The sequence below is a fragment of the Podarcis melisellensis genome (assembly GCF_964234715.1).
Source record: "Podarcis melisellensis genome assembly, chromosome: 6".
Lineage (NCBI taxonomy): Eukaryota > Metazoa > Chordata > Lepidosauria > Squamata > Lacertidae > Podarcis > Podarcis melisellensis.
In genome coordinates, this window is record NC_138538.1 from 68,823,086 (window position 1) to 69,051,605 (window position 228,520).

Here is a 228,520-nt window from a genome sequence, read left to right on the forward strand (position 1 = left end):
CTACCTTTTCAATAATCTCTGAAGTATTTGGGTACAGCCACAATTATATATATATTGTGATAAATGTGCATGCATTTTGTGATAAATGTGCATGCATTTCGTGTACTAGACTAGCCCCCCTAAAACATGAGTGGCCTTGAACAACCAGATGTGTCCCAAGCTTATCAGATTTAGAGATTTGAGCTGCAAAAATCCAGAGGATCTATTTTTATACGAGAAGTTACCAGCTATTTTTAGCATAATGTAGCTATCTCTGCCGCCTGCCCCTGCCCCCCACGCCAGGGCAGTGAGGAGGGACTGGCTGGCTCACCAAACACTAGTTTCCTTAGTGTATTTTGCAAAATAAGCTACCAAGGGCCCTACAAAAATGAGCTGGAAGGTTCAGCCTAGGTGAACAAACTCGGGGCCTCCATCTGAACCATATGGTGGAGGCAGGGTTAGACCAATAAACTTGTACTTGACAATGTTCCATCTGTCAGCATTCAAATATGAAAGGTGGACAGAGACAGATGGAGGCAGATAACAAGAGGCCACAGTTCAGTAGTCTCTGTCAAATGCATCTCTCTCTATTCACGAGTAAGGAATATGGGGTGGCTGCACTTAAGGACTGAAGAACAAAAATGCCTGCAAACAAAAACTTCACTATTGTTGGAATTATTGCACTGCAAAACGCTTCCACACCAAAAAAAGAGCATTTTTAAAAAAGTTTATAAAAAGCACGCGCACCCCTTAAACTGCAACTTTAAGAATGATCACATGAACCATTCATTTGCACTGTTGCATAAACCCAGACAAACCTGCCGAAGATGCCAAACACAGATTAGCTCTGCTGGCCTGTTTGCACCATGCTGACCTCAAACCCCCACCTCCCGCACTCCATGCCTGCCTGCTGCAGTAGTAAATCAGCCGGATGGAAGGCAGGTAAATGATATGGGTTCACCAAGATATCCACTACTGGCTGACCTAGAATCTTCTCTTGAAAAACTGAAAATCCTAGACTCATCTGTTAGAAGAAGATGTTCATCTTCTTTCCTAAAGCAAGCAAGCTGTAATCCTTGCATTTATTGTTGTTTGTCTGCAATCTGAATCCTAATCCTATTCTTTATGGGGGACGACGACTATGCCTGATTGCAATATGTACATAGAGTGGATCCTATTATATAAACTGTTACATAATATAACAAGGGAACAGCTTACACAAACATATATCACCAGTTTAGGTGGCTTGAACAATGGACAGAAAGCTGAAATTTGGTACAGGTTTGGGGCTCTTTTGCATTCACACACTTAACCAGCTACGGACTGGGGGTGGGTGGGGGATTGCACTACCAGTCAGCAATGTATTTATGCTGGTAAAATGTAAGCTGTATTAACCAGGGTGGAATCCAGGCATTCCTCTGTTCTTAATAAGAGCAGAAAACATTTGCATGCATGGCACTGAAGTGAGCAAAAACCATCAAGTGGGTCATCATCACAGTTATTAATTTCCACACATCTAATTTGTAAATCATGCTGGCACACAATCTACCTCTAAGCAGGGATGTGCTGAAGCCATTAATTTAAAACAGATTTGAAGCCATTTAATACAGGCTCTCAGATTGCATTTCAATTTAACAAATGCATCATTAAATTGTTTCCTGACAGATGATGAATTCCCATTTGGGAGACACAAGTTTTCACATAATTTTTTTATCATTTGTGCTTGTTGAAACAAGCACAGCTTTCTTTCAGTTCTAAAATAATGTGTATGGAAAACATGCATCTCTCCCAAATGGCCGCAAACAATTGCTACGAAGAAAACAGATATAAATACATCTGACGTGGTGGACTTAATATTAGGCTTTCTTAAAACTAAAGTTTTTTGTTGTAATATAACAAAAACTAGTGGCCAAAATGCCAAGACGACATGAAGTCTTGAAATTTGCTAACAGAATTACATTCAGTCACTGCTCATACATTACTGAGTTCCACAGCCTGTTCTATGGATGGGAGAACAACCATGAACTTCCTGTCATGCAAGGCAAAGGCCAGGGGTAGTGGCACAGCAGCCATTTGGGCATCTGCCAAGCCTTGCTCTCCTAAAGAGGGCCAGTTTCCAACCCCTAGAGCTATCCCCCTTCCATGCTTACCCTGAGCATGCCAGCAACAACAAAGGTGAGTTGCCTTGAACTCTCCCTGTAGGCCAGTGGTGAGGAACCTGTGACCGTCTAGATGTTGTCAAGACTACAATTCCCATCATCCACAGCCAGCTTCATCAGCAGGGATGCTGGGAGCTGGAGTCCAGCAACATCTGGAAGACCACAGTTTCTGCACCCCTGCTTATAGGCAGGTGTACAGGTCAGGCCCAGTGGGAAAGTGAAAGTGAATGGCAGGTGGGCACAGAAGTTCAAGGGGGGGCAGTGAGTGCATCCCCCATCACCCTTGGAAATGGTCTGGATGAGAAGAATTTGCATGTACAGTCATATGCACAATGGCCTAATTTGTGTGATTATTCCCCCTCTAACAGATATGTTGCAGCAGGGAGGTGGGGGGACGACGACAATGACAATAGAGTCCTTGTGTGCTTGTAGCTCATTAGGCCTCTGGGAAATTGATCAAATTACTCAACAACATGATGTTCTGGCTCGAGATACAATGTGGATAGAGTAGAATTTTACTCATTTTCTGTTGGGAATTTGTATGTTCAAAAGCTGTTGGAAAGCTGAACATTCTGATGGCATGTCTACGTGTGCTAAAAGGGCATTGTGATTTTCACAACGCGACAAAGTAGGCTACTTCCATTCTCATTATGCAAAGGGCAAGCATGAAAAGCGCAAAGCCCATTATTGAGCTAGGATCTCTCTCTGGCTCAATTCCAATCATCTATCCACTGAGACATGAAGGCTTCGTTTGTACATCCATGTTCATTGCTAGACAACTGCAACACCAGTGGCTTTCCTGCGTGAATGAGACCCAAAACTACGAAACAAGGTTTTGCTACTTATTCTGACGTACAAAAACTAAAGAGTTTTCCAGTGTTGAAGTTCTCATTTATCTAAAACTAGTCAGAGGAACAACACAAATGCAGAAGATCAGAAGCAAGCAGATCAGACAGGCAATGAGTTTTCAAAGGTAGAAATGGTAAGTTGCCTCTGGGAAGACGTTTGGAAGGAAACAATACTGTACTCCATCTCTAGGAGTGTATCCCAGAGGACCAAGATGGCAACAGAGAAGAAGGCCATAACATTAGGAGCACTTTCACACTGTAAACTTCAATGACCAGGCAGGTCTATTATAGGAGACATAACTTTCAGCTGAACTCATTCCATAAAAAGCAAAATATTAAACATGGCTTGGTAGCAAACGGCAAAACACATGCTATAACAATGCAACAATTCAGCCAGTGAGCTGGAAACAAATCTGTTTCTGATAAACTACCTCTGTCTGGGAAGAAATAGCACTGACGTTGCCACTCATATTCTTGCATGAGATTAGGCCTTCATCCTCCCTCTCAGTTGCTGAGCGCATTGAACGACTAGCCCTGAAAAATATGAAGGAAAACTTATATTCACAACCACAGCAGATTCTGTGTGGGCAAATACATTTTCAAGGTATTATGTGGAATCAGAAATGCATCCAACTTATCTTCAAATAATGGCAACCGGGGCTTTTTCCAGCCGGAACTCGCTGGAATTCTGTTGCGGCACCTCTCAGGTGAGCACCATTGTCATTCTAAGAGAATGAGGAAGTTGTTCATGGTGAGTTCCTGCACCTCTTTTCCTAGAAAAATTGCACTGATGGCAACCTTTTACAAAATGCAACCCATTTTTATTCTTAATCCAGATTTTATTCAGAATTAACATTTATATTTTTAAAAATAATCCACTTCCTGTACATATATACTTTTAAAAAAATACATCAGCTTATCAATAAATGCTTCAGGTTAAAATTTCCAAACAGTACCGTTGTTATTTAATTGCAATAACTGTATTGTGTACTGAGACACTAACTATAATAAATTAATAAAAAGGACACTGGATAAAAAGTGGAGATATTTAGGAAAAAACGTGGCAAAAAATTCGTGCACCAAATTTGTGCATCCTATTGTAAATAAATAATAACAATAACAACAACAGTAGCCAGACAAAATATAGGAGGGAAACAAACAAGTTAAAATAGCATTTACACAAGGTCCATAGGCCAAGAGAGCGGCCGCTAACATAATACAGAAGAAAATGAAATCTTACAGTGTGTCATGAGTTTGCAAGATCCAAAGCACTATTTAAGAAACCTTTGCTGTCTTATATTTTTTAAAGCATTTCCATTTAAGAACTTACTCATCTGCATTATTATTAATGCAGCCTTTTTTAATGAGGCAATTGGTTGTATAATTTTTATTGCTCGGGTCTTATTGCTAGACAGTGGACAGAAGTTGAGTTTTCATTTATATATTTGCATAAGACTTGCATTTGCTTTGGTTAACTACTAAGATAGCCAACATCCGAGGACAAGTTTAATAAACGTTTTGTCACATTTACCCTTCTAAGGGAAGGGCTGAGGAGGTGTCAATAATATTCACTTAAGACAACTGGCAAGATAAACAGTAAATTGATAGTCTCATTTAATACTTATTTAATATTTCTGGTATGAGAGCAAATACTAAGAACTTCAAAATGCATTCAGGACCTAGATATATTATTTTTAAAAGGCACTTTCTCAATTCACATGTCAACCTTTAAAAATAGGATGGACTTTTTTGGGGAGGGCACTACAGCCATTTTAGCATCTACTAAGCTTTCAGAACATCTAAAATATCCCATTTGAATCAATATGACTACTCTCCTCCTTTTTAAAAAAAACAAAAAACAGGCCATAATTCCTGATCACTGCATTTGTAGTCACGAGGACTACAGCTTCATAAACATGGTTCAGCATAGGGATCTGCACTCTTGAATTATGTTTGCTACTTGAGGCTGAACCAGAAATCATGTTCAGTCTTTAAATCCATCCCAATTTAAGTCTCATGGAGTTTTGTGTGTGTGTGTCTGTGTGTGTGTGTGTGTGTGTGTGTGTGTGTGTGCGCGCGCATCTAACTTATTCTGAACATTTGCCTTTAACAGAGCCTATACTGCTCTGTCCATCGTTTGCATCTGGCTGAACTTTGGAAAGGGTTACAGGGATGTGTATTTGGGGGGCAATGTGCATTTCAAACAATAATGCATATTTGTGAGCCACCACAGTGTGAAATTTGGACTCTGGGAAACAATCGTTCCCATTCCCAAAGCCTCTCTAGAAACTCTTAAAAACGTGGAAATTGCACGATGCGACAAGCACACATTATCTGGGAAAGTTACGCACTTGTATGTCTGAGTTACACACTTGTATGCGACACACATTCCTTTTAGAAGTTGTGTTCATATTTAAATCTAAAACGGCCCTTTCCTGAAGTACCGATGATTACAAAGGGTTTGAGACAGGCAGCAATTGCTCTTCATAATGTCTCATAGAACTTGCCCTGCAAGGCTCTCGTTTCTTGACTTGCGGCGAGGGAAAGGGAAGGCTGGACAGGGAAGAGGAGGAACGCAGTGTCCTCTTATTTCCGACAAGCCAAGTATGCTGCCTGTAGATGCATAATGCATGCGTCTTGCAGGAGGAGGCAGGATCTCCTATGCTATGTTCTAAAGCAGGGATGGGGAACCTTCCACCTGCAGCTTGAATTTAATCTGGCTCCTTCCTGCTTATCAGCTGGAACAGCTTAGCAGGGGGGAACAGAGGGAAGACAGGGAGGGCTATGGTGAACTCCCCATGCTCAAGCACTGTACCCCACATGGAGTAGATCAAGCCCAATGCTTTTTAATATATGTATATAAATATGTACAAAACAAAAAAAGTTAGAAAAATATTTAATTTCTTTTCACTTTTAAATAATTGCTGGAAAGTGTTAATGCAGGAATACATTAATATTTGCACATTTAAACGTTTTCATATATAGCTATATAGGTATATATAAAAAGCTTTTTTTTTATAGCAGCCTTTGCATTGCAAGTGAATAAGGTGTCAAAATATGGTAGAAAAAAAATGATCTACCTACAGTTTGCGCTGCAAATTATCAGGTAAGCAGCAATGTTAATCCTCCCTTTCTGGGAAAACATCTGTACCAGGGCTAAAGTTTCAGGAACAAATGAGTGCTGTTCCTGTTGTAACGTAGACAGAGATGGTGCCTTGCGTACCTTGCATAAATTGTCCAGACTTCCTAAGTGCATAGTACCTTGAAAGGGAAACGGAAATTCTGCAATCATCTCATGAAAAGTAACGTACCATTTTAAACCCAGAAGGGCCAACCCGAAACCATCCTCAACAGAGAAGAAGGAAGGGGTAGGAAAATTACAACAAAGCAATAAACAGATTGTGTAATGTGAATGCACTAAGCCCACGGTGGATCAAAATTGCTGCACGATGCAATGGAAATAACAGCACTGCACCCGTCTCTCTTTTGGGGAAGAAACAGGGGGTGGGGGGGAAGAGACAGCAAAAAAAGAGAGAGGAGGTATTGCAGGGGGAAATTACTTATCAGTAACTGATGTTGAGCTTGTTTTTATTGAGTTCCCGTTCCAGGTTTCCTATCAGAGTATCAATGCTTTCCTGCAGATCTTTGAGGTTTACTCTGTGGTTCCCTGCAGAGTCCATGGCTTGCACCGTCAAATAGGCCTGAAAAGTGTGTTCTTTGGACATGCAATGGGGCCGTTCAGCGAGCTTCTCCGAGCCATCCACTCTGCCACCGTCATCGCCACTTTCGGCATCTTCCGAAGGAACATCATCATAGTCTGCTTCGTTCAGGGCCTCCTTGGGGCTGACAAAGTAGCTCTCCCCACAGCCACTCCAGTCTCCGGCATAGCGGTTGCTTGAAGGGCTATCCAGTCTGGCTGGCCGGGACCTGAGGATGCCTGACATCTCAGTACTGCTCAAGTTCAACATCTGAGGCCGCTGCTTCTTAGGTCTCAAGTAATTCAACGACGACTGCTGCTCAGACAATGCAGATTCCTTGACGGCTGAATGTTGCACTAAGACAAACAGCAGTTTTAAGACATGTCAGCTGAACGGTGTATATGACAAGAAACCAACAGTGTTAACATTTGCATTATTTCTCTCTATTTATCTACAATTGGGACATGCATGTATGCATGCACACTTAACAGCCAAAACATTCTACTACTGGGGTAGTGGAGCTAGCTAGTAATCCTATATTAGGAGGGGGAAGCCTGGGAGAAAACGTTCCATCTCAAAACTATCATGCCTTAGTCCACCTGCAACCGCAGGAGTCTGTTAAATTTTCTAAGCGCCTCAATGAACTCTGCAAGTTAATCACAAACCCGCAAACGCAACGCAGTTCAAGTGAGGGCTGGGCTTTCATCTGCCATCCACATTCAGCTGGGTAAGACAAAAGCAAGGCCCGGCAAGTGTTAAAACAGCTTGCAAATATAGCCACCACTCTAGAAAGCTGACCATTTTGGATCCAAGTGTGTGCAAAGCCAGCCGAAGCTTTTCAAAGGTTTCTTTCCCCCCCACCTCTAAGCAGCCATATACTCCAGCTCAGAGACAGTGGTGGGGAATACATGCAACACACATCTGACAATTTTTGTTACCTGAACTCATGGATCTACACCCCAAGAAACTAAGTCTCCTCTGGTTACCGGCTCCCTATGGTTAAATAGTACAAATGTTTTATTGACAGCTGACAGCTGAATATTTCAACTGTAAAATATCTTTATCCCATGGTGCTTCTACCATCATGCCATTTTTGTTCAATTTTAGCTGTTTGCTGGCTGCAATATGGAACATGAAAGGGGCATAATTCCTCCCCCAAATGCTTAAATACTTGCTAAGGTTAGGGCTGGGCGATATATCGTCCAAAACTGAAGTCCATATCGTGATATTGGTTTCATAATCGGTAATTATAATGTGTGTGCGCACGTGTGCTATACAAAAATCATGATGTAGGGAAAACATGAAGCCAGCCAATGTCTCTACATAGCTCCATCCTTATTTCACACATCATGATATGTTGGTATATTGCGAGGTTTAGCTGTTGATACATAATGCAATGTTGAAAACCAGGTATCGCCCTTGCGTGGCTAAGGATGAGGGAGAAGGAAAGGCTATCAACAGAGAACTATGGGGGAAATGTAGGTTGTCATGATCCAGAAGTAACTGAGGGGACCTGGTAGCAGTGCTTGAATTTGGGACTGGGGTGAGGGGGAAAGGGGGCCTGTCGTCACCACATTTTGTGACAGGGGACGACTTCCCGTCTTCTGTATTTAGAAGTCTACAGGAGTGGGGCACCGTGATTTGGAGAAAACTGATGAAAGTCTGGGGTGGGCCTTGTGGATTTCATGAGAGGCCTCCGCTACCTTTCCCCTCACAGTTCAAGCGCTGAGTAGGATAGACTAATCCAAGTCTGAGGAAACATCTTATTTAGGCATGAAGATGGAAGATAACTGGGCTAAGAAAAAGGGAAGGATAGGATCATGCATGGCATGGCGGAAATATGAAAGGGGAAAGGGAGAGAGTTAGATCTTGTTATGCTTTGACAGTTTGATAGACAGAAGGGGTCTTCTTGCATTTCATAATTTAAAACTACAGTTTAAGCCTCTCAGATATGATTCTTGCTAATATGGGAAAGGATGCGGACGTTAACGTGACAGAACATTCTAGCAAGCGTAGGTTTGGCAACTATATTACAGAAAGCCAGTGTTTTTGAACTAGTTTTTCCAACCGTGCAAACTCCCCATCCGACATCCCACGCTAAAAAAAGAAGACAAATGAACACACAGGGGCCATCTCCCCATAGATACAATACATGGCCAGACAGTCCAAAGGTCTTTGCATCAGTGGCGTGCCATGAAATTTTTTGTACAGGAAGAGTTAGGGCCAGAGGTGCCAGCTTGCCAGGGCGATGGGGTGACGTCACACACATGACGTCTTGATGTCCTAATGTCACACACATGGGCATCGTGTCTTCCTCCCTAAGCTGGACAGAAGCTTCCTGGGCTTTGGGAAGGAGGTGATAGGGCTATGACAGGATGCTGGAGTCCTCCTGCCTGTTTCCCAAAGCTGGGAATTAAAAAACAAACAAACCCCACAATAAGGCGGCAATTCTGCAAAAGCTGCTCCTTCAGCCATATGACTTAGTGGAGTCAAAGCAGAGTGATGTTGGCAGTTGTGTTCATTGTGCTCTGCAAACAGCAGAATGGTCTCTGCCAGAGCATTCCGTATTGTCTGCAGAATCAAGTTACCAACCAAGGAGCCTTTTCAGACGATTTCCAGATGGTCTAATTCAGACACAGTTCAGGCCTATAGTTGGTCAAGCTGAAGGGCTTGACTAGGAGATGGAGGACTTTAGTGAGGAAAGCAACAAGGGACTGAAAAATCTGTAGTAGTTTTCTGGATTGGGGCATGGAGAGGATCCCTCCTCCCTTCAAGTTCTCTGAAGATGAATATTCTCTGTGCCTCTCGTATTTTTGAGGGAAATGGTGAGTCTAGCTACCCTTCCAAGAAAAAAAGAGAGAGAAAATGTTTCCACTGATGAAATATTGATGTTGACTTGTGTTGAAAGTACTCGTTCCTTGGCTTTGAAAGACAAGGTCAGATTCTTTGCAGGGTCACCAGATTACAAGAGCACACTGCTGTGATCCTCAGCCATGTAAGTCACTGAAAAACACCACAGAAGTCACCACCAAGAAAGTACAACCGTAGAGGTCAAAAGTAAAAAAGCAGGACATGTTACCTGCACAAAAATGGGGAATAGGAGAGTCTCTCTTTTTTAAAAAAAGTAAAAATTGCAGACACAGCATTTGCAGTAGTATGTAAAGAGTCAAATCCTGCACACTACAAGCTGGGAGCCCCTGCAAAAGCAAGCCTTATTGGTGGGGATACGTCTTGTTATTAGTCTTTAACAATTCAGCTTTTTTTCTTTAAGAAACCGGGAGTGGGGAGAACCCTCCACAGCAACAAAAGCTCTTCTGTTTAGGCTTTGCTCTCTTAAGGCAAAAGGGTCATGTGTTAAACCTTAAGTGCCAGCGTTGTTGAGCTTTCCTACTGAACAAGGAGCATGTGTTTTCCATTTAAAAATTTTAAAAAACCATGAGGAGCACAAACATGGTTATCTAGTTTTTCAAATCCACTGGAGGCGTAATCTCTGAGAGCCCAAGCTCTGGCTTTTGGCTCCTTCGTTGGAACAGAGCTCACTCCACAATGTTTAATTAAATTCTTGAAGAGCCGAAATACGCTGTACAGTATCATGCCTCTACAAGGAGTTTTTGCAATCCTCTTGTTTGTGCCATGGTTAGCTTCCTTGACAATAATCACACACAAAAAATTTTTTTATAGCAAAGCAAGTCTCCATACATTCTGTATGTTTATAACTCCGACATTCAAATCAGAGATTCATAAATCCTAGGCAACCAGCCATAGCCCTCATTTCCTGGGCAAACATGAAGATTTGTCCAATTACCGAGACTATCTCAGCTTCCACTGACAGCACGGCCACATCATGGTTGCAACAAACAGACCTTGAAAAGCAAGGCTGCGAGTTATAGCTAGTATTATACATATGACCACCAGAAGATGCTGTTGCTTAGGAGCAGACACATTACTCTGAAGGCACTTTCTTCTTTCAGCCTGGCCTGCCACAGCAGTTCGGGGAGTAGCTGCCTTGAGAGGTTTCCGTTGTACCCGTTGTGGGAAAGGTGGTGAACGAACTTGTACAGCAACTAGGGCGTTGCAGAAGCTCTCACTGGCAAGGAAAGACAAAAGCAAGAGCACCAAGGAGCAGGGACCCATTTGGGGGGGGGGGATGCTCCTTGCACTTATAGAGCAGCAAACAGAATAGCTCAGGGGACAGCCTCAACAATGGTATTTCGTGGCACGTGGACAGCAAGTGAGTGCTTCTAAATGTTTGGGTTCAGTTAAATATTTTTGTCTTCATTGCATTTGTGCAATATCTCTTCTGCTCCCAATTCAGCAAAATTTAATTGCAGATCTGCACTGCATCCTGCTTGCTGGACTCACAGAATTGTAGAGTGGAAACGGACCCTGATGATCAACTAAGTCCAACCCCCCCGCAATGCAGGAATAAGCAGCTGTCCCATATGGGAATCAAACCTGAAACCTTGGCGTTATCAGCATCACCCTCTAACCAACTGAGAATGTTAGCACACAACTCCAGACAGCTACGTTGCTATGCACTGGGTGGACCAACAGGTGGATGAAGAATATACCACATTACTGCACAGATTGGAAATGGAGATATTGTTGCTACATAAACACTGGAAGGCCATAAATATCCATTTCTAAGGGTGGGCTGGGCTTTCAGTACATTACCAATCGACAACCTGTAGCACAGTGAAGCTAGGGTTCTGCCCTGAATACCCAATCTTTCCTACCATCAGGGTTTGATGGTAGAAACAGGAATGGTAGAAGATGGAAACAATTTCTAAATGTGGTGTAGGCACCCAAAGGGCAGTTGAAGCAGACTTGCCCCATCTACTCTATGGTCCGTATCAGCAACCAGACTGGAACCAGTGGGTAGCACAAGGGAACCCTCCATCTCCTTAGGGAAGCTTCAGATGACTCATCTGATCTGGCAAACCTATCGCAAAATGAGTTTCACTTGATCACAGCTGACCTTAACAGCTGTCATTAACCAGTGTTAGGATCAAGCCTTCTTAAGTGTGGCTCATTCAAAACTACAAAAAGGCAAACAATCGAAAACACACTTATGCAGAAAATGACAGTCCTCCCTGTACACAGCCTTTCACAGCCTTACCTACTTAATCTGCTGCGATCATCAGCTTTATTCCTGACTACTGAAGCAGTTCTGCTTGAAATGGGATTAAGAGCTTGATATCAAATATTTCTGGCTCCGGAAAGCATTCTGGAAATATTCCTAAGGCGTAAGTTATTTGCTGAGGCACCAGTAATCGGCAATGGAGAAAAATACTGAGAGTGTGTGTCTTTTGCTGCAACCACCAGAACTATATGGTGATGATGAGCATTCTGAAATATCACAAGCAAACTCTGGATTCATACCTAAAATGGCATTTTTTTGCTATGCTATACATTGGGGGTGGGCGGGGGGAAGGAACACTTCAACATTCATATTCTATTTATCCACTTCCTTTCCTCTAGTTGGCATGCCAAAAAATAAAATAACCACCACCAATTTTTATTTAAACCCGTTTGCATCACCTTTCTCAAATAAACTCAAGAATAATATACAATAAATAAGTGAATATATAAAAATAAAGGTTAGAACATTTCAACTTCCCCATAACACAGTTACTGACCTTAAGGTGGCCATTCTCAAGCAAAGGAACTTCACGTGGGAAACTCCAGCTTGACGCCTGCTGAATTGCAACTTATCAAGAAGTTTGGTCCTATCACCAGCCTGAATCAAGGTAACTCCACTATAGGTGTGATCAGCTTATTCATGCCTGGATTGTGTATTTGTGTTACCATCAACACTGCTTTGTGAATGGTCCTTGTTACGACGTTACATACATTTAGACTTTAATGTAATTGTCACACTATGTAATTTGTGATTTTCATTTGCCCCTGACCTCATTGCTTGCAACACTGTTTCCTCCTCTACAACAGGTGTGTGTGTGTCTGTGTGTACACATACATATATACACACATATATGTACCTAAAACTGCCCATTTAGGGTAATGCTTCATGCATCAGATGAAGTGGCCCCTACTCTGCAAAAGCTAAGCCATAATAAATGTGCTAAGACACTCTGGTTTGTTTGATTTTTTGCAGCAACAGACTAAGACTGCAATCCAAATCTGTCACGGCTGCGGCTACCGAGGCCCTGCAGGCTGCATTAGGCTTGACGCTGGCCAGTGTCAGCCCTGAGAGCAGCCTGGGCTCTAGCGGGGTTGGCTCAACACTGCCCTGCCCTTGAAATGCCCCATTTGAGGGCTATCCACTGGGCAAACCAGTGGGGAACCAGCTGAGTTGGCAGAAGTGAGCCTAGGAATGCCTCACTCCTAAGCCCAGCGTAGGGGGTTTGGATTACAGTCCAACACAGCTCCTCCTCTGCAAATAAAGAGTTAAATTACTTCCAGATATGCTCCTCTAAGACTTTTACCTGGCCACAGCTGGAGGAGGTAATGCAAAACCTCTATGTGTTTTTTGAAATCCAAGGCACTGGCAAGCTCTTCTGAATCTGTGAAAACTCTGTTGTTGTGATTGGTGGTTTCCTGCCGCTGGCTCAGTAACACAGGCCCAAAACACACAGCTAAGTTCTGGCATGTCATTCTGTTTACTTCATGGTACGAAGCCACCAATTTCAGATGGTCCAACAGCATCCTTAGAGTAGCCTAAGAATAAAATAAAAATGGGGTGGGAAATAATTTGAGTTAGTTAGCTTCAGGGTGGTGGGGGGGAGAGAGGGTTTTTGTTTTGTTTCTAATCCTCTTGAAGAATCGGGCCTTTTCACATAGCCACAATATCGTCATTTATGCATGATGCCAACAGTCAAGAGAAGATAACCTTTCGATAGTACCTTTTTGTGTGCCACGTAGAAGGGCGCAGATAACTGGTGTTTTCGCAGCTGCTCTGTGTTCTGTAATTCCTTCTCCAGGAAAAATTTGCCAAAGAGCCCTAAGCTGCAGTCCTAAGCACACTTGCTTGGAAATAAGCCTAGCTGAAAACAGTGGGATTTGCTTCCACATAAACATAGAATTGTGCTTCATCACATACTTGGGTGCATAATCAGTCACAGATGGGCCATTTTAGTTACAGTTTAAAAAATCTTTAGTATGTTTTATGCTCACACTGGGTCCTCCCCCCGCTCTTTGGAAGAATTATAAAACACATTCGGTCTCAAAGTGAAGCTTTAGCTATCAAGGAACTGTTTTATTGGCACAGCAGCCCATAGGATCAAGGGCAGAATTATAACCATAATGCCAGCACAGAAATTCCATCTTCCATCCATAAACAGCCCTGCAGCTAGACTGCAGGGGGCTCTTTGCCTCAGCACTTGGCTCTTCAGCAGTGGGCATCACGACAGCAAAAACCAGAGCAATGAATCTACCACAGCATGCATGGTTTCCTTCTGCAGGTGTGTCCTTTTCTCCAGCTGGTACCATCACATAATTTTCTCTTACGCCAACAACAGCAACATGTGAGAGTTCCACCACGGAACTCACCTAGCCAGTATCCCTCCAGGATGTTGTGGGACTACAATTCCCATCATCCTTTCTGTCAGGGTGGGTGTCAGCGATAACTCACACGGTGGCAGTAAATTTAACTTTCTTCATTCAAGGAAACAAGCTCAGGAGGCCAGGCCTAGTGAGCACAACAACACTTCCTGGTAGATCTTGCCCCAATGTGGCAGTTGCAAGGACTGAAAGTCCACATCTTCCCCCAGCTCCCTAATTCGCCTCTCCCCCCCCCCCCCAGTTTTCCCCCAGGCAATCTGAGGCTCTGTCATCTTGTGTGTCTTTGCTCTACCCTCTTCATACTTCTTTGGGTTATGGGAGACCAGAAAGGAGGTGAGGTGGTTGCAGCAGGAGGGTGGGCTTCAGCACCAGCTTGCCTCATCTCTGCCTCTTGGATAAGGAAAGGGTAAGATGCCGGAGGAAAACAAATATTATTTTTAAAAATAAAGCTTTGGGATTAAGTAACTCAATGTAGAAAAAAAAGTCGCCCCTGTCTAGCTGCCCGAGTATAAAATGGCGCAGCTGGTTCCCTTCACTGGGAAGGTTAGAATGCCCACATGCCTTGGCTGTATGTGAAATTAATTAAGCAGCAGTCTTTCGTTAGAGGTACTTGAAAATTACAGTGGCCCAGGGATAGTCAACACGTGGCAGCTTAGCAAGTCAATAAAATCATTGTCTCCTGATATATTCAGAACAGGCACACGCATTATTGTTGACTGTCGGTTAAACATTCACAGTGTTTGGGCTTTGCTCAAAATCAATGGGCCTTTCCATCAGCATTGCTGAACGATCTCGCCTTTCGTTTATTTTCAGTCACTCACAGACGTCGCACCATCTCATTCATAAACAAAATGCAGCACTTTACTGTTTTTAAATTACTATTTGAAAGCAACCACACAGCGCTTGCCAAGGCTGCTTTTAACAGCATGGGGATCTAAAAGGGGCCATGCATGCCTAAGAGAGAACTGTTGGGAGATTTGCTTTTTTATTTTCCACTGTGGAAGACAAAGCCACTGTTCAGTCCCCCCCACCCCAGTTTCTCTCTTTGGTAGTGGGAACTGTGTAGAAAATAAACAAATAATTAAAAGCAGAGCTGTAGCTGCAGGTGTTGTTTGCTGCCATGTACATATGTTCTTTCTTTGGCTCCCAGGCCCTCTGTTTACATGGGAATGTTCTGTTGAGATGGAGCATTAAGTTGCTGTGCTTAGCAGATGATTTTAAACATCTGCGGTCTAAAGTTCGCTTTGCTCACTACCGGGAGCATGGCGACAGTAGCAGAACACAAACCTTCTTGCAGGACACTTGCAATCTACCGTATTTTTCGCCCTATAGGATGTACTTTTTCCCGTCCAAAAATGAAGGGGAAATGTGTGTGCATCCTATGGGGCGAATGTAGACTTCAGGAAGCTATCCGCCGGGCTCCCAAGGCTTGCAGACAGCAGCCTGCAGCCCGAAACCCAGGGAGAGCAGCGGGGCGCACCCTGCGCTTCAGGCAGATATCTGCAAGCCTGGGCTACCAAGGCTTGCGGAAAGCAGCCTGTTCTGGGGGCTGGGGAAGCTCGGGCTTCCCCCGCCCCCAGCCCCGCAAGCTCCGGGAGCGATGGTAAGGTTGCGCAACTTCGCCTTTGCTCCCGGACCCCCAGCCCCGAGGCTAAAAACGAAGCCAGGACATCCCGCTCGCTGTCATGGCTTCTTTGCTCTTTGGGGCTCGGAGGGGGGGAAATAATTTTTTTCTTAATTCCCCCCCCCCAAAAAAAATAAGTGCGCCCTATGGGCCAGTGCACCCTATAGGGCAAAAAATACGGTATATTATCTAGATACCAAGTCTGCAGGTTAGTTTCCTAACACACTCTCACATCCATCTCTAGCACACACACACCAGGCAAACAAGGCAAACAAGAAGCATTATCAGAGTTCATGGATCTATTTGAGAAGGATTTCCACACTGGAAATGGTAGGTCTATGAGAATAGTGGTCTCTTTAACACTCTTAACCCAGCACCCTTTAAAAACTAAGGTTCTGATCATTCTATTCACTGTGGTGGAATTAAATTTCACACAGTTTAATTTCAGATTTACAGGCATCTCTCCCCATGCAGTCTAGAGAAATATGGTTGTCATGATTTCAGACTGGATGCTATTATTTAATATTATTTAGGTTCTGTATGCCCTGGTCCTTAGGGTGGATATATTATTGAATTTTCTGTTATAGTTTAGCAATCTCTGTGGTTCCATAATAATTTGAAAGCTAATAAAAATATTTCAAAAACAAAAAACCTAAGTTCCCCATAATTCTTTGGGAGACGTCTTGACTGTTTAAAGTAGCACGTTTACTGCTTTAAATTTATAGCGCAGAGGGAGCCACACAGAGAAAAACGACTTCAGAACTACATAGTCAACTGGACCACATTCTACCTCAGCAAACATCATGCCACTCTCAGCCTGGTTGCTAAGCAACAACTCCACCTATTCCCCTCTTGACTAGCTGACTTTAATACCAATAAAATTAAACCTTTAATTTGTACATGGAATGATCTCTGCTGTTGCACCTCCAGCAATGCCAACATAAATCTGGACAGAATGTCAGCTAACACTATTTAGCATCATGGACACCCAGCAATGCAAAGACAAAAACAGCTTAATATTCCCATGAATAAGAATGGGTTCACTAGACTGATCTAACTACCCGCTTAGCAATATTTTCAGACGCCCCTGTTGTATGATTCATGTAGTCCAACATCTTATGGAAGAGCCCATTTGTCTCAGGTCATGACGCAATCCGTTTTCTTTAAAACGGATTTGGAATTTAATATGCCATCTACAACAGACCAGTAAACGATACTTACCTTCTCCACTTCCGGAAGGCAATCCAAGAGAGCCACGGTATGCTCAGAATCACCAGGGTTATTATCACATCCATTCGCTGTCATTTTCAAGGGCTTTTTCACCATGGCATCTAACACAGCTTCGTAGAGTTGTTTGGTTATCAAGGGGGAAGGCAGCTCTCTTAAATAGTCCTTGAGAACACCTTCAGAAGAGATGCAGACAAGGTGCAATGAACAAACTGCAACGACAGACGCCAGCAGGCACCTCCCTGCACACACTGTGAGCACATGTACAAAGCACAAGGGTACCACTCCCAGAGCATCCCAGGACCTCAATACATGTATGTATGAGCATTTATCCCAAAGCATGTATGCATAAGCACATGTGTTACAAATGGCCCATTTTGCATATTATAAAATCCTGCAAATAATTCCAGTTCTCCGATTTTTAAACCTTTCCTCACGAATTCTGTATTCAATGTTTGCTAATGGATGGATGGCCAAAAAGAAAATAGTATCTAATAATTAAATAATACGGGGAAGCTGTCACAACACGATAATGCTTTCCATTTCAACGTCAGATGAGTTATGCCATATAGAATTCCAATAATCTTAGAACTGGGCATTCAGGGTAGAATGCAATGACTGGGACATTTTCCTTTTCTGCATATTCTGTTTTCCTATTTTGCTTTATCCTCTTTGATAGTGCAATACTCTTATGGAGCATGGGAGATACCTTATACTGAGTCCATGTCCTTAGTGTTGTCTACAATGATTGGCAGTGGCTCCCTAGAGGACATTCCTAGCCCTAGTGAGGGATGCCACTGACTGAACTCGGCGATTTCTCCATGCAAAGCCAATGTTCTATCCCCTGAGCTATGGCCCTTTCAAGACTACCATTCACCATATCAGGAAATCTTGTAGTACCAGTTCTTGAATAGCGGCAGAAGAAAAAGTACTGTTAACTTTACCATTGTAATGCTATTCAAAGCCCAGAACTGGCGCTCACACAAAAAAACCACACCCTAGGGAGAGAAATCTTTACAGCCTGAAGCAGCTGCTCAAACCTAAAGCAGCAAAATGAGGATCAGCCGGGCTGAAGGGAAGAAAATTAAGCTTGCGTTTAGAACTTTTTACACTGTGGTTGGGTCTATACCCACAGCAGAACAAGGTGGCAGAATGGATTATATCATGCTTCAAGCTAGAAGCATGCTGCTTTTAACCACTCCTCTACTGAACTCCACCACCCCCTAAAAAACCCAAACACATACCTCCATGGAAATATGAAAGTAAATCATTGAGGAGAAGAGTTCTAGTCTACCTTTTTGCCTATTGTGCTGATCAGCTTGAAGCAAGCTCTCAACACATTGGAGCATTCAAAAATTTAATCCCCTCGTTTCTAGCAACCTCTGGTCTGAAATGACACCATCGATTCTACTGCCTCGTCCTGTTGCATCTGTAGACTGGACCTATGATGCCATCTTCCACAGGAGTGTGGAATGTGTTGTGGTTGTGGAAGAGAAACTGCATCTAGGAGCCAGCAAACATTTCACCCGCAAACCAAAAATAGCGGGGTTTGGGGTTTGTTTGTTTGTTTGTTTTAGCAACTTCTGAATTCCTCTGCTACAATTTAGAACAGTTTGTTATCTATAGGTCTCTTTACTCTTGTTAGTCAAGTGTATAGAGTTTTAAATGTGGTGATGAGTGCTACAGGGCTGTGCACTGCGGTTGCCATAGCTTCTGCAGCAGGGACCTTTCACTATGTACATCACACAGCTTCCACATGTTCGACTGCTCCCCACTGAGTACGCTTTGGCAGACACAGTGGAGGCAGGAGAAGCCATGCAATACTGGAAAAAGAGATAAGCAATCAACCCTACCCTTGCCCTCTCTTCACATAAGTAACATGCCAAACACCAGCAATATTCTATCACACTAGGTTTTCCCCTTTCCAATGCAAAGCCACTACAGGAAACGTAGGAAGATGAGCGCAAATGCAAATTTCAATGTAACAGGTACTTGTGCAAAAATAAATCCTGATGTCAAACACATAGCATCACATCCGTGTGCAAGAGTATTTCATACTAGCAGAAATACCTGGCATTACAAGAGTAATTTCATACTAGGAGAAATACCTGGCATCACTTGAATTTTTAATTTTATTTTAAAAAAGAATCAGTGCAGTTTTAAAATCAGTAGTTAAAATCAGCACACTTTTGAAAAGTTCAGTCTGCCATCTTGCTTGAAAATGGTGTCCAAAGATACCAAAAATAAAATAAAATGCTCCTTTAACTCAGGAACCAGCCAGCATGCAAAATCTGGTTGTGGTATCTTGAGTTGTGTCCAAATGCCAAGTGAACAGAAGAAGACAAACAACTTTCCGAGATAGATAGTGAGATCTCAGACACTTTGTATAGTTTGCTTTGTAGATCATGTAACGTTATTCATTTCAGGCCCCAACATTTTGCTTTGAGAAACTAAAATAAAGCAGTCAAGTTAAAACAAACTGCATCCCCAACACAAAATTCTGCAACCATACAAGCTTTAAAACTACTGCCTCCCCTTTTTAGGAATACCCCAAATGGCAACCAAGGCATTTGTTTTATGCTACCAAGTATCTAGGCTCAGAAATCCAAACACCTAACTTTATAAACTCTTAAAATGGCAGCTCAGTTGTTTTAATTGGGAGGTGGGGCGAATGCAGTGGTGCACGAGACCTTTTTTGTATTGTTCATAACTCATGGCCCAACTAGGCAAGCACAGCCTGCTCTTCAATAAATAGCACCATTTAATGTAGAATGAAAACAAAGAGAACTGAAAATAGGAAGCCGAGATACCAGTTTAAGTATCTGCCAAATAAAGGCCTTGCTAATCCTCGAACCATGACAGAAATACCACTGCTGAGTGTTCCTTAACAAAGCAAGACTTGTTGCAAGGCTCAGTGTGCCTACCACAAATCCTGCCCTATGACCCAACTGTAATGTGAACTGTGTTAATTGAAGACTTTGTTAAGAGCAAAAATCCTTAAGAGTAAAGTGAGGGATTCTATTCTCACTCTTTGTTTGGGGAAGGGGGGGCGCGCTGCTGAAAAAGCCCTAAAGACTACATAATTTTGATGTCAAGGAATATTGGAACCAGCCAGAATGTAAAGGCTAATTGTTTAATCACAACATGACACTAAAGAGCTCTTTATGAATTCCACAGCTCCTAAGTGGCCCATCTGACGCAAGAGTCTTCAAACCTTGCTAGTAGGTGAGGAGGGTTTGATGGTTACTGTACTTTGCAAGCCAAAGGGATGCATTTCACACAATTATTTCAAGTCTAGGTAGGCCTAAATTTACAACCTCGACAAGCAGTGGAACCAAATAGACAGAAGCTGGTCTGTGTAAATCATGGTTTGGGAATATAGTGAAACAGGGTGGGGTGGGGATATCAAATTCTGTCACCAGAATGGTTAAAAAAAAAAAGGTTTTGCAAACAGCTCATATGCAACTGATAGGAAAGGAATCTGTCCTGTATTTTAAACACATTCAGTTACAGAGGCACCACTTGCAATGTCTATTCATAGCATCAGCATTGAGCTATGCAACAGAGTAACCTGGCATTTCCTTCTCAAAACACTTTCTCCTGCTTAATTCCTGAACAGAATAACTTGTGAGCCCTCTGACCCACATCCCCTTTCCAAATCCTTTCACTAGCTGAGCTCTGTAAGAGACGGCAGTTATTTTTATGGAGGTGCCTCTCCTGACAGCTGCGTTTTTCTTGATACACCACTGTCCACACAGAACTAATTTAGGCAGCAAGCAGAAAACACATAGCTCCCCCAATCCACCTCATTAATTTCCCATTTTTCTGACCCACTGAACTGTTAAGTGTATGACATGCTTTACTCCAAGATGAGAATTCACATGGCTGGAAGCAGAAATGATGCGGCAATGTCAGAAACCAACCAGGATCCAAATCCAGCAGAACACATTATTCTAAATCACATGTGCATTTAATTGCTTGCCAGCCAGAGGAGCATTCCTCAGTTGAGGTTTAATAATTAAATGCACATTCCTTGACCAACTGCAGTTTTCAAAGTAAAACAGTGCCTTTTAGAGTCTTAGGGACACCCCACAGTTAATAAAAAAGTGGGAATGGGGGGAGCAGCATTGAATACGAATCAGCTTTTAAAAGAACTACGATTTATGCTGAGGTTTCAACAAAATATTTTTAACAAGAACAATGTGTTTTATTATACACATGTACACATCAGCCTCAAAATAATAAATGCTAAGGACTAAAACCGTCCTCAACCCCAGCAGTGAAATTGCACCCATTTCACTGATACACCGTCTGCACCATCCACATCAGTAAATACATATCTTCTAAAAACAGAATTTGGTATTTGGAGGTAGCACCCAAATAGTCATACCCTTCAAAGCTGTAGGACAAGTTTCTAGCCCTCACAGTTGCAAATGCCTATAAAGTGCCTGCTGAAAGTTAATACAGTGGTACCTCGGGTTAAGAACTTAATTCGTTCTGGAGGTCCGTTCTTAACCTGAAACTGTTCTTAACCTGAAGCACCACTTTAGCTAATGGGGCCTCCCCGCTGCCGCCATGCCACTGCTACACAATTTCTGTTCTCATCCTGAAGCAAAGTTCTTAAACCGAGGAAATATTTCTGGGTTAGCGGAGTCTGTAACCTGAAGCGTATGTAACCTGAAGTGTATGTAACCCGAGGTACCAGTGTAACTCCATGGAGAGTTGAATTCTCCTGACCTTTGAAGGAGTCACAAGATGAGCTTTAATGAAAAGTATGAACCTCTGTTGCGTTTCCCTGGTTACCACTAGCCCTTTTGGTTCCTACTACCTTTCTAACACAATGAACACCTCCCATTTCTATGTCTCTCCTTCCCTTTCTCTTTACCACAGTGGTCTACAACTTCTGGTTGGCCAAACCTTCTGCCAACCCTCCCACCAGCGTCAGCAGGGAGAGTATGCTGCTGGCAAAAGAACTACACGGGCGACTTTGTGCCCAAGTGCTTCTCCCCTGGGCAGGACAGCCTCAACCCAACTCTGCAGTTTCGACGCTGGGAGGAATCTGGTTCCTTGCCAGAGGGCAGTGCTGCCCTTGCCGTGGCAAAGCAAAAACGGCTGAAACCTGCTTCGTTGTATCTGATCTTGTCCGAAAACAAACAAACCTTTCAAAAACCCGAGTCCACCAGCACTCTTCTTCTGAGAAGGGGATTCTGGTTTTGCTTAAGAAGCATCCGGTTTGGATTTCTGTTACAGCGTATACAGACGGCCATTATTGCTCTCATCTATTGAAACAAATAGCACGGCCTTATCTGAAGCGTTGCAGGGCTTACGAGTTAAAACGCATGCTGGCATGCAGCACTGTGCGTACTGTCAAGCTGGCGGCCTGGCTAGCCCACAGTGCTGCCTGTTTTGGCTGGCAACACTCTCTAAGGTCTCAGGGAGCATATTTCCCCAGCCCTGCTCCTTTTAACTGGATATGCCAGGTACCCCAAACCTGTAGACATCTGCATGCAGACAGCATTGTCTTTACCCATTGAGTTATTATTTCTCTTTGTTTCTGCTGAGCTCCCAGGTAATTTCAACAGGTGCTGCTGAGGCTCATTTAGGCTTTTGACTAACGACGAGAGCTAAAAAAATGTCCTGTTTTGTTGTTTTTTTAAGTGAAAGCTAGGATTCTTATGAACTCAATAACAACCCACACATCTTACCATCCTTGCATTGGGCTTTAAAGACTAACCATTCAGCAGTCACACACTCAACTTGATCCAGGCATTATTGGAATTTGTCATTAGCTGGGGAACAGTGGTTTTTTTTGTTTTGTTTCTTTAAAAAGGGCTGCCACCAAAATGAAGGATACAGGCACTGCAATGTTTGCTGGAGAGTTGAAGTACAATCGTACCTTAGTTCTTGAACAGAATAACCATTTGAAAACTAAGGCACGGCTTCCGATTAGCTGCAGGAGCGTCCTGCAGCCAATTGGAAGCCACAGCAGGCATTCGGCTTCTGAAAACGGTTCAAAACTAGAACACTCACTTCCAGGTTTCAATCGTTTGGGAGCTGATTTGTTCGGGAGCCAAGGCATTTGAGATCTAAAGTATGACTGCAACTGGAATTTTCACCAATGCTCAAAAACAAAACCACATTTAAATGTAATATATAATCATGCTATGGATGCTAGCCTAGATGGCTATTTTAAAAGAAGCATTAAAACAGGGGTGGGGAACCTGTGGACCCCACCCCAGATGCTGTTGGACTACAACTTCCATCATCTCCGACCACTGTTCATGCATTCCACGTTTTAGACAGATTAATGCAGGATAGGTCTATGAGCAGCTGTTTGCCATGATTGCTAAACGAAACCTCCATGTTACAAGGTAGTGTACCTCTGTATACTAGATACTGGGGAAACACAACAGGCAAGACCTACTGATTTCTTGCCCTCCTTGCAAGCTTCTGAGACCTCTCTGCCTGACTTATGTTGGGAAACAGAATGCTAGACTAGATGGGACTATTGACCTGAGTCTTCTATGTTCTCATTACTGCACAGTGCTACAAAGCCTAGCCTGTGCACACAAATGAAAGCAGAGCAGCCGCAGCAGCTCAAATCAAGAGAGACAAGATTGAAAGAGACATTCTATTCTCAAAACGGCTGTAATTCAGATGGCGTTGCTTGAAACTGTCCATCCCACAGGAAATTCCACACTTGAGGCTCACTGTCATCCAAGATGGAAAAGGAGCACAAAGAGGAATTTTCCATCATGAGCATTTTTATTCAGCTGAGGGGAAAGCTTAATCAGAGATTTCAAGAGATGAATCAAGACAGTCCAAGCAAGGTATTCAGATTCATCTACACCAGAGAAGATGCTCAGAATTGCTATATTTTATTTCATAAATTTTTGCTGAACTAATAATGGACAGGTGCAGCACTGCCTAGACTCAGAACACAATTTAGACAAACAGGCCCTAGTAAGCACACACTTTGAACCTTGTGGGGCTAACACTTGGAGGTTGAACTGAAGTAGCAAGATGATGTGTGAGGAAAGGGTTAAGGGCTCATTCTCTCCCCCTCACTTCTCTGACCTAAATTCCCCTCCAGTTTGCTCTTTTAGACAAGACTGTTAACAGGCACCAGCATGCAATGTGCAGTTAATACCCCCCAAGATAAGCAATTTCGATGTCATAAAAGTTGTCCTTGTTGCTAAATCCTAAAGCAGCTCTAAAATCTCCTCCAGTATTCCCATGGCTTTGTGACCCCTGAGAACTACCTGGGGAGGACAATTCCAGCAGCAAAATAAGTCAAAATATATAAATTTTGTTCCACCCTAAGCCAAACTTGGGTGGCGCTGTGGGTTAAACCACAGAGCCTAGGGCTTGCCGATCAGAAGGTCGGCGGTTCGAATCCCCGCAATGGGGTGAGCTCCCGTTGCTCGATCCCTGCTCCTGCCAACATAGCAGTTCGAAAGCACGTCAAAGTGCGAGTAGATAAATAGGTACCGCTCCGGCAGGAAGGTAAACGGCGTTTCCGTGTGCTGCTCTGGTTCGCCAGAAGCGGCTTAGTCATGCTGGCCACATGACCTGGAATCTGTATGCCGGCTCCCTCGGCCAATAAAGCGAGATGAGCGCCGCAACTCCAGAGTCGGTCACGACTGGACCTAATGGTCAGGGGTCCCTTTACCTTTACCTGTAAGCCAAACTTGCAGGACAATCTGAGCAATTCTCTGTTTGATACTACATTTTTGGAAGCCGAACATCCGACACAGCTTCCGCGGCTTCCGATTGAGCGCAGAAAGCACCTGCAGCCAATCAGAAGCCACGCTTTGGTTTCCGAATGGTTCTGGGAGTTGAACAAACTTCTGGAACGGATTAAGTTTGACAACCAAGGTACCACTGTAATGATATCTATGGCTCCACTTGTAGAGTACCAAAATGAAAATAATTTTCACATTGACATTGACAGACATTTTAAGCATATTCTTCCTTTAATTAAAAAATATCAAGGTTTTTCATTTTCTTTACCTGTTATCACATTTATATCTGGGTACTGGGTTTCACAGAGGGTAACCGCTTTGCTATCCTTCTCAAATGCCTCACGGAGCTCTTTCTTGACGGCTGCTGAGCCACATAAACGGTACAGGCCTACAACCTAGAAGCAAAATCATAACCTTACAACATGGCACAGGTTTGCCACCTAAGGAATACTAAGGTTGTAAGTTAAATACCAAGCACAAACACAGTTTTCAGTAAGCCCAGTAGAAGCATCAAGATATTCATGCAAGACCCCCAAAGGTGCTGAGAGACATGCAGATTGTATCACTGGCACGCAGTACTAGTTTTTCGCCAGAATATTCTATGGAGTTCTCTGCCAGAGATATAACGAAATAAATTAATATTGCTGGCATCCATCTGTCTCAGGAGACAATGGAGGAGTGTGCCTTGGGGGTGGAGTCAAACTGTTGGAAGCCTGGAAACTAATATCAGGTGATAAAATAAGCTGAAACTGAGAATTACAAAGGACATCAGTTTGCTTCTTTGGAGGCAATGATAGTCAGCCAGTAGGCAAAATCGTCTTTAGGCTATACGTGGCAAAGTTGTTTAGAAAATTGTCCCAAAGGCTCTTTTATTAGGAACCCATAAAAGGCTTAATAAATAAGCCACAGGGAGAGAAATCTCTCTCTCTCTCTCCACTCTTGGAAATTCAATAATCCCATTATGACCAGAGGACGCAATAACCTCTGATAGGAATTACATGCTCTCAGCTTATCATGTGATGACTGTAATTCCCATAAAAGCAATAAAACATTTAAACTTGACCTGTGAGGAATCTATCCATCAAAACTGCTTAATACAACGTCATCTTCCACACTGGGACAGTAAAAACTAGCTGTTTTGTTTGTTCAGTTTTGTTTAGATTAGCACAAAAAAACCCCCAATTAATTTCACTACCACCATATTCCAGGTTTGGAAGTTCCTGAGGCCAGAGGAAACTTGGACCCACAATAGATTTGTTGGTGTTCCAGAAGGCACAGACTGCTTTTATCCCTCCACTTCTTGTATCATACAAACACATCATGTCTCCATGACTGCAAAGAGCAGGAGAAAGCAGCCTTCATCCCACTGCAATGCAGGTGTACTACCCCAAACTAAAGAAGTGAAGGATATGGTGAAACCAACAAAGGCAACATTATTTATAGCAAAAGTAAATAAATAAGGGTAAAGCTCTAAGCAGCAAAAATTAAATGCAGAAGAATGCAGTGGTTGTTATTTTTAATTAACTCTACCTGGCAGCCTCTTTTTTCAATCTCTATAATGCACTTCTTCATCAACAGGGGCACCATCAAGCCTACGTTTTCCTTCTCCACAACCTTCCGAGCATCTACTCCAAACATTACTGGTTCTCTTTCTCCATCTAGTCCATTGAGAGAATTCTCCCACTGCTCCAGGAGGGTCAGCTTGACATAAATAATACCTCGGGGCTCCAGCTTTACTGCCAACTGATGAGTCTTTGTCACCCGGAAAAGAGCAGGGAGGACCACCGTCCCATGGCAGCAGACCCGGTTTTTCCTCGGTGTGGGCTCCCAACTGAAGACCACCAATTTCAAATGCTGGGCGTTCTCTATTTCTATGTTGAAAGTGTGATCCATGTCCAGAAAGGTCGTCCTGCACGTCAGCAAGGCAGTCCTCGCTTTGTTTACCGAATCTACCTGAATGGCGCAGAAGACGTCTCTGGAGTCCATCCTTGGCGGTTTCAGGTCCTCCGCGCCATAGAAATGGATGCTCATGAGTCCAGATATGTACTGGGAACATTTAGGTTGGTCGGAGAAACTGTAGTGCCTGAAAGCGTCAATGTCTATTTCCGCCTTACTACCGTTGCTGCTTGGGAATGCTTCCTTTCCTCCTTTCCCAGCCCGGCTTTCGAGGCCGTGCTTCCCTGATTTTGTTATAAGCTCAGGAGAGTCTCCGTCGCTGAGGTAGCCCCCTTTGCTGGAGGATTTCGAATTGCCACTGCTTTTCTTTTTGTAGTTGTGCTGAGAGGACACGCTGCTGTCAAGATGGTACCGGCTTATGACATTCCTGCTAGCAGCTGCCGTGATGTTCCTGGAAGAAGGTAGCAACCCGTGACCTATGACCTGGCAGTTATTCTTAAGCAATGAAGGATTGTCCGTGCTACTATGGCTTGAATTTCCCTTGACACTCAGCTTCCTGCTCAGCTCTGGCAATTTTTTCATTTTCATGGAAAGTTTCCTCACCGTTCTTGGGGATTTTATTTTGTCAGGGAAGGACCAGTTTATCGAACCACCTTTCTTCAGAGGGTTAGGACTCGGAGGAGAACCTTCTGTCGCTCCCATCTCGGACTTGCTTGCAGACAAGATCCCAGGACCTTTGCAGGGGTGGGGAAAAGAAGAAAGGGACATATTAAAAATGAAGGGAAAGGATACTTTAATTTAATAAGCTACTAATTTGCCAGGACCTGAAAAAGATATGTGTGGTATTATTCAGGACAACGCAGAGCATCAGATGCACCTACAACATGCTCTGACCTATGGACTGTACTTTTCTGCCTTGTTCTGCCAAAAGCAGCACCACACAAGGAACCTGCCCCATCCTTCCCTTAAGAATCTGCCTAGGAACAATTAACTGATCCCTGCCTGGTTATGTACTGTTCTGTCTCTCTGCATTGCCTTCTCAGACTTGTTAATTCAGAGACTCCTGAATGCAACTGCTCTGTGCAACCAAGTCATTTGGGGGGGGGGAGACTCCTGTGCCTTGTCTGCAGGTCAAGCCACTAGAAAAGAATGGAAAATTATAGGGGACCTAACTTTGCTCTAGAACTTGCATCTTTTTAACAGCTGCATCCTGTTTCAGTGTAATTTGCCCCCTCTTGTCAAACAACCATGTCCCCCTCTGCTTCTGATGGGCAGGGTGGAGATGGAATGCTTTTGGAAGTCTTTTAACAGTTCTAACTTGCCTTGCTTCCTCAAGCCCCAAAGTGCCCTCTTCCTTTCTTGCACAATGCCCCTTTCGGTGTGTCATGGAAAGCTGCTGGCTCTCAGGTGATAGCCACCTAGGAATTAAGAAAGCATCCAGTGGATTCAGCAAAGGATTACCAGCTTGCATGCTGATCCAGGATGACTGTTCTTTTTTTAAAAAAATAATAAATTATCATAGCCAGGAGAAGAAAAACTGAGCATTAATCAGAAGCCCTGCATCCCGTGGTTGCATGAGGGCATCATAACAAATTAAGCTTTATTATGGTAAGCCTAGGTGAGTCTCGAGGAGGAGAGCGGAAGCTCTGGCTTCTGTTTTGACTAACTACAGGGTTTGGAGAAATGTGACCTCTAAACTGTGGTTAATCTTAACTATGGTTTGCTGAAATAGGCCAGCTTCCTAACACCTAATTTCTCCAGTAAAATTATTTTTATCTGCCTTGGCTTTTCCAGATGATCTGTTTATTGAGGGTTCATCCTGATTTGTTTGCAGAAAGATTACCGGTAAATGATCAGCATTTACATTTTTTCCCAAGGAGCCTGGAAAACGTTGCAATGAAGCAAAAGTTATTCCACACTTTCCATTGCATTTTCATTCACTTTCCATATCAGAAAGAGTCCTACCTTTTAAGGAAGCAGTTTCGTTGCACAAGCAGCTTCCAAATCAGCTTTGATTTCACAAGCTGAATTTGCCAGTATATGATTGAATCCAATCAGAAAATAGCAAAGAACCTGCAAGTTCTCTTATTTACTATTGTACTTCACTATGATATCTGCTCATGTTTAGCAGTCTGTAAGTTTTCCAAATAAATAAGATAAACCATGCATATTTTTTGTTGGGTCCTGACAAAACAAGCTGTAGTTAATGAAAAACAAAAGCACCTGCTCTCCTTGTGAGTTACAGTTTAGAGCAAAGTCTCAATTGGCAAAGCATGGTTTGAGATCAGCCAGCAAACTAGAATCCAAAACCATAGAATATGTTTCAGCTAACCATAGTTGTTATGCTACCTCTAGAAGCTCTTGCACCGAGAAACAAGACTGCTGATGAGATGAAAAGTAAAAGCAGGCATGTATCTCTAAAAAAGTTGGCCCGTATGCTGGGAACTCAAACAACCATCTGGAATCTAACCACTCTCTCTAAACAGAGAGAAAAACAGTGGCTTTATTTCGATTTTCTCTCTTTGGATTTACAGAGCTATATCAAAAACATAATTCACATTTTCATCATTCACAACAACTGGCGAATTCACAGAACTGGTCATAATTCATAGGAACTGGTCAGGTGAGATTCTAGAATATATTACTGTCTTTCTGACAGTTTCTCTTTAGCAGCATCTGCTACCAACTGCTTCCTAATTTTTGTTATCAGAGCAGACTCTACTGAGGCTGCGACTTCACAAGAAGCTGTTAACAAGACAGTTGCTCCACTACAAAGTTATTTCATCTGGATGTTTTGGACCAGCAGCTATTGAGTGTACAAGTGATTATGTTACAAAGAACCCTACCACCACTGCCCCAATCCAAAAATCCCATACACCTAAGAAGCCAGCATACTTCCAAAACTAACAAAATTCTCTCCTGAGCCTTTCATAGACCAACAGGTTAACAAATGCCTATTTGTCTAATTTTAGCAATGACCATATTTTGGACAGAATAAGAATTGAAGATTCAATAACATTAGCATTGCCCAAGAACCTACTCTCATGCCAAGAGAGACTCAGGTGAAATATTATTCCGTTTATCCTTTTACTTATGATGTATAGCGGCTGCTCACTCCAGGACACATGCAAAGGTCATTAGAAAGCAGTTAGGTTAGGATAACAAGAAGAGTTTTCTTAGTTTCCTAGTCTATGCAAAAGGAACCAGACTGAACCTCTAGGCCATCACTTCCTAACCTACAATGAGAAGAGGGACTGAGGAAGTACTTCCATCAGTCACAGCAGCAAAAAGTTCAAATAGTCACACTGCATTCTCACTTCCGGTGATAAAAATTCCTGCTTCAAGGAAAAATAAAATGAATTCTTAAACAACACTATAATACAAAATGATTTCCTCCCTCCCTTTTTTATTTTAAAAAAATACGCACCAAGTATTTCTACTAGTAACTATGTACTGTACATCTTTACTGCACTTTGCCTAGAAATACCAAATCTGTTGACTAATCACACAGGACAAAGCAAGCATGATTCTTCAATACCCATGCCACGTTTCATGCTAGAAAATGAAGCTCAACAAGTTAAAGTTCATCAAAATCCTTCAGGAAGCTGAATAACTCTCTTCCCAGATACAAATTCACAAGGAGCTTCATTTTTTAAAAAAAAGACAAAAAAAAAAGTTAAAAGAATACAATGCTGCACAAAGTCTGTTTTCCAAACGCCTCAATGAATCTTCTTGTTTCTCCCAGTTGCTACGCTTCTGTTGAAGCTGTTTCCTTGCAGGGAACAGACTATTTCTAGCACGCCTGCTGTGCTTTTCTGGCAAGCAGCTCGCAAGAAATGCGGTGTTTGATAAAACCGGACAAAGGCTTCCCTTGTACTGCAAATCGCAGCGTAGTCCCACTGGTGGCCTGCTCTGGAGCCTTCTATAGTAATCAGTGCCATGCTTTTGCCTGCTAACATCAATCTTCCCTTTCTGTCAGAAGCCTCTGGCAAAGGCTTAGGAAAGCCAGCCAAGATATTAGAAAACTTTCCTCGGCTCCATTACAGCTGAGAAGTCAATCTTAACGTTCTTGACGTTTTCCCGTCTAACTTCCGGTGGCTTCAGTCCTTTTCTCTCCCCTCACCCAAATTTGTTAGAGTGACAAATGACGTCGAAAGGGCAGCACTGGAATTCTTCTTGGCAGCGTGGCATCCATTTATTACAGATGTAGATGCCAGAGACATCTCTGTTGCTAAGCCGTCTAAGTTGCTTATACCTTTTCCATATGGTATCCATGAGGAGGTTCAGGCCTTCTCTATTTTTAAAATCAATACTACCGTATTTTTCGCTCTGTAGGACGCACCCGACCATAGGACGCACCTTGTTTTAGAGGGGGAGAACAAGGGAAAAAAATCTCCCCCTCTCTGCTCAGCGCCCCTTCAGCGAAGTGGTAGAAGAAACGGAGCCCCTTCCTTCGGTGCGCACCGACCCCTCTCACTCTCCAGGCTTCAGTGAAAGCAACGTGAAGCCTCGGAAGCACAGAGGGAGCGCTCCCTGTGAGCTTCGGGGGCTTCGCGTTCCTATCGCTGAAGCCAAGGAGCCTGCATTCGCTCCATAGGACGCACACACATTTCCCCTTAATTTCTGGAGGGGAAAAAGTGCGTCCTATAGAGCAAAGAAATACGGTATATCTATTGTTACAGGCACTGGGTGCCTGGCATGCATGTATGACATCACATGGCGGGAGGAGACCGCAAGGCCCGCTGCAGCCACAGGGATGCTCTGCAGAGCCTATCGCAGGCTATGGAATATTGAGGGGCCCCAGCCCACTCCTTGAAAATTTAAGGGGTGCCCTCAGCCTCTCCCAAGATGGCGCCCCTGTCTATCTTACTGCGCACACAGGGTCTAGAGCAGAGCTTACCAATCTTTTCATGTTGGTGACACACTTTTTAGACATGCATCATTTCATGACACAGTAATTCAGTTCTACTAGCAAACCCGGAGATTAAACTTACCCCTTTCCAGCCCCGGGAGGAGCAAGGGGAACATTTGTGTGACACATTGCAGCCAAAACATTAACGTGTCATGCCACACAGTTTGGAAAGCTCCAGTCTAGAGCGTTTGGTATTTTGTTTTACATTGCTAAATTTTACTTTCATTACTGGCATTTAGCCAGTGACCCTCTGCCTATCTGTGCCTTCCCCATTTTATGGTAAAACCTCGCTAAATTATTGCAAAACCTCGCTAAAAGTAGAATATGTACGCAGGTGAAGGGGAACAGAACAGTGATCAGATGATATGTGAATGTGCAAAAGTCTGAACAGAAACACACGAAGGTATTTCTCGCATGAGTCGTAAACTATATAACTGTTCCAAAGTCAATCTAATTCTGCTTTGAAGGCATGACTGCTGTTTTGCTTGAAACAAATGCAGAATGTAGCTTCAGTACAGGCTGGAATAGCGCTCCCTCAATGGAAACTCTACACATGTGCCTCAAGCCACTAGTCTCCCATCCTCCTGAAGCAGCAGCTATTTTAAAATGGCTATCACCTCACAAGGATGACTATCTCCAGCTGCTCAGGAAAGAATGAGGTTAAGGAGGGACACCTGCTGTCAGCCAAGGAAAATGGGGAAGGAAAGGGTGGATGCAGGAAAATATCCAGGGGGAGGGAAACCCATCCCCTACAAGAAGCCTTGGTTGGCACAATCCAATCCCCCAGTCCTTCAGAGAACAAGTTCTGCTCCCAGAGTCTCTCAACCAACACCCCCTCTATTGTAGAACAAATATTTTGCATTTGCTGTATATTGTCCTTTATGCACACTGCTCTCTGAAAGTGAGAATGGAATTATCAAGGAGTATTATATAATGGGGGCTGCGGGTGACGCTGTGGGTTAAACCACAGAGCCTAGGACTTGCCGATCAGAAGCTTGATGGTTCGAATCCCCGCGACGGGGTGAGCTCCCGTTGCTCGGTCCCTGCTCCTGGCAACCTAGCAGTTCAAAAGCACATCAAAGTGCAAGTAGATAAATAGGTACCGCTTTATAGCGGGAAGGTAAACGGCATTTCCGTGCGCTGCTCTGGTTCGCCAGAAGCGGCTTAGTCATGCTGGCCACATGACCCGGAAGCTGTACGCCGGCTCCCTCGGCCAATAAAGTGAGATGAGCATCGCAACCCCAGGGTCGGTCACGACTGAACCTAATGGTCAGGGGTCCCTTTACCTTTATTACATAATAAAGAATTCACCTATGCAGTTCCCAGTGGGACAAACAGAAATACCGCTGTGATCTTTGCCACATCCCATTTTCTTGCCAAGTGCATTATCAGATATTTGTAATGAAAAGCAAGCGCTTGAAAAAAAACCAAAGTCTTACAATAAGTCAGCTTTGGTGGTTTTTTTGCCATCATAAATACGTGTGCAGACACTCAAAACAAGTAACTGAGAAAGAAAAGGCATCTTTTGCGGTCAGTTTAAATTCATCATCTTGGCACAGAGGTGTCTGCAAGCTTTTCAATATGGCGCCTGGAGTGGAGGTGGGGAACTACACAAGATTATCAACTGCCTTCTGCAGATAACACAAAAAGTGAAGATAGCCACGTTGGCCCGTGAGCTTGTGTTACCTAGTTTTTAAAAAGTTATAGAGCTTCTGCAATAAAGCAATTAAATGCACAGCCGCACACCCACTTCTTTCAAAGCTAGAGACCAACGAGCATCACATGGGAATCACTGTACTTCATAAAGTCAGATCTCATCTCATCTACTCAATCGAAGTCTATTTAATCCATCAAGTCAATCCTAATTAAATCAACATGTACACAACTCTGCTCAGACGCAGAAAGGCTGACTCAAATTAACCCCAGAAGTCAATACTCAAGAGTCCTCAACGTGCTCCCCCGCCACCAGTTATACTAAACGGATACAGCTATTGTCTTGGACCAAACACTGTCATTTGGTCTAATGCAAACTGGCTATATAAAATTGTGATCAAAAGCACCAGCCTTCTGTTTTGGAAGGAAGTCTGCAGGGATATTTATCTTTCTCCTCCCACAGCTACACATTCATACAGAAAGCCTTACCAACTCTGAAGCTGAAGTTCTTATATAAAAGGCAACGCATTACGGTAAAAACTGAAAGCTTTTTTATCTAAATATGGACTACTCGGCTGCAGGATGGAATGCAAATAATGTTCCTTTCAGTACCTCCTGAACTAAAAATACTGCTCTCCCTTTTTTATGATTTGAGGAAGTCTTAAGGATGCTAGGTATAATTCAGTAAACATTATCTCGGAAAACCTCAGCAGCAAACACTATAGTTAAGATGGAAATAGCAATAGAGAGACACTTATTTTCAGAAAGCTTGCAATTGTCTAAAAAAGAGATTTCCTCTATGGCAGGCAGGCAGGCAGTTTAGGATTGCTGTTTTTTCTTATGAGAGTCCTGCTGCTTAATTCTGGAATGGTTAAAAAAAAACACCAGCATAGCACATACAGGAGAATTCTGTACCAAGAAAATAAGACAGTAAAATGCGAGTGACTTAGAAAGCATGATGAGTATTAAACAATGTGATGCTTACTGAGAAAGCCAACTCATGCAGCCTTTCTGCGGTCATGCAGTTCAAGACTTCTGTTTCAGTAGCCCTTCAGGAGGGATGGTTCTGTTGCCAGGTTTGGATATATACATGCAGAGTTGGAAGAGAAAGTTGCTTTCTTTGTAAAGGGGCAGCAGTATGTCATCTGCCTCTCACTGGTTTTAAAAGTCAGGGAGAAGAGTTGAATGAAAAATGGACAAAGCACAACTGTCGCTGTGAACAGCACAACCATGCCAAGTTCACCCTTCTGCACTGGCTAGTAAAAGTTATCCCATGTCCTAACAACATCACGTTTTGTGTTTTTTCCCATCGGCAACAGTCAGCAATGTGCAGCAATGGCAGGAAAGATAAGTTCCCCTACGTTGTTGCAAAGCTTGATATTGAGTGTCGTGTTTGATGGCAGCCCTATCTTGATTTGCAGGAAAGTAACAATAAAAATCATACTTAGTGCAAATCAGAACCTGGAAAGATATTAAAGACATTTATTAGTAAGTCCCCTTGAAGAAGCACTACACAAAATTCCGTTTGCATGCAACGGTTAAGCTGTTTAGTCTCCATTATGGGCAACAAGGATGATTAGATGATATTCCAGATCTGCTAAAAGGTATTCTGGGAAATATAGCAATCATATCTGTTGTGCTGTTATGGAAACAGGTCAATTATAGACAAGGAAAGTATTTCAAAATCAATACTCAGCATAAAAACTATACATAAGCTGGCATCTGCCCCACCCCAAAGGATATCCCTTTTGGGGGCGGGGAAAATATTTAGAAAATCACTAGGCAGAAGACAGTAACAATCAGCTATGATTGAAAGCCATGAAGACATTTACATCCCACTTCAGAGTAACTGCATGTGCTACTCAGTACTACACATTCATACAAACAAATTGATTTGCCCTGCTGCCCTTTATGTGACAATTTTGTCTGGAGGAGCTGTCATTTCAGCTTTGACTGAAATTAACTGTAGACACCTTAACAGGATTAAAAGAATCACTAAGTACTCCTTAGCAATAAAGCCAATTACGTAACAGCAGGGACTCTCTTCATCAGTTATTGCATTCAATGTGATTACTATTCAATGGACACAGAGGCAAGGCTGCATTCATTAACTCAATACACAAGGAACAGTATAGGATAAATTTGCAATCAATTTCACCAGGGTTCATTATAGGCACCACAATCATGAACCAATCTTGATTTAGTTAAGCAACAAATTTTCCCCAGTGAGTTGAAAACCTCTATATAATTTCCCTTAATTCAAAAACAAACTTTAATCTATCAGAAGTCCTCTATATAATTTCCCTTAATTCAAAAACAAACTTTAATCTATCAGAAGTCCTCTGCCAATACTCGTGGGAGCTATGTATGTATTAAGAAATTGATCCATGAAACATGGCATAAAATGCATGTAGATATCCTACAGCGGTCATATTTACACCTTACCAGCTTGCAAATAAAGTATATATTATGATGAACTCGGTAGAAGCCACAAAAAATAGCTAGTATGTCTCAAGAAAAGCATAACTCTGATGATGTAGAAATTAAAAACACACACAAAATGGAATCCGCCCCCCTCTTCGCTTCTTGTTTTCTATTTTTGTTTTTTAAAAACAACCCTGAGAAGCAAAGCCAATTTAGAAACAATGTTAGGCGTATCCCTATAGACAGCACTATTAAGAAAAATGTTCAATAAGTTGTAATGAGCAATTTGTGTTATATAGTTTGTTCTAAGAACTGAACAAAAATTAAAATGTCAGTTCTACGCAAACAAAAATCAACGGCAGATCATATATATATATATCTAATTCCCAATCATGGCTGAAAATAGTGTTTCTGCAAACCTACTAGAAGAATGATTGGGAGAGATGTTTCTACATGAGCAAATGAAAGTTTCAGAATTCGTTACAGAAGAAACCCAAAGTAGGCCTAGTGAAACTAAAGCTTTCTAAAAGAGTAAGTCTGGTTAAAAAAATCAGTTCATTTCTGAATGAAGATGCATTGATCAAGCTGTATGAGTGAATTAATGCTTACGTAAGACTTGAACTTCCAGAAAAATGGGGCTTTCAGCTTACCCCAAAATGATAGCTAGTACCACCTTATGAAATGTAATATTTAACAACATCGCTGTAGGTTAAATGTTTGCACTCCTCTTACCTCCCAAAGTACCTTTTAATGTAGGGCTATCTTCCACTGCAAACCCAGTCTGAATACTGCACGTAGGCTTTTGCTTCTGTACTTGCAAATGTTCCATGGAATGTACAGCATCTACTTCATTAATTTCCCTGGGCAGAGTGTTTCCGACACAGTCTAGGACGTGTGCGAGGCCTTCGTTAGGCCTTACGACTTTAACCAAGTCATTCCCAGAAGGCACCTTGCAATTAATGGCTTGAGGGTCCAAATGGTCAGCATTACAACCAGGGAAATTGGGCTCATCGTCTTCAGGGATAGGGTTGTACCATATTTCTCCTTCATCATCTGCATCGTTATCATCCCCAAAATCTAAAGTACAGTTTCGCCGTGCCAAAGAGCTTGCCCCATTCTCAACAGCTCGTACGCAACCAATTCTTCTTTTAGGGCTTTCATGCCCTAGAAGTTTGGGGAAAAGGTGAGGCATCTTCGGCTCAAGCAATGGGCTGGGCGATTTCTGTCTCTGGTGCGTTTCTCTTGAAATTTTCTTATACGAGTTTCCTTTTTCCAAACTGGGCACCCTTGGAGAACTTTGATGTAGCCAGTTACGTTTCTTGGACACGGTGATGCTGGCAATCCGAGGCCTGCACTCAGCAACTTCGGTGGATTTGAAGTTCTTAAGTTCTCTTCTGCTCACCGATGGTATGTACACTGTTTCAATCAAATCTGTAAAGGACGGGGAGGAGGGAAACAGAGAGAGCCAATTGAAATTGGGGAGTGGGGTGGTCTACAGCAGCACATTGCAAGTGTCCAGAAAGCCTGAAAAAAGCTTCTGTTTCAGCCCAAAACATCTGGAGGGCACCAGGTTGGCAAAGGATGACATAAAGGTAAAGCTCTGATGGAAACAGAACTCCCTTGATTTTACTTTCCCCCCTTTTCTAAATCAAAAAACTACACAAACTCTGTAGCTATACATTATACACACATTATATCCATATACAGGCATAGCTCAGCATACAGGCATTCTACACAGTTTCAATATACAACAGGGATGGCGGACGGGGAGGGGGAGGCTGTATACTTCGATGGCTAAATATTCAAATATGACCAGATGCACAGATCCGACAGCAATAAAAGTCTTGAAGTAACTACAAATGGTAGGACAGTCGTGTCTGAACATGCATCACATTCCAAGTGTGCAGACACAGCAAGAAAAGGATCTACCCCACCCCCACCCCAATATCAGACACTGCTTGATAAACATTAAGTTAGGGAGCATGTTATAATGTAGCTATCATGGCCCACCAAGGGACCAGATTCTTGACTAGTTTAGATTCTTTCATCCTTCTGGGACTTGGCTTGGGCTACCATCATGGCCTCCCAATAGTCCATATGCTAAACAAATACTCACTAGGAAAATCCTGTAATTTTACTAGAACATGGAAGCGGGGTTTAAGAAAAGTTTCGCTGTGTTACTGTCTCCTATGGAACAAATTAACATTTAAAGTTTAGGCAAAAAAAAAAATTGTACAAATGAAGCCATTAGGCAGAACATTTCCCATCAGCCAATCAAACTCGGGGTTATGACCAAAAACAGAACAGAACTTGACTTCATTTAACTTTACCCATGCCTCCATACAACCTATTCAAGCAGACAGGATTCATTCTACCTATTTTTAAAAACGCAAATGGGTAAGTTCTTTGTTAAAATACTGCTACTAATAATAATCACTCGCTATGTTGGTTTATATATTTTGTTATTACTCAAAATCTGAAAGGCTAAAGTCCGCCCCTGTATGGGGCAAGAAGCATTCTTACATCTCAACCCAAATTTCTGGAATAAGTCTTTTTCTTTTCCTGTGACTACTCAAGTCTGTACAATTAACAGGCACCTTGTAATTATGTGCATTTTTACCTTCCCATGTCTGTATAACAATACACAGAATGTAGTACCATTGTGCAACCAATACTTAGAATGCTCTGGCTAATTATATTTTTCTGAAGCAGTGTTTTGCAATAAATCTAGGAGGATTTAGAGCAATGAAACTTTAAACCAGGCATAATCCTAAAACAGAACTTAAAACAAAACTGGGGAGGGGAAAGGCACCCTCGAAAAGCATTTTCCACTGAAGCTATTCCACACACACTTATGTGGAAAAGTTAAAACATGAAATAAACTGTATTAAAAAGCAACTGCTTCTTTCAGTTAAGATTAGAGACCACACACTGTTAAAGAGGAGTATTTGAATAAATAAGTTATTAACGTTTAATTTACAAGCTGGTTCATTCATTATAAAAAGCACCGATACCTGCTAATGCAAGTGACTATTTCACACAAGCACTGTTAACACTAAAGTAGACATCCTGGAGCTTTGTTAAATGTCCTGGCTTTCCTGCAAGATCTAGACTGATCACAGCCATGGCTGTGGGAGAATGGGCCACTTGAGGGTACTGGGGGCCAGTTGCCATGAGATGCCCCTGGGGGCAACATTTGCAGAGGAGGAGAATCCCTTCTCTTTAACTACCCCGTAGAAATGAGAATTTTGACAGGAGCACTTGCTGAAATTCCCTTTCCTGTGCAGTCTGTTTCTTTACAACTGAGTACCTTAGCAAGATACACATCTCTGTGTTTGTAGGACGATGAAGCAATTCACAAGTGTCCACCCTATATTAAAAGGGCAAGTTTTCCCTCCTCCATTAGGGACAAGTTAGGAAAGCTAACAGCCCTCCGGAGAGCAAATTCTCAACACATAACTCATATCCATAGCTACTCAACATTAATCACACATGTACAAACTAGACCTAAGGCTATGTCTAGTTTACAAAAACAGCAGAAGCAAGTTTAACAAGGGCAAAGCACCACAGCGATCCTGTAGATTTATTGCAGCAATCCTAATTAGAAGTTATTTAAGATGGGGGGCAGGGGGTGCTAAAATGCAATGACAAAACATATTCAAACCCTGTGTAGTCTTTGAATTGTGTGATCTTATTACCTGGAAGTAAATCCCACTGAACACCATGGGGCTTGCTTACGAGGAAGAATGCCTCGGTCTACACCAGAGGTTCCCAAACTTATTTGACCTACTGGCCCCTTTTCAGGAAAAAAACAAAACAAAACATTACCCAGCACCCCCCAGAAAATCTACCTTCTTTACAGAAAGGTGCAGTGACAAATTTGTGTTCTTTTATGTATCTATATTTCTACCTATGTTCTACAACATAGTAAATAAAGATGTAGTTGTAAACAGCAGATGAAACATGTAGTTTTTCAAAATTTTCTTCTCTTCATGCTTCCACTGCCCCCTTATTTTTATTCAATGCCCCATCCCAATTGCACCCGAGGTTACTACCGCCCCCATCATTCCAGTGCCTCCCCCCAGGGGGCGGTATCACCCACTTTGAGAAGCGTTGGCCTACACTGACATACAGAATTTGTCTGTTTTGGAAATACTTTCAATCAGCTGTGCACACACTGTACCTTTAGAGTACATGCAAAATGCATTCCTTTCCTCAAGAAATTCTGGGCACTGCTGTTTAAGAATTGCTAGAAATTGCATCTCTGTGAGGAATAAACTATAGTGCCCAGAATTACTGTGAGTGAAAGAATGTGCTTTAAAGACATAGCAGGTACACAGGTCTTTCTTTAACTGTCACAGAATGTGGTCAGTGGTGTGCTAAGTACTGATTTTGTGTGTGTGACCTGGGCACTGTGGAGGGTGCCTTTGATTTAGTACAGAAGACAACAGCTGATTTAAGGTGGGTGCCATCTTCCCTCATACTAGCATCTTTAATATTTGTCTCTCCCTGCAGTTTTGTCTTGACGAACTAGATAAGGTAATACAGTATAGGATTTATTGAGTTGTACTGTTTCTTGGATGTTAAGCAGAGAGCGATACAGCAGAAAATGGTCCAGAACAACACAGAGGGCCAAAGACAGGTTTAACAGGTGGAAAGGACTGTATCTCCCCTTAGGATAAACCAATCAAAACTACTAAGCTACCCATTTAAATTAGAAAGCTCTTTGATTAAACATTTCTAAAATCTTCTAAATAAATAACTCAATGGGGCTGCTCTAAGCATGACTCAATTTGGATCCAACCCAATGTTCTGATGAACTTGAAGTATTTCACAAAGGAAACTTACTATAGGCTTGCCCAGAAAAAGATAATTAAGCACTTTCCAAGTATTTATCATCACCATCATCATCATCACTACTATTACTATTATTCGAATCTGTAGCTTCTCATTTCTACATACAATACTGGACTATCCACAATAATGTGGACTTTATAGAGAAATTAAACACCAAGGGACCTAGAAACTGAAAGCTTACTTCATATACGGGTACTTTAATAAGTGAGCTATTAACACGGTTTAGCAACACGTTGCGAGATTAATGTATAAAAGGGAGGCATTTTTCTGGAAGCATCCATGTTGATTTGCCAACCCTTCTGGGAATGTTTCACCCCCTCAGGGCCAATAGAAATAAATGAGGTAGTGGTGCTTGACCAGATAACATTAACATGTTCCTCCCCACCCCAATGTGCTTCCCCCCCACTCCCCCCCTCTGTTTTTGTTTTGTCACTAGAATTGTGAGGTGTACTGTACTTGTGAACCTGCCATTGGGCAGAGATTTCAGGGGTGGGAGGAAGTTAATAAGTGTTGCACGTCCATTTCACGCAGAGGTTACAATTTAAAACAGTAACTGGGGCGGAGAGAGACAAATTGCTGGGGGGGGGGGGCGGGGAGAAATAGTTCCAGACTAAGGATGACTTTTCACACTGTATTCACAGCAGGGGAAGTGCTACTGGGAAACTCTCTGCTCTGCAACTTGGGGTAAAATGAGGACTGTTTCCGAGGCAGCTCCTCCCCATCGGATTTAGAGTAGCACTGTTCCAGGTAGGGTCCTCCTCAAGGCTTTCTTACACCAGAGAAAGGGGTTGCACTGCTGCACCAGGCTCAAATGCTGCCAATGTGGCAAGTCCTCAATATTTCAATTCTTCTCCCAGCCTAAAATAAAATAAGCTCCCTGCACATGAAAAACAGCATGCAAGGGTAAATGGAAACTCTCTCCTTGCTATGCCAGCTTTCCACCTGCAGCAATATTTGATGCGGAAAAGCCCTCCCCACAACTTACCTTTGGAGAAATCGAAGCTCAGAAGCATTACGCCTTTCCTCCCCTCCCCCCTTAATTAATATTTTAATGGCAGAATACAACAGAGCCAAAGGCAAGATTTTTAAAGTTTTGCTGAATTTGAATGGGGGAGATCTATGCAACTGCTTAACTCTCCCAATGAAATGAGATGTAAATAAGCTTTAAAAAAATTCCAGCTTGCACACTGGAATAAGGAGAAGTTATGGTTACTGTACAGTATTTCTTCCTATTCTACATGTACTCTCCTTTCCTTTAACTAACCTACTTGTCCTGGTCTGCAAACACAAGTGACCTCATTTTTGTGCGTGTGTGTGTTTTCCCTTCATGTGAATCCCACACACTACTTGCAAATTAGTATTTGGCAGGCAAACTTTACGAAAGCCTTGTCTCTTTCTCAACACTCTGCATGCCTGTTATGGCAAACTTGCTATTTTTATGCAATACTGCAGAGAGTAAGTCAACAAGCTTCACATGCCGTAAGCATTAGTTGTATACTCCATCCAGCCCAGAAATTGAGACTATTTTGCCTTTAGCAGAATGCAACAGAGCAGGTGAGGCTTGGAGTAGGCCTGCTCCTTAATTAAAATAAACAAAAGGCAAGTCTCCTGCACCTGAAAGCAATTCAGCCAAGTGAAGCTTTTCCCAAATGCAAGGGTGCAAGGGTGAGGCAAACTGCACTGAAGTGTTTTCTTTCTATCAAGCAGCTGTTAAAAGCACTGTCCATAAAATAAAATAAAATAAAAAGCACAGAGCAACTTTTGGGAGGCTTCCAAACCCCCAACCATGGGAAAGTGAGGAGGGGGGAAGTGGTCACAAAAATCATTACCTGTCAGCAAGATTCTTTGGTCTGAAGGGGATCCTAGGCCCTTTCCACCTTGACCCCTCAAGGGGGCAGGAGGCGGCGTTGCCGGCCCCTCTTCTCTGCCCAGAGGTGGCCCGCAGGTCCTGGATGTTTTTGCGGGAGACGAAGACGACGAAGCGCCCGCTGGCTCGCTGCGGCCTTTCATGCCCAGGGAGAGGAGGCGTCCTTTGTACATCCATTTCTGCAGCTTCCGGACCGTCACGGCGGGAGGCTTGAAGGGGCCGCCGTGGGTGCCTGCCGGAGGGCGCACGTGGCTTCTGCCGCCGCCCCCCTCCGCCGCCGGGTCCGCGGCGCCCTTCAGCGCCACCGCCTCGCCCAGGGCGGCGCACAGCTCCGAGCCCAGCAAGCGGCCCAAGTCGTCCCGCGGCAGCGCCGACGGATGTTCCTCGCAAGCGCTCCGGCTGCCGGGGCTTTGCTCGCAGCTGCTGTGGCCGGAGCAGCCGGCGGCAGCAGCTGCGAGGCCGCCGCAGCCTAGTCCCCGCCTGGCGCCCGGCCGCTGCAGCAGGTGGCCCCGGGGCGAGGGGCCGAGCGCGCCGTCGCTGCTGCACCTCCGCAAGGGCGGCGGTCTGGCGGGCGGCTGGGCAGCGGGGAGGCTCTCCCAGCTCTTGCTGATGCCCCGGCGCCAGGCGGGGGCCCTGCCGGAGCCTTGGGAGCCGGAATCGGGCGCTCGCGACGGCGGGGACCCGTCCCCGCACGGGAAAGACCAGCTTGAGGCATCGTGGCTCCTCCCAGCCGAGGAGAAGGGCAGCGGGGAGCGGGCCCTGACGACGGGGCTAGCCGGGGGCAGGTCGTGCATGGCGTGGATCAGCAGGTAATAAGCCTCCTGCAGCTGGCTGCGAAGCCGGCCCGCGCTCTCTTGTGCCTTGGAGTGGCCGCCGCTGCCAAGGGCCACGCTGCCGTCGGCGTTCCCCTGCGCCCGGCACGCCAATTTGGGGCAGCTCCAGCCGGGCAGGCTGTGGTTGTCGTAATAGTCCTCTTCCTCGCTCCCGCCGCCCCGCTCCAGCGCAGAGCCCGAGTCCTCCCCCCGGGGGAAAAACGACGACGACGAGAAGCAGAGCTCGGCCGCCGGCGGGGGCGCACGGAGCCCCGGCGGGCTCGGCGGAGGCAGCTGCCGCGTCCCTTCCACGCGGTTCTTCGGCGGGCAAAGGCGGGCTCCGGGGGATTCTTCCTCAGGCGCCGCTGCCGCCTTCCCCCGCCGGGACCAAGCCTCCGGCTCCTCCAGGTGGGGCGCGAAGACCCCGCCGCTGCCGAGCGCGCACGGCGCCCCGTTTCCCGGGCGCGCCAGATTCTGCTGGGCTCGGCTTCGAAGGGCGCCGCCTCCGCTGGGGTGCCCGGCGGCTTCCCCCGCCGCCCCTCGCTGCGCCCGCCTGCCCCGCAGCTTGGAGAGGGTCCTGCGCAGAGGGTCAGCCATGCCTGGCGCTGGTCGTCGCCTCTCTCCGCCTGGGGGCTAGTTGCTGGGCGCCGCCGCCGCCGCCGCTGCGCGCAAGGGTCCCCCTGAGGGAGACGGCGAGCGCGGCAGCCCGGAGCCCGGCTGGCAGGAGCGCCCCATGGTCCCCGCTCTCTCTCGCGCGCGCGTCCCGCTCTCTCTTCTTTCGCTGCTGCTGCTCACTACATATTTGGCATAGCTGAGCGGGGTGAGAGGGCGCCCTGCAATGCGCATGCCTTGCTGCCAGCAGCTGGGCTGAGCGCTCTCGCAGGAGCCTCGCGCACACGGCCTCGCGCCGCCGCCGCCGCCTCCTCGTTCCAGCCCCGAGGCTGCACAGGCTGGGATAGGACGTCGGAGAACAACAGGAGAGGAGAAGTTTTTTTTTTTTCTTTAACCCCGCGCACCTCCTCCCCTCCCCACGCGCAGGGGCGGGGCGAGCGCCGCTCCCTCTCGCCTCCTTCGCCTGGAAATTAACCCTTTAACTGGCCCCTCTAAGGCACCTACTTTGCGCGAGCCTCAGTGAGCCTACCTTGGGCAGGGAATTGGGCTTAGCCGCGAGGCTGCTTCGCTTTCTTCTCCCTTTTTCTGGGGAGGCTCCTCTGCCTTTGATTGCTTGAGCCCAAGGCAGTGGTTCTCAAAGGGTGAAGGAGATGATGGCAAGTGGCTCAGGAAGATTCAAAGACAATCCAAAAACATTTAAACGTTTCAGTATAGCATAGCATAGCAATAATTGGGGTGGGGTGGGGAGAGATATACAACCACAATCTCCAAGCCTTTCTTCAAAGAGCATTGGCTATTTTTCTGCAGTTCTCCACTACATGCTGTTGTGAACAGCGATTTTCAACTCTGACAGATAGGAAAGATCAGAAAAGATAAAGGCTTCTTTGTGTTGATGAGAAGAGTTTGTCTGTCTCAAATTATACCTAATACAAATGAGATTACGCTGCAAAAGCAAGCTCACACCTTGCACTGAGTTTGCATACATACTTATGGTACATAGGCAAGCGGCTCATTTATGATTATATTTTGGGAATGGTTACTGTTCTTATGTGGCTGTACTTTCTGAATGTCATAAAGTAGTTGTGTTCTGTGTTATAAATCAAGCCCTGCCAGGAGTTGTTGTTTTTTCTTCAGTGTGTTTCTTATCAATAAAACAAGTTTCGTGTGGCAAGAGCAAATTTTTATTCCGAACATGTGGCCCAGAGAAAATAGTTTGAGAACCCCTGGTCTAGGGAAAAGCACCCCTTTCACCTACCTGCCCCAACCATGCCATCTAGATGGAGGCAAAAGGTGGAGCCGGTTTAGGGTCTCCACAGGTTCATGTGGGGCAAAGGGAAACAGATCTGCCATGACTCCATGTACAAGATCCTACTTTTACTTACTGGAAAGTTGATGAGAAGTTATGACCACTCATTTGAAGGGCTCTAATTCATGGAAGGCAAGGCTGCCAGCAGCTGCTAAGCACCATGGCTATTTGCTGGGAAACACGGGTGCGGAGAGAACCGTCAAGCTCAAGTCCTGCTTGCAGACTTCCCGTGGGCATCCTGTCTGCCGCCGCTGTTAGCCCTTGGCCTGATCCAGCAAGTTTCTTCTGTTCTTATGCCTCAGCTCCTCCATCTGCACAATGAAAATAAATGGGTCTGCTTGCAGGGTTGTTGTAAAAATAAACTCAGTGTAAGATTTTTAAACATTTTCCAGGTTTGCAAGCGTGTTGGAGGACGGCCCAGCAACAGGTAATACGGCAACTTTGGTATTACCGGTATCGGGCGTTGCATCGGCATATTATTACGCAGACAGATAGCTCCCTCGTTTCCCCACACAAAAGGTCCTTCACTGCTGTTGAGGGGAGTAAATCCTCCCTCCACTTGAGGGCAGCAAGCCAGCCTAGGAGGCACAGGAAAGACCACACGGGGGGGGGGGGGGTGAACACCCAACTCTCCCCAGCCTCAGTATGTGAGGAACACTGGGCATTGTGGTCCAAGAACACCTGGAGGGGGACAGGTTAGGGACCCCTGTGAAGTCCAACATCTCATCAGTTCTCTCCACCCTTCAGCATCTTTTGCCTTTGCATCACTTTGACTAACAGGCCCTGGTGCCTTCTCTTTGGAGAGGTTCGTATTCAGCAAACATGGCTTCTCCTCCAGGCAGAGGCTGGATTTCTCCCTGCCATATGGTCAGGCAAGCGAAGGCATTCAAGTGCTTTGGAAGATGAGAAAAAAGGGAGAGAAATTATCATGGGATTCTAGCTGCAAGGATTTATGATTCTAGCAGCAAGGATTTTGTATGTGAAGTACTGGAAAAAGAAATAGGTATCCCCATCTGAGGGGAACAGTCTATTAAAAAAGTTAGGAACTGGCAACTTTTAAATAAAATCGCCTGGATCCTTTGGGTCTGATGCGAAAAGAAAAGAGATAGATCTGAGCAAGAACGGAAAACGTTTAAACAATTTTGGAATAAGCAGGCAGAGCGAGCACAGGATTACTTATAATCCTTTTGCAATTACATGAGAAAATTATATGCAATTCACTAACGTATGTTCTCCTTTTTTCTTTTCTCTGGATTATAACAGCAATTATTGTTATTTAAAATGCACTTTTATTCTGGTGTATCCATGCAAATGGCAGCTATTCTTTGGGTGCCTGTTTGTTTCTCTTTCATTTAAAGTAATATATGGAAGCCCTAGTTTGATTTAGAAGTCACACTCATTGCCATGTTTTAGAGCCAATCTACCCTTGGGGCAGCGGTCTTGTTTAATTTTTTCCTAATCGATTGCAACTTGCAGTGTTCCTTTTCGGAGCCAACACCATGGAAAAGCCCTCAAATGTCTCTGCACTGCAGTCTCCGCAATGGAGCGCTACACTTACCTGCAGTTTCAATGTGACCCTTTAAAAGAAGGGAACAGTTGGACAAAATAGGCACTGTTTGGGGATGACAACCACTCCCGCCCATTTGCCACCAGCGCCCCCTTTTTTTGGCATTGCAGTGCCACCTGGCAGGCAGGAGCAGCTTTGGGGGCCAGCTGTTGTCTCCTGACCCTGATAAGGTTAGGCAAGGACACTGCCCTGTCACACTGCGTCCCCAGGGGCTGGAATCCTCTCTGCCAAAGGGAAATTGCAAGCTAAGGTCAAAGACTTACTTAGTCTGCAACTTGTCCCAGGAGCTGGAGAAATAGATGAGTTGCCATTTTCTGCTCAACATCGGGAATTTTGAAAGCCCCTAGAATAGAAGCGAGTTGCCGTTTTGATCAATCGTTAAGTACTACTGTATTAAGAAGTAAGGCAAAATTGTGTTATCTTTTCCCTCCTTATTTCGGAAATTTCTCAGAGAGGGAACGACAGAGCTGATGCTGTCCAGAGTGGTATTTCAAGTGTCCAAGAATGGACTAATCTTATTGTAGATTGGTATTATAACTGGGCTGTTTGTTAGAGAATAAAAACAATTACTTAGGGCATGGAAATCAATGTGGTTTTTATAAAAAATTCTTCCTTCTGTCACATAACATTCCTTAAATTAACACATGGTGAGCAATATCCATAATGACCATTAAGCACATTGGATTACATCTACTTATGACTTTGGCTGTATATGCACTATATTTTAAAGCACATTTAAAACACGTAACCTGGGAATCCTGGGACCCGTAGCTTGTTAAAAGTTCTGGGAATTGTGGCTCGCTTTCCAGATTCTTTGGAGGAAGTTGTGTTTTTAAATGCGCCTGCAGCCCTACTCTTTCAAATCAATTGACTTAATTTACTTAAATCCATTGATCTGAATGCATCAGCACTGGGTATGGCTAATGTTGAGCATCGCCTGTTACGGTTTTGTTTAAAACTCATAATAATGTTTAAATGTGATAAATAACTATGTAATATACTTGTGGGCATTTTCTATTGATTATTTCTTTTTCTTGTATCCAGTATTTCTCAACAAACATTGCAGAAAAACACAATGAAGCAACAGGGGTTAGTGGAGCTGCGGAGAGTATTTTTCCCTTGTTTGCTTTTGTGTGAGGATAGGGAAGAAGAAGAGAGAAGTGCAACAGCTGGTCTCGTATAACAGAAGAAAACGTGCTGTGGAATTGGTCACAAAGTGGTTTTTGAAGAAGAGCCTTTTGAACCGCTGATCTTAAAAATTCTGACAGTGTTCTCCCACTAACACAACTTCATCTTGGGAGCTTGTTTGATTGAAGACATTGAAATAGGGATGCCAGATGTCCCTTGTTGAAAATGACTAGCCTTTATGCAAGCCCTTTTGTTGCAGAATACACTCTATCTTCCCAGAACTCCCTGCAGCACACTGATTTACCATCAGCTGGTAGAAACGTTTTATGTAATCCAAGGCCTCGGCTGAATGGTAAATGGTGCCAAGGGACCAGTTTGTGTCACCAGGGGTCATCATTTCATTCACATGCCCATTTTTGAGACTGAAGTATCCTTCAGTATTCATATTGCAAAACGACCCTGTAAATATATCCCCAACTAATCCAAAGACGCAGACCTAAACATAAAAGTACAACACAGTGTACATTTTCTCAAAATAAGTATCAGAAGTATTCCATCTACCGGATAAATGCTGACTTCCTTACTGAAACCAGTATGTTTCTTTAAAAGAAAAAAATCCAAGCCATTTTTTTGATAAGCCAAAAAGATGGTTGATCTTTCCCTGGGACAAATAATGGCTTCAACCTATCTTTCCCTTGACATTTGAAGGAAAACACTGCTCTGAGTCTTTGTTTTCTTTCACAACAGGGATAGCCTGGATGGGATGGGGAAAATAATTAGAATCTTATTAACCTAATAATGTATCTTTGAAACAGGGCTGAAAAATATTCAGTATGGTGATGGCATATGCCAATGGATGAATTATGGATTCACTCATAAGGAGATGATAACACACCTTGCTTTCATGTAGGGTGACAATGTACTGTATCCTACTTTACAGAGGACAGCAGTTTATGTGAAGGCTGTCTAGTCCAAGTCCACTTTAGCTATATGTTTTAAAAAAACAACGGAAGGGAGAAAAGAGGCCCTGAAGTTGCTCGTCAAAGGTTAGTGCTTAGACAGTAGATGTTGGCAAACCATGTCAGCATTTACTCTGACATTTTGGTAACAGGAATGTCAAAGCAGTGACATATTGAAAATTAATGTTGCTTACTTGTGAATGGTTCCGTTCTTTTGTGACTTGGTGTTAGGGTGCCCCCGTGGGGTGAAAGAAAGGCTTATCAATGTAACACAACATTAACAAAAATACGGCATATTGGAAAAAAGGTAGCACAGATCAAAAGGGTTTCACAAGCCAGGATGTAGCCCAGAACCTGTTTTCAGTGGTGGGACTGGAATACTTGATACAGCAACAAAGAAAAAAGTGCCTCTAAGCAAATAAAAAATATTTGCCATTCACATCTGAATAGCTACGATCAGTGTTTTAGTTTTCGGTGTGGTGTTAGTTGAGGCAACTGCACAAAGTGGGATCAAGGAGAAAGGCGGATCCAATACACAATAACTATTTTATAACTAGGGCAGGAAACAGCGTGGTATCTTGCTTTGCATAGCCAGAGCTTTCAACATGAGCTGGAGTCCAGCCTTGGAATACACGGCGCAAAACCAAGGAGGACCCGAGAGCATTATTTATCTGTCATTCAATGTCTTGCCTGCCTTCACCAGAATTTCACAGGGTGGGTTACAACAATTTTTAAATACAATATTAAAATCAGTGGCTGGAATTCAGTGCCACACCATGACAGATGTTCCATCTGCACAAGCACAGCAGCTTGCCAGACAAAGTGATCTGTTCTGCACACTGTTCTGGGGTTCTCCTGATATCCCCCACCTCAGAGCAGACATATGGCACATTCCTTCACTTAACTGAAGACAGTGGGAACAAATGACATGTTACTTCTTTTGCATCACTAAAGCATCAAGATATCACTTTACGATGATTTGGCATTAAACAAAATTTGAAAACCTTGTTGTGCAACCAATAGTCAATTGCTACCCAATAGATAGCAACAAATGATTATTAAGAAATGATCCCATTGCAATAAAATGGAACTCCCCAGTAAGTTTGTTCAGCTATGGACTTTTTACATGGGCACAGGACAACAAGTGGTAACTTCAGTTTGCAAGCACAGCTTAATTTATAGGAGCATGATCCAAACACAAGCATGTTTAAGTCCCTTTGATTCTAGGTGGAGAGTTCTGCAATCCTATACACCTGCCTGAGACGGAGAGCAAGTTTCATTGAATTCAGTGCAATTTACTTCTGAGTAGACAGGATTCCTTTGTGTAGCCTATGTTTATGAACTTTCATAAGATCGCTCTGAGACTTAGCAGATTGTTTCCAGCAAACTGGTGACCGCAGAAAACAATTAAAAAAAATCACTACCCTATATTTGCAAATAAATTTATTTTTTTAAAAAAAATCAGATCCCATTGAGGTCCTGTGTTGAAGCCAAGTATTCTAGAACTGTGTTGGTGTTTTCTTGTACAGGTACTGTAAAAATTAGGCTTCCAACAGCAATCTAGAAAATAATGCTTGCCCATTCTGAAATTCATCTCTGGACCTTGTGTTTTGATTCACTCATCGTTACATTAAAATAATGCTGCTAAATGCCTCAGTACAGATTCAATCACATACTTGTCTCATAAGATGCAAGTAAGATTTCAGTCCCTGCTCGCTTGCATTTTTTGGGCGCCTCAGCTATCAGATATGGCACCAACGAAGTGAGAATATTAATGACTGCCATAGGCCTGAAATTCAAGACGCTTGTAATGATAAAAGTCTTCGGCAAAGCACAACTCCGTGGCAAAGGAAGAACAACAAAAAGCTCACACGCAAACTGGTTTAAGTCTCTTGATCCATTGGCTGTGCTTCATTCCCAGCTGTAGGAATTACTCCAGCGTAAGTGGTTTTAAGTCCCGCAGCTGATATTGAACTGAAAGCAAGGACACCTGCCTGAGGGCTAATTTCGATTGAGGTAAGGAAAAATTAAAGTGGCTTGTTCAAGACGGCTGGCAAACAACTCTGAGTGACCTTGCTTCTCCTTTTCCAGAGTCAATTCTGTCTCAGCATATCCCTTTATGCAAACTGAGCCTTTTTGAACTGGTGCACAACAACGAAATTTCAATGACACTGGTGTTCTGCTCTGTTTTTAAATTGATCTTGATTTTAAAATCACCCGTTGTGCTTTACTCAGCTATCTACAGCATATTACATTTAAAATAAAAATAGAAATTCTGCATACTATTAACAATGCCCCTGTATTTGCTGACCAGATTATAGTCAATATTAAATGGCCTTGGGACAAAAAGAGCAGGTCGTTGAAGGTTGATTCTCATATCTACTCAACCAGGTATGTGCGCTTGGCCGGCTGCCGATTCTTAGCTGCAGTTTTGCTTTTTAAGGTTTTCGCCCGTGCTGTTGCATTTAACCCAGAGTAGGGACATAGGAAGCTGCTTGAAAGCTGGTTGGGATGGAGAAGAGTCCTGCCTGAAACCCTGAAGAGCTAGCTTAGTATTATGTGCATCAGGAGTGGAGGACATTTTTTAGCCCACAGGTTGGCGCTGTGGGTTAAACCACAGAGCCTAGGACTTGCCGATCAGAAGGTTGGCGGTTCGAATCCTCATGACGGGGTGAGCTCCCATTGCTAGGTCCCTGCTCCTGCCAACCTAGCAGTTCGAAAGCATGTCAAAGTGCAAGTAAATAAATAGGTACCGCTCTGGCGGGAAGGTAAAAAGCGTTTCTGTGCTCTGGTTTGCCAGAAGCGGCTTAGTCATCCTGGCCACATGACCCAGAAGCTGTACGCTGGCTCCCTCGGCCAATAAAGTGAGATAAGTGCCACAACCCCAGAGTCGGCCACAACTGGACCTAATGGTCAGGGGTCCCCTTTACCTATCCTTCCAGGAATTGCATTCCAGTGATGGGCAGAGCCGACAGAAAAAGTGGGTGGGACCAAAACAGGAAGGACTGGAGGTGGCACGCATAGAGCAAACACCCCATGTACCCCCACTTTTTATATATACAGTGGATGCTCGGGTTGTGAACGTGATCCATGCAGGATGCACATTCGCAACCCACAGCGTTCACAACCTGCAGCGGCGCATCTGTGCACGCGTGGGTTGCAATTAGGCAATTTCGGTGGGTCCGTAACCCGTAAAAACGCAACCTGAAGCATCTGTAGCCCAAGGTTTGGCTGTATATATATAAAAAGTACCAAGGAGCTTGTACACCAGCAGTGACTGTGGATGCATACAAGGCTCTCTTGACTTCTCAGATTACCTTACTGAGCAATTTGGAATATGTTTATTCAGAAATAGGTCTTACTAGGTGCAATGGCCTTTATTCCAACATTAGCATTTTCAGCCCGGTAGCACTGGTGTCATTTAGGCTTGCCTGTCTCCAAATCATCATCATCAGTTTTTATTGGTCAGCCAAATACAGGTTATAGCAAGCAAGCAAGCAAACAAACAAAAACAAACAGGTCTCAAAAACATAGCATATGTAGTTTAAAACATACATAATACACATCACAGAAATACACAAATAATAGAAAACTCAAGGCCCAAGAAAGGATTCTTGGGCTTTCCTGAATTGAGAGGCTGTGTTAAACATAACCAGTCTGTTTGAGGTATTACCACCATACCTTTTAAAAAATAGATTGATTTTAGTGGGAGCTGCTGCAACAAAATGTCGCAGTGCAGAGTGCTCCTAGGTTCCAGCCAACTATGGCCTTTTCTACCCTGCTCCCCCTTGTTTTCTGCACTCACTCCTAAGAGTCAGCCAGCCAGCCTTCCATGGCCACTGAGCATGCAGAGTCCTCATTAGGATGTACTTGGGGTCCCTCCGGCCATGTTTTTCCTTTTCAAGTTTTGTGTAATTCTGGAGGGAGGGGGTTTCCCAAACCTATTGTGTGTGGATGGTGGTGCCATTTTGACTACATAAGGATAGGAACTTCAAGAGTGGATTCATTCTTAGGCTGCATATACACCATATGTTGAAAGCACATTATTTCCTCAACAGAATCCTGGGAGCTGTTGTTTGTTAAGTGTGCTGTAGCTTCTAGCTCTGTGAGGAGCAAACTACAATTCCCAGAACTCTTCTCTCTGTGTGTGTGTGTGTGTGTGTGTTGGGGTGGGTGGGTAACATGCTTCCAATGTGCTTTAAATGTATGGTGTATGTGCAGCCTTAGTATAAACTAGTTGGCAGACCACAACACAATATTGCAGTATATTCCTGCCATAGGGAGGAGTCTTACCTGAGCCTGTGGTTGGGAGCGGGGGATTAGCATCAAGGACAGGAGGCCCCTGCTCTAACTTGGATGTTAAGCCGTGTACAAAATGTATTTTTTATTTTATTTTTAAGGTTTTGACCGGTTAAAAGAGCAAGCAGTTTGCACGCAAGTCAACAGAGCCTGAGGTTTCAGCATGCAGCCTGAGGAGGCAATTTAAGTAACCTGACCTTTGCTGCAACCTGAGAGGTGTGGGGTGTTTTTTGACTGGGAATCCAAATCAGCCTCAGCTCCACCTCTGACCTGCAGCGTTAACAGTGGAGCGCAGTTGCCTGGCTAGTGGAAGCTACTTGCGGCACAGGCCTCCAGCCTGCCACAGGAGTGTAACAATGAACTGCCCTGCTGGATTAATGCACACTGGCTCAACCTGCAGCATGGGGATAAAAAAACAGTGGACAGCATTGCCAGATTTTTGGATTCTCCTAGTTTTCTGCCCAACCGGCATCAGGGTACTGCAGAGTAACACTGCCAGGGTATTGTAAAGCACTCAGCATCTGCCCTGCAGTATTCAGTGTGAGCTACACGGTTCAGTGTGGATAATGAAGTGTATTTGCTTTGAAATGTACACTAGTAAGGTTCAAAAAAAAAAGAAATAACATTAAATAATCAGTGAGTTCGAAAAAGCAGGATTTTTACCCCTTTTGCTGCTACCTTAAGTTTTCGTTTAGTTTTGATTTATGAGGGGATGGGGAATACACACTGGGGCCCAATCCGGGGTACATCAATTTCTCAATTGATTTGTATAGACAGTTTTCGTTTCCATCCCTCGGGACATTTGAAAACAACTTTTCACTGTGAGCCAAGAAACGATCTATCAGTAGAGATGGAGAGGGGGGTCATTCCACACTTTCTATCATCACCTCTTCTTTCTTCCGACCATCCCAGTCACTTCATTCTATTCCCACTTCAACCCAGATACCAGCTTTCCCCCCCTACAGACATTATATTTATCCGTATTGAGATGTTTTAGGATTCTAGCCCCAATTTATACTTATCACACTAATCAACTGAGCTCTCCAGGCTTAGTTCTGTTTAATAAACAAAAAAGTAATTCAAAGCTGAACAAGAGAATGTAGCTATGGCGGCGAGAGCATCGCCTGAAGCATTTATACCACCAAAAACCATATGTTGCTCTCTGTTTAGGTTAATGAGAAGGCTTATACTGCGGTATGAGCCAGAACAAGTCGTCGCCATCATCATCACCATGTTTCCAATCCCCCCCCCTTAAAAAAAAAGTTTGTAAAAGTTGTACAAAAGACTGTGGATTTTTCTTCGCAGTTTTATACGAGAGCTTGAAGGGGGAACCATTTCTGTGGCTGTATGTATTTCGTCATTTGCTAATTAGGGAGTATATTCATGAGCTGCATATGGGCAGTTTCAGTAATATACATCGAAAGGCTGTAAAGCCAACAGAAAGAGAGGAAGAGGCAGAGAGAGAGAGAGAGAGAGAGAGAGAGAGAGAGAGAGAGAAGTAAAAAGCTAGCAAGCAAGCAAAGTCCAAAGCTTAAACTCAGACTGCCTGGAGGCATATGGAATTCTACGTCTGTTTACTCTGCCATGCAATTAAACAAATGAAATATTTCACATATGAGTCACAGCTATGTTAGACATACACATAGTGGTTTTAAAGCGGGGGGGGGGGGAGTATTTCTTTACTGAAACCAGAATGGGTGGGGGGAACCCTTTATGAGCACATAAGTTCATTGCTTGCATATGCAACGCCAGTGCTTCTGTGCCACAGCAAAGGGCTGGAAAAGCATTTTAGGTATCAGAGTATAAATAGTTGCACAGAAAGTCTTTTGTGTGTGCAGCAGGGTAGCTTCTAAGAACAGATAGCCATTTGTATTGTACCCTTTTAGGGAGTTCACAGCTCTTCAAATACATTATCTCGGCTCTCTTTACAACAGCCCTGCCAGTAGGCCAATGTTATCACCTCCGTATCACAGAAGAGAAGCTACGAATGATAAAACATTTTGCTGCCAATACAGCCACCTTCTGAAGTGATGGCACAGTTGAGATTTGCACTGGGGCTTCAGAGTAGGGTTAAAAGAAGACAGTGCTGACTTTATTAGTTTATGGCACGTGGCTCATTTGCTCAAACCTTTGAGGGGTTTGCTAAGGCTAGGTCTCTGCTACTGAGTTGCCAAATCCAACACCGGAGAGTGTTCATGTGCTTTTGAAAGCTGCATTTAAAGGAAAAGACTGAACAGGGAAGCTTCTCCCATCAAAGGGCTGCAGTGCTTTGCAAAGCAGCACCTGTCAGAAGTCTCCTCTTTGCAACCATTAAAAGCAATTGAGCTCCTGCTTCTTTTACTGAACCCCGTTGCCCTAACACATGGCAATCAACTACCGGCAATTAAAGAGTTTCTGCCTAAGCAGCTCTCAATCATAGAAATAAAAGAGTCACAATAGAACCACGCACACACACATTTCCCTTCCAACATTTCTTGGATGAAAATAGGGACATCCTATTAAACAACAACCATCACAACAACAATGGTGTTATTATTCATACCCCGTCCATGTGACTGGGTTGTCCCAGCCACTCTGGGCAGCTTCCAACATATATAAAAACAAAATGAAACATGAAATATTAAAAATTTCCCATACAGGGCTGCCTTTGGATGTCTTTGAAAGGTTGTATAGTTAATTATCTCCTTGGGGGTTGAAAAACCCTCCAACATTTCTCTGGTAGAAATAGGGATATCCTAAGGACATTCCGGGATCAAATCAGAAACCGGGGCGTCTTCTGTAAATCTGGGACTGCCCCTGGAAAATAGGACATTTGGAGGGTCTGCATGAAAAGCGTGAAGCAACAGCATTAAGATTTTCCATCCTGGATAAATATATTTAGCTGACTCTGTTGTATACATGCAATCAGGTCTGCGAAGCGTTCTGTACCCCCCGCCCCACTCTAACCTCACAGTAAGCCTGGTCTTCCGATGGTGATTGCTGTTGAGAATTTTTAGAGGTCAAAGATATTCAAAATATTTGCATTCCTCCGATGGATAAAAGCACTGGTTTATTCTAATCTCTGCTCTAATAGTTTGATTTCCCAGACATCTCTCTTGGCATAATCTTTCCCATTCATTCCTAAAGCACTGGCAACATTTCAATAATTTTGGGGGTGGGGTGGGGAGGCAGGAAAATACCACATATGCACTAATCTCTGTTTATAAACTCATATGCCGTTTGGAAGATTAGGGTTGGAGTCCAGAAACCGCAAGCTCACAAACGGTCCACTTTGCCTCGCTGCTGAATAGCTTGTTTCAGGCTTGCAACAGCTGGAATATTTTTAGAACGTCTATTAATACTAACAATTAAAACCCATTTCTTAAGTTTTTCAAAAAAGCAGTTCTCCCTTTCTGCCAAAGATGGAAACAGATGGGTTAGGAAACGCTGATGGTCGTTTTTGAAAAATGGTTTGTCATCTGTGATCTGGAGTGCATATGGTTGCTTCTAGTGCTGTTTAACCCTTCAGCAGGCAGTGTATAATGCTGAACACAAACACTGTTCCACTGTATTGCCATTTGAGGTGAAGCATTGTGGGTGCAAGAGATGTCCTGATCCCAAAACTGGCCTCTACGTTTGCCGACCACATCACCTTGCGGAGCATAAGAATGGGAAGGCTGGTCTTAAAAAAAAAAAATGCAATTACAGTGGTACCTCAGGTTAAGAACTTAATTCATTCTGGTGGTCATTCCTTAACCTGAAACTGTTCTTAACCTGAGGTACCACTTTAGCTAATGGGGCCTCCTGCTGCCGCTGCACGATTTCTGTTCTCTTCCTGAAGCAAAGTTCTTAACCCGAGGTATTATTTCTGGGTTAGCGGAGTCTGTAACCTGAAGCATCTGTAACCTGAGGTACCACTGTAGAGGATAGCATTACGGAAGGAAATCCCAAATGGAATCTGGGCGATACTTGTGACCTGAAGCCACAAAAGGAAAAGAATGTCACATAGGCCACTGTGGCACAAAACCTGATTTTTATTTTTATTTTTACTAAGGGTTGTCCCAGCTGCCTTTTTGTTTAGGAAGTTCAAAAAAACTTGCTGGGATGGAACGCAGGTAAGAGCAGAGGCATGATACAAGAGAAATCAGAAGCTGCCTGGTTCTCCAAGAATGAGGGAGTGTTCCTAACACATCAGGTGTGTGTGTGTGTATTGGGCATCAGGTTTGAGAATTCCTGCAGTTTACAGAGCCGTAAGAAAAATACAGAACTCATTATATGATGTATATTGGGATATATCAGGCTCCCTCAACCTCAACCCTCCAGATGTTCTGGGACTACAACTCCCATGATCCCTACCTAGCAGGACCAGTGGTCAGGGATGATGGGAATTGTAGTCTCAAAACATCTGGCGGTCAGATGTGGAGGAAGCCTGGGATATATGATATATTATGAGAATATAACTCATTATATGATGTATAATGAAATTAAAAAGATGTTCAAGCTGATGATTCCCAAGAAACCCAAAGCTTTTCTTTTAGGAATTATAGATAACGATGTAGTAAAAAAATTGGTTAATTTATTCATGTATATAATGACAGTGGCATGAATACTGTATGCCCAAAGAAAGGTGGACGGAGAAGTTGCAACAAAGGAAGACTGGCTTTTGACAAGGATGGAGTTCGCGGAACTGGCAAGGTTAACAGCAGAGACCAAAATGATGAAAAATTCCTTGAGGACTAGAGACCTTTTATTGTGCATTTAAAGAACTACTATGGTGAGATGGGACCATAGAGGGACGCGGGTGGCGCTGTGGGTAAAACCTCAGCGCCTGGGACTTGCCGATCGTATGGTCGGCGGTTCGAATCCCCGCGGCGGGGTGAGCTCCCGTCGTTCGGTCCCAGCTCCTGCCCACCTAGCAGTTCGAAAGCACCCTTAAGTGCAAGTAGATAAATAGGTACCGCTTTATAGCGGGAAGGTAAACGGCGTTCCGTGTGCTGCGCTGGCTCACCAGATGCAGCTTGTCACGCTGGCCACGTGACCCGGAAGTGTCTGCGGACAGCGCTGATGAGTGCACAACCCTAGAGTCTGTCAAGACTGGCCCTTACGGGCAGGGGTACCTTTACCTTTTATGGTGAGATGAAAACACGAGCAGGATTTGAAATATGAGCAATAGTGTGAATTATTAAGACAATTTGGTTAAATAGTATATGTGAAATATGCAGCATTCAAGGGTAATAAATATGGAAAGGGAGGATGGGAAGTCAATTGATAATGTAATTTACAGTCTATGTTAAAAAAAAGGGGGGGGGAGACAAAGAAAATACAGAACTTATTCCACGCTTGCCAGTTCTTGGGTTAACAACTCTAAACACGTTGTTCTAAGCATATTCCAGTTGTGTCACATGGTTATTGAACAGGCTGAACTGTGCGATAAAAGAGGCAATCCCTACATTGCAAGTCTTTCTGACTTGATGTTGTTGCATATTTGTGTGATGGATAGGTCCCTGTTTGGGCACCTATTAGCAGGTCAAAGCCTGCAGGCCTTGAAAGGAAGAATCTTGGGAGACACACACAGACACACACAACTGTCTTAGGCAGCTGTAACCTGCCGGGCCTGTTTGGTAGCTTCCCTCCTCCTAACTGTTAGAGCAAGCAGAGAAAACTCCCCAGGAGAAGCCAACCACCTATGTCAACAACAAAAATCCCTGAAATAGTAAGTGTGGCTTTCGAAAACCTTTAAGCAACTGCTGGTTATTTATTTTTATTTTTTAAATGGCATATGTTCTAGGCAAATCCCTGCGGTGGTTTGAGGGGAAATGATATTGATAAACCATATCCCCCACCCCAAATGATTTGCTTTCAGCTGAAGAACACTCAGAGCAAGGAAACCATTTTATTTTTTTACAACTGACTCAGGCATGGTTTTCCAAGAATAAGGTTGCTCCTGCAACGATCTTTGGATAAACACATTACGCAAACGGATTCCCTAACAAGCCACACTCTCTTTTATCAGCCTGAGATTTGCTGATAAGAAGAAAGTGGTAAAGATAAATTTATTCTGCATAGAAATGTCCATTATGGGACATAGTCAGGCATTTTACAGGGCTTCAGGTAAAATGCAACATGCACACTGGCTCCTATTGCCATGTGAGCTGGTCTTTGAGAGTAATAAATTATCTATCTATCTATCTATCTATCTATCTATCTATCTATCTGGCTGGCTCCTACTGCCAAAGGTTATATCATCCCTGCCCTAAAGGCAGAATCCAGCCTTCAGCAACCCAGTGTTACACCATACAATATGCCCCATTGCCATGATAGAGATGGGGTGGGTGGGAATCAATCATTAAACCCATCAAACTGCAGCATGCCAGAATCCAAAGAAAACCAGCGCTGTCTCATGCCAGAGAAGTAACACAATGCAATTCAAGGAGCAGTTCAGTTAGCCACATGCTCTAAGAGAAGATAACAAGGGGATGGGTTTTTTTGTCACCCAAGCCAACCAGGGGAAGATGCCTTTATTATCCGACATTGTGATGAGTGTGGAGCGAAACTCTTCTGTGCCACAGAGAATCTTCTAGAGCAGCCTTCTCCAACCTGGGATCTTACAGATGTTTGGGGCTACAACTCACGACCACCAGCCTTAGCTGTGCTACGTGAGACGGACGGCAGTCGTAGTTGAAAAAAAGATCTGAAGAGTGTGAGGTTGGGGAAGGTGGCCTTAGAACAAATATTTTGAGGGCCTCTTGCATTCTACAACGTCCATATCTCATCTCAGAGGCTCTCTCAACCTCTTACTGCCAGAGATAAGAGGTAAACCAAACTAATACTAAGATGTTAACAGGGGGAGAAGAATCCTTCTTCATATCAGGGAGACACCGATGAAAATGGAACCATAGTCATCACCTGTCCCAGTTCTGTATATATTGACGGCCATGTGGCTCTCTGCTTCTGTGACATCACCACTGTTCAGAAACCTCTTCCTATTCTCCATCTGAAGCTTATGAATGGACGGCTTGAAGTTACCATTTCCCATACCAATGTTCTTCATTAACACTGAGTGTTCTCTCCACTCTACTGAGTTTACAGAGTGCCGTCATGACCCTCTCTTTCTAATCAAACCCACTTGTTCCGTGCAAATACTTTATTTCAAGCATTGCCCTCCGTGTTCCACACCGTGATTCTGAAATAACCAAGAACAATCCAATACACCTTCCAGGCTCTTGAGAGGTGAGCAAATGCTATGGTCTTTTCTGTGCAATAAATGCTGATTTGTTGTTGTTGTTGTTTAGTCGTGTCCGACTCTTCGTGACCCCATGGACCAGAGCACGCCAGGCACTCCTGTCTTCCACTGGTCAAACTCATGCTGGTAGCTTCGAGAACACTGTCCAACCATAGAATCATAGAGTTGGAAGAGACCACAAGGGCCACCGAGTCCAACCCCCTGCCAAGCAGGAAACACCATCAGAGCACTCCTGACATATGGTTGTCAAGCCTCTGCTTAAAGACCTCCAAAGAAGGAGACTCCACCACACTCCTTGGCAGCAAATTCCACTGTCGAACAGCTCTTACTGTCAGGAAGTTCTTCCTAATGTTTAGGTGGAATCTTCTTTCTTGTAGTTTGGATCCATTGCTCCGTGTCCGCTTCTCTGGAGCAGCAGAAAACAACCTTTCTCCCCCCTCTATGTGACATCCTTTTATATATTTGAACATGGCTATCATATCACCCCTTAACCTCCTCTTCTCCAGGCTAAACATGCCCAGCTCCCTTAGACGTTCCTCATAAGGCATCATCTCCATCGTTTCCATCTCGTTCTCTGTCGTCCCCTTCTCCTTGTGCCCTCAATCTTTCCCAACAATAGGGTCTTTTCCAGGGAGTCTTCTCTTCTCATGAGGTGGCCAAAGTATTGGAGCCTCAGCTTCAGGATCTGTCCTTCCAGTGAGCACTCAGGGCTGATTTCCTTAAGAATGGATACGTTTGATCTTCTTGCAGTCCATGGGACTCTCAAGACTCTCCTCCAGCACCATCATTCAAAAGCATCAATTCTTCGGTGATCAGCCTTCTTTATGGTCCAGCTCTCACTTCCATACATCACTACTGAGACAAATATGCAAAAATGCAGCGACACAGAAGTGTGGCTTAAGAGCATGATGTCCTGGTTATAATATTAATCCCAAGATTAATTACACAAAGAAAAGACAGAAGCATGTAACAATAGTAAAAGTCACCTCCCAACAACTCTCAGCACCCTTGGCAAACTACAGTTCCCAGGATTCTTTGGGGGTAGCCTGCTTAAAGTGGTAGGATAGGTATTTAGATGTTTAGTGATGGGGGCCACACAGTTTTACTGTTTCTTCTTGAGGTGGGGAATCTCTCTTCCACAAAGGGGCAGGCAAGTGGTCAGCGGGGGGTACAAAGCCAGAACTCATTCACATATACATACGTGTGTCATGCCTCATTCTCTGACTCTCTCTAAACGCCCGCCCCCCCCCCTTAGAGTACACAAACAGCTGCAGAAAAACTCAGCGAGGCTTCAAGTGGAGAGTTCACCTACACTAAACATACACATGGTATTTCCTGTTTATCTTCTTTCTGGCCCACAGAGAGACTTGCAATTTTTCAATTCCCCAAATCCCACTAGCTTCCACTGTCTGGGTGAGGACTATCAGTCAAGTGAGAGGAGTGGAAGTTCTTTCCTCCCCTTGTATCCCAGTTCCCTCAACTTTTGATACTTCTCCCAAATTCCTTTCCCTCAGACCTCCCACCACAGACAGAAGACGTCTATAACTGCTTTCGGCTAAGTTTATCTTGTTCCAAGACTGCTCAAATAGCCCGACAGGGAATGCTTTGCGAGGGCAGTAGAAAGGGAACAAAAAGAGGCAGCGACTTGTTCATACTCTCTCCCTCAGGGCAGACACAGAGGGGACCATCATTACCATACTGTAATCACAGTGAAGTCTCTATATGTTGAGAAATGTGGAAAAGCGGTGCTGGAATCTAACGCAGAACACATAGCCTTGTGCTGATTGACAAAACCAAATGGACCCTTCGAGTTTTCTTGACGAATGCTGAAAAACAATTATCTCAACCTAGTGAGGACCTTTATGGGTCTTTATCTTTAAACTCAACTTGGACTCGGCAGCCCTTTAAACAGGGGACTGTCCTCTGTAAAATAGGACACATGGACACCCCAGCAGTTAGTAGAGAGCCAGGAGGGGAAATAGAATTGAACACAGGAAAAAGGCTCAACACATCCCAATTTAGTTTTAAATGTAGATTCTGACTGCCATCATCATTCATGCTTTCGTTTGCATGTATAACGTCATTCATATATATATATATGAGAGACAGCTTGGGCAACCAAATAAGTAATTGCCTGAATGAGAATATCCTTATGGATTTGTCAAGACACAGCATCCACTTCCCCATAAAGAATGAATCCAAGTTCTGTATGATAAAATATCTGTAGTATTCCCTGTAAGTTGCCCTCGGACAAAAAATAAAACAGTACAGTATTAAGGGTCTTTTTATTGCCTGGAGTAAAAAAAGAGTCCCCTTGGAGGAACAGCAAGCTACCGTAAGTGGAAGAGACTTGCAGATTTCCAAAACGGATAGACCACAGTCCATTTGCATAAAAATTAAGTCACTTCCAGCTGTCCTCCTCTTCGGTGGTGCAGGTGCAGACTCAGCATGCAGCCGCCTTTGATGAGCTCAACCAATGGCAATGGAGGTTTTCAAGGACTGGGAACTGTAAACTCTCCCAACAAAAATCAAACCAGGGCACCATGTGAAGAGTCATGTTTCTCAGATACAGAAAACAGTTTCGAAGCATCTGTGAGTCAAAGGAATTCCTGTGGCTGTGCACCTAGAGCACTGTTTGGGTGTGGACGCTTCATGTTTGAACCGCTGTTCACTTTGTGGCCTCGTCTCTCAGCCTAACCTACCCCTGAAGACCTTCAACTTGTCTGGGTGGCGCACTGGTGGCCAGTGCAGTTCTTTCGGCAGTGGCGTTGCACATTGTTCAAAGGACCACCGCTTCTGCGATCTCATTGCACCCTTCTGCACTGGCTGCAGCTTCCAGATCAGCCATAAGGAGAGTCACACACAGTGTCCTGGGTGGAGGTAGCTGAGCAGTTCTGCCCTAGAAAACTCCCAGCATGATCGCTATCCGCACACACCTGACTTCTGCAGGTTCTTAGGCTGTCCTGCACGCTGTACCAGATGCTGTCCTAGATGCTGGGATCGCAAGCCATGTCACTGTACCAGCCGCTGCAGCTGGTAACATTTGGCTTGTGGATGAGGCCGGACCATCTCAGGACGAGAGTATCTTGTGAGACCCAGGTAGTAGGATGTAGTTGGGAGCACGTGACCAGAAAACCAAGGACCACCCAGCATCAAAAACCAATTCCGCAGCTGGCACCTGGTGCAATGACAGCGGAAAAGTGACTCGTCATGTTTTAAAAAGGAAATAATATGTACTAGGACACAGGATATGGTTCAGCCCAAACCTCAACGTCCAGTAATCAAACCATGGTTATAATCAGATCGCCTCCTCTCTGCCATTTAATGAAATCATCAACAACATTGCTGAAATTTTAACGGTTGCATTTTCGTTGTGTTTACAAGCCGTCAAACAGCGAGAGAGGTGCAGAATAAAAATGCTCAGTCAATGAATGGATTTCTTTAGTCCTGGCTTGTTTACATGAACCTCAGTACCTAAACCCCATATGACTCAAATAACCTGATTACAATTAACTGCTAGTTTTATGGACTTTAAAAGGAAACAGACCGGCTTAAATCTAAATCTAGTTCATGGTTCAGGAACACGCAAAGATTTATCTAACATTCCACAGTTGCTTCCTGGGACATCTGGTGGTAAGACATTTGCCCGGGGGGGGGGGCGGGGGCGGGGGTGAACTGCTTTGGTTAACCTTTGGCCTTTTAAGTCGCAACACAGAGGCAATTTCTCTCACGCACATTTCTTCACATCCAGTGAGGCAATTTTACTCCAGGGTGAGAGAACCAGAATGTGCCAAGTGAACATGCACATCGGAGGCACTGAAGAGGGGTGGTGCAGGAAATGCCCAGAAGAACAAAATTTGGAGCAAATATTTTGAAACAGCATAACAACCCCGAATTAAAAGCTATCCACAAATAGAATGTACATTTCTATCTGGTATTTGCTCCACTTCAAACTTTGGATGCTCCAGTTGCACAAATAGTTTGTGCAGGACAAATTGTCAAGAATGATGCTTTGTGTGTGTGCCTCTTCTTTCCCCCAGTGTTGGTTTTATGAGCACCCAGCTGTGCCCTGACACTAAATAGAAGATGTAAATAAGGAGTTCAGGTCTGAAGCCCCAAAACACCATTTTCAACCTCCACAAGTAGCCATAACTTAAGGCTGACATGCCTATTTAAACATATTTATTGGGTGAAGAAATACAAACACAGCCGCTTGAGACACACAAAAGCCATTTCAAGCAACTGGCTAGAGCAAACAAAAAAACCGGAACGTTGCAAAGACCGTTAAGCAGAAACAAAGCTCCAGGTCAGAGGGAGCACAGATTCAAGACAGCAGGTGTGCAACCTTCAACAAGGAGTTAGTTGAGTGGAAAGTTATTTTCCTCCCCTCAGTCAAAACAAATTCCTGCCCTATTAAAAGCACCGCTTCAAATGGAAAAACATCAATTTAGCACCTCCTAGTGGACTTTCAAGGAAATGCAGAATAAAAACTTTGTTTTCCTGGCCAAACTATTGATGATGATGATGATGATAACAACCACCCACCCTTCATCCAAAGATCCCAGAGCATATGATAGCAATTTAAAATGCAACATTAAAAAAAAGTTCCAAACAACTTAAACTCATGAAAATAGGGTGGGTCCTCAATACATACCTCTCAGGGCCAGGTAAGTGGTACATCTTCAGCATTTGACCAAAACTGCATAGTGAAGTTGCTAGACCGACTTCTGTGGGGAAACAGTTCTACAACTTAGGGGCTGCTTTTATTAGTCGCTTTTTTCAGAAAGGTTTGCTTATTCAGTTCTCATATTTAATTGGGTGACTTGGTCTGCAGCTTGCATTGTGATAACTCAAAGAGGATGATGCTTCAACACGCTACAATACATACCGCAGTCAGAACTGCAACAGGGAACAAGGGCTGAGGCCTCTGCCTTTCGCCAAGTGGCTTATTTAGCTCAGAAAGTTAAAGGTAAGGTAAAGGAACCCTGGACAGTTAAGACCAGCCAAATCTGTCTATGGGGTGTGGCACTTGTCTCTGCTTTCAGGCCGAGGGAGCCGGCGTTAGTCCACAGACAGTTTTTCCAGGTCTAAACTGCTTCTGGCACAACGGGACACCATGACGAGTGCCAGAGCGCACGGAAACACCATTTACCTTCCCGCCACAGTGGTACCTATTCATCTACTTGTGCTGGTGTGCTTTCCAACTACTAGGTTGGCAGGAGCTGGGACAAAGCAATGGGAGCTCACTCCGTAGCAGGGATTCGAAGCACCAACCTTACGATCTGCAATCCCAAGAGGCTCAGTGGTTTAGACCATGGCACCACCCTCGTCCCCATAGAATTGTCTGCTACTCAGAAGGAGAAAAGCTCTCCAGGGCTTCAGATAGATTTCTCTGTTGGTTGTACCTGGAGATGCTGAGGACTGAACCTGGGACCTTTGGTAGGCAACTTTTGTCCAGAGCCTCCTTTTCGTGTCCGTGAGGGGAGAGGTGTCTGCTTTCCAAGCTGATTGGTGATTCTCATTTGACGCCTGAAAGCACACAAGGATCTGGGTTATTTACTACACTCATTGTTCTCCGAGAACACAGACTGCTCCAGGAGAACATCTGCCACTTGCAAACATACTGAGCACAAGCAGTCAGCACTTTTTTGTGTAGGCGAAAGCTCCCAAGTTAGCTCTTAAAAGTCAGACCCACTTTTATCTATCCTTTTAGCCAGAGCATATGCTGCATGAATAAGCAGCACCTCTGAAGACAGGCACCCAATTAGCATTTCTTCTTATTCCTGGATACCAGATGGAGGAGCAATTGTGGGTTCATCCTAACAAATGCTTGCAAGAAACTGCAACTCAAGTGAATAATTTTAAAGTGTTAAAGTGTCATAGGTACTAAGCAATAACCAAAAATAAAATAAAAATATTCAGAGCTTGCAGCTAAGTCTCTTGAAAAGACAAACTGGAGGAACAGTTTCCTGTCACTTTTTCTTCAAACCAAGGCCACAAGAGTAGAACATGGGCAGAAATGGCTTTCTGTTGGATCAGGGCCATCTCCTTGTCAATCTCCTGATGCCGTATGACACCAGGAGGTTTTTATTTCAATCCGAAGCAGACAAAGCTTGAATGGAAATGAACTCAAGTGCCAGATTGGAAAGGTGGTGACTTCAAGCCATGGCTGCCAAAGAAGACTATTTCCTTTTGAATTCAGCTTCACCATAGCTTTACCTATTCCACACCTGAGATCAGGTGATGAGACAGGTAGGTGTGGCTTGGCTAAAACAGCCTCGTGAGCCAAATGTGGAGGCCTAGCGGCTCTCACAAGGCCTGCAAAACTAGAGGTTCTCCACCACTGTACTACAAAGTATTATTTTTTATTCACTTTATCATCTTGTGTTTAAAAAAAATCCTTTAAAATCTAAATGACTGAGAGATGACAGAAATCTAAATACAAAAGGGTCATTGTTTTTTTAATGGTCCCTACACTACTCAGGATAAAGTGTAACTATTGTCTGATTCATATAATCTGCCTCACTTTCCTCGCAGTTCTCAGAAAAAAATATGCAGACATGTTATAAAAAAATTTGCTGCTGCTGCTGCAGAGATGCTTGATGGCTCTCAAAAGCTTGCAACACCATTTAAGGCAACTAGTTGGTTAAATTCAAAGAAAGCAAGGCGGGGCTAGACTTACAATTAGGCAGAGTGAGGCAACAGAGTTTGAGATAGCAAATGTCAGATATTTTGGAACACTGTGTGTTTGTCAAACATTCTGCTGTTTTCTTGCTTGCATCCCAACAATGTCTTCTTGTAGACAAAGTCCTTTTCTGAGTCTGAGGAAGAAAAGTCAGATGGCACATCTATGGTGGTAAAAACTAAAAACAGCAAGAAAAGTACAACTCACCAGGTGGCGGGGACATGGCGAAATCCTATTAAAACATATACAAAGCTTTGTGTGACTCAACACAGATATTCTTGATTTATAGGAAATTATGGAGTTTTTTATTATGTGCATTTTTGTCAGTTTTGGAGTAAGGATACCAGATACACTTCCAAACATATAGTTTTATTTCAGTGACCTATTTACATATTTTACATACATTTCAAAATAGCATCACTATCATCACCACAATACATTGCTGAAAACTTCACCCCTTTAAAATGTCATTTCTTGATTTTAGAAACAAATATCTTCTACCCCAATGGTAGTTCAGTAAACAATTCTCACATTTTTTTTCAGTTTCATGAATGAACAGAACACTCTGAAATTCCATAGCTCGCACAAATATTTACCACAATATTCTAAAAGGTTGTGTTTTAATTAAAAGGGTTCTAACTGAAACATTGTGGGTTTATAGACATGACATCTAAAACAATACCAATCAATGCATTCTGTAATTTCCTGTATAATAATAGAGTCCATAAATGTGCTGTATGGTTGGCAATGCCTTTTGTTCCCTGGTCCAGTGGTGAAATCAAGGTTCAGCAGATGCTCTACGTGTTCAAGAACAACATTGTCAGCAGTCAAACTTTTGTTCAATTCATCACTGCTTCTTTTTTCTCATCTGCTCCTCAGGGTCTAGCTTGCGTTTCTTAAACGATGCGGGTTCATCTTTTTCATCATCTTCAAATAAAAAAGTATTTATAAATGCAAATATATGCATAAGATGGAGGTTTTTAAAGCCCCATTTACAAAAGCTTGGCTTCAATTCATCTGGCATAATGTGTCCACTTCTTGGCAACACACTTTGGAAGAAGGATATACAGTGGTACCTCGGGTTAAGTACTTAATTCGTTCCGGAGGTCCATACTTAACCTGAAACTGTTCTTAACCTGAAGCACCACTTTAGCTAATGGGGCCTCCTGCTGCCGCTGCGCCGCCGGAGCACGATTTCTGTTCTCATCCGGAAGCAGAGTTCTTAACCTGAAGCAATATTTCTGTAACCTGAAGCGTATGTAACCCGAGGTACCACTGTAGAATGGTTCAGAAGGTGGCAACAAAAATTATCAGGAGTATAGAAAAAAGTCCTATAAGGAAAGGTTGAGTGAAGGAATTTTATATTTTTAACCTGGGAAAAAATTGAGGAGGGACTTGATATTCCTTGAAGTGTGTGTTTTCTGTAGGATTACATCCAATGGGCTTAACTTACAGGAAAGTATATAGTTGAACATCAAGTGGGTATTAATGGTAAGAGCAGTTCAACAATTTTTAAAAACGAAGTGTTTGGTACAGGGACGATTGTGCTGGCACATCTCTGTGGCCAGTAACGGCCTACAGTCTAGTAGTTTCTACTTGTGAGCATCACCCATTAAGCATGGGGTAGAATGAAGGTACATTTTTATATATTAAACATTCTAGTCAAAGCTTGCATCTTTAATAGGAATAGAAGTCAAACAAAAAGCACACACGGAAACAAGGGTCCAAAAGAAATCTAAAATAGCAAGTTAAAACATTTATTAGAAGCAGCAATATCCTCCAGTGATTGAAGCGATGAAAAACTCAGAGTTAGTATCAGAATATTCAGAGATTGTCCTGAAGAAGAAACTACTTAAAATACCTCAGAACATGACACACACCTTCATTATCAAAACAGAAAGTCCCGCGCATTAGTAAAATCCAACAGACAAAAGTGGCTTTGATCGTTAGGAAAGCGAAGGAGGAAGAAGAGGAATAGATATTATACAGTGGTACCTCGGGTTAACAACTTAATTCTTTCTGGAGGTCCATTCTTAACCTGAAACTGTTCTTAACCTGAAGCACCACTTTAGCTAATGGGCCCTCCCGCTGCTGCTGCACCCCTGCTGTTCTCATCCTGAAGCAAAGTTCTTAACCCGAGGTACTATTTCTGGGTGAGCGGAGTCTGTAACCTGAAGCATATGTAACCCGAGGTACCACTGTAGTTTGAAAATACACGAAGATACAGCCTTGCTGATGCTAAGCAAGTCTGGATCTGCTGCCTTGTGACTACCTGGAAACCACATGTATGCCATCTTGGATTCCATGATAATAGAAGAAAAGTTGGACATAAACATAATGAAAATGAATGTCTTGCACTCCCCCACCCTGTTTTTTCCTGCACTATTCAATCCCCATCTTGAGAGGGAGATGCAAAGATTCTGTTATAGGTAAGCATCCAAAAACAGGAAGTGCCTTGTACTTCCTGTGCCCCCGCATTCCATGACAAACAACCCAAACTACTTCCAGGTGTAAAATTGTAACGGGAAAACGATGCTACTTTTACTATTATATCGCAGAAAAAGCCACGGGATGTACTGCTGGCTAAAAGTATGCCTGGATTCAAAAATATACTACACAAATTGGCATTGATGGAAGCATCTAACTGGCACGGGGGAGATTTAAATCAAATTATTTATATACAAAGGGTTACCTGATTCCTTGTGCTCTTGCTCCTCTTCTGCTGGTAAGAAGTTAACTTTGTTTGGATTCCTTGGAGCATCATCACCATTATCTTCATACATATTGGACCACTTGATTGCCATATCGAGCTCAGGAGGTGGCGGCGGCTTTGTTTCTTTGACACTATAAGTTTCAGGGGGTGGCACAGCATGTGTCGTCCATGCCTTGAACTCCTTTGGAGGCTGTTTGGGGAAAACACATTGGATTAAAATACTGTGCTGTCAGAAGACCAAGTGTAGGGACGACGTATCTTGTAATACATTTTAAAGGTATAGGTGCAATCATGGGCACAAGCTGTTTTGCTCTCACATCTGAAAATATACCCAACATCTAATGAATGAGCAGTATCACTGATGAATGAATAAAGCAGCAACATAGTATCATCAATGCCACAGCCGTTTAGAAATCCAAATGGTTTAAGCAAATAAGCCAAGCCACTCATTACAAGGATAAATGGAGGAGGAATACAACAAGTAACCCTGATCTAGGAGAAAGACTCCATCTTCATCCCAAATAGGATAAATAAGTTCCATATTTTGGATACAAACAAGAAAGCAAACCCCACTGACCACGGAGTTCCATATCTTTAATGCTAGGCTTTAAAGCAGCCTCTGGCTCTAGGGAAGGTTTGGGGACCTGAAGCTCTCCAGATGTTCTTCGGTGTCAACTCCAACCAGCTCCAGACACCATGGCTAATGGTCAGGGATGATGGGAGCTGGGGTCCAATGCATCTGGAGGGCCACAGAATCCCCATCCCTTCCCCTAGAAGGATGGAAGGACCAACACAGGATTTTCATTTTAAAAATTAATTATTTTTATAATTATTTATAAAAAATTCAAATATTTAACACTGAGAAGTTGTAAAGAGAAAAGTGCTGCTGAGGAAGTTGTAAAGAGAAAAGTGCTGCTATTGCCATAGGCCGGACCTTCAATGACAGACCTTTCAGTACCAGAATATCTAGATCTGTGGTTCCCAACATGCGGCACACGCCCCACAGGGGGGCAATTTGATTTTAAAGGGGGGAAATTCGGGACTCAGTTAAACCAAGTTAATGGCCTTTTAGGCTTCCTCCACATGAATAGGAGTTCACTTTTTGAATAATAAGAATTACTGTATATGTCACAGGTTTTCAGAGATGTTTAGGTGGGGCATGGCCAAAAAAAGGTTGGGAACTACTGACCTAGATGCTATTTTTATGCGTAGCCATCAATTATGCATAGCCATTGATTATAATGTTAACACCACACACAACTTTTCAGCATTCCATATGCACCTGAAACTCAGGATAACACATATCCGATGAAGCAAACAAACACTTAAAACAGATTTGTGTGTGTGTATATGTGTGTATATGCCCTAGGTGGGGCCTGAAAGTCTCAAATACCCTCTCCAGCCAGGGTCTCCAATAGCCCTAAACCAACCTTTTTAGGCCACAAGCCACCCCAATAAAATAAATTTAGGACACAAGAAACGCAAATATAGATTGCCAGGGGCACACACAGCCGGAAAAGCTACAGGCCCCAGCAGCGAGGCACACTTCGGAGCCAACTCCTAATGGCCAAAGTCCCTTCAGCCACCCCAATAAAATATGTGCCCCCCCCCTCCCAAGTTGCCATTCAAATAGTATGCGTGTGTGCCATGTCTTGTGGTCGGTTATTAGGGGGGCTTACCTGCTCCCCCAAAAAACATTTTATTTAACCCTGGATGCACATCATGTGTGTATCCCTCCCGTATGCAACTCCGCCCTTTAGGAATATATGATGTTAGGTCTTCCCAGCGTGGTCCTCCCCTCGTCGCCCGGCTCTTGCTGCTGCAGGAGAGCGACCCCCAGCCCCCCGCTTCTTCGCCACCCACCTCCTCGGGAGCTCGCAGGACCCGGCTCTCCCAGTCGATCTCCTTGTGCAGCGGGTTATAGAGGAAGGCCGGCCGGTGGACGCTGCGGAAGAGCTCGTCGGGCCCGGGCAAGCGCGGCCTGCCCTCGGGGCTCCCCCTCGGCAGAGGAGGCGGCCCTTTGGCCTCCCCGCCGCGGCCCGAGCCGGGCCCCTCCTCGCCTTCCGAGTCCGAGCCCGCGCTGTCCGAGCTGTCGTCGCTGGCCCCGTAAGCGGCGAAAAAGCCCAGCGGGTCCTTCCCTTCCGCAGCTGCCATGGCGGGGGACCGGTGCGGCAGAAACACCCGCCCGCGGAAACGGAGGCGCGAGGAGAGGGAGGTTCCGGGGAAGGGGGGGTCAAAACACCACCCCTCGCCCTCTCAGGCCTGGGAAAGGAAAGAGAGGGGGCGGCCGAACTCAAGCTGCCACCTCGGCTGGGAAAGAACTCTCCTCCTCTCTGCTGCTGCCTCATTTGGGGGAAATATATACAGTGTATATACCCAGTGTTAACATATAACTTGTGCTGAGGTCGATGGGCGCTCTCACGCCCAAGTGAACGTGTAAGGAATTGCAGACCCTCCAAGTGTTCCTATTTTCCAGGGGCATCCCTGATTCAGAGCAGCTGTCCCGGTTTCTGAATTGATATACTTTTCCTTAGGATGTCCCTACCTTTACCTTGGAGAAATGTTGGAGGGGATGGAATAGGACCTCCCTATTGTCATTGGAGAAATGTTGGAGGGGATGGAGTTTATGCGACTCCCCCCCCCCCCCCAGCAGTCTGAAGGCAATCCTGTATAGGCAAGTTGTTGTTTTTAATGTTTTTATATATGTTGGAAGCTGCCCAGAGTAGCTGGGGCAACCCAGTAAGATGTGTGGGGCATAAATAGTAAAATAATCATTATGGAAAGGAATTTCCCTATTTTCATCGGTGAAATGTTGGAGGGTATGGGATTGTAGTCTAGTCACATCCACACATTTAAAGTACATGGGCCCCCCTCCCCCAAATCCTGGGAACTTTAGTTTGTTAAAGGCTCTAGGAATTGTTGCTGACTGTGGAGTGAAATAAGAGTTCCCGGGATTTTTTGGTGGCCGGGAACCAGGTGCTTTAAATGCATCCTTTATGGGCTGATGTTAATATGTGTTGAATTATTCGAAGTAGTTCTACTGGGCAGTGAAGTTGAGGATGCAATGGCAGAGGAGAAAGTGAGTTGCTTTGCCTGTGACTGCTACACAATAGGCATGGTAACATGCTCAAAGGCATGTTCACTCACCTTTGTAAAAGGACTTGTCATGGGCATAGCCGGGGGGGGGGGGGGAGTGGGGGCAGCTGCCCCCCCAAATCAATAAAAATCAGTAGCCGAGTGTGATGGGACGATGAGCTGCTTGTGCGTAAAATGCAAGTCCCTCAGAGTTTGATCAGGCTTTCAAACCTCTGCCTGTGACGGAGCCCCTCCAGCATGGCTGCGTCAATCACTAGTAGAATCCGAAAGTGGCTGCTTTCGGAAACGTTTCCAACATAAAAGCTCCTTAACGGAAACACGTCGTCTGGCCTCTCGGCGTGACAGTTTCCGTCGAGGTGTGGGTGTCCCTATAGGAGGTCCTGAGACCTCCCCACTGGTTTCGCTTGAAGCGTCTCTGAGCCATCCCTCCGACTCACTTTCCCTTGGAGTTCTTGCTCGCCCTCTACTGGTTCCCTCTTCCGCTGCTACTGCTCTCTCACCCTCAGTGAGCCTTTGCGCCTCCGGCGCTTTAGATGTCAGTTCCCTGACATCCACCTCCCCTCCAGGGCCCCCTTCACCCCCTCCCGTCTCCTCTCCTACTGGCGGTGAGGAGGTAAAACCCTTGAAAGAACCTCCCTCATCTTCCGACGTCGCGAACACTTCCTTCCACTTGTTGCTGTTCCTACTCTCTAGGTACTCTTCGTCATCAGAGTCCACTCCCTCTTCCAACTCCGACTCCGCGAACCCTTCCATTTCCTCTTCCTCATCGGTGGTGCCGAAATACTCCCTCCTAAACCTTGCTATCGGCTGAGGTTTCCTCGGGAACCTTTGATGGAACGTTTCTGTTAAAACCTCGTCATTGACTTCCTGCGCACTTACCCAGGTGTTTTCTGACTCCGGTTCCCCTTCCCACGCCACTAAATACTCCACCTGATTTCCCTTCCACCTGGAATCGAGGATTTCCGCTACATGGTTGCGGCGTTCCCTCTCTTCCAAGGCTGGTCCCCTGACGTGCTCCCCTTCACCTCCTCCCCTGTATGGTGACAGTAACGACCTGTGGAACACTGGGTGCAATTTCATGTGATTGGGTAATCGGAGTTTGAAAGCTACCGGGTTGACCTGCTGAATCACCTCCAAGGGTCCCAATCTTCTGGGCCTCAGTTTCTTACAACCCCCTTTGAACGGCAACCCTTGGGTTGACAACCACACTTGATCCCCCACCCTTATGGTTTCACCTTCCCTTCTGTTCTTGTCTGCCTGCTTCTTATATTGTGCCTTAGCCCTTTCTAAGTTGAGCTGGAGCTGCTGATGGATGGCTTCCATCTCTTCTACAAAATGTTCAGCCGCTGGGACGCTCCATCTCTCCCCTCCTTCCCCTGGAAATGCCCTGGGGTGACACCCGTAATTAGCCAAAAAGGGACTCATCCCTGTGGACACATTCTCCGCATTATTGTAGGCAAATTCTGCCAACGCCAACTTTTCGACCCAATCGTTCTCTCTGTCATTGACATAACACCTAAGATATTGTTGAAGAATGCCATTTGCCCTTTCCGCCTGCCCGTTGGTTTCAGGGTGCCGGGCAGTTGAAAAATTGACTTCCACGTGTAACAAGCTCATGAGCTTCCTCCAGAACCTGGAAGTAAATTGTTTGCCTCGATCTGAGATCACCCTCGAGGGAGCCCCGTGCAACCTAAAGATATGTTCCACAAACAACTTCGCCGTTTCTTCCGCTGCGACTGCATGTGAGCATGCTACAAAGTGGCACATCTTAGTTAACAGGTCTACTACTACCATGATGGCTGATTTCCCCTTGGACCTTGGCAGATCCGTCATAAAATCTATTGATATCGCTTCCCAAGGCCGTTCTGGTGTGGGTAAAGGTTCTAATAACCCTGCCGGCGCCCTTCTTTCCCCTTTGGCTCGCTGACATTGGTCACACCCTCTTACATACTCCCTTACATCTTCCCTCACCTTAGGCCACCAAAATTCCCTGGTAACCAACCACATGGTCTTGTGTTGCCCAAAATGTCCCGCCGTGGGGCTATCATGCAACTGCTTGAGTACTCTCCCCCTCAATTCACCTTCGGGTATATACAGTGCCCCTTTGTAATACAATGCCCCATTTCTTTCCTCAAAACCTCCGGGGCTCTCGCCCTCCCCCCTGAGACCTCTGAGCTTATCCTGGGCATATTCATCATTTTCCGTTTCCTCCACCAGTTCTCGTTGCCCCACCATCGCCGCCCCACACACCCAGCGGTCCTCCGGGATGACATGTCTCTCTTCGATCACCCCCTCCCCTTCCCAATATTCTGGTTTGCGTGAGAGCGCGTCCGCCCTGACGTTTTCTGGGCCTGGCACATAACAAATCTCAAAGTTAAATTTGGAGAATTCCTGTGCCCATCTCACTTGTCGTTGGTTGAGCACTCGAGCTGTTCTCCAATACTCTAAATTTTTGTGGTCGGTGCACACTTGCACCTTGTGTTGTGCCCCAATTAATAAATGTCTCCACCTCCGGAATGCTTCGTGAATGGCAAGTAGTTCCCTGTCATACACCGTGTAATTCCTCTCGGACTTATTCAGCTTCCGCGAGAAGAAGGCACACGGTCTCCACTCCGACGCACTCCTCCCCGGTTGAAGAAGGACCGCCCCTACCGCCCGGTCGGATGCATCTGTTTCCACTCTCATGGGTTTTCGTAAATCCACATGCAGAAGTTGTTCTTCCGAGGCGAAAGCCCTTTTCAGTTCTTCAAAGGCTCGATCCGCCTCTGCCGTCCAAACAAATTTCTTCTTGCTGCTGAGACAGTCGGTGATGGGCGCCGTCAAGTGGGCAAAGTTCTTGATGAACTTCCGATAAAAGTTCCCAAATCCCAAGAATCTTTGCACGTCCTTCTTGGTCTTCGGTGTCTTCCATTCCAGTACCGCTTGGACCTTGCCTGGATCCATGGCCAATCCCTTGTCTGACAAGCGGTACCCCAGGAATTCCACCTCCTTGGTATGAAACTGGCACTTCTCCAGTTTCACCCACAGCTGGTTGGCTTGCAGCCTGCCCAACACTTCTCGAACGTCCCTCACATGCTGTTCCTCATTTTCCGAATACACCAACACGTCGTCTAAAAAGGCCACACAATTCTTGTAGAGCAAAGGTCCCAGAACGTGGTTTATAAAAGCTTGAAAACACGCGGAGCCCCCTTGTAGACCGAAGGGCATAACGAGGTATTCAAAGGCTCCCAACGGGGTAAACATGGTGGTCTTCCATTCATCTCCCTTCCTTATGCGTATCAGATTGTACGCCCCCCGCAGGTCCAGTTTTGTAAAAATCTTTCCCTTCCTTACTCTGGTCAAAATGTCATCAATTCGGGGCATAGGGAAAGCCAGGGGCTCCGACACTGCATTGAGGGCCCTGAAGTCACACACCAGTCTCGGTTTGTCTGTGTTCTTTTTGTCCACAAAGAACACTGGGCTGCCCCCCACCGCTCGGGACTCTCTGATGAAACCTCGCTTCAAGTTTTTGTCAATGAACTCCCTCAGCTCCTGCATCTCCCTGTCTGACATGGCGTACAGCTTGCCTACTGGGAGTTGGGCCCCTGGGAGTAGGTTGATTTGACAGTCAAAGGGTCTATGCGGTGGCAGTTTGTCTGCTTCCCTTTCGCTGAATACGTTGCTCAGATCTGCGTATTGCGGGGGCACCTTCCCTTTGTCCATCACTTCCATCCCCGCTAGGGTGACTCTGTCTCCTCCCGAAACCTTCCCCTCCTTGCAGTGTTCTAGGCAATGCGCTGACCCAAAGGAGACCACCCTCTGATGCCAGCCCACTAGCGGATCGTGTAGCGCCAGCCAGCTCATCCCCAAAATGATGGGCGCTCCTCCCAGGATGGCCACATTAAACGCTATCTGTTCGGTGTGCCTTGCCACTCTCATTATCATCGGGACAGTCTGTTGGCTAACTTCTCCCCCCAACAGCTCTCTGCCGTCAATCGTAGTCACCTGCAAGGGGTTACTTAAAGGGATAGTCTGTATCTGGTGCTCAGCTGCAAACTCCTTACTCATGAAATTACAGGAGCTGCCTGAATCCAAAAGCGCCTTGACCTTTAGTGGGTGTCCGTTTGGCAGTTCTAGTAACACCTCTATCACTAAAGCGGGTCTGGGGGGTTCTGGCATGGGCACTTTCATTGCTCTTTGGCCTGGCTGCTGTGCCCCAACGGTGGCAGCCAGGCGTTGGCTTTTACTTGCTCCTTGCCTTCCTCTTCCTTTCCCCCAACAGCTCCTGCCATCCCTTGCCATTCCTTTCTTTGTGGGCAAACTCTGGCAAAGTGCCCTGGCTGTTGGCAGAGATAACATCTCTTGGCGCTCTTTCCCTCCTTTTTCCGCCCTTCACTGGGATTTGAAACTGCGCGCGCCCGCGCTGTTCCAACTTCCATCGGCTCTGCCGGCGGGAAAGGTGGCTCTGGAATGTCTGGAATGCGGAACTCCCTCCAACGGTCTCCTTTCCCTTCCCGCTTTTCCATAGCCCTCGCCTCCTGGCGCGCTCCTATGGCCAGCGCAGATTTGGTTAACTGGTCCATAGACTCCGCCCTGGGGCCCCGGGAAAGCTCATCTTTGACGGTTGAAGAAAGCCCCTCTTCGAAAAGCATTTGGATGGGCTCCGCCGATAGGTCCCACCCCAATTTGTGAATCAACATGGTAAATTCAGTCCAGTACTCACGGACAGATCTGCTTCCTTGCTGGCAAGCCATTAACTGCCTTCGCACCACCCCCTGCTCAATATCGCTGGAAAACATCAGGTCCATGGCACGAAAAAACTTCCTCGTGTCCTTTAAGATCTCATTATTCGCTGCCATCAGGGGTCTAACCCAATCTTTCGCCCCGGATTCGAGATGGCCAATCACATACGCCACTCGCGATTCCTCATCGGGGAAGTCATCAAACTGCAAGTTTAGAGCGTATTGCATCTCTGTTCTAAAGGCATGATAGTTCCTGGGATCCCCCCCGAATTTCTGCACCAATCCTGGCACCTTTCTGGCGAGCGGGGTGGTTTTCTCCTTTCCCTTTTCTGCATCCTGAGCCCTCCTCTCCTCAAGCCTCGCCGTTTGCAGCGCCAACTGGATCTCCAACGCCCTGTACCTTTCTTCCAGGCTTGGACCTCCTCCAGCTGCTCCTGCTTCCCCGGTTCCGGCTGGATTGCTCATGATGCTTCTCCCTGCACAAGCTGGCTTTCGGAGACTTTCGGATTGCTGTGATGGGACGATGAGCTGCTTGTGCGTAAAATGCAAGTCCCTCAGAGTTTGATCAGGCTTTCAGAGTTTGATCAGGCTTTCAAACCTCTGCCTGTGACGGAGCCCCTCCAGCATGGTCCTGAGACCTCCCCACTGGTTTCGCTTGAAGCGTCTCTGAGCCATCCCTCCGACTCACTTTCCCTTGGAGTTCTTGCTCGCCCTCTACTGGTTCCCTCTTCCGCTGCTACTGCTCTCTCACCCTCAGTGAGCCTTTGCGCCTCCGGCGCTTTAGATGTCAGTTCCCTGACACCGAGGTTCTGCCCCCCTAAGAAAAGGCATGGCCCCCCCAACAAAAATCCTGCTTACACCCATGGGTCCAGTATTATCAGCAAACATTCTAGCTATTGTACATCTTGCTTCATTGCTCACAGCTACCTAGTTTTCCATGGCATTGTGGGCTCTACTATGTTGGTGAGGGTGCTCAGCAGCAATAGCATTGATGTCCTTTCACATCTCACCTCTCCATAGTGAGAAAAGGGCCTCAACACTTATCACCAGTTCTCTCCACTGCAGGAGTCTGCAGAAGACCATGCAGATAGATCTTCCAATCCCAAAGGGAGAACAGTCACAATGAGTCGAAACTTCACCAGGAAAGTTGTTTGGAATCCCTGCTGCAATCAGACCACTCACCTCTGCCCCCGCAGCAAAGACCAAATCCAAAGTTGTCTCATTCTGTGCGTTGGGTCCCTGACAGTCCCAAAGTTGCCATAAAGGCCAAGAGATCCTACGGAAGCCTAGAATAGGCTCTTCTAATGCTCCTTCCAATGTAATCTCTGCCAATTTCGTGCAGCAGGGTGAATGGTACATTGCAGGCATCCCCAATCTGCCTCTTTGGGCCAGGGGTCAGTAAACCTTTGCAGCAGGGGGCCGGTCCACTGTCCCTCAGACCTTGTGGGGGACTGGGCTATATTTGGGGGAGGGAAATGGACAAATTCCTATGCCCCACAAGTAACCTAGAGATGCATTTTAAATAAAAGCACACATTCTGTTCATGTAAAAACACCAGGCAGGCTCACAAATAATCCAGAGAAGCATTTTAAATAAAAGGACACATTCTACTCATGTAAAAACATGCTGATTCCCGGACTGTCTGCGGGCTGGATTTAGAAGGCAATTGGGCTAGATCTGGTCCCTGGGCCTTAGTTTGCCTACCCATGATCTAGGCCCACTCCAAGATACAGGGGTTTCTTTGTGATGGGAGTGTCTCTGGACCACAGCAATGCCTCATCACACCAGTCTGTATTAGTATAGCACCAAGTACCTGGCTGAGCAGAACTACACTCAGCGCAGCTCACAATGCTTTATAAACACACGTGCAAACCAAGGATCACACTGCATGCATCTGATGAAATGGACTCTGGTCCACAACGGCTTGTGCTGTAATCAATTTGATGTGTAAAATGCTGCAAGACTTTATTATTCTGTGTGCAACAGGATATAAAAAGAGCACAGACCTGGTTACTCAAAATCCTGTAGTTAAAGGAAAAACTAAGATTCAAAGAGCATCACATTACTGGAGGCTTATAAACCCTTGTACTAGCTGTGTGGTCCAAAGCTATCCCAAAGCCTCTCTTTTCCAGCAATCATCAACAGCTGAGATTTTACTCTGGTCACCTATAGGCGATCCAAACTTTGGCAGCCATCCATTTTCCAAAGCGGCCACACATTCAAACACTGATATCTTCCACCCAAATATTTCTCACCTTATATTACACAGAGAAAGGCAGAGTATGGTCAAAACATTATTTCATTATAAAATTAATTTTTACATAATTGACTGCAAGGACAACAAAAGCCATTACAGGGAAGGAAGAAAGTATTTTAACACTCACTGCCAAATTCATTGATGACCTATCCCAACAAGTATTCTGGTGCAAAATATATTTACAAACATATTAAATAACCTTAGAGTTCATGCCTTATGTAGCCATATAGCCTTACTTGGATGTAAAGCTTTTGTTATTTTACACTCTTGCATTACCATAACAATCTGCTAGAATGCATTTGTCATGGCATTTGGCTAGCATCAACTGTGGTTTCTATAGTATTCATGTAAAGTTACAAAGTTACACAAAGAATTGTGACCAAACCAATCTCAGCCCACCCCTAAGAGTAATGCCTTAGGCCGATAGTTATGGGTAGAATTAAGCAGAAACAAATTATCATATTAGAAGAAAAATATTCTGCCCAGGGCACCAAAACATTAAGAATTGTGTGAGACCAGGGTCTCTCTCTTCCAGCACTTTTTCTAACAGCAGACAACCAGATTCTTCCCAGAAGTTTACAAGCCAAGTATGAAAACAACTAGCCTATTGCTGTACACACACAAGCCTCTAACATGCAGAATACACGGCTTCTGAACATGGATGTTCCTTTTAATTATCATGGCTAATGTATCACGAGCCTAGTGCTGTAAAGGAACCTGCTGAAGGCTACAATGATCCTCCAATTCTGAAATACCACAAAGATATAACCTGCTCTAAATGTATTTTATTGTCAGGTGTCAACAACCCTTGAACAATGCTGCTCAGCAAAGCCAATAAGAACACAGCTGCCACTGAATAGAAAGCAAGCTTAGCACATGTGAGGTGTACTTTAAAAACAACAACCCACCTAATGACCATTTATGCTTCTCAGATTGCTTGTTTCAAAAGTTAAACTCTACAAGAGAAATATTTTTTAAAAGTTGAGTTTAGAGTTTCCAAACAATTTTTTCAGTTCAGTATTGTTTTACACTGGTTGTACCTTTTTTTAGGGTGTGGGGGGGTGGTAATACAGCAGTTGTGAACAGTCCGCAATTTACACAGTAGAACACATTATGGTCAGAAATAGTCACAGAAATAGTGGCAATTTCCACACAAGTAAATTTTGGATTATATGGGATCACATGCTTGGGAGAGGAATAAACCCTAGTGCAATTTCAAAATCTAGAAAGCCATAAAACTTTTCAGGGGAAAACATCACACAATATTAAATGTTAAGTTCACAGTTGTGTGAATACAAGGTTTTGTTTAACACAGCAACATCTAGAGTAAGGTAATCATATAAAGGAACTTAATGCCCTGTAAATCACCAGCATGGAAGTTTGAGTTCAGGCAAGTTACATGGCAAGCAAGTACTTAATACACTGCGACAGAACCACCACCAGATCAGTTTGTGCTTAAGATCTACTGTGTTCTGCAGACAGTGACCAGTGTAATTGACCCATTACCATCAGATCAAATGTTCTTAAAATATTTGCCTGTAATCCTAATACAGTGGGACTTACTTCTGAGTGAACATGCATAGGAACAGACTGTAAATTAGTGTAATTTATTGCACGTTTTAATCCAAGGGCTTGTGAAAGAAAAATGCAGGCACATTTCAATACGTTGGCATTTCTGAGACAACTTTTTTTTGACTGGATATAAAAAAGGCACTGCTTCCCTGAGGTTTAGGGTAGACATACTGTTACTACATACTGTTACTACAGAAGACAGCAAAAAACACACTATATCCCTGATAATGCCCAGAGCGCAAATACTTTTTAAAGTGTATACATCTGGAATTTAAAAGACTATCATGTTCGTTTACTTGTACGTTCGCAAATGTTGAGAAGTACGCATCTTTAGTAAAGCTAAGCAACAATTGTATTAGAACAGAAAAGAGGTTTAGAAAAAAATAGTATTATGAGTAGAAAAACTTTTAGAAAAAAGTTTAAAAATGGCAAATCCTGGAAGTTCGCAGGAAACCAAGGCCCCTCTTTACTGCCATTTTCTTTTGCTGCATCTTTTCCCTGTTAGTTAGCACCAATAAATCCCTTTAGTGGCTTGCAGGGAATTCATATTTGTGACAACCTGTTTCACTTTGAGAGAGTAATTAAGCTGTTAATTTTAGATATATATTCAGTATTATAAAGGAGCCCAGGGCATATATACTAAAACGAAGTAAAATGCCTAGAAAGTTAATGTTTTGATAGTGAATAAAAATGAATTTGATTTGTGAAGTGCACACTTAATTGCTTTTGAAGATCAGCAGCAATAGAGTATTACTCAGAAGATCATGTCTTACTCCAAAAGAAGGCACTTAACCCTACAGCCAGGAATTTGTTGATGTCACACAAAAACTGGAGAAGGGAGGCGCACCATGATACATTACAAAACAATCGTATACTTGGGTTGCAAACCAAAGAATACGTCTCCCTATGTTCCGAGGCTTCTTTACTTCCTGTCAATAGTAACCAAGCAGAACTTACCAATGTAATGCCAACACCAGTGAGATGTAAGACTCACCACCCTCATTCATGACTACTATGTTCATCTCAAAACTTTCCTCGGTGCAAGCTTCCCTCCTCATGACACTTCATCAGCACGAATTGATGTAAGTTGGGAGAAAACTAAGAAGTTCTCAGGAATCAGCAAGCCCCGCAAAATCACCAGATTAAATTGCTCTTACGATGCAAAAGAGGATCAAATTATGCTTTCTCGGTGTGAATTTTATGCAGACAGTGCATATAGAAAACAGTAGGAAAAACCTCCTTAAAATGTTCAATTCAGCATCATTTTGCCTATATTGTTTTTGAATAGAAAATACCATTTAAAAGCTTTTACACTGCAAAAAAAAAAAATCAATAAAAGCATACAAACGAACATTTAAAATATGAATTAATGGGGGAAACAGTTCAGATTTTTTTTTTATAAAAAAAAAAACTTTTAAGATGCGGTGAGCTATCAAGCTATTTCTTGATCTATTGTGACTTTACAGTTAGAGACTTTTTTCCCACCACCCAAAACTGTTCAAGGCATCCAGCATGATAGTACTCAAGGAAAAGTATCGCTACGGAAGAAGAGAGCGGGATCTTAAAGGCAGGAAAGGACTGTCACTCGAAGTCGTACATGTTTCCTCTTGTTCATTTTGCAATTGCGGCGGAAGAGGCGGGGCTCCAGAATCTCCAGGGCCGGGAAGCGTGGCTGAGAAAACAGAGTTTTCCGTACTTCCAACCTCAGTAATCGGCAAATTCATTGAATGAAGAGAAGCGGCGGATACAAAAGCAGATGTACTAAACTCTTCCGGATGAAGGTAGGTGGTTTCTCTGTCTTTTTGTTTCTCAAAGAGATTAGATTCATTCGACTGTGATCTAGAGAGATTGTTCGATTGGTCATACCCTGAAGCCATGCAGTTGCTACAGTTCAAGCCTGTAATAAAGACATAAAATGTATCATTTGCATACAGTTTACATAGTGTGGTGGTTTGTTCGTTTTTTTAAGTCTACAACACTGCCTCTTGAGTCCATGCATGCGGTGTTACGAGTACTGGTTCTTATTTTTAAAAATTGGTGTTACATTGACCACTTTCCAATCCTCAGGTATAGAGGCATGTAGTTGACCACTGTGAGAACAGGATGCTGCAGTAGATGGGCCATTGGCCTGATACAGCAGGTTCTTAAGAGGTAAAATTAAAAGGCAGAAACCAATTACCAATATAATCCAATGCAATTACCCAGGCCAGACATGAAACACTCAAATAGAAACATATTCAGTTCTTCCACATATCCCCTTTCCAAAGGACACCCCCACCCCCACACTATCACCTGACTTTGACCAAACTAATTCTGGTCAGTAGCTTGTGCCTTGGGTTTATTCATCGTAAGTACAAAAAGAGGACCAAAACCCGCAGCTGAAAACTGAAGTTTTACCTGACATAAGTCCCTCGAAATCAGTGGAACACATTTTTGAGCAAACACACACAGAAGCAGGTTGCATGAAAATTAATTTTTACAAAACCTTTTGGAATAGATTCAAATGCATGTTATTCCATTTACCTTTGAGGCTTTCCAGTTTTTCATTTTTTGCCTTCAAGACAGCATCGGTTATCTTTTCTAACAGGAAGGTCTGTGTTTTTTCCCATCTAATAGATTCTATTAGTGCATCTAGTCCTTTGGGATGTTCTGCTAAGTAATCCAGCAGCTTCCCAGCTTTCTTCCTACTTGAAGATCGGCAAGAGATTTCTTCAGTGTCCTCTCTGCTGAGTATTTTTTTTGAACGTAGATAATCAAAGTGTCTTTCTGCAATTATTTTGTCACACAGATAGCGGCGCAATCGTTCCAAAACCTAGCAAGAAGAAATGACAAAGTTAGCAACAGATGAATTTTTCATCTTGTATGTTGTGCTATGAATATATGTGTGGTAGTTCTTGGTGCACATTCAAATACTCATCCTAGCTTTCAAATTGTAACAAATTTCATCAATCGCTATCATTGACCAACACACACACACACACACACCCCAGAAAGGAATCAGATGTTTCAAGTTAAGGTAAAGTATTTGTATGTTGACTACAGAAACAAAAAGGAAATTGCCAGCAAGGGGTTACCAAAGGTGTTTCAGCTATTTCTCTCTTTAGTATTCTAGAGCTCCCCAATCAGCATGAAAGGGGATTTTTTTAGCCACTGAGAAGAGGTCTTCTCACCCTTTGTGCACACTGGAGCCAATCCAATTGAAAGGAGGAAAGTCAGCCTCTGAAGATTGGCTCCTAGGGTCACTCGGGTGAAGGTTCATGGAAATAAAGCTGAGGCGTATACTCCAAAGCTTAGCATTTAGGAACACTGAAAACACAAAGTGCTTCAAGTTCAAGAGAATGGTGCTCAAATTCTGTTAAGTACAATGGAACTTGGAGGAAAGTCACTGTGAAATAAAATCTTGCAGCACTCCAAATCATTTATTTGTATACATGCACATAAAAAAATGTATCTAGCTGAAAAGCAACAAATGGAGATCTGTATTGATGATTGCAATGCATCCCAAATTATTACTATATAATTACGTATATTATGGTGCAATCTAAGAAGAGGAGTGGCTGTGACATCATGAAGGGACCTGCACTTCCTAAATTTGTCATTACACTACTGCTATGAACATAAACTGTTATTACCCTCTGGCCCAGCATAAAGTAATAACGTACTGAGAGAGATTTATGATTCTGAACAAACATGGTATATTCCACACACAGTATGTGGACTTCATAGCAGGAAAAAATAGAACTAGCAAGAACTACTTTTATTGACTCATACATGTGTCAAGCTCAGAAACAAAAGAGGGGAATTCCTATAAACACTCCAAGAGAAACTCCTACGTAGAAATTTACAAACGGGGGCAGAATGCATGCAATTTAGTGGACCTTCCTTCCTCCTTTTTAATGTTCTTCTAGGACACCAAAGGGCACTCACCCAGAGACTTTTCTGCAATTCAGAGAACAACCTTCCCTGCCCCCCAACAGTGACATTCCTGTGAGAACATGCCTCACTGTTGGGAACTGCGATTGTCCTTACTCACAGCTCTCACCTAATACAGTATATTTTACGTTCTAATACAGCCCTTCCGATGCAGGTTGAGCAGTGGGGTGGGTGAACAGAAGCAACCAACTCAAATGGGCTGGGGTCTCTTCACCCCTCCCCCAATAAAATATTTAAGGGGGCCAGCCCCCCCCCAAAAAGTTGATGGATATGGCCATTCAAGCAGCGTGTGAGTTCCACATCATGCGATCCATTGTGTGTGGGCGAGGCTTACCTGGCTCCCCCCACCTAATATTTTATTCAAGTCGGCACCCCTGGGAGGGGGGGGGTGCACTGGGGACCAAGAGTAGAAGGGGTGGCGGTGGTGAAAGGAATACAGAAACCTCCATTATGCTTATTATTATGGTCAACTGAATTTATATACCACCCTATACCCAGAGGTCTCAGGGGCAGGTGGTTCACAGAATAAAATACAAAATACAAAACCTCAAAATACACAATCAAAATAAAAACAACCCAATAACTACCCCACCCCCCAAAAGCCCCACATTTTAAAAGGGCATATGATCTTCACACCATTACCCCAGGACAATATCCATCTTACAGGCCAGAGCCAGGATCTTATCCAAGGCATCCGCAGGTATGCATTTCCTCCTTCTCACCCTCTTGCTACATAGCATGGGGGTTTTGTTGGGAGTAGTGGGGGGGGGGCAGACTTTGGTCAGTGGGGATGGGGCAGGCCCTCCATGAGCTAAGTATTTTTATTTATTTTTATTGATCTGGTGTGTGTGTGGGGGGGAGGACAGCAGCTACTACGCCCATCCCAGAGGCAGGAAAAGGCATCTCCCCTTTTCCAGGAGAGAAACAGACAAACAAAAAGGCGGGAATCTTGGCACAGAGGAGCCATAAACAACCCAGCGCCTTTTGCTTTTAGAGAACACGGCAGCCTCGGCATTCACTGCCTTATAAACAAGCACCCCGCCACACGCCCCCTCCCCAAAAGCTTTACCCCTCCCCACCGCTGTCCCCATTTCCCACGACACGCTTTTCCATTCACACGATACGAATACCCCCCCCCCCGCTTTCCCTCCCGCCCCGCGTGTCTGGAGGGGCAGAGGCTCCTCTCCCCGTTCTCGCGGTCCTTACTTCCTTCTTCACCTCCGCCATTTCGTCGTCGGTGAGCGGCCGCCCGGCAGCCGGGAGCCCAGAGTCGGCCATGGCGGAAACGGCTTCGGAGGGCGACGGTGAGAGGGCGAGAGAGGGAAGGGAAGAAAGGGAGGAGGGGAAGAGAAGGGAGCCGCTGCCCCCTTCTTCCTCAGCGGCCCTTCGAGCCCGACTCCCCCGGGGAGATGCCGAAGCTTCCGGCGCCGGGGTGGGGAGAAGCCCCGCCCACCTCTCTCGAGGCCACGCCCACTCTCCGCCGGCCGTGGCGAGAGACCGCGCACAAGGCTTACAGTTGGCGCAGGCACGCGCGCCCTTCCGGACACTGCTGCCTTCCTCCCAAATCGCAGGATCATACCATTCGAAGGGACCGCCAGGGGCCACCCAAGTCCAAGCCCCCTGCAAACGCAGGAATCTTTTTGCCCGACGTGGAGTTCGAGCCCATAACGCTGAGATGAAAGAGGCAACGCTGAACTCTTAATCTTATCTATCTAGGCAACTGCCCCCCCTCCAAAAAAGTAAATCAATAAAAAATAATTAGCTGAAGTTCCGCTCCCTAGCATTAATCGTGGCAGCGCCCTTTAACTATTGCTAATCGTTTCTGCCTGGTCTTTTTGTGCTTATTTTGGCTGCGTTATTAATGTTGTTATTCTTCTTTCTATAGTTATCTACACCTCGCTTTTCTCACAGAACCAGGAAGGTTCTGTTTTACAATTTAGAATACTCATTTGTTACATGCACAGAAAAATCATTTGTTAATTTATTCACCATTAGTTTATGTCTACATCAGGCTTCCTCAGCCTCCAGATGTTTTTGGCCTACAACTCCCATGATCCCTAGCTAGCTGGACCAATGGTCAGGGATGATGGGAATTGTAGTGTAGTCTCAAAACATCTGGAGGGCCGAGGTTGAGGAAGCCTGATCTACATCCATAGACTTGCACAGTACAATCATGGATCTGCTGCTTCATGGCACAAAAACGTGAACCCAAGGCATAAATCCCTAAGAATTTGTGTTTGACAGACACACCCTCTGTATCAAACTGCATAATATACATGGACGCAGATGTGCTCTGTGATTTGATGGTGGTTTGCTGGAATCACATATAAAAATTCGGAGGATGTGTGAGGATCTGTCCTTAAGCTCCATACTGGTGCCATAGTGTTATTTTTACTGTAAAGTCCAAGGACACGGGTGTAACCTTTTTCTTCACTCAGGTTTGGGGAGATGCCAGGAGAAAATCCCAAGTATTCTGTGAGGATCCACGCCCTGTAATCATGTTTTTGCACCATGACGGTGCCAGGAACCTGTGCCACACCTGTGATTTTCCCAGTCTGGTCTATCGATATGGAAACGACCTCTAATTTTATAGTGGTTTTGCTGGGAATCTGTACAAAATAATGCAAATTCTTTGGGATGCATGTCTTAGATTCGTGTTTTTGGGGGCAGTGAATCTCGGTAGTGGCACCCGCCCTGTGGAACGCCCTCCCACCAGATGTCAAAGAGAAAAACAACTAGTCATCCCTCTTGTTACGTTTAGTTCAGGTTACATCTTTTCAGGTTGCGTCTTGCGGTGACCCGGAAGTACCAGAAAGGGTTACTTCCGGGTTTTGCTGCTCACACATGCACACACACGCAAAATGACATCACACGCCTGCGCAGAAGTGGCGGATCATGACCCGTGTGTGCGCAGACGCGGGTTGCGTTCCTTTCAGGTTGCGAACAGGGCTCCAGAAAGGACCCCTTCGCAACCAGAGGTACCACTGTACCAGTCTTTTAGAAGACATCTGAAGCTAGCCCTGTTTAGGGAGGCTTTTAATGTTTAATAGACTATTGTAGTTTACTATTCTGTTGGAAGCCACCCAGAGTGGCTGGGGAAACCCAGCCAGATGGGCGGGGTATAAATAATAATATATTATTATTATTATTATTATTATTATTATTATTATTATTATTCAGTCCACAGGTACAAGCATGAACTATAATTTGAAGGTAATTTTAATAGGATCCCTTGTAAAAAATCTGTAAGAATTGTACTGTACTGTACGTCTTCATTCCACCTGAGACAACAAATCTCACAGACAACTCTCATCCCTCTGGCAGCAAATATACAACAATAAATTACATTATGAATTAAATAGCTAACCTTTTGTGACACCATCACACTATATGCCTCTTATGGTTGATCTAGTCAGGCCCTGAAGCTATTTTTAAGAGAGACGTGTTTTTTAGTTTCTTCTTTCTTTGTTTCTTTCCTCCCTTTTTTACAGTCACATTCTATCATTCTATCAAAGTAATCACTTGTGAAAAGACCCTTTAAATCAGTGTTTCCCAACCTTGTGCCTCCAGCTGTTTTTGAACTACAACTCCCATCATCCCTGACTAGCAAGACCAGTGGCAAGGGATGATGGGAACTGTAGTCCAAAAACAGCTGGAGGCACAAGGTTGGGAAACACTGCTTTAAATAGATGTTCATTTTAGCTAGCTAATGTTAACAAATATGGGAAACACAGAACTACCTGAGGAAACTATTGTGGGATTTCCCTTTGTATGCCTACTTGTAAGGCCTTAATCCTGTATCCATTTAAGTCAGTTAGACTTATTTTTGAGTAGTCATGTGAGTAGGATTGCACTGGTAATAATACTTTCTTCACTATAGTCTGAGGCTAGCAGTAATAATATAATATTGTCATATTATTATATTACTGTGAGTGAAAAAAGTATTTTATCCCCTGCTAAATTTGCCCGTTTGCCCCCTGACGAAGAAATGACCAGTCCATAATTTTAATGGTAGGTTTAGTGTAGCTGTGAGAGACAGAATAACCACAGGAAAAACCCCAGAAACCATTTTTAGTAGATGGTGGAGATTGTTTTTTCCACAAAAGTAAAACATGTTTTTGATAATGTCAACCTTCCTTCAAAATACTGACCGTTATACTAAACTATGGGAGATACAAGGCTGAAGCAAATTTGAGGCAGTGCTAATTATTGAGTGCCCACTAGAGGTCTCTGCTGTTTAACACTTTCACCCCAACAAATCTCTCCCCACCCCCCAATCATTTCCAGCATTACTTTAAATTTATAGCTACTAGATTGAAATTTCCACCTTCATTGTAGAGAAAGAGGCAACGTGATAGAAGTGTATGCATGGAGAAAGTGGCTAGAGAAGTTTCTCTCTCTCCTAGCACTGGAACTTGTGGACATCACGGGTTCAAGTCCCATGTTGGGCAAAAGATTCCTGCGTTGCAGGAGATCAGACTAGATGACCCTAGTCTACAATTCTATGAATCCATGGCACAAAAACAAGGCTTAGGGTAGGAGACAATGCTGAAAGAGATATCATCTCAAGTCATCGTGTTGATGATTTGGTGCAATTATGTGCATACTTGTTGAAGCTGCTTGTGTTGTGTACCTCTGTGTTGAGTAAGGAACTAGCAACCAGGAACCACGTTCAGTCTTGTAACACACAGCCTCCCCCTGCCCCCTCCTTTGATACCATATCTGAGAAACTCTCTCTCCGTGTAAGCTGTCAGTTGATGAAATCAGTTTTCCTTATCAGGAAGAGGAAGATTTTTCTCTCTTCCTTCTAAACGAGCTCTGAAAGGAGATCGCTCAGAATGATTGCTGTATCCAGGTCATCTACATGTGACGTTCATAGCTCTTGACTCTAGTTCTCTTCTCAGCTCTCTCTGCTGTGCAGGTAGTGGTTTTATTACCACTCCTTTCCTCTTGCAGTCGCATGATTAATCCTTGACAATCTGAACTTCTGTTGGCTCGCAATCCTCAAAGGTCACCTTGAAATAGGCAGCAGACTTTTAAGGGAAAAAACACATCGTGCATGCAAATGTCTTCCTAAATGCATGTAACATTTATTACCTTTTACTGTTCTGCCAGAGATGTTTTCTTGGAAATGTGGCAACAGCATTCATCCCTGCTTTTGCCATGGCTGTTGTCTGTTTCCTTCCACATTTAACTCGGCTTCTGCATCGTGAAATGGACCTGCTGTTTTTGATTTACTCCCTAATGCAAAACTCATCTTTCCGCAAGGGGACTGTCTTCCACGGGCCAAGATGGGAATTTGCAGAAAGCAATTTTGCAATCTTTTACCGCTCACCTTTTACCTTCCTCTTTACAATGTTATAGCGAACCCAGCAGAAGCCTCCTTGGCATAAGACTGCTTCATATGTTCTTATCAGTGGAAGAATGATACCCCACAGGTTGAGCCTGCCTAGATCAATCTCATCGATTAGACCACATTGTGGCAGAGAACAGTTGCCATGCGGAAAAATGCTTGCAGGGCATCTTTCCCCAGGAAAGCCAAACCCATGTATTACAGCAGAAGGTAGGCAAGGATCTCTGGTCAGTTGGGATACAATTTTGTTCCCTCCTTGAAATAACCATTCTGAACTTGAGCAAAAAACCCTGCATATTGGATGGCAAGGGAACACAGCAATATACCAGTCCCCAACTGAAATCACCAATCTCCAAGTGTTTTTAGTTGTAGAGGGCAAAAACATTGCACCTGTGCAATATTAGCTGCAGTACTGCAGTCCCAATCCAACACATACATACCCAGCTACTATTTAACTTTAAAAAAATAAATATGTGGGAGATTCTGATCATGGGCCCCGTGTGTTACACCTGTGCCTTACATATTCATAAAACTGTGCCAAATTAGCTAAAATCACGCTTATATGGTCAATCCCTGGTATAGTGGTTAGAACAGAGCTTTCCAAACTTTTCATGTTGGTGACACACTTTTTAGACATGCATCATTTCACGACGCAGTAATTCAGTTTTACTAGCAAACCGGAGGTTAAACTAACCCCTTTCCAGCCCCAAGAGGAGAGTTCACACAACACACCTACACATTGCAGCCAACACACTGATGTGTCGCGACACACAGTTTGGAAAGCTCAGGGTTCGCGTTAAGGCTGGCAGGCAGGATTTAAAAAACGACCATTCAGCCATGAAGGTAAAGTGATTAATTAATAAATAAATCTAAATATGAATAAAGCAGACATGAGAATAGCCTGCTGGATCAGGCCAGTGGCCCAGCTAGTCCACATCCTGTTCTCACAATAGCCAACTAGATGCTTCTGAGAAACCCACAAGCAGGACCCAAGCACAAGAGCACTCTGTCCTCCTGCAGTTTCCAGCAAGTGGTTAATGCAACCTTTACTGTAATATATCAACTATTTGTATATGTGTGTGTCTGTGTGTATAGATAGATGGATGGATGGATTCATTCACACACACACACACACACACACACAAATAAATAAATACAAATCTATATATTGTATTAATGTAATCTGATTTATACTATGGTAAATGTTACATGTAGGCTTTAATGTTGCATGTTAATAGTCATACCAGCCTCCAGCTGTCACTAGATGGTACTACAATACTGTGAAAAACCCTTCTCTCTAAATATATCCTCTATATGCTGTTCTTTTTTAGACACACACACACACGTTTTAATATTATCATATATACTAATCAAGTGCAGGTATAAAAATATAAGCAATATACGTAGAACAATAATATAACTATTCTTTCTGTAACCTAGATGGTTTTGCCATTTTAAAAAATGTAAGAGCATTATCCTCTCTTTAAAGAAGCAATCCTACACACAGAGTAAGTTCAATCGATCACAGTGGGATTTACCTCCAAGTCAATATTTGTAGAGCTGAGCTGCAAAGTTCTCCCAACTTAGCACAAGATGCTGCCTCGTTCAAAAGATACCACATGAAATCAAGCCACAGGGAAGCTGATGAAACATTGCGACTTTAGGGCACCTCTTCATGGATGTTTCTCCTTCTCGACTCTCTGCTTCACAAGAGCTCCAGTTAGGTTCAAGTACTTACAAATGACACACCAGTGATTAGTGGTGGCCCACCTAGCAGTTCAAAAGCACATCAAAGTGCAAGTAGATAAATAGGTACCACTCCGGCGGGAAGGTAAACGGCATTTCCGTGTGCTGCTCTGGTTTCGCCAGAAGCGGCTTAGTCATGCTGGCCCCATGACCCAGAAGCTGCCTGCGGACAAACGCTGGCTCCTTCGGCCTACAGAGCGAGATGAGCACCGCAACCCCAGAGTTGTCCACGACTGGACCTAACAGTCAGGAGGGTACCTTTACCTTTTTAAAGTGTTAGAATAAGTGGAAACAGGAGAGATGCAGGATCTGGGGGTTGAGGTGCTCATCATGATCTTGCAAATTATCTCCACCTGAGCACACCAAAGAAGATACGGTGGCCAGTTATTTGTGCTTTGCATTTTCAATATTGACCTGTGTTTTTTCTGTGTTTTTTCAACAGCATTCACATTTATGCACTATTTTATATCAAAATACGATTTTAAACTGCATTTTGCTCTGTTCTTTTAAATTAAGCACCGTGTTGCATAATTCAGAGCATGTTAAAACCAAAGGTAATAATAATAATAATAATAATAATAATAATAATAATAATAATAATAATAATAATAGTAGTACTCAAGCCGCTCTGGGTGGCTATATTCTCTTCTTACAGAAGTCTGGGAGGCACTGATCAAATTAGAATCTGCAATAAATCAAATTTATCAAACATCCCTACCTGCACCCTCACCTACAAAAAGGGGATAATAACACAGACCCATCTTACAGGATGGTTGTTAAGGACTGCAATAATGGTTTATTAAAGTAGTGTGGACATTGCTATATAAATGTTAAGCATTACCAATATAATAGTTGAGAATATTTTGCTTTTATAAACTATGGATTGGGTCCATTGTTTGTTAGACTTAGGGAACCATCCCAACCCATCAAAGCTGATGGCTGGGAGGAGTTTAGGATGAAGTGCAGTCTTCTCTATTGGTGGAGCAGATAGCCACTGATTCATGAGGACTCTAACCTCTCTCCAAATATTTTGGAGGCTACCAAAGGGTCCAAGCAAAGCTAAGCTAAGCTGGATCCTATGTTGGCCCCATTGCCAGGTGAGGGGGGCAATATGCTGTATTAGCCTGGAGCTGGTGCAGGAAAACAACAACAACAAACCAAGAAAACCACCACCCCATTCTGCCTTGAGAGACTTCTGATGCAGTGGTGGTTCTGCTACTCTGATCACACACACCCCTGCTCCATGCAGGGTTTGGTTTTCTATGCCCAGCAGTGATCCTGTACAAACATAATTTGGGACTAGGTGCTACTGAGCTCAAACAGACTCGATTCTGTATAGAACAGAGCCAGCCCTACTGTTGGGAGAGTGAGACAACTGTGTCAGGCAACTAGTGCTGGGGGAGGGCAACAGGAACGAACCTCCTCCTGGGTCATACCCTCCTATTAAAGGACAAAGCTTTGTATGCCATATGGCCTGTTCTCCCCCCCCCCCCATAAGTAGCCCATTGCCTTCAGGTGCACTATTCCATTGCAATTATTGAAATAAGTTTCCATGGCCATTCTAGTCAGCTTCTGAATATAGAATTGGGGTGGACTCTTGTCCTTTGCCTCAGGCAACCAAATTATTTGGGTCTCCCCTAGAGTAGACATATATAGAACTGCACTGCTAGTTCCCATTAAGATTAATGAGACTTAAGTCATGACTAATTTTTTCACATTGATTTCACTGTGACCTAAGTCACAAACGAGATTAGTCAGTATGGTTTTTTTAATGTTTCAATTACGTTTATATCATTGATGTCCTGTTATGTGTTTTTAATGTTGTACACTGCCTTGGGATCTTCTGATAGGAGGTAGTATATAATTTGAATTAGTATTATTATTATTATTATTATTATATCCAACCCAATGTTAAAAAGCAATGTCTGTTACTAAACTCCACTTCTCTAATTAGGCTGCATGGCTGGCAAAATAATGCAAACTTTTGTGTAAACCCAAACTAAGCAGAAAATTCAAGTCGTCTGCTGGAACAAAACACACATGGTCCAGGTACAACTGACACTTTATTCCATAGTGATATGTGTACATGAAGTACTGAAACTGCAGAAAATGGAAAATCTGGATCAACTTTTTCCAGTGTTAACAGACTATGGAATGTGTGGATGTTTGGCACAAAAAAGTGGGCAACAATATACTGGATTGTAATAAAGGTCTCTCAAAGGTAACAGAGTCTAAAATACTGTGATAATTTAGTAGTCATGTCTGTGCATAGTAAAGCAACACAATGCACTTGATTCATAGTAGATCTCATACAAGCTACACCATCAAGCATCCAGTGTCAAGCTTTCTGGGAGTTCAAGTAAGGTCCCTGATATTTTGCTCACAGCTTCTAACAGATGAAAAAATGCTCTTCAAAAAACAACAACACAGTCTCTCTTTTGTATGGATATGTACCAACTCCTGAGAAACATTTGATTATTACTCAAATGGATTCTGCCCTGCCTATATTTAAATAAGTGCCAAAGTTGTATCAGAGTTTGCTTTCAGTGAGGGAGAAGACAGGGAGGGGGAGATTTTGACAGTTCTTCACTAAGCTGAACATGATGTTCTGCCTGAGCTATGATCCCATCTTATGGGACTGCTGTGTTTCGCCTGTCCTTAACAAAAAATGCCACAGTACACTTCTAAAACGGGGCATATCTGTGAAATATTTCAACTGAGTGTATACTTTGTGGTGTGGGTGGGAGTGGAAAAATGCCAAGTGTAGCAATGTAAGGTACATCATGTATACAAACTTCTCGTTGGCATAAGGAGGGGAACCTTAGATGACACTGATCACATTTTGTCCAACAAGGAAACCCACAAGTTGCATCACTTTCTTCAGCCCCAAAATAAAATAAACAACACAAGGATAAAAATAAATTAAATGGGAGAGCTTATCTGGGGCTTCCAATTTTGTAACCACCAAAGTGTTTGGGGGGAAAGTGTAAAGTTCTGGGCAGGTCATGGATGACAGAGAAAACAGTGGGACAAAGTAAGTTGCAGAATACAACAGTGCTAGGCTTGCCATCTTTTCATTTAAGCAGTTCTGAACATTGAATTGGGTAGTGCAAGGGAGGTCATTTTAGATTTTATCAGAAGTTAAGGGCCAGTTTATGTTGCTTTGTCCCAGCTCCTGCCAACCGAGCAGTTTGAACGCATACCAGCGTGAGTAGATAACTAGGTACCGCTGCAGCGGGGAGATAAACAGCGTTTCCATGTGCTCTGGCTTCCGGCATGGTGTCCCGCTGCACCAGAAGTGGTTTAGTCATGCTGGCTACATGACCTGAAAAAGCTGTCTGTAGACAGATGGCGGCTCCCTCGGCCTGAAAGCAGAGATGAGCACCATACCCCATAGTTGAATTTGACTGGACTTATCTGTCCAGGGGTCCTTTACTTTTACCTTACTAGCTAAATCAACAGGTGGCAAATGGACTCTTACCAATCTAGACTACACTTCAGGGAAAGGGTGTTGCATTTTTTTAAAGAATGCCCTCAAAATACACGTTGAAGAATTTTATAACATATCAGGGCTGAGAGGAGGCCAGGCTGAACTACCCTCAATGGAAATAGCAGTTTTCTAAATACATGGTTATTTTCTATAATGAAATATTCAATAACAAAGTTCGAAGCAGTGGTGTGCAAGAAAGGTCTTACCATTTGAGTCTACTGATTGTACAACAGGCAATCAGAATGTACAACTGCCAAACATAGGCTTAAATTATTATTTAGGTAAAGTTTCAGTGCTTCAGGCCAAACTTAGGTAGATGCAGACAGTAGCTGAAAGCAACAGCTCCATACCCTTTTCCCCAACCCCACCATAACATATAAGGATACTCATTGTGATTATGTTACAAACCTCTAGATATTGAAGGGGAGAATTGGCTTTGGCAATAGCTCTGCATTAGCTGTGGAGTCTAGTTCCAGCCTCAGAAAGGAATTTGCTATGCTACAAAGTTGAACTGCAAACATTGATTCTGAAGCATAGATTTCCAAGTGTTTACATATGCTTCCATGTGGCACACAATAACGAGAAGGGAAATGTACCTGCTGGAAGAATACAAAGTATGCACACATATAAAGATCTAAATGAGTCTCTCTCACTCTACATTAACACCCTTTAAATTCTGAAAATCCCCCCATTGTGGAGGGATGTTTCTTGATACCGGGCGTGATAGTAATTTCCTGGACCATAATGATAAAAATCAGGAAAGTTGGCAATCCTAGAACTGTTGCATAATCAGGCATTGCAATCCATTTTTGTTTGTTTGTTTGTTTCGGAAACAATACAGAAACTGGTTTTGGAGCGCAACATACAAATTTGTCGATAAATAAAATTAATTAAATTACTTGCCCCAAAAACCTTCAATGAACTATCAAAAGCTCAGCAGAGGAAACCCATCACACAAATTTATACACAAAAAGCAGATGAGAAACATAATCTACAGGTCTTCAATTAGAAAGATATATGCCTGGCGTACTGACAACACAGCTCTGAAGCTGGAATGCAGAGACAAAAGAAAGCATCAAAGATGAAGACCCTTTCACAGGAATTTGCAGATTTTACTTCTGTGGCAAGGGGTCCCTGCATGCCAGTAAAGGAGAATGATTGATTGATTGATTGATTGACTGACTGACTGATTGACAGGGCGTCCACTGAAACATAACAGGTCAGAACTCTCATCCTTTGGGCTGTGGGGCTTGTGTTTGGGGAAGATGACTTCATACCTCTTCCTCTTTCCTCCTTCAGCTGGAGAGATTATGACTTCTTGAAGAGTGGGTTTCTGCAGCTGTTTTTATTTCATTTTTCCTTGCAGGGATATATTGTCACAAAAATCACTGCAATTCTTCCACTATTTTCTCTCTCTCTTATAAACTGAATTACAAATGGCGAAAGAAATGCATTGCTTTCATATTAATTCCCTTTACCGCATAAAACCCTTCCCATATGAATCAGCACTGCCTCTTTCATGAATGTTTATTTCACTCACAAATTTCATGTAAACTCATTCTAAGGCTTCTGGCTTGATGGAACATGAGCAATACCTGACAAGTGAATAAGACGCAGTATAATTTCTCATCAAAAGGGAGAGATGAAAGGGCAAAAGAATCATGAACCAGAGAGATTTTAAGTATACTTAATCCTTCTAAAAGGCAACAGGATGGTATTGGTAGCATTTTCCAGTTTACATTTCTTGGATTCCCTACATGGTTCAATAGTTTCAGAGATTCTTTCCTTATTACTCGGCTACCCAGTCTTCCTTCCTTCTATGACACCTCAGCAACTAGACAGAATTAGCATTGGAGAATAGTGGCCTTAACCAGGAAGTTGATAAAATACTCAGACCGTATGTCAGCCCTTGGAGAGTTCCTAGCGCTACTTGAGCTAGATAGTATCTCCATACTTTGAAATGACATAACAGGTTTCAAGACAATGCAATTGTCTATATTCTTTGTGTATGTGGTGAAAAAACATATGACTAAGGCCTTAAGCGTGTTGCAGAATTTACCATAAGAAATATTTCTTTCAGCTGAATTCCATAGTAAACAGTCACACAATTAAAAGTTAGAAAAATCATCCAAGATATTCATTGTTCCAAGCACAACAACCTGAAAGCTTAGACAGAGTAGTCATGGCAGCCTGTTGGAAGACAACTCTCTTCCTTATTTGAAGGAATACACCACAGTAAAAAACCAAAGCAAAACTTCTGCAGCTAGAACTCCCGCAATCTTTTTCTCACTACCGAAACTTCCCAGGAAGTTCACTGTTGGCTCTTAGAAGAACTCCAATCAAACGAAAATTTGAAACAAAAAAAATTCCATGAAAAGTAAAGCAAAATAGGTGAAGGTGAGATGAAGAAGAAATTTGTTAACATCATTTGTTAAGGCCGACTGTACGGGTGTCAGAACATTAAGTTTGAGATTCACATAAACACGTGGATTATTCTTAGACTGGTTATCAGGATTGATATAAGATTTATTTATGAGCTATCTGCCTATCCAGTTGATAAACAAAGAGACCATTGTCTCAGCTTCTGGGATACACTAGGATAAACTTACAAGTGGTTTAAGCCTTGCTGAAATTCAAGACTATCAGAATGAAATCCCCCTGAGAATCCTCCTCTGCAGTAACACTTTTCCCCTGGGTGCCACCCGCCGTTTGCAATAGATTCTGCTCACGATTCTCTTCTAATGCACTTCCATGGCATGAGTAGCAACACAATACTGTGGAATAATAAAACACAGTACATTTCACACTGCAGCTGGTACTCTAAAAAGGACTACACAGAAGCCCAGGTTCATGATGCTATTGAATTTCTTTTGTTTTAGTTACCTATAATAGGGATTTCTGGGAGAGAGAAGACAAGAGAAATGGAAGGCAAAGGTAGAAGGGGAGGGAGAAGGAGAAGAAAAAACGAGACACAGAACAAAAGAGAAAAAGTCAGGGATGAATAAAACCGAGGCTGATTTCTGCATTACTCTTAATGAGCACAGACGTCAGAACCAATGTCAGCTATAGATGTTCATTAGAGGCCTTTGCAACATGAGTATTGCGGCCAATGTAGATTTCACATTTACATTAAAAATGGATTGAAGCAAGAACTAATACAAGCCTCATGCGTGATGGCACGCTATGTAAATTTCAATCCTAACAGATGCCTTCAGCAAAGCACAAAAGCAACCCACCTAACACAGGCGCAAAGATCTTGCTTTAATGAGCAAGCATCCCAAAATTCAAGGGGAAATGACTAGAGGCCACCAAAGTGTAACAGTCTGATTTGAGGGCGTGAAATCCATCTTAATGCATCCCCAGTTAAAGGCATTGGTATTACTCTGAGCCCTTTATGTCCCAGCTATCGCTCAAGCCTGAGGTTATAGAAGTTACATGGCAGAAGTTACATGGCAGTCACATGTACTCCTTTTGTAAAAGAAAAACAGCTGTGGATATCTTCAAGTCCAAGTGGAGGAATAAGCAGGGGAGGGGTTGCTAAAGCTATTCACATCTAGCCACCCCCCCCCCCGAAATCCTCCTCGAGCTGCTTTTTTACCCACGGGAGAAAATATACAGTACCATAACTTTTCTCCAGAAGGTAAAAAAAGATGCTTGAAGACCAATATTTAGTTTTAAAAAGTGGTCAGGCGGGAGAAGGAATAATTATCCCCTTTCTTCTGCCATTTCTCTTTTCTAACATGAAGATAACCCATAGCTTTGTTGTTATTTCTAAAGGTCAATTTTTTTGGCCATGAATACCTGGGATGGAAGATAGGCAGATCAATGGGGAAAGAAGACGAGAAAGCCCTTATGGGAACAAATTTGAAATTCCCATGACAAAGTCAACATCAGCAGAAGCAAAGAGTTGGACCATCGGCCCCTAACCCCTGTATTACATTGGGGTACAAGGTAGGCAGTCATCAGCATACTGCTGGACACAATACAGCAATAAAGCTGGCTTGTGTGAAGGGAGGCTAAATTCTAAAAGTTATACTTTGTCTAGCACCTGTCCACATGTGCCGTTAAGGGGACTTGACTTGCTTCATCCATTTGGAATCCTGCACCTAAAGCATGCCTTGGGAATGAAATGTACACAATATGCACCTGAGCACTCTATAAAGTAGCATTTAAGACCTGGGTCATAAGGTTTGTGTCAGTTAAAAGTAATGTTAGATGTGGCCCCCTACGTCTGCTTTCTAGATCAGTTTCACACCAACTATATAAACCACTAATCGTCATAATGGTCCAGACAAACATGCAGCAGAGTCCTTTTACATCAGAAAAAGCAGATATATATACACACACACACCTTAATTACCACCTGAAAGGGCACCATTGTAAACAAAGGTTAGTAGCACAGTGGTACAGTAGATTGTCAAGGGAACCAATAAAAAGTGGGTACAGATTCGTCTGCCTTGCATGTACGTTATTGCCAGTTACATGGGAGGAAGTCTGTAAACTCATAATTGTGAAGTTTTATTAATAAGGACAGAACAACAAGTGAGCGCCCCATCTATTTTTTCAAGCTCTGTGTTTGCTATAGGTATCAACATGTGGTCCTTCAGTTTTTCGAAGACCTATGGGGGAGGGAAGAAACAAGAGGGAAAAGGTGTTACATTTGCGAATTTCTTACTTTCACAGAAACAGTTTCTAGGTATTTAAATAAGAGGTTGCGCTACTAAAATTGTGCTTTGGTTCCATATTCACTTATGCCTCCCCCCCCCCCCCGCTGTTCTGACTTGGAAATCTCTCTCTCTCACACACACAAATCTACAGCTCTCAGATCACACTGGGAGCACATATTTCAGTCTGATGAGGGCTAAAAAGAGGCCTTTAGGGGGAGCGCTTTCTGGAGGCCTGGTTAAAAACCTCTCTCAGTCCAACGAATTGTTAAAACTGGAAAGGGGATGCAGGGAAATGATTCATCGGAGCAAAAAATGCAAGTGCACTAATGGCGCGAACCAAGGAAAGACCTGCACAACTATTAGGTGGTTAAAAATCGCAGCATGTGTCGGCATCACTTATAGAACTGATCAAACCAAACAGTACTACAATAGCGGCAAGTATCCCAAACCTGCACTCTGAATCCTTTACAGAGCAGAGATGATGGAAAACTTACAAGACCTATGAAGGATCAACTTAAGCATCAGGAGCTATGACCAGGTCTCCTATGAAAACACATGTGAATGATACAAAAATGCTCTGCACTCAGGTACATCCTTGGAAATGGCAACCTTTGTGCCATCACCTGGAGCAGCTAAAAAAAGCTGTTGGAATTCATGGCACAAGACCCATTGCTTAATTTTTTTTGCTAGCACCATGCACATAAAACTTTCACCTTTCCACTCCTCTTTTCCTCTTTAACGCACAGAAGCATTTCAGTGCAAGGGGGAGTGGAAATGGCTAGTATTTGAAGGCACTGCTAACGTTCCACACCTTCCCTTACACAGCCACTATTAGTTTAGCATTGATCGGCACCTTATAAGAAGGAGCTTTTATTCTATTTGCTTTTTTACCTTTGCACTTTCTGGATATTCCTCAGGGGCTCGGTGCAACAAGATGTGACCTTTGCCAGGAATGTTTAAATATATACAGTTTGCTGCAGCGTCGTCAGGAACTGTAAGCTTGTCGTAGCGGTGGTCACTCATCTGCTGCATCGTCTGTTATGGAAAGTTAAGGTGGAGACCTTTAGAGCAAGATTTCATCAGCTGTAAGGGGGGGCTCTTCTGAGGGAGGGGGTTACAAGAAATAATTGCACAAAGTACTGTTTCCGCAGAGAGGTCTCTAATGCATACCAAGCACTTCCAAGTGCCAAACGTATTAGCACAAAGCAAAGTCACAATGAATTCCATTTGTACAATTTAGGACTGCATACTTTCCAAGATGGCAGAAGGATTTCTTAAAGCAAGTCTCTGAAAGTAAAGCCTGCTACTCTCTCTTGTGCGTTTCCATCAGTTTCTAGGAAAGAGCTATGGCATTTACAGGGCAAGTCTGCTGTACATATTTACTCAGAAGTAAACCAGCTGAGTTCAGTGAGATTTACCAGTAGCTAAGTGTGTACAGGATTGCAGTTGACAATAGCACATGCCCTCTATGGAAGTTTCAACCCTCAATTTCAGTTACTCAGAATGAAGTGATAAACTAAGCTGGTAGAAATTCTGGACTGTTTCACTTCAGACCGCAGGCAGAAGCAGTGATACTTTTGATTGCCACAGAGGGAGCAGGAGTATATGGTTGACCACTATAGGATAGGGAACAGTGAACTTGATGATCCTTGCAACAGATTCATGCTCTTATATGCATTTAGCACCAATTAAATAGATAAATCTCAAGATCAAGCAGGTGGCAGGAGGATGAGTTCTTTTGCAAATACTTTGCACAATATCTGGATTACCTTGGTTGAGAATTAATTTAGTTTGTGCTAGATCTGTTCATAGTAAACCTGTCTAGGTTCCATTTAAGGTATATAATTTATCATAGCATCATCTTCCTGGTATCAGTGCAAAAAGAACCTGTGATTGGATATGATCTGACACAAATTGGGTGCCTCACTCTTGAAGGGAAAAGGGAGATCAATCCCTGCTATTGTACTTTTTTATGGAAGCAGTTGCTCAGCTCTCAGGAATGTATTTTGAGTCAGTTGCAAACAATCATTTAAACAGAAGGCACAGAATCCAAACACCTTTTGATTTTGTTTACAGTATGCAACGAATCCTTGGAATATGTAACCTTATACTGAGCGATACTTTCTGAGAGATGTAAGACCCCCAAGTGAGACAGCAAATTAAACCAAGACCAAACTCTGGAATAACAGAAGGCATTTGGAAATCACATAGTAGATTACAAAACCAAAGATGTGAACCAAACACAAATACAGAAACAGCAAAGTCAATCTCTTGTGTTGTATACTATCCCATAGTTTGTGCACATAGTGTCTATGGAAGAATATCAAACGAACCATTTTAAGCTCTTTTATTTACCTTAATAGTCTAAGTCAGAGGTTTTCAACCTTTTTGAGTCCACAGATCCCTTGCCCAACTACATTCTTTCTTCGGCACCCCTGTGGGGCTCAGGAGCTCAGATATGTCACCCCTTGCTTGCAGAGCTGGCAGCCTCTTACCCTTTTTATAAACACCCTCCTTTGTGGAGTGTTCCCTCAGCCCCCTCTCCTTGGGAGTCCTCTGGGCAGCCACTGCTGCCGCCCCTGGTCTCTGAGCTGCCCCCCTGCCACAAAGAGAGGTGGCTCCTCACACTGCCCCACAGGGGCCTGGGACTTTTCTGTCCATTCCCAACAGCAAGGGCTGGTGGAATGGCTGGCTGGGCTCCCTCGCCTACTTGCTTACTCCGAGGTCACCTCTGCTCCTGGCAACCAGCAGCCCCTGGCCAGCCCCAGAGGCACCATTCACTTGCAGAGCTTGTAGCAGGGCTGCTGCAGCAAACAGCTGTGCAAGCCTTTGGGAGGCAGAGACGCGAGAGGACATCAGAGGAAGGGAGGGAAGGAAAGAGGGACAGAGGCCAGGGTTGCCTGTGGCACCCCTGACCATCATTCAAGGCACCCCAGGGTGCCACGACACATTGGTTGAAAACCACTGGTCTAAGTAACTAACATTTAAAAAGAGGGTATAAGGATGGACCCACAGCTATGATTTGAGGAATCACATAGGGACAATGGAATCTGACTTATACCAGATCACATTATTTCTCCATCCATACCCTCCGACATTCCTTAGATGAAAATAGGGCCAATAGAAAGAGACGAAACACTTTAGAATGACAAAATAGCAGTGTTTTGTCTCTAATGTGACAACCTACAGGTCTATGCAAGAGGAGTCATAGCCAATTGGTGCAGGGATGGCTCTGCATTTGACGTCAGCAATGAGCCAACTCCCATCAGCTTGACTGGGAATCAAACCAGCAATTTAAAGCATTATTGGAGAATGCTGTGTGTGTGTGTATTAGTTATTAATATTTATATTCATATAGTCTCAGAATGCTTTTTTGCATGCGACTCTTTATACAAGAAAGTTTAAAAGATGCATGCATGTTCTTCAACACCATTAAGTGTGGGGGACAGGAAAGTCGGCACGGTCTCTGGCAAGATATTTCCCTCAGCCATACTGCCCACCTGCCCACAAGCCCACCTGCATCTATTCCTTGCTTGTCTATTATTTGCCAGGATTGGGCTGCATGCAGGACATGTATGCTCTTGAGGCATACATGACTTTTTCAAACTTGGAAATTCCAGGTGCAGTTGACTGCTCACAACTGGAGCCAAGGTACTGCTCTGTAAATTACATTTCCATTTTTTAAAGTTTTAGTCTACAAACCAGAGTGTCATCAAGATAAGGATCAAAGCAATTAACTTCTGAACATGTACCAACATCGCTGCTGGCTTTGAGTGCCTAACCTAATGAATGTAGACTGCACAAGCACAAACCTGGCACATAAACCCATAATACTTTTCATTTAAATTCCAGGTAGACAAAGGATTTCAGGACAAGTGAGATCTTCTTGGAATACATCTGGGAACTGTGAGCTGGGAAAATGCATATTCAGAACCTTTATTTTTTTTCAAATTTCAGCAGTATCAGTGCTGCTGACAAAGTGCTCCAAACGAGACATCTTCTACAATGTATTGATAGCACAGCAAATTGCAAATTTATGCAGATAACTGAGAGAACCATCTGATGAAAATGCTGTTTCGTGGTGCCCTAAAACTGCAAAACAAGTAGGATTTCATTCTGGGACTACTAATGGGAAGAAGCTTCTCCATTTACCATTTAGATGCAAACCAGTTTTCACCACAATGCACCGAAAGGTCTTCCTGGAGCAAATGAAACCCTTCTCTTCCTAAACCTCTCTTTCAGCTAGCAGTTAAAAGATGGTAGTGATGGATTGGATTTTGCTGCAGAAAGGCCTTCTGAATATAAGATGATACAAGCATACAGTGGTACCTCGAGTTACAAATGCCTCAGGTTACAAACGCTTCAGGTTACAAGCTCTGCTAACCTGGAAGAGTTACCTCGAGTTGAGAACTTTGCCCCAGGATGAGAACAGAAATCGTGTGCCAGCAGCGCAGTGGCAGCAAGAGGCCCCATTAGCGAAAGCACGCCTCTAGTTAGAGTTTCAGGTTAAGAACGGACCTCTGGAATGAATTAAGTTCGTAACTAGAGGTACCACTGTGTTTAAGTCATTGCAAATGTCTGTATTATAGAAAAAATAACATCCATTTCGCCAGTGTGTACTGTGTTTAAGATGTACTACAGGGGGAAACTTCATTATTGACAAAGATTAAAACAGTCACAAATTCAGTATGTGTGAATCTGGATTCCTGCCCAGAGACCTTTGCATGGCCATCTACACTAAGAGCCTGGCATTTCCTTCATGCATAATTTTTCTGGGAATTCTGTCCTTCCTGTGCAGGGCAATTTTTGGTCCGCATTCTCCAAAGCCTGAGTCACGCTTTCCTGATGTCAAACAAAGAAATTTCCAAAGCCCCCAATCTCATTTTTTCCAATTGTGTTTTACAAGGCATACTTTGCCAACTGAAGTCTAGGATAACAAGTAATGCAATTAAATGTGCCCAGCAAAGACCCTAAACAGACCAAGTATTCTTCATTCACATGCTGTCATCCCAGCTCTCATTGTTCCATTGTGCCTCGAACCCCATTCCAGTCAAATCTCTGTTATTACTTTTTATTTTTTAAATGAGACATCACATATTTAGTTTGGTGTTCCTTTCAACTGCTGGAGACCTTATTTTAAACAGATGGTGTTCAGGGAAAGAGTGAATACGGAACAGCCAACTTAACATGTGGTAGATATGGGGAAGGCTTATTATGGGTGGCTAACCTTTCCCAGCAGGGACGCGGGTGGCGCTGTGGGTTAAACCACAGAGCCTAGGACTTGCCGATCAGAAGGTTGGCAGTTCGAATCCCAGTGACGGGGTGATCTCCTGTTGCTCCGTCCCTGCTCCTGTCAACCTAGCAGTTCAAAAGCACATCAAAGTGCAAGTAGATAAATAGGTACCGCTCCAGTGGGAAGGTAAACAGCGTTTCCATGCGGTGCTCGGGTTGGCCAGAAGCAGCTTAGTCATGCTGGTCACATGACCCGGAAGCTGTATGCTAGCTCCCTCGGCCAATAAAGCGAAATGAGCGCCGCAACCCCAGAGTCGGTCACGACTGGACCTAATGGTCAGGGGTTCCTTTACCTTTACCTAACCTTTCCCAGCAGGCTTCCATCACTCGCACCCACATGTGTGTTCATCATACATACAGCAAATATACACTCACACCAGCACCATGCATGTTGCACACAACAAACACATATACAGCATGCACACATGCAGGCACAAGGCACTCTCTCTTTAGCACACCTCACCACCACCACTGCTTCCCCACCCCCGCAAGAAAATAGGTGCCGGAACTCACCATGAAGGTGTTATAGTAAGTCGCCAGGATACTCGGGGCAGCCCTGAACAGATGCTGGTTTGAAAACAGCTGCGTTCACTGCCCACGGAGGTGCTAAAAACTACAGCAAGCTGGTTTGGGGGTCGCCCCTGATTTTGGTGTAGGTCGAATAAATGCACTCCCTCCTCATCCGTTCTCTTAGATTCAGGCGGATGGCTAGGGCAGCTCAGAAGGGCCCTCACGCAAACGTGTGCATGGGCAATGGTGGAGGCCTGGCCGAAAAGCTTAAAGCCTGCTGAAACTACATGGGAGATGGATTGAAGAAAAGGAAATACAAATTGGCCCCGATCCATAGCTTTGCTAATCACAGCTAGGACTTGCTAGCAGCTAGGTGGAGTAATAGATATTAAAGAACACACTAGCCAGCTGCGATTTTGACTTGAAATGTTCATCTGGGGCTTCTCAGAAGTACAGTGGTACCTCAGGTTACATACGCTTCAGGTTACAGACTCTGCTAACCCAGAAATAGTGCTTCAGGTTAAGAACTTTGCTTCAGGATGAGAACAGAAATTGGGCTCCGGCGACGCAGCGGCAGCAGGAGGCCCCATTAGCTAAAGTGGTGCTTCAGGTTAAGAACAGTTTCAGGTTTAGTACGGACCTCCGGAATGATTTAAGTACTTAACCTGAGGTACCACTGAATGTAAAGGCAAGAGGTTGGGGAGGGTGGAGTGCTGGCCTACAATGGCGCCAACCTGAGAGGTGCTGGAGCTGCACTATGGTGCGTTGCGGCTGAAAAAAAGCACAGGATACTCCCACCCTTATTTTACTTTGGCCTTTCAGAGGCAGTTAGGAATCTAACTGATAACCGGGCTGTAGATTTGCACTACTCTTGACATGGTGTCCCTGAGCTGCTCTGCAGCCTCTTCTGATATAACCTTGAAACAAGGCGGCACTTGGGGGCATAGCTTCAGCCATTGCATAGGAACTCCTGCAGAAAGCAAAAAAACACGTCCAGGAAATGGCTCAAACTGCTGTTGCATTCAAGAAATTTCGGAGAATGAACATCCTGTCTTTTGGAACACGAGCAGGGGAAGAGAAGGGAAGTTGGTCCTCAGAAAAGCAAAGGAAAGCAAACAAGAACAAGGGAAGCCAAGTTCCTATTTACGTAGGCCAAGCGGACAGCTTCCCCAGTCACAAGAGCTGGCAAGCTCCGGGTGGCCAGAGGTACATGATTAGAGGAGTCCCAAACTTTTAACACACATTTGTTTACTAGCTTAATTTCTCTGCTAACTTTTCTTTGCTATGGTTAATTGCTGTACTCTCAGCATTTCTGTGGTTAGCTAAACTCTTTCGCAATCACAGATTCGCCCAGTTTATTATGCAACAGAAGCAAAAGAGAGAGAGAAATCTGGAAAAAAAAGTTTCAAAAAATGTATAAGGGGACAGCGCTTCAGTGCCTGCTAGATGCTGGCGTAGCGAGGCAGCAACCCGGCTCACCCAGTAAAAATGGACCCCAAAGCCTGCCTAAAGTGACCTGCAGCTTAATAAACAATATCTCTGTGCTTGTGGTAGAAAAGTGGGGAAAGGCAGAACTGATAACATGAGGTTTCAGCATACTTTAAAAGCTGAAGGTTCTAGGAATGCTGCAAGCTCTGAAAAGAGCACCAGCCTTCATTAGCTGACTTAATTGTTTCAGGAGTTGTTGGAACTTTCGAATATTTTGATCCTAATACTGTCCATCCAACCAAAAGTGTTATACCGGTATATGTATGCTCTAGGGTTGACCAATTCGGGAGATTAAGGCCATCAGCAGGTCTCCAATGTCCAATAATTGCCAATACATAAGCATGATGGTATAAATTCCACATCTGGAATTCCAAATCCGCCTTCCTTAATCTGTAATTGCATTTTCTGCAACAATATTCTCAGTACATCTGAACCCCCAAAGACATTTCCTAAACGGAGTTTATCTCTTTCCAAGGAAGCCCCAATAACGTTGGCAATGCTGACTAATGCAGCAAAGGGGAGTTATTGCAACAACATTCATCGTTTAAAGAGGAACTTAAAAGATTGCTGGGTGACAACGCTAGACAACAAGCCAGACGATCTGAGCGAGCGTGTGAATTCAGTCAAAAGCAACACCACTGAAATAGTGGAGAAGGTTAACCTGGCAGGAGAACGAATTAAACAAAAAACCTAGAATAACTTCATTTGAATAATAAACTTAAGCTGTAGGAACACAGTAGTAGACCAGGAAATCAAACCTGAGAATTCAAGGGGTGGAAGACAAATGGCTGACAATTCTCCAATAGCCCCAGGAGATGGGGAGCAAGTGCACTGAGCCGTGGGCCCAAGAAGGGCAGAAGATTCAGGTCCATGAGATGCTGTGTTGCATTTTAGCAGGTTCTCAGAAAAGGTGCAGCTTGGTCTCTACGTGGGGGAAACCTAGAGAGCCTAATTATGCATGAGTGCCAGTAGTTCTCCACACTTGCACTAAACTTTGGCTTGTTATCTTGCACCTAATTGACCTTCTTAGAAAAGCAAACCTCAAGTCAGGGTACACTGTGACTCTTGGTTATACATACCTATGTGTGTTCCATCAGTGTGTATGTCTTGCATACACATATGTAGACAAGGACACATTGTGCCATCCTTGACTCTTTGTGGTTATACCCAATGCTAGTCCTACTCAGAGGAGACCCACAGAAGTTAATGAACATGACTACCTTAGGTTCACTCATTTCAATAGGTCTACTCTCAGCAGGACTAACATTGGATACAGCTCTCTATGTCTCAGGTTGTTGGGCTCGTACTCAATTGCCCTCAGCACCAGTGGTAAAATTATTAAATGGCTGCTGTGCTCTCTCCTACAGTCAGAATGCTCTTGAGAAATTGTGCTAATTTGCTCTTTACAGATATACTTGCAGCTAATTAGTGTTATTTCAATTACTTTGATATCCCATGACAAATGTCTCACTAGAAGAGTAATGTGTCAACTACAGCTATGCAATTAAGAACGATCAGCATCCACTATGCTGAAGTAGTAGAAAACTACCATTACTTCCAAAATTAACACAGCAATATGTTGGGAATACATATGAAACCCAAGATGAAAAGCATTTACACCACATGCCATTTAGAACAGCATTTCCAAATGTTTCAGAGCACAATTAAAAATGTTGGTGCTGACCTTTGAAGCCCTAAATGGCTTCAGCCCTGTATAGCTGAAGGAGTGTCTCCACCCCCGTTATTCAGTCCGGACACTGAGGTCCAGCTCTGAGGGCCTTCTGGCGGTTCCCTCCCTGAGAGAAGTGAGGTTACAGGCAGAGGGCTTTCTCGGTAGTGGCACCAACCTTGTGGAACACCCTCCTATCAGATGTCAAGGAGATGAGTAACTATAACCATAACCTTTAGAAGACACCTGAAGGCAGCCCTGCATTGGGAAGTTTATAAATATTTAATGTTTTGTTATGTTTTTGTATATGCTGGAAGCTGCCCAGAGTGACTGGGGCAACTCAGTCTGATGGGCGGAGTACAAATAATAAAATTATTATTATTAAAAGCCAAACCGTTTAGATCTCTGTGTAGCAGTCCTCACAGAATCTACCCAGGAAATGTTATATGGCTCTACCTATTTGCTCCATTCTAATACCCTCAGATAGGGTTTTAGATGCTAGAGAAATTTGCAAGCTGCTGCAGTTCCACCAAACCTGTGGCTATCTGTGCCCCTTGCTGACCCTCCCTCCACCTCCCTCTCTCGCAGCTGCCGAACACACTAAGTTCTGTCCAATATACATCTGCACCAAGAACCCAACCCAATCAAGAGGAGAATTCAGTGGCACACAATGATCAGCACCAGCCAGAAGTCTCAAGTGTAAAGCATTCTACCTCTTCATTTCTCTGTAAACTCAGCAATTAGTGAACTGGAAAGTAACTAGTATATAATATTCCAGAAAATATGCACAAAGTTTTGTTTTGGGTTTTTTTGCTGGCGCATATGCAATAGTACTTAAGCCTGAATGGGAATACAGATTGTCATGTACAAAAGCCTTTTGGAACTAAGGGGAAAGCTCTGAAGTGCCTGAAAATGACGGATGGCTTGAAGCAGGACTTGATATTGAATAAGTCAGAGCCTCTGTCCACCTACGGCAAGCAGCACAGAAGTACGTTGCCTGGTAAAGTTGATACAAGCTCTAGAGGATTAGACAGAGCCTGGTAGCTGGACATTCATGTTTGCCCAGCCAGCTAAGTAAACAAGCAGAATCTTGGGATTTACATTTGAAGGAAGGGATGAGAAGGAGAGCATAATAGGAATAAAGTGGGTTTTTGTTCTTCCAGTAATTCCTAGTGGTGATTTTGTCTAGCCTGTGTCCCCAGGGCTAATGAAACTTTAACTGAATTACATCAGAAATAGGCATCCGTTCAAGTATTGCCTCAGCAGGACTCTAAGGGCTGCTAAAAAGTGACTCGAGAAACAAAACACAGGATAGTGAGGCCATTTAAAGCATAATACTTAGATAGATATCTATTGGCTGACGTGGAAATCTAAGTTACAGGGAGCATGCTCCAGACTTCTCAGAGCTAAAGTTCCTGATGGAAGTCAGAAGCACTACTGGCCTACTGGAAGAGGGTTTAGGAAGGGAGTACAAGTTACCTCATTTTCTTTCTTTCTTTCTTTGTAACAACCAGCATTAGCCACTAAAATAAATCTTGGACGAAAGACCGTTACTTACTGATCCTATTAAACACTCTGTAGATGTTGGAAGACATGGATATTTATCGGGGCCAGACCATGCCATTTTGCTGTCTGAGGCAAAAGACAACATGTCATCCCTATTTTTTTAATCCCATGCATTCCACCCCACTCCATTCCAGCTGGACAGATCACTGAATCTTACTTCAACACTGGTGAGCTGGGGGCAGGAGGCTAGCCTAGCGGTGCAGGGCAGGCCACATGGAATCCACAGCTCTGTCCTCTGGTGCTTCATTGTGGCCCCCCTGCCCCCAGCATCTGCCACCTGAGGCAGCTGCTTCACTCTGCCCAATGGTAGCGCCAGCCCTTAATGTTTATATCTTCTCTCCCTTGACTTTGGGTCTTAGTTTTGGATCCCATCCAGAAGAGGAAGAACTACTAGTTCTACCAGCAACCTGCATCAAGCAAGATGAATATTAAACTAAGACCAGCAGCACCACCCTATGCATGATCAGTCAGAAATAAGTCCCAACGCATTCAAGGAAATGTAAATTGAATATTCAGTCACTTATTATTGAGGGGAAGTGCGTGGAACAGGTCTTGGTGTTTCGATTTCTGGGAATGGAGTTGAAAGGTGACCTAACCTGGGGAGAAAACAGCAAAGACCTGATGAAGAGAGCACAGCAGAGGTTATATTTTTCTGAGAATCCTCTGGAAAAACAATCTCTCAAAGGACCTGTTGATAGCATTTTACCATTGTACTTTGGAGAGTATATTAACTTATGGTCTGTGTGTGTGGTTTGGGAGCTACAGGGTCAGGGAAAAAACCAATGCTGTCCAGGGTTGTAAAGACTGCGGAAAGAATAATTGGGTGCACTCCTCCCACCTTGGATCAAATCTATGATTCCAGGTGCCATAAGAAAGCTGCAGAGATAGTGCAGGATAGTGCGCAAGCTAGAAATGATCTCTTTCAGCTTTTGCCTTCTGGAAGAAGGTACAGGGTTATAAAGACTAGGACTAGCTGCCTGAGAAACAGTTTCTACCCAAATGCGATGTTGGTTTTAAATGCATTGTAAGGAGTCTGTATGGGAGCATATTGTATTTAAAAATGGGGTATCAGAGTTTTTAGGGGGGTAACCAAGTTGGGATAGCTGGAATAGAAGTTTGTTGGATTTTGAATGTCTTATGTAGATTTTTCAATTTCGTTCTTCTGTATGGGACAAAGACAATAAAGATATCGTATCGTAATGGCACTTGTACTTTTCCACAGGATTGCAGTCTAATAAATTTTAAAGAGTCTTACTACACCAGGAATGGGGAACCTATGATCATTCAGATGTTGCTACACTACATCTCCTGTCGTATCTGACCACTGGTTATACTGGTGGAGGCTTACTGGAGTCCAGCAACATCTGCAGGACCACATGTCCCCCATTCCTCTTCTATACCTTATTCTGTACTATACCTCCTCAAGTCTTCCGTTTTCTCTCTTACCATCACAACCCATGTCGTTAAACCAGCAGATCAAGGAATTTGGGGGTAAAAACATTTCAAACAAACAAGTACAAACAATCTGAGCTACACAAAACCTCAGCAATTATAAACAGGAGGAAAAAGCAAAACAAGAGCCATTCACAATAGCCTTATTCAGTTTGATTCCCCCAGCAGCATCTGCTCATCTTAATAGAAACCATTTTTCTCTTCTGTTTTCAAACAGAGAAAATGAGGGGGAAATCTTCTGGATCTTGCTGGGAAGTCACTAGATGGAGCTCTAGGTAGTAGATCCCATTTCAGTTACAGGCTGAGCTGCAGTGTAACCTTTGCATCCTTAGGACCAAACTTCATTTCACTGAAAAGAGCTATTATTCAAGCCCTTTGGGTACAGCTTCTGCTCTGCTGTACATCAAAAGCAGCCAAAGGAAAACAGAACCTACTCAGGCTACAATGGGGGAATTCTACAAAGGGATCTAGTGTCAGAAATCTGGCCGTGACATCATCCTGATGGTTGCAAACCTTTCAAGAAGCCCATGTCATGTAAGTGATGAAATGGACTCTTAGTCCATGAAAGCTTACATCACAACATACTTGATAGTCCTTCAGGTGCCACATGCTAATGGAGCTACGGTATATTTCCAGAATTTTTTAGTTTCCAGAATTTGTGGAGTGATTGTAAATTCAAGCCTGTTTCTTCATGCCCTGGGATATTCCTGTTATTCTTTCCTCCTATCGTGGCAGGGAATGCAGTAATCAGGCTATATTTTCATCTTCATCTTACTTGCTTCTTCTTAGTTCTTAGTTCAGAGCTCCCCAAAGGGTATCCACTTAAGTTTGCATTTTCGGCAACGTCATTTGTCCTGATGTTAATTATGTGAATGCAATGAAGGTGCGTGTTTTTCGTTATGTAAAATAATGGTGGCAGGGAAGCCTGAATCACCTTTGGCACGCTCATTCTCTCTTCTATGGTTTGGACAAAACAAAACGATAATCCCTGCTATTTGTGCTTCAGGTGAAGCCTCCGTTGGCTAGTCCGACCCAGAGTGAAGGCTTTTTAATTTATTTATCTTTGATCATTCATGAAGTTTTTGATCAAATATATGGGGCAGCAAGACACATGCTTGGAGATGCACCTGATAGTTCTTGCTATCCCCTGGAGTCCTTCCTAGTCCTATGCTAGTCCTGTAGGAAAACTTTTTCTACTACAGCATAGAAGACAGAAACAAGTCTCCCCAGCTCAACAGATTTGCTAATCCAAAGCAGGCCAAGCAACCACAGAAGGCCAATTGTTGAACTCTTGCACAGAGAAGATTTCCTGTTCCTTCCAAGTTCCATTAAGCACCTGCCCTAGAAATTGCCTGCTTTTGATAGGAGTTCTGCCTATCTCAAAATCTCCTTCCTTTAGCCTGACACCACCAGTTAACCTCACTGCAGTTTAAATGGTTCCTGACTTACACTGATGCACGACTCAATTCCAATCTTCCTCTGCTTTGATATAGTTTTTGCAACTTTAAAATATAGCAAGCTAGCCACACAGGTATCATTGTAAACTTGCTCTTTCAGCAGGGTGAGATGAACTTTCTACACTGAAGAACATTGACTTTGAAATGACTTTCATGTGGCACTCCTGCCAAGGAACAACAAAGAGAAGCACAGCCAGAATTTTATTTTTTTACCCATATTCTTTTCGGTACTCTGCCTAGCTTAATGCGCTAATTAAAAAGGCTTTTGTCTAGTACTGAGGCATTCCGAAAGAAATTAAAGCTCGTGGATGGGGGTAGTGGAAGTCAAATCATGAATCTGAGAATATGCATGCTCTAGAACTGTCAATCAGCTATAGGGTTTCCAGAGTCAATTGGCTATTTTGCACTTTAACAGATTAATTCACTGCTTAAAATAAGCCAAATACTGGAAGAGTGAACTCACATCATCAAGAGAAGGATGGCAACTAAAAATATGTGAGTACTTGGAACTTGCAAAAATGATGGAGTTAATAAGAAATCAACCAACAGATAAAATTTAAAAAGAATGGGAATGTTTAATAACTACAGTACTTGATAAAACAAGGTTCCAACAACAAGACTTGGCTGTGTTTTGAATGATTTTGTAGATAGCAAAGTATTTTCTCCTCATTCCAAGACGAGGATTAATAATCAAAGACAGGGTAGAAAATAGAAACATTTATATTAAAACTGTAATGAGGTAGAATGAAGTCAACAATACAACAATGGAAAAGGGATTCAACCCAAAATGAATGTTATAATGATGAAGTTATAATGTACAAATAACATTAATATGGGTTCAAATTATATCAAGTATTACTTATCAATAGATAGGTATTTTTATTGTCTAAGTAGTTAATCTGATTTAATCTTTTTTGTTTTTTGTTTTTCCTTTTGTTTTATATGAGTATACACATATTAGACTTCTAAATAATTTCACTATATATAAAGTAGGAGTTATATTTAAGTACAAACATTGTAAGACTATCTTATTATTTTCGATTTTCTTTTTTAGGCATGTTTTTCTTTATTGTTTGTTTGTTTGTTTTTTCTGAATATTTTGTATGTATGTTTTTGCTAATAAAAAGGTTTTTTAAAAAGTCTTTCTGTGCATAAAAATCAATGACATTTTGAAGAAATTTAATTAAGGTAACAGTTTCTTCCAGTTAACACAGACAAATGTGTAGTTATTGGTTGGGGAGGGTCAAATCATCCTTACTTAACACATTTCCTAAATCAAGAGATAAACATAACATTTACAACTCCCTCAACAACAACCCTAGCACAGACAGCAGGCATCTGCCAAAACAAAAGATCAGTAATTATGAGGGCATGCTCAACCAGAGGGAGTATTTCAAGCCATGTGTTTTCAAAAAACAGGTCAGGCATAACAATAATTCAGGAAATGTTCAGTCTTTTACTACCCATGTATGTTTTTGTACACAACCTCCTCCTCCAAGCTGACACCTCAGTACCAGAGGGCTCAGAATGTATGCACTGGAATCCTGAATGTAAGATTTATCTGTCCCCTGGGATTCTTGGTGTTGGCTGGATTCAAGTGATGGCAGCTCAAACTGCAGAATCCCAAGTTGCCTTCAGGGAAGCCGTTCTATTGCTGGTTCAGTAACACTCTCTCTCTTTCTCTCTCACACACGCAGCATACGAGGCACCAAAATTAAGTTAAATAAAGTGATGGCAAAGATCCAAACAAGAGTCACCAACTTTCTCTGGACCTTCTTTCCAGCTTCCCTTACACTCTTTGCTGAACAGGTCCCCAGCGGACGAGAGCGCACAGGAATTTGGAAAGAGATGCCACTGCCATTCTGATAAGGAATAGAAGCCACATTCCATTCCTATTCTGAGTAATATACACTCCGTGACAGTGAGAGGGACTTGCAACCAATACAGCTTGTACCACTGAGCAAAATGCTCTATGGCCAGATGAGCCCATACAGCATACCCCATAAACAGGTTAGTTAATTTACTTGAATAATAGCAAGGACCCGAAGATTTCTGACAAGGATGCCAACATTCCTACATGCTTGCTCTCAAAAATCATAGCAGAACCCTTTCCCCCACCCCCAAACCTGATGACTACTTTAGCATGTGCATTTTGGCCTGGGTTCAGATATTATAACTGAACACAATGGCGGCCTACAACTTATGCAGTGACTGGGAAGAATGATGAGCAGGGGAGTATGGAACAATAAGCATAAAGGTAAAGGGACCCCTGACCATTAGGTCCAGTCATGACCGACTCTGGGGTTGCGGTGCTCATCTCGCTTTATTGCCCGAGGGAGCTGGTGTACAGCTTCCGGGTCATGTAGCCAGCATGACTAAGCAGCTTCTGGTGAACCAGAGCAGCACACGGAAATGCCGTTTACCTTCCCGCCAGAGCAGTACCTATTTATCTACTTGCACTTTGACGTGCTTTCGAACTGCTAGGTTGGCAGGAGCTGGGACCGAGCGACGGGAGCTCACCCCGTCGCGGGGATTGAAATCGCCGACCTTCTGATAGGCAGTTCCTAGGCTCTGTGGTTTAACCCACAGCACCACCCGCGTCCCACTAACAATAAGCATGCATAACTGCTATTTCTTTCTTAAAACACTGCTTACTTCACTTTTGGTTTCTGCTGCATTTCTAACACAAGTGGGACCTGTAATAATAAAATGCTGCAGTGCAGAAGTGCAATGCAGTACAGTGTTACAGTTAGCAGGCAATGCCTATTTCAGGATACTCCATTTCATTCAGCTCCCCACAGTTTCCCGTTACCCCCATCTCTCAACATACATTCTGCTTATTTTACTCCAAGTAAATGATAGCTGGGGGGGGGCAGATTCTCTGCAGCACCACAGCAGGAGAGGAAAGTGTTAATTTCCCCCTGCACATCTGCCGTGACCCCCAAAACTATCAACCCCTCAAGCTGACGTTACTGGCCCCTTTTTTTAAAAAAAAGTGAATAACAAAGATGTATTTAATATTTCAGCTGGAACGGTTCTTCATTTTGAAGTTTCTGAGGCTGTTGATGCTTGCAGCTTGCATAGGCTGGATTCCCTCTTACACAGAGACTATAAGGAAACACGGAATCTTAAAGCAATGTTTTTTAAGCACAGGCTATTTTTAGCACGCTTTACCTTGAGGGCTTTCTGTGCAGCTTCACTTGAACCAATAGCAATGAGGTTTGGCCCAGCCATACTGCAGAAACTCTTCAGATGCAAGGAGTCAGAAACAGGGACTGTAGAAACGGCATAATCCTGTATAGAAATTAGGCATTTGCAAAGGAAATGCGTTAGATTGGTAATCTCATAAACTAACACAATTATAAATTGCATCCCCCACCCCCGTGCATTAATGAATTCGTGTGTCTTGAAGACATATGTAGAGTCAACTCTTAGAACCACAGCGATTTTCTATGGAGAGTTTTGGGTCGTTCCGTGCACTTCGGTGCCATCGTTGTTTCAGGAAAAAAGTAGATTAAAAAAATGCTTCATTAACATGCAAAAGAAGCCTCCATAAAATCGACAGTTTGACTTCAAGAGCCTCTAAAAAAAGAAATGTTGAGTGGCTAAGAGCATAAAAAGGACACAACAGTTTCCTAGTAACAAGCACCCTTCTCCTGAATACTTTCCATGGAAGCAGGTTATGCTGAAGCCAGCGGATTGCCATTCTTACAATGTGGTTTGGATGGGAAATAATGTTCAAAATAATATTTCAATTATGATTTCAGAAATTATTGATTTATTATACTTTACTCAATTCTTCCTCCAAAGAGCTTGAACATCTGATGCATGGCTCCTTGGAAATCTCCCATCTAGGCTAGATAGTGGCACCCTCCCATCAGATGTCAAAGAAATAAACAACTATCGGACTTTTAGAAGACATCTGAAGGCAGTCCTTTTTAGGGAAGGTTTTAATACTGGATGAATCATTGTATTTTAATATTCTGCTGGAAGCTGCCCAGAGTGGCTAGGGAAACCCAGCCAGATGGGTGGGGTATAAATAATAAATTATTATTATTATTATTATTAGCTGCTCCAATCATCCATGATCATTGGTCATACTGGCTAGAGTGGATGGAAGTTAATCTAATGACATCATGGGGGTTGCAGGTATCTCCACCCCTGCTCTGCGTTGGATCTGCTTAGCACCACTAATAGAACTGTTTCATGTGTAGGGATAGGATGGATCAGTTTATTCCCAGTCCATGTTAATTTTTCCATGTGTTTAGACCTAAGCCTCCTCCCATTCCATTTCCACATTGATCTGCAATTTACAACTTTCACCACCACCCATGCAAGAATTCGTATTCCAATACTCGTGAGTATTTAAGTATGTAAATTATCACAAAGTAAGTGTACTATATATTATACAAAATACTTGTTTAAAATAAGCATTTCTAAAATAGTCAATTAAAAAAAAACTTGGGAATGTTTCTGGATTGCAAAATTCAGAGCAGTGAGGAAATCAGAAGTCTAATAATGTTCTAATTAGTGTATTAGTCTGGGATGTGCAAATTAGGTCAGTCTGCTTAAAAATGAAGACTGAACAAAATTCTCTTTAATCCTTGTATGTATCTTCAAAACATTTTCCATCCATACTTTAAGGATGTTCAGACACAGAAGAAATATTGAAACATCAACTTTCCGGCAATGCCGACCACTTTTTAAATCAAAATGAAAGATGAGCTGTAACCTGCAAATCTTATGCATGTTTATTTGGATTTAAGTCCTGCACTCCCAGAACCTTGTGCATATGATTGCAGCATAAGACATGTTTTTCAATTATATATTTTTTCTCACGTTTTCTCCAAGTTCTCATGGAACCATGCCTTGTCATCATGACTCACCAGAACCCAGTGAGTTTCATGGTGCGGTGGACCTTTGAACCCAGGTCTCAGCAATTTTAAACAAGCACTCTGTCCTCTTTCCTACATTAACACTGTGTGCCTCAGCAGAATTTTATTTATAGTGTAAAAATGAAGTAAGAAAAGATGAACAATCTATTTTCCAGCCTCACAGCCTCAGAATCAGGTAAGGTACAAGATCATTCAGGCAATGTTGCCCTCCCCCCCCCAAAAATTGAAAGTGACTAACAAAAAATAAATATGTTATTAAAGCACAGAGCTGTAGTAATCTCTCTCATTTGTTTTTAGTCCTTGCACTGTGTTACTGCCTTGAATTCTCCACAGAAAATGCCTCAGTACTGGCATATATCTTGGCTCCTTCCTTTTACACAGTGTGCAAAACTTTACCACGCATTGGATCCCCCATACGAAGGTGATTCTGCAACTCTGCTAACCTTAAAGGTGTCTGCCAGAATTTCTGCACCACGTCGATTGGTCCGCTTTGAAAGACCAACGAAAAACTCCCTGCCTGAGAAAAGAAAATATTAATAGGCATGATTGAGTTCGTATGCAATAAGATAATCTACTGTTTTTGTCCAATCTTGTTGAAGTTAACATCACTTGAATACGTAAACTGAACTAAGAAATGTCCTTTGAAAACATACACACACCATCTCACAACATCAAGTTTAATTATAGTTATAATTTTTTTAGAAATAGTAACTTACAAGTATAACACCATCACTTCCTTCAGATAGATAAAAGAATAATACTCCAAAAAAACAGAAGGCTTATACATACATAGAAATAGACACTGGGGCCTTTGAAAAGTACTATTGTTCTTGCATGGTCTCCTGTCCTTTTGAGATCAGCACAGTAACCTGTGCTACACCTAGGTTGTGTGGGCACGATCATCTCAATGAGATACTCATCTCAGAGTGAAGCCAAATTTTTCCCATCCCATCACTTTTGCTGCCCATTCACTTGACTCTCCCTCTGTGCCCAATCAGCATAATCTCCCAGTGACAGCAACTGAGAGAGAGCAAGGTTTCTGGAGGTTCCCATTCCTTCTTGTTCACCATCTCACTGCTGCCTAGCTCAAAAGGGGCAGGTGAACAAGCAGCAACGGCAATGAGAAGGAGCAGCGGGTCCTGGATAATTGACCTTTGATACAATCTTAATACAGTCGTACCTCGGAAGTCGAACAGAATCCATTCCAGAAGTTCGTTCAACTTCCAAAACATTTGGGACCCAAGGCGCGGCTTCCGATTGGCTGCAGCCAATCGAAAGTCACGACAGACATTTGGGTTCCAAAGAATGCTTGCAAACCGGAAAAATCACTTCCAGGTTTGCGGAGTTTGGGAGTCAAAACGTTCATCTCGCAAGGCTTTCAAGGTACGACTGTACTAACATTATTTTTTCCAAGCAACCTATAAAATAAAGAAGACTGATTAACACACAAAAAAACTCAGGGCACCTGTGTGATATGAGCAACTCCTGTTGATAGCACTTTAAAATTGTTTTTAGATACTATTAATGCTCTCATTTTGTTTGTAATTGTGTTGTCTTGTTGCTTTGCCATCTCAGACCCCTTTGGGAGGAAGGATGGGATAGAAATGAAATAAACAACAACAACAACATAGTTTACTTCTCCTAATTCGCTTGTTGTTCTATTGCATTAGGAAATTATTTCCTGTGTTCAAAGTCTCATGTTACTGTTGGACAAGCAAATTAACTAATGAAAATGTAAGGAGAAACGGGAAATGGTTTTTTTTAATCAGTACCTTACCATCAAGCTGTCTGTGCAGCCGAAACATTATGTGGCAAAGTTTCATATTTTAGTTTACTGTACCTGTAAATAAAACATCTCCTCCATCTAAGGTTGCATGTTCATCTGTCATCTCTACAATATTCAGGTTAAGGCTTTCAAGTGCTCTCTTCATTACTTCAACCTGTTTGGAAAAGGACACATTTTAGAATTTCATTTAAAGACTGCAGCCCTAGGCAGTTTTAACCATGCATATTGTCCGGCTTTGTATCTGCTGTACTGGAACATCCACATATCAAACCAAAAAGAGATGTCAGGAAATTTATTTAAAGGTGATATGCTTTTTTAGCCAAGTTTAGAGAACCAACTTTCAATCTGGCATAATCACACTGATGATTGGTGTTATTAGGAAAGTCTATTTATTTTTGTGAAGGTAGATTCAAATGAAAGAAAAGCCCCCCCTCCGCCGCCCCCAAAAATCAATCAGCTGGGAGGGGTTAATCAAATAAAATATTTCAAGATTTATTGCACAGCTTGGACTTGTGAGTACCTCATTTGCTTTGTGATATTGGAAGAAAACATCTGTGCCCAGAAGCCATTTTTATCTTACAATTAAAAGTTGTCAATTGTGCTAATGCATTGGGGGGGGGGCAGGAAGTCCGCTCCACTTCATTGTGGGGAGGAGTTGCAGTGGACCCCGTGGCCACCCACTCACCTCCGGGGCGGGGGACAAAGTCCCGCATTGCCCGGGGGATCCTGGCCACATCAACGAGCAGCCAGCCAATCCTTTGGCTGGTGGAGGCATGGCCATTGAGGGGCCTGGTGGGAATTTTTCCACTTGGCAAAATTGGCATGGGGCCATTTGCTTTTCGCCTACCTCGTAGCAATCGTCACAGCTTTGTAAGGTTTTGCGGTTAGGCATTGTTTGACCTTATGATGGGGGAGGTGAGGTGTGGCCATCACCTGCTCCTCCAAGCTTAAGGGTATTCTGTTAAAGGAATCCGGGGTGTGTGGATCTTGTCCGAAGCCCGGGGCTGGGCTAGGGCCATGCCATGACCCCATCAGGAACACTGGGGGAGCTCGAGTTGGTTTGCATCAACTGGGCTCCCCCTACTGGTGGTTGAACCTTACTGGACTCCTTATGTGATGGGCAGGAGTCAGATATAGTTGGGTCAATTCCAATGTCTAAGCCAATCCTGCTCACATTCTGTAACCAATGAAGTTGTGGCCAAGATTTGCCCAATAAAATTAACCTAATATTTTTGTCCTGTGTGTTTATTCTTCAAATAGGGGGTGGTTGCTGGGTCTTGACACGCAAATAGACCACCATAGTAAATTAACAACTTGGGTATTCTGAGTTGCCCACTCCTTGACAAACTTGCAATTGCTCTGCTATGATTTCCACACTTATTCCTTCATAGACATTAAATATCTAATTTGGTGTGCCATGGGCATTTACTATACAAAAGGTGGTGTGATTGCGCACAGCTAACAAAACAGTCCTTGCTTGTTTGTAGCAAGTAGTTCAGGTGTTGGCAGTACAACTCTGTGTTACAAACATGTCTGCAAAAGTGACATGCAGGCTGGGAACATTAACCCCTGCCATATGGGAATCGCTTGCAGATGATCTCAGTGCCTGGGGACAGACAGACAGGTTGTTTATCCACAGCAGTGACCAGAGAAGGAAAGACAATTGGGAGGAGCAAAGAGAGAACACACACCATGGTGCACCTGTGGCAGCAAAACTGGATGCCACATCTAACTGCCCCACCTGCAATAAAACATGTCTCTCCCGTATTGGTCTCTACAGCCACAGCAAGCACTGCAACTCTCCAACGGTTTGACTTCACCCCTAAAGGAATGCTCTTTCATTTGTCTCCCGACGGATGCCAACAAAAATACTTTTAGACACCATAAGTCTAGCAATTTCACTAACCATTCTGAATCATGGATCTTGCTGCCGTTGCAAAATTCAAGTTACTGGTTCACTGCCATATGAGCTGCCCTCATGTGCAAAGACAAAACAAGTCACAAAGGTAACATGAGAACTGGCTGTAAGGTTCCATTGATTTTCCTGGATAGCAATCAATATACAGAACTCGCTGCCATGGGAAGAGGTCACATCAATATGATAAGGCAGGTGGAAGTAAAGCAAAAGGCAGGTTCTTAGGAGTACCAAGGCTTATGCTGGCCACAAAGAAAGCAAGTATCTCCGCTGCCTGTGATGGCATAGCAATACCAAGTGAATTGGCTGAGATTAAGTAGAGATTCGTTTAACCTTGTGATACAGAAGAGATGAGACAGATGTATTTAAGTAGAGAGAGAACCCATAAGCTAGGTCATAATTTCTTAAAAAATCTATTCGCCTGCAAGTGTCAAAGCTTAAATATTGAATCAATATGAATCAGACTTAAAAAATTATTTCACCCGTAAAAAAAATATGAGTGTAGTGGTACAAAACAGTGAATTCATTTTAAAAAACACTGAAGCCATGACCTGAGTTGATCATATTAGTTCGATGCCCCTTAATAATATTATGAACTGTTTCAAACTTTAAAATCTCTCTCTCTCTCTCTGGGTGAAAGCTAGGTGCAACCCTCAATAACTGTGACCAGATAGATAGATAGTAGATAGATATGTGAGCACAATAAAGGTTAATTATTTTCTCCCTATTAGCAGCTCCGGAGGGTGGGGGTGGGAGAAGATTTCAACAGGAAAACTTTCATGACCTCAGATTCCCGCAGTGTCACAGACAGAACAGAGTATGACCGAGAAGGCATTGAACCTGAGCCCTTTAACTGAGCCGGAACTTAACTTAGGTCCCCCTGTGCCCAGATCCAATAGTGAAGCCCTTGAGTCAATTTAGCCTTCCTTAGAAGCATATAATCATAGAACTGTAGAGTCGGAAGGGAAGTCCAACCTTATTTATTTTATTTTATTTTATTTTATTTATTGTATAAAGGCTTGCTAAACAACTCGAGGAATTTTGTGATCGGTGCAGTGGGGAATGGGCTTATAATATCTGAAGCTCCGAACATCAGGTGCTCTCCACTGGTGTTCTGATGTCCACTAAATTATATTATGTTAGAAGTTCACAACTGTGTTTTTAAGCTCGCCCTAGAAAGCAAGTTGTATGTTTGCTTACAGAAGAAGAGAAAATGGCCTACATTTGTACACATGCCCTTTGAAAAAGAAAGATGCATGTAGAGTCAATTTTAAGTTTAAGAGCACACAACAGAAGGCTTTTATAATAACTGCTACCCATTAATATATCAAGTGGCTGAATGCTTAAGCCTTTATTGCTCTGTGCTGTGATTCCCCCACCCCAAATAAGCACATTCCTGTTGTGAGATGGAATGCATCTAATCCATAATAAATCTGGTCGAGAGACTCTGGGCTTAAGCCAGCTGAGCTACGTTTGAAGAAAAAGGATATTAAATGTGTTTGATGGCATTTATAAGAATCCTATTTCCTTGGCCCCTCCACTTTAAAATGGAACTCATTAGTCTTTGCATAGATGCAGTTCATCAACTGTCTCAGCTGCTATATGTAAAGTATCTATCCCTTCCACAGTTGTGCCAATGTGCTTTAAATGAAAGCCATTTCTTAAAAAGTTATTTATTGGCACTTGGTTATCTCAACTCTGGCAACAAAACAAATGTTTTCAAAACGAGAACAGAAATGACAGATTGATGAGCGGAATGGAGGGAGGGAAAAGAAACAGGGAGACGAACCCTTTATTTTCTTAGCTGCCCGGTGCAAAAAGCGTACATTTTATAAAACTGGCTTGAAGCTGAAAACGTTGAACAAATGCCTGGATCTGTGTCAGGCATAGGCAAATTCGGCCCTCTGTATGTTTTTGGGACTACAACTCCCATCATCCCTGACCACTGGTCCTGTTAGCTAGGGATGATGGGAGTTGTAGTCCCAAAACATATGGAGGGCTGAGTTTGCCTATGCCTGATCTATGTCAAAAAAAAGCGCCATGGCTCTGTTGGTCTTTGCATACCCTCTAGAAAATGGCCAGCAAAGAAGTATTATTAACTTAACCCAACACAGGAGGTGAAATGTCATTCAGTGGGAGCTGAATTTCTCCCACTGTGAATGCCTTGTTCAGAACTTGGTTCTATAGACTACAGGAAAGTATGTAAAAATACACCCTTGTCCCCTAAACCCTGTTCTTTGAGAACAAATGGCAATGCTGAACAAGCCTATTATCACCACCTCTAAAGAAATACCTGATGATATTAGTGAAACAAGCAATCCAGCGGTACTGGATATCCTGAAGGCCCCATCACTGCTTTCCACAGGGATGCCCATTCCTTACTGCTCCAGGTCAAACAGATGTCCAAGCAACTCTGTGAGTTATGTTTTCAAGCTCTAAACATGAGCTTGCAGCATGCATCCAAATCTTAATTTCTTTCTCGTTTGTAAGTGAAACTCTTAATTTTCCTATGCGAGTGTTCAACTGTTTGCTTCATCCTCATCTTTATCGTCGTCATCATCATCATCATCATCTTATTATTATTATTATCATTATCATTATTATTATTATTATTATTATTAATAATACCCCGCCCATCTGGCTGGGTTGCTTCCATGAACAAAGAATGCTTGTGTACACATAACATTCAGGTGTTCTGCTTGGTTTAATTGACATATCTCTCTCCTTCAACCAATCCTAAGCATAAAGTCATAAGGATTCACAGTTCTGCTCCCCACACCAGTTTCACTATCAGCAGCCCCCACCCCCACATGCTGCAGTTTTTGACTGTTCCTTTAATTTGAAAAGCGCTTAATGCAAGAGCTATAAAACAGGCATGTGAAGGGCTCTTTAAACAACACCGTCACTTAGGTATACGTGTGTGCTATTTTTAGCCTGTGTGAATATTACATTAATGGATTACAGCTTTATACGTGCATATTATTTAGAACAAGGGTGAAAAATTATTATTAAAAAGTCTGAGGCCTAACAGCGAAGGAGGGTTAAGGAAGGGAGAATTCTGGTCAAAATGTACATGATGAAATACGGGAATAAGTTGCGGAGGCATGGAAAACTTTTGCCGATAATTAGCTGCAAAATACCAGTAAATATTTGGTTGGATAGAGACGATGACAGAAAATGTAAATCTTAGACAAGTATGCTGAGAAAGCAACATTCTAAATACTTTTCTGCTCACAATTACAAAATGGCCAATTGTTAGATGCTGGACTGAGAGAGGCACAGTCTATTCTGCCGGGACCTGCACGGTAGGCCAAGAATGCACCTGCATAAGCGAAGCATTCATTATCTTTGAGACACCCAATATCCCATAATACCCAGACTGACTGCTAGTTCCAAGTCCACCATTGACCACATGCCATGTGCCCCATTTCCCCCCTCCTTTTTTTGCAGCGAAAAGTATTTAAAATTCATGAAGCTTGCTGAAAGCTCAGCTGTCACATTCTACTCATTCCAAAGTGCATGGGAAAAAGAGAGTATAATGGACATTTCAGCTGGAGCTACTATTGCCCTTGAATAACCAATATTCCATTAAATTGCTAATAAACCCACTTGAAGATGTAGATAACAATCAAGCCATACAGGAGCATTCCTTTCCCCTAACACTGAGATGTCAGATTTCACTTTGTACAGTACTGCTGTTTCTGTGCTATTTGTTCAGGGCTTGACGCAAGGTATTCAGAACGCTTGCTCCATTCCAGAGATCACAAGCTGCTCTGTTTTAAAGGGCCCAGAATATCCTTTAGGTGTAGATTACTGCCGAGTCCCTCCTTTTAATTATTACCGTGGCTTTTGTTTTTTAAAAAGCACCTAAAATGAACGAGGTACTCTACAAAAATAGTTTAAAGAAAATATAAAAGGCTTTGCCTGAAGCCTTATTATCAAATTAATTAAAATACAAAGGGAGAAAGGAGGAGAATTAAATAATAATATAACTGCGGGAATGATGTGATTCTTCTTGCTTCATATGCAGTATGAAAAGTTGGAAATGTAATGGCAATGTTTATTTAATATCGCAGGAGAAAAGGCAGCTTATATGTACTTGTGCCTGCAAGAATACCAACAGTACTAGAGCAAGACTAAATGCTGTAAGTCTTATATTGGGGCCTTTTCAAATTGCTATCTAGATTCCATGTTTCCTGAAACATTTTTGTCCTAAACCAGAGTTTGAGAACCTTTGGTCACCCAAATGTTGATGGACTACAGTGCCCATCATGCCTGGCCATTGGCTTTGGGGGCTGGAGCTGATCGGACTTGGGAGACTAACAACCTCTGGGAGACCTCAAGCTCTCCATCCCAGCTCTAAACTTTTTGAAGTGTTCCTAACTTTTTCTGAATACATTAGTCTCCAAAAGGCTTCAGTTGGTCTGCCACAGTCCATAAGCTTTGGGTTGGCAGTTCGAATCCCTGCGATGGGGTGAGCTCCCGTTGCTCTGTCCCAACTTCTGCCAACCTAGCAGTTCGAAAGCACACAGTGCAAGTAGAAAAATAGGTACACGTTGTTGTTTTTTTAACACACACACACACACACTTTTTAAACATTCCTTTCTCAGCCCATTGCTGTACCATGGTGTTGAATAGGAATGGAAATGTTGCAATTTATGAAATCACACAAAACGGAAAACAATAGCATCATGGAAAACTAGTAAATTCATTCAAGATGTGCAACAAACTAAACATATGGTTATTACAAGGGGCATTTTTACAATGAAAGAAGCGCTGGAATCCTCCATCCTTCAGAAAACCTAGTGTTTTATATTTGCAGCATTCACATAAGAAGTGACTGAAAACAAAGCAACCAATGGCTCCAAAAAGCATTTCATTAATCCTTTTGGAAATCTCTCTGACATGCCGAACACTTCTAAGTGTGGGTTGGTTAGACCACCAGGGCAGAAGGTTCTGGGAATGGCTTTCACTCTGCCATCCTATCAGGCTGCAGACTCTTACCTGCAAGAGCTGGCCAGGCCTGTGGACATTTTCTACCATCTTCTTTCTAAGTTCCAAGCTCTTACAGCAGCCTTATGCAAGCCCAATGGATAATCCACAGCAGACAACCACCGATGGAAGGGAAGGGCCAAGGTAGAGCCACAAGGTGTTATTATTGTTCATTTAAAAAGTGTCTAAAATTATTAGGGGCAGTTGAATATGAAAGCAGGCTCTGCTCATAGTCTCAATTTCAAGACATGGCAGATCAGAAAGGAAAGGAACAGAATGGTCCTGTCTTCTATGTGTTCTTTCCTGCATGTTCCATTCATCATCTGTGACTTTGGTCCAGATTCCTCAGCCACGTGAGCCTCAGCAGGGACCAACAAGGAGTAAGACCTGGTTGGTGGTGACAACCACCCTTTTAGCGGAGATTGATCAAACCCCCCCAGCACTACACAGCTTTAAGTATTTACCAAAACCTGGTTAAGAAGGCATTTAGCTGAAAAGAACACATTATCTCCTCATTATGAGTATGTTAAGGCTGTTTTGCTTTTTCTGTGCCTTCACTTTGTTTTGGGGAGGTATTGCTTTTTGATGTTGGTATTTTCTGGTGGTAGTTTAGTTGATTTTATTACATTGTATGTACAGGTGACTCCCCATTTATGCAGAGGTTATGTTCTGCACACATAAACAAGGAGCACACCACAGCCCCTTGTGAGGATAACCTTCCAGGAGTGGGAAGAGGACTCCCCCTTTGGGCTCTAAGGAGAGTCTCCTTATAAGCTGGAGGTGCTGTGGGACTTTGTTGAAGCTTTTCAGGTTTCTTCCTCCCCTTCTGGGTTCTTGGCACTGCACGTATGCGCAGTGGTGCATGACTTGAATACGTGTAAATGAAGGGAAGCCTGTATATTTTATTGTTGCCACTTTGAGTTTCTTTTTGGGGGGATCTAAGTGGGATATGCTTTACAAATAAACAACTGGTGATATCCTGCAATGATTATTCCCCTTACAGTAAAGAGGCTTTTTTTCTCAGGTACGCTGACTAGTTCTGACAATAAAAACAGTGTAAAGGAAACAAGAGAACTACCTAACTACAGCAGAATCTTTACAGCACAAACAAATGACTGGCATGGTTCACCTCCGCTACTGTGCGCACTAAAGCAAAGAGCGGCTCCATACAAGTACATAGTAGAGATTGATAAGGACACTTGGATAGTGATTTAGTACTCTCAATTTAAGCTATACCCTGGTTCATGCTGTTCAAAGAGCGTGAAAGGCAAGACAAGAACAACAGATATGTACATAATATACTTCCCATCTTTGTATCCCAATGGTTTGCAAGGGAGCAGAAGAACTGGAAAGAATATCTATATCTATACACCTTCATACCACTTGCTATTAGAGAATAATGTGCAATACCTTTTCACTGAGATTCCAGCGAAACTTTTGCTTTTTATCAATGGAAGCCAAGATTAAGTTCAAATAACTTATTGCTAATTTAAATAACCTGGGACATGAGTGGTGCTGTGGTCTAAACCACTGAGCCTAGGGCTTGCCAATCAGAAGATCGGCAGTTCGAATCCCCATGATGGGGTGAGCTCCCGTTGCTCGGTCCCTGCTCCTGCCAACCTAGAAATTCAAAAGCACGTCAAGTGTGCTGCTCTTGTTTCGCCAAAAGCGGCTTAGTCATGCTGGCCACATGATCCAGAAAAACTGTCTGCGGAAGTGGACAAACACTGGCTCCCTTGCCGCAACCCCAGAGTCGTTCGCGGCTGGACTTAACTGTCAGGGATCCTTTACCTTTTTAAAATTTAAATAAACTTGTGTAGGGAGGCTGCCAGAAACATAACAAAAGGAAAGAAGGAGACATGGCAGGGAGCCTAAGGGTGGGCTATAGTACTTTCCCCTATAGTACCTTCCCTTCTAAACATATATCAATAACCCCCAAGGTTTATATTTTCCTAAAACTTTTATTAAAGAAAATAGTGTGTGTTGTATAAAGTAAACCTAGACCTCTGCATAAAGATATGGGTTGTGGTGTGTGTGCCCCCCCCCCCAGCACTGAAGATAGAAAACTATTCTGTTGGCAACTTAGACAGATGCAAGCACAGTCCTTGCTTATCCAGAACAAGATTCTACTGGTTTCAATGTTGCATTTTCCTTTCTGTGTTTTAAGAGTGTAGTCTAAATCTGCTTCTGTTACTATGTAGACAACCTTCCTAGTTAATGATAAATCTGGACATGCTTTCAGAACACAGGAACATGGTTGCATTGGGTAGGGTAAAAAGTAGACCAACACAAGTTGTTCACAACCACCCATGAAAAATAGAAGGAAACAAAACCAGTCAGGCTGGATGATGGGAGAGGTTGGCATTCTCTGACCAATGCTAAACAGAGAAAAGAAACTGCTTTTCCTTTGTTAAGAAGACTGTTCATTTCAAGGGGCTATAGGGCTCTATAAGGAGGTTTCATTCTTTCCTACTATGATATACTCGGCTGTAAAAAAAAAAGTAGTGGGGGGAAAATCTGATCAACACAGCAACCATTTCATATAGCTTTTAAGAGAAAGTCCAGGTGAGACACACTCTACATTGGAACTGCTACAAAAGCTCCTGTAAGTGGGAAGTGATGTCACAAGTGAAATAAATACTTCTGGTTGTATGTCTAGACAATCTGATTCACAGTGACGTTTTCCAATACATGTGTGGTCTAGGGCAGCTTCAGGTGGCTTACGTGTAGCTTTTTAAAAAATGGTTGCGTTAATTTTTCTCCTCCCTAGCAAATCGTGAACTGCGAATCCCATGTAGCAAGAAATATCCCTGCTTGCCTATTTAATTACAGTTCAGCTTATAACAACAGAAAGGGAGTTGTTTGTTTAGAAAATAGGTGAAAAATCTTTCGGTTTTTATACATCTATCCTTCCTTGGAGCAAACACAGTCTTAAGCTTTTGTGAACATTTGATAAATCTCTTAGCAACTAGTCACTAGAGTGGATTCAGCCAACAATGGATGATTCACAGTTTTTAGCACAGGGTTGTCTGCCAAACGGCCTGAATAAACTCATATTGCTAGACACTACGGCAAAATGTACCCTGATCTCTTCGAAACTATTATATCAGAGGAAAGCTAAGCTGCGTACATTCCTCCAACTCGGTTGACGCCTGGAGAAAAAACAAATGCCTACTAATCCTACGTCTCTCTTCTCAATGCCACATAGGACTTACACCCAGGTAACTCTTCTAAATCTTGCTTTTTTGACAAAGTAGTGATCTCTGTTCCTCTTAATTAGAACAACTGTACTTCTGGCTGAAAATGCTTCAAAACTACTCTACGCAATCCAGGGACAAGAATAAAATAAGGGTTCTCAAAGCGAGTCAAAAGATTGCAATGGAGACAGCCTTAAGGACTTATTTATATGACAGGCACTGTAGTCATGAGATAGACAGGAGTGCCATGTAAAATGGAATGAAATAGTCATGCGAATGCTGGTGCCAGATGCAGAATTCAGAGGAAACAGGGGCTTGCATTATTTATTTATTTTGGGATGCCATTATGGACACTCATTAAAGCTGTTCTCACAGCAGCATGCAAAAAAAAAAGGCTGACTCATCCTCATTTTGCCAGTAGTGTCGCATTTCCAAAAGCATCTCCATGAATGGCAACTGCAACTGGAAGTCAATGTGCAATGACTCAAAATGCAGACAGCTTTCCAGGTCATGTGGCCAGCATGACTAAACCACTTCTGGCGCAACAGAAGCCAGAGCACACAGAAACTCTGCTTACCTTCCCAGCGTGGCGATACCTATTTATCTACTTGCACTGGTGTGCTTCTGAACTGCTAGGTTGGCAGGAGATGGGACAGAGCAAAGGCATATCGCCTCATCACGTGAATTTGAACCGCCAACCTTGGAAATTCTAATCATTAAAAACATGTTGAGGGGGTGTGGGGAATAGCTACCTAATGAGATGATGTGGCAAGAGTACAGATAATCACTCAGAGACTGGGATCCCTTGTTGATATTTGCATGGGGGGGGGGCGGGAAATAACCTGTATTCCACAAAGCAGTAAATTTTGCCTTCATGGGCATGAGTGACTTCATTGGAAAATGCAGGCTAGCCTTAAATGATCTTACTTTCACATCTAGCTCTCTTCCAGATGTTATTCCTTTTACAAATATCACAGCAACTTAATCTTAACTATGTCCCTTTAAAGAAAGACGTTTGCATGGCCACCGGTAGATCTGGATGATCCGAGTGCAAATCGGCCAGGATTTTATTGGGCAAGCTGCTAACTTTTATTCTAATCTACATAAATGCAGATAATTTACACAACTGCTTCTTGTCCAATGCGTTATTGATGTGGTATGTTGTATATCTAAAGAAAACCTATCAGAGGAAAAATGGGCTCAGCAGAATGGAGAGTGGCCTGTAGTAATGATGGGGTCAAAACCGTAGGGTTTTTTTTCAATGTTATTTGATACATACAAGATATATTGTGTTCTCTCTCAATGAATACAAACAAGAACTTTGGCTCAAAACGATGGTCTGGTTTGGATACACCCATCCCACAAAACAAATAATGGTTGCATTGTGGAAGATAATGAAACTGAGTATGCCATTGGGAGCCTTTTGAGGAAGAGTAGGTGTTCAATTCAGAATGAATCTTGCTTATACAGATACCATTGGTGCCAAATAATATAATGCATTTGGAGTACCCACCTGCGTGGCTCAGCAAGACACGTTTGAAGTTGCTCCTAGCTCTTTAATTGGTTGCCTCCTCCTTCCATCTTTTCTTCTGACGTGACTTTTGCTTCTTGGATTAATATCCTGATCAGTATTCTGGATTAATACCCTGATTAGTTAAGTAATGTAACATCCATTTGGGGTGTAGTGGGGAACTCTGGCTTTAAAACAAAGCAGGATCTCTGTACCAATGCGTCACGTGAGAGGGGAGGAGAGAGGGAGAACACAAGTCTGATGCTTGTCCCTGGCTTCACAAACCAGGTTTCTCATAAGCAACGACATTACTCCAAACCAGACCATTGTTTTGAGCCAAAGTTCAGTCTTTCATAATGGGACGTGGGTGGTGCTGTGGTCTAAAGCACAGAGTCTAGGGCTTGCCGATCAGAAGGTCGGCAGTTCGAATCCCCGTGACGGGGTGAGCTCCCGTTGCTTGGTCCCCCTCAAGTGCAAGTAGATAAATAGGTACCGCTCCGGCAGGAAGGTAAATGGCATTTCTGTGTGCTGCACTGGTTCTCCAGAAGCGGCTTAGTCATGCCACATGACCCGGAAGCTGTCTGCAGACAAACGCCGTTTCCCTCAGCCTATAGAGCAAAATAAGCGCCGCAACCCCAGAGTTGTCCACGACTGGACTTAACGGTCAGGGGTTCTTTACTTTTACTCAGTCTTTCATAGATCATCTTGCAATATCAACAAGCCATACTTAAAACAGTACCCCTTTGTAATCCGTTAATTTCAAAGCATGAACTGTTAATTTCGGGGTGGGGTGCTAAGCATTACAAGTTTGGGCTATGGCACACACCATAAACATGTTACACAATTAATGAAGCTTAATATGTGCTGCAAAAGTGGTAGATTTAAATGTTGATGAAATACCAGGAGCAGTGTGTTATGCAGAGCAGGAAGAGCCATTTACCTTTTTCTTAAACCTTTTAAGGGCATCGGAGGATAATTCTGTGAACCTGTCTCTTCACACATATTTCTTGCAGCTGCTGAGATGACTTCATAGCCAAACTCCGAATTTGGATTCCTACATGTTGTGATAATCAGCTGGGGTTTGGAAAATCATTCAAAAAATCAAAACGTTCTGGCAACTTAACAAGGCTTCTGAAAAAACAACAGTTTAACATCTGGAACTAACATTCTTCATGGAAGCTGAGATTTACAAAGCACAGAACATTTTCTCTTATAGTAACTTTTAGTTCAATAAACCTAATTGAACTTAAAGTATAAAACCACGGCTGTTTGTATACAGATGTTGAAATGTTTCAATTAAAATAAAATATGCAACATGAGAGCTCCAGAGCTGTTTTATAATCTGAATGGGCAAGGACACTGAAAGGGAGCTTACAGACTTCATGTTTAGTTCCACCACATGAATTTCTTCTAAGAGTTCTTTAATACCACAGCCAAAGAACTGGCTGATTTATTTAATTCAAGATGTGAAATTCAGTCCCACCTTCCTTTTTAGCATTTGCCTTCTCCACCCATTTATCAGAGCCCCCCTTCGCCTTCTGTTCTCAATCTGTTGTTTACTGTGAACCCTTGCTTCTGCCACCTTGCCTCACCGGGCAACCTGCCCCATAGCTCCCCTATTTTTCAGCATCTATTTCAAGCTCTCAGACAGCCCAATGAAATTTCTGCTACACCTAAAGTCTATGTATGGTTTTACTGTGAGTAAAACCATACATAGACCTTAGGTATAGCAGAAATTTCTGTTCCCTCGCAGATATTTTGCTAAGCACTTAGAATGGTCATGTACATTCTACAGCACCAGACCAGGCCAACCAATCAGAGGCTTCCTTGCTACAAGCGCAAACCGGCACTTCCCTGTTGTTTCTTATTTTATTTGATAAGGCCTTTGACAGGGCTTGGATATACCCTAATTCAAAATGTGACAGCACCTGTTGGAATCCATTATAAACTTCTATTAATTGTAAGTAACTTGCTTCATCAATTTCAATAGTACTTACAGAAAACTAACTTCCCACTGTATTTTACTGCTTGGTCACTATACCAGTAAGTAGCTGGCTATAATTAAAAGCTGTCATATGGCTTCAACGCTAGAAAAAAATATGACAACAATGTTACATCTACCATTCCTTGGCATCTTCCTACTTAATTTTATTAGAACAAAAGAAGCAGTGGAGAAAAAAAAGTAGAAAAGAAATCCTAACCATCCAAGCTCCACCTTTTACTACAAACAAACTATCAAGATAAATGGAGATCATTATAATATTGTTAAAGGAATGTTTCAACTGTCAGTTATTCAGCCCAGCTTTAGGATGAGACTGACAGCACTGTCAATCAGCAAAACAGCACAACATCACAAAATAATGGTTTTAGGAATGTTGCAATAGCAATGGCAAACAACATAAATGTTTACGATCACAAGCTGCTAGTCACTTGAGTAGAGCTCTCTCCAAGCCGAATATATTCCTGACACCCACAAACCTTTTTTTAGGACTACCTTGGAGAAGTTATCTGGTCACTTCTGTTTCCTGCCCCCAGATCAGTCCTCTTCCCACAGCGAGGGAGAAATAGATAAAGCACACACACACACACACACACACACACAACACTTTGCCATGGGCTATATATGAAAACACATATAGCTTGAAGATGAAGTTGCAAAGGATATTACTTCCAAATTTGTCCTTCACCTCTATGTACTTTTCAATGAAAGGTAACCCCCACACCCACCTCATGACAAAGGAGCCACTGAGGGAAGGATCAGAGCCTCTGTGGCAACCAGGGGAAGAGTGCCTACAAGTGCCATTCTGGAAATTCCTACACAGTATGGGCTGCAAGAAATGGTTATTAAATGAAGGATTCTGAGCAATATTCGTTTAGCAGAGGCAGTCTGGGAGACAGATTTTTTTTTAATGGTTTGCCATAGCCTTCTGATAAACTGCGTAACATAATAACCAAAGAGGTATCAACCTGCCCCCAGTCTAAGCTAACACTCCATGTACATCACTGATGAAGAGTGTGGCACACCAAATCATGAGCATAAAGGTGCTTTGTCCAGTGCCCATTTCCCCTATGGTTTATCCTTTCCCATATATCCAGCTTCTGTGATGTAGTTTTGTATAATGTCTCCTGTGAAAATGCTCAAAAATAAAATGAAATCCCACTGCACAATTGTGTCACAGCTGCAGTTTTCGTACAAAACAAAAATCAATTCTGCTAATCTAATCCTTCTCAAGACACCATACCCTCCAACATCTCTGGTGAAAATAGGGATGTCATATTCTATTATTAATTGTTGTTGTTGTTGTTGTTGTTATTTAATTAATTATACCATGCCCATCTGACTGGGTTTCCCTAGCTGTTCTGGGTGGCTTCCAACATATATAAAAACATAATTAAACATTAAAAAAAAAACCTTTCCCTATACAGGGCTGACTTCAGATGGCTCAAGGGTCGGATAACTTCATACCCTCCAACATTTCTCTGATGAAAATAGGGACATCCTAAGGGAAAGCAGGACATTCTGGGATAAAATCAGAAACCAGGACAGCTTCTGTAAATCAAGGACTGTCACAGGAAAGCAGGGACATTTGGCGAGTCTGAAACACGGGTAGCATATCAATCCCCATTGTTGTCCAACATTTAACATACAACACATCACATCCAGATTAAAATGTCCTACAAACAGGAGAGGAAGGAACAAGTGAAGTGGCTGCAGGATAAACAGTAGACGTTTTAATAAAACAAAGCCAGATGGCTCAGAACAAGCAAGCTGTGCCACATGCTATTGGGGAAAGCAAAAACCTAGAGGCCATTTCCTTAAAAATGCAAAAAAGATGTCCAGCGACCCACTGCTTTTTACATCTTCAGAGATGCTGCATTCAGCTACATTCCTTGCTCTCTAATAACTAGCAACAGGCAAGCCTCAGAGCTGGCTGACAATCTCAGGAGACAGGATCTTGCAAGAATTTCCTGCTTCTGGTTAGGCCAGACAACAGCAGACACTCTTGTGGTATTTTGGCACTTTCGTTCTGCTCCTTATTTGTCCAGGCCAAAACTCAGTTTCAGTGGAAAATTAAATAGCTTAATTTTTAGGATATTAGAATTTGCTTTCTTCTACTCTTTTAGCCTTCCTGGTTTACAATGTTATTAAAGGCTACTGTGTTATTAAATTTATGATTTCTGTTTATCATTAAAAACCAGGGAGATGTGTCGCTCGGAGTGCAAAAACACGGCAAATGTTACATAACTGTTATCCTGAATGAAGATACACCATGAGCTCTCAAAGCAAGATTTCTTGGACTTCAGTTAAAGTTAGTTATTACTACATGCTATTGGAACAAGTTAGTCATGACTATCTTAGGTTCCATTGCTTTCAGTGGGACTTAAGTCATAACTAACTTTTGCTGAATTGGGATCTAATGTATCTGAACCATACATTAGCACCTCCAACTACAGATGCCCTGGTCCGTATGTGTTTCTACAAACAGGCTTGAGATGCACTCTGTATAAGATATTTGCCAGCAAGTAAAAGCGTTTTCTGCATATATATGCATTTGGCAAGGAAGCCAAACCATCAAAGATGGTTTTGTGTGCTGAAAATCCTTCAAAATGAACCACAGCCAGGACACATTCAGCATTCTTTATGTAATGGGAGCATCAGCAATGCAGATAACTTCCCTCCTATCTTCTGCTGTGGACATGATGTGATTCTGGGTCCTTTTATGACCTCAATGTTTTGAGGACATGTGCATGCATGAAAGCGTGTGAGTGAGCATTTCTGTCTGGGATCAGGAAAAGAAATGCACATTGGGTGTTTTCTAAGTACTTAATTTGTTGACCATAGAATGCATATTGTGAACAGTTTCACTGATGGATCAACACCTGGTTAGGTGCTGCCACCTGCCCAGATACCATAATTTCACTCTTCAAGAACTGGTGATGCTATACCAGCTATTTCTGGCAAGGGAAGGGGGAAAATCTGTATCAGAGGATGGGAACTGGAGGGAGCACACATCCTCAAGGATAGCAACTGCTCTGAAAAGCATTATTTGTAGGGAGTTATATGTAAGTGCCCACCAAAGGGAGTCGTCTGCCACACTGCCAGCCCCAGGCTTCACTCCCCTCTCTGGGATATCTTGAAGTGCAGGAGCCATCCTTACCTAAAGCTTTGCAATCTTTTCCATGCTGGTTTTTCTAAGTGAATTAATTGGCAACTGAAGTGAGAGGGATGTAGGCTTTGATTTCATGTGTTTCTGGTTCTGAAAGTTCTAGCAACTTGCCTACTAGGGTCTGGCCTGGTCCACAGTCCAAGACATTGGGCCCTGAAAGCGTTCCTACAAATCGGTGCCCTTTGTCATGTCTTGAATACCTTCCCAAACCTCGTTGTGATCAAAATTGGGACGTTTGTTATTTGCTCCTCAGCCAGCTGATTCATGTGAGGCAAAAAATTGCAGCTTTTGGTTGGGTGCTCTGGCGCAAGCCACCCGACTCATACCAGAATGCCCAACACCCAAACAGGGGGACATTCCAGGATCCAATCAGAAGCCAGGATGGCTTGTGCAATTCTGGAATGTCCCACTCAAATCGGGACTGTTAAGAGGTATGGGCTTGGGGCCGCCACAGTCACATCAATAGAGTTTGTACAATTACAGAGGGAAGAGTATTCTATGCACGCATTGTGTATATGTAGTTTATTTATTCTTTTCCTATACATGAGGAAAGAGCTCCATTCTACTCTTCTGCTTCAAACTGCAACTTCAGCAACCTGGCGTTCTGTAGTCTGGAACATTTGGATGTGATTTTCCAGCACAAAGTCCCAAAGCATTACCGTACTTGTTTGGTAATGCAGTAACAATCATTAACAAAACGACCTTTGAATCTTGAAGTAGGGTTGCCATATTTCAAAATGTGAAAATCCGGACACAAAAGTTTTTGAGCTAAAGATCTACACTTCACCTAAATCTACACTTCTGGCATGGGATTTTCCTGGACATTCAGCGATTTCCGCCCGGACACAGTTTCTGACAGCCAAATTCTGGCTATGTCCAGGAAATTCCAGATCTATGGCAACCCTACTTGAATACAACAGATTTTCAGTTAGCAATGAGTATTAGCTGCAAACATTATAACAGACTCCTTTAAACATATTTCATACATCACTCTGGAAGGCATAATAATGTTTTATTTAAAATCATATCCCCGTTCTTAAGTTTTTCCATTTCAGGTCTCAGGAGAAATGAGTAGGGATACGTTTGTTTTGCTTCCTCCCCCGCCCCCCCAATCAGGGTCTTCTGTTGCCCCCCACAAGCTTTCACTTATCTAGCTCCCCCTTTTTTTTAGAGACTGGTTATGCAAAGCTTTGCCACAGTCAAATGTCCCATAGCTTTTGTTAGATCAATGTTTTATGAAGAAACCCTTGGACATCTAATAAAATATTTAACATTATGCCAGAAAGCATAATTAACATCGTTACTTGTACAAATTATTTTCTTTCCTCCACAAACATGACAGAAACTCATTACTTAATTACCTTTTTAAAAAGCTTCTGGCTCAGGCAGCTCCATTTTTGCTGAATTTTCCCTTTCTCCTGAATGCTAGTCTTTCACTTCATACCAGAGATTCAACCACAAAATAGGCCTGATATCTGATGACACATTTTCTTAAGCAGATAACCTTGAGCGCCCCAAGGTTAGTAACCTTGATTGCGCTATTCGTATAGTACATTGTCAAAACGCCTTGCCAAATGTTCATATTTCATGGGTGAATAAATACAGGCTAACTTAGAAGGGTGAAATGGCTAATAGACTGTATCATGTTAACCATATTCTTGCTACTTTTTCTTCTTCTTTACAAGGTGCTCAAAATGCAATTTTTAACACAATAAACAGTTACTTCTCAGTCACATTTTTAAAAGGTGCACAGCCCACTCAGTACAAAATTCAGGATGTCATCAATCACATACTACCTTTAAAAAATAAAATAAAACCTCTTGCCTAAAATCTTTGTTACAAAACCAAACTAGATAAGGTATATGTCGTCATGTTAAGTCTGCAATCTTCAAATCAAATTATTGGTATACTCAATCAACTATTGATTTAATCATAGATTAACCTCCTACACAGTAATTACAGGAGCTGAGAACAAATGGACTTGTAGCATCAAACTTTGCAAGCTACATGGCCAGTTGTACTACCTTCATTGCACCAAACTGGATGAGAAGAAACTCAAAGACAACACATTATCTGAGAATGAACCCCATTGAATTCAGCAGGACTTACTCCTGGGTAGACTTGGTTAGGATTATATATATAGGCAGCATAGCTCTATCAGTCTAGAATGGCATTGGACCAGTGCACTTAGGTCCAAATTACACTGCAGAAGGCCTGGATATGGTTTTCAGTTGACACGTTTACTGAAAGCTGGATGTTATTTATTTTGCACTAGAAGAGTAAATATTAGAATAAGGTGAAATCCGATGTTCTCTTTTCCATGCTATAGCTACTCTTTCCTGCATATTTTCCTTCTGTATTATTATTATTATTATTGAACAACAATGGATAGAATTCATTGTACTGTAGCACTATGACAATCACTCCATGAATGCAAGAAATTCAGCTTGCCAGATGGAACAATGTCTCTTCTTCTCCTTCCTGCTCTAGTGGGGGTTCCCCCACCTTGAGCCAATTTTGGGGGGGCGCATGGGGAGGATAGGGTGGAAAGTTTGTTGCTCTAGTGACTAGTCCTTGTGCAAGTTTCCACCAGTAGGGCTTGTTAGTTTAATGGGTTCAACATACAAAGCCACACACCTATATTGTTTACAATTTCAACAGCTCTGCTCACAAAGACCAACGAACAAAAAAACTTTATGTAGAAAATCTCAGTTTCACCATGTATGACGGCCTGAGAATGCTCACAGTTCATTAAAGTAATTATAATTACGTTGGCCTTCTCTGAGAGAAGAGCAGAAGAAACATTGCTTCAGAATCAGGTTGCATATCAATGAGCTGTTCTTCATTTTCCCTTTTTGTATTCAGGCATTCACAGCACGTGATAAAACAAACAAACACATACCTTGTCAAATGTGATGAGTGTGTGTATGTAGAATTAGGTGTGCAGAAAAAGATCAGCTGGGCTTTGTGGAGACAGGTGCCTAATTCTACACACACACACACACACACACACACACACACACACACACACTGCATCCAAAAGGATGCACCATAGGTATACATATTCAAGTACAAAAATAAAGGGAACCAACCAAGTAAATATTAGATGGAAGACATGTGGATATTCAAGCACATCACTGTTTCCCCTGTTCTAAACAAAAAACCAAAAACTCATCATCCCACTCCAGCTATTGAGCACTTTCCTTTCTATGCTTTATCTCCAAGCTCCTGGCATGTGCTACTTAACACCCCCTGTCCAAACTCTCTTTCCTGCAGCTGTCCTTTGACACACAACCCTTCAAACCAGCTTTTTACCCCTGCACCCCACAAAAAACTGCCCTCATGGAAATTACAGAGGATCTGTTCAGCATAAGCTGTAAGCCTCTGGTAGTGGGGACCTATGATACTTGTTCTTTCTAAAGAGAGAATATATATGATGCTATGTAAATGCAAACAAGTAAATTAGACACTCAGTCCTCCCTTGCTATGAATGAGCAACACCCGGACACACACCTGAGCAAAACACACACAGGATCAATAACTCCCACAAGGACAAATAAGAGATACAAAGCCTGAAGGAAGTGTGAAGCAAGCCCAAAGACCAATAAGGGAGACAGAGTTCAGTTAACACATGGATAGGCAAACTAAGGCCTCGGGGCTGGATCCGGCCCAATCACCTTCTAAATCCAGCCCGCAGATGGTCCGGGAATCTGAGTGCTTTTACATGAGTAGAATGTGTCCTTTTATTTAAAATGCATCTCTGGGTTATTTGTGGGGCATAGGAATTGGTTCATTTCCCCCCCAAAATATAGTCTGGCCCACCACAAAGTCTGAGGGACAGTGGACTAGCTCCCCTGCTGAAAAAGTCTGCTAACTCTGATATTAATAATTAGTTAGTCAGAGCCAACAGCCACATAGCACAAAGGCATTGTTCTAGCATTCGGTTGCTAGAGAGGAAGGCTTTTAAGCCTGAGGAGTGGCGGAGCTTCATGCGTGCATCCTGGGGGCGGGGCGTGTGTCCGCAGGGGTGTGCCACGTTGCCTGCGGGGGCAGGGCGCCCAGCAAGGGCGGGAGGGAAGCTGCGATGGCACCCTGTTGTGATCATGCTGCTGGGGGTAGGGCGCTCCCCCACACTCCTCTTCATCCGCCAGTGAGCCTGAGCCTCTCCAGGCCCACACAGAACATAGCTGTAAGGCCATCAATGTTACTTCAGGAATTGGTCTACTTGTCAGGGTTAGCTTACATACAGGTATCCTTTTCTCCATGCAGAGGACTTCTGCATCTTGGAGGTTGAGGGGAGAGTGAGATTCTGTTACACTCCCGATTATATCATAGGGGGTGTGACAAGGTCTGAATTGGACTTGGAATGAACTGAGCTATTTTCCAAGGTTCCCTCTGCCCTGCAGGTTTTTCTAGGCTGGTATGTTCCATTACTGCTTTTTAAATGGTTTTAGAAGCCTGCCTCCTAGCTGAGACTGGGAAAAGAGCAAGAGCAAATGCAACAGAGGGGGAAATGGAGACACACACATTCCTCCAAGTGTACATACTGGTATACTTAAGCTTAGACATAAATACTGCAAAGTGATAATAGAAAATTTCAGCCTGAGTTTGCATCTCTTGGGTTTGATCTACTGTAAAGTGCTAATTCCCCATGGAACTACTGATGGACCACAGCCAATTGTGCAGCAGAGAGTCTATTTTAAATGATCTGTCAGTGACTGGAGCTACTGCTGCTACTAATGTGCAACGTAAAGAAGTTAATTATTCTAATTAATGATAGGGAAGTTAGCATATGGCCAACACTTTCATTAGTTTTTTTTTCTTATTAACAACCTTATTCTTATTCATCTCTTGGCACAGAGCTTTCAGGACATATGATAAATTTCACAAACTGCATCACACATATCACAGTTCTGAGTAGTACTACTTAATCCATTTAAAGCTGTCCTCAGAATGGATGCTTCCTAGGACAACATCAAAGGAAAAGCTGCAGAGCCTGAGTGAGGTGCTTGGGTGCACTTCTTCTCTTTTCCTTCATGGGACCCTACTAGCACTCCAAAAAAACCCTAAATGTTGAAGGAACACGCAATTTAAGCTTGCAGCTCACCTAAGAATCTCCATCTTCAGTAAAGGCTAATAGAACAGAAACAGAGCACCCTGGTCCCACCAGGTGAGTTCAAATCTGGAACCAGTTTATCTGGACCTGCAGCCTCAAAAGGATTGAAGTTAGGTGGGACCTGATGAGATCTGCCTTTCAAATTACATAAACGATCATGTTAAAACTTATAATCTGCATTATATTGAACTGTTTTCTTTAGAACATGTTATAACACAAATTATGTTAACACCCATCCACTTGAAGTCAACTCTACTGTTTTCCCCCTCTTTGCACCCCTCTTCTTCACAAAACCAGGTAAGAAGTCCAACGCATTATGGTGGAAAGGAGGAAAAATAACCATGTTTTTAGCAGTCACCCAATGTTTCAAATAACATATCCAGTTATACAATACAAATAATGTGTGTATATAGCAGGATAATGAAATTGTCATCTACCAATTCGGGTCTCTCACCCAGAATCGCTTAATACATTGTTTGTGTCACACTTAAATAAGGTTTGCTATATTTCAAAAAGTAAAAACCAGGACACCACGAAAGTTGTTGAGCATTTTTAAGGAGCTTTTCTTTAGACAAACTCCAAAGCTTCTCTCTCTCTCTTTCTTTTTACAAAAATGCCCCCCCCCCAATTTTCCGATTGACTTTCCTAAGATTCAGAACAAAGCACCACCTTTTGGAAATCTCACCCCCCGCCTCAAATGTCAAGTCTGCCTTTGAAATCCCAGTGTTGTAACCACAGGCAGACTAACTTGAGAGTAAGCACCACTGAACTCAATAGGCCTTGCTTCTGAGTAGGATCAGGCTGTAAAAGTGGTAACAGCATGGGGGCTGGTCTTCAACCCTTTGGAGTGCTTAGCTTTTCCATAGGTTATTGGACATTTTGGAATTGGGCTGCTGTTCAAATTAACAGAGAACCAAAAGTGTAACAGTGCATATATGATGGAAATAGCATATCCTGTTTCCTTTTTTAGTGAGACTCCTTGATATTGAACTGATATTGCATCTGTATATACGGTACATATACAGAGCTGCCAATAATAATAATAATAATAATAATAATAATAATAATAATAATAATAATTTATTATTTATACCCCGCCCATCTGGTGGGCCTCCCCAGCCACTCTGGGCGGCTTCCATAAAACCAAAAATACAGTAAAATATCACACGTTAAAAACTTCCCTGAACAGGGCTGCCTTAAGATGTCTTCTGAATGTCAGGTAGTTGTTTATCGCTTTGACATCTGCTGGAAGGGCGTTCCACAGGGCGGGCGCCACTACCGAGAAGGCCCTCTGCCTGGTTCCCTGTAGCTTTGCTTCTCGCAATGAGGGAACCGCCAGAAGGCCCTCGGCGCTGGACCTCAGAGTCCGGGCAGAATGATGGGGGTGGAGACGCTCCTTCAGGTATACTGGACCGAGGCCATTTAGGGCTTTAAAGGTCAGCACCAACACTTTGAATTGTGCTCGGAAACATACTGGGAGCCAATGTAGGTCTTTCAAGACCGGTGTTATATGGTCTCGGCGGCCGCTCCCAGTCACCAGTCTAGCTGCCGCATTCTGGATTAGTTGTAGTTTCTGAGTCACCTTCAAAGGTAGCCCCACATAGAGTGCATTGCAGTAGTCCAAGCAGGAGATAACCAGAGCATGAACCACTCTGGCGAGACAGTCCGCAGGCAGATAGGGTCTCAGCCTACGTACCAGATGGAGCTGGTAAACAGCTGCCCTGGACACAGATTTGACCTGTGCTTGACCAACCAATCACAGAATTTTAAGCTGATAAATCATTTTCCTTGAAACAGATTAAATAAACCGATTTCATTTAAAATAAAATCTGCAGATTTCAGAACTCAAAAACATAAACAAATTTTTACAGGAATTGCTGTAAAATTGCTGCCTTTGATCAACATGACAACCTAAACCACAGGACTCATCAGGGTTTGGCTCCAGTCAAAGTTGGACTATCTGTTGTCTAACCCAAGAACCATCAATTAATTCATTTACTTTAAATATTTATACCTGCCTTTAGACCAAATAATCTCCAAGTGGCTTAAACAATGCCAAAACTCTTCTGTGGACTGGACTCTTTTTCTTTTACATCACCCCTCACCATCACCATCACCGCTCTCTCCAGTTGCAACGGTTGAAAACAAGACCTTCAGTTTCAGTACTATAGCAGAATTGTCATGAATTGTGGGTAAAAAACCCCTTGGTGTAAATTCAGACAAACAGATTTCCCTTTCTCCAATGGACACAGACTATTTATATTGTCCAGACAACCTGTTTCCACTAGAATCGTTCAGCTTGGTGATTGCAACCTGTGTCCCACTGTGGGCAAAATGTTTGTTTGAGAATGACCTAGGGAAAGAAGGTGGGTGCTTCTGTCGCAAGCACAAACTGAATTTCAGCACACCCTCCATTCAGCCTTCTTTGCAGAGCAAGTTTCTATTGTCAACTGTTTCACAGATGAGAAAGTAAGTAGAATGGAGACAGCAACATTCCCAAATAACTCTGACCCAAGAAAATGCTTAAAAGGGATTTTGAAGCCTTTGATTTCTAGGTTCAAGTCCATCACTTGGTCCGATGAATACGCTTTAGCACTTAGCCAGCAGTTTACTTTCCATTAATCTATTACCTAAAAGTTAGCCTTTAAAAGAAAGCCGCAACTTCACTAACTGAACTTGTTACACATTGAACTTTATGCATGTTACTATTTGTGTGTTGCTTTTCAATTTGTTACCAACATCTCCCTTCTCCACTGGACACCCATAAACAGTGGTTAGTTTCAGGAGATATATGAGGGAACTGAGAGAGATCTATCGCCAAGCAGGTTTGGCAAAAGCCAAATGCCAGATAAGATTTAAAGTTTTAAATCAGTCGTTTCCGAACATAAGGCTCCCACTGCAACAATAAATCTCTTGCAACTGTTTATTAAATACCAGTCTGATAATAATAATAACAATAATAAGTCTCATTTCCCCACTGTGCAGGAACTTGGTGGGATGCAGAATGGATTTAAATGCCCTTGAATATCCTAGTTGCGCTAATCTAATCAAACATAAATCTAATACTCTTAATTTACATTTTAAACATGAAAAATAATGAATCTCTTACTACAATATATGCATGTACTGCTATCTTACAAAGAAACTAGGTTAATACATCACGGCAATTTAATTACAGGAAGGTTATTCTTAATGCTCTGGAAAACTCATCGCTCCTCCCTCCTTTTCACTCGCTTCCCTCTGGTTTGTGGCAACAATAGGCAAGAAAAGGGAGCCACAATTTTTTTGTAGCTTCTCTTTGCTGCTCAGTTATAAGCACCACCGTCCAACTTATTCCCTAGTGTTGCTTGAGTTGCTGTTGTTGTTACATTTATATCCTAGCTTTTCTCCAAAGAGCTCAAGGTGGCACATACACAATTCTCCCAGCTTCCATTTTTCTCCTCACAACAACTCTGAGGTAGGTTAGCCTAAGAGAGAGAGAGAGAGAGAGACTGACTGACTAACGTCACCCGGTGAGCTTCACGGCTGAGTGGGGATTTGAACCCTGGTCTCCCAGGTCCTAGTCCAGCACTCTAACCACTACACCACACCGGTGAGTAGACGAGGGAGGTCAGTAACAGATACAGGAAATCTGCACCCTTTAACGGACCTTACATGCTCCAGAGAACTATATCCATACCTACGATGGAATCCAGTGCTTCCTGAAAATTCTCAGATCTGAGGAAAACTTTCTGACCTGTTATTGTATGCAGATTCTTTACCCCCACACCTAAAAATGTTTACATTTAGTATGTTGATGAGTGAACATAGTAAAGGTAAAGGGACCCCTGACCATTAGGTCCAGTCGTGACCGACTCTGGGAATTGCGGCGCTCATCTCACTTTATTGGCCGAGGGAGCCGGCGTACAGCTTCCGGGTCATGTGGCCAGCATGACTAAGCCGCTTCTGGCAAACCAGAGCAGCGCACGGAAACGCCGTTTACCTTCCCGCTGGAGTGGTACCTATTTATCTACTTGCACTATGACGTGCTTTCGAACTGCTAGGTAGGCAGGAGCAGGGACCGAGCAACGGGAGCTCACCCTGTCACAGGGATTCGAACCGCTGACCTTCTGGTTGGCAAGTCCTAGGCTCTGTGGTTTAACCCACAGCACCACCCACATCCGATGAGTGAACACATCCCACCTTAAATGGAGTTAATCTAACCCTCGCATTTCTGCATGAATCACATTTCTGGGGTACCTGCTGATCGGAAGAAGGAAAACCCAAGATCAGTGACTCATACAGAGGTGTAGCAGGCAGCCCCTCATGGCAATGAGAATTCTACCACTTTGTGCTTTAGTAGTGAATGAATAACCCAATATGATATGGCAAAATTACCTACTCCTAGTGGAGGCTGTTGGAATATAGGCAAGCACAGAACAGAAATGCAGCAGACAGCATTGTATGTGTTGGGGGCTGTTGTTGTTGTGGTGGTGTATTTTGGGTTCAGAGGAGCATTTAATTATATAATTAATGTATTTCTCACTGCAACTACTTCCTTTTATTTATTTATTCCAAGCAGTCTCCTGAAACATATTGCTATGCACCAGGATACAGTTTGGAAATTACTGATATAACCACATCCTACTAAAATCACAGACACATTCATGCAAATATGCGCTGAAGATTTCTATAGTACCTAAGCGGATTTAACTTCATACATGCAATACATTTATTTCCCAATATACAGTAATCAGTACTCCATGGTAGATTTTTGTTGTATTTAGCAGCCTGGTTCCACACACACACACACACACACACACACACACACACCCTTTAGCTGCTAATCCATTTCAGCCATTTCCCAAATCAGACTCTGCTGACTGCTTTTATTTCATTTTCTGGCTCACTGATCTTATCCCTGCCTGTCTGAATGGATTGCAGAGGTGGTTCTTGACATGACTGTCTTCCGTCCTGGAAACCAATTACAACTCATGGGCTATATGAGAAAATTTAACAGGGCAGAATATAATGTACTTGGATTTCATGTTAATAAAACATTGCTGAAAACAAAAGCAAACTTTAGGTCGCGTATTATCATCATCATTTAAAACTTAGAACTCAGGTTCTGCCCAAACTGTCTACTCCAGTGGCTCTGAAACTGAGGTCTAAAAATCACACATCTCCACAAGATTATGGAAGAAGAAATGGAAATATGTATTTGTATATACAAACAAATCAACAAAGCTTATATAGAGGGGGGCGCAGTTTGTAAATATATATCTCAATAGTTTGAGCATTCTTCCTATATAAAGTGCAAATATACATTTGAAGATTACACATTGGAAGAACACTGACTTTTTCTTTGTTTGTGGCTAAGGTAGAGGGAAGAGACTGGGAGAGAGAAAAATATTGCCAGCCCCCACACTTGGGCTCCCAATAGTCTCTCAACTGTCTGCAAAGATCCACAGCTGCAGCAGAACCAGCTGGAAGCGTGGTGGCGGCTGAGAGGGCTCTGGGCGGCCAAGCACCATCTGCCCATAGATCTAAAAAAGCAAGATTGCTGCAGTGCAGTGAACGGCACCGCAGGAAAACACCAAAGAGATCCATCCCTTTTGGGTTTCCACTTCAGAGTCCTCACACCTGCTTATTTATTCAGTGTTCCTGAGGCATTGTTAAAAGAGATTTGTCTTTGTGTTTGTCTGGCTGATAGGGATGCTCTCTGCAAAGTGGTGAGCATCAAGAGTGTTGGTGGCTGCATCTGCCTCCCTACTGGGTGAGCATCTGCCTGTGGGAAGGGATTGGGCTCTCTAGGTTAAGAAGGTGGCAAAGAGTGTTTGTATTGCTCCAGGTGAGAGATGGGGTTAAAATGAGTAAGTTATTAGTTTGCTTTTTTCTGCTGTTATTGAGCTGTTCTTATTGAGTGGACCTAATTCTTTGCACAGGACTCTTGGTGAGTTGAACGTTGGAAGGGTTTTTTTAATTTATTGAAGTGTGAATTGAATGGATAGAATGATGTTGGGGTTGTTACATGGTTGATGAGTTATTGGATATGTGGAGGTTGTATGGTTAGATTAGCGCTGTGTAATTACTGTGCAGGTGAATAATTTTGGAGACTGTGGGATGGATTCAACTAACCCGGTACACTAGTGGATGTCAGTTGCAAGGTCTTCCTAGATGGCAATGGGGCTTTCCTCCCCTCTCCCACGCTGGAGGGTCAGGAAAACCCCCAGAAGAGTATGCAGGAAGGAGAGGAAGGATCATTTTAACAGCAGCACAAATGCCAAAACAACGAGAAGTGTGTGCTGCTGAAATCCTCCCAGTACAGTGGTACCTTGGGTTACAAACACTTCAGGTTACAGACTCTGCTAACCCAGAAGTAGTACCTCGGGTTAAGAACTTTACTTCAGGATGAGAACAGAAATCGCATGCCGGTGGCGCGGCAGCAGTGGGAGGCCCCATTAGCTAAAGTGGTACCTCAGGTTAAGAACAGTTTCAGGTTAAGAACGGACCTCCAGAACAAATTAAGTTCTTAACCAGAGGTACCACTGTATTATTTTGTATTACCATTCAAATTTTCTAGACAATACATGCTGCAATTAAGTTTCATAAATAATTTACTTTTGTGATTATTTATTCATGCATATAGTTTTATTTGTTGTTGCTTAATTGTGTTATTTAAAATGTGGGATTAATTATTATTATTAGTGGTAGCTGCAGGATGGTTTAGATTTGAATGTGGACTATATACCGGGGTATTTTACACCAATACTTTTTTGTTGGGATATGTTGAAATAGCAAACTGTATGTAAAGTAGAGAGCAACTGAAACTATTGCTGAGCTGGTAGAGAGAAGGTTGGATTAGGTGGAGATATACCCTTGCTCAGCTTTCCTTAATGAACTGGCCTTCTGCCAGGTCACAACTGTGAAGGTGAGTGGAAGAGTTGTCAGTGGGCAAAAGACCCCAAAACGGGACATTTCAAAGGTGGGGAGAGATGGGACTGAGCTGGCCCAGGATCCACTGGATTCCCAAGCCAGTCTCACCACCATTGGGCAATGCCATCAGGTCCACATCAGGCTTGGTCATCTTGACCCTGACCTTCTGCTGCTGGTTGTGTGAGCTGTAGAGCTGCAGGTGCAGCAATAGCTCTGCCGCTTTGCAAAGCCCTGGCAGCACGATGTGCATGTGCGAGTTTGGATTGTGCCCTAAATAAAAACGGATGGAACTTATGCATGGAATATTGAATGTTTACAGGTGGAATTCACCACTTTGTTCAGGATAAATTCAATTTCTATCAGAGACTTTTCTCAACAGAAAGAAATGTCCGAGAGCTTGTGGTCTCTCACCTGAAAGAGAGCAGAGCATGGCAGCCCTGCACTCACCTGAGAGCAAGACCCACTGAACACAATGGGGCTCTCTCCAAAGTAATCATGTGCTGACTTGTGCTGTAAGATGCCATTTAAATTACCAGTGGCATGAAACCTGTTGGGAAAACTGAACCAAGCTACAGATTTTTAGGAAGAAACACCAAAAGGAAATATATCCTGGCATGGAAGGCTAAGCAACTGTTCAGCTAATAAAGTGAATAGGGATACTTCGCTCCCCACAAAGATACCTATACATCAATGTGAAAAATGTCGTCTACGTTCTGCTGTTCTTCCAAAGGCACATGCACCTGTGCTTTAAATAACCTACTCGGAATACAAAGATATCTCTTCCAAGCATTATTCATGGCCAACTTTTCCACAGTGCATGGAAGTGTCCCTTTTATTCCTTGCACCTGTGAAGTTTCCTGTGGTTGTTGTTTCTAATTATTCCTGGCAAACGGGATGAGCATCACTCTTGATCTGGCTTCATTAAAAAGAAACCTGCTGTGGTTTCATTTGGAGCCATTGCTACTTCCGAAAAGAACCTGCCCATTTATAATAATAAAAAGCTGTCCCTTCTAAAATTGCGGGCAGGGTAGAAGACACAAAGAAAGGAAGGAGAATATCTTTTCAGTCCAGCCAATTATTTCTAAAGCGAGCACCCTGCCAGAAGGCATCCACAATTGAAAACTGAATCATGCTCCCCACAGCTCATTCAGATCTACTTTTTCTCCCAATCTGCAATATTGCGCTGGCTTGGTGAAAGACGGGCGAGGATGAGGCGGCTTCAGAGTTCACGAGGAACGAGAGAGGAGGCTGCCTTGGTGCCGAGCATCTTCTTCCTCCAGCATCTCTCCCTCCTCCCAGCCCAGCCGGCCACGCCTTACAGTACCGCACTCCCCACACCCAGCGCGCGCGGAGGCGGCGGCAGCAGCCTGCTGCGCCCAGGAGCCCCTCGCTCCTCGCAGGGCGCGCTTCCCACCCCGTTCAGGTCCGGCTGAGAGGAAAGCGCAGCTCTGCCGGCCCATCCCAAGATGCTGCCGCCCCCACCAAGGCGCTTCTTCTCCCACCCAAGCCGCTTTCCCGCTCTCCACACTCCTTTGGCCACGGTGGGAAGTTGCTGCGTCCCCGCCCTAGAGGTGGCGGTGCGGGGGAGTCACCCTCACACATACACGGAGAGAGAGAGAGAGAGAGAGAGAGGCGCCCCCTCCCTCCTCAGTCGCCCCCTCCCAGCGCGCCCCGCCCCGGTACCTCTTTCCTCCTGCTGGGCGCGCCCGGGCGCGTGAGGAGAGCCGTCTCCTCGCACACGACGGCCACGTCCTCGACGAAGACGCAGTCGGGCAGGCTCTCGTCGGCGGGCAGCTCGAGCACCTGCAGCCCCAGCTTGCTCTTCAGCACCCCGACGTAGAGCTGGTGCTCGCGCTCGGCGCGCGCCAAGTCCACCTCCTTGCCCTTCTCGCGCCTCAGCGCCTGCTGGCACAGGGACTCGGGCAGAGCCCGCACCAAGGCGTGCGTGCAGCGCCCGAAGGCGGAGGCGCCGCCGCCGCCCAGCCCTGCCATGTTGGGGAGAGCGAGAGAGAGGAAGAGGAGGAAGAAGAAGAGGGGCAGCCGCGGCAAGAGCAGGAGGCACCACCACAGCCCGCCTTCTCGTCTGGCTCCGGCGCTGCCAAGCTTCCCCTCCGCTTTCCTTCCCACCACCAGCTGAAGCGCCCTCCCCACCGCCTCAGAACAGGAGGAGGTGGGCTAGCGCGAGGAGCCGAAACCGCTTCGGATTGGCCACGCTTGCCTCATCGCAGTCCTGCATCCCGGGCACCGTCCATTGGCTGGGCGCTTTGGTCGGGGCATCCGATTGGCTCGAGGCGGCAGAAATTACCTGTGCGCTGATTTACAACCTTGGGGAAACCTTGGCCTTGGACATACCCGCCAACCGCCTCTGTCCAAGGGATCCGTTCTTAACACCAACAACAGCAATAAGAGAGTGTGAGCGCGGAATAAACTTCTACCTGATAACCGGGTACAGAATGCAGAAAATGTTAGGTATGTTTTCCCCACCAAGTTTTCACATAGGTTCTCCAGCAGAAGACAGCTTAGGCTGGAACCAGACTTAGTTGTGTTCTGCTTCTTCTCTCGGAGGGCTGCAGGTGAGTTGAGAAGAAGGCAGTTTCTTGTGATGCCTGCACACACCTGACTTTCCCTCTAGTAAGGAGAGTCTGGTGATTAGGTTGAGCTAAAATAAATTTGCTCTGCAAAGTGGGATGAAGTAACTGTCAAGACATTCTAGGTGATCTTTCCTGTTTATAAAAATTCTATGGCAGTGGATGTCAGCTAACAGATACCCCATAATTCTAGCATCTGGCTCTCTAGTCCCTCAGTGTAAGAGAACTTTTCTTTCACATAATGCAAAACAAAATACACCTATTTTCAACTGAGGGATGATGAAAAATTTATTTCCTACAATATGGTTGGCTACAAGTTATGCATAACTGGACTTGTGACTGATGAGTCCCCTGGCTCATAAAGGTGTTTCACTGTATGCCTTTTTAAGGGATGTTGGTGGTGGTATTGCCTAGCTAGAAAAGAGGTGGAAGAAAGTTGACAAGTGTGTTTCAATATATAAAATATTGCAGAAGAAGAAACATTTTGCACTGTGACTAGAAGAAAATGATTTCAGTTGTGGGGGACAATTGGATCTCACAACTTTCTTGCACATTGACCTCAATGAACTGCAGTATCACCTCCTGGATAAAGTGTTAGGCTTTGTTATGTTAGCCACAATCCATATGTATCCTGCAGCAGTATGATATGCTTTCCCTGAAACCAGGTAGAAAATGGAAGCCCCAATTAAGCTGAGGTGTGTACAGTTCAGTCAAGCATTGCACATGTGCAGGAGAGTCAGCTAAGGGACATCAAGTACAGCAATGTAAGAATGCAACTTGAAACACAGCGGGGGGCCATGGGTGGGATGAGCTCATCGCATTTCAAGCTGCTAATGTGTACAGTCTTAAATACGGGCTGGAGAGACGTGGATTGACCATTTACCTAAAGCCATGGACTCTGGACTCAGAGGATGGGTTTGACAAAGCCTGAACTTCATGTCCCCATGTGTAAACACATAATAATTATTTTGTTCCAAAGTGCCTGCATTAATTAGACACCGTAATAAGGAGTGACCTAATTCAGGAGTTGGTGAGAGTAAGAACTGCAAGCGCTCTGCACAGCAAATAAGTTAAAACAAAGTGCATATTGTGACTTCCATTGGCTGTGAACAAGTAGATTTCATTCATTAATTCAACCATTCATTCATTCATTCATTCATTCATTCATTAAGCAATCTATGAAATCTCCCCCTCACTGCAGATTTAAATTTGAAAACAAATGTTTAGAATTTTGTCAAAGAGCTGCCTGGGTACAAGAGTTTAAAGCTTGGATATGAGATTTCAAGTTATACTTTACAGGCTACTTTCTAACTTTGGATATCTAAGGAGATAGCCATGCTATCTGTGTAGCAGACAAACAGTATGACTTAAAAGCAAAGGTGAGGAGCACCAATTCTTATATCAAAAGGCCAAACAAGACATCATGTTGGAAACATGCATTTTCCAATCCTATGATTCCTTCATAACCATATTGTGGGGACTTAGGGGGGGCACTTGCAGAGCTGAACCAGTAGGTGAGAGGAGGTGCTCAACCCTCCCCCACTCTCTCAAATGCCCTTTCAGTATTCAATTATTTTCCCCAAACTGAGCTTTTCAGAAATGGAAGTGGGGGGGGGGGATTGCTTGAAAGAGTAACTTGGCAGGTGAGTTTTCCATTCAAAGTGACCCCAAAGATAATGAACAGTTTCCTTTGGGCTGCAAAGGCAGTCTTGTCACTTAGAATCCCAGTTATGGTTTAAATATATGTGAGATCCATGACTAAGATTTCCCAAGTTTCTTTCAAAACATTGGTATCAGGAAAGAAGACCCCCCCCCCCAACTAAAATCAGGACTAGGTAGAGGGATAGTTTAACTCTTTCCACTGTATAATTTACATGTTTGAAAACCACACACCCACAGCACTGGTAACCTGCTGTTTGCCCTACACGAATTTTGCATGAATTATGGTGCAACCTCAAACAATCACTTATTTCTCCCAAAATTAGTGGGACAAGATATTCCCACCACCATTTAATCGCAGATAGGCAGCATAGATGAAATAATATTTGCCTATGTGAGCAGTCTTAAATATCCCCACATTTATGCTCATGAGGGCAGACAGAATGTGAGGACCAAGTAATCCTGGACAATCACAATAGAAGCTGGAAGAAACACAAGCACAACCATGGGCATGGCCATTACCTACAAACAAATGTGGACAGTTAACATTGCTGTCTGAACCAGCTCCCAGATATTACAGACTGAAGCTGGAAGATCCTTCAGGAAGAACTGAAACTATCCACCGCAACTAGAAACTGTCTGTCATTCTGTGCCACAGCCATTTCTAGGCGCACTTCCAGGCAGAGATAATTTGCAAGTGTCACATTACAGAATCAGCTTTACTATCACCTTCAAATGATATAGTGGATGTGCATTCCAATTGTTTCCAGTTCAAATGAACTTGCAGGATCAAAGCTACCACCCCTAGCACCAGCCTTCCTCTGAGGCGCACCCTGTTCACCTTCCTGTTCTAACAATTCAGGTGATAAAAAGTTGTCACATGAAAAGATCCTTAGAAGATGCACGGGATATGTCTGTGTCACCCAATGCGGTTAAATTAACCTGGCATTTTGTCTGCTGCTGTTTTCTACATTCAGATGAATAGCAGTGTCAGCAAAACTGACAGCTAGGCAGAGAAGAAGGGGAGGGTGGGACCGGCTTCCAATGGTGATTGTTTAGAAACCAGTTTTGACAGCAAATCCTGTGTATTGTATGTAACTAGAGAGAACAGGCAATGTTCAGAGGCACTGTGAATGCACAGAGTCTAGCACGATAAGATATACTTATATTCCAAATGTGGCTTGGCATGGTGTTGTCATCTAGGGCTTTGCATGTATTTCCAGAAATCTCTTCAAAGGCGCAATAACTCTTGGAAGTTTTGTTTTCAGTCCCTTTTCTAAATATTCCCAAGGCTGAATTCGACATTTTTACCGCAACAGGAAGCTGACTTGACACTGTCAATAAAGCTTTCTGCTATGACTGACTCTTTTTAAACAGACCTCACCTGACACATGAGGGGAAAGTAATATTTATTCCTCTTGAACGGTCCACCTTGGAAAATGTTGATTTATTTCCTGAAAATTGCTAATGACTAAATTCCAACTAAACGTGTTGCACAGTGAATCCCAACAAAACGTGTTGCACAGCAAAGAGTCAACCTTTTCTGCAGGCGAAGTAGAAAGGAAAAATCTAGTGGACGGCAAGATGTCAGCCAACTCTGAAACACTGCTTTGTTTGTGCTTGCTTGCCAGGGCAAATATGGATTTCTAATGGTTAGTATGAGCCTGTTCTGGTCACTAGGTAAGACATGGAGTCAGAACCAAGTTACTCTTTATTTACTTAAAAATATGTATATCCTATAGCAGCACAAGGTGGCTTACAACCACAGTTAAAATCATAGCAACCATCAGTCATAAAAACAAATTTTCAAACAAGAAAAAAGTCGAAACGGCTGACAAATTCAGCTCACAAATTCGTTTATCAGGGATGAACTTTAATAAGCATCCAAGAAGTCATTCCATAGCCCCATTGCCATCACCAAAAACCCTTGCTCCTTGTCAAGGTCAGCTTACCTTAAACAAGGGTGTAAATCATTTTCCCCCAAATTTGTAACCACCCTACCTTTACCCTTGATTCATCCCCAGCCTTCGTAAGCTTTTAAAATGGGACTGATAAGGAATGAACACCTTCTGTGCCACCGGATTTTGGTGGAAGAAGAAGAAGAGGAGTTTGGATTTGATATCCCACTTTATCACTACCCGAAGGAGTCTCAAAGCGGCTAACATTCTCCTTTCCCTTCCTCCCCCACAACAAACACTCTGTGAGGTGAGTGGGGCTGAGAGACTACAGAGAAGTATGACTAGCCCAAGGTCACCCGGCAGCTGCATGTGGAGGAGCGGAGACGCGAACCCGGTTCACCAGATTACGAGTCCACCGCTCTTAACCACTACACCATGTTGGAAGCAGACACAGACCTGGAGTGAGCAATGGGCTTGAGCTTACTATTGGGACTGTGACAATGAATACAGTGGTACCTCTGGTTGCTAACGGGATCCGTTCCGGAGCCCCGTTCGCAACCAGAAAGGAACGCAACCCATGTCTGCACACACGCGGGTTGCAATTCGCTGCTTCTGCACATGTGCGTGACGGCATTTTGTGCATTTGCGAATGCGCGAGTGGCGAAACCTGGAAGTAACGGTTTCCGGTACTTTCGGGTCGCCGCAGGACGCAACCTGAAAAAACGTACAGTGGTACCTTGGGTTACATACGCTTCAGGTTACAGACTCCGCTAACCCAGAAATAGTACCTCGGGTTAAGAACTTTGCTTCAGGATGAGAACAGAAATCGTGATCTGGCTGCGCGGCGGCAGCGGGAGGCTCCATTAGCTAAAGTGGTGATTCAGGTTAAGAACAGTTTCAGGTTAAGAACGGACCTCCGGAACAAATTAAGTACTTAATCCGAGGTACCACTGTATCATGAAGCAAACGTAACAAGAGGTATGACTGTACTAAACCTAGACTGAGCCCTTAGCAGAGGTGTTTTCTGAGAGAGAGATGAGTTCTTGAGAAGCCATTACATTTTGACACAAATTTGAAATAAATAAAATGTTACTTGAAAAATGTAAACCATCCCAGTATATCTTCAACTTATGCTTGCTGTTTTCACAGGCAAGTGTGTGGGTGAGCAAGGGAAAGGATCATTGGACGAATCAGTCAATTCATAACTAAGCTGATTAAAAAAAAAACCCAAACTACCTCCCTTCAGTAACACACAACTTTTTGATTACATTTCGTTTCAGTGGGCGAATCTGGGAGAATCTTGAGTGAAAATAGTTTGTTTAACTGATGATTTCTCAGATAACTAGAATGAATAACAGTATGGTTTTTATTCTCCCAAATATGTGGTGTTCTTCAGCATGGCCAGCAATACCATTCGACAGAGAGACAACTGCTTCAGGTGGCTGTTCCTCCTGAACTTTCAGCCATTCCCCTTGGGCCACATGGTTTCTCCTGAGCCCCCTAATCTGGTCCACTACCTCAGGTATGGTGGTGTGAGGATTATTGGGTTGCCTTTTTAAATTTTTATTATGTATTTAGTGTTTTTCATATTGTGATTTTATATTGTGAACCGCCCTGAGATCTATGCGTATAGGGTGGTATACAAATTTAATAAAGAATAATAATAAAAAATATCCCACCACCAGTGTTATAGTAAGATTCAGCTGCCAGTCCAGTCAGCTTCTGCATATTGCATGGAGAGGGAGACCATTTTGTCTTTCACCTCAAGCAGCAAAAGCCCTATACTCTTCAGCTGTGATATGAAATATATCACATATTAATATGTTAATGCTGCTGCTGAAACCCTTTTCCAGATCACTGTTACAGTACAGTGGCACCTCTGGTTAAGAACTTAATTCGTTCTGGAGGTCCGTTCTTAACCTGAAACTGTTCTTAACCTGAAGCACCACTTTAGCTAATGGGGCCTCCCGCTGCTGCCGCGCCGCCAGAGTACGATTTGTGTTCTCATCCTGAAGCAAAGTTCTTAACCCAAGGTACTATTTCTGGGTTAGTGGAGGCTGTAACCTGAAGAGTCTGTAACCTGAAGCGTATGTAACCCGAGGTACCACTGTATAATTAGGAAGCACAGTGGTTATTCTATGTTTTGGCTCCATATTCCTTCGCTCAATTTGCGGCAACCTTACAAAGCACAAAAGGGTAATTATTCTTTTCCTGACTAACTAGAATTAAGCTTAGTTTCTAATAATTGGACTGATTAAGCTGTTAAAGTCTGCATTGCTATTTCAGTGAAATTAATAGTACTTATTTCACTGTTAATATGTTTTGGACGGTGGCTGTTGGTTAAGTTAAATGAAAGTCAATTCTAAACGTGTTTATGAGTAATGAAATTATTTCCCCAGGATAAAGTCCCCACCCCAGTTAGTTACTTCCTATAAGATTTTCCTACTAGGCTGCTTTACTCAAGACCTGTACTATATTTCAGTACCTGCCCCTGATAAATCCTTACACTGGCTATCTTCACACGAACAAATCAATTAATGAAGCCGGGGCGTTGTGTGTTTTTGAGCCAGTTTCAAACCAAAAGGTGAGATGAGAAGAGGCAAGTGGATAGCAATGCAGGAAGAATTTGCATTGGGGGGGGGGGGGCCTGCAGGAAACTTTACTGTGCAAGAAGCTCTACTGGAATCCTTCCTTTCATCTGATCTCTGCCTGAAATCTCACTTGCAGCAGAAAAAGGGAGTTGGATTTGTGTGGGCTGTACCACACGGCAAGTCACATTTTTGAATGCTCCCTGCCAAACGACAACAAACAAACCAATAACCTAGCCTATCCAGGTGCACAGCTTTCAGCTCAGCTAACTGTTCGTTGTGCTGCTTTTCTGTTTTTCAGGTTTTAACATTTGAGATTTCAAAAATGGAACAACCCAATTTCTGTAGTCTGAAGCAGGACATCACATATCTCACGGCCCTGATACCTCGGTTTCCATTCCATTCTGCTCCAGTGCAAACTACTGCTCTTGCAATGTTAAGCTGGCACCATGCAACCTCCTCCTACACTCCTTTCACGGCCTCTAAAAGCCTTCGGGGAATGCATTTGCTGCACAAGGGCTTCCCCCAGAGCTTGTACATAATTACCCATGGCTCCTGCTACTACCCTGCTGCAAGGGGAGAGAGATCAGCTCTCAGCGCTAAAGCATGTGGATGAGCTTTTTCCCTCTGTGCCACTGCTGGGAGCACAGCATCAAAGCAAAAACAAAGAACCGAAACACTCAAGCAAATAAACAGAAGGCTCATCTGCCCCAGCTTACTGTTGCATGACAGGACAATTAATTCAGCTGTACGAGTGAACACATTTTCTGTTTTGTACAATGTGCAGTTTTACGCAGGAGAGACAATCAGCCATAGTCAGTGGACTCTAGGTGTCTTCATTTCCTTTAAAATTGTATCCAGTACAGTCTGTTTAAGCACAGGCTTAAATGTTAAGGATCTACAGAACTTCTGTTTCCCCTCTTCATCTGACTTTAATCCAGGTAAGATTGTAATTATTTATAATTCCTGCAGCACTCTGGGCACTCAGATTGTTATAGAAACAAGAACAGGACCTTCATTCCTAATCACAACTGTATTAAGCAAGGTAAGTTTCAGTAAAGTCAACAGGACTTTCTTTTGTGCATGAGACTTCTCTAGAACAAATAGCGATGTCCTATTCATCAATAATCATAACTTTACTATATACACCCCACCCATCTGTCTGGGTTGCCTCAGTCGCTCTGGGTTGCTTCCAGCATATATAAAAACATAATAAAACATTAAACATTAAAAAAGCTTGCCTATTCAGGGCTGCCTTCAGATGGCTCAGGGGTCAGATAATTCCATACCCTCCATTTTTCAGATGAAAATAGGGGCATCCTAAGGGAAAGCGGGTCCATAGCTGTCAACTTACAGATTTGAAAATAAGGGACCAGCAGCCAAAATAAGGGACCTGCAGCCTCACCTGTTGCAGGCACTCCAGGCTTCCTGTCCTCCTGCAGTCTGGTCAAACTCATGCTGGTAGCTCCGAGAACACTGTCCAACCAACTTTGTAACCAGAGGTTCAACTGAATAGAATCTGAATCACATGCACCACAAGGCCTATGCAGCCTCAACTTAAGATGGCTCCCTGGCCTGGCTTTGCACTGCAAAGTTTGCAGCAGCACGTGCAACAAAATGGCGTCCAGCATTCAAAACCCCCCTCAGCTTGCATTAACTAGCCACACACAAGGCATGCAAGCTCCACCCCCCCAGTCGTTCTTAGACTTCTTATTGGGTGAGCAACACAGCCAAGCAACACAGTTGGAGCCTCCCTCCTCCCTGGCCAGCATGGAGAGAGGGAGAGGAGCTGCTTCCTTTGAAATTTAAGGGACATCATTTAAGGGACATCCATCAATAAGGGACATGGCGCTGGAATAAGGGACTGTCCCTTCAAATAAGGGACACTTGACAGCTATGAGCAGGTCATTCCGGGGTAAAATTAGAAACTGGGACGGCTTCTGTAAATTTGGGCTTTCCCTAGAAAATAGGGACACTTGGAGAGTCTGTAGTACAATACCAGTGCAGGGGACAGGCCTGGTTCACAGGACTTGAGCAAGAAAACATAGCTTTGCTCCCTTTGCTCTATTGGAACCCTTGGCACCAGATCTTGTGTCCCACAGACCGTGCAGAGCAGAAGACAGAAAGGTTCTGACCAAGCCCCTGAGTGCTATGCTACAAACCAGATTCTATCAAGCCCGGCTTGATGGAATACCAACAAGAGCACTGGATTTCCTGACTAAATTATTCAAACGATCCCTCTAGATTAGAAGCTGAAAGTCAAAACTGGCAGCAGCACCAAAAACTGATAGGTTTGGCAGAAATGTGCAAGATTATCTGTATTATTTTCTGCGAAGCAAACACCACTCTCTGTGGAGGCAGAAGCAAATAATAAATTATGGTCTCTGTCAGCTGGTGTTAATGGCTTCCAGTAACACTACTACAGTGACTTTGGCCAAGGTGACGCCATTCTGAATAAGCCTAGAATCCATTGTGAATTAGTTAATTTGTCTAAAGCTCTCTGGAGACGAAAGCCACTAAAAGCGAGGAATTATTTAAATGTCATGGAGATTAAAGTAATGTGAGAAAGTAAATTTGCACTTTTTTTTAATAAAAAAAAGCCTATCCAAATTTCAGGGAATCAGTCTTATGTTTTTACCAGTAACGTTTTCCAGAGCCATGTTCGTCTGGTGCAACAAAACAGGAGACTTGTGGCACCTTAAAGACTAACCAATTTATTGTGGCGTAAACAGGGCTGGATTAAACATTAAGCAAAATGAGCGTGTGCTTAGGGCATCAAGGGAAGGGGGGACACCACATAAATTTTCCATTGCCAGATTTTTAACATTAATGGTCACAAATTGCTCAGCTGAGCGTGCATTTTCGCAGTTGAAGTATATTTAAAATCCGAACAGGAGAACTATGCAACAAGGCACCACAGAGCAGCAATGCCGGCAGCAAGAGGTATGGTAGGTAGCAGAGGCAGGGCAAGGTGTCCCTTCCCATTTCACCTCAAGCAGTGAAACAGGACACACCACCCCAGAATTATGAGTGTAGTGGATACGAATAGTTGAGAGTGAATTTTCTATGAGGGAGAGTGCTAAGGATGTGTTTGGGAGGTGTTACTGAGTGGTGGGGTTAGTGGGGGTGCACCTTCTACCTTAATTATTTTGTTTAACCACTAATGATGTGGGGGTTTTTTATTGCATTTCTAAGTTTGAGTCTTATTCACATTTTTTTAATGTACAGTATATGTTTCAGATAACAGATTGTTTTCTTGTTAATAATGATGCTTTAAATGTGGGTATTTGTTGTATTTTGTACTCTAGATTCATTTGTAATGCTTCACATTGATATATTTTAATGTTTCATTTCACGTTTCAATTTATGTTGTAAACCGCTTGGAGCTATAGGTGTGTGTGTGTGAGAGAGAGAGAGAGAAAGAGAGAGAGAGAGAGAGAGAGAGAGAGAGAGAGAGAGAGAAATGTACCATATTTTTCCATGTATAAGACTAGTTTTCTCCCCTAAAAAATAATGTCCGAAATTTGGGGGCGTCTTATACATAGGGGCAATCTCTCCCCATTTTCTTAAATCGGAGTCCCCAAAAATATGGGGCGTCTTATAGACGGAAAAATATGGTAAGTTGCTACTGAAATGGTCTAGATCAGGGTTTCCCAAACTTGGGTCTCCAGCTGTTTTTGGACTATAATTCCCATCATCCTGACTGCTGGTCCTGCTAACTAGGGATGATGGGAGTTGTAGTCCAAAAACAGCTAAAAACCCAAGTTTGGGAAACCCTGATCTAAATAAATTGTCACAATTAAAGAAACCGACCACCCCTAACTACTGGCCATGCTGGCTGGGGCTGATGGGAGTTAAGAGTCCTACAATAATTGCAGGGCCTCAGATTCCCCTTCCTCTTTGTATACCAAACACTTTGCATCACTCTTCATGTAAATGAGACCAGACTCACGGCTGACAAGAAGAAAGGCTCGTCAGGGAGAAACTGTCTGGTATACTTACAAAATGTTACTAATTGCAACAAAAATAAGTAAGCGGGGGAGGGGGGGACTCAAAGAGTTATTCAAAGGAAACATGTGGGCATTTACATCCAGAGAGAACGACGCCATCTGTTCCACACCACCACCATTTTTTAAATGTTCTGTCTTAATAACACCTCTCAAAATAGGTATAGAAGATTACCTTTCACAATGTGCAGTATGTCTTCATCTATGTTGGTGAAGCACTGCAGATTTTAATGTACGACGTTCTATAAAAGTTCCACAGTCATTTCCAAGAGCGGGTTTCGGGCGGTTAATTCTGGCATTTACAAGCAAATAGAAGCTTCGGGATAGGGTGCGATGCAAATCCTGTTTTGGCGTTCCATGACCTAAAACTTAAAGGAAAAGTGGAGGGAACTCAATTGCTTAGGCATTTCAATTAAAACAAACAATGGCATTAGTTATTTTTCGGCTCTCTTGGCAAGGAGCTACACATCTTGTTTTATTTTTGCCCGATCTAATGTTTTAGTCACAGTAAGTACTATTACTGGCATTTTGCGCTGCTTAAAATATCTCAGCAATGTTTATCTGAGGATGGGCTGTTGCTAAGTACGCAATCCTATCTCCTGGCTAGCAGCAGAGGGGATTTACAGAGGGGTGGAGCCACCATTTGCACCTGCAGCTCCTCTGATTCCACTGTCCAGGGTGGAAGGTGAGAAGGCGGGAGAGGTCTACAAGTTTGATGCGAAAGTTCCAGGCTGATACAGGAAACAAGCCTGAATTGGGCCCTTGCCACAGCTTGAAGGCTTAGGATACAACAGACCCTTGGCTAGCTCAATTGCACCACTCCCTACTCTGAAAACAGGTAATAGAACCTTGACTCCTTCTGTTCTCTTTGAATGCATGAACACTTGGGACATCAGAATTTGATACACCAGTCTTTCTCCTCTGCATTCACCAGGAACTTCCAAGCAATAGAGTACAGGATTAAGGCAATCAGGATGGGGCTGTGCAGACAGGAGTTACTCAGAGCTCGCTAAGATGGCGGGCAAGAACTGAATAGGACTGCAGAAAGGAAGCAGCTGATGCAGGTGAATCAGGCAATGAGTAGAAGCAAGAGTCATATAATTACAGAATTGTAGAGTTGTAAGGGGTGAGGGTCATCTGGTCCAAACACGGGTGGTGCTGTGGGTTAAACCACAGGGCTTGCTGATCAGAAGGTCAGCGGTTCGAATCCCCACGACGGGGTGAGCTCCCATTGCTCAGTCCCTGCTCCTGCCCACCTAGCAGCACGTCAAAGTGCAAGTAGATAAATAGGTACCGCTCCAGCGGGAAGGTAAACGGCGTTTCCGTGTGCTGCTTTGGTTCACCAGAAGTGGCTTAGTCATGCTGGCCACATGACCTGGAAGCTGTACGCTGGCTCCCTCGGCCAGTAAAGCGATACGAGCACCACAACCCCAGTCCACGACTGGACCTAATGGTCAGGGGTCCCTTTACCTTTGCCTAAGGGTCATCTGGTCCAAACTTTTGCCCAACATGGGTCTCAAACTCACAACCCTGAGATTAAGAGTCTCATGCTCTACCAACAGAGCTATTCCAGCTCATTTTCCAAAGTGATCTGAACCTGGTACCATGGAGGGGCAAGAGATCTGGGGCCAGTGCAGCTGGAGAAGGAAGTAGATGTCATTACCCCAAAACCCACTCAGTCACTGTGCAGCCTTATGGCTATGCTTCCATGCACATTCCCACCATTTGCTGCGCATCTTGCTTTCTCAGAAACTTAGCCGGGCTGTTCTCAGCACAAAGCACTTCCTGAATTGCTATGCATGTCCAGGCTCCCGCTAGGAAATCTTTTCACATCTTGGGCTTGCATATGAAGCCCACACGGCTAAAGAGAAAGACAAAAGAGGGGGGAAAGAGTGCAGTATTTTCTGTTCCCCTTCTTTCCACCAAACAAGTTTGTTTTGGTTATACATACACAAGGGCAAAAGGTACAAAAAGTCATAAAAGGAGCAAATAATTTGTATCTCATTTAAGGGACTGTTCTTTCGTCAGTTGGACCGCTTTAGTAAGTTTCAGAGCCTTGCATAAATTCTGCCACAAAGGTTTACTTAAGAGCCAAACTCATTTGCTTTAGCCGCAACGCACAGCGGATTTTCTCCAGAACAGCCTAATTAAAGCAATTGGGCCTGATCCAAAGTTAATGGGTTGCAATTCTATTGCAGCCTTTTCACCTGCACAGACACTGTATTTATGTGGTACTTACTCCATTGTAAATTCGGTAATTGCCATCTGTCCCCAGTGACATTTTAGGCAAGCTGCAGTCAACCTCTGGCTGATCCTCTCATACTTGTAGCAAATCCCCTTCCACGTTTGGCACGGCACTCAAGAGAGTGGTACCTAATGAGTGTGATCCAAAGCTGTGCATATGAGCAGGACTCACACCATCGACTCTGGAATGCGAGAGCCCCACAGGAACACAGATAGCATAACTGCCCATAAATGAGCATAGAGAAAGCTGCCACTCCCGGCTGCCTTCCTCTTTGCTAGATCATCATGGCAATGTTTGGAACTATCTCAAGTGATGTAACTAAGACAGTTATGCTGAGTCAGACCATTGGTCCATCTAGGTCATGAACTGATAGTGGGTCTCCAGGGTCTCAGGCAGGATCCTATCTCAGTCCTATCTGCAGATGTCAGAAATTGAACATGGAACCTTGCTCTTCCACTGAATGACCCCAAATCTTAGTATTATGAGAGAGGAAGTGCAAGGGATGCTTCTCTCCACATTCTCCATGCCATGCACAATTCGACAAACACCTCTTGCATCTCCCACTTTATTATTCTTATTTTTAATAAACCCAAAGAGCCCCAAATGCTTTATCCTTGCAGGGAAGTTGCTCTTGGGTCTCTTGTCCTGCAACTTTTCCAACTCTACAATGCTGACACTTGAACTTTGGGCTAAAAAATGTGGCACTGAGAATCTCCCACTTTTATTAATTAAGCTTGTTAACAACAACAACAAACAACAACAACTTGACCAAATATTTGGGAAATATCTGTGCACTCACAGAATATTCAGGGCATGTGTGTTTAACACAAAATTTGTATGGGAGAACTGTAAGCATGAGCACATCCGAGCAAAGTTGTACTAGAGTTCACAACAAGATGTGTTCAAATCAGGAACCAAGGTGATCTCTCTCTCTCTCTTTCACACACACACACACACACACACACACACAGAGAGAGAGAGAGAGAGAGAGAGAGAGAGAGAGAGAGAGAGAGAGATTAGATCTCTAGATATCTTGCAAGGTCATTTAACAAAAAAACTGATGCAGCGCAATCTGAGAAAAACAGAGGGAAACTTCTGAAACAGAAGCTCAGCTAGGAAGGGAGAGTAGGAATTATCCACTGCCTAAGCTAATGGGAGAGAATCAGCTGGCAAATGAGATACTGGCATGATACGGACAAGGACCAATTGGCAAAGTTCCTAAGAAAAGGTTGCTTCCTACACACAGGAAAGTAAAATATAATTTGGCAGAGATTTATGAAAATTTTGATTTTGAAGGGGGCTCACTTCAACAGTTCCAAAGCAAATGAATATCGCCCAAAGCAATTTTTTTGTTTTGTTTTTAAACTAGCTCAGGGTACATAAGGATAAAAAAGGTAAAGGACCCCTGGATGGTTAAGTCCAGTCAAATTTGACTATGGGGTGCTGTTGGTTTTGCCATCATTCCAAAATCCAAAGCAACATGCTTCTCTTTCAGTCTTCATCCCATCCTGAAATTGGCACCCTCCATCACTGGGCATGGAAAACAGAAAAAGAGTAGCTGATAGATTTTCTCTCCCTTTTACATGCGTGATGTAAAAAGTAACTATCAATTTTGCTTCTGAAAGCTCGCTTCTGTTTAGGAATATGGATGAGAAATTACCATTTTCCTGAGCATTAATGATTACCGCTGTTTGCTACTGAGCACACATTCAGTAATGTGCAGTTTCAAGTTGATGACTCACAGCCCCACTCTTGTGCTTTATCGAGCACAAGAATAGTTCAGTGCAACACAGGTGATTCATTAACATAATTGTGGGGCTACAAATAAAACAAATGGTGGTTAAATCCCTTAAGTGTTCGCAGATATACAGTATTTGGCTTTCTGTATTATTGTGCCAAATGGGAGGAAACAGAGCTAATTCAACAGAAACAGCTACATTGCAAGAGTCAGGGTTGCAATGTATGCAAGCTTGCTATCATGTACTTAATGCAACGTCTTCAGCCTCTACACAAAATATATGGTATTTCAAGTTATTCTGGGGAAGCTGAATCCAGTTTTCTTTCCTTTCAGAACAAAATGGCCAAATTTACAATTGACATTTCGTTAAATTTACTACCGTAGTCTGAGGACGTAAGCCCTTGATTTTAATATAATCACCTCCACTGCCTTTATGGGAGAGAAAATGGGATACAGATTTTTGTTCCTAAATCTGAGCCATGATTTTTGAAAGTGTGGCACTGGGACAGATGTATGATTCTGGAGGTGCCCCTCCTGCAACTAAAGGCAGTTGGGTGGGGGGCATAAGCAGCTAAGGGGAGATGGAATGCAGCATGCAAACAAAGCTTTTCCTAAATCATCTTCTCAGCTGAATCACATACCGTATTTTTTGCTCTATAAGACTCAGACTAACCCACACTTTTTGAAAGTCGTCTTTTAAACTGCCCACAGTGTATCTAGAAGGATAGCACCACCATCCTTCATAAAAGTGTCCCCCAAGAACACTTTTCTCACTCTCCAGTTTACAAAAGGTCACACCTTATGAATATGGATCTAGCCTATTATTCTAATTACTTGGTAGAGCTTAAAATGATCAATTCACTTATAGATTATGTATTAAAAGTATGTTTAAAAAAATATATCCCTACGTGGGTGAACTCAATTATAAGCACAATGGGATGATTAATAGAAACCTAAGTTAAGACCAAGGGGAATTCAAAAGACCATGTTGGGCTTTTGTTGGGCTTCCAACAAGCTCCTCTGTTGACTGCTGTTCACCTTCTTGTATACCTCACTGTTCTCTGGAGCTGCCCCCTGGCTGAAGATCTGTAGCATGGACAACCACACGCCTATGTTTTTCCTTGTGCATCAGGTTGCCTACTAGGGGCAATTGCAGACTGCCACTATTTTGCAGGTAAGATTCAATCACATACTGTTGTATCTAGGTAAAGATAAAGGGACCCCAGACCATTAGGTCCAGTCGTGGCCGACTCTGGGGTTGCAGCGCTCATCTCGCTTTATTGGCCTAGGGAGCCGGCGTGCAGCTTCCAGGTCATGTGGCCAGCATGACTAAGCCGCTTTTGGCGAACCAGAGCAGCGCACGGAAATGCCGTTTACCTTCCCGCCGGAGTGGTACCTATTTATCTACTTGCACTTTGACGTGCTTTTGAACTACTACGTTGGCAGAAGCAGGGACAGAGCAACTGGAGCTTACCCTGTCGCAGGGATTCGAACAGCTGACCTTCTGATCGGCAAGTCCTATGCTCTGTGGTTTAACCCACAGCACCACCCGCGTCCCTCATAAAAGAGTACCAGACTGCAAAATAAAATAAAAATAATTCCTTTGGTTTTGCTTTCAATTTAAAAGTAAAAAAGCCAGTTTTTCTGCCATGAAGACATTCCAGATTCTACGGAGCCATCCTTCAAATGTAAAGTTCCTCCCAGTTCCCAGTGCTTAGCTATCTCTAGTCTAGCTGCCATTAGTTCTCGCCCCTTCCTCAGCAGGATTAAGAAATCGCAAATCCTGAAGGTTTTCCTGCAATGCAGCAGTCTTAAGACCTTTCTATAGTGTGGCTCTGCAGACTTCAGAAAAGAACACCACCACCCATATCTGTCGCAGAACAAGTGGTTCAAAAATCCCCCCCTCCCTACCCACTCTCCTCCCTTGCATAACCTCACAGTTCATTACTAGGAAGGTAGAGAATGGAACACCCCCCCCCACCCCAACCCCCGCAAGGGAAAAAAAAAGTCAAATGTCAAAAGGACATGCTGTTTTCCAGAATGGAAACTCCAAGAGTTGGACTGAAATAATTGAAAAGTTGCTGAAACAGGAGACTTGCAGTTAATCCTGAAGATGGAGCTAAACCTTCCTGGAAAAGCTACTGCACTTGGTATTCTGCACTGTGGTAAACCAGAGTATTCAAGGGTCATTACTAATTACCATAACATCCCACCACTTACTGTGTCATGCGCACAACCCATTCAACAAAAGCCACACTTAAAGGCAGAATGTTTAGCTTTAAGTTTTAAGTAGTTTGAAATACATTTTCCAACCACCAGTTCATTGCGAGTTGTTTTTTCCGCAAACTACCTTCCAGTCCAACACTAAAAATAATACATATATATATATATACTCCAACCAGCCACCTTATATAATTTTAGGTTGGATAAGAAAGGACCTGTGCTTTGACTGTTACATACATTTTTTATTTATTTAAATGAGGCATTTCCTTCAGCTTGCTACTTCCCAATCTAAGGACATGCTTCTTTATTCCGCTTTCCACAATTTTGGTTTTCTCTGGTTATGCAAACAGCTCTTCAGAATAGTGTTAGAACTAACGTTAGCTAACCAGTTAACAGTTAGGACCAAGCTGCTGGTACAGGAGCTTGCATTCATCCTGTGCAGCAAAGTCATTTCCGATTAACCAGCCAAACTAGGCTATATATGCTGGTGTGCACACCTCTCTAACAGAATATTTCCACCACCACCTCATGCACCCATTCAAGGGAAGTGCATCCTGTTTCGCAGGCAAAATAGGAAATGCTGCCCCACCCACCCTGCCACGCCTCCCTTGCCAGAGCGTCTCTTATTTAGGTTGTGTGGCAGCAGCAGGTTCCAGTGAGGTCTCGTGAGGTTTGGGTGAGATCTCACCAGAATTAGGCACCAGTGCTGGCACCGCTTCTCCACCAACAGCAGAGGCGGTGGGATGCCCATGGGTGGAGTGTCTCAGGGTGGGGTGGGTCTTCTACTTCCTGAGCAGGCTGCTTCACCCCGTCTCATGGGTGGGCCAGCCTTGCATCCACCTACCCAGAAACTTCATACGAGTTGGGCAGAAGAAGCTAACAAGAGGTCTGCTGGAACAGGCCAAATTCTGATCTAGTCCAACATTCTGTTCTCATAGTGGCCACCCACAAAATAAATAAATAAATAAATAAATAAATAAATAAATAAATAATATTTATACCCCACCCATCTGGCTGGGCTTCCCCAGCCACTCTGGGCGGTTTTCAACAAAATATTAAAATATAGTAATGCATCAAAGATTAAAAGCTTCCCTAAACAGGGCTGCCTTCAGATGTCGTCTAAAAGTCTGGTAGTTTTTGTTCTCTTTGACAGCTGGTGGGAGGGCGTTCCACAAGGTGGGTGCCACTACTGAGAAGGCCCTATGACTGGTTCCCTGTAACTTGGCTACTCGCAGTGAGGGAATCGCCAGAAGGCCCTCGGCACTGGACCTCAGTGTCCAGGTAGAATAATGTTATTTATACCCCACCCATCTGGCTCGGTCTCCCCAGCCACTCTGGGCGGCTTACAGCATATACGAAAACACAGTAAAACATCAAACATTAAAAACTTCCTGATTGAGCTGCATTCAACACAGCACTAATGTGAATGTTTCGTTGAAACAGTATTCCCCCCCCCCACTCTCCTCCCCCACCCAGAAGCCCCTAAATCTCCAGGGCAGATTTTGGGACAGCATAGAGTATTGTCGTAGTCCCCAAACAGAACGTAAGAGTCTCTGATATACGCTTGCCTGGAGACAGATTCAGCACACAAAGTTAGGTCCGTTTCGAGGGTTTGGCCAACAGCAATCCACATAGTCAGACAACCTGAAAGGGTCAGGGAATCCGATCATGAAGCCAAGGGTCCAGATGGGAAACAGGAAGCAGCAAGGTAGGGCTGGGAACCACAGGCATTGTTTCCAGCATCTCAATGTTGCTGAGAGCTCTTTTTAAAGTTGAAGCCAGCTTGGTTCTCATCAGTGCCTTCTCAGTGTCCTTGAAAGCTGATCAGCTGCAGGTGGTCCCTCTGCCTTCTCCCCCTTCAGGCTGCTGTTCAGCAGGTAAAGATGACTCTTGGCCCATGACCAGTATATGCAGGGGAAGGGGGGAATCGCTCTGTAGCATCGCTAGCCCTTGCACTGCTGCAGGAACTTAAATACTGCCCAATCTTCCCATACAATGTGACACAGGAAATGAGCAGAGTATGCCCAACTGACTGATCCTTGCAATACTTTCACCACTTAACATGGGGCTAGGGAACCTGTGGCCTTGGAGAAACCCTCACATGCCAACTTCCCTTAGCCACAGCTAGTGTTGCCAAAAGTCAGGGGGTTGAATCCAGCATCTGGAGAGCCACAGGTTTCTTAGCTCTGTCTTGAAAGATGCATATTTGTGAAGACATGTGTGTCCAAGTTCTCATTAAACACAGAGAGAAACAGCGGTTGCATCTGGCTTGATCATAACATTGCTTAATAAACTGAGATGCGAATGAGCCTCCTGCGCCTGCATGTGCCCTCTGTGCAAGCGAGAAAACAAGCCAGGAAGCTGCAGTTGATCATAGCTTCCTGCTACATCCAAACCAGGAAACTGTGGTTAATGGCTTCCACACAAGCCAGGATATTAAGCCAACTTGAAATCATGACTTTATATCCTGCCTTGTATGGAAGCCATTAACTGTAATGTGGGTGCGGGAGGCTCATTCGTATATCCGTTTAACGAGCAGCCATTGTTCATTGCTGCTTCCTGGCTTGTTTACCTGCCCAAATGAAGGGGAGGAGCAAAACCATTGTATGCGGTTGCATGAAGCTCATTTGTCTTTTGGCTTATCAAGCTGAAATACGACCATCCGAATGCTGCCAGTGGGAAGAGTGTGCAAGCTCAATGTGGCAGCCCAATTCATTATCCATTAGGCATATGCCCAGTGTCAGGGGGACAATCTGTCCTGAACGATACGCTAAGTATTTGCAAAACGGGTGGTTGGTGTCAGGAGCTCATCCTACTCTCGAGTAGGACCCTGGCAGAGACACATCCCCAACTGGCATGTTGCCTCCCTCCTGGTCAATCATTTGGGAGCTTCAAAAGCTTTCTTCTGCCCGAACATCACAGCGACCGATGCCAACAGACATCAGCACACTTTGGGATCTGCAGAGTCTTTGCAGTTACGTAACAGACCTCAGCAACTCAGCATTTGGGCTAATCTACTTTGTTTACATATAAACACACACGGAGTACTGCAGCATGGTTCCCTCTCTCTCTAGCATCAGACAGCAAAGAGAAAAAGAACGAAGGACAATAGTCCCACTTCACGGAACACAGTACACAAACATCCTGTCTCCGTCACTTCCCACTCTGTGGAGTCAAAACACACACCATCATGTGATAGACAAAAATCCCATGGCTGCAATCACGGAGCAGGAATTCTAACAGTTGGATGGGCTGGTGGGCAAAGGAGACACTGAGGCACCATGCAGAAAGTGGTGACTTGTGAAGTGTAATCCAATAGGTGGATTCTCAGTCAAGAGAAGAATTCCATTGGTGAGTCATCTTGGAGAAATATCTTGACAACCACAAACTTTAGATGGCAAATGGAATAGAGTATCTGTTTGTGGCCACATTCCTCTCCAAAGTCACTTTGTCATTGCCACTAGTATGAGCGACAACAGAGCACGCCTGTCCAAACAAGGTTATGTGCTGAGACCCAAAGAGTTATTTTTAAATACTTGTGCACAAATACCAAACTTCATGTGCTGGATGGACACCTGCCACCTCCTCCTCAACTGTGTCCACCTCCCATTTAGAGTGGTACCTTGGTTCTCAAACAACTTGGTTCTCAAATGCTGAAAACCCGAAGTGCTCCGGTTTTCAAACGATTTTCGGAAACCAAACATTAGATGCGGCTGTCGGCTATTGTTTCTGGGGCACCTGCACCAATCAGAAGCTGCGCCTTGGTTTTCGAACATTTTGGAAGTCAAACAGGCTTCTGGAACGGATTGAGTTTGGTGCTTTGGTTTTTGCTATTTATTTTGCATTTTTGTTTTTAAGGTTTTTTCCGGTTAATTTGTTTTTGTGACAGTGTGGAACCCAGTTCAGCTACTGATTGATTGATTGATTGATTGTGTGACTGTGGAAATGGATAAAAGCCCCCCATCCAAACAGTGACTATCATCAGTGGAGCTAAGAAAAAAAATTACTTTCAATTTTTATCGTCTACAATACTGTTTTGTTTATTTTATAGTACAGTACATTGATTATTGCTTTCATTTCATGGATCAATGGTCTCGTTAGATAGTAAAATTCATGTTAAATTGCTGTTTTAGGGGTTGTTTTCAAAAGTCTGGAATGGATTGATCCATTTTGCATTACTTTCTATGGGAAAGCGCACCTTGGTTTTGGAATGCTTTGGTTTTGGAACAGATTAAGTTTGAGAACCAAGGTACCACTGTACTTGACTCTGCTAGGCTCCATCAGCACCAATCCTAGAGAAAGAAGGCAAGGTTGCTGGAGATTATTGTTCCTCCTCCTTGCTCCTCCTACTGCTCTCTTGCTCAGAGGCAGGTGAACAGGCAACAAAAACAAGGAGGGGGACCAAAAGAGCCAGGAGGCTCCAAGGATTGGCAGTGCCCCCCCCTTTTAGAGGCACCTCGGCCTGGAGATCAAACACAGCCTCCCAAGCCATTCTATTGATCCCCAGAAGTCTCCTCAGGCCACACCTTTCCCCCTCAGCCTGCACTCTTGTTAATAAGTGCATCTGCCTTGAAATGGTGTATTATAGAAAAGTGCACAAATGCGGGGGGGGGGGAATATATGCGAACTCAAGTGTACTTTGGGAAAGGACAGATTGTCTCAATCAACAAATGGCAGACAAATCGTGTAATAGCTAAACTAAACTTTAGCAGAATGTATGCCGGAAATAAACTGTTTCCAGCCCTGCCTTGTCATATAGCACAACTCAACAATCCAAAATTGAATCCTGCACAAAAAAGGTGTGTAGCTTGACTATCTTTTCACCACTTACTGCAAAATTACTCCTTTCAGTATATAAATTATCCCATTAATTTTTTTCACACCTCCCTGCCCCCTTTTGTTTATATATTTACATTTTTAATCCATTTAAAACACGTATATACTGCATATACAACATATCCTATATAAAATTCAACAACAAAATAGTATAAAAGAGTAATCCACTCTGACAGGTTACATCTTATGTTTTTTGTTTCTCAGGGTTCAGAAATGAACCCATTCCCCTTGCCATCCAAATTGTGATAATTTGGTATGGAGCACCCCTGTATCTCTGATCTGACCAAATCTCCAAATCTATACCCATAGCTTTAGAAAAACAGGCAGAGGGTGTTGCTTGGGTAAAAGGAAAGCAACACAGTCACCAAATGACCCATGCAGTGTGCTGAATAGATAATTGGAGGGTGTCTTCTCACATTTTGTACTCAAGTAAAAATACACCAGTACAAAATATGTGTTCTCCACAACAGTTGCCAAGGGCACACAAGCATTTTTCCATTTGAAATACACAGAAGTTGCCTCCAGCTTTCTGATTCCAGCATACTTGTAGTCTTGGTCGCATCGATCTATGTGGGGCTCTGATATTCTGTGTGGATCGGCATTGGCAGGTGATAGAGGCCTTATGAAACAGCTTTCTATCTTAGATGAACATTATCCGTCTTATTACTCAGGACACGTGCCATGTCTCCTCAAACACCCATAATGGTTTCCTATCCCTTTCCACACCAGCAAAGAGTCTTTGTCATTGACCAGAAAGCTTTGCTTCAGACTTTTTTACTGTCACTTATTTTCTGTTATATCTATGGCCTCAGGTCACCAACTCCTCAGTTGTCCAACTACCTCAGCCTTGTCTCTTTCTCTGTACCTAGAACATCTTGGAACATCTACAGAGATACATCTCTCTTGTTTAAAATTCCTCCTCAAATCCTACCTCTTCCATGAAGGATCTGACTTAACCATTGAACCCTCACTACCCCAACTGAAATGAAACGTGGATAGCTCAGCTGGTAGAGTGTGAGACTCTTAATCTCAGGGCGGTGGGTTTGAGTCCCATGTTGGGCAAAAGATCCCCGCATTGCAGGGGGTTGGACTAGATGACCCCAGCGGCACCTTCCAGCTCTATAGTTCTATTCTGTGATCTTTACTGATTCACATGATGAAAACACCGTTAGTGGTTTACTGTGAATGCACCAATCTGGGTTCTTTTGCAACTCCCTGATAGTATGCAGGAGAAACAAACCATGATCCCTGGCTTAGCATTGCGTCCAAATGAGGAACTGTGGTTTGCTTTGCTTCAAAAAAACCTACATGATGATAAACTATGGAACTCACTCCCACAGGAGACGATGGTGGCCACCAACTTGGTTGGTTTTAAAATAGAATTAGACAGATTCATGGAGAATAAGCCTATCAATGGCTACTAGCCAACTGGGCAATGCTCTGTCTCCATGGCCATATGTTTCTGAATACTATATGCTGGAAACCACAGGAGGGGGGAAATGCTCTTGTGTTTGGCTCTTGCTTCTGGGTATCTGCTTGGCCACTGTGAAAACAGGATGCTGGACAAAATGGGCCATTGGTCTGATGCTCCTCTTATGTTCTTATATTAACACCTCTTATTTGCTAGAATTGAAGGTGGCAATTAGGATACGTATGTGTCAGGGGCTCAGGAGCAGAGGCACAAGAAAGGGAGGAAATGGAGAGCGAGGGGGAGGAATCCGAAGGAAACGTAAGCAATGACAGTGGTCCGAGGTCTCTGAGTCTCTCCAGCGAATCGGAAGATTCACAGAAAGGGGCTCCCATGGTCAGAGCAAGGGGGCTGCCTAGGGGGACACCCCAGGAAGAAGGGGCCAGAGGGGACTCAGAGAGCAGCAGTTGGAAATCAGGACCAGCTTCCCCACCAGAGCGCAGTAGGAGGGAGGAGTCCCAGGTATCGGGATCAGGCTGCTCACCACCAGCGGGAGGAGATGAGTCAGGATTGGCCACGCCTCCATCGGAGAGCGGGGAAACGGTCAAGAGGAAGGTTGGAGGCTGGGCGCGCGCGCCAAGTTCAAATGTACAGGCGAGAGGCACAGTCGGTAGCCCGGATAGGGAGCCAGGTCCTAAAGCCCGCCGAAAGGAGGGACAGGAGTCAGGGGGGTCAGCGTCAGAAGAGTCCAGAAAGGAGGAGACCCAGGGGGGCAGAAGGACCCAGAGGAGAAAGGAGAGACGGAAGAGGTGGAGTAAGGCTAGAGTCTTAAATTGGTGTACAGGGGGTGGAGACTCAGACGGAGCTTCGCCGATCTAGGTTCTAAGACGTAGAGCTGCACGCTGCGGCTTGGAAATGGAAACTGAACTTCAATAAAGACTTTTGTACATTATTACTGATTAGCGTTGGTCCTCTGTGAGCTGGGACCTAGAGGCAGCTCTGACAGTATGGAAATCTTTAAATTTCAGTACGGCTGGAAGCAAGAGTCACATGCATCCATTCCTCTGCCCACTTTTGTCCTTGCCCATCACTGGCCTATGGATTGTTCTGAGAAGGGTTCCCCACCATGCTGTGAAAATGCTACACTTGCATCTCCTTCCCTCCCTTCAGTTCATCCCCTTAGTTTTCTTCTCCACTATCCAATTTCTGTGTACATTGATGATGCTGTCTTATTAATGATTCTTAATCAATTAAAAAAACCAAAGACTTTATCAAGAAGAGTACAGTGGTACCTCGGATTAAGAACTTAATTCGTTCTGGAGGTCTGTTCTTAACCTGAAACTGTTCTTAACCTGAAGCACCACTTTAGCTAATGGGGCCTCCCGTGGCTGTGCGATTTCTTTTCTCATCCTGAAACAAAGTTCTTAACCTGAAGCACTATTTCTGGGTTAGCGGAGTCTGTAACCTGAAGCGTCTGTAACCTGAACCCGAGGTACAGGGGTCCAGTGCTAATCTGGAAACAGAGTATCTAAACTGGTTTTGCTCCAGTTTAGGCTATGTTTCCACTTCAGTGGGGTAAGTGCATAGCTCTAATCAAACGAAGGGTTATTGGGTTGGTGGTCCATCATACTACTTTCTGAAGTGCAAATGCATTAGTCAGAAAGGGGCTCAAAGTGCACACTACTTCCAGAAATCAGTTCTGCAACAATCACATTTATTTTTGGAAACTTTATAGTGTGTGGTACTTTCTCCAGCTGAGGTGGTTTCTATTTTAAGCCTCTAAGTGGCTGGTCAGGATGAGCCAGAGCGATGAGCTCAAAACACTGTATCGTGCACATCCCCATCTTAAGTTAGCGGCTGGTGATGCTGTCAAGCAGCCATTAGTCATCTGCGTCATTTTTGCAGGCATGACCTGTCCCTGGCCAGCTGCATGTCTGATGAGCAAACCAATCCTGACTTGACAGACACATATGGTGAATTGTGGAGACCACACACACGCATATTTAGCCCAACAGGCTCTGTCACATATCACATTTTGATTTCTTATAAATTACTATAAATCTTGCAAATTACAGCTCTGGTACTGTGTAACAACAGGGCTACATGTTTTTGAAATATTACTGAAAATGCTCATTTTTTGGAGCATGAAGGAAGACCATGAACTGGAAACGGATAGGGAACTTGCTTTTGTTTTCCAAATAAATTATATTGTATGATGGTCCAAGAAACTAAAGATTCAGAAACACACCCACCACATGTTCCACCCTGCCTTCTTCCCCCCAACCCCTGCTCTTTTTTTTTCTTTTGATTGTTTTGCATGTGATGTATTTATTTGTTATTGAAAAATTATGTGAAATATGGATTTTGTTGTTTTGATGGCAGAACTGTTTCTTTTTTAAAGACTTCTGAGACTGGCAATGCTGCTGCTCTGCTTGTGAAGCAGACTTTCACTTGTGCAATGGATCCCTCTCCTCTCCTGTGAAGCCCCCTCTGCATCCTCAAAATCTGCTCTAGAAAGTTGGAAGACCTCCCTGGAGCAGATTTTAAAGGCACACAGCACAAGGAAGGGAAAGGAAAGTCCTGTTGTGCAAGCGGAATTTCATATGTGGAGCAGTGGATACAATCAAATTTCTATACTGTTTTCAATTCTTAATGTATGGCTTACATTAGACATGGTACGGTCCTGGGTACCACTGAAGAAAGGTGGAGTATAAATATAACAAGTAAGTAAATGAAGAGAATTAGAGTGTTAAGTGAAATTAAACTAGGCATGTTTACAGATTCATTCGCTTAAGAATAAGGAAATGGGGGTGAGAACAGATATAACATTATACCCAAATAAGGCAACCCATAGTTTGTCCACATGTCAGAACTGGAAACTGCATTCAAGCTGTAGTTGCAAACCACAGTTTCCCCAGTTTGGATGTGACAGCAAACAATGGTTTTGCTGTGAACTAAGAGGTCAGGGAGAGAACCAGACCTCCCTGTGAGAAGAAGAGAGGAGGAAGTGTGAAACTGAAGCCAGACAGCCAAACCATTGTTTGATTGTTATATCTGAACCAGCTGTGTTGACAATATTTTTACTCTCGCTATTGTAAGGTTTAAACAAAAGTTTACACAATATAAGTTGATACAGCGCATTACTCCTTTGCAATTTTATCCTGCATACTGTATATCCAAGAGCAGCCCTTCAAGGGTAAATTTCACATACAATGAAATTTCTTTGCCCACCCAACAGAACTTGGAGCTGGATTCCTTAAGCCAACATGGGGCTGTGGTGCTATGTTCTTTAAGTGATACTGCTGTGGTTGGAGGAGCAGTGCCAGCTTCCAAAAGCCTGCCTCACATGTTTATTGTTATTGCAGAGTCTACAGAGGCCAGGAGGAGGCACCCTTGGGGTAGGGATGGGCGGATCAGTCGGTTTTTGATCTGTGTTAGGTTCATTCCTATCCGTGTTCCACATTAGTCCGTGATTTTTTTAATTTGTATGAAAATCTGTATGTATATAAAAAAATACTAAAATGTGCATTGATTTACACCTGCACATCAAGGCCAAGCTGGAACTATGGGCAGTCATCCCTATGACCACAGCATTTGCTTTGCATGCATGCAGAAGGTCCCAGGTTCCATTATTGACATCTCCAGGTAGGGATGAGAATAATATCATCCAAAACCTGGACATCCACTGCCACGCAGTGTAGACAACACTGAACTACATGGGCCAATAGCCCAACTCACTATAAGGCATATTCCTATGTACTTATACCCAGTCTAGACCTGGAGGGTATGATCCCCAGCTGAGGATCCCAGGAGCTTACGTCAAAGGACAGAAGTTTTGCCCCATTAATCTGGCCGGGCTCCCAGTTTTTCAACAAGACCTGGCCAATCCAGAGGCTGCATACTACCAGCCAATTACAGGTACTGGTGTTACACACGCGGCTCCATTCTGTCACTCAAGAACACGGCCTCGGTCCAGTATACCTGAAGGAGCGTCTGCACCTCCATCATTCTGCCCAAACACTGAGGTCCAGTGCTGAGGGCCTTCTGGTGGTTCCCTCACTGTGAGAAGCCAAGTTACAGGGAACCAGGCAGAGGGCCTTCTCGGTAGTGGCACCCGCCCTGTGGAACGCCCTCCCACCAGATGTCAAAGAGAAAAATAACTACCAAACTTTTAGAAGACATCTGAAGGCAGTCCTGTTTAGGGAAGCTTTGAATGTTTAATAGGTTATTGTATTTGAGTGTTTTATTAGAAGCCGCCCAGAGTGGCTGGGGAAACCCAGCCAGATGGGCAGGGTATAAATAAATTATTATTATTATTATTATTATTATTGGCTTGGCAGAAGGCTACCAAGGTAGGCTAAAGATACAGACCGTGTGGCATGCTGCTTGAGCCCCTGCCAGCACAATATAATCTGAACTGGACATTATAGCTCAGCTGGTAGAGCATGAGACTCTTTAATCTCAGGGTTGTGGGTTTGAGCCCCCTGTTGGGCAAAATATTCCTGCATCATGGGAGATTGGACTAGATAACCCTGGTGGCTCCTTCCAATCCTGTACAATTTTGTGGTCGTCATCCTGCATGGAACACATCTGCAGCAGAACCCATGCACAGTTGTTGCATCGTGATTCCTTGTAAGTTTTGCTCCGTCCATAGCCGTGCACAAAGAATAACGGTCAACTAGTAAAGCTACACTTTGTCCTTCCAGTATTTTTAGGCGCTTTCAAAATTTATAGTGACAACAACAGATGCGGGTCAGGGTAACCATTCTTAACAGGGCTTTGTTATTACAGCTTGCAGGACTTGACCCAAACCCTTAGCCAAGAGGTTCACCCGATATAGTGAGACCTTGAGCTGAGTTCTTGTGTTACTTGAGAAGACGCTGTTCTTGGCTGCATTTTTTGGGATGGAAGGGGAAGGTGCAAAGGTGAAAGATTCCAGACAAGTTAACATGCTTGCTGTCATCGAAGGCTTCTGCTCTGACCATGAAAAGCTCAAGAATGTGAAGGACTTCAGCTGTATATGGAAGAAATTTTTATTTCCTCTTCCATGGGAAATAATGGTGTTGCTATGTGCTGAGGCTATTTCCTTCCCTTCCTCTTGCAACGATTTGTGTCCCACTGACCGTAAAATGTACTGAAAATAAGATGCACAATCTCCTTTGTGCAGCAACATCATCAACATCATCATCATTATTCTCTGGGTGGCTTCCAACCAATATAAAAGCATAAAACATCAAACATTAAAAACTTCCCAAGAGAGGGCTGCCTTCCAATGTCTTCTAAAAGTTGTAGTGTTATTTATCTCCTTGACATCTGATGGGAGGACGTTCCACAGGGCGGGTGCCACTACCGAGAAGGCCCTCTGCCTGGTTCTCTGCAATTTCATTTCTCACAGTGAAAGAACCACCAGAAAGCCCTTGGAGCTGGGCCTCAGTGTCCAGGCTGAATGATGGGGGTGGAGACGCTCCTTCAGGTATCCTGGGCCAAGGCCGTTTAGGCTTTAAAAGTCAGCATCAACACTTTGAATTGTGCTTGGAAATGTACTGGGAGCCAGTGTAGATCCTTAAGGACCAGTGTTATATGGTCCCTGCGGCCGCTCCCAGTCACCAGTTTAGCTGCCGCATTCTAGATTAGTCATAGTTTCCAAGTCACCTTCAAAGGTAGCTCCACTTGAAGCGCATTCACCCTGCTCTGATTTTACTGTGGTGTTTTCTGCATGATCAATTAATCTTTTAGCTTTCAGACCACACTCTTGAATATCACTTATTGAGACATGGCATACAATGAATGGGGATGGGTGAAGAAAGTGTTCTGCTGGGATGGAAGAAGAGACTTGAGCTGTCAGCCAAGACTGACAGCATCACTTAAAGGCCTGTCACTGGATATACTGAAGATTAAACAGGAAACAGTGATGTCTTTTAGGAGCATTCGTATCCCGCATAATAAACATGTGCTTCTGAGGAATTATCATATGTGGGTCAGGGGTGGACTTCTTCACCTGCCTCAAACAGCATTCCTAGTAATGAAAGATGGCCTGTTTAAAGTTTTCACATTGTTCAGAAGTTTCTAGCTAGTCCAATCCATTCTTCAAATTCTGGGTAAGTATATGGGGTATACTCCTGTCGAACTCAACCTAAAGCAGATGTAGCAGTCAGTGCTAGCTCCAGGTTGGAGGAAACTGCCTTCTATCTTTCTCAGTATTATCCACAATGACCGGACAGCCAGTGTGGCATAGTGGTTAAGAGCAGTGGACTCGTAATGTGGTGAACCGGGTTCGATTCCTTGCAGCTGCTGGGTGACCTTGGGTTAGTTACACTTCTCTGAAGTCTCTCAGCCCCACTCACTTGGGGAGGAAGGGAAAGGAGAATGTTAGCCGCTTTGAGACTCCTTCGGGTAGTGATAAAGCTGGATATCAAATCCAAACTACTCCTCCTCCTCCTCCTCCTCCTCCTCCTCCTCCTCCTCCTCTTCTTCTCCTTCTCCTCCTCCTCCTCCTCCTCCTCTAGGGCTTCAGCGAAGGGGCATTCCCAGCCTTATCTGGAGTTGCCGGGCATTGAACCTGAGACCTTCTGCATGCCAAGCAGACACTCTGCCTCTGAACTACAGCACTTTCAGATGCCAGCTGTCCTAGCCAGCCCTTTTCCAGGAGGCAAACCTCACCCTCACTGCTGTTGCCACTGCCCATTTGCTTGCCCCTTCCTTTGGAGCTCAGTCCAGATAGAGAAAGAGAGAGACAAGAGATGAGCCAAGGACGTTTCTCTTCTTCCTCGTTTCTGTCACTCAGGGGCGGTGCATCCCCTTTTGCCGCCTGAGGCGAAACAGGAAGTGCCACACTGCCCTGTGCTGCCTGGCCCAACACCTGCTGGAGAAGCCAGTGCCGATTTGGGGTGAGATCTCTCACTTTCCATAAGATCTTACCCCAAATCAGTTCTGATGTCAGTGGTGGAGGAGGTGGGACATGTAAGGCACCACAAGGGATGTCAGCTCAGGGGGCTTCTGCTCCTGAGGCAGCGTCCTCACCCCATTTAATGGCTGCGCCAGCCCTGCTGTCATTGTTTACTTGCTTAGAGGTGCCATGTGAGCATACTGCAACAGCAAGAAGAAGTGGCAGAGCCACAGGGCATCAGGAATTGGCAGTGACCCACCTGCTAGGGCTTGAGCCTTGGCACGGGCCCTATTGTGCTGATTCCTGCTCCTGGCCATGAACTATGCCCACAATCCCTTACTCTCCAACCCTGGCCACAAGTTATCCCATTTCAAAAAGTCCTCCGTTTAAAGTCCTAAGAAGGATGCTCCAGAATTGGGACAGGAGAAAAGAGCTCATGGTCGTGGAGAAGCTGCTAAAAATGTTTCTCTTCGCATTGCTATCTGAACATGATTTAGCATTTTCCACTAAAATGTTATGCGTGTATTTCGCTTATGGAACAACAAGCACAACAACAAAAACCCTTGATTGCCATTTTCTTCCTCTTGCATTTCAGTGTTTGACCGAAAGTGCTCTTGAAGTCTCAGGTTTGTCTCCAGCTTTGCCCAGACAAGCATGCTTGAGACGCTTGCACTGCAAGCTATTTGGTCTGCGTTTTTAGTATTATTATTATTACGTCTTGACCTCTCAGAGTTCCCATTTGACATGCATTTTTGCACAGCGGAAGAACTCATCTCAACAGAGGCAGCTCTGCAGGCGTCCAGTTCAGTAATGTACCCCGCAAATGGGACAGCATAGCATCACATATCAACCGTCAGGGGGAAAAAGATGGCTTTGTGATAACAAAACTCTCACACACATCTGGTATTATGCTTCAAAGAGAAAAGAAAAATACTTTTTTTGGGAGGGGGGGAGACACAAACTTCCAACTAGTACTCGCAACCTTTTGTCAAGTTTTGCCAACATTGTGATTATTAAAATATGTCAGCACAGTCATACCTTGGTTCTCAAACGGAATCCATTCCAGAAGTCCATTTGACTTCCGAAAACGTTAGAAAACCAAGGCGCGGCTTTCGATTGGCTGCAGGAGCTTCCTGTACTAAATCAGAAGCCGCGTCAGACATTCAGCTTCCAAAAAACGTTCACAAACTGGAACACTCACTTCCGGGTTTGCAGCGTTCGGGAGCCAAAATGTTCAAGTCACAAGGCGTCCAAGAGCCAAGGTATGACTGTACTAAAATGTAAGTACCACTTTTGCATGCCAAAAACCACGAGTGGCTACAGTGCATATTATGCAGCCCAAAATGCTATTTTCAAGAAGAGGCATCATTGAGGAGGAGGAAACTTTGAGTGAAAAGCTATCAATGTTCCCCCTTGCCCACTGTTGCTCTGCTCAAAATTAACCACCCCAGCGGGTTCAAAATGTAGCAAACCGCAGTTACCGGGGGTCATTGGAGAGGGAAATTAGGAGAAGAAAAACACCAGAAGGGGAAAGAATTAAGCACTCCCTTCCTAAGCTATCCCTTTCCATCACCACCACCATTTAACGCAGAGGTCAGCAAACTTTTTCAGCAGGGGGCCAGTCCACTGTCCCTCAGACCTTGTGGGGGGCCAGACTATATTTTTGGGGGGATGGGGGATTTAACGAATTCCTATGCCCCACAAATAACCCATTTTAAATAAAACCACACATTCTACTCATGTAAATACACGCCGATTCCCAGACCGTCTGCGTGCCGGATTTAGAAGGCGATTGGGCCGGATCCTGCCCCCGGGCCTTAGTTTGCCCATGATTTAACATCTGTACAGCACTTCCAAGTGTTCAAAGCACTTTGCGTACTTTACCTAGCTGTAATCCTTATCAACAACCCAGTAAGCGAAGTCAGGATTATTATCTCATAATGCAGGCTGAGAGAGCGTGCTTTGCTGAAGGCCACCTGAAGGCCACAAAAACAGAAGAAGTGTTGGGTATCATTACATGCATTTGCATGTATTATTTAGTTGGCCTTTGAGAAATGATAACAGCACCATGTACATACAGAGTAAGTTTCCCTCACTGGCCATGTGTCAAAACAGGGCTTCCACATCAGATGCTGCAGCTGACAGAGAAGTCTGAGCTCACAAATTATCCTTTTAGAAACTAATATTTTGCTTCCCCCACCTCCACTCCGAACAGGACAGAAATTATACATGGCACATTACCCAGAGTGCTAGGATTGTTCTGTCCATGTCCCGGCTTCAGTCTCAGATGCTGCCTCTGTGGCATCCTTCATTGTATAAGGCAACTCACAGTTGTTTCCAAGGCCCTTCCCTTGGCAAAGGCCCATCTGCTATTACAACCAATGTGTCCTGAAATGCATTCAGGAGGGCAACTGAGAAGTGGGCAGGCAGCTCTTATGCTTAGAGATGGGGGTTTGTTCATTTGAATTGTCAGTGGCTGAGCAAAGCCAAATATTCCCCCCAGACAAATGCTTCTCTTTTTCAGTTAACAAATGGTGGGAACCAAGTAGAAATCTGAAGAGATTCAAGAAGTGACGCCTTCTGCTGCTAGCCTGCTTGTCTAGTGGATTCATAAGCTCCCTCTGGTGACACAGATTTGTCCTGGCAAGTGGGGACTTGTGTTAATTGTGCTGCTGTGGAAACCTACCTAGGGTTGTCACATTTCAAAAAGTGAAATTCCTGACACCCGCAAAGTTGTTGAGCTTTTTTAGGGAACCCTCCCTCCAAAATAGTGATTTTAAGCTTTTTGAGCCGTTTCCGCTGCTTTTTCCATCGTGTTACCATACATCCGGGTTTTCCATGACATTTTGCCATTTCGGCAAAATTCCCCCCCAGCACCATTTTTACACATGAAAACCAGGACACGTCAGGAATTTTCCTGACGTATGGCAAGCCTAACATAACCTAGTCAGTGCTGTTTATATTCCATGATTACACATTTGTAGAAAAAGTAATTTTTTTGTACAGAAGTCTGCATTTTAAGAATCTTTCTTTCTTTCTTTCAAAAAAAACAAACAAGTTTTTAGCCCTTAGGACTACCAAAAGGGGTTTGAAAGCGTTTGGGCAATGCCAGGTAAAATCCCTAGAGCCAGATGCCTCGTGGACATGTCTCTGTTCTTCCCCATTACTAGCAGATGAGGGATAAGTTATGCAAAATGTATACGAAGCAATACATTTGCATAATGTATACCAGCTGTATAATTTTACTTTTCTTGACACATACAACCAGCTGGGCTGCTGAATGTATCTTAGAACTCTCAAGAAACACTTGCCATCTTTTAAAGATTTCCCCAGCACTTTATAACCCATTTGCTTTCTCAGTAGAGTGGCATTACAGTATACCTATAGGGCGGCATACAAAACTTACTCTAAGCAATGTAACTCGCCCTGTGTAAGTTCCCCGCTCCTAAGACCCGCATTGTAGTTTATACATATTCCACCTTTCTTCCGTCTTGAACTCATGAATATGTACATGTTTTTTTTCCAGGTGGTCACCCAACTCAGGCATTGCCCAGCCCCAGACTGGCTTAGCTGTTGCAAGGTAGTGGTCTCATGGGTCTGGCTAACTTGCTAACTGTTGTGGTCAGGCTCCCTGGAGCTGTAGGTATTGTATGCACACCCTACCCCAGTAGTGCTCTTTATACACTTGCAAAGCATCGAGTAGCTTCGGTGAAATGTCTCTGGATTTGAAACCAAGTGAGAGAATAATTAAGCCCTTGTGCCAGCTCCCCAAGGACATAGAATTTCAGTTGTCCTCAGCCTCAGGGGTTCATGGCTATACAGTGGTACCTCGGGTTACAGATGCTTCAGGTTACAGACTTCGCTAACCCAGAAATATTATCTCGGGTTAAGAACTTTGCTTCAGGATGAGAACAGAAATAGCATGGCAGCAGCAGGAGGCCCCATTCGCTAAAGTGGTGCTTCAGGTTAAGAACAATTTCAGGTTAAGAACGGACCTCCGGAACCAATTAAGTTCTTAACCCGAGGTACCACTGTACTCACAAGCGGCAGCATAGAGGATTTCACTCGTCAGGCTTCCGAGACACAAGAAACAAAGGAACATGGGGAACTGCCTTACTCTTGAGCCAGATTATTGGACCATCTGGTTTGGGATTGCCCACACACTCAAGTTTCAGATAGAGGACACCCCCAGCCTGTCTTGAAGATGCTAAGGATTGAACCTGGGACCAAATGCTCTCTACCACTCAGCTACAGCCTTCCCTTAGGAGGAAGGCATGCTGGGTGCCATAGGCGCCAGCTCTGTAGGGCTGAGGCGTTTTCAGCCTCCCAATGTTTGTTGGGGTGGGGCTGAGCCCCCTCCAATCTTGAGGAGGCAGAGCCCTTCCTCGCCCGCCCACCAGCCTCCTCCATCCTCCCTTTGTCCACTGTCCTCTGCCATGTTAGAAGATGCCGTTTCAGACAGGTGTGGCTTGGCCACCCCACCTGTTGCAGCCCTCCCAAGTGTCTGTGCTGTGTCTCCCAATGCTGCATGGCCCCAGGTGACCTTGCGGCGTTGGGAGATACAGCACAGACACTTGGGAGCGCTGCGACAGTCATGCAACAGTGCAACACGTGTTATGTCATGTGTGTGACGTGACACACACAAGGGATTGAGCTACCCAATGTTGGGTGCAACTCATTGCCTCTGCCAGGTGCCTATGGAGTCTCATATTTGCACCCTGCAAGATGCTTGGCTCATTATTTGAAATTTTCAACTTCTATTTTATTTCCCCCCTGAAGCTGTTGGGAAAAAACACACCATTGCAGCCGAGTTACTGTTTAAATGAAACTTACTAACAAAGCCATTGTTATCAAAGTATTGCTACAGGATATATAGATATAGTGCTTTTTTCTAAAAAAAATGTTTAGGGGTACTCTCATTTTCCTACTCATATTGAAATACTGCCCCTCAGTGAGGCCAAACTTAGATTCACAAAATGTTTAAGGGTATGCGCACCCCTGTGTCCTCCCAGAAAAAAGCACTAGATATAGATATATTCATAAACTTAAAAAGAATCTTAGTGTCTTGTTCACAGAATTGAAATCACTATTCTCCTCCACAAGTGACCATTAAGGATTGTTTGAGTCAATCCACACCCAGCGGCTGAGCATGTGAAAGGCAAATGTCACCGCAGAAGCACATAAATTGGCAGAAGATTTAGGAACACCTGAATATCTTTTTATTTCTATTCACAGGCAGGTATTCCAAACTGATGCGACCTTTTAGTTCTCATACAGACAGCAACAAAAGTCCTGTAGCGCCTTAAAGCCTATTTTATGATGGGCTAGAGCTTTTGTCGACTGCTGGAGACCATTTGATCAGAGCCCAGGCAATCTTGCGAGAAAGATAAGGCAGGTGGGGAGATGTGTGTGGCCCAGAAATTGCCTACAATGGTTCAGAAGGCAGGTAGCCAGAAATGAAGGTCCACAGAGTTCCTCAAGTGCTAGCCATGGAGGGCTGAATCCAATGCTAGTCCTACTAAGAGTAGGGCATGTTGAAGATGAAATGCAACAGGTCTACTGTGACCAGGACTAACATTGCATACAAGCTGGAGCACGGAGAGAAGGAGAAGGCACCCGGCTACCAGAGAGCTCATTTCTCTCCAGCTGAGGTCACAGAGGGAGAGGAAAAATCTGCAGCTGCAGCTGGGAAGGGGTGGGGGCACCTTCCTACCCAGACAAGGACTTAAAAGTGCTTAACTGTGGCTGGTCTGTGCCATTTGTTTCTCATTCTAGTTGGGCCGTTCCAGGATTACATGAGTCTGCAAGAGCACAATGTTTGAGAGGATTTCTTTTTTTTTTTTAAAGGTCAACCTGGGAGGATGACAGACAAGCAAGGGACAGCCAAGTATAACTTTATGCATGCTGGCGAAGTGGGGGAAATAATGTGTGCATCAGCTATGTCAATGAGGGCATTGCAAGCAACGTGAACGAAAAACCACACAAAACTATTTTTGAGCCGGATATATCTTACATTGCAGTCTAACCTCACATAATCTGGACAAAGTCAGAGCTCGTCAGCTGGTGAGGCTTCTTGAGAAATGCCACATTATTATTATTATTTTTAATTAATAGAAGCTTTTAAGAACCGTGAGACCTTCAAGATGCATTTAGGTGTAACAAGAAAGACACAAGGTTGATGCACAATATATACACGCATTGGCAAATAAAATTGTATCCAACTGAGTTTGATTCAGAATAGACGCAATGATATTAAACAGGCCATTTTCCATAGGTCTACTCTGAATAGGACTGGCATTTGCTACAATCTATTATAAAACCTTTAAGCTTTCATCTTTCTGAATCCAAAGATAGACAGAGATTCAGACACAACCTAGGAGCGTTCAATGGAAATGCTGCCTAGAGCAGTGTTTCCCAACCTTGTGCCTCCAGCTGTTTTTGGACTACAATTCCCATCATCCCTTGCCACTGGTCTTGCTAGTCAGGGATGATGGGAGTTGTAGTTCAAAAACAGCTGGAGGCACAAGGTTGGGAAACACTGGCCTAGAGCACATGGGTCGTTAATCCAGATATAAAATTTTAGCAGAACAAAAATGGTGCAGCTGCAATGTAGCTGTGTATCCTCGGAAGTAGTGGAACATTCCATTTTGGTTTAGCAGCCTAATTCTGGGGTCACCAACGTGCCACTGAGGACTCCCCCACCACCAACAAAACCTCTAAGCCTCTCTCCCCCTCCCCTGTTTCCTGCTCCCTTCGCTATGAGGTCAGAAAGGTAAGCTACTTTTTGACACATGGAAAAATTAAGAGAGCCAAATGAAGTTGGAAGGGCCAAGATTTTCCCCACTTCCTCTTTCAGCAATGTGCTTTTTAAGGCTCAGTTTTACTCACACCTGAGCAGCTCAAGAGAAAGCGGAATGACCAAGAGAGCAGGAAGGAAAAGGGGAGCAATCTGGAAGACAGTGGGACAGGGGAGGGAAATAGAGAAGCCAAGGGGAGCTTTGTAACCTCAAAGGTGTCGCCTCATTGGCTGAGCTCCCTGCCACTCCCTGCAATAATATCTCCTCTGATGTCTACACATCACCGAAGGGGAGGCTTGGACCTTAAGGCTGCAAGCATCAACTGCTGCTCTCTGGGCTACTTAGCTATTGTATTAGGTGTGTTGTGGACCCTTCCTGGAAGAACTGCATTCTGGTCATCATCATAAGGTTGCTTTCGACACAGCTAGTGTAGGGGTGTTGTCAGTAGCAACAATGCGATTGATGGGTTGTGATGAAGTTGTTAGGGGCTCAGTGAGAGTGGGTTTTGCTACATTGCCTCTGTTGTTGTTGTGCTTTCAGTTACATTCCTAGAAGATAATAGGATCCCAACCAGCTACAGGGGCGTAAACATCAACCTAGTATTGGCCATCTTAGCTGGACCAATAGTATTGGCCTCATCTAACTTCAGTTAGATGGGGCCAATAACATACCCTCCAAAATTTCTCTGATGAAAATAGGGACATCCTACCATACCCTCCAACACTTCCTAAGGAACATGTCCTAAGGAAAAGCGGGACATTACAGGATCAAATCAGAAGCTGGGACAGCTTCTGTAAATCCAGGGCTGCCGCTGGAAAATAGGGACACTTGGAGGGTCTGCAATAAGCTCTGTGATTGTTTTAGTAATATATAGGATTGATTATTTTATGATACAGAGACATTAGCAATATAACGCTCCGCTGGTGCTTTGATGATTTTTGTCCCCACTGTTTTGTAGTAATAGAACCCTTTTATCAATCAATATACCAACTAAAACCAGCCGGAACTTGCAAGGAACTCATTTCTGGCACTTCTCAGGTGGGCGCTGTTGAGAAAGAAGGGAGGCGTTTGTGCTGAGTTCCAGAACCTTTTTCTAAAACCCCCAAAACAGCACTGACTGAAACCAATTCATTGTGGAGTGCTTCCCCTTACTCCACCCCACCTTCCAGTACCAGCCCTTTCACCCTCACTTTTTAAGGGCTACTAAGGATAACAAGGGGAAGGAATAAGGAGTGGACCAGTTTGGAGAAGCGGATGCAGCAACCTCAGGACTTGCCAAACAGCAAGAGTAGCTAAATGGATCTAAGCGGCCTCAAGTAAATACTCTCAACCTGTCATTAATTTTAGCAGCGCAGAATCGGGTTCAGGATGTCCTTTTGCCTTTGTTTACTCTTGTCAATCTGCCTTGACACTGCTAGCCTTCCTTACCCTTGGCTTTTCCTTTCTTTTCTTTTTTCTTTTCGGTCTGCATACAGTTCGAAGGTATCTATTCATCTCAATTATTTAACAATGTGTAAAATTTCAAACACGTTCAGCGGCAATATGTTCCTCTTGCGTAAACCTCTCCGCTTGGCCACATGCATAATGAAAACCCTGTTGAGCCCATAATAAAATCCAGAAATCTTTCAAGTCTCAGAACTGAATGTTCAGATGTTGTTGCTCGCTTCCTTTTCTAACCAGACAGCGGGAGCTGCCAAGAGACTTTCTGGGCGTTCAGCCCCTTTCCATATTAATATAGGCGTGTATATATTTATAGCACTTTACCAGAGTAGCGAGGACCAGATCAGATGTTGATTGTTTTCAACCTAATTAGTTATATACGTATGTGATTTCCACCTAATTTAAATGCACACATATTCTCTGTCCCTGTCTTTGTCTGTCTGTCTCTGTCTCTCTCTCACACATATACACACATGTGTATGTACACATGTGAATGTATCCTCTACCTTCAAGGATGATGAAGTAAAAAAACCCAGCTCAGTTCATCGATAAACAGTGTATTAAAATTTCACTCCAATAAAAAGTTATGGGGGCCATCTTGCTAAACATTGCCTTCATTCACATGGTCAGATGCCCGTTCTGCTAACTGAGCGCGTGCAGCTTTGCAAATGAGCAAACCATTCGCTTTTCACATGGTTTGTTGAACTCGGTAGGCTGCTGCAAGAACACTTTCCACAACACAGCGGCATGCTCTTACGAGCACAAATATATTAACATTATTTCCTTTTCCTGAATCAGCTGTTTATAGTTCCTCAGGAAGTCAGCACTGAAAGCAGTTAGGCTCTTTCTTCGTTTTACCTTCTTGCCATTCCAACGTGGTCAAAAGTGTGTGGGTGTGGGTGTGTGGGTGTGATAGCTGCAAATTGGACCCACATCCAAGAGCAAATGCAGCTTATTACTCAGATTGCACAGAGTGCCGACAATTGCCTTTTTTTAAAAAAGCAATCAAATGTGCACACAAATAACAAGCCCATCTTAAAAACAAACAAACCCTCACAACCTTTTTTTGAGGCTGTTTTCTGAGGCTGAGCTATTGCCAGCACTTGTGTCACTGCAAGGAGGAAAATTCTGCGCAAGAGCATGAACTTTGCCCTTTCTAGTAGTTTGGTGCTTGCTTTGTCTACATGTAATAAGACACAAATCCCTTTGCTTCAAAAGAAAAGAGTGTGTGTATGTAACTGACCTGCGCTAATAACATCACTATAGCTATTACAATATTTAGAAGGGACAACAAATATTTAGAAGGGACTGCAACAAACAATACCAAAACACACTGTTTTTAATTTCATGATACAATTTTGAAAATATCAATTACTGGACTTTTTAAAATAGCACTGGGAGTCTTGTGTCACATGTAGCCAAACTGTAAATGGTGCATTACTTATACCCCTGCATGTAGTCACTTAAGCAAACAAACCAGGCTGGTATAGGTCCTTTGGCTTGTGCTGTCAATCACGAAGTGTAGCTGTTTATATTGTAAAGTGGTACCTCGGGTTACAAACGCTTCGGATTACAAACTCCGCTAACCCAGAAGTAGTACCTCGGGCTGCGAACTTTGCCCCAGGATGAGAATGGAAATCGCGCGGCAGCAGCAGGAGGCCCCATTAGCGAAAGCACACGTCAGGTTAAGAAAGGTTTCAGGTTAAGAATGGACCTCCAGAACAAATTAAGTTCCTAACCCGAGGTACCACTATACAGGCATGAAGTGAGGACCTTACCTTGTGAAGAAAGTACAAACACAGTCTAAGGCAATCCTAAACACATTTATCTGGCAGCAAGCCCCTTTATGTTCAATAGGTAAACATGGTAAGGCGTGTGTATTAATTTTTTTAAAATACTGAAATTACTATTAAAACAATAGTTTATTTAAATCAAATTAATGCTCTAGTGTTAAGGACTAAGGCCATAATCTCTGCAGTTATATTGGACTAAAATGAATAATTTGAGCAGCATGATTCTTCTTTGCTCTTTCTTCTGTCTGCTTTTTCATTTATGCTAAAAGACGTGTTCTATTTTTACAAGGATGAAATAGACTTGACAGATGCTACAGCAAAAGATGCTTCATGAGAGCAGGGAAAGTCCAAATAAAGGGAAGGACAAATATTACATAGTTCGAAATGACACAGAAGACAAGAAGTGAAGTTCAGTTTGAAGGCTTCCCCCCCACATACACTTCAGCTCAGCACTTCACCCAAATGTCTCAACAAAGTTGGATGCCAGAAAGATTGCCAATGACATGCCAAAGTGGATTTCTCTATTGGATTTCTTTTAAAACACTGATTTGTATCAGAGTCAGAGAGAATGTTCAACCACTCTTGACTCTAAGTCTCAACAAGCAATAGAGCTACGCTTTATTTGTATTATTATTTTATTATCCAGATGAAGACCCACAGCATTTTGCTAAGATATTTGTGGAGCATATGTGTGGGGAGAGGAGAACTTCCCAATAACCAACGCCGAAAATGAGACAATCTTTTCGAACTCATATAGTGCTCAGGCCTGGGAAGGAGGGCCTACTATGGGTGTAGATATGGCTGTACGGGCGCCATTTTGGAGGGGGAAATGACCACACTCTAAGGCCCAGCCTTTCTCAGCCTTGGGTCCCCAGATGTTTTTGGCCTACAACTCCCATCATCCCTAGCTAGCAGGGCCAGAGCTCAGGGATGATGGGAGTTGTAGTCCAACAACATCTGGGGACCCAAGGTTGAGAAACACTGCGTCTAAGCCAAGAACCACAGGAAAGCTTTAAAATGGAAAGCTACAACACACACTTCAGATTATTCCTAAAAACAACTGAATGCCAATGTTATCACCACAGGCCAGACGGTTGCTGCCGCCATGCCAACTTCCAGGAGCAGGCTGGCTCTCTAAGACCATTCCAAGGTGGCAAACCTACTCCTTGGACTCTGTGTCCCACTCGTAAAATAGAAACCATCGTGACTGACCACACAGAGCTCTTTTGTGGACAGATGTAAAGCCCTGTTTGGCAGTGCCATCTAAGCAGCGCTAGTGATTCTGCCTCCCTGAACAGCATCAGAGGCCGTGATTCTCTCATTGGCTGCCACTGGGCCTTAAGAAATAAAGCCCCTCACATTTCAAATAGGGGACGGGATATTTCAAGGTAGTGGGGAGGAAGTTTCCAGCATTATTTAAAAGGGGGTCATTCCATGCCAAATTACCTGATTTTAATAGTCGACTGTGCTCTCACGACTCAGATTTTCTTCAAAATCTGAAATTTTCAAAAAATTCTCCTCCGCCCAATTTTGGACCAAAAAATCTTAAAGTATTATTTTGAGCTTATCTCATAGATATCTACACATAATTTTTTTTCTGAAGAAAATCTGAGTCGTGAGAGCACATGGCACCAGGTGATTTGGCATGGAATGACCAAAGAAGAACTTTGCTGTACCTCATACTATAGCAATGTTATCAACACAGGCCAAACAGTCTCCGTTTTATGAAGCAATGGAATGTGTGCCTTTGGCATGCGTACTTAGCACATAGTTTATTGCTTTTTATTTGCATACTGTTTATTACAGTAGAATAAGAGTTTGGATTTGATATCCCGCCTTTCACTCCCCTTAAGGAGTCTCAAAGCGGCTTACAATCTCCTTCCCCTTCCTCCCCCACAACAAACACTCTGTGAGGTGAGTGAGGCTGAGAGACTGCAGAGAAGTGTGACTGGCCCAAGGTCACCCAGCAGCTGCATGTGGAGGAGCAGAGACTTGAACCCGGTTCCCCAGATTACGAGACTACCGCTCTTAACCACTACACCAGTAGTCAATCAGAGTGCATAATGAGAGTCATAGATGCCCCTTGCCCTCCCTAAATGATACCCATGGCTGGAGGGTGGGGAAAGGGTGCCTTTTCACTTATGTTTTGTTACCCTGGCAAGAAGACAGCAAATGCCTTGTCGTTTACTTACTGCCCCCACAGTGGGCATCCATTCATGCGTAGTTCTACCCTCTTTGAATCTTAGCCTGGAGCAAAACATCACCAACCTATATGGAGACTGTGCATGAAATAAATCAGAAACATGAATGGACAGCAGGCAGGAGGACCACAGAGAGAAAGACAAAACGTGGGGATCCTTAGAGGGAGGCCGAACCTCTAGGGAAAGATTGCAGTGGCGCCAGTACATGACAAAACTTGAGGAGCCAAGGAAAGAAAAGCATCTTCTAAGCCTCTTTTATATATAATCTGTTGGTGGATGGCATTTTCAGTTGGGCTTTTGTCACCCCTGACGCTGGTATTTGTGAATTGCTGGATTCTGAGAGGAGTTGTAGGAGGATACACTCTTAAAGGATTAAGTGGAAGATAATGGAAGGAGGAAAAAAAGTTTGGATGAGAAATGCCCTGTTTTGCAGTTCTACTTTAAACAGGTCACAAAACTGTAATTTGACTCACAGTAGAAAAAAGGGCAATCAAATACAGTATTTTGAAACAAATATACTCCAAAGTTTCCATCACAGTAAAGATAAACAATACCAGTCCATCCCTGGTGGAGATTTGAAGACTCGCTCCATGCTCTCCCTTTTTGTTCATCCTAGCTTTAGAACCATTAGCTATATCAAGGGAGCCCAAATGGGAAAACAAAACTACACGGCCAGGCTATTTGCTGATGATTTAATGATTATGGAACCTGGCCTGCCAAACACAGAAGCAGCAATACTTCGATTGCTCAGCAACTTTGCAACATTATCAGGTTTTCAAGTTAGCTTCTCAAAATCTGGAGCTTTGTGCTTCAGTGTACCACCTAAGATCCAAGAAGTATTCGCAGAACTCACAGGTATTAGACTCTGTCACACGAAGCTTAAGATATTTAAGAATTATCACAAGAAACCTTAACATACTCTATTCACTATCCCCCTGTATGGCGAACAATTCTAAGAAATTTGAAGGGGAAAAATGGAGCAAACCCTCCAAGGCAGATCAGCAATGGTAAAAGTGAGGGTCTTATCAAAATTGCTGTTTCTATTCCAATCACTCCCAACTTGGATTCCACTCAAACAGATATGAAAGTGGCAGAAAAGTAGGTTTTCCCCCCTGCAAAAGAGCCAGAATAAATGCCTAACTTCTGTACCTCCTCACAGTGTAAGGAGGCTGGGTCATCCCAAAACTGAAGCTATATTTTATTGCTAACTAAGTAAGATGTAAAAAGGTAAAGGTAAAGGGACTCCTGACCATTAGGTCCAGTCGTGACCGACTCGAGGGTTGCGGCGCTCATCTCGCTTTATTGGCTGAGGGAGCCGGCGTAAAGCTTCCGGGTCATGTGGCCAGTATGACTAAGCCACTTCTGGCAACCCAGAGCAGCACACGGAAACACCGTTTATCTTGCCGCCGGAGCAGTACCTAATTTATCTACTTGCACTTTGATGTGCTTTCGAACTGCTAGGTTGGCAGGAGCAAGGACCGAGCAATGGGAGCTCACCCCATCATGGGGATTCGAACCACGGACCTTCTGATTGGCAAGTCCTAGGTTCTGTGGTTTAACGCACAGCGCCACCCGCATCTCTAAGTAAGATGTACCATCCCTTTTATTTTAGATCAGGCACATCCAGCTCCCAAGAGATTGTGATCTACTCCCAGTATAAAAAAACTGAAAGTGATTACCCATTGTCATTGGAGGGAGGAGGAGCATACGTGGGGATTGCCCAGAGTTGTTGAGCTTTTCGGGGAGGAACCAGAGTGGTCTACCTTTTTGGGGGGAGGGGGGAGGATTGCCCAGACTTCTTGAGATTTTTTTAGGGTAGAGGGCCCACATTTGTTCAGCTTTCTTTGGGGAGGGATCAATAAGGATCCCGCGATCTATCAGGATCACAAGGGGATCTACCAGTAGATCGCGATCCACCTGTTGTACATGCCTGTTTTAGATGATGCTACAAAACAATGGGTCCAATTGGAAAGAGAACCGAGCGAGGAAATTCCAACCTCAGCATATCCCTTCTTAAAGCAAAAAAAATTAAAACTGGCCTAAAAATTTGAAAACTAATTCATACAAACCATGCTTAGTACCTGGAAAGGGAAAGCAGGAATCCTAACTACAGCCCACGGACACCCATCTACTCCCACAACACTTCATGACAATCTGATATGACCAGATGGAGGGTCTATTTATTTGTATCGTTTGCTATTCCTATGATCCTTCTTTACAAAATCCAGTAAGAAGTTATTCGAGGGGGGAAAGGGCAAGAAACCGATAAGTGGTGTGTCAGCTAAGATCAGTGGCGTAGCGTGGGGGGTGCAGGGAGGCCGGCCGCACCGGGCGCAACATCTGGGGGTTAGGGTAGGGGGCACAAATCCATGGGTTAGGGGGCGCAAATCCATGGGTTAGGGGGTGCAAATTACTTGCCTTGCCCCGGGTGCTGACAACCCACGCTACACCACTGGCTAAGATGGCCAACAGTATATCCTTTCAGATGGAATTACCAAAGTAGAAGAAAGGGGGGGAGAGAAATATCCTATAGCAGAGCTATGTGTCTCCAAAAATGGGGGGGTCATTAAAATTTGGCAGTTTCTCAAAAGAACAATGTGCTGCACTCATGTGTTCAGTATGGGGTACTATTACTTATCTGCTGTGAATTCAGGATGCATAATAGTCAAAATTGCAAACAGTATCATCCTAAGAGTTCAAAATGTGAAATAAAAAAGAGAGGAGAGAAAAAAACTCTCAGTAAAAGGAAGGCATGGTACTTGAGGATGTAGCTGACTCCAACTGGCAAATTCTTTGCCATCCCATCTTCCGAGTCCTAGAAATACAGTTGACCTCGGCTAATAAATTTCCCTAAAACCTAGACATACTCTTGGCCTTAATCCCAAATTCACATAAGAAGCCATTTCATAGGCAAGAGTCTTATTTATACTTACTTGACTCCTGTAATATTTTATCTGAGGTGGCACTTTCAGCAAACCCCCACTACTGAATGAACTGCCTCTTTTACTTTAAAGGTTTTTTTTTGGGGGGGGTTGTTTTTTTAAAAAAGCTAATCTAGTAAAATCCCATAAATATCAGGAGGCTTTAGTTCCCTACATTCAGATGGGAAAAAGACTGAGGAGAAACCACATTAGCATTAAAATAATGGTAGCATCCAGACGGAGGCTGACAAAGCATTCATTTTTTACATCTCCTGTCATCATGCCAGCTGTCCCTGACTCTATCGAGATGCAGAGCCTTCAAAAAGAATGAGAAATTCAGGGAAGAGGAAACTGCTAAGTCCGAAAGATTACAGACACACTTTTTTATCCAGCTTCAAGAGGCCTCCTGGTCCCCATCTCTACCCTCAACTGCACTTCAGCCTACAACCTCGCCACCAATATTAATTATTTTCTATCCTATTTCATGAGGAATGTATTTGTAACATTTTAACCTGCAATGCAAACTAGTCAAGTATCTATATAATCCAAAGATTGCTCCTACTACTTTTGCTTTATGGCTAGTAAGAGATTTAATAAATAGTATTCCAGTAATTAAATTAAATAATAATCGGTGTCTCCCCTCATCCAAAGCCACCCCCCCAGCAAACACACTTGGTGGCTCTTTCCACGTGACACAGTTCAATATGGCCACCTAAGCATTGCATTCTGTAAGAAGTTGGCCCTTTTCCACAGAAATAGATATAACAGAACTCCCCTATCCAAATCTCTTGCATGTGTATGCTTTTGTTATGCATATTCAGTGTGAAGAAAACAAAGGATCATAGTGGAGGTTAGGAAAAGGTGAGTCAGACAACAAAATGAATATCCACATGGCTCTGAATTTGTAGGAGTCCAGTATATAGAAGGCTGCGTATCAGGCAAAAGCATCAACTTGGAATCTGAAAGCCATCAATCATAGAGGGTTGAGCTGCAGATCACAACTGGTGATGGACCTGGGAATCGGGGATGGGAATTGGGGGAGAAGAGCAAAGCTCAGTAAGCTGCAGAGTTGGAGGGACAGAGATGGAGGAGTACCCACATCCTCTAGCATTCAATTTAGTGCTTACTAAGCAGGTATGTAAGTAGTGCTGAATTTACCTGTATTTACTAAGTAGTGCTTATGGAGTAGGGCTTATTGGAATTAAGACTAAAAAGATTTGTTACCATTCTGCTGGTTCAAGTCATACAAAGTTCAAGTGGTATGAACCACAACGACATGAGATTCAGTCCAATGATGTCCCTCCATACCTGTGCATTACTTTTCAAAATGGCACCAACATTGACCCCTCCCTCGCCATTGCAGAGTTTAAATCTTTAATCTATTCCGGCGGTTGAGTGTTACTGTTCTTGAATGATTCCGCTCAACACTGGTTCAGGGCAACGGAAAACACTCAAGGTGCCTTGAAATCAGTGGGAAGAACAAAGACGCTTATTTCCTCTATAGGGGAGTGATTATTCTGTGGTAGCAGAAGACAATCCACAGGGTTTTCTGGGGACAGCTGAAAGTTAGCCACACTTCCACCTAGCTTGTTCCTTTACCCCCATCATTCCGGTGGTTATGCAGGTATGCAGGAATAATATTTGGACATTAGCTCTGTGCTCCATTAAGTTTAAGGGTTGCTGTTCTGACTGCCTCCTACACAGGATATGTTAAGGAGACAGAGAGGAATTTCCTCCTACTGCATCCTCGATCCAGCCCTTCTGAACACTATTGCACCTACTCTAACAACATTCTAGCCTTTTCTCTTGTGTCAACAGTTCAAGCCTCATATATAGGACTGAGTTGCTATTTTTCTTAAAAGGAAGCTTTTCCACCAGCTAATATTAACAGCAATGTTTTCCCGAATTAAGGAAGAAGAAGAAGAAAGTCAATGGAACCATTTTATATTTTTAAAACATTCCCCTCCAGAGCCCACAAGCCAAACAGTACAGCATTGTGCTAGCACATGGAACCGGCTATAAACAGACTGTCTGCCTTTGCTGTTAAGCTGAGAAAAGTCAGCATAAAAGGTGGACAAGGAAATCTGTACGTTACACATTTGCTGTTTACAAGGCATATGTTGAAAAAGTTTTGCCAGTAGAAGAAGATGACATTTTTTTCCGAACTGGGATGGTTCCCTTGCCATTGCAGAGCCCAGGATTCTATATCCAACACATTCTGAAAATGCAAACCCTTCCTAATTTAAGTTATGTCAGTTACCACCAGGTATAGACAGTATTTACTTATCTCCCCGTTACCTGGCATGAAAGGGCAATATCACTTCTCATGCTGACATCAGTTCTCCATACACCACAAAGTGCTGCATTCCAGCAAGGGAGGTTGCTGGAACAGCAGACACCCTCCAATTAAAAAGAGAGGTAGGCAAAAAGACAGTGCTGGAGGTGAAGAAGCAAAACCGAAAGAAAGGTCAAAAGTGTAATGGCATATAAAAGCCAACTGCTCTACAGGCGGATAGCTTTGCGTCAATTCATAATTTTATTGTATACCTAACAGACGCAGGAGCTGGGTTTTTACTGTTTGCTGGAGGAAATACTTGTCAGTAAGTATCCTGGATAATTTAATGTTCTGGCACGATGTTAACACTTCACACTAGGAATCTCGGCTTCTCTAACTATATTAAATAACTATGTTAATGCAGTATTTGAAGGTGCTTCCTGGCACAGTCTTTAGCTTATGCCAGGAATGGGGAATTGGTGAACCCCCAAATGTTATTGGATTGCAATGTCTACTGTTCCTGACAACTGGCCTTGCTTCTTGGAGTTGATAGTCCAGAAAACATCTAGAGGCCACAGGTTCTGCAACTCTACCATGTGCTATTGACAATACTGATAAGAAAAAACAACACCTTTCCAAAACAACACAAAAAAATGCCCATGGAACATGGCCATGCTTTCTTTCCATTACCACCGGCGGTGGCATATGTACCGACAAACATTTCTACCACAGTCTTACTGCACTTCCTGCTTGTCCCAGAGCTATTATGAAAGTGTCTAGACATGTCCAAATATGTAGAATCCAGTCTCTTTTCTGTGATCCTAGGGAAACTGCTTAGCACTTTATGGTATAATCTAGGAAGCCAGATGCGGCCAGGAATCCCTCACAGGGAAACCACCGTTGACGTTGCCACGATAAAACAAAAAAAGGCTCCTTAAGCAAGCACCGCGAATGAATGGATTTTACGTCACCAATATAAAAGCCGGTCATCTTCCACAATTAAAGGTGTAGTTACACCCCACAAGCTGCATAACATGGAAATGTACTTTTATTCCCAGGGATGTGTGATCTACACTGCTTTAAAATTCTGGCTGGCTCAACAGGACATCCTTTGCTGAAGTTGGCTTGGGCTGGCAAAGCAGGATGTCAAAGTAAGAATTATGCATTGCACATGCCGCTATAGAATCACAGAACTGTAGGGTTGGAAGGGACAGGGGTCGAGGTTGTTTTTTTGGAGAGCACAGTTCCAAACCTTGCTCTCCTCTTTCCTAAAATATGTTTCTAGTCTCATGGAGAAATAAAAGAATTACGAAATTTCACTCCTCCCACTGGCCCGAACCCATCACTCCACTCCGTTTAGATGAACCAGGAACATCAGGTATGAAATAACATCAAGTTTTGGAAACCAGTTGTGCTAAGAGGTTAGCTTCACATGCCACCATTTGCTTTATTCACAAGCATGTAATATTGGGGTGGGCAGGTCCTTGTGCATTCCTAAATAGAAACGCTGGGTCAACCATCACTCTTAAAGCACATGCATGATTTCTTGGCTGCCAGCAAGTCTTCCCTATCGGTAGGAAAAGATGACATCGTGTCTGCTTACATTTTCTCCATCTCAAAGGCTTTTCCTCCCAGGAACACAAAGCTGCCTAAATGTGGAGGTCCCATGACATTGTAAATGCCCACTCTTCCGCAGGAAGGCCTTATCTCCAAGAGCAATGCCATGCGTGGCTAAGGATGGACAGGATGCCAAACAGAAACTGATATAGACGACTTTGCAAGGAAGAAGAACAGAGAGTGACTGTCGATAATTTCCTGGAGCGAAAAGACTTCCAGCCACGATGAGGTCCCTCATCCCGAAGCACCAAGTGGTGACTTGCATGTGTGAATGTGACATCAGAAAGCAAATGACACAGAATAAACACTCATATCATCTCACCAGCATCTGACACGCTCAGCGAATTTCAGTGGGCTCAGTTCATGAAGGAAGAAAAGTCAAGAGATTGCTGTGCATTTGTGACCTACAGATTTTGCACATTATATATGACTTGGAAGAGAATGCAGCTGTGCAGCTGATACAGTCACCTGCTTCTCACACAACATCCAAAAGGGAATTCTTGCCTCTCTCCCGTAGTAAAATGTGTGGACTGGGCACCAGATGTGATTACAGGGCATGTATCTCACTGTGAGCAAGAGGGACTTCGGTACATCGAACTCCGTTAAGATTTAATGCAGAATGTTTTCTGCTTATAGTACAGTAATGCATGTAGAAGTTTGCGTTTTTATTATTATTATTTCAGAGTCAGATCACAGTTATCTGCATTCCAAAAGTGAGAGGGCTTTAATCTTTTAAAGGACTGGGAATGTTAGCATAAATTTATGGAACTCATTGCAACAGGATGTAGTATCAGCCATTTGTTTTAACTTTGCAAGGCAATTAGACAAATGGATGGAGGCGGGGAAGCTGAGAAGCAACTACAGTGGTACCTCAGGTTAAGTACTTAATTCGTTCCGTGGGTCCATTCTTAACCTGAAACTGTTCTTAAGCTGAAGCACCACTTTAGCTAATGGGGCCTCCTGCTGCCGTAACGCCACCGGAGCACGATTTCTGTTCTCATCCTGAAGCAAAGTTCTTAACCTGAAGCACTATTTCTGGGTTGGCGGAGTGTATAACCTGAAGCATATGTAACCTGAAGCGTATGTAACCCAAGGTACCACTGTACAGAGGGTACAGAGGAACTGAGCCCACAGCCAGTAGGGGGATGAACTATGATATTTATTTATTTATTTAGTTAGTTGATAGGCCTCCTGGAAAGGAAGATAAAGGGACCCCTGACCATTAGGTCCAGTTGTGGCCGACTCTGGGGTTACGGCGCTCATCTTGCTTTATTGGCCGAGGGAGCCGGCGTACAGCTTCCGGGTCATGTCGCCAGCATGACTAAGCCGCTTCTGGCGAACCAGAGCAGTGCACGGAAACGTTGTTTACCTTCCCGCCGGAGCAGTACCTATTTATCTACTTGCACTTTGATGTGCTTTCGAACTGCTAGGTTGGCAGGAGCAGGGACCCAGCAACGGGAGCTCACCCCGTCGGGGGGATTCAAAGCGCCGACCTTCTGATCAGCAAGCCCTAGGCTCTGTGGTTTAACCCACAGTGCCACCTGCGTCCCTCGGAAAGGAAGGTAATGAAGCATAAAATACAAGCTTCTAAGTGATTTCTGCTTCAGTCTGTGATGGGAGAAGCTGCACTGACAGCAACATCCCCTTTCTTTTTGAAATAAGGTTACTCCAAAAAAAAAACAAAGTGATATGTGCAACTCCTTCCAAAACATTTGGTGAACCCATTGCCCGTATCAAAAGAAATATGACAAATTAACAGACACAGTCATAAGTGACATCCAGTTTTGCACGAGTGGACTTCTATTTGCATAATGGGACTTAATAGCTCATTCAGTAGAGAATGAGACTCTTCATCTGAGGATCATGGGTATGAGCCCCATGTTGGACAAAAGATTCCTGGACTGCAGGGGGTTGGACTAGATCAGTGTTTCCCAAACTTGGGTCTCCAGATGTTTTTGGACTACAATTCCCATCATCCCTGACCACTGGTCTTGCTAGCTAGGGGTGATAGGAGTTGTAGTCCAAAAAGAGTTGGAGACCCAAGTTTGGGAACCAGGGACTAGATGAACCTCAGGGTCCCTTCCAACTCTTACGATTCTACAATTCCCTTTGCCTCTTTTCCCTGCGCTTAAACTCTGCTGCTGGGGACAATACAGTGGTACCTCTGGTTACAAACTCAATTTGTTCCGGAGGTCTGTTCTTAAGCTGAAACCGTTCATAACCCAAGGCACACTTTCGCTAATAGCACCTCCTGCTGCTGCCACGCTGCCGGCGTGCGACTTCCGCTCACATCCCGGGGCAAAGTTCGCAACCAGGAGCATCTACTTCTGGGTTAGCGGAGCTCGTAACCTGCAGCGTTCGCAAGGAGGACGGTACGTAACATGAGGATCCACTGTATTGCTATGCTAAGGTGCCATGCAAAGAGCTTAGGCAAGGATCAGCGACTCTACAATCACTACATCCAGCATGACAACATAAGGAGGACTACATATTTAATTTATCTGCACATGGTTTATACTCTCACTGAAATAAAACCAGAAGGCATAATTTAAATACTAATTTAAATGGGGGTCTTTGTGGTCGGTGTGTGTGTTAAAAAAAAATCATTCGTCAATAAGTCAGGTATGTTGACCCCAAGGTTTCCTGGAATGCCTCCATGAATGTAAGAGTGACATCATGTCTGTTCACTTGTCTCCTGTTGATAAATTAGCCAAACCACATAGGTAAGAGGAGCTTTTTTCTGAATTAGGACAGCAGCAGTTTGATCATCCTATATGTTTGTTCAGTCGACTGCTTGAGTGACCAAATTCTATTTGTAGTCATTGTGACAACGAAAGCTATGTCGGTTTAGGTGACATCTGCGTCAGTGGATTCCCTCCCCCCTTCCTGACTGGAACTTATATGGCCTGGGACAGAAACTAACTCATAGAATATGATGTGAGCAGAATCCTCTGGAAATTTCCCCAACAAATATGTGGACCTCCATGTTCAGTGAGATGTATGCTTCTGCATTCCAGTTCCTGGAAATGAGGGAGCAGATATGAGGTAGCTAACCTTTCCTGAGCCAAGAGCCACATTGTCCCATAGACTAAGTCTGTAAATTACCTTGAGACGTACATGTAAAAGCACTTTCCCAGCTTTGGGAAGGAGCGGGTGAGTGGTTCCCAGGACCCTGCCAGCGCCCTGTGCTTCCTTCCTAAAGCTCAGCGCCACACTTAGCCAGCTTTGGGAAGGCAACATGAGGGCTGGTGTGTGTTTGTGTGTGTTCACTTTTGGTCTTGTTCCCCACACAGCCTCCACAAGGCAGTGTGTGGCCCACGAGTTCCCTGTTGAAGTACCCTTGCAAGCCACTTGGCATGAAAAGTTGGACCACTCTGTTCCACATGGACCTCCATTGATCATCATCCCAGGCTGTACTGATGTGGAAGCAGGAGACTAGTTCTCTGCCAGTTTTGACGCAGTTAAGGTATCCCACAAAATATGAATCAATGTATTTCTCAATCTTGAAAGAGCTTTATTGGTTCCCACTTTCTTTTCAGGCACAATTCGCGATGCTGCCTCTTACCTTTAACATACTAAATGGCATTAGTAAAAGGTAAAGGTAAATGACCCCTAGACAGTTAAGTCTAGTCAAAGGCAACTATGGGGTTGTGGCACTCATCTCGTTTTTCAGACCGAGGGAGCCATTGTTGTCCTCAGACAGCTTTCCAGGTCACGTGGCCAGCATGATGAAACCGCTTCTGGTGCAACAGAAGCCAGAGCGCACGGAAATGCCATTTACCTTCCCGCCACAGTGGTATCTATTGTATCTACTTGCACTGCCATACTTTTGAACTGCTAGGTTGGCAGGAGCTGGGACAGAGCAACGGGAGCTCACCCCATCTCATGGATTCAAACCGCCAACCTTCTGATTGGCAAGCCCAAGAGGCTCAGTGGTTTAGACCACAGTGCCACCTGCTCCCAATAAAATGGCACTGGACCAAGGACTTGACCACCAATTAATACTGGCAGTTGAGGCCCTTCTCTGAGTTCTCCCACGTCACAAGTTAGGCAGGTGCTACCAGAAAGAGTACCGGTACCTAGTTTTTAAACTCCTTTCCTAGAGAAGTTCACCTGGAGCCTTTCACTGGGCACCAAACCAAAACCATCCCATTTTACTGAATTTATAGTTGACATCATAGCTTTTAAGGCATTTTTTTCCTATTGCTCTATTTTTTAGTTGCTGTTTTTAGTACAGTTATGTATTGCTTTTAGGGACGCGGGTGGCGCTGTGGGTAAAAGCCTCAGCGCCTAGGGCTTGCCGATCGAAAGGTCGGCAGTTCGAATCCCCGCGGCGGGGTGCGCTCCCGTTGCTCGGTCCCAGCGCCTGCCAACCTAGCAGTTCGAAAGCACCCCCGGGTGCAAGTAGATAAATAGGGACCGCTTTCTAGCGGGAAGGTAAACGGCGTTTCCGTGTGCAGCTCTGGCTCGCCAGAGCAGCGATGTCACGCTGGCCACGTGACCCGGAAGTGTCTCCGGACAGCGCTGGCCCCTGGCCTCTTGAGTGAGATGGGCGCACAACCCCAGAGTCTGGCAAGACTGGCCCGTACGGGCAGGGGTACCTTTACCTTTACCTTTTTATGTATTGCTTTTATAATCTATCCAGTGGATTCTATGAATACGAAGGGAAGATAAAGGGGGGGCATCTATATAAATAACATTGACACAAGTGATAATTTTATTAAAGCTAGAATTATTCTCAGACTTTCAGCTTTGACTAACTTGCACATTCTTCGGATTGCGATATTAAATCTAAAATTCACGCAGACCTCTTTCCGCACAAGGGGTGCTCATTAATTCTTTGCTCTGGCTATGTGGCTTTTATTTTGCGAGCAGGCGGTCACCTAAGTTACATGGTGATATTTTGCTCTTTGAATGGATGACTGAAGCTTACCTAGCGTGCTGGATCTTTTGTTCTTTTTCACCCCATCTCTCCTATTGTTTGCCATGGCCTTGTTGTTCCGTCATGTGTAAAATTAGATTCTAAGCTCCTTGGAGAAAGGACAGCACCTTTCTCGCTTTGTTCTCTAAATGCCTAACACGCTTTTGGGCCATATAGAAGTGGGAAAAATATTAATGTAAGCATTATATGAACTTCAGAAGATGACGAAAACATTTAGATATAGCACATTGCATGAACCTTTAAGGGAAAATACAAGAAAAGGAGTACTGGAGCTGGCGACTAGCTCACATATTCACGAAAGAATCTGGAATCCTGACTGCAAGCAAAATCTGTTAACAGGTTTGCGGAAGTTATGTGCAAAATGTAGAGAAGAAAAGTGTGCTTCCACTTCCATTATCCAAACCCCAACAGTGACTTTTTGCAGAAAGTCAAATTAAAATTCATTGTGCACTCTTCTGGCATTTTACCTTTGTTCAAAGCAATTTAGGACCAAGATACTACTTAGGCTCATGGCTGCATGTATTAATGGTTTTGACTCACTCGCAATCATGCATATTTTCTCCAACATCAGACTGCATCATGGAATTGGTAGTCTTGCAATGCATCTGATGGCACAATGGCACTTTCCTACCCTCTCCTTCTCGCTGCACCTCCCATGCCCTCTTAAAGAGCCATTTCTAAGGATTTGGGAGACCCTCTGGAACAGTGTGGCACAGGTAGCAGCTCAGGGAGGAGGCAATGAGTGGAAACTAGGGTGTAGCCTTGCATTAACAAACCAAAAACAAGTTCAGATCCAAGCCACTGAGTCATTCTCGAGCAAACATGATTGACTTTGGCATAAACAGGACAAAGGGATTTGGTGAGATTGTAGGAGATAGTTTGGTACAAAAGGGTTCGATGATCATGAGAAGGCAACTATCACAAGAACACCTTCTGTCACAGGTAAAAGCATAACAGAAACGTGCATTACAGGAACACGTGGCCAGCTGCACACTTGCTGCTATACAGGGGCTCAGCTAAGTTCCCCTCCTAAAAAATATTTGGGGGGCGCAGGTCCTCCAATACCCCGAATGATGGGGGGGGAGGAAGCCAAGTGTGGAGCCAAGCGTGGCACGGCTTCCGTGGCCAGCTCCTCCTCCTCCTCCTGATGTGAAAGGAGGCCCCAGCTGTTCCTGAAGCTGCCACATGATGTCGCGTACATGACGTCACTCTGACATGCGTGTCATCATGCATATGCACCATATGTGCTCTGCCGGCCCCCCAATCTCCTCTGCTGCTATACATGTTGCAGTCTTTACTAATTGCTACCAAGCCATGAAGAGAACAGCCAGTTTGTTTCCTGGCCTCTGCAGCCTAGTGGACGTAACAAAAGTGCAACACAAAGTTACGCATACTGCAAGCTCGCTGAACTGATCTGTGATCTGATCGATATTTACTGTTTGCTATTTGTTTTAGAATTGGTTCATTGTTTATTGTGTTCATGATTATAGTCCTCAACATATGCTGTGATATTGTTTCCGCTGCGGGATTTATTTTAACAAAGAGGGAGCTAAAAGTACCCTAGATAAAATAAGGCACAATAATAAAGGGAAAGGACCACACATTCCATATGCTGCTTCCTTCTGCAAATAACCATGCGAAACAATTATGTCATTAACACCATGCATGGACTCAGCCCTTATTTGCCTCTACATCCTTGGCTGCTGCTCACAAATGCACTAGATTATCTCTCCACACACACCAGCCACAGTGGTGTAGCGTGGGGGGTGCAGGGGGGGCCGGCCACACCGGGCACAACATCTGGGGGTTAGGGTTAGGGGGCGCAAATCCACAGGTTAGGGGGCGCAAATCCATGGGTTAGGGGGTGCAAATTACTTGCTTTGCCCCTGGTGCAGACAACCCACGCTACGCCACTGACCAGCCATCATCAGCTCTGGCATATCTTTCTGCATATAGAAGCTTTGTCTGTGGCAAGTATGGGGGAGATGAAAGCATGAATCACCCTTTTGCTTTTCATGTTCCCAATGTCTTTAATGAAAGGGGAACTTGAACATCTGCCACAGACAGATCACACATCTTTTTGCAGGGAGGAAGCCTGAGTTCCTCCTTCACACATCAACCTGAAGTGCAGAAGACTAAGAGTGCTCCCGCTTCCTTTCAAACCCTCTGCATAATGCACAAAGCCACATCCCAAGGTAGCATGTTACTTGCACATTGGAGCTAAATTGAAACTAGATCATACTGAGGCTGTAACTAAAATTTAGCAGTTATAGCAGAACTCGTTATGTGTTTCCTTTGCATTTATTTGGTCTCTTGATTTCGTCTCAGCCGGTTCTGGTGATTTGAGTCTTGCACGCTTGTGTCCAACCGATGGGGATATCCATATTGTTAGAAAAGTTCCCAAGGACGTAGAGCTCTGAAGCTTGGCACATATGTAATCCAAAACTAAAAACATTATTCCGTCAAAACAGAGGGCTCAAAAGTTCACCCCAAATGGTTAAGGAACTTCTTGACAACAAAGAAGCTGAATATTTGGCACTCGGGTTGCCCAAAACATGCAGATTACTCAAAAAGTCCAAAAGGGAGACAACTGCAAGGGTCTTCCTGGAAATGAGGGATAAAACTGTTCTCCCCAAATAGCTAAGACGCTTCTAAGCACTCAAGAAAGTTGAAACTTGGTGTGCATATTCTTAGTAGCAGCTAGGAACAGAATGCTACTTTCATTAATGAGTAAATGTGTATAAGAACAGTGTAGGTGTTTCAATTAAGATTGTCATGCTATGCAGCAAAAAAAATGCTCATATCAAATGTAATTGCCCAGTGATCTCATCATCATCGCCCAGCTATGCTCCTTCTATCTGATTTCAGAAGAGTTTCAGAACACAGAAACACACATCAGACAGAAATTCCCATGCCAGAACTTGTGATAAGGAAGTCAATAACCTTTCAAAAAGCTGAGTAGTCTCACCTTCTTGTTTAGCTTGCAATTGTCCTTCCAATGTCCCTCGTTGTCCAGTCATTTTACGGGTTATTAAAAGTTCACAGGTCAGACACAATAGCCTTCTCCTGTTCAGATGAAAAACAGCATAAAGATTTCATGAGGTGTTTTTTTCACCGCCACACATAAATGTTTTCACCACCACATGAAAATGTTTTGTCTGTTCTGGCTCTTAGAAATCTGCGTTTATTTTTATTTGGATTCCACATTATTGGAAAAAAGTTGCACGATTTAGTACATATTTTCTTCACATCCAATATATGGTTCAGGGCTGATTAGGGCTTGGCTTAGCCTCTGAAGTGGTTTGAAATGCCAGTACCATCCGCACTGGTTACAATAAAAAGTGAGTATTGTTGAGCAAGTACCAAGGACCTTTTCCTCACCACTAAGTAACCACAACCACATTAGGGGTTGGGGCTTCTTCTAGGAAAAGCAACATAGCTTTTCCTGTCAAGCCCCTGCACCTCTTCGATTTGAAACGAAACATTTTTCAACATACACCTTCAGTCCTGAACCCCCAATTCTGAATAACACCAGGGTAACTGTTAGATTTCCACACACCACCTCTTTAATTCTCTGAAGAAAAATAAGCAAATGAAACAGGAAGTTCCAGAAGGCTCTGTAGGTAAGATGAACCATGAGATCTGCAAAGATACAGCAGAAGAAGAAAGGAGAGGCACAGGAATGAAAGAACATCTTTATTCCCAAGGACTGAAAAAGCACCCAGAACCTGTTCTTAGCAGGCCTTGTTTATACAGTTGTTGCACAAGGAATGTAGACTTGTCTATTTGTTCCTGAAGAATACTGCGTTAACTTTGTGCAAACCAAGGAAGCAAAAACCTGAAACCACTTGAACATTAAACACTGAGGTCATACTTCAGTTCCGCTGTCTTCTCTATGCATTTCCATGTTTAGCTGGCCCCCTCCCCAGCTTTTCACCTCCCTTGTGAGTCACGGAACCAAGACATTTACTACTGAAGGGATGATTTAGGGCTGCAGGAACCAGTGGTCTGGCAAAAGCAGCAGGAGAGGCCCATTCGAAGGTAAGCGCAAACATTAAATGTAGAAAAGTGTAGAGCTGAGGGAAGAAACCCAAAGCCGAGAAAAGGAGAAGAATGAAAGACATAGGAAGGAGAAACTCGAATCTGGAAATGTTAAAGAACACCACAAAAGGTGTTTCCATTGAGCAAAAGCTTTCCTAGGAGAACATTTAGACACCAGCCTTTGGACATGTCTGCCATCCATCTCCATTCTCAATATATATTTTCAGGGCATTCATGCAATAGATGCTCCTTGGTTGAGTTACTGTCCCTAAATGAACACGGGAAACTCAGACGACCCAGTAGGGCACAATAGGGTCAGGTTCTGCTCATTCTAGTAGTACTAGAGGTTCAAGCTTCAATTCCTGGCATGTCAAGGAAGGGGCAACTTTATCTGATAGTTTCTGAAGTCCACATGCCATAATGCTGTGTTTATGCTGTGGTCAGCTCCTGCTCCAGATGTTCTCATGTCTTCGCAAGCTACTCCAGGAAGTCAGTGCAGCACAGCAGAAACCCACAGCACACACCACTGCCTCATGAGCCCTGGCTGACCAAGAAGACCGGCTGGAATTCTGGTTTCCGCCTCCAGCCAAAGCATCATAAAGCTGGCATGCAACGGGTGCTAGCAAGCCAAACATTAGGATTTCCTTCCATGACGAGAATTGTGAATTATTATTTGGGGAAGAGGGGTTTGTGTGGAGGGGCAAAGTCACCTTCATGCTATAGGCGCAAAGATGTTCTGTGTTGAACTTCTGAAATCTATTTAAAGTCTGTTCCCAAGAAGAGTGCAGTTAATCTGTGGACCTACAAATGGTAGTAGATTGCAACTCCCATCACTGGTATGCTGACTGGGGCTGATGGGAGTCTAGCACAGGGTTTCCCAAACTTGTGTCTCCAGCTGTTTTTGGATTACAGTTCCCATCATCCCTGACCACTGGTCCTGCTAGCTAGGGATGATGGGAGTTGTAGTCCAAAAACAGCTGGAGGCCCAAGGGTGGCAAACTCTGGTCTGGCAGGATCTGGAGGGCCACAGGTTAGTCATCCCTATACTATGGGATGGAGGAGAAGAAGCAAAGAGGCAAGAAGTGACTGGGCTCATGGGAGATAAATGTAGGAATAGATGGGAGAAGGATTGAGGAAGAAGAAACGTTGATGGAGATCGCCCACTGCCTCAGGATAACAAGGCCCGGGATGTGGAAGAGAAGAAAAGCCACCCCTCCAACTGATTGGTTCCTACAATTGCAGATCCTGCCCCTCTCACAATTCAGTGAAGCAGTATTTGCTCCATTGATCAAGGAGAATATTGAAGGGCTGGTCTTGAATTCACCATGCATGGCCTGTGGCAGCACCTGTAGTTGCAGCTAAATCGCCTCAGGAACCACTGCTATAGAAGCCCTGGCATATGCTTACAATACACGAATGCAAGGCTTTTCCTCGGGCAGAAATGTTCAGATCAAAACAGAATGCATTTGATTGTGTTCAACATTGTCTCCTGTCTGGGAGGAATTGTACGGCTTTCATTTAGAAACAAACAGAATCATTCCAGTCTTCTTTTACACTCTTTCCCTCTGTGGGACAAAACCCCTTAATGACATAATGGCAATCAGCAATCTTGAAGGAATATATATATACATATATGCTATCCTAATGTGTGTCTAGAGAGAAGCAGATTCATTCTCTAAGGTACAGACTGCAGAAAAGACTGCAACAGAAAAGCATCTGAGAAATGCTCACAGGGAAATCTGAATTCAAAAGTCATTCACGTAGCTGCGGGATTCAACTCCTTAAAATTCAGCTCAGGACTGTAAAATGGCACGAATTCGCCTCTGCTTTAGAGGCTCCCAATGGGACCGTGTGAAGTGTGTGGGTTTGATATCACATTTACTGGGATAGAGCCAGGGGGCAAACAAAGAGGGAAAGAAATCATGAGCTCTCTTAGGGGAAGAAAATATGTGGGAATAGTTTTGGTAAGGTGAGCTTTATCAGTTTTATCTTGTCTTTCCTTTCGCTCTCATCCCATCCTGCTGCCATGTAAAGGATTCTCCTGGAAGGGTGCCCTTAGACCTGGAGCTCCCAGGAGTTCCTCTGGTGTAAGGGATGCTTGAATGATCATTGACTAGGGTGAAAACCAACCCTGCCAGGTAATATGGCCATCAAACCTGTAGCTCCGCAAGCTGAGCCAGGGGAAACTCAGGCTGTTATCTTGACATCCTTGGGATTCACAAAAACAGGAGCCAAACAGTCCCATTCATTGTCTTTTGAGCTGCAAGCCCACACACTTTATCCAGTCGCCTGGAGCCAAGCATCCAGATTCAGAGCCAAGTTTACACCAAGAAGCCACAGCAGCGAAAATGCAATGCTTCATTAAGGAGGTTATAAACCCAGGACCAAGAAAGGGCAATTGAAAAAGGGCCAGCAGTGTAGAGTTAATTTTGGGAAGTCAGGTACAGAATAGAAAATAACAGAACTAGATTGCTCCCACCCTAATACTAACTAATCATTAAGATTAGCTACTGAACCGACAAGCTGTATCCAGGCACATGTGGATTTTGCAACTAGGGGCCTTCAAACCAAAGCCAGATACCATCTTTTATTACAAAAAGGCCTGTATTTCCTGTAGCCAATCAGGACCTAGGGACATATTTTCACAGTACTAGAGGGTCTATACCTTGGTGCACCATGCAGTCATTTCTGCAGTTACAGTGACCTTGACACAGTGTTGCAACAGATGCTCACAGGAGACAATACGAAACGAGTTAACAGCGCTACAATTCCAAGCACCCACAACAACCCACAGTTCCCAGGATACTCCGGGGGAAATGGATTGTGCAGACATGGCAAAAGAGCATCGAAAGGAAACCTCGAGGGTAGAGCGCCAGGCTAGCAGATGTGGGTGAAAGGACCCATGTGCCACTGCGCATGTAGGACTGCACCAGCTTCCGGGAACGCAGCTTCCCAGTTCTTAAGCAAATGAATAGGGTGTGCAGGCCAGTAAGAGTCTCAGGCCAGACTTCAGTAAAAGGCTTGGAAAGTGCTGCTCTATGGATTGAACAGAGCCAACAAATAGATTGTGCTGGCAACCAAATGATCTAAGAGAGGTGCACCAAAGTGCCACAGAGAAAATACTGGGGCCTACTCTCGGATTCTCTGCGGTTGTGTAGGGCCCTGGAAACAGGCCTTAGCACCCTCCGTAATATTGCAAGGCTTCCCCAGATGCACCTCTCAGGTTGGCCACCGCTTGGCCAGTGACCTTATCTATAGCGATGCTCCCATGCGCCTCCTCTTGGTCGCATGTGAAGCCAGTCTGGCAATTTTAGAATCTATGCCTTTTAACTTAACCTTAAGAAAGGAAGTTAAACTACCACACTCCTAGCCACCCACCTCTGGCCAGTAAGGACTGCCGAATCCAGCCGAAGATGCCTGCATAGCTCATCTCTCCCTCTCCCTCTCCCCCCCCCACCCCAAGCATCCCCTGCCAAGGATGCCAACTTGAATAAAATATTGGTGGGGGGAGGCCTCAGGTAATCCATCCTCCACATTAATTGACCCCCCCACACACACACAGCCTACTATTAACTTTGCCCCACCCTTCGAATATTTTATTGGGTGGGGTGAGTGAGGCAAAAGGACCTCGTCCTATAGGAGTTGGTTCCTATGTCCCCTGCAGAAGGGCCCCGGGGTACCAAGTCCTTAACCTTAGCAAAGCGAGGCAGAGCGCACGCGGGGAGGATCTTCGACGGTGCGGAAGGGAGGAAAAACCCCTCTCTAGGAAAGGCTCGGGACACGTGCCCAGAGATTCCCGAGTGATCCAGATCTCTGGAACGCTGCAGGGTCAGCGACCCCAAATGAGCTCGCCTTGCTAAAAGGAGAGCCGGACGCGCCTTACGCCTACCCTTTCAGCTACATCATTGTCCTCCTCCTGCGGGGTGGGGGGTGGCTAGCGGATGACGACACTCCTCAAGACTTTCACCAAATATGGATCGGGGTTGGAAACCTCGGGAGTTTGTTTAGCTCGCGCCGGAAATCACTTTGGCAATTATCTCCTCTCTCTCTCTCTCTCCATCCACCCCAAGCCCCCACCTCTGCTACGTCGGTTTCCCAAAGCAAAGGCCAGGCAGCAAGGGAAGGGATCCGATCCCACCACCCCGGCTGCAGAGGGCAAAGAGAGAGAGGGGTGGGGTGGGGGGAAACCCCACTCTCCCGAACAGTGACGAGGCAGCTTCCCTGGCTGCCCCACTCAGCACTTTCTGCCTGACATCCGACGAGGAGCAAATGGGAGGCGGCGCCACTACACACCTCGGCTCCTCTCCGACCCCCACGCACCCCTCCCATCGGCTACGACAGGCGTGGGTTTGGGTTTTTTTTGGGGGGGGGGAAGCCACGAGCTACTGAAACAAGTTTTCTCCCTTTCCGGTGAACAGTCCCTGGGGAACGCAATCGTCGTTAACCCTGGACTCAATTCCTTTTTAGACAGATGGTTACCTCATATTGTCTTCTGATGGGGTGGGGATAGAGGGATGGAGAACTCCCTCCTGAAGGATGCACAAAAAGACGGGTCTTTTATACTACCCCAACCCCGTGTTTATTCCTCCTCCTTTTTTTGAGGGGGGGGAGGTGTCTAGAGCTAGTCAGAAAATACTCCCATATTTGAAAGAGCCGGAAGGGACGATGAGGACCACCGAGAGTCCAACCCCCCCTGCAATGTGGGGCTCGAACCCACGGCCTTGAGATTAAGAGCCTCACGCTGTACCAACTGAGCTACATGTGTAGTCCTTTAGTCGAAGGGGAGAGACAGGGAAACCGTATATGTGCGTGGAAACTGCTTCTGCAAGCTGGTGCTTCAACCCGCCCCCCCCCAGAGGACACAGGGCTCCATTATATTGGTTCTACCTCCCTGGCTGCAGAGACACCCAACCCCTTTTCCCTTGGAAAAAAAACACCTAACAACAACAGCCACTCTGTCATTTCTGAAGTTCCCTGCAGGATTTAACAAAGCTGCTTATTATTCCTCGAACATTGCCCCCAACTTCTCACTTAGACTCACACTCGCACCCCCCCTCCAATTAGGACCCAGGAGCAGCAACAACTTACCCTGGAAACACGCTCCCAGCCCCTCTGAAACGCCTCCCTGTGTGCGGACCCGGCGACGAGCCGTCTGGGTTTGCCCTGCTCCAAAGCAGCAGCGGGGCTGGCGAGGGGTCCGCTCCCCTCCCCGCCACGGGCCACCCTCTGTGCGTCGAATAGCGCATATAAGACACAACCCGTATGGCCATGGGAGGCGGCCAGGTCGATCACATTGCTTTTCCCCCCTTCGCATCGCCTCCAACAACCTCTCTCTCCCCCCCTACCCCCCGCCCCCCACTGCTACATGGTCTCTCTGCTTGGGAGCAGCACGTTTCTGTGGTTGGAAATCAGACGGCGCGGACGGAATCGATAGTTGCTTTATTAAAAGTTAAGCGCAGCAACAAGCCCCCCCCCCTCTCCCCAGGGGAATAAGATATCCAGCAAGGGATATTTCTTCTAAGTTATGTATTTGTCACTAACAGGCCAGCAAAGCCACAATGCAATTCCTCCTAAACCATAATAGGTAGATTGCGTGAAGGATGGGGGGGGGGGAGAGAGAAAAGGGGGGGTAGAGAGGAGAAGAAAAACACCCCACCAAGAATTCCGAAGAATTTCCTGCCCTGGGAACAAAAGTGAAGTCTATATTTAACAACATCTGAAGCTGTCAAGAATGCTTTGTGGTTGGGTAACAGTGCAGAAAAATGTGGAAAATGCGGACTACTGCTCGACCAAATATGGAAATATTGTTACGTCTGGTGTCTGAATCGCCATCTGGAAATACTTACGGCGATGAAGGAGGGTTGAAAGACGCCACAACAGAAGCTAGGAACACCTCTGTGTCGTCGTCGTCGTGCCCTCCACGATAATAATAAAAAAACCCCAAATCCTAAAACCAGAGAAGATGCATTAGGAAAGAAACTTAACCGAAGAGGAAAATACTATAAGCAAACAAACAAACCCCCCAAACCCATAAACAACAGGCTTGCAAAGGAAGGCGTGTTCTGAAGGCCCGCCATCGCTTTTAAATGACTTATTATGGGAGCCCACGTTCACCAAAGTGTTTGCCTTTCGCGTAATTAAAGCGCCAATAAGGAACATTCGGATTTATTTATTTATTACGCATTTTGAACAGAACGCCGTAGGTGTGTTGCAATATATGGTTTATCATTTGTATAGCTTTCAAAACATTCTCCACATTATAGTAAGAAAACAAAAAACAAAAACATCATTTGAATACTGCTAAGCCGGGACGTGCAGGGTAGGCGCTGTTTTATTCTAATTGCTTATCATTCCACGCTAGAGGGGAAGGTCACGGAGAGTTCATTGTTCCATAGGAACCACTTTCAATTTTGCTTTTATTGAAGCAATTTCACACACACACACAATCACAGCCTCCTTCAAGACGGACCAAGAATCAAGAATCATAAAAGGGACCTTTAGAAAGGTTGTGTGTGTGTTTGTGTGTGTGTGTGTGTGTGTGTGTGTGTTTTTACTCTCAGCGTCCCGAACTTCTTGCAGCAACATCCCAAGTTTAAAGATTATCAGCTTAAAAGGTAAAGAGAGAGATAAGAAAAGCCGAACCTTTTCCCTGAAAAGCTGGAAACATTTGCAGCGTGGAGGTCTGGCTAGCTGCTTTTCGAGCAATCGAAATGTGCCAATTAAACCCAGAAAAGTTAATTAATAGCTGCAGGGCGAGGGAGCTGCTGGAGACGACGTTCTGCTTGATATGACCTCAAATAGCGGAAACGGAGCTTCCGAGATCAAGGTAGCCGAAGGTAAAAATAATAATCCATAACCCAAAAACTTAAGGGCACAAGAGGACCCCCCCCGCGCGCTCCCTGGAACCGGTCCAAACAACGGGGAGTAATTTCTTTTGCCCATGCCCCATTCAAAAAAATAAAAATAAAAATTTAAACGACGCAATCTGGGTCTTAGTTAAGGGATACACCTTTTCATCCCACTATTGGATCAAATCCGAATGTCTTAAGAAATTTGCATGCCTCTTCCCCCTCCCCCTCAACCCCCTCCCCTTTAATCTTCAATAGCATATAAGCTATTTAGCAAACACACCGGGACAATATGTCTAACGCGCTTGTTTCCTAGGCTGCAAATGGGGAAAGTTTCGGTGGGGGGGCAAAGAGAAGAAATCTTTATAGCCAAGCAAAATATTTTCTACCACCCACCCACCAAAAAAAAAGGAGAGGCGTGCGTGTTGCGATATTACAATCTATAACTCCGCGATTGTTTAAAAGCGTTGGAAAGGGGAGGGGAGGGAGAACCTGTTTTCTTGCTTGTGAGACGGCGAGGGGGAAAAAGTGCAGCTTAGACAGGGCGGAGCTTGGATGCAAACCGCGCCAAGGAAACATTCCTGAGATGCCTTACAATTCCTGGTGCTTTAGAATTCTGGAACGCTCAACGTCAGTGCAGCTGCAGCACGCGGCGCCTGCACACTATATAAGGCTGCTCCCTCTCGGAGCCTCCTCAGACGGCACAGGGATCCCCGGGAAAGTGCGCGGCGCCACGAGCAGCGGGAGCCAAGAGAAAGCAGCCGGGTCCTCCTCTCCGCCTTCCCCGCAGAGAAGCAAGGCGAGCCCCCGAGGCTTTCCAGGACTCGCGACTCTCTCTTTAAAACAAAACAAAAAAAAGTCACCGCCACTTCGCTCAGACAAACACCGAGAAATCGTTTAGGTCCTACTTTCCCTCCCTCCCTCTCTCTCTGTTCAAGTTTGCTTCTGGCTGAAGAAGGGAGAAAAGAGACCAGAAATCCTTCGCCTTAATAAAAAAGGGAACCGAAGATGAACTCTCAGAGAAGCAGCTGTTTCGTCCTGGCTTTTGCACTCCTTCAGTTAGTAAACAGGGTAGGTGTGGACGTTTCTTTTTTCATTTGCTGTGGATTCTTGCCTTCTCTTGTCTGCTGTGGGCAGAATGGTTTTTTTAAAAAAATAAGATATAGTGTGGCTTTGGGGAGGCATATACTTAAGTTGGGAGAAGGCAGAGGCAGCCGGCACGCCTGTTGCGAGGCAAGTGAGGAGAATGTATTCTTGCCAGTTCACAGAAATATAAGGAACTTGAGCTCTGAAGTGGCAATGATCAAAGGTGACGTGCCTGTGTTTTTGGTCTGCATTTATGGCAGGGAAGCCGACTGTTTCCTGCTTTGCTTAGTTGTACCTGTTTGTGTCTCACCAAACTTTTTATCCGTCTCTCCTCCCCAGGTGCTTTCTTCTTCTTGCCCAGCTGCTTGCCAATGCCCCCTGGAGGTCCCCAGATGTGCCCCGGGAGTCGGTCTGGTCCTGGACGGCTGTGGATGTTGTAAAGTCTGTGCTAAACAGCTCAACGAGGACTGCAGCAAGACGCAGCCTTGCGATCACACCAAGGGACTGGAATGCAATTTCGGCGCCAGCTCCACAGCTCCGAAGGGGATCTGCAGAGGTAAAAAGCTTGTGGCTTTGGCTCCCTTTGAAGTGTATATATATATATATATATATATTACCAACCAGTCCTTGTAGCGGTGAAGTTTAGTAATTTTCAGTCCATGTATGGTTATGCTTTGTTGTTGGTAGATTGGCAAAAGGGCATATGACTTCAACAGTCTGGAATGCAATTCACTATGTCTGGGCTGCACTAACAGCGCATAAGGAAAAGTGATTCCTGACTAACTTATTGTTCTAGCCTAGAGCTCTTGGGGATTGCAGGGAACTTTACCATAAATCGAATTTAACAGAGCAGAAAGAAAAGGGGGGGGGGAGAAACACACACCCTGCTTCAGCAGACTGAGCCCCCATTTACAATTCTCTCCTCTTTCCTAATCTTTGCAGCACAATCAGAAGGGAGACCCTGTGAGTACAACTCCAAAATCTACCAGAACGGAGAAAGTTTCCAGCCCAACTGCAAGCACCAGTGCACATGCATCGATGGAGCGGTTGGTTGTATCCCGCTGTGCCCCCAAGAACTCTCCCTTCCTAACTTGGGCTGCCCTAACCCAAGGCTAGTGAAAGTCCCTGGCCAGTGCTGCGAGGAATGGGTCTGTGATGACTCCAAAGATAACCTGGATGACCTGCAAGGTTTCATGGACAAAGAGTTTGGTCAGGATGCTTCCGAAGGAGAGCTAACCAGGAACAATGAGCTCATAGCCATCGTGAAAGGAGGGCTGAAAATGTTACCCGGTGAGTTTTAAGATGACCAGGGTCATGTTGTTCTTCTGCCAGGGAGGGGGAGGGGGGATTACCACTGGAAATTCTTTAGTGTGGGGGATTATCTGTCTACAGTGTTTTGCTATGCATGTTGATGAGAAGAGAAACAAAGAGCTCGTAAGAATGAGAAATTTATACTGTTGTTTTTTCTCTCCCCCCTCCTTTTTTGTAAAGTCTTTGAATCTGAGCCACGCACTCACTTCTTTGAGAACCCAAAGTGCATTGTGCAGACAACCTCGTGGTCCCAGTGCTCAAAGACCTGTGGGACGGGCGTCTCCACCCGAGTCACCAACGATAATCCTGACTGCAGACTAGTCAAAGAGACCAGGATATGTGAAGTGAGACCCTGCGGGCAACCCAGCTACGACTCCTTAAAGGTAAAAACAACACAGCCCCCTTTATGGTCCCACAACAATTCCCAGGTCGTTTTTGGGTGGAGGGAGCCTTTTGGCTGGAATTGCAACCTAACTTACGCTGTTGATCTCTTCCTTCCAGAAGGGGAAGAAATGCACTAAGACCAAGAAGTCCCAAGAGCCAGTCAAGTTCACTTACGCAGGTTGCTCCAGTGTAAAGAAGTACCGGCCGAAGTACTGCGGCTCATGTGTGGACAGCAGATGCTGCACGCCTCAGCAGACCAGGACTGTCAAGATCCGTTTTCGCTGCGACGACGGAGAGACCTTCACCAAGAACGTCATGATGATCCAGTCTTGCAGATGCAACTACAATTGCCCCCATGCAAACGAGGCCTATCCTAATTACCGGCTATTCAATGACATCCACAAATTTAGGGACTAGGTTGTGATTTGTGCAGGCTTGAGCGGAAGGCTTGCTCCAATTTTTTATTTTTTTTTATTTTTGAAGTAACAGTGGAGAAATGAACTCTTACGGAAGTGGTGCGTTTGTCCATTGGAGGGCAACACTGAGACACACAAAAAATGCACTGTGCAACTGGATACTAATGCAACAGTTTGAGCATACTTAAAGCTTCATAGTACTGGAGCAATCTTATTGCTTCATTTTGGAGCACTTTCATGATGACCGATTTCTGTTTGTAACTGATCTGTTTATACTTTGTCCGTCTGTTCCGGTTATGAAAACCTTCATTTTCTTACTGTTCAACATAATATCATGCTTTAGTTGTTGTTCCAAACTCTTGTTCGAGGTTACATTCCTTCCTAAGGTGGGCACTTTTGGAGTCCTCGCCTATGGCAGCTATAGGCACCAGCTATATATTTCATACCCACAAACAGAAATCGGTTCTTTTTAAAGCTGAATATTTTATTTATCAAAATGTAGCTTTTTTGTTTTTTTGGAGGAAAAAAAATCCCTAATACTGGAATAAGTTGTAAATGATTTAATTTTATATTCAATGAATTAAGAGAATTTATTTATGAAATTAATCATTTAATAAAGAAATATTTACCTAATTTCATTTTTAATATGGTGTGTTGATTTAGAGAAGCAGGAGATGCTATGGAATTTTAGATGGCTATGGGAAGCAATTTCTAAGAAAAGTTAGTCTCACTAAACTTATTAGCACTAGAGGGCTTCCTTTCAACTAAACATGTTCAGCATTGGCTTTTGAGGCTGCAGTCTTATACACACGTATTACCTGGGAGTAAGTTCCATTGAACTCAGTGCGGTTTATAAATAGACATGTATAGCATTGCATTGTTAGACTTACTTTAGTTCTGCCATCATTTTACCAAAGAAGTTAGTAACTCTTGCTCAATTAAATTATACATATCTTTGTACTTTAAACACAGCATTGTGCTTGTTCCAGGTCAGTTCTTAAGGATTCTAAATCAGATCATAAACTGATTGTTAAGTACACAGTGAAGCCAAAGTATTTTTTCATTATTGATGGCATTTCTCTAAAATGCAACATACTCACTCTGCAGCTAAATAGGTTGTTAGTGCTTTTAAGGATTTCTGCTGCTGCTGCTGCTTCTTGCAGATGAATACATTTCTTTGTTTGTGGGGAAAAGGTCTCCTTCAGTCTGCAGGAGGTAGTTTGCTTTCACTAAATTCAAACTTAAATGAGCTTGAAGCAATTACTTGTGTTAAACCTAAATAACATGGTGATTAAAAGTAAACATGTTGTTAAAAAGGAAAAGAATGCTAGGAATTCATAGTATTTTTCCAGCAGGCCAAGAACTAGCCTCTCCTTTTGCCTCTGCTTCTCTCCCCACCCCCCTACAATGTAATGTCAAAGAGAGTAAAGGAAACAGAACTATTAAAAAAGGAACAGAAAGCAAAAACTTATATTTACTGGTCTCAACTGAGTTCAATGAGGCTTCCTCCCAAGGAAGTGGATCTAGGTGTGTAGGTCTAAACCATTTCAATCCTATTTTCTGGTGTGCTTCAGAGTCCATAATTTATCAATCCTCAACTATCCAGCAACAAAGCTAATTTATATTTCCATTCATAGTTAGGGGGCTTAGAGCTGATGGACTGGGACTCGTGCAAGACCATTTGGCGAGCAGAGCTCACACAAATGCTATATACCTAGTCTTAAATTGGGCCAAATTGGCATTAAGAGCATGAGGCTCTTAATCTCAGGGATGTGGGTTCAAGCCGAACGCCGGGTGAAAGATTCCTGCATTGCATGCCCCTTCCGACTCTACAATTCTTTGGAAACCCTTTGGCTCAAGCTGTATCATCCTTTTGGTTTCTGATGTTCAGCTACGAGTGCTGATGCCTCGATGCAGCCAAATGGTACCACCCACATACAAGTGGGAAGTAGAATAGAAGGCTTGGGTGAACCTTGAAGTTTACAGAAACACACACACACACACACACACACACACACACAGAGAGAGAGCCAGGTATTCAAAAACAAACAAACTAGAAGGTGGGGAAACCCCAAAGCAGCTGTTGGGGGCAGGGTTGTATAAAAATGTCCGGTAGGAGGGGAAATAGAAGAGAACATTCTGAAGAATGGCATGGCTGGCTGACTGGAATGCATTCCACACTAACACTTTCCTGAAGGGCCCACTTGTTCATATTTCTCCTCGCACCTACGTTATAGAAAACTCTGCTAAAAGGGATTCAATGGCTGCTTTTAGATCCAGCCAGGTGGAGACACTTTCCCAAGGGATTATAAGAGCACCATGTGCAGCCTCAACACACCCACTGCTAATCATCCATTTTGTAGGTCTACGGTAATGCCTTGAGGGATTGAGGTCCTGACTGGTTGGTTAGCTTCTAGATGGCTTTAAAAGCGGGGGGGGGGGGGGGGGGAGAGAGACGAGACAAATTCATGAACGACAGAGCTACCGATGGTTATTATTAGCCATGGCAGCTAAATTAAACCTTCCCATACGGAGGTAGCATACCTGTGAACACCAGGCATTCAGGAAGCACAGTAAGAAAAGACTTTTGTTTGCGGCATTTCTGAGTCTCCCCGGAGCCAGAGCTCTCTGGGTGATGTACACAATCTTCCTTAAAAGCTTCCAGATGCATTTAACTGTTCTCTTTTGGAAATGAGCTGGCCTGATTTGCCAAGACAGGTCTTGTGAGTCTATATGTACAAGAGGCTCTTTAGGCGGAGCAATTGTTAAACACAAGGCTGGTGTCAAGAGTTTGGCACGGCTGGGCATCTGCCAAGGCCCATGGCAAAGTGGGAAGGTCCTCTGCCAATTCCTGGAGTCTCCTGCTCTTGCTGCTCTAACTACCTGTTCACCTGCACTTTCTAAGTGAACAATCAGGGAAAGGAATGATGAGAAGGAAAATAAATATTTGCTTGCCTTGTCCTCTTTTCTCTGGAAGGTGGGGCAGGCTGGGGCCAGAGGGAGATGTAGCAAATGGGCCGTAGTGACAAGGAACAGGTGGGAACATCAGTGGGAGGTCCACTGAGAGCATCTTGCCCTAAGGTGCCCCCAAAATAAAAGTGGTGTGGGTCATGCAAGCACTTCTTATAGGAATAAGCCATCAGCTGGACACTGCAGCTTGATCAAGCAGGTCTAATTTGATCCCTGGGCAACGTGGAGTTGTTATTCTTTTAAAATAACAGTCCAGTGAGGAAGTTTCGGCAGAGGCAGACAGCTGGTTAAAAAAGCTCAGCGGATATTTGAACCCAGGATTCCCTTTCAAATCTAGCATTCCTCACAGCTTCACATCTGTCATCATACGCACATGGGGGAGCTGTGTTGCTAGTTTCACAACCGTCCTGGAGACATCAGCTATGGTTTCCAGCACCACGCATGCATTCATTCATACATTCATTTTCTACGAAGGTCTAAGGCAAGAACGGACCACCAAATTGCTGGCGTGCGTTCGACTAATAAATGTAATACATCACAATCAAATGACTAGCCAAGGGTCTCGATAAGCATAGCTTCCACTTCACTTTTTTATTTTATTCTAATGGCAGCTCTCCTTATCTCTGCTCAGTCATGTTCCTTTCCCCGCAAGGCATTCGAATCTTGAGCTGGTTTGGAATTTAAGTACCACCTGGCCACCAGTCGCAGCTACATCTGAACTTGTCTGTACAATATTTTTGTTGACAAGGGAGGTTTGAAACTAACTGAAGCATGTTTGGCCAGGCTCCTATTTAATCCCGGGAAGGAGCAATGTACTAGTTAAAAGAGGACTAAATGTTGTTTTCCCTCATGGAGCAGGGCGATGGGTATATGGACAATGAACTGCGTTTTTGATACACCTGCCAGCTGATTTCCTGTGACTGTGCGGAGACGTTCCTGTGCTCAAATGAGTGGCAAGTTTGCAACCAGCAGTTCTTTGAAAAGTTACAGGAATTCACCGGGTATTTCTGTTTGGTTTTTCACCTGAGCCGTGCATCACATTAAATCAAGCCCCTTCCAGCTCAGGGGCGGCTGGCAGTATTGCTCCTTGTGCTTCTGCTCTTTACCTGGATGTTAATAGAGGCAGCGTGACCGTTTCTTAAATAAGAGAGCATTATTATACACAGGTAGGAATCTGCAGTTGGGGGCTCAGAGTTGAGGCTTGTTCTCTCACAGTCTGAGGGCCACCACAGAACGCTGCTGCAGACTGCAGAGGGGAAGGAGTCTGTAGAAATATGTGGACAATCCTGTAAGCTGATGCCAGCAGGAATTTGGCATAGAAAACTGCCTTAGTTTATTAGACTAACTGGTTGATCTCAAGCACAGCACTGTTTGCACAGATTGAAAGTAACTCTGGGAGATTTCAGGTAGAAGCATTTCCAAGCCCTGCTTGCTACCTGATAGACTGGAGATGAAAGAGACTGAGGCTGGGCTGTTCTCCATCCAAGGCGAGTGCTCCTGAACTATGGCTCCTCTCCCCTTTAAAGGTTGCCCCATGGAAAATCCACATGGATGACACACACACCAACAAAGCATTCTTGGAATGCCTCCCTCCGTGGGGTTACTAAGTCCAAAGACATTATACTGGAAAAGGCAGAATGTTTCAGGACGATCCAATGGCTTACAGAAATTGCAGTTTGCCGAACTTTGGTTGCTCAAGCTCTTTCGTAACCTCTCGTCGGGAAAATTCTCACGATTGCCATTCCTGAAGTCTTCTATGCAGCCAAAGACCCAGCAGTGTCAATATCTTCAGTGGCTTCCAGACGGGTTACAGATATCAAAAATTCCCTGCCTTTTTATATCCCCCTACACCATGGGCAACCCCAGCTAATGAGATAAGGAATGAAAGCAACATAACTGTGGGCAGAAGATCCTATTAATCTTCCAGTTGCCTGACAAATTGCAAGGTCCCCTTTTCAATGGTAAAACAGAACGGAGAAATGAGAGAGGAAAAAGCAATCTATTCTGAGCTAGGGCTGTGATTGTAGCTAATTATTTATACAGCAGTTTTAGATTGCACAACACTTTACAGTTTTTAACTGTGCTGGCCCACACAACAGTCTGTGTTGTAGGGGATTATTACTCCCATTTTACAGATGAGAGACATGATGCTACTTCTGCTCTCACGGTGCCTAAATGATCCCTTAGCTCTACTAGTGCTCTGTCCCTTCCGAGGTCAGCTGTGAATATGCAGAGAACATTGTGGAGTCCCAGAGAGACATTTCATTTACATTCATCACTGGGCTTAAAATACCCTCCAAAATTAAGGGACTTTCCAGTGAAATATGCAGTCCCCTTCCATCACTTGTTTCTCCCCACCCGCCTCCAGCCACCACAGAGGCACCTCCTCCATCCCAGTCAGGGTACACCATAAAAGGCAGTATAGAAGCCCCAAACGTCTGCCTCCACAGCCACAGGGGGATACCTCTGTCTTTATTCAAGGAAGCGGCAACACTTCCCAGCAAGTCTTGCCCCTGTGGAGCAGTTGCCAGGACTGAAGGCTCCCGCCTTCCATTCTTTCTAAGGGTCCTCCTCTCCTGGATATTTCCCAAGCAGTTTCAACCTGCGTCTGCACACCTCTGGTCTCTGTTCTGCCCTCCTCATTATTCTGCGTGTTCTTAGAGACCGGGGGAGGGAGCTTTTCACAGCAGGAGCGGGAGAGTCCCTGGCTTCTTCAGCAGCCTCTTAAGCCCCCTCCTCTGCTTCAGCCTTGGAGTCTGAACTGCTCCCATTCACCAGCTCTTCCTGCTCACTAAACCCTGTTGCCCCTTCAGCACCTTCTCCCAATCCTCTTCCTCCGACTTCTCCTCAGTGTCCCACCACCAATCCCCTGGCTTTGAGCCTTCCTCCTCTAGGGTTTCCCTTGGGGGTTCCCCGACTGGTGTCTCCCTTCACTCCTCTTCGTCCACCCAGTCCCTGACATTATATCAGCAGCTTCGCCCAACTACAATTTCCCGGGTTTGTTTGTGTGTGTTATTAAGTGAGCATGTATATTTTTTTACTTTTTATCCATGGTTGATTAGGGCCTTTCACATTTACCGTATTACAATAGAACAGTACACCAAGTCCCTTAGCCTCCCTCCCTCCAACCTGATTCATGCCTTAAAAAAAAAATAGCCACAGTATTATCACATCTGATATTGGGTTGCTTGGCATACTTTACAGTGCTCAGATTTGCATGCTCAGAGGTTATTGCCAGATTTCATGTCAGTTAGCTTGGCATAGTCTATGACTCTGTAAATGGTTGATAGAAAGGATGCAGAAGACTACAACTTCCACCGGCCCCCACCAGAATGGCCAACATCAAGGGATGATGGGAGTTGTAGTCCAAAACCGCCTGGAGGACACCGGGTTGGCGAAGGCTGAATTCAAATAATATGAACATTACTTCACCCACCCATCTTTCTTGTGAACTTCTATTCCCTTTACTGAATTGGCTGGAAGTCACAAGGAGCCACCCTTGTGCTACAGCAAAACAGGCAAGCCTGGAAACATTCTCGAGAGAGTACGCTAGATTATGTCAGCTCAAGAAGCACAATGATTTATTACTGGGTGTCAATGTGGTATCCATAAGTAAAAAACAAGGATGCTCCCCACTCCCTGCAGTTTCCTTCTTCCGAGATTACAAATTACACGAAGAATTTTATGTTGTCATAAACAGGAAAGAAACATGAAGCCCAGCCTTCGCCCACCCTGGTTTCGGCAATGCAGTATTTGTCTCAAACGTCTTGCTCACAAACATGACAACTCTCTGTGTGCACATATTAAACCTTGCAATACTTGTAATATTCCACACTCTGAAATATTTCGCATACCCTCCAACTGCCCCCAAAATACCAGGATCGTCACAAAGAGTCCCAAATTCCCAAGGGACAGCGTTTCAGTGTGTTACTGGAAGTTCAGATCTAACACATTTCTTCGCTCTATCCCTCCCACTCCATTCCCTGCTCCACTCAATATGGCGTCACTTCCTGTTTCTATCAATTTTATAGATGATAAATTTTATAGATGATGATGATGCTGCTGGGTTTGACTAGATGGTCCAACTCAAGTGTAGCCAAGTGTGCCTTTCAGTCTTTAGACTACAACTCCCATTACGTATGGCCAATGGCAAGGAAAGATGGGAGCTGTAGTCTCCCAATTCATTATTTTAGCGGATGGGGAGGATTACAGCCTTGCTGCCCTGCTCCACGCGACTCTAAATTCCACCACTGAACCCAGGTACAGAATCCAAGGAGGAAGACTAAGGAACACACAGAACTTGGGAAGTTTGCTATGACCAGCCTGCAAAGCACTTCCCAGATAACAGCTTGCATCTCTTCCGGCTTTGGCTGTTTACAAAGTGTGCCGGTGGTATTTATTGCTCTCTGTTATCAGGTTTCTATTCATATCTTTCAGCTTGTTTCGCCTGAGAATGCGGACAAGATTCTTGTTGGAGTGCAGCCAACTATGTGTGTGTTTGACCCTTATTCATCCCAGCTGATTAGGACGGCAAGGCTGGGAAGGACCGACGGGTCGCCAGAGGTTGTTAATGCATCACCGAGGGAGGGTGATGTTCCTAGTGTTTTAAAGAAAGTGGCAATACATCTCTTCTTGGAAAAGTAATTGCTCAGAATGTCTTGATTGGGGTAAGTATAATCCATTCTTCAATATTTTACCCTTGGGCCAAGGGTCTGGTTTTAGGTGCAACACAGCAACACCACGAGGCATCATGACACCAATTTGGAAGCTGGTTAAAGCAGTTGTCTCCACATGGAGATCTCTTTTCAATTAGCTAATACTCTGCTGAAGGAATTAATAAAGCTATGTTGCACAGTTCCTTCAGCTTAGAAATATAGAATAAAGTTGTCTAGATGAGCAGGGCTGGCTTGTTTCCTGCTGCCTCTGGGACTGCTGTGGTGGTGAAGGCCTAGAATTGAGGGAGTTTCTACAAAGGAGTTGTCTGTATCTGATGTACCTAGCTGCACATTATGCAGAGTGAGGGCACCAACTGGCAACATTGCCATCATCCAAAATATATTAGGGAGCGGTTACCAGGCCTTAGCTCCCCAATATACTATGTGTTGCTTTGAGCAAATACTAACATTATATTTCTACTGGCAGTAGGGGAAGCCATAAGGCACCTGTGTTTATAGAAATCATGGGTGAGAAGTCTACTCTCAGGCATCTGATATGCTATGATGTTGTTGCTATTTCTGCTGATGTTATCTGCATTACTTTTCTATGAGCTGGAGTGAATTTATTACTATATGGATGACTGGTGTTTTTACCACCTTGTTTTAAATCCTGTATATCTTATATTTGTGGAAGTTGCTCTGAGACGTCCTGAGAAAGGTGTCTCGAGAAATTTAAAACGATGAGGATAAATGTGGGCTATTGAACTCTCACCAAATGAACAATATGGCATATGGCAGGGAAGCCGCTTCGGAAATGAATGAAAAAGATGAGAAATGCTCTAATTCGTTGGAAGTGTTGGAGAAACAGAATTAAAACTGGCAGTACTCAACACAATCAGATGATTTCTGGGAACGTCAAGGATTGGTGGCATCTGCAATACAGATGTAGGAAGAAACCAACGTGGAGGACCAGAGCCAGTTGAACCTAGTAAGGAGGTACGATTCCTAGTAATGGTGTCTGATGAATAATAAATGCTGAGCATGCATTAGGATTACTGGACTTTATGACATTTACATTCCTGACATTTTGAGTCCGGTCGCTGACAACTTTATAGGCTCGTCAAGGGATTGATGAAGTCAGAATCTGGTGGAACTCTGCATGGACAACCAGGTTTGGCTTAATGACTAGTCTAAAGGTCATTTGTGCCAAAAGTGGGTCTTGCCCCACCATGTAGGAATCACTGGTGCAAAGCGTGTGCTACAGCCCCTGC

At 43.9% G+C, this 228,520-nt stretch overlaps 5 protein-coding genes and 2 long non-coding RNA genes across 14 annotated transcripts; 3 read left to right on the top strand and 4 right to left on the bottom strand.

The window, feature by feature from the left end:
• Positions 1–3,526: 3,526 nt before the first annotated feature.
• SYDE2 (synapse defective Rho GTPase homolog 2) lies at positions 3,527–44,549 on the bottom strand. Of its 2 annotated transcripts, XM_081914106.1 has the most exons (8): positions 42,373–44,155; positions 36,419–37,117; positions 26,332–27,431; positions 25,070–25,196; positions 17,051–17,232; positions 13,131–13,362; positions 6,547–7,040; positions 3,527–3,711 (listed from the first exon to the last, which is right to left on the bottom strand). In XM_081914106.1, exons 1-7 carry the CDS (start codon positions 43,817–43,819, stop codon positions 6,550–6,552), a joined length of 4,278 nt encoding a protein of 1,425 aa, XP_081770232.1. In that variant the 5' UTR covers positions 43,820–44,155; the 3' UTR covers positions 3,527–3,711; positions 6,547–6,549. The 2 variants fall into 2 exon arrangements, with proteins under 2 accessions (XP_081770232.1, XP_081770231.1); XM_081914105.1 differs by lacking the exon at positions 3,527–3,711 and having other exon boundaries at positions 5,368–7,040; positions 42,373–44,549.
• Positions 44,550–67,348: 22,799 nt separating this feature from the next.
• On the bottom strand, positions 67,349–71,958 carry LOC309371528 (UPF0690 protein C1orf52 homolog). Its single transcript, XM_081914324.1, has 3 exons — positions 71,577–71,958; positions 69,693–69,903; positions 67,349–67,927 (listed from the first exon to the last, which is right to left on the bottom strand). The coding sequence occupies exons 1-3, from the start codon at positions 71,865–71,867 to the stop codon at positions 67,848–67,850; spliced, it is 582 nt and encodes a 193-aa protein (XP_081770450.1). The 5' UTR covers positions 71,868–71,958; the 3' UTR covers positions 67,349–67,847.
• A 7,073-nt stretch (positions 71,959–79,031) lies between these two features.
• LOC309371792 lies at positions 79,032–82,486 on the top strand. Its single transcript, XR_014169288.1, has 2 exons — positions 79,032–81,745; positions 81,778–82,486. It is a non-coding gene; the product is annotated as an uncharacterized lncRNA (long non-coding RNA).
• Positions 80,844–86,739, bottom strand: BCL10 (BCL10 immune signaling adaptor). 2 transcript variants are annotated; one of them, XM_081914786.1, is made up of 3 exons: positions 86,511–86,739; positions 83,883–84,171; positions 80,844–83,256 (listed from the first exon to the last, which is right to left on the bottom strand). In XM_081914786.1, the coding sequence occupies exons 1-3, from the start codon at positions 86,568–86,570 to the stop codon at positions 82,898–82,900; spliced, it is 708 nt and encodes a 235-aa protein (XP_081770912.1). In that variant the 5' UTR covers positions 86,571–86,739; the 3' UTR covers positions 80,844–82,897. The 2 variants fall into 2 exon arrangements, with proteins under 2 accessions (XP_081770912.1, XP_081770911.1); XM_081914785.1 differs by having other exon boundaries at positions 86,499–86,738.
• Positions 86,740–94,435: 7,696 nt separating this feature from the next.
• DDAH1 (dimethylarginine dimethylaminohydrolase 1) lies at positions 94,436–215,516 on the bottom strand. 6 transcript variants are annotated; one of them, XM_081914299.1, is made up of 8 exons: positions 215,426–215,516; positions 208,507–208,604; positions 162,392–162,584; positions 120,718–120,817; positions 119,321–119,394; positions 117,157–117,276; positions 101,440–101,583; positions 94,436–100,500 (listed from the first exon to the last, which is right to left on the bottom strand). In XM_081914299.1, the coding sequence occupies exons 4-8, from the start codon at positions 120,806–120,808 to the stop codon at positions 100,384–100,386; spliced, it is 546 nt and encodes a 181-aa protein (XP_081770425.1). In that variant the 5' UTR covers positions 120,809–120,817; positions 162,392–162,584; positions 208,507–208,604; positions 215,426–215,516; the 3' UTR covers positions 94,436–100,383. The 6 variants fall into 6 exon arrangements, 5 of the variants coding, with proteins under 5 accessions (XP_081770425.1, XP_081770426.1, XP_081770424.1 ...); XM_081914300.1 differs by lacking the exon at positions 215,426–215,516 and adding an exon at positions 214,668–214,807 and having other exon boundaries at positions 162,392–162,578; XM_081914298.1 differs by lacking the exon at positions 215,426–215,516 and adding an exon at positions 214,668–214,807.
• Positions 130,412–133,591, top strand: LOC309371558. The gene is made up of 2 exons (XR_014169195.1): positions 130,412–130,791; positions 133,291–133,591. It is a non-coding gene; the product is annotated as an uncharacterized lncRNA (long non-coding RNA).
• A 1,584-nt stretch (positions 215,517–217,100) lies between the features above and the next one.
• Positions 217,101–220,257, top strand: CCN1 (cellular communication network factor 1). The gene is made up of 5 exons (XM_081914353.1): positions 217,101–217,498; positions 217,853–218,069; positions 218,456–218,803; positions 219,005–219,207; positions 219,326–220,257. The coding sequence occupies exons 1-5, from the start codon at positions 217,436–217,438 to the stop codon at positions 219,623–219,625; spliced, it is 1,131 nt and encodes a 376-aa protein (XP_081770479.1). The 5' UTR covers positions 217,101–217,435; the 3' UTR covers positions 219,626–220,257.
• The last annotated feature ends 8,263 nt before the right edge of the window (positions 220,258–228,520 follow it).

What these genes read in the sequence shown, in the direction of transcription:
- SYDE2 (XM_081914106.1), bottom strand. Translation starts at nt 43,819, where the DNA reads ATGGCTGACCCTCTGCGCAGGACCCTCTCCAAGCTGCGGGGCAGGCGG. An exon ending in CCAAAGAATCTTGCTGACAG is followed by an intron (nt 37,118 to 42,372) that starts GTAATGATTTTT and finishes CGTCCTTTACAG; the next exon opens with ATTTGATTGAAACAGTGTAC. An exon ending in AGATATAAATGTGATAACAG is followed by an intron (nt 17,233 to 25,069) that starts GTAAAGAAAATG and finishes TCTCTTCTGAAG; the next exon opens with GTGTTCTCAAGGACTATTTA.
- BCL10 (XM_081914785.1), bottom strand. Translation starts at nt 86,570, where the DNA reads ATGGCCGACTCTGGGCTCCCGGCTGCCGGGCGGCCGCTCACCGACGAC. An exon ending in TGGCGGAGGTGAAGAAGGAA is followed by an intron (nt 84,172 to 86,498) that starts GTAAGGACCGCG and finishes TCTTCTTGCTAG; the next exon opens with GTTTTGGAACGATTGCGCCG. An exon ending in AAAACTGGAAAGCCTCAAAG is followed by an intron (nt 83,257 to 83,882) that starts GTAAATGGAATA and finishes TCTTTATTACAG; the next exon opens with GCTTGAACTGTAGCAACTGC.
- CCN1 (XM_081914353.1), top strand. Translation starts at nt 217,436, where the DNA reads ATGAACTCTCAGAGAAGCAGCTGTTTCGTCCTGGCTTTTGCACTCCTT. An exon ending in TCCGAAGGGGATCTGCAGAG is followed by an intron (nt 218,070 to 218,455) that starts GTAAAAAGCTTG and finishes TAATCTTTGCAG; the next exon opens with CACAATCAGAAGGGAGACCC. An exon ending in CCAGCTACGACTCCTTAAAG is followed by an intron (nt 219,208 to 219,325) that starts GTAAAAACAACA and finishes TCTTCCTTCCAG; the next exon opens with AAGGGGAAGAAATGCACTAA.
- DDAH1 (XM_081914297.1), bottom strand. Translation starts at nt 151,468, where the DNA reads ATGGCAGGGCTGGGCGGCGGCGGCGCCTCCGCCTTCGGGCGCTGCACG. An exon ending in CGCCCAGCAGGAGGAAAGAG is followed by an intron (nt 120,818 to 151,159) that starts GTACCGGGGCGG and finishes TTTTCCAAACAG; the next exon opens with GTTGAAGTAATGAAGAGAGC. An exon ending in CTGCACAGAAAGCCCTCAAG is followed by an intron (nt 101,584 to 117,156) that starts GTAAAGCGTGCT and finishes TTTCCATAACAG; the next exon opens with ACGATGCAGCAGATGAGTGA.
- LOC309371528 (XM_081914324.1), bottom strand. Translation starts at nt 71,867, where the DNA reads ATGGCAGCTGCGGAAGGGAAGGACCCGCTGGGCTTTTTCGCCGCTTAC. An exon ending in TCCTGCGAGCTCCCGAGGAG is followed by an intron (nt 69,904 to 71,576) that starts GTGGGTGGCGAA and finishes TTCCCCAAACAG; the next exon opens with CCTCCAAAGGAGTTCAAGGC. An exon ending in GCAAGAGCACAAGGAATCAG is followed by an intron (nt 67,928 to 69,692) that starts GTAACCCTTTGT and finishes TTTTATTTGAAG; the next exon opens with ATGATGAAAAAGATGAACCC.